This window comes from Sminthopsis crassicaudata, chromosome 2 (genome assembly GCF_048593235.1).
Source record: "Sminthopsis crassicaudata isolate SCR6 chromosome 2, ASM4859323v1, whole genome shotgun sequence".
Classification (NCBI taxonomy): domain Eukaryota; kingdom Metazoa; phylum Chordata; class Mammalia; order Dasyuromorphia; family Dasyuridae; genus Sminthopsis; species Sminthopsis crassicaudata.
Window position 1 is genome coordinate 509,046,661 of NC_133618.1, and position 288,358 is coordinate 509,335,018.

Below are 288,358 nucleotides of genomic sequence, written 5' to 3' on the forward strand. Positions count from 1 at the left end.
CACATCAGGAATGGGTTCAATAGGCAATGCTACCTATATACTATGAAAGATTTAGCATCCTCCAAAATCTATAAAGAAATAAGGGGGGAAGGATAGGCAGACAGGGAAATAAAGAACGAGGGAAAAAGATAAGGGAGGGATCCATGGATGAGGGAGGTTAAGTATTAACAAGGCAAGTTAGGAACATAATTAAAGCAAAGGGTCAGCAGGAATAGGAAAGTTGTGTGTGTCTGTGTGGCGGTATGTGTGTGCATGTATATATATATCTATATATACATATAGATATATATATATCCTTTTTTTTTTTTTTTTTTTTTTTAAGGCTGGGGTTAAGTGACTTGCCCAGGGTCACACAGCTAGGAAGTGTTTAGTGTCTGAGACCAGATTCGAACTTGGGTCCTCCTGAATTCAAGACTGGTGCTCTATCCACTGCGCCACCTAGCTGCCCCAAATATAGCCTTTCTTAACTATAGCCTGCTTAAGGATGGGAGGGCATGAAAGGAGGAAAAAGAATAAAGAAAAAAAGGCACATGGCAGAGAACAAAAGAACAATTTACAAGGAAGTAAAGAAAAGATGGACACTCATGAATATGATTTCTTTTACTAATATATGTACTTCCTTGAACAGATATTTGTTACTATATATTTTGAATTCTCCCTGATGATCTGCTTGGTACATGGCAATGTTCTCTTTTGTTTTGTATTCCTTTTCTGTTTTTCTTTTTTCTTATTCTGTTTCTTTAAATAAAATAAATTTAGAAAAAAAAAAAACAAAAGGAAAGCCAAATTTTTAACAAATTTAGCAAATAAGCAGAGTCAAACAACAACAAACTACATGTTTTCTATGTTCAAAAATGTATGTTTCGTTATATACTTAGAGTCCTTTACCTCTCTATGAGGAAGTGTATGCCGGGATTTTTCATCAGACCTCTAGAGTCATGGTTAATCATTGCCTTGATCAGTGTTCTTAAGTCTTTCAATATATGTATGGTTTTCTTGTCTCTGCTCGTATTTGCATTAGTAAATATAAGTCTTTTCATGTTTCTCTCTACTCATCATATTTGTCATTTCTTAATATTTTATTGCATTCATTCTTAGGTGTTTTTAAATTGCTTTTTTTTTACAATGTTATATATAATTTATGATTCTACTCACTTTGTTCTGTATCAATTCATAAGAATCTTTCCAAAAATTTTCCAAAATCATATATTTTTTTCCTTTGGTAATTTCTAATGTCACAAAAACATTCTATTTATGTGCCAAAGTAAGTTCAGTCAATCCTTAATTAATAAAATACCTCTTATGATTCCAATTCTTTACTATAAATATTTTTGAACATATGAGTTTTTTCTCTCTTTTAAAAAAAACTTTGAGGTATTGTGTACGTGCATGTATGTATACATTTGAAATATGTATATTTCAAGTCAATTTTACCCAAGACCTCACAGCAAAATCCTGAAAGGGACCTCTTCACTTATATTTCTTTGGTTCTAGTCACAGTTAGGGAATAAATCTGGTTTTATAAGTGTTATCATCTACAGGTTACAGTTATCTGACTGTTCCAGGGATTGCTGCCCAGGGAGCACAGGCATATGGAAAAGGATTCTGGATCCATTGAGAAATCTGGCCTAGAAAGTCTTGTCATAGCTGGACTTTCTGGGATCTTGATATAAATCACCACCTATAACCAGGAATGTCTCAGTCACTAATTTCTCCTTCTTCTATCCAACCTTATTCCCCACCTCATCATCCTCCTAATCTCCCCACATTCATTGTGGCCATGGCCACCTCCTCTTCTCCCACTTATATTCATTTCTTCTTTATCTTCTCTGTCTTCCTCCTTCATCTGTGGCTAAAATCTCTTCAATTTCCTTCTCCCTTTCGTATGTCTGACTGCTGAAACTAACTCTTCCTTCTCCCTCCTCACATGCATTTGTCACATGACTTTGAGCAAATCACTTAATATATTTGGGCCTCAGGTTCCTCATCTATAAAATAAGAGGCTTGGATTAGATAATACCAGGGGTTCCTTTTAGTTCTGGACATGTAAGCTGCTGATCTTCTCAAACTCATCTGTGGCCATGGTCAGCATCTTCTCTCCCATCCCTAAAATACTATATTCACCCATGCAGGCCTTTTCAGGATGCCTATTTGTAACCCTGTTCAACAAACAAATTTAGGGATAACGCCCAACTTGGTTTTTTTCCCCTTTAATTTTTTTTTTTTATTAAAGATTTTTAATTTTCAAAAAACATGAATGGATAAGTTTCCAACATCAACCCTTGCAAAACCTTGTGTTTCAAATTCCTCCCTTTCTCCCCATTCCCTCCCCACAGATAGTAAGTACCGCAATTTATGTTAAACACGACAAAATATATTAAATGAAATATATGCATACATAATTATACAATTATCTTGCTGCACAAGAAAAATCTACTCAAAAAAGAAAAAATGAGAAAGAAAATCAAATGCAAACAACAACGAAAAGAGTGAAAATGTTATGTTATGTTGTGATCCACACTCTTAGTTCCCACAGTCTTCTCTCTGGGTATCCTCATCACAAAATTATTGGAACTGGCCTGGATCATTTCACTGTTGAAAAGAGCCTTGTCCATCAGAATTGATCAACATATAATCTTCTTGTTGCTCTGTACAATGATCTCCTGGTTCTGCTCATTTCACTCAGCATCAGTTCATGTAAGTCTCTCCAGGCCTCTCTGAAATCATCCTGCTGATCATTTCTTTCAAAACAACAATATTCCATAGCATTCATATACCACAATTTATTCAGCCATTCTTGAACTAATGGGCATCCACTCAGTATCCAGGTTCTTGCCACTACAAAGAGGGCTGTCACAAACATTTTTGCACATGCAGGTCCCTTTCCCTCCTTTAAAATCTCTTTGGTATATAAGCCCAGTAGAAATACTGCTGAATCAAAGGATATGCAGTTTGATAGCCCTTAAGGCATAGTTCCAAATTGCTCTCCAGAATGATCCCCAAGAAGATGATTACAGAGACAAGAATTTAGGATTGATAAGGAACAAAAGAAAACCTTGGGATCATCCAGTTTGAATAAGAAAATATCTCATGGAGATAGTACCTACTTTCACAAAGGAAGCTTGTTATGGGTCAGAACTTGAAATAAGGTGCTAAGTCACTGGAATTGATAGAGACAATGCTTATGTACTTAGTACTTATTAGAGTTCACACCTTTAAGAGAGCATATTTAAGAAGGAGCTCCCACAAGCCCACAGAAGCCCACAAACCCACTCTCTCAGAGGAAGAGTCAGATTCATTCCAACTTCCACCTTTGTGCTGGCTGGAGGCAGAAGGACAAACCTTTGGATTTGGAGACATTCGGAGGGAGCTCTTGGAACCAAGGAGAGAGAGAGTTCTCTACTAAAGCTAACTGGGCCCCAGGAAAAGAGACAAGACTTTGAAGGAGAAAATAAAGGATTTGAACTTTAACTCCTGGCTGCATTTGAGGTAATTATTGAAACTGAACTGAAACTAAGGCTGCCTCCAGAAGCTCCCCAAAAAGCTGCTCCCAGAGAACATTATATTATATATTTTTTTTCTGTTTTGCTCACAAATCTTTTTCTTTTTTTCCTTTTTTGATAAATTTTTTATTTTATAATTATAACTTTTTTTGACAGTACATATGCATAGGTAATTTTTTACAACATTATCCCTTGCACTCACATCTGTTCCGATTTTTCCCTTCCCTCCCTCCACTCCTTCCCTTAGATGGCAGACAGTCTTATACATGTTAAATATGTTATAGTATATCCTAGATACAATATATGTGTGCAGATTTGTTTAGTTCTTTTGTATCACAGGAAGAATTTGATTCAGAAGGTAAAAATAACCTGGGAAGAAAAACAAAAATGCAAACAGTTTACACTCATTTCCCAGTGTTCCTTCTCTGGGTGTAGCTGTTTCTGTCCATCATTGATCAACTGGAAGTGAGTTGGATCTTCTTTATGTTGAAGATTTCCACTTCCATCAGAATACATCCTCATACAGTATTGTTGTTGAAGTGTATAATGATCTCCTGGTTCTGCTCATTTCACTCAGCATCAGTTCATATAAGTCTCTCCAGGCCTTTCTGTATTCATCCTGTTGGTCAATTCTTACAGAACAATAATATTCCATAATATTCATATACTACAATTTATTCAGCCAATCTCCAATTGATGGGCATCCCTTCATTTTCCAGTTTCTGACCACTACAAAACTGCCACAAACATTCTTGCACATACAGGTTCCTTTCCCTTCTTTAAGATCTCTTTGGGATATAAGCCCAGTAGTAACACTGCTGGATCAAAGGGTATGCACAATTTGACAACTTTTTGAGCATAGTTCCAAATTGCTCTCCAGAATGGTTGGATTCTTTCACAACTCCACCAACAATGCATCAGTGTCCCAGTTTTCCCACATCCCCTCCAACATTCTGTATTATTTTTTCCCGTCACCTTAGCCAATCTGACAGGTGTGTAGTGGTATCTCTAGAACTCTAGAGTTGTCTTAATTTGCATTTCTCTCATCAATAGTGATTTGGAACACCCTTTCACATGAGTGGAAATAGTTTCAATTTCGTCATCTGAAAATTGTCTGTTCATATCCTTTGACCATTTATCAATTGGAGAATGGCTTAATTTCTTATAAATCAGAGTCAGTTCTCTATATATTTGGAAATAAGGCCTTTATCAGAACCGTTAACTGTAAAAAAGAATATTATATTTTAGAGAGGAATATTATACAAGCTGGTCCTTGATGGATGGTGAAGAGTAGTTTGTCCCTACTAAGACTAGCATGGAAGCTGTATTCTAAATGATTCAAGTCAGATACAGGTAAACAACCCATCACATTCAAGGATTTTGCAAGCAGAAATATAGCAGTTACTACTAACCAGAGATTCCTTTGTCAACCAGATTCTTTACAATTTCTCAGGAAAATAGATTGATATTATAGGCCAATTTCACTGCTTCCTTTTATGGTCAATATCCCAGACCCATAATAGAGTTGTCCAGGACCAGGGACAGAACCTTCTGATCAGAAGCCTATCATGAATGAATGCATTTAGAATCATTCCTACAGGCTTAAGTCTTCAGTGTTCTGTTCTTGTTCAGCTTATTTTTATCCCCAAGAACAAGGTGGAGGAAGAGTGCAGGGAAAAGTAAGAGAAATGGAGAGAATAGGAGATGGGAGATGATAGTACTAACAACCTGGAAACTTTGCTGAGGGGCCCAACTTTGTGCAAGTTGGCTTTGTTTGAGTCATTACCCATCCTTTACCAACAGTACTAAGCCTTGTCCAGATGTGGAACCATATTATGGTGAATTGAAGTGTTCTTTTGATACCTAATTCACCCTCTACACTTGGATCTCACATAGATTGATGCCTAGCTGGTGGATTTTTCCGAAATCTCATCTCAATGGATTTGATGTCTTAATTCTAACCTTTATAGCATCAGTGTGAGAGGGATTTTAGGTGTCATTAAATTATAGATATGGACTCTTCTTGCCTTTCTGATTTTTTGACTACTCTTCTCCATATATTCTGCAATCCCTCTATGCTGGAGTATTTACCATTCCTCAAACATGACACTTCATCTCCTATCTCAGTGCTTTTTCATTGGCTATTTCTCTTTCCTAAGATGTTCCCCTTCCTCATTTCTGCCTCTTGGTTTCCTTCAAGACTCAGATAAGCTCCTACTTTCTGAAAGGTCCCCCTAGCTACTAGCTCTCAAATTATCTTTAACTTAGGCTCTATGTATATTGACTCTCCCATTAGAAGGTAAACTTCTTGAGGGCAGGGACTGTTTTAACCTTTCTTTCTGTCCTGACTTTTGAGCACAGTGTCTAATACATAGTCTTTAATAAATGCTTGTTGACCAACATTATGGAAACTGAGGCTCAAAATGATCAATGATTTGCCTAGAGGCATAGAGATAGCAAGTGACAGGCTTGTCAAATCTCAGACCTGACTCCAAGCGTGCTTTCCATTGTACTTGACTGACATCTTTTATACAGAGAGCAGAAAGGCTATAATTTCTCTTTGGAAAAATCATGCAGGGTAAGGAATAGTAAAAGCTTCCCTAGCACTTGAACAAAAGAAATTCCATCCCTGAGAAGGAAAAAGTTCCAAGGTAACAAGTCTTAAATGTAAGATTAGAAACAGTTTATCTCAATGAAAGCCTTCACAGAGTAGATTCCCCAGTCAGAGTTTTACCTTCCTCCAATTTATTCTCAGTTCATTCCTCTTATTACAACCACTAGTCTGTTAACTCCTCCCTGTTCTCTCAGCCCATCCCTCATTCTTCTCATGGCTTGTAGTAGTTAAAAATAAGGACTCATAGCTACACTGAGTTGAATATAAATCAGTCCTATGTCACAGCAGTTTGACTATAAGATGTTTCTGATTTTACCTGATAACTTAGCTAAGAGATGAGGATGACTTGGGATGCTAAATTCTCCTTCACTTTTAGGGTGATAATTGTGTATCTTGGATGTGGGGGATTCTTTGAAGAATGCAGAAGCACCTTCTTTTTACAAAGGGGACATTGTAAACAAAACTCTCCCAGAGAAATCAACTCCTAGTATAGCATAGAAATTGTCTTTAGCTTTTTTTTTTTTTTTTTCTTTAATAGCAGACATTTTCCACTGGATTCCTTGACAGCCTGAGGTAAAAGGCAGCTGACTCATGGTGTTGTGGAAAGATTTGGAATGGGGAGGATTTTAGTTTGGATCTCAATCTGCTACTTAATTACTTGATGAATTAAAAAAAAAAAAATCACCCACCATTTCTGGGCCTCAGTTTCCTCATCTTTAAAATGGAGAGTTTTAAACTAGATGATCTCTCAGGTTCTTTTTATATCTAAATTCTATGATTTTATGTAACAGTTTGCAGGATAGAGCTTATATACATCAAACATCAGCCATGGTATTTGACTACATGACCTCCAATGTTGTTCTCAGTTCTTTGAGCTCCTTCCCTCCATCTGAGCAGATCCAATCAAGGCAGAAAAACTCTGTCTACCTGAGGCCTCAGGTAAGAGTCCCCTGGTACTCTCCCTTCCCTTTTTTTGAGGGGAGAATCTTAGAGGAGGAGGAAAAGAGGAAGATTGGGGGTGGAAAGGGATGCTTTCTTTCTTCTACAAAGGCTCCTGAGTGGGGCGGGGCTGTCGGGGTAGCGTCCACCAGGTGAAGCAGGTGAGCCAGACAAAGGGACCCGGATGGAGAGAACCGCGCCCTGTACCCCCCTCCCTTTAGGTTGGTTTGAGGGCGGAGCTGGGCGGGGATGCCTGGGTTCCTCCGGCAACAGCCTCAGCCTAACTAACAACCAGGCTAGAAAGGACGCTGGGTTGGCTGTGGCTGCTTTGGATTTTCAGATGGCTCTCTCAGACTCTAAGGGGAACCCTCAGATACCTTCCTCTGCTGCTTCCTCCCGATCAGATATTTTGATTGGTGAGTGATTTGGAACTAGGCTTTTGGTGGTGGATGGGGAAGTGGTTGGAGATGGGGCAGAGCAGGGCTAGGAAGAAAACTTTACCTGAACCCAGGTCATGTCAGGCCCTTTTCCAAAGGCCACAGACACTTAAGAGTACTTCTTTTCTCCCCCTTCTTCACTTCCCACCCCTCTGCACAGGACCGCCTTGAAGGTCACCACCCTGCCAGTTAGAAGAGTCTTTATCTGGAGCAATATCTCCTCCTCCCTTTCATAGTAACCAGCACTTGAATTGCAGAGTAGGAAGCCTAAGAACGGAGTGGGAGGGGAGGAGAAGGTTTTTTGTTAAGGGAAGAATCAGTTCTTTTGGAATGGGTTGAGGGATTTATGGGCAAGTCTCAATATGAAGCCCTCTTTCCCATAAACCAGAAAGATCCTTTTCACTCCTACTCCCTATCAGTGTTTCCATTAAAAAAAAAACAAAAAAAACAAACCTAGCATTACCGTCTCTGCTGGAGATTAAGGTGACAAGCAGTTTACACTTTGCTAAGGAACATCCCATATGCACCCAAATACTTATTGACATGTATGTGATGGAGGCAAAGGAGAGTTTCAGACTAAGTATCTTAGGAATATTTGAGGAAGGAAAGATAATTTTCAGTTAGAGAGGATTCCTTACTTTCCTTTGATGAAAGTTTTCTGGAGGAGATGGGATTTGATCTAATCCTCGAGGGAAGGTGCTTGGTGAGTAGAAATATATAAAGAGTAGGTCCCAGGCATGGGGAATAGTCTATGGGAATTTATTTTTTCTCAAGGACCCGACAGGAGGAAGTTGCTAAAGGAAGATTAGATTTTCCCAGTCCGGTAGGAGACAAAGGAAGAGATTTTAAAGTCTTCTCTCAGGGTCATGTTACAATCTTGATTATTCAATTTTCAGTGATTTGTTGTTTTGTTGATTTTCTAGACTTTAGAAAATGATTGAGAAAATATTAATAATGCAGATTAAACTTAAAAGTGTGTCTTTTGGGGGGGGTTAGGTAGAGTTACCTGCTGGTATATATCCATGCCTATACTGCACTCCTAAACTACTCACCCAACTGAAAAGATCCAGAGGGCAAGGAGAGGTATTTATGTGTTTCTTATTTCTTACTCCAATCCTATTCTGGATTCAGACCTCGTGTAGCAGCCTAATCATACTCTGAGTTGATGGGGCTTCTTCAGACTCCTTGGTCAAACCAACAAGGACTCTCAGATTCTAGGAAGAATTCTCTGTAGATGAAGCTTGTCAGGCAGGTCTCTGCCCCCACCTGGCCCTGTGAATTTGGACAGATAACTTCACCACAGTCGCATTCAATTGTTTCATCTGTAAAATGAGAACATTGGGCTAGGTGATCTTCAAAGACCCCTTCCAATCCCAAATCTTACATTTAATTCCATTCAGGTATATGGCGTCTTGTGTTGTTTTTTTCCAAGGGATAAAACAAAAGTTTGCCATTAAACCAAACAAATCTGCAGAAGGAAATACTTAGTTTATATTAGACATTTCAAGTTTTTTTTTTTTCATTCCAACAATACATCTTACCACTAAACAGCATGTCTGAGCCCTTAAAATATCTTTAAATATTTCAGACAGAAAGTCAAGAATGTATTTGATCATGTTCAGCAGGGATAGCTGGTGTCTTATTTTAAGATAATACCTACAGAAAGTGAAAGATAAGCTGTTTTGTAGTTTTCTAATGTTGACATTCAGATCCCAGGATCTTAGAATTGAAATATATTTTACAAACTAATTCTACTTTGTTTCCAATGCAGAAAAGTTAGATTCCTCTGCTGGAATATCGAATTCCACTTTGACTTCCCATAAAAACCATTATTGTCAATTAATTAGTCCTATAATTGGATAGGCCTCCTACCCCATGTCCTGTTCAGTAGGCCAGGCAGAAGTCATCCTGGATGAGATTGTCTTCATGATTGGGCTGAAAATGAGGCATCTATTGGTCAGAAGAGATTATTCCACGAATGAGTGGAGGGGCTATTGAGGAAAATAGATGGATCCCTCTAACTTCTATTCTTTGAATTTAGAGTTCAGAGGCATGTTCTATTCTTTGACACTAAAATATGTTGTGACGTAGTACTTAGTTAACATGCTTTGGGGAGCATAGGGTTTGAAATGAAAGGAAGCACTCTTTGGAAAGACCTGGAAATGTGAGGAGGAGACTATGGAGTTATCCAATAGCTTGCTCAGAATACCAGGCTCACAGAAAGTATTCAAGAATCTCATCAGGATTGTTAGGACTCTTGGTTGATTTATAGAGAGATTTAAAAAAAGGAATCAGAGTATAAGGATTAGATTCGACTAAAGTCACTTATGACTTTACATTTACATTTACATTTGGAATGTCTTAATTAGTAGTAATCTTCATATTTACAGTGACTCCTCTAAGAGTTTAAAGTCATTTGCAGACATCATTTATCTCTATCTTAAATCAGTTCATCCATCTGATTTCCCCCCCCCCCAAACTCTTCCTTTATATCTTCCCAAATTACTTGATTATTGAATAGTATTATTCTAACATTTTGCATCTGCCTTCTGCTTTGTTTCATTTGAGTTTCTTTGAATTTTGATCAGCATTTTTGTGTCAGTTGTTGAATCATAGTAACATTTGATGGATATATTTATTGAAAAAAAGTCTCACATTGCAAAAAATCAGATCCAGTTAAAACCAAGGTTCAAAGAAAGGAGGCACTGATTTGTGTTTTTAAAAGGCAAAAACTTTACAAGAGGTATTTAGCAGCCCAGGAATTTTTCAGAGGCTACATAATTTATTCCAAAAACACAACTCAGTGTGCCCAAGGGGAGACTTGGTTTGAGGTACATGGGCATTAGATGTGCGCTGGAGTTGTCAGCATCTGCATGTCATTTCCCCAGATGTGGCCTTGGCTTGGGTCAGCCTTCAAAGAGCCAGGCACGTGGTAAGTTGTTCTGTTTGATCCATTTTGCAATTAGATCTCTCTCCTGGGGTCTTTCTCTGGCACTGAAGCTTAGGGGCTTTGCTTGGATGGTTTGCGCTGAAGTACTAATGAGAGGATCCAGCCAATTTGGATCTTTCCCAGATTGGGGGCTGTTGATTGGCCGGGGGCTTAGAGGCTCAGCAGCCCTTTGGGAGGTGGCTGGGAAGGCAGTTGCTTGATGCTATAGTGACCTTGGAGCTCTCTATTCTAAGCTTCAGCTGCTTAGTGATAAGTCCTTTGTAGGCAATTATCTAGCATGTGGGTGAATACGAATAATGGGAAAGCAATGGGGTCTGTCTTATCTTCACAGCCCGCTGAATACTTTCCAAGACAGTGGGCATGTCCCAGCTTGCAAACTGTTTGCCTTTCTCCTCTGAGAGGCGGTGAGAAATAAATAGTAGCATTAATTAGAGCCAGGCTGTGTGCTAGTCTAGAAAAACAAGCACCCACCACCCACTCAGCCCTGCCATGGAAGCAGCTGGTAAAACGGGGCATATGTCCTTCCAGAGAATCAATGTGCTTTCTCACAGTTACAGCGGATGGAGAATGAACTGGACACCCCCAGCTGGCACAGCGTCAGCAGCCAGAGCTGCAGATCACATGATTTTGGGCAAGAGAAGCTGGTTTCTTGGTGAGTGGAGATGGGCAAGGGTTGGGCCGTGCCTAGGCTAATTGAAATAGGAGGGAATGCAATGCCATGGATCTGAAGGATCCCAATATCTAGAGCTTTGAAAGTTGATCTTGATGAGTCCCACCATGGATGGAAGGACTGGTATTTCAGGATCCTGAGGGAAAGATAGTAATATTCAGAGCTAGCATTTATATAGAGAACTTTGAAATTTGCAAAACATTTCATCTTTTCTCATTTGATCCTTACCGTCACGTTACAATTATAATAGTGAAGTAGATGCTATTATTAGTCCCATTTTACAGATGAGGAAACTGAGGCAATGAGATTAAGTTATCACTCAATGGCTGTAACAAGATTTGAACCCAAAGCTTCCTGATTCCAAGTCTAATATTCTACACATTGGGCCACCTTCACTGCTTCTATAGTAGGGAAAGAGGTACAACTATTTTAGTTTTCTTTCTAACCCCAACTCATCCCTGCTAAGACCTTATAACAGCTAAACCTGTTATTCTAAGGAATTTGGTTTTTCATTAAATCCAAAGCCCAGCAAAGTAACTTGCATTCTTACTGCCAAAATCTTGGGCACCAAATATTTTTCTCTCCTGTGCTCTCTCCACTTCACCAGCAAGCCCTAGAGGGTTGTGATTAACTAATGCCCAATTAACTCTAGCTTTGACTGGTCCAAAGTTAAGTCTACAACTGATCTTTCAAAATCATAATGGACAGAATTTAGAGATGGGAGGAATTTTGGAAATTGTATTATCCAAACCCAGAATTTTAAAAGATGTGGAAACTGAGATCCATAGGGATTATGTTTTGCTTGAATAGCACAACAACCAGCATTCAAACTATGGTCATCTCCCAATTTAGTACTTTTTCTGTATCTCACGGCCTCTCACAAGGCTACGTCAGTCAAAATATTTCCCAGATTTGATTGTTGTAACACAGGATTAGAGGTCAAGTTTTGATGGGAAAGATGGATTTCTTCCATAAGAAACTGTTCCATAGCTCCAGCACAGATACTTTTTATTCCCGTTTGCCTTATCACCTACACCTGGACATACTATAACTGATATTAGGTAAGGCATAAAGGACGATTATAAAATACACATTTTCAGTACTGGAGATTCATTCACATGATATGTTGGAGATGTCTTGATAAATATGCTATTATACGATGTTAGATCTGGAAGTCTCCTTAGAATACAGAGGCTCTTAACCTTTCTTTGACAGAATTAATGTTACTTTCATAATGGAAGGCTATGCTAAATTCTAGTTATCAGTCAGTGAAAATAAATATGGCATTTCCCCCCCTTATCCAAGTTCATGAAACTTCCAAAATCTATCCATGTTCAATGGATATCAGCTTAAGAATCCCTGATCTGGTCTAAAAATATAAAACCTGAGAAGTCAGAGAGGGGGAAAATGATTTGCTAGACTTTATGGTAGAGCAAAGGATAGAGCCTGGGTCTCCTGACTTTTAGTACCGTATTCTTTCTAATAAGTTATCTTGAGAATCTAAATTGGTTTTTTTTAGGGGGGGGACAAAGAAAAAACATTTGTGGCTAAGATGTGATTTCAACGAAGGACATAATGCCTAACTTTGGGAGCTGATATTCTGATTCAGGCCTAGCTGGCTTGCTCTAAAGTAAAGGCCATTCCTGTGTCCTTGCAGCAAATGAGGAGACAGAAGCTGTGGCTTTTTTCTTTGTTTTGTTTTTGTTTTTTGTTTCTTTGGCTGAGCTGGCTACTATTCCACCTTACACCAACAAACCATCACAGGGTTAATGCAAATCTGCAAACACAGTAGTTTGCTCCTTGGAACTGGCTGGGAGAAGAGTGGAGGGAGGTGGTTAGGAAGTTCTCCTACTTTGATATAACTCACAAGACAACGATGCTGTTTATTTGGTTTTATTTTCACATTCACTATGTATTTGTTTTCATAATTTTGCTTTTATTGGCAGTAAAGTGTTTAAAGTGACTGCTCTGTTGTATTTATTGATGCCATTTCTTCCTGGAGAGGCCGTAATCTGCAGCTGTCTGGTGAAGACAGCTTAATATCTGGGCTGTTTTTCTGTTAATGGAAAAAAAAGAGCACTATAGTAGCCATCTATTATAAGGGGGAATTGGATGCTGGACTTCTCCTATCATTCCTGTACATAGAGACACTCCTCTCTCCACCCCATATGCACACACACACACACACACACACACACACACACACACACACACACTTTATAAGATCAGACTTAGATGGTGGCAATTTAACCTACTTTTGACTAATTTGAGAGTTTTGAGTTTTGGGGGAGGGATAAGGCCTTAGGATATGGCCCTCCCTCCCAATGAGAGCTTTAGCTATTAAAGTACATATTTGCATTTTGAGAATTTCCCTTAGGTATCAGGGTGAATGGTGAGAATAATAATGGCAGAGAGGGAAACCTTATTTGGGATATTGTGGAGTTGAGTTTTTAGATACGCAGTGTTTGGATTCTTTTTTAAAAATTTAAGATTTTTCTGATAAGAGTAGGGGTAGGTTGAAAATATATCTTCTATATTTAATTGCACTATCTCTCCAAATTAGGACCCTGTCTGTGATGGAAGTTCCAAGGGCCAGCTTGAGGAAAGCTGTGTTCACTCTCTCATGCTACCTTTCAGATCAAGGACATTCCCAATCATGCACAGGTTTTTCTTGGTGAACTGCTAGAAATCGGTCATTCAGGAATTTATCCCAAGTTTTAGAGTTTGTTTATACTTTTAGGGTATTTTCCATCTCCTGGGGAATGATTTTAATAAATTTATTCCCTAGGGAATGGACTATGACCTTAAAAACCTTTTTCAAGCTTCAATCGCTATTTCATTTAAAAAAAAAATCCCCAAGAAGAATGTGATTCATTTAAGCCTTATCTAGTGATATTCCAGACAGTATAAGAAATTAAAGTATCATTCCCTTTGTGGTACCTAAGAAGCCAGGGTGTCATTAGGGAGCATCTTTGGAAGCAGTTTCCGTCTTATTAAGACTTTGCTTAACGTTGAATCTGGAACCATTTTCATTGAGTCTGTTATGATGGAGAAACTATCACTTATAATGTAGCACCTTGGGTAACTTGAATGGAATGAATAGAGGCTGGGGAATTTTTGTTAAGTGCTTACTGAGGGCAAAAGCAGTGTGGTGAGTGCTGGGGATACAAACAGAAAAAGCAAGATAGTCCTTGTTTTCAAGGAGCCCCTATTAACAAAAGGAAATTTTAGTTCCAAGTCTGATGTAAAGTGTAGTCACGTATCTTCTTTAATGTTGTGCATTCATTGATAAAACCATTTCCACAATGTTGAGGATTTTGGTGGTAAAAACTTCCCTTTTCTAAACCTCAGTTTCCTTATCTACAAAATGGGAATAAACCCCACCAAAATGGTACCATAAGAGCCATGTGATATAGGAAGAGGCAAACTCAGATTTCTGAATTCTAGCTTCAAGTCCTTCCACTGCTACTTAATGATTCTGTGACCCTGGTGCCAGGCATTTAAGCTCTTCCTTCCCCCTGGAAACTCTATTAAAACTGTATAAATAGGAGAACAGTTGCTAATTTGCACTGATAAGAAGCTCTCTATACAGAAAAGAAATCACACATCTAGTTTTTTAAAATATCTTTTTATTTTTCCAAATACATGCAAAGATAGTTTTCAGCATTCACCCTTGTAAACCTTCCCCTCCCTTCTCCTTTCTTCCCCCCACTCTATCCCATAGGCAGCAAGCAATTCAATCTAGGTTAAACATGTGCAATTTTTCTAAACATTTTCATATTTGTCAAGCTGCTCAAGAAAAATCAGATCAAAAGGTGAAAAAAAGGGGAAAAATAGGAAAAAAACCCAAGCAAATAACAAAAATAAGGTGAAAATATTATGCTTTGATCCATATTCAGTCTCCATAGTTCTCTGGATGCAGATGGCTCTTTATAGCACAAGTCTATTGAATTGCCTCAAATCACTTCATTGTTAAAAAAAGCCAGGTTCATCACAGCTGCTTATCCCATAATCTTCTTGTTGCTGTGTGCAATGTTCTCTGGGTCCTACTCACTTTACTTAGCATCAGTTCATGTGAGCATTTCCAGACTTTTCTGAAATCATCTAGCTGATCATTTCTTATAGAACAATAATCCATTACATTCATATACCATAATCCATTCCCCAAATGATGGACATCCACTCAGTTTCCAGTTCCTTGCTACTACAAAAAAAGCTGCCATAAACATTTTTGTGCATGTCCTTTTCCCTTTTTTATGATCTCTTTGGGTTACAGACCCAGTATAGGTACACATATCTAGTTATAAGAAAATCATTGTCCTGTTTGACTTCACAGAGTTTTACGAGAATCAAATGAGTACATTTAATATTGCTATATATTTAATTTTGTATTTAATATTTGTATTTAATTTAATTTTATATTTGATATTGTTATAGTTTTATTTATTTAATATTCTATATAAACAATATGATATATAATAATGTAATATTCATAAAAGCTCTTTTAAAAATGTGAAATATTATACAAATATAAAGTGACTATTAAGAGATCACATGAGAATGGGTGATCTGTCCCAAGAGGAGGACAGATTTGAATTTTCCCCATTACTCTTAGCCTCCATGCCGCCAACTTTTTTTGTTGTTCCCTTCTTGTGAATTGTTGAATGCAGAAATAATAACCCAGGCATAACAAATTTAGCAGCCAATTTTGAGCTCATCTGGCCATTCTGTGTCTTCTGAGAGCCCTATAAATAGTATCAGGTAATTTAACCTGTGGCCAAAGGTGTCCATTGCATTTGAAATCAAAATTTGTATTCTTTGTCTGTTTCTAATTCATTTGTGAGATACTTTTATTCTCTCTCAAGTTTCTTTTTGGAAATCCAGTGTTGTATTAGAGCAGCTATAGGGCACAATGGATAGAGTGCTGGGCCCAAAGTCAGGAAGACTCCTCTTCCTGAGTTCAAATCCAGCCTCTGACATTTACTATGTGACCCTGGATAAGTCATTTAACCCTATTTGCCTCAGTTTCCTCATAGGTAAAAAAAGCTGGAAAAGGAAATGGCAACATACTCCAGTATCTCTGCCAAGACCACCTAAAATGGTATCGTGAAGAATTGGATAGAACTGAACAACAAATGTAACATTTTCATATCAAGGATTTTTTTTGCCTCTTCCCCCAATTAATCAAGGAATCATTTTGCTGTAGAATGGCCTATCCATTCCCTCATTCTCATTCCCTGATAGGCTTCCTGAATAAACTTCTTTAAGGGGAATTCCCAACTGTGTAATGGAAAAATCTTGCCAGAGATTATTACAAGAGGAGATTCCCTTCCACACAATACACATTAGTTTGGTCATAAGCAGGAAAAAAGGACAGGCTGTTTATCTAAAACAGGTTGAGGAAGGAAAAACTGTCTGCATCCAAGGGTTCATAGGGGAATAAATATGAAGAATATATTCTTAGAAACCAGGCCAAGAGGAAGAAATAAGATCAGAGACTGATTTGAGATGATGTCCAGCTCATCTTATAGATAGGGAAACTGAGACCCAGAGACAGAATGGAATTTGGTTAAAGGCATTAGGCTACTGACATGAGTTTAGGTTAGAAACTATAGTCCTTGAATCCTAAATGCCTTTAGAAATAAGTTAGGCCAGAATTTGGAGGCCTCTAATAAACAATTAGAACCTGCCCCAACTTTTCAGTTGAACTTTCTAGAAAGAATCTAATAGAGTTGTTAGTATATCCAGTTATAGAACCACAGATCTAATTCATCTTTTTTCTTGTCTGAAGCTTTCAGATAGGGATGATTTAAATTAATAGCATAGGAACTAGCTGTTCTGTTGATCTGTATGCTATATGGCTTTTAGAAGGTGGTAATATGAGTTAACTTAAGAATCCTATGGACCCAATGTTTTCTACAACTCTGAGGCTTATGAACTTAAATATTAAATAAGATCTTAACCGCCACCAAGGCCACAGGTTAGTTTTGTGTTTTGTATTGTCATAGACTCATTCCTCTAGCTCAAAAAGGTGTGCCCTTAGTCAGAGGGGATCTGGACAAGAGAGAAAGGAAGGGGATAGAGAACCCAGTCTCCACTAATTCCTATGATGATGGTGGGTCAAGAGCATTCTCCTATATTATGGTTATGTTGTCATAATGTTCTCTTAGAATTCTCCCTCCTGGAGAGGTTAGAATTTAAAGTTTTTGGTGTTTTTTTTGCCAGCCTCAGGTTTGACAGGCACAAATTGCCTGTGTGGTTTCAGGGTGTCATACTAGGCAGTGGATCTGATTTGCTTTAAGGGATGGAGACATGGCTTGTGTTTGTATCAGTAGCTGAATGCTGGATTGCAAACATGTATGTAGTAGATTCCTGAAGTGCTTTTACACCCTCTGCAATAGGGACTTTACTTCAGATTTAACCTGTTGCTTTGCTCCTAGACATTTGTCCTAATAGATTTCCATTATAGAAATTTCCCCTAAGCACTTGTTGTTCTATCATGTCAGACTCTTTGTGATTCCATTTTCTTGGCAAAGACACTGGAGTGGTTTGCCATTTCCCTTTCCATCTCATTTTACAGGTGAGGAAACTGAGGCAAACAGGGTAAAGTGACTTTCCCAAGCTCACACAGCTAGTAAGAGTCCGAGGTCATATTTGAGCTTAGGGAGATGAGACTTCCTGACTCCAGGCCTGGCATTCTGTGCATTGCACCTCCTAACTGCACCAGTCAACCTGTTCTCAAATCCTGCTAACAAGGCAGTTGTAGACTCAGGACTGTGTATTTAATCTTTCCTGAGTATGGAGGGAAGGGACAGAGAATGAGTAAAGAAGAGGTATGATTGTACAGTTTACTTCCTATGAAGAAATAGTTTCTCTATGGAAATGTTAGGATTACAAATCAGTAAGTTTAAATTCAAATCCTAACTATGTTGGGCTGGAGTGACCTAACATCTTCGTGTTCTCCACCTGTGAAATGGTAATAAAATTGGTCCTTCTCTTACCATTATCTGAGTGAAGTACTTGGAAGTGAAGCCTTAGGAGAAAATTTCTGTAATAAATTTTAGCCCCAATGATAATAAGCGTACATACTGAGAGAGCACTTTTCCTACTGAGCCTGTGCACCCTGGAAACAAGGTGTTCAATGTGATGTCATCATCACTCGTCAAGTGGTGCCATCTTGTCCGTTGAGTTTGTCTTAAACCATAGGCATCTTGAATCCATAATTCCCAGACATGAAAGGGGCATCCTTCATGGATCAGGCCCAGTTCCCTGCCATGGATCTTGGAGTTTTGGTTTTAGGTGGTATTCTTCTGTAAGCTTGGATTCTTCTTCACTTGGCTGGTTAGGTTGATTTTTGTATGTGTGTGTATGTGTATTTTTTCTTTTCCCTTATAAGGGAAGACTGGAACAGTTCTAGTCCTGCCTATGCCAAACTGAGAGTGCCTCCTTTTCCTGAGGACTACAACATGGCAGCTGCATCAGTATCACCCTGGGTCTTTCGGGAGGAGGTCATTGTCAGAGAAGAACCAGATGGCAAGACTTACAGTGGACGATTAACTCATTTGAATCCTGTGATCTTTGGCCCAATGAGGAAGGAGCAGAACTTTAACTACCAACCTGAACCAGAGAGAATGTGTACAACAAGTGATTGGCCCTCCAATATGCCAGTCTTTATTCCCTTTCAGTCGGGAAGCCATCCTCAATTCTTGAATCACCCGAGTGACCCCTGGAGGGAAAAGTCAGTGGAGTCTCCTAACTATCCTCAGAGATGGCCATTGACAGGAGTAAAAAGAACTTTCGCTGAATCGCAGCTGGAGCAGCTGAGGGAGAAGATCCGGGCACAGAAACAGCGACATGCTAATGTTTTTCCTGCCTCCTTCCAAGCTCGCTCTGGTACCCCTCAAACTCTGCCCTGGAAGCACGTACCAAAGAGAAGTACCTCCAAAATGAAGTTAGCTGCTTCAAAACCAGCCCACCCAGGCCAAGGTTCGGCTTCCAGCCCAGATCCCTCGGATACTCACCATGCAGTTTCCCATAAATTTACTCCAAAGAGAAAGAGCTACAGAGTTAGATTTGCATTATCAACTCCAGTAGACTCATGTAAGTATCCCTGCTTGCTTTAAATGGGGGAACTATGGTGGACAGATGGAGGAAAGGAAATGGTGGTGGGAGGGCAGGGTTAGGTTTGAGAGTCACAAAAGCCCTGAAAGACACAATGAGGTCATGCGTAGAAAGAATACAGAGAATTCTTCCACATTCACAGGATCAGGGTTCAAATTCTGCCTTGGACACACTCTGTGCAACCTTGGGGCAAGGCATTTAAATTTCCTGCTTTTTTAAATATATAAAATAAGAGTATTGGTCCAAGTGGTCTCTGAGGTCTCTTTCAGCTTTAGGTTTTGGTCCTGTTGAGAAAGGAAGCAGAAAGCAGCCTGGTAGAGATAATGTTAACATTTACTTATTAATAATAATCATATAAGGAAGGTAGCAGACAAAATTTGAAGATCATTGACCATTCTGGTGTGGCTGCTTTATACAAACAAGTTGGCCAATGGCATCAGGAGGAGAAACAATAGGGAAATAGGGAAGAGTTCAGTTGTGAGAAGCAGTGTAAGATGTCACCGTTCACAAAAAGGGAGTTCAGAGAGGAATCTATGCAAGGATGGCTATAATGACCAGTATTTAAGCATATAATACTTACAAAAATAGTGTGTGGTTCAGTTGTATTTAGCTCTTCATTTGGGGTGTTCTTGGCAAAGATGTTGAAATGGTTTTCCATTTACTTCTCCAAGCTCATTACAGATCCAGTCTCCCCCCCCCACCTCAAAATCTTGACAGTGCTTGGCACAGTGTCCTGCCCCAGTAGGTGCTAATGGAATATTTATGGGATAATTAAATGAATATTAACCATTCTTGTTATAGTTTTTGGGTTTTCTTGGTAAATATTCTAGAGTGGTTTGCCATTTCTTTCTCTGGGTCATTTTATAGATGAGAAACTGAGACAGGCAGGGTTAAGTGACTTGTCCAGGATCACCGAGGTAAGATTTGAACTCAGGGAAATGAGTCATACTGGTTCCAACCCCAATGTTCTACCCACTGCACCACCCAATTGACCTACCTTACCACCATGTCAATTAGCATCTAATATATTTCTCATGATGCTTCATCTAATTATGATTCTTTTATGCAGAATTTCCCAAAGAATAATTAGTATTTGCAGTAGAGTGCAGTCGAATGTCAGTTACTTATCATTTTTGTACCTATCCTCAAATGTGCTTTTAGGCTGTATTCCCAAAAATCTTGAATTGGTCTCACATTAGTATTAAACCATTAAGGACATGTTAATATTATAGATGTTATAATTATATATCATATATACATTAATATTCTTTAAGCAAAAGTCCTTTTCACCTGGCATATAGTGGGCACTTAATGGATATTCGCTGATACAAATTGAAAACATGGCCTTATGAAACCAAGAGCACAAATCTCTTTTAGCCTTTGTCCCTTCTCTCCCTTTTTTTCTCCTTTCTTTTTTTTCACTGGTGCTTCTAGCTTTACCTAAATCTTGATCTACTTCTTTGGATTCCAAAGCCAACAATCTTTCCACTGTATCTTTTTTTTTTTTTTTTTTTTGGTTGGGCTAATCCCCACAATTACTTTCCCACAGAGCTGCATATATTGAACAGTATGTGTGTGTGTGTGTGTGTGTGTGTGTGTGTGTGTGTTTATGTCACTAGAAGCTAGGCCCTTGGCAGAAAAGAATACCATTACTTTAAATAATATCTTACAAATAGTAATTAATAAAAATTTCTTAGTTTGTATGTGATTCTTTGAGGGGTCAAGATTGACAAAAACAGCTCTGTATTTCCTCCCTCATTGAATGAAAGTAGATAGGTCAACCTCAAGCTGAACTGTCAGGGCTGACTTCTGTTTGATTGATAAAGATGATGGCAGGAGCTTTTCCCTTTTGCAGCCATCTCTAATTTAATGTCCCTATGGTCATTAGCAGCATTCTGAAATGGCTTGAGTGTACTCACCCCCACCCCTTCACAGCCTGACTTTGGCAGTTGGCTGAGTATTAAATGCTGTTGGCCATTGCTAATGGCTCTGTTGAAGATTCCAGTGACATCTGACCAATTTATAAGCCATTTTTTCCCCTACCTGTAGGGATTGCTGAATATCCATTAGCGTAACACTGCCAGCAATTATTGTTCATTCTGTGATCTCAATCTATAAGTCCCATCATTTACAGGCTGGTGTCATTTATATTTTCTAAAGTGTCTGCATTTTAATCTCCCTACTTATCCCAGCTCTGGGAATGAGGTGCTTTGTCTGGCTTGGTTCAGAGAGGAAGGAGAAGCCCTTTTAAGGAGTTTGTAAAGAATCTTTCAAGTGTTTTTGTTGGGGAGAATCCAAGGGCACTCTTGTCAAAGGAAGAGTTGATTTTTGTAGCATCTTGTGAAAACCGAGGAATCATGCAAACATCCTTTACTAGGTTACTGGCCTTGTAATTTCAAGCATGGAAAAAAGGAGATCTTCTGTTTTTGTTGTATTAGGCAGCCATAGACTGTCCTCTAACCAGCCACAGACTGATCCTCCAAGGAGGCAGCATCATGTAATAGAAAGACCACGATGCCAGGAAACTCAGATTTTAGTCCTGGTTCTTTCCCTAATGGATGTATGGCCTTTGGCAAGTCATTGACAATCTCTTCCCTAGTAAAAATAAGGGAACTGATTGAATTAGGTGATCTCTCAGATTTTTTCTAGCCTTAATAATCTTTGATTCTAGCCCTGATTGCAGACTCTTCTGTCAGCCCTGGTGTGCTACTGAGCTGTTTGTCTCAATCAATCAGCAATCATCTATTAAATGCCTATTGTGTGTAATGTCAGGTACTGGGCAATAGGGATAGAAATTCAAAAGCAGCTTAGGTCCTACTTTAAATAAAAGAGCTTATATATGTGTATATGTGTGTGTGTGTGTGTATACATACACATCTGTCTGTCTGTCTGCCTATCTATCCATTGGTATAGAAAAGACATATAAAAATAAAATGCAAGGTAACCTTGAAGAAGTTTGTGGTAGTAGCAACTGGAAAAACTGGCAAAGCTTCACCCTTGCCATTACCTCTCCCCCTCCCTAGGGTAGACTGTGTTTGAACTAAATTTTGAAGTAATATGAGATTTACAGGAGGCAGTCTAAGTTAGGGGAGGAATCTAGGGATGGAACATGATCACAGTAAAGGTAAAGAAATGAGAAATGCTACTATGTGCAAGATTATGGCTGATTCAGCACATTCTAACTCTGCCAATAGAAATATGGGTTCTAAGACCCTGTCCTACTCAACTAATAGTGTATCTACATGAGGAAGGGAAGGCAAAGGAAGGGAACAAGCATTAATTAAACACCTACTTTATACATCAGGTTATTATATAAAAATTTTACAAATATTATCTCATTAATCTTCATAATAATCCTGAGAAGTAAAGTTATTTTCATTCTCATTTTACAGATGAGGAAACTGAGCCAAGAGAGTTAAATAATTTGCCCAGGGTCACACAACTAGTAAGTGTCTGAAACAGGATTTGAACTCAGGCTTTTCTAACCCAGGACAATGTTCTACTATGCCATATGCTTTCTTTTTTAAGGACTCCATAAATAATTTTTAACAGTGATGCATTATAAAGATCTTAATGAGTTCTTTGCATCAGCCACTTTCTAGGACCATGTCACTCTCTTTACTACAAAGGTCCCTGAGAATCAATAGATAAAGGAGTATGCAATGGAAGGAATATGCCCACCTCTATTATTTTGGTGTCTAACTTGGTATCTGGCCATCATTTCTAAGTTGCCACTTTACTAATTTCCAAATGAGACAACTAGGTGGTGCAGCAGAGTCCTGGGCCTGGAGTCAAGAAGACTCATTTTCTTGAATTCAAATCTGGTTTCATTTGTAAAATAAGCTGGAGAAGGAAATAGCAAACTGCTATAGTATCCTTGCCAAGAAAACCCAAATGGGGTCACGAAGAATCAAACAATTATGATAATTTCTAAATTGAATATATACATAGCTAGCTGTCAGTTATACATATAAGTATAGAAAAGCAGTAATCCAGATGGTAAAACTATTTTGAGGTCATTTCCCAAAACATTTCTGTATTTAACTTGAAGTGTACAGTAAGAGTAGGCATTAAATCTAGCTTTCAGTTATATTGACCTTAGATTAATGCAAAAATGAGTTTGGGGGTATCAGAAAGACGACAGCCTAAAATTAAGTGAACAACCAATTGCCCTAGAAGTCAGGGGATTTTAACTTGGGGTCTATGGATTTTTTTTTTAATTTTGAATAACCATATTTCAATATAATTAGTTTCTTTTTGTAGTCCAATGTATTTTACTTTATGAAATTTCCTCCCTCCTCCCTGAGGCTGGCGTTAAGTGACTTGCCCAGGGTCACACAGCTAGGAAGTGTTAAGTGTCCGAGGGCAGATTTGAACTTGGGTCCCCCTGAATTCAAGGCTGGTGCTCTATCCACTGCGCCACCTAACTGCCCCTACTTAATGGATTTAAAACCATTCTGAAATGAGGTTCATAAGCTTTGCCAGACTGTAAGGCCCTTCCCCTCCCAAACACATAGCTCCTGCTTCAGATAATCACACATAGATAATGGAGGTTGGGTTGTTTTCGTTTTGTTTATTTTTAGGGTTTTGAAGTAGTTTTAGGAATGGTTATTACATACAGTGTCTTTACTAGGTTTTATCCTCTATAATTTATTACTTATAATAATAGCTCACCTTTTGATAGCAATTTAGATTTTACAAAGTTCTTTTCTCACAACAACTCTGAGAGACACGTTTTTATACCCATTTTGCAGATGAGAAGGCAATCTCTGGAAATGGCACTACTAGTGATTTAAGATGAGGGATCATATCTAGGGATCTTGACTCTAAAATAAAAGAGCTCTTTCTGTTATTATATCATGTGATCCCATTCCTGAGCTCCCTTGACTCAATAACTAATTTTATGGTGATGCTTATTTAACTTTAGGCGTGTAAATGAAATAGGTACTTTGGCAGTTATTGTAGTCAATTATTGCTTTATCTGTCTCTCTCCCCCTGTCCTCTTTCTCTCTCCATCGTCTCTCTGTCTCCTCTCCTACTCCAAACACCATCAAGATCAAAGGGATAAAACTAGAGTGACCAACAGCTGCCAGGTATCTTCTCAGTCACCTTCTCTTGGAAAACATCTAAAAGGCCAAGGTAAGTAATTTTTGTTGCTGTTTTGTTTTGTTTTTAAAGGGGTGGGGGTGGGGAAGGGGGGAGGCAAAGAGACTTCAAAATTAAATAAAAGCTTTAAAGAAAAACAAAACCACTTTGGTTAATAGTCTAGAGAAAAAGATTTAGCTGGAATAATGAGGAAGTGGTGGTGGTGGGGGGGTATTTAGAGTAGAATGCAGCTCTATGGATTCTCTTTGTGACCTTTAGAAAGTCCCTGACCTGGGCCAAGTAGAATAGATGAGCTTATTCAATTAGGAGTCAGTAAACATTCTGGCAGTATTAATAATACTCCAGATCTCTGCTAGGATATCATCTTTGGGAGGCTAGCCAGGATGACTCTGCTAGCCAATCCCTTTTGCATGGGTTAAGAACTGATTCTGCCTTAGTGAATTTTCTTCTGGAACAAATGATACTGATTGATATACGAGAATTCTGGGTACAGATTTCAGTTCTGCTGATGAATTTTAATAGAGTTTCCTGACTCTTTCAGGGCTTTCATTTTCCCATATGCAAAGTAGGAACTACAATCCTAAATTGCTTCAAGAGTAGTAACCTTAAAAATGTCTTCTGTTAAATACCTGGGTTTTGTAATCCAAAGTTACTATTCACAGAATTGTTAATTAGTAACTTACCCATTTCTGTTCATAGGACAGAGCAACAAAAGTTTTGTGTTAAAAGCGAAAATAATGTCTTACCTTATATTCATGTGAATAGTCCAAGATGTTTCTAGGTGAGAGGGGAAGGCTTAAATGGTTGGGGGGGAGGGTGTCAGTTGTTATTAGATAAGACATGTTTATGAATCACCAAAGAAATGCTGAACAAGAGTGGGGGAGAAATCCTTCAGAGCTTATTCAGTACTTTGAATGTGAATTTAGGGATGCTGTGAGCATAATCTGCTGGGTGCAAAAAAAGGTTATTTAAAATGCTTAAAATATAAAATAATTTTCTTCCTTCATCATGCCCTCCCCCTTTTTGTTTTAATGGATCACTTGAAAAATGACCTGCTCTCTTTCTGAGACTGGGTCACAAGACCATGCCATGTGGCACATTCATCATTGTAGCCGCCAATGTCACCACGTCCGTGTTGACCATTAGTTCCTGTCAGTGACGAAGTCAAAGCAGGGCTCAAAAGAGATGAATTGGGGGTCAGGGGTCAGAGTCACAAGACCTGGGAATTGGATAAATTATAAATTTGCTGTAGTTAACAAAAAATTAAATCACAATAGTTATAAAATATTCATCTGTCCAGGCAGCAGGAAAATGGAGCCGAATGTTTAATTTTAGATGATAGCACCTTGCTTTGCATTTTTTATCAGAGATTAAGTTGTTGCCAAGTCTTTGAGCCCATACTTGGGGATTTAATTCATTTTCATAGACTAAAAATTCTTTTTTAAAAAATTAAGATTAGATTGCTTGGGGTGGGGGAGAGTTAGGGTGAAGGATGTGTCCAAAAGGGCTCATTAATTTGCTTGCTACTCCCTGGGCAATCTTATAGTCAAGCTAAACATTTGGATGAGTGAAAATTTGAGTTGGGGGTGCTCGATATAAGAGTGGACATGCCAGAAACTACACCTAATGCCAACTGGAAACCTCAGACGATGTTAAGCAGCTTCCTTTATTCCTGGCCAGATGGGTTCCATGAGTGATCTTAATGATTCCTGGGAATTAAAGATTAGGTCAGAGGTGGAAACTGTTGGAGCTTGAACCTAATGGATCCAAGTGAAGTGAAAGGGATGGGAGGATTAATGGAAACCTTATATTCAGGATAATTTACATTTCAAAAGAGCAAGGAAAGTATTCCTGTTTAATGGAAAAAGAATTGGACCTGGAAATAGAAACCTGATGCTAATTCCAGCTCTGCCACTGTGTGAGGTTGGGCAAATCATTTTACTTCTCAGGGCTTTTCTTCATTGGTAAAGTGGAATATGATCTAAATGCAATGGGATGACTCATTGGCCTGGAATCAGAAAGACTTATCTTTCTGAGTTCAAATCTGGCCTCAGACACTTACTAGCTGTATGACCCTGGACAAGTCACTTAACCCTGGTTGCCTCAGTTTCCTTATCTGTAAAATGATCTGGAGAAGGAAATGGAGAAGGAAAGTACTTCGTTGTTTGTCAGAAGAACCCTAAATTGGGTCATGAAGAATCAGATACAACTGAAATAAATAAAAACACAACAAATTATCTAAATGACTTTTAAGTTCCCTTCTGACATTCTGTAATTCTGCTCTTAGGTTTCATTCCGATAAAGATGCTTGCAATTTCTGAATTTCGTTAACTCAGTTGAACAGAGAATTGTACTAATAGAGATGATGATGATAGTAATGATAATATTAACAGTCTTTGCATGAGTCAGTCTGTATCCCAGACACAGACCCTTGAGGCCCTGAGCTCTAGTTCAGGGTAATCATTTTCTTAGATTCCATTATAGATGATTATTCCTTGGCCCTGGCCACAGGCTAACACCATTTTCTATGGATATGTATCTGTGGGCACACAATGATTTTCTCATTCACACCAGCTCTTTCATGTCCTTTTTACACCCCTATAGCTTTGAACATAACAGGTTTATTTAAACTTTTTGAATCGAATTGGTCACAGGGAGAACTTGGAGAATATAGAGGCACAACTCAAAGTGTTTGCTAGCAGTCATGATAGGTAAGAGTCATCTGTGATCTATACATAGGATAATTCCTCCCAAGTGTCCAGTGGCCTAGCATCATGGACACCAATGTTGCTAGTGTTGAGTTCATCCTTATTCCAGAACTAATTCCAGTAAGGAAGATCATAGTAGCAAATCCTGTCCTGAGGCAATCCTCTGCCAAAGAAAGCCAATAGCTTATTGCAAAGGCCAACATTGGCTGAGGATAACAGAAACCAGACTTTATCAACTTAATGCCAGCCTGTCAGTGGATTTGGAGAGATCAGAGATCTTGTGGATTATTTACAGCCTTCATTGGCAATCCTGCAATCTGAGTGGGTCCACAGAGCTTTATTGGATAGAATGAGAGAGAGAGGCAGAGACAGAGAGGAAAAAGAGAGCAAGAGAGACAGAGAGGAGAGAGAAACATCTCAAGTGTCTGTTGGTAGAAATTGTCTATGTATTTGTAATGATCTTGGGTGCTGCTATCGGCATCTGGTGAATGTAATCTGAAATTATGAAGTAAAACCTTGATAAATGGTGTTTATTATGTGACAACATTTATTAAAGAAAACTCATTTGTGTTTGTGATGTGGTAGATCGTTTATTTTTGCATTATACAGGGCCTCTCATTCTGCCTGGGCTAGAAGCTTTCATTGATTCTCTTTCTCTGTTCCTGCTGACTTGCACCAGTTTAAAATCAAATTAGTTTACTCTCATGAGGTGCAAATCATCAAAAATAAAATGATATTTCTATTAACCCTCACTCTGGCTCACCAGGCAGTCCATTGAGTTTGAGTTACGTTAGTGATGATGCTCTCCCCTTGGCTAAGGAGGTGGTTTGGTTTACAGGATAGGCCTCCCATTAGGTTAACAAGTTGCTGTGCTGGGAAGGCCAAAAGAGTCAAGGAAGCCAGTGCATTTTGGTCAGTCCCCAGGCCTTGCTTTCTCATTTGTTGATAAAGAGCATGGTGAGCAGAGGTAAGCATTTGGGAAAATGCCATTCTCCTTATCTCCTGAATGGTTTGGTATTTTATCATTTTCAAAACACATTCACATCCATTTTCTCATTTGATGCTTAATAAGCAGCTCTGTGTGCTAAGTAGGGAAGGCGGTATAGAGTAACAGCTGAGGAGAACAGAGCTGAGAAGGATGGGTGAGTAATTTGCCTGTGGTCCTCAGGGGAGACATGGTCGGACTAGGGCCCACGTTCCCCTATGTTTAGGACTATCCTTTCCTCCACTATAGTGTACGTCTGCATGGAGAGCTCAGAGCTCACATTTAGTCTGTGAAGCATGATTTCCTTTTCTCATGACAAACTTTCAGGGTAAGCATTGTAAATATTCTTGCCATTTTTTCAGATGAAGGAAGAGAAGTTCAACTTATCAGTTATGTGTGGCTAATTAATGTGGTAGAATTGGGACTCCATCATCCTAACCTGAGCTTCCCTGTCCCCAGTGCTCCAAAGGAGCTCTGCTGCATCTAGGGGCTGTATGTTTTTTCTTTAAGATGCTAAGGTGACGGGCGTTTCTGCATGGAGAAAGGGACAGAGGCTTGCGAGGCTCCTCCTTGGGCCCCCTCCCACGTTTCTCCAGCTCCAGAAAAGGGCTCTCTCTGGAGGCCTGGCCACTGCAAAGGAGTCAGGTATTTGGTGCTGCTCTGGAAAGGGAATTCTCTCTTGAGTTTCTACTTCAGTTGTGGTCAGGTGGTACACACGTTGTATGGGGAGGGAAGGGAGGAACTGGACAAGAAACTAGAAGAGAACTGAACCCATGCTGCCTGGGGTCTTTCTCCAGAATATCTCCTATGTTGACCCATCAGTGATACCTGAAGTTAGAGAGCATCAAATGCTTCATATCTGGGGGTGATGGTGGTGGTGTTAACATTACCCTCTCCAAGTATCTATTTTCAAATATAAAACATTTTAGGGAGAATTTTTTTGGGGGTAGATTTCTTAAATTCTAACATTAACCATTAACAAAAAAAAAATCAAATAAATCAGGATTTTAAAAAGATCACACATAAATTATAAATCATTAGGAATTTATTGTTTAAGTGCAAATTAGTAGATGTTATCAGAATATTATTCTTTTCCTGATCCCTTTGACACTTTTCTTCTATGCATTAAAAACTATTGTTGCTAATTGTAGCTTTGGAAAAATAATCGGTGTGTGTATAATATTGTAGTTCTGATTCTGCTTTCTTTGTGCTCTAATGCTTTGCTTCCTATAAGTCTTTCTGTATTCATATGTCAGTGGGAATAAGATTATCAGTTTCCTCCCTGACATGTGAGATGGGGCAATGTACAGATCCTGGCTACCTGGGGATGTGGCAGAAATATTTCAAACTCAGTCGGGACTATGTAATCGTGGGATGTCTGACACCGTGGCTTCTGGATAAAGGCTATGGGGAACAAATCTGGGCAAAGTCCTTTCCCAGTCCCCCTTTGAATTTCATCCCCATGGTGGCTAGTCTTGATCTTTCTCCTAACATTGTTCTACCTCCCCCTGCTTCTTTACTATTTCTGTGACTATGTTTTCAGGACTGACAGAGAAGACTCAAAAATCTGAGCACATACCACCCTCGCCCCGAGATATAAATAACCAGAAAGGAGCAGCTCCTCTCCGTGGGAACTCCCAGAACACTCCAGAAAGTTCAGCACAAGTAGGCTATGATGGTTCTGAATCATTCCATAGGATCTTAAACTTTTTGAAAAATCTCCAATCACATGTTCAAAACAAGGCAGATAACAAAAGAACAAGGCCTCAGTCTCCAAAGATCACAACCACCAAGAAAGCAGGCAAGTCAGAATGTCATTCAAAATCTCAAAATGCAGCAGTGAGAAGGAATCTTCAATTTGTCTCAGGAGGAAAGAACCTTTCTTCAAGGATGGGTAGTTCTGGGGCATCAAAAGCACCTGGAAAAGAAAATGCCTGCCAAGGGACTCTCAAAAAAACTAAGGGTGCCCCTCGTCCCTGTATCACTGCAGAAATGCAGGAACTCATGAATCAAAAAGTATCCGAAAGAAAGAAAAGATGCCTTGAAGCCAAAATATATGTAAAGAAAGCCTTGGAGTCAAGAGATAAGGATGTAAAAGAGAAAGAAATTCCATTCAAGAAGCTCAATGCCAAAGTCTTACAACAACAATCCCCCCTTTCCAAAGTAAGTGCTGGATGGGAAGATTGTTGGCTGGGTGGTTCTGGCCCCTGGTCTTTTATCCTCTAGTATATTAGTCTAGTGATTTAAATTAGAGCATACAGGGCCCATGGGGAGTGAATCCCTAGAGTCAGTATTCAAGCAGACAAGTGCCACGCTTTTCCATGATCACAGCAATGTCATTCGTCTTGAAATTTGCATGTCATTTGGAAGGATTCGGAAAGTAATATTCAGTTCAGGTAATCCCCACTGAAGCAGGGACAACTCAGAGTTCTCATATGTTCTTAAGAGGTCAAGATTAACATCCTAGAATGTAAGATAGTACTTCGTCTTGAATGCTTAGAAGATGAGGGTGTGGATGTTGAGAGAAATTATTTTACTATGCTCCCTTAATCCAGACTGAAGACAACCTTCCATGTTGAAAAAAAAGACTCTCATATGTCTCTTCTACTTTTTTCCCAAGCAGAAACTTGATGTCCTTCCCTTTTTCCATGTTGGTGCTTCACAGACACCAATACTAGACAAGTGTTTGTTGAAATATTGGTTATTTTTCCCACTTAGGCCCAGGAAGCCGCAGAAAACAAAAGGGAGGCAGCTGTAGAGCATGAAAAGCAGATATCGGGTATGGTGTTAAATAATAAAGAGCTTCAAGACAGGTGAGTATAAAGTAAACATTTATTGAGTACCTATTGTGTTCAGAGTACTATGGAACATTCACAAATTAGATAAGCCATTGTGCCTGAAATGGGTGGTTTTAGCAAGGAGATGACACAAATAACAGATAACCATGATGTACAACACTGTATAGTGAGTGCACTTGTGAGGTGTGATGTCAAATGTAAGTGAGGTCCAAGGGAGAGGTAACCTAGAGGATTAAGAAAACAGCTTCATGAAGGAGATGGGATAGAAGGTGAACTTTAAAGACAGGGGAGGGATTAAGTAGGCAAAGAGGGTGAGCAAAGTTATTTTGGCCATAGAGAATAGCATACAACAAAGAGTAGAGGCAGGGGGAAAGGGATATGGCATGTTTGGGGCAGAGAGAGGAGTCAAACTTATCTGGACACAGAAGACCTGAGGATGGGGACTCATAAGAGAAAGATGCAAAAGAAGGCAAGGGCCAGATTGTGAAGGTCTTTGAATCCCAGACAAAGGAGTTTGGACAGTAAATCTTTGAGCAGAGGAAAGACATGGCCAAATGGGACAGAAGAGAGATTATTCTGACAACCATGGAGCAGAGAGGAAGTAGATGGGGGGGAAGAAGTAGGACACTATTACAAAGAATAAGTAGGTAGAAACGTGGTAAGGCAATAGCAGGGGAATAGAGAGAAAGCGGTTGAGAGGGAATACCAATATATAGTGAACAGGAGTTGGTTGTATGAAGTCAGAGAGAGAGAAGATTCAGAAAGGCTCCTTAAAGTGTTACGAAGGCTGCCAAAGGAACTGTTGTTCTGTCTCATGAACACAGTGAGGGCATTTCAGGGGCATGAATCAGAAAGGGAGCCTTGTCAAGAATTAACTCGGGAGAATTTGAACTTATACTACTGCTCAGATGTTTCAGTTTTCAAATTCTGCCTATGGGCACATATACCCTTGCTTGACTTCTCACTATGCAAGAATGAGGATACCTCAGGAGCTTTGTTTCTCAGTTATGAAAATGTAGGGTTTGAAAGCTATCTTATCAATTTAAAAATGGGAAATAGAATGAAAGAAATGAAATAGAATGAAGAGAGTAAACTGAAAACCTCTCCTTCCTCCTTATGTAAAATTCAGATTATGCTATAGCTAGGGAGAAGGAGTTTTTCCAAAAAGAAAATGCCCTGAGACTTGGTTTATTGTCTAAACCCACCTCTAAGAATGGAGCTGCTTTCATTTCTTCAACCCCTTTAGTTTCAACTGGACTCTATAGTTCTGAACTACCATCACCCCTCCACAGTGTGGGTAGGAGTAAGTTTGTAGAGTGGGGAATTAATTGGATACAAAGGTTGAGATGTCTGATATCTGAATCTGAAGGTGGAAGCAACATCAAAGCAAGACTAAGACTTACCTCTCAGTTTGTTTGCTCTGGACACAGCTCATTTCATTGAGTCTTTTTTTCCCATGGTCTAGCTGTTTCTTCTGTCTTCCTCAGTCATCTAAATGGATGTGTGGGGGGCTTAAAATCTGCAACTCTCATTTCTCAGGAAAATTTGAAATGGCTTTCTTTGCTCTACAGTTCTGCAGAGACTCCATCAAAGCTTTTCCTGAAGCTAAGACTTGACTGATTTTGCCAGGAACATTTTTGGGGATGGAGGTGGGGAAAGGATTGCCAGTAATAGGAAATTGTTCTCAGCTTTCCTTTCTTTTGGTTTTGCAAATGTTTCTTATCTCCTCCATCAGATTAAGAGCTCCTGAGAGAAGGGACTTTGATTTTTAGGTATCATCTGCACTTAGCACAGTTCCGGGCTCATAATAGGTGTTGAATAAATACTTATTAACCACTTTACAAGGAACAATCTCAAAGCCAGAAATCATTCTCTTACATGTTCATGAAGCCTTTTTTATTTTTAAATATTAACTTAAACAAGATATCCCTTTAATTAAAAATATCTGATTAATGCTACTGTACAGCAGTCATTTCCAGATAGGATACAACTCTGATTCTTGAGTACATGAGCAGTGATATTTCCCTTATAACAAAGAACAGTCAATGTCTGATATCATTTACAGTTTTCCGTATCTATAGTCTCAATCCTCAATTCCCTAAAGAAAAAAGGAAAAATTAACTAAGAGTACAGTATAGTGGAAAGAACACTGGGGAGAGGCCATGGAGCTGGCTTTGGAGTAAAAAAATCTGGAACCCTGGAACATACTGGCTCTGAGACCCTGAACAATTTAATATTCTTCAGTACCTCCAGACACGGAGCAGTTGTTGATCTACTTTGGTAGAGGTAGTTTCCTCATTAGTTCAGTACGGCAATGAAATTACAGGCTCAGTCTAAAACAAAAAACAAAAAACAAACAAACAAACAAAAAAAGACATTGGACTTAGACTCAGGAAACCTGGGTTTGAAAATTGATTTTGACTTTTACTGTCTGCATGATCCTAGACAAATCACATGAATTCTTTGGACCTCAAGCTACATTGTGTGAAAATGGGGGATAATAATGATAATATTTTTAAAAAATTTATAATATTATCCCTTGTATTCATTTTTCCAAATTATCCCCCCCTTACTCCCTCCCCCCGATGACAGGTAATCCCATACATTTTACATGTGCTACAATATAACCTAGATACAATACATGTGTGTAAATACCATTTTCTTCTTGCACATTTAGTATTAGATTCCGAAGGTGTAAGTAACCTGGGTAGATAGACCGTAGTGCTAACAATTTACATTCACTTCCCAATGTTCCTTCTCTGGGTGTAGTTATTTCTGTCTATCATTGAGTGAGTTGGATCTTCTTTATGTTGAAGATATTCACTTCCCTCAGAATACATCTTCATACAGCATTGAAGTGTACAGCTATCTTCTGGTTCTGCTCATTTCACTCAGCATAATGATAATATTTTACTAGCATCTACTATTTCTTGGGCACTTATACTATGTGCTTTTCAAAGACTGTATCTTGTTTGATCCTCCCAGCAACCTTGGGAGTTAGTGCTATTATTATACTCATGTTATAGTTAAGGAAACTTGAGACAGACAGAACTTAGGAAAGCACTTTGGAAAACTTTCAAGTGTTTTGGGTTTGTTACTGTTAATAGTTGTTATTTGAATATTTTTCTTCTCAATTATTTTTTCCTTGTATTTGAACAGAACTTCCCATGATATTAAAACTCCAGATACAGTTGGGGCTTCTAAAAGTGGGATTAACCCTGCTCTGCCGGTCTTCAAAAGTGTATCCCCTAGACCTTTGAAACAGCAAGGCTTGGACCCTCCTAGATCTTTACCTCCAGCTTTGAATCTTCAGTCACATCATCTTGAAAACTTGAAGACTCAGAGTTCTATTGTACCTAATAGAGAATCAAACTCTGTACCCTATCAACACAATCAGGCGAGGATCCGGATTCTCCAGGCCACTGCTCAGGTGCTAAAGGAGAGAATTGAATTTCTGACTGAGAAGTTAAACCTCTCAGGAGTATGTCTGACACTTAATGGCAAATCTGAGAATTGCATGGATGTACAAAGCACCAATATCTCGTCAGTTCAGGAGTGCCCCACAATGATAGTATCATCTTGTTCTCTTGTACTTGGGCAGTCTTCCAGTCTAACTGCCTTGGGAACCCCTGGAGGTAATGAACCAGAAGTGAGCAAGCCCCTCAGTGACAGAGAGAAAGAGATGATTCAGAAAGGTGGAAAAGATGGAGTGGAAATGGAAACAAAGGCCCCAGCTGTTCTCAGCCCTGCTGCACCTGTTGAAATGTTATCCTGTAGCAGCCCACAATTGAATAAGCAACCAAGTCCTTGCGTTGAGGAAATAATGAAACCTATACCTGATGGTAGGTCTATACTAATCACACAGTTCAATAGAATACTTTGACTTGTATCAGTTTTAAAAAATGGAAATAGTAATTCAGTTTATATCTAGATACTTCATGTATGTGAAATTATGTCTATAGAATGAAAGCAAAAGTTCAAAGAAGCTACAAATCTGAGTCCCATTTAATACCTACAAATATTTTTTAAGGGATGGATAAGCTATTGTAGACTTTTTCTTTTTAAGGAACACATCCATATTGGAACACATCCCTGAAATTTATAGTTATACAGTGTTTATGTCTTATGTTATTCCATGGAAGCTAGTCTTTAACCTTAAATAAATCTTAAATTTACCTTAAATTAATCTTTAATGAATCTTCAATCTTTTTCCTCCTTGTATACTTCACTTGATGAGAAAAACTTTCCTTTTGCTTTGTACGCAGGTAGGCACTTCATCATATTCAAACAAATATTTATCATGGAAATTCATAAACAACAGGATCAACATGTTAAAGGCATAAAATGAGGTCTAAATGGCTGCACAATCCTTTTATTTAGTCTGATTGTCTTTTTCTGGCTCCACAAATACTAAAATAGCATATATTCTTTGGCTGTACTGAGACAGAAGCCCCTTCCTGTTTCATTTCAATGAGACAGAATAGTTATTACCTTTAATAAATTTTGTAGCTGAAGTACTAACAGAAAAAGACAAAAATTAAGTGTAACTACTTATGGTTCTGTTTCTACTATTTGTGAAACTATTTATCTAAAACTGAATACATAAGCACAAAATATGTCTGATTGAGCCTGATTTCTTCCTTCCCAAACTCCACCCCACAATATTATGAAATTCACATATACTTATGGAATTATTTTTCCCTCCCAAATTGTCACAAATGAATGGTACCTAAGATGAATAAAGTCTCTTAAGTAATTGTGTCTGTAAAACTAAATATAAGGCCATAGAAATCCTAACCCTGTTACAATAACTTATTTTCCTATCTCTATAAAGAGAAAGAGATAGTTTCTCTACTCCTGGATTGGGGAAGAGATGGAACCTAAAATGTAGAATCTCATCTTCTTACCCCTTCAATGCTTTGGATTGTGGATACAAGATGCTGGAAAGTTGATCAAGAGAAAAATAAATCCATATCTGTATGAATTATACATAAGCAATTTTGTGATAATCTTATAGTTTTGGAGAGAGTACTTTTCCTCTTTTTTACCTATACATAATATTTCCTTTATTTTTATTTCTTAATCTTGTTAACTTTAGAATAACGTATAATTATATTTTCTACTTGTCTCTCTTTTCAAAGATTTTACTCTGACTGAGGATTCTGAAGTGGAAGAGTGGGCACCAGAAGATAAATTCACCTGTATTCCTAGTTTCTTCACAAGAAGGTATGTCTGAAGTTGGTCTGAAACTTAAGACAATCCTTATATGGGCTGTTATACAGGATCAGATTCTATGATCAGTTCTGTGATTCTTGATTGAACTCGTTAGTCTCTAAAAGAACCAGGATATCTGAGAACAATTTTGGAAGAGAAGAGTTCTGTAGTGTTCTGATGTTAATCACTGAAAAACATTTGTGATAATATTGCCTCTTAAATACAAAAAATCATTCTTGTTAATTCATCCTTTATTACAAGGAGAGAGAGAGAGAGAGAGAGAGAGAGAGAGAGAGAGAGAGAGAGAGAGAGAGAGAGAGAGAGAGAAACAAGGAGAGAGAGAGAGACAGAGAGAGAGAAACAAGGAGAGAGAGAGAAATAAGGAGAGAGAGAGAAACAAGAGAGAGAGAGAGAAGCAAGAGAGAGAGAGAGAGAAAAACAAGAGAGAGAGAGAGAGAGAGAGAGAGAGGGACAGAGAGACAGAGAGAAACAAGGAGAAAGAGAGAGAAACAGAGAGAGAAATAAGGAGAGTGAGAGAAACAAGGAGAGAAAGAAACAAGGAGAGAGAGAGAGAGAAACAAGGAGAGGGAGAGAGAGACAGAGAGAGAGAGAGAGACAGAGACAGAGAGAGACAGAGAGGGACAGAGAGAAAAAAGGAGAGAGAGAGAGAGAGACAGAGAGGGATAGAGAGAGAGAAATAAGGAGAGAGAGAGAAACAAGGAGAGAGAGAGAGACAGAAACAAGGAGAGAGAGAGAAACAGAGAGAAAGAAACAAGAAGAGAGAGAGAAACGAGAGAGAGAGAGAAGAGGGAGAGGGAAGGAGGAAGGAAGGAAGGGAAAGAGGAGGGACATGATGCATCTGGCATGTATTGTATTGAGCCCTCCATTCTTTCCACCCAGTTGTGTGACTGGGTACTCCTGGTCATGAAACAGGTCAAGGAAAATTGGTGCACACAGGAATTGAACCCATGCCCTTATTCCTGGTGGTTCTGTTTGCCAGCTTAAACACAGACCTATAGCGATGAGCTAAGTAGTGTGTTGGCTGATGGCTGGGTGTTCCAGACCCCCACTCTGAGGTTGTTTTTCAGTGAATGGCCTTGCCATCTTTGTGCTTTTGCAAGTCTCTGTGGCGACACCATAGAAACTTTACAGAAACTTTTCCTGGAATAAAAGGTTGTGTGTCCACACAACAAAACAGCCACTAGAGTCGCAGTGTTAGGATGTTTGGATTGGCCTGCCCCAAACTGGGCCAGAGATGTGGACGGTGTGGCTGAGCACAGTGTCGCAGAGAGCATTGGGTTTGGAACCAGGAAACTTGGATTCAAATTCCCACCTTAGTTGAGACTCAGTTTCCATATCTATAAAGCCCGAAGGTTGGACCAGAGGGATCCTGAGTTTTCTTCCAACTCTGCCATTCTGTGATCTGTGATTTCGGGAAAGTCTGCTCCATCACACAGTGAGAAGGGGCTCTCTTATTACCAGATAGTGGGGAGTTAGTTTAATCACGAGACACAAAAGGGCAGTAGTTATCTAAAGTTACCTAAAGTAGTTACCTAAAGCAGTGTAATAAGCCACAACTATCCAACCCTAAGAGTCTATCTAGAAGAATCCTAGTTAAGAGAATTCTGAAGTTAGAAACAAGCCATGGGCTTCATTACTGTCAGAGCTCCTGAGGAGGAAGAAACAAAATGAGCTTTTTGTGGCAGCTGGAGAGTCAATATGTATCGAAAGCTGATATTTTTCTGTTTTATGCTCTCATGTTCTCGGTCTGTGCAGGAGGCTCTTAATCCTTGGTAGGGATGAGAGAAGGGAAGGCATAGGCCCACACAGGCTGGGCTACAGGTGAGGCAGGCATAACCTCCCTTCATGGTCGCTCCAGGATGACTGGCATCCAGAGGGATAACTCTTATCACAGGTGGGGATTATGGCCCAGGCCCTTGTGAAACTAGATAGGTGCACGGGAAAGAACACTGGGCTAGGAATTGGGTGGAATCTATCTATTACTGGTTAATTTTGAATGTTAAGCAAGTTATTTGCTTCTCAGGATGAGGGTTGTGGAACTAGGTTGAAGTATTGCTATTCCCAAAATTCTTGGGTCCTGAATACTGTGCTGTAGGCTCTAAAGGGAAATAGTAATGGAAGTGGTGGTAGCTGCTGACCGGCCAGCACATGATGCTTCCTATCTCTCCTCCAGGGCAGATACATGTTATTTCACCTCTTGATACTGCCTTAGAATATTGTACAATAAGGAAGAACCCTCTAAATTTGGAGGCATAGGTCCTGGGTTCAATCCTGCCTTTATCACTTACTATCTTGGGTGAATCACTTATCCCTTCTGGGATTTAGTGAAGATTGACGGCTAAAGTCCCTTGCAATTATATAGCTATAATTCTTTGTGGGTTTTGCTTTAACATCAGCTATTTTTTGTAGGAGGAATGAATCAATTACAGCCTAGAATGAGGGTAAAAATTCACCATTTTTAATGTGAGGCTAGTGGACAGTATCTACAGGGACAAAACTGTCACCAGGGGCAATATCATGGGTAAGAATCGTGACATATACCATTGTGAAGATTGTCTTGTGTGGGAGAAAGTATTGTTTTGAGACACAGAAAATGTTGGTTCTAAGTCCAACTCCATTACTGACTTACTTTGAAACTTGGGAAAGATATTTTCCCATTTGTTCAATAATGAATAGAACCCGTTACACTCAGCGAAAGAACTCTGGGAGATGACTATATAGAATTCCCAATCCTCCTATTTTTGTCTGCCTGCATTTTTTATTTCCTTCACAGGTTAATTGTACATTATTTCAAAGTCTGATTCTTCTTGTGCAGCAAAATAACTATATGGATATGAATACATATACTGTATTTAACATATACTTTAACATATTTAACATGTATTGGACTACCTGCCATTTGGGGGAGAGGGTGGGGAGAAGGAGGGGAAAAATTGGAACAAAGGGTTTTGCAATTGTCAGTGCTGAAAAATTACCCATGCATATATCTTGTAAATAAAAAAGCCATAATTAAAAAAAAAAAAGATGCTTCCTTTCTCTGAGAGCCAGTTTTTTCTTCTACAGATCAGAAGTTAAGAGAATCATTTTCTAACTAGGGAATCTTTGAAAAGGAAGGAGAGGGAACTGGGACAATAATAGGTTAGTGTGTCATTTAAATAGGACAGTGAAGAGAGTTTATCCATATGCCTAGGTTGACTTTATAGCCAAGTCAGCTTTAAGTTAATATATAGCTGGAGGATTCCCAGGTTTTCTTGAAAAGAAGCAGCTTATATGTCCCTAATTAAGATACCATTCTACTCACCACACCAGCTTTCTCATACCTTTTGATACCTCTCAAACCTTCAATGACTCTCCTTTTTCCCACTCCTTCCCAAAGAGCATCTTGTCTCATATTTCCCTGAAAAAATGAGGCAATTCATAAAGAACTTCCCATTTCTACCTTCTTCCACATTTCATATCACTCATAACTTTTGACTTTTTGGTATATATTTTTCTTCGCCTTTATTTCATATGAAGAGGTGGCCTTTCTCATTGCCAAGGCAAACCTTCTACTTGCACAAAGGATCCCATTCCATGATGCCTTTTCCAACAAATTGTCCCCTCTATCACCCTCTGTCCCAAACCTTCACTATCTCCCTGTCTACTGGCTACTTCCCTGCTTCCATACAAACATGCCCGTGTCTCTCCCATCCTCAAAAAACTTTCACCTGATCCATTCAGCCCATATATCTCCTTCATTTCATGACTAAACTCTCCTTTGCCACTTCCAGGCTCATTCTCTGACTATTGCTCAGTAACCTCTCCTTCTGAGGTTCTTTCAATCCATATTTACTACTCAATCAAAATTCTGGCTATTTATTGATATGCAAGATGTGCTCCCTTTTTTTCTTCAATAAATTCAGTACCTGCTTTTCAATAGTTTTCTTTTTCTCTTCCTTAACTTTGCCTTTATATTAGGAGACTTCAACATATACATTAAAATTTCCTCAAGTACCTTAACTTCTTAGTTCTTTAATGTTTTTTTTTTTATTTTACATGACCTCCTCAGCTTAATTCACAAGGATGGTTATACCCTTGATTGTACCAGTTTAGGGATCCTAAAATCTCTTTATCTAATTGCAATCTGTTGTCATTCCATTTCTTCCTCTGTTTTGCCCTTTATTCTGTTCTTTGGACTCACCATAATCTTCAGTCTTTCCACCACTCAGTTTTTTCCTAGGCCGTGATTTCTGCACTGACTGGATTCTCTTCCCTTCCCTATATTAACCCTTTGGTGAATCACTTCAATTATGCCTTCCTCCTCCCCATCCTCACTTTCCCTTCTTCTCTCCTTCCTTTCCTCTCCTTTTTAGTTCCTTGCCCCCTTATGCTGCCAACTAGATTATTCTCATTATCACCTGCCTTTATTCCTTAATTGCATGCTATTAAATGAAGCTAGAGAAAACAATGAAACCTTGCTGACTGGGCTTACTACAAATTTATGTTGCAGAATTTTTTAATAGCTTTCAACATTCACTTTTATAAAACTTTTGTGTTACAAATTTTTTTCCTTCCCTTTTCCCTGCATAGGCAGCATAGAAATACAATATACGTTCAGCATGTGCAATTCTTCTAAACATATTTCCATGTTCATCATGCTGTGTGAGAAAAATCAGATCAAAAGGTGAAAAAAACTACTGGAGAAAAAAATACAAAGAAAAACAAAAAATGAAAATACTATGTTTTGATCCACATTCAGTCCCCATAGTTCTCTGGATGCAGATGGCTCTTTCCATTACAAGTCTATTGGAACTGCCTTGAATCATCTCATTGTTGAAAAGAGTCAAGTCCATCACAGTTGATCATCCCATAATCTTCTTGTTGCTATGGTACAATGTTCTCTTGGTTCTGCTCACTTTATTCAGCATCAATTCATGTAAGTCTCTCCAGGCTTTTCTGAAATCAGCTGATTCATCATTTCTTACAGAATAATAAGATTCCATTGCATTCATATACCATAACTTAATCTGCCATTCCCCAACTGATGGGTATCCACTCAGTTTCCAATTCCTTGCCACTAGAAAAAGGGCTGACACAAACATTTTTGCACCTGTGTGTCTTTCCCCTTTTTATGATTTCTTTGAAATACAGACCTAGAGATAAGTCACAGAATTTTAATTGGGTCCTCACTATGGCTAGGAATAGCTTTTACCCATATCTACTTGATTCAGTATTCTACCCACCACAATGACTTCTCTAAACCTTTTGATTCCTTCTCAAACCTTCTCTGGCTTCTCTTACCCCTACTCTCTCAGCTGAAAATCATGTTTCATATTTCTGCCATATTTCTATTCCTTCTATGATGTTCTGGTAGGATGCAAAGATAGAAGGGAGAGTCTGAATTCTCTTCCCAGGAAAATGACCCAAGATTTCAGAGTTCTGTGATACCCTGGTTTCTTAAGGTGGTCAGTATTAGACTGGAATTGAAAGAATGCTATGTTTTAAGTCAGAAAACTCAAGTTCAAATCATACTTCTTATTATCTTATGATTTTTGATAAGTTATTTAACCTCTTTTGCTCTCCATTTTTTCATCTCTAAAATAAGGGATTATATTACATGAAAGTTAAGATCTTTTTGAGCTTTAAATATAGTGAAATTCACTGATAACTATCATTTATGTAGCACTTATTAATTATGATACTTTACATTGCTTAGCACCTTAATGTTTATAAAGGATTTTCCTCATAATAATCTGGTAAGAAAAGTTGTAGTGATTTTATTAGAATAAGTAAACTCAGGATCAGAATAAACTGAGGATTGGAGAATTTGAATGATTTCCTTTGATTACATAGATAGTAAATACATCTGGAAGCATACCCAACACCTAGATGTTTATAACATGTAGAACACACCTAACTCCTACTCCAGTAATCACACAAACTGGCTTTAGGCATCAGGATGAAAAAAAAAATCAGTTGGTTATTGATTTTGCAGATAAAAACAAAGAAAAAATGAGATAGAACTTGGAACCCTTCGCAAATTCCAGGGTGTGCAGAAGCCCCTTCAAAATCTTGCTAAGAGTTCCAAGATTACTTCTGGACTAAGTCATAGAGTGACTTCTACTTGAATATTTCTACCAGCTGAAGGCTCTTATGTTTGGCATAGAGAATGAGGAGCTTTTACTTCTCACTTTGTGGTTAATTTAGGAATAGACAAAAGAACACAATGTTTTTCTTGGTATTAAAAGTATGTCAAAAATAACATTTATTGCTTTGCTTCTATGGATTGGGTCCTCTCTTTTTGTTCTGGGAAAACTTGTTTGATAATGGCTTAGTTTGGTGTGGGTTTGGGTGTGAGACAGAGACAGAGAGAGACAAAGAGAGAGATAGACAGACAGAGAGAAATATGAAATGAAGGAGAAAGAAAGGGTGGGGAAAGGGAGATGGAATGAATTCAAGTCTATGTTCTACTAAAAAAGTTGTCCAAAAGTGATTCTTTAACAAGAACTTTTATAAAAACTAAAATCCCTTACAGACAGGGTGTGTGAGTGATGTTTCTCTTGCTAAATGTTGCTGTGTTCTGGTAACAAGCATGTAATCTGGTAATATGGGAATAGAGGTAATATTTGATGCTGCCCCACTAGAATTGGAGAAATTGCCATTAGTTTAATGCAAGGGCTTTGTTTTTGTAGAGAGAAAATGACTTACTCTAAAATTGTTCTAAAGCATTTCTTGGCATCTCAACATTGTTCATGGAAAATGTTTGGATCTGATTTTATACTTGCCAAATTAGTTTGTTGATGTTTTCCCTCAAATTTTCCCCCTCTTCCTATTCTGTCTTCCTTAGTAACAACTTTGCAATTTATCCAGCAGTGAGACTTGGATTCACAGATGATTTATGCATCTGATTTGCTCTAACCAGTTATGAAGAGAAATGTAAATCCCCCAGAGTTTTTACCCCTTTTAGCAAAGCAGAGAGGGAATTTTAAAAAAAAACTCCTTTATGCAATACAGTGTGTGAGGGATATAAAGACAGAAATAAAATCTCCCCTGCTATCATTCTACTCAAGTGAAATAATATATTTATAGTGTTTTGGAAATCTTAACAAATAATATATTTCAGCTGTTATTCATTATCATCATTATTGAGAAATTCTGTGTGTGTGATACATGGATAATTAAGACAGGAGTGAAAGCACAAAGAACTATGGAGAGGAGGCTCAGGGATGGCTTCTTGAAGGAGGTTATCACCTGAACTGAGCCTCAAATCTCCGAGATAAAGATTCCTTCCAGAACTGGAGGGTGGCTTGTAGGAATAAAGTGAGGCAGAAAATGGAGTCTCAAATTTGGGGAAAAGTTAAGAATCTAGGTCTACTGAAAAATAGAATTCATAAAGGGGGATTCTATGAAAAAAGTCTGGGAAAAAGTAGATGGGGTGCAGATTTTTGAAGGTGAAGGAACTGGTTTTTAGGAGATTAAAATAAGAATGAGTAGCTAGAATTTGACACACTTACAGTAAGGACTGTTTCATTGTTTTATATCTTCAGAGCCAAGCACACAATACAGTACTGGGTGCTTAATAAAATGTATTGATCAATTGATTATTTGCTTACCTAATTCCTACTAATTCTTAAATAGGTGGTGGTCTTCATATAGTCCTAGTTGCCTGTAGAACCCTAGTTTTATAAAGATAAGTCACTTAACTAGCATTTCTAGTAATCATACTAGTTTTCCTGAGTAGTTTTCTTTCTTTTTATTGTTAATTATTTTTTTTCAATTAACAAGTATTTACTTTTTCTCTGCCACCTACTGAGAAAAAATACAAAGTCCTTGATAGTCAAGAAAATCAAATTCACACATTGACCAATGTCTAAAATATGTGTTTTATTCTGTATATTGAGTCTATCACATCTCTGTCAGGAAGTGAGTAGCATTCTTCAATTCTGATCCTCTGGAATTGTGGTTGGTCACTGCATTGATCTATTTTCTTGAGCTTTCCAGGTTGTTTGCTTTCACAATTTTATTGAAACTATGACCCTCAAAATTTCTAAAACTTGGAGTCTTCAACGTGTTTTCACATTCATCATCTGATTTTTTTTTCATGACATTAATAGGTTAGTAGAATAACTATTATTCCCTTTATAGATGAGAAAAGTCAGGATTCAATTGTTAGTTGATTTGCCCAAAGATAACTAGTTAGTGTCTGAATTGAGACTGTATTTAAGTTACTAAAAGTCCAGGCATCTTTCTGCTACTGACTTAAAATGGTCACTGCCATGGCTTGGTCTTTGAAAGGACCAAAAAAGCTGTTACCATTTCAGGCAAGAGGAAATAGGAACTTTTTCTTCTCTAAGATAAGGATTGGTTGTTTGCTTTGTTTCTGAATCTTTGGTTCATAGAATAAAAATCTCAGATCTAGAAAGAGACTTTAGCGATTATTTAGTCTAGCCATCTACTCATAAATGAAAAACTCTTTATATTCTCCCTATAATTGATTATCTAATTTACAGGTCACTGTGGTTTTTCATTTCTTTTGTTATAAAATGAGGAGGCTGGACTCAATGATCCAAAATTTTCCCTTTCAACTCCTGTGTTCTATTTTAACATTCTAAGTTCTTATATTCTATGTTCTAAGGTTTCTTCCATCTCTAACATTATAGGATTCTGTGTTCTCTTATAACAGTAGTTCTATTGAAGGGACGTAGGTAAACTGATTTTGAAGTTGAAACGGGGACAAAAAACACATTTTGACATTTGCTGGGGAGGGGGATTACAAAGAGCTTTGGCAGAAGATTTGTCATCCTCTTTCTAGCTTTGTCTAGGCCATAGGGGAGAGGGGTTTCCTCTTCTTAATTCACTGACTTAAATGTCTGGGAGTTGGGGATAGGCTTATTGACTCTGCTATTGATTTTGGAAGCCTATGTGACCTGCCACTGGCCAGAGTACCTTGTGTTTAGCTAGCATTCTGGTGTCTACAATGTGGGTGGGACATTTTGAGGAACACTTAGACCCCAAGAATCAGTGAGATTCCTGGAAGGGATGGAATAGTTCTCTTCTTTTACACTTGTAGTTCACGGAGGATGGTAATCTCTTCTAGTCTCTTCTAAATCTCACTCTCTGCAAGCAGCATGTGAAGCCCCAATTAATATAAGCTATTTTTAATCAATCTAGCAGTTTCTGGGTCACTTTGTGCCAGGAATAACAGAAAAGCTTATTAATGAGAAATATGAAATGAGATTTAGCTAAGCTGATTGCCGAAAAAAAAGAAAAATCGTGCACATACTTAATTTCCATACTTAATTTTTTCTGTGCTTAAGGAAAATCCACAGTATAAACAGCTACTGTTTCTGTCTACTATACTCAGTCTTAGCTTAAAGAATTGACTTTCCTCCTAATACATTTTTAAAAGTCTATGTACTTTGCTAAGCTTACTTTTTTATTTATGTAGAGCTTCAGTTCAATTCATGAACTAGTAACAAGCTACTCTTAGCTTTGACTCCAGAATTCCTCATTGATGTGGCCCTGATCTTGTGGAGTTGAAACAACAAGGGTGAGGTTATAGGTAGAACTAACTTTTTCCTTCTTGTAATGGAGTTTCAACAACCAAATCATTTTTAAGATATTTCTCAGGTATTAATGAATCTAATCTCAGGTTTAGAAAATGGAATGTTAGCTGAAGTCTTAGATAATGTCTGGGATATTTGCTTATAAGACCAATATCACAGGACTGATCTCTGTGTTTAGGGACTATTAACTTTGTACATTTTTTAGGGTATAGATTTTTATAGTACTCCCCCAATATATCTGGCCTACTTGCAATTTCTACCATAAGCAGGAAGAAAGAAACATTAAAATTTTTGGACTTGGCCAATGCAGAAATTCATTTTGCTTGTTTATTCATATGTTGCAAGGATTTTCTTTTTCTTTCTTTCCCCTTTTCCCTCCCCCCACCTAGTGGTAGAATTCAGTGGAAGAGAGGAAAAAATCCATTTTCACTCATTAAAAAAATTATTCTTATTATTTTTTTTTACTATAAGTCATAAAGAAGTATAGGTGAAAGAAAAAGAAAAAAACATTTTTTTTTAGAAAAATAACTAAAAGTTCTTATTCTATTGAAGACAGGGAGAAAAAAATGGAGTCATCTTTAGAGATTGATAAAAGAAGAGTTATTTGCTCAGGAATATCCTTTCTATTCTATTGTTCTCATTCATGTCCTTATATTTTTTGTGATATTCATTTCATTTGCTTCTATTCATCAGCCATTTTTTTTTCTTTCCAGGATTACCCTGATTCTATGTGGCATAGTAGATAGACTTGAACTCAGTAAAACCTTGATTCAAATCCAACCTCAGAACTTGGGGGAATCCTTGTGGCCCAGGCATCTCTTTCTAAAGTGATGAGGGTTGGACATGATGGCCTTGAAATTTCCTTATAGCTTTGTCTATTTTTTTTGTAAGCTATTCCTACCTTTGTCCATAGACAAGCACTAGGCTTCTCTAGCCTTGTATTTTCAAATAATCTATGAGCTCCTCAAGATCAGAGACCATTATCATCCTTCTTTGCTTCTCCAACAGCACAGGATGGGTATAGAAGAAAGTTTACTTACCTAGCACTAGGGTGGGTACACAGAAAATAATGAATTCCTAATGAAATAAATTGTACATCTAGAACACAGGCCATGCTTTGGGTTTATGCTTAAGTATTGCAGAGCTTATGAAAGAACTAAATTCTTAATTTTCCTCTTTATTTCTCATATATAATAATGAATATTAATTGAATTAATTGATCTCCTCTTTCTCCCTGATTTCTTTTTTTTGTGTGTGTGTGTGTGTTCATATTTGTATAACCATTTATAATACATTGCTTTCATTGGCTGCAAGTTATTCCTTTCCCTCTGGCAGTCAGTATATTTTTTCACAGAAACAATATAAAAACACTCACATATTTTATTATTTTTATTATTATTTTATTATTTTATATTACATCTTTTTATTTACAAAATATATGCATTGGTAATTTTTTCAACATTGACACTTAACAAAATCTTCTGTTCCAAATTTTCCCCTCCTTCCCCCCACCTTCTCCCCTAGATGGCAGGTAGTCTATTACATGTTAAATATGTTAAATTATATGTTAAATCCAATATATGTATAAATATATATGTGTATATATATATATTCATATATGTATACAGTTATCTTGCTGAACAAGAAAAATCAGATATCAGATCTAGGAAAAAAAAAACTGAGAAGGAAAACAAAAATGCAAGCAAACAATAACAGAGAGTGAAAATGCTATGTTGTGGTCCATACTCAGTTCCCATAGTTCTCTCCCTGGATGTAGATGGCTCTCTTCATTACTGGACCAATGGTTTGAATCAACTCATTGTTGAAGAGAGCCACGCCCATCAGAATTCATCATTGTATAGTCTTGTTGTTGCTGTGTACAATGATCTCCTGGTCCTGCTCATTTCACTCAGCATCAGTTCATGTAAGTCTCTCTAGGTCTCTCTGAAATCATCCTGTTGGTCATTTCTTACAGAACAATAATATTCCATAACATTCATATACCACCATTTATTCAGCTATTCTCTAATTGATGGACATCCATTCAGTTTCCTATTTCTAGCCACTATGAAAAGGGCTGCCACAAACATTTTTTGCACATGTGGGTCCCTTTCCGCTCTTTAGTATTTCTTTGGTATATAAGCCCAGTAGTAGCACTGCTGGGTCAAAGGGTATGCACAATTTGATAACTTTTTGAGCATAGTTTCAAATTGCTCTCCTGAATGGTTGGATTCATTCACAGTTCCACCAACAATGTATCAGCAATCACATTTTATTATTAAGAACAGTTGGAAAGGGCTAGTGATCTATAGAAGCTATATGGTCTAATGAGTAGATAGCCAGCCTCTAGATCAGGAAACCAGGATTCAAGTCTTCCATATGGTACTTTTCAATACTTTCACTCTCTTAAAGTTTCTAAGTTGTAAACAAGGTACCAAATTTGTACTGGTGGAGGGAGTTTCCTATACAAATATAATCAAAGGTCCAATCGTTGTTTCTAAAGGAAAATAAGAGTATTATCTAGAAAGCAAAGATCTCACTGGAAAAGTTTATGTTCGAGGGATGATGAGCATGTCATGTTTTTTTTTGATGACAATATGTTTTTGCTTGTATTTTAATTTTATTTTTTTCATACTAGCCTTTTATTTTCAAAATACATGCCAAGATAGTTTTCAACATTCACCCTTGCAAAACCCTGTGTTCCAAGTTTTTCTCCTTCCCTTTCCTGCACCCTTTCCTCATAAACAGCAAGCAATCCAATTAAACATGTACAATTAATTCTTCTATACATATTTCCACATTTATCATGCTACATAAGAAAAATCAGATCAAAAAGGGAAAAAATGAGAAAGAAAGAAAAAGAGCAAGCAAATAACAGTAAAAAGGTGAAAATACTATGTTGTGATCCACATTAAGTTCCCACAGTTCTCTTTCTGGATGCAGATGGTTCTCTCCCTCACAAGTCCATTGGAGAGCCTAGTCCATCAATGTTGATCATCACATAGTCTTGTTGTTGCTATGTACAATGATCTCTTGGTTCTACTCATTTTGCTCAACATCAGTTCATGTAAGTCATTCCACACCTTTCTGAAATCATCCTGCTGATCATTTCCTGTAGAACTATAATATTCTATAACATGTATATACCATAACTCATTCAATCATTCCCCAACTAATGAGCATCCACTCAGTTTTCAGTTCCTTGTCACTACAAACATTTTTGCATGTGTTTTCCTTCTTCATGATCTCTTTGGGATATAATCTCAGTAGAGGCACTGCTGAATCAAAGGGTATATACTGTTTGATAGCTCTTTTGGCATAGTGTATTTTTAAGACAGAAAATAAAATTAGTGAGATGACAGGAAGTTTGTGATGTTTTCACTAATGTGTCTGTCAGTACTGCTCATGGAAAGTGAGTCATGGTAGGTTCAATGCCCACTTAATACAGAAGCATATTGTAACTACAAAAGTATAGTTATTTAAGGTTGTCTTGGAATCATTATCAACTGTGGATTTCGTCTGGTGGCTGTTCAGTATTCTCAGGTACACTTTGTTTCGTGCAAAAGATTTGATTCTCTCTAGTGACAGAGCTCCTTATCTTTCTGTGCTATTCTGCCTTATGGTTAAAAGCCTAATGAATTGGCCAAAGCCAGTTGCCTAAGTTTTATAAGCAAGAACTTATTTCATTTACAAGCAGAGTTCTAGTGACTACTTTCCCTCTAGTCTTCCCTACTTCCTCCAGGGCCATGAATAGTATACAAGCCAGTTTCACTAAGTATTCACCTTTATTTATCATTTGTAGTCTACTATAAATACTGTCTCTTTTAAGTTTTCCTATCAGGGCTTACTTACTCAGGTTCTCACAGTCCTTTAAAAGGAAAAAAAAACTCTCTTCTCCTCTCTTTCATCCTAGGCTAGTCCATATTCCCTATACTCTCTGCTGAGTTCAATAGAGACCATGTTTCATTTGCTACTTTTGCTACTCACAACATAAATAAAGTTCTATAGTTATGTTTGTATGTCACAGTTCACAGAAAGAATCTGAAAAGCAAGATAGCTTCATTGATCCTTTTGGAATTCAGATGGAAGAAGAATTGTCTGAATTTTCTCTTGGAATCTCTGAATCCTATAATGACATCAAGATACAAGACTTTCCCACCAGAAGAAATGAGTTTTCAAGCTCTTCAAGCAAACATATGGGTAAGAGAGTATTTAATGAATTTATTGGATTGAAAGATCTATTGTAGTTCCACCATGAGTCAGATAAGCAACTTACCATCATTTTCATTTCTTTAGAAGAAAAATGTTATCTAAATATATGACACTATTGTTCTAACTATGTATAGGTTTTAAAAAAAAAGGCCAGTGTTAAATGAATAATAAAATGTTGTGATTGATAATTTTAGAGCCAGTAAATGTCCAAAAGTATGATGATTTGGTTAATTTCTTTTTCTACAGAGGACTTGCAATAAGTATTACATTAATGCAAATAAATATAGATTAATACATTTATCTTGACATTTGGCTTAAGAGTTAAAGTGATTTCCTCTTGGGTCCAGTTAACTTTGCCACAGACAGCTTTCATTTACCTATGAATGGTTCAGTACAATTTTGTGCTTTCTGCTGCTGAGCAGGCCTCCAGCTAGATAATTTTTATATGAAATAAACAAACCATATAAGGATTTATTATTTATTATTACACTTACTGCCCTAATGAGTCATTGTGCTCTATTCATTGAAATAAATAGCCCTGGTCAAATTTCAACAGAGTTATTGAGTAGTGGTCTACAAAGTGGGAGCCACAGCTTGACAAGAAAGGAGTTGTTGCCTGACCACAAGACATATGTGATAAGCCAACTAGAGGATAGGAAGACAGACAATATCTCACTCAATGATAGTTCTGAGAGCTTGCCTCCAACATAGCTGTACCTATTTATACACCAGTTAGGTTAGGTTAGATTGCTGTCCTTCATTCTCAAAGAGAGCCAAAATGATATCATTATGTTAAGAGTTGAGTTACAGTGTGTCTGACTATGGCTGATCAAACCAATATGAACTTGGAATGCTCTGCCACCACAGTTGGACACAAATAGTTCCTATGAACATTTAGGTGGCTTCTGTAACTTTGTACTTCTACCGTTTCTTCTGAGATAATTCAATTCTGCTTTGTTCATAAAGCACTCTCTGATGAGGGTACATCATGCTGGACAGTCTTGTGCTAGTATCTCCCATGTCATAAATCAATTCTAAAGTTTTAAAGAGAGAACTTTAAAGTGTCCTTGTATCACTTTTTCTGATCATCTTATGAGCATTTGTGTAAGTTCTTCATAAAATAATCTTTTTGGCATATGTTCATTTGGCATTTGAACAATAAGGATGTGCTCTTTGCAGTAGCATTGGAATGCTTGGCAGTTTAGCTCAGTCTGATATCTTATCCTGCCAGGTGAATATCCACAAGCATCCCCCCCCCCCAACCCTCTCTGAACAAACTTCCATTTCTGAGTCAGTCATTGGCCCCTTAGGGTATAACCTAATCATACCCCCAAGGATCCAAACAGCAGGTGTAGCAGGTGACAGTGAGGAAAATTTCAGTCCCTTCCCCCTCTGCTAGTTCAGGTTACCTACTAGCCACTCTGTTTAAGGTAGAACAGAATGAGCCTCACAGAAAGAGTAGGCATGGATGGGCTGTACCTCGGATTTCATTATGCTATCCTTGCTGGCCAAACTCATTCTTCTTCCAAACTTCCCTATATTTGTTGAGGTCTCCATCATCCTCTTGATCATACAGATTTACAACCTAAGTGTAGTTTTTCAATTCCCAACTCTCACTCACCCCACAATACAACCAGTTGCCATTTTAAAAATTCCACATTGTTTATCTTTTTTTCTCTCCTCTTTACTACTATAAATCAGCCTCTCATTATATTTTGACTGGACTATTACAATGGCTTCATAATTGTTTTTCCTTCCTTGAAGCCTCTCTTTTACCCATCTTTCACAGTCTACCTGAGTTTCTTCAATTGTATGTCAAACTGTGTCACTCCTTCACTCAATAAATTCCAGTGATTTTCTATTGACTCTAGAACCAAATACTATTTCATCTTTATCTCATCCTTTTATATATATATTTGGAATATTTTATAATATATATAATTAGAATAGTAAAATTTAAAATAGTTTACCAATTATAGAACATAACAAAGATATGGCTCTTTTTTTTTAATTAGTAGAGGTGCAAAATCAAATAATAATTTGGAGCCCACTGTTGTAGAGGATTGACTGACTATTTTTGTCAACAATGCAACCATGTCATCCTGGCTAACATTTTCTAGTAATTTCTGGCAGTTCAATAGTGACACAGTATGATCTAGAAAGAAACTTCCTGAATCTATAAGGGAGCTAACATTTACAGTGTTAGAGATCAGAAAATTGGTCAGTAGCCATCAGTGCCATTCATAATAAATACATTCCTTCCTTCTCTAAATTATGTCATTGCTAAAAGAACTGCCCACTCTGAGAATGGATTGAGCTAGCATGGGACTGTGGGTAGAGAAATATATGATACACACTAGCTTTATGACCATGGAAAGTAACTTATATTCCCAATGACCTGGGAATTACCCAGCTTCATTCATGGAAAGTGAGTGCTTACACAAGTTACAGAGAAATTGAAAATCTGCACTGGTAGAAGGAGATTTTGCTCCAGGATTTTTCTACTAGAATTAGAGAGTATGGGAGATAGGAGTCCAAAGGCAACAGTGAACCAGAATTTTCATCAGTTAGGTCTAGGAAATCTTAATGGTTATTTTAAGGGTAATTTTTACTTTTAAAATGAGTACATAAAGAAGGCACCTCAGGAGGGTGTGAAAGAGCCCTGAAAAATGAAGTCAGGAGACCCAAGTTCAAATCCCCTTCTGATTTAGGGATTTACTTACTAGCTATGTAGTATTGAGAAAATAATTTGGTCAGAGGGTTCTTTTGAGGTTCAAGTGAGACAATGTATATATGATACTTTGTAACCTATAAAGCAATATAATTGCAATATAAGACATTCTGTATAATTTGAATTTTAAAATTATTATTAATACTTTGGATAAATTACTTAAAAATCTGAGCCTCATTGAGACTGTGATATATTTAAGTACAATGAAGGAAAGTTTTAAAAAACAGATATATAATAACTTTTTCATGGTGTTAGTGATACCTTAATGCCTAGCTATTTATTTGTGAAAATAAAAAGAGGTGGTTTGAAAAATTGAATTGTTTTTAATCATAAGATGAGAATTGAGCAGGTTGATGGCTTGAAAGGGTTAAGCAAAAACAGAATGAGTGGAGGCAGTTTCATTCCTGGGAGACCTTAGTTTGCTTTGACCAAGTCATAGCAGATGGTACATTGTTTTTAGAGCTTTAGGGAGACAAAAGAACAAGCTCAGACAACCTGTACCTCAATAGATACTTAGAAAAAAATATAAAAGAGCTCTTGCTCTTAACCAGCGTTTTTTTTCAGTTACTTCTCTGAGAAGAAAACGAGTTTGTATAATCAACTGGACCAGGTATGTGAGTGGTTGACACAACTGGAGAAGATTACTAGAGTGTGAGACCCCCAGAAGGATTGTGGAAGATTGTATTTTGTATCATGGGAAGTGTCTATGATATACAGTCGCTTGCTGCTAGTGTCCAGGATCAAAAGGAAATATTTTGGGGCAGCTAGGGGGCACAGTGGATAGAGCATCAGCCCTGAAGTCAGCAGGACCTGAATTCAAATCCGTCCCTAGCTGTGTGACCCTGGGCAAGTCACTTCACCTCAATTGCTTCAGGAAAAAAAAAAAAAGAAAGAAATATTTTATATGTAAACTAATGTTAACATGCCTTAGTGGAACAGATTAGCTTAAGGGTTAGATTACTTTTTTGACCCAGCTAATTTTGTTACCCAACGTGCCATAACCATCTTTTAGTCAGTTACTATAGGGAGAAAATTCTGAAGATCGAGGAAGGTAAGAAGTAGAGAGGAGTCATTGAATACGTGATCCTCTGAACTAACTTTCTGGCAAAGACATCATCCATTCGTTGAGTATATTGCAAATTATATATGTATACACACACACATACATACATACATATTTTCAGAAAGAGAGAGAGTATTCAAATGTAAGAAAAATCATATCTGTGGGTAAACTCTGACTTTTGGATCCCTCTTTCATTGCTAAAACAGTTATCACTTCCACAGCTTGACTTTCCCCATTGTTGGCATAGGAAGTTAAATGGGAATTTGGGGGGAGTTTTGCAGAAGCTGCAGATGACAAATGGAAGTCAATAACATAGAAAAAGTTTAGAAACTCAAGATGTATAATACATATTACATATATGTATATTATACAATACAATACACACACAGACAGTATCGTATAATATCACAACAAAATTTACAACAAGGTACTTGTGAATGCCATGTATAAGAAAAAGAAAAAAATTTGACATCTTCTCTGATGTGGAGGACCAAAATTTTCTACACAGATTTTCCCCTGTATATAGAACTGTACCTGCAATGCAACTATGATCTCAGATATTTGAGTTTCTCCTCCAGTAATTAGATGGCAACCTACCTGTCTTGTCCAACCTGTCCATAACCTTTTGTTAAGTCCATGATAGGTGGTTTATCCAACCTACTGGGGATCTTTCTTGAGTTTTCTTGTCCTCCTGCTTATTCAAGCAATATATCCATCAACTATCCAAAATTGGTTTTACAGTTAGCCCATCTTTTTCAATTGATCAAGTACTATTATCAGTACTGAATTCATGTGGATTACACATTCATAACTTAGAGAATAAAACAAGTTTGAGACAACAAGTACAAATACTATTATCCTTATTTTATCATGTGATCCCGAAAATAGACTACTTCCTAAAGACTACCTAGATAAGTTCAGAAAGATTTATCACCAAGTAAGTCAACTTACAATTTGGTAATAATAAATTCTTGGACAATGGCAAGTCATGAAATAAAAACAACCAAGCTACAAAATGGTCCTCAGTCCTAACTTTTTTTAGCATATGGCAAAGAAGTAAGTGCAGCAAGGTAAGAAGTGAGAGTCATGGATATTTGGATATCTGGTTTTTTTGGAGGATATACTCATACCACAAATCCATTGGTCAATTAGAATATGATTAAGGAACATGAAACACAGAAACTATGACTTGCCAAGATCACACACCTGGTTGGCATCTAGTTGGTGAACCAAAATCTTAAAAAAGATTTTGTGTCCAAATCCTTTTTTTTCTTTTCATTTTATCATGTTGGCTCTTAAGCGCCTACTTAAGAACGTGAGGCTCTAAAGTGTCCCAAATTACTGTGATGCTTTAACTTGGCCAAAATCACAAACAAATAGCTTAGTGTAGAAATTCTTTGTATTAATGTGAGCAGCTAGCTAGCTTTCTAGTGAAAAGAGCATAGGTAGATTCCTATCAGCAGAGGGGGCTACTTTCTCAATTGAAAATCCATTAAGCACTGCTACTCTAAAATCAAAGACTATAACTACTAATTGATATTTTTTCTGAGATAAATATTTAAAGGGAAGATAGCCCCCACACTATTTTCTAAAAATTATTTTATGTGACTTGAATGAGTGATCATGTGGCTAATTGAAGCCAGTTGAATTTTTTTAAAATTAATTTAAAATAATTCTTATTTTTCATTATGAAAACAAAAACCAATTAGAATGATCATTTGCATAAAAACGGAACAGGAAATGAGGATTATGCATGAAACCAGAGGCTTATTTTGTATAATTGGCTTTTCTTTTTTAATAAATAAGATCATCCAGAAGCCATCAGTAGAAAAACCCTTGTGAGTTAACAACTTTTATTTTCAATGTTATTGTTAGGAAATGACCGATTAGCCCTAGAATGCTAGGACATGCAAGTTTACCCCTTGGAAATCTAGGGCTGACTTGGAGCCTAGTGTATAGGTTCTCTTAAGCAGTTTCTTTCCTTTTCTTTTCCCAGAGAATGGAGTATATAGGTTATCCCTTCCTCCTCACTCCAAATATACCCTTTGCCACCAAAGAAAGACCCACATGACTAAAAACCTGAATAGAAGAAATCCATTATGCATTCTGGATGTCCTTAAAGGTATCTTTTTCAGGCAATTCCTATGGAGTACCCTAGGTAAATTGCACTAACAAAGCAGATAATTATGGTTTTATTCCCTCCTCTCCTCCCTTCCTTTCTTCTAATATAGCTTGTTAGGACAGATCACATAGGAAGCCCAACTAGATTTTACAAATTTATGCTACTTGTGATCAGGGAGATAGAATGAGAAAGTAAGTGCAAGGATGAGTTAGTGCAGTCTATCCCCACTGGGCTGGGGTGTAGCTGAGACACCCTTGACAATCCTGAGTGTGGATCAGGGTATTATCTTTTATAAAGAGAGAACAACAGTTTATTATAACATAAATGACTAGAGGAAAAAAAACAGATTTTCTTCCACTTTCATTAAGTAATTACTACATACAAGAATAAAGTAAAATATGAAACCTGTGCTCAGGGAGTTTATAATATAGAAGAGAGATAAAACATATTTGCAAGTAATTATAATAGTAGGGTGAAATGCATGCAGTATAAGAAATTTGAGCTGGGAAAGATAGCTTCCAGCTAGCTCTAGTATCTTGGAATGAGGCAATTCAGATCTTCTATTATGGGATGGGCAATATTATCTTTTTAAAAAAAGATCAACAAATCAGTCCATTTGGCCATCTGATTAATTGGGAATCTGAGGCCTTTTTGGGAGGTGAGAAAGTTAAAAATGACTGCTTGAATTGACATGTACTATTGACAAGAGAAGAAATATGTATATAGGGCCTACCATATGCCAGGTACTGAAATAAAAACCTTTACAAATATTATGTTATCTGACAATCACATAACTTATTGTCTATGCACACTTCTATTCTGTATTTGTATAACTCTTTTTGAAACAAATTTGTAGAACTTTATATTTATCTCTATTAAATTTAATCTTTTTAGATTGTAAAAAAAATGACTGCTTGGAGTGCTAACTTGCTGAAACCCTTAATACAAAGAAAGACTGTTCCAAGTCTTTGGATACCATCAGGGAATTATAGGATTCTATGGTGCTCTAGTTTCTTCCCAGAGGCTCTGCCCCCAGAGGGACAAGCATGAAACTGAGAATTGGACTAATTGTTGACCAAGAGAGGAAATGAAACAAAGCCTTCTTTAAGCAGCAGTACTTCTTCTGCTGCTTACTCACATGGTTCATAAGATCTCCCAAGCCACCTTTCATCCTGAATGCATGCTGTTCTGTTCTAGCAAAAGCTGTATATAAGTTACAGTTGGTCCAAGATACAACTCCTGGCCATAGACCTCCAGCACAGACGTGAAGGGATGGCATTTTAGGGTTATAATTCTGGAGCCCCAACCTCCTTATATTTCAGCCAAAGAAGCTGAAGCTCTGGGGAGTGAATGAATTGCTTGGGATCACAAGGTCATATACAGGACTTAAATCGAGATCCTCTGCTTCTATATATCTTTCCATTGTCTACTGTACCATGCTGCTTCCTAGGATATAGGAGAGTCACAGTGCACTTGCACAAATATACACACGCATATACACATGTATACACATGGACTTATATAACTTTAATACATGTATGTATGTATAAACAAAGTAATGAGGATTAATTTGACTCCCATTAAGCTTATTTTCAAGAGAAATAAAAAAGAGTGAAGTTGATTCTGCAAATATATTATTCTCTTCCCTTCTTTCAGAAGGAAAAATCTCAATTAGATATCTTAAAATGGCAATATTGTTTTCACCAGGAGAGAATTCACAAAGGCACTAGATTTTGACAGGATAGTCCATTGTAGTTGGTTAAATGGCTGCTAAATCATATTAATATTTCATTTATACTCATATTTTTGGAAAAATCCATTTCTGCCTTTTCAGATCTGCCTACCATTAGCCCCAGAAGTTTATGATTCTGAGATTTCAATATCTGCTGACAATAATTATAAAGACAAGAAGGATAGTTATAGATTCACTGATACAGTAATGTTTTTTACAGTCAACTGTCAATTATTTGTAGACAGATTATCCATATCACAACCTCATGGCATGTTACCTAGTTCTCACCCAAGTAGGGTCAGAGAGCCTTGTGTTCCATGTTACAAATGAAGGGAGATGTGACTCTTCATTGGTGAAGAGAATGTTGAATATGATGCTATGTATTTGTTATAAGGGACTTCTTGATATGGTCCCAAACACACTTAGAGAGAGATGTGTCAAGAGAAGCAGCAGACTTGCAGCAGAAGCTAGCTCCCCAACATGTTCCTGTTTTATTGTTTATCTCCCTAGAGATTATTAGAATGAACCAAATTGGGGACAGCTAGATGATGCAGTGTATAAAGCACTGGCCCTGGAATCAGGAGGAGTTCAGTTCAAATCTGGCCTCAGATACTTAACACTTCCTAGCTGTGTGACTTTGAGCAATTCATTTAACCTCAGGTACCTCAGAAAAGAAAAAAAAAGATTTTTTAAAAATCTTTAAAACAAAAACAAAAAAAAAAATTTTATGAACCAATTTGAATAAGATTCAGCCTTCCCTCTTGGCTTGAGCTGAGATGTTATCTCACTCTTAGCTGAAGAGTTCATTAATTTTTATGTATTTTCTGGTATATTCTAATCTGTCCAACATTTCCAATTTCTATTTGCCCATTTTAGATGGTTAAATGGGTGTGCTTGCTTTTTTATTATTTGTGATGGTCTCTTATTTAAGCAACATTTAGAAGGAAAGAGTTAAGAGTTGGTAAAAGTAAACTACAATTGACTTTTTCCCTTAAAAATGATGGTTTGTTTTTTTTTTGAACTCAGACTCACTTTGCCAGCTAACAGGCAGATGTTGTATTCAACTTTCAACTGACTGGATCTAATTGAATGATTCCCCTTTCTTCTTGTGAGGAGATAAATGAAAACCACCTATTTTTATCTCTCTGGGCCTCTGTTTTCTCACCTATAAAATGACTATAATAATCTGTTTTGTCCTGCTTATTGTATTTTTTGAGTATCAAAATAAATCAGAGCTGCAAAAGACCTGTTGTTTATATCTCTCCCACTCTTATATTCATATAGCTATCACCCAGAGCTCAAGCCTTGAACCATTGTAAGAACCTTCTAATTGGTTTCTTTTTAACAGGTTTCTTTGCCTTGAGTTTTTTCTCACTCTAATTCATTTTCCAGAGTGATTTCCTAAAGCATAGGTATGGGGCTTTCCTTTATGTCTAGGATCAAATACAGACTCCTTGGTTATATAAAATCCTTCACAAATTGGTTGTCAACCTACTTTTCTAGTCTATTATATATTTCTCTACTTCCCACATTGCAGTGTGGCCAAATTGCTTTTTTTTTTTTTTTTTTTTTTTTTTCCTATTCTTCATGTATGACACTCCACTCCTATTTCCAAGCCTTTGTTCAGGCCATCCCAACTGCTAGGAATGCGTTCCCTCCCTCCCCTCACATTCACTTCTTAGAATCTATAGTTTATTTTAAGATTTAGTTCAAATAATACCTTCTATATTACAAACTCTTTATTAATCTCTTTAGATGCTGGTGTTCTCACCTCTAAAACCATCTTGTATCTGTTTTGTATTCTGTAAATATCTATATTCAAATATGTTGTCACCCTTTAATAGGTGACATTCTATTCTATTCTTTAATAGAATGTAAGTTTTCTCAAGAGAAAAGCCTGTTAGAGTTGCTTTGTCTCCTTAGCATCCAGCATGGTGTCAGTCACATGAATAATTAAAAAGGATTGTTGATTGATTGGATCAAAATGTATAAAAGCCCCTTAAAAATGAGGTCATTGATTATAAGTTTCTTTTAATAGGTGTTATTTGTTCATCTTTAATTTCCATTATTTTTCAGAGGAATATGAAAGTTGCAACAAATATTCCAAAGATGTCTGCATGGACTATTTAAGCAGCATGCAACAGAAATCTCTTAGCTTTCTTCAGAAAATGAAGGTATGATTTAGTTTCTTAGGAATTTTTCTATATTCCCTCAGACAGCTATTTGCTAATATAAGGCTATAGATATTTTAGTTTTTAATGTAAAAATCATTTAACTAAAATTGTTTCTGATTTCTTGCCTCATTCTAAAACTTCTCTTTTGTTAGCTCTGACCTTGCCTTTAACATTCCAAAACATCAAAGCCTTAAGTTATGGAAGCTATAATTTTATTTCAACAATTTATAGTTATCTTGAGGCCCCAAGTGACAGATAAAATGCTGATCTGAGCACAGGGATAATTGTTTTATTCAATCAGTCAATAAAAAACTTTTATTAAAGGACTTCTGCATGCTAGGCATTGTGCTTAGACTCTGGGAATACAAGTTTCTTCTTGACCAATGAAAGAGAACTTGAGGTTCTCATTCTTGAGAATGGCTGTTCTCCCCTCTGAAAAGTATCCCTTCATTCCAGATCTGAATAACTGCAAAATTGGTAAGTTAGTGCAACTGACATCCGTATCTCAGTATTCTCATGGCCTATTTAGAGTTCAGTGATGTTTCTTTCTTTAAAAAAATTATTTTCTCCAGTTACATGTAAGAAAAATCTTTTTGGATATTTCCTTATGAATTATGTTGGGAGAGAAAAATCAGCACAAAAGGAAAAACCATGAGAAAAAAAAATAGAAGAAAAAAAGTGAACACAGAATGTGATGATTTCATTCAGTCCCATGGTTCTCTCTCTGGATATAGATGTGTTTTCTAGGATTATCCTGGAAGACTGAACCATTGAGAAGAACCAAATCTGTCATAATTGATCACCACACAATCTTGCTTTCTATATACAGTATACTCTGGTTCTCCTTGTTTCACTCAGCATCAGTTCATGTAAATCTTTCCAGGACTTCCTAAAATCAGCCTGTTCATCATCTTTATAGAAAAATAATATTCCATTATTTTCACATACCATAACTTCTTTAGCCATTTCCCAATTTATAGTCATCTACTTATTTTCCAGTTCTTTGCCATCACAAAAAGAGTTGCTACAAACATTATACATTTGTGGGTCCTTTTCTGTCCTTTTTGATTTCTTTGGGATATAGACTGGCTAGATCAGTGGTATTGTCTGGATCAAAGGGCATGCAGAGTTTTATAAGCCCTGTGGGCATAGTTCCAAATTGCTCTCCAGAATAGTTGGATCAAATCATAGCATCCATGTCCCAGTTTTCCCAGAGTTATTTTAATTTGCATTTTTCTAATCAATAGTGACTTAGAGCATTTTTTCATATGATTATAGATAGTTTTAATTTCTTCATCTGAAAATTCAATGATGTTTCATTGAGAGATATTTCAGGACTGTTGTGGTTTTCTTCCTCATATAGTTACATCAGTTAAAACAGGAAAGGGAGTTAGAAATTCTGAAGCATAGAGCAGAACTGGAAGCTGCTGAAACTCAGAAATCTTTGGATGAATTGGTCTTTAGGAATCATTTGAAGGTGAGTCCTAAGGTAGGCAAAGTATTCCTGTTTCATTATGCATTTCTAAAGAGGAGGAGCTACAACAACGATTACTATCCTTAGTGGAAAGAGACAAATTACAAAATTCTTGCTTCCGTTTACATGTATGCTCTCAAGGTTAATTTTGCTTCAAGTCTCCTTTTTCAGAATTATATGTATATGAAATATTTTCTAAGCCTGCTTTCATAATGTAAAATTCAAGATTTATGAGATTCAAACATACTCAAAATATGCAAATTTGCTTTCATTTATTAGTGACTATCGGTAAACTTTTGCTTTAAAATAAAGTTTTGGAAATATATTAACAGATGTTTCAGTTGATGTGCAACCTCATCACAGTAAATATTCTTTCCAATGATGGATGTAGTAATAACCCCATGTCTTCTCCTCTGATTTAACTCATCTATCCTCCCCTAAATCCTTCACAGGAGTCTACCAACCCCAAGAGTTGCAGCAGCTCCTATAGATTTCTTGACATTTCATGAATAGCAAAGGAGCAAGCAGCCTATCCATTGGTATTCCTCACTCTTTCTATAGGCTACCTTCTTTTCCAATAATACACACCTTTCTGATAGCAGATAGGCCACTTTTCCTGTGCATTGTAGTTCTTCATCTCTTTATTGAAAGAAGGGAAATACATTCTCTGAGAACAAGATTAGTCATCACATTCCATCTGAGTTCCCTGATTTTGATTGTATTTATTATATATACCATTTTTCTGGCTTTTCTTTCTTTGCTTTGTATCAGTTCATATTAATCTTTCTATATTTCTCTGAATTCTTTATATTTACCATTTATAATAGTGCATTATTATTCTATTATATTCATTTGCCACTATTGATTTAGCCATTCCCCATATATGGGCATTTACTTTGTTTTCATTTTTTGGTTCTAAATTCCCCAACTTTAATTCTTCAGAGATTGTGATATTTCATGGCTCACAGTCATTAAGAGCACCAAAATAGTACTGTTGTTTAAAAGCTATGCCTTTGGTTAAGAGAAAATAAAAAAAGCTGGTATTACTGAAAACAATATAAAAATTTCCCAAAGCAATATAACCTGAATTCTTTTTGAACTCTACAGCCAGCTTATTGTTCATTTATGTTTTTCTATTTGTAATAGTATATCCAAGGTTTATCTATTCAAATGAATGTTATGGTCTAGACAATAGGCATTCTGATGATTCTTTTATACTATGGACATCAGATAAGCGAGACCTAAAATGGACATGTTCACTCTTTTTCTTCTTTTTTCTTTTAAATTAGATTTCTTGATTTTCAGACAAATTTTTTTTTATCCTTTTTATCCCTCCAACTTCTCCCCCCTTCCACCATTGAGAAGGCAAGGGAGGGGGGAGCTCCTATTACAAATGTGTATACTCAAAACAAAATCTAGTATTGATCATATTCAAAATAATGTCTTAATGTCTATATTCTTGAGTTCATCATCTTTCTCTTGGTATACAGGTATGCTTCATCATGAGGAGTCCTCAGAGTTCACATCTTTATAATGTTGTTATTATATAAATCATTCTCCTGATTTTACTTACTTTAGTCTTTTTCCAGGTTTCTCCAAAACTATTCTCCTTATCATTTCTTAGAGCACAATAGTATTTCATCATATTCATATGCTGTAACTTGTTCATCTATTCCCTGACTACAATCTTCTCAATTTCCAGTTTTTCACCACTACAAAAAGAGTTGCTATAAGTATTTTTGCAATGTGTTTTTGATAAGAAATTATGGAGTTAAGTTGAATATTCTGAGATAATTCAAAGAAATATATATTCAAGGGCATTCCATATAAATACCATTTAGCATTCATTAAGCATTTAATTGATCATGACACATTCTATTAAGTGTCATAAAAAGGAAAGCACAAAGAATTGGTCCTTTCCTATGGGAACTCCCAATGGAAGTCAGCTTTAGGGGTACCTATATAGGTCATCCATAAGGATAGTGGAATAGAAACGATTACATTAATCAAGCTGCCCACAACTTGATCAAAAGCTATACAGTTTCCAGATTTTCAGAAAGGAGTTGTCAAACAATTATGTTTAAAAACCAAAATTTTATCTCTGACTCCTTAGTCTAATGACTATTTGGTTTTCCCCCCCTTTAATCAGATTTTATTCATTGGTCAACAGAACTTTCAGAAACTACTAATATGAAAGTATTTAAATATGTCTGCACATACTAGTCCTCCTTCCCTTTCTCTCTTTCTTGCTTTCCTTCTTATATCCTTCAGGATATATATTGGGCTTTCTTTCATATTTCCAGTTTCAGAATTAGAGATAGCTAGCTGATACAGTGGCTAATGTGCTGGGCCTGGAGTCGAAAGAGCTGACTTCAAATGTCAGCTCAGACAGTTATTATCTCTGTTTGCCTCAGTTCCACAACTATAAAATGGGGATAGTAACACCTTCCTCTCCCAGGGCTGTTTGAGGAACAAATGGTCCCTGCTCTTAAGAAATTCATAGAGGAGAAAACATGCAAAACTATGCAAAAAGATATATATGTTTATACATATAAAAAAGATATATGCAGTAGAAATGGGATGTAGTCTCAGAGGGAAGGCATTAGCAGTGAGGAGTTATTGGTAGAAAACTGAGAAAGGCCTCTTGCAGAAGTGAGAATTTGATCTAGTCTTGAAGGAAGCTTGGTAAGCTAGAAGGGAGAGAAAAGAGAGTAGTAGAGCTTTCTAGGTATTTAGAATACCCAATAAAAAGATGTGGGATTGGAAGAGACAATGTTACATGTGGGGGATGATATTGAGAAGGCCAATGCTTGTTGGTGGAGTTGTGAAATGATCCAACCCTTCTGGAGAACAATTTGAGACTATGCCCAAAGAATTCTAAAACTGTGCACTCCCTTTGATCCTGCAGTCTTGCTACTGGTTCTATATCCCAAGGAGATCATAAAAGAGAGAAAGGACCCACATGTGCAAAAGTGTTTGTAACATCCCTTTCTGTAGTGGCAAGGAACTGGAAACTGATTCTGTTGGGAAATGAATGAATAAATTGTGGTATGTGAATGGAATGAAATATTATTGTTCTATAAGAAATGATTAGACTGGTTTCAGAAAAGTCTGAAAAGATTTACATGAACTCATGCTGAGTGAAGGGAGCAGAACCAAGAGAACATTTACATAATAACCATAAGATTTATAGACTTGGTCCTTCTCAATAATGCAGTGATTCAAGGCAATTCTAGTAGATGTGGGGTAGAAAATACACTCCAAAAAGAGAACTTTAAAGACTGAATATGGATCAAAGTATAGCATTTTCACCTTTTTGGTTGTTTTTCTTTCTTGGTTTTTTCCCTTCTAGTCTGATTTTCTTTTCACAATAAGACAAACAGAGAAATAGGTTCAAATGGATAGTAACCTATATCAGATTGCTTGCTGTCTTGGGGAGGGAAAGGGCAGGAAAATAATTTGGAATACAAGTCTTACAAAAATGAATGTTGAAAACTATCTTTACATGTATTCGGAAAAATAAAATATTGTTTGAATAAGGAAAAAAGGCCAAATGCTACTGTGGATGACCAAGAACATAGAGAGAAAGAAAGTATAAGATTATTAGAAAAGTAGGAAGGGAAAAGGTTATAAAGGGCTTTAAAAGCCAAACAGAATTTTCTATTCAACCCTGGAGAGAACATAGGGGGACCATGGCATTGATGGAGCAAGGGAAATGATGAGCTTTAGGAAAATCACTTTGGCATGAATGCCAGATGTCAGGAAGAAGGACTAGAGCAAGACACCAGACAGGAAGGACATCAATCAGAAGCCACAAACTATTGCAATAGTCCAGGCAAGCGTGAGGTGAGGCCCTTCATCAGAGTGGCAGCCTGTGTGAATGGAGATAGTCAAGAAACATTTCTAAGGAAGAAATGACAGGACTTACCAAAAGGAGTGGAGGAACTAACTGCCAGTGGAGGTCTGACCACCACACTGAGGTTGTAAGATTGTATTAATAGTTCCAGTGCTTTTGTAATTTAATCCCAAATGTCTGCCCTGTGCCCTGCCTTCTCAGGTCCTTATTTTTCAAACGTTTTCTTGCCCATTTCTCTAATCATCTTTACTCTGGTATTTTGATTTTTGTTCCCAGAAAGTTATTTCTCTCTCCTATTTACTTAAACAAAACAAAGAAAACAAATAAAATACTAGATAAAACAAACAGTTCTATTTGCAAAGTATAAAAAGATAAATGTACATGAAACCTTCAATCTCCATCACATCTAGCTTGCCCTTACTTTCAGGAATATAATGAATTTGACATAGAATTGTCAAAACTGTCGTCATCTTCTGACTTTATCCAGAAGGCTTTTTTTGTTTTTGTTTTTTTCCTGTCGGGCCTTGTCTTCACCAAAGTCCCTTTTTCATTCACCTAGTACTATCTGTGAGGCAAGCGAGATAGTTATTCCCACTTGATAGAAAAATAAAAGTCATCAGAGATCAGATAATTTTCTCAATATTGGACTATATTCTCCAACTGGGTATGATTAGATTTTTAAAATATAGCTTCAGGGCATTTGAAACTAAATTTTGTTTTTTATATAGCATTTTTCCAAATATATATAAAGTCAATTTAAAAAATAATAGCTTTTTATTTTCAAAATACATGCAAAGCTAGTTTTCATTATTCACTTTTATAAAACCTTGTGTTTGAAATTTTTCTCCCTGCCTTTTCCCCATCTTCTCCCCTAGACATCAAGTAATCCAATATATGTTAAACATGTACAATTCTTCTATGCATATTTCCACATTTATCATGTTGCACAAAAAAAATCAGATCAAAAAGGAAAAAAGTGAGAAAGAAAACAAAATGCAAGCAAACAACAAAGAAGGTAGAAAAACTATGTTGTGATCCACATTCAGTCCCGACAGACTTCTTTCAAAAAAAAAGATGCAGATGGCTCTTTCCATCATAAGTCTATTTGAATTGGCCTGAATCATTTCATTGTTGAAAAGAGCCACATCCATCAGAATTGATCATCACATAATCTTGTTGCTATGTATAATGTTCTTTTGGTTCTACTCACTTCACTTAGCATCAGGTCCATGTAAGCCTCTCCAGACCTTGTAAAATCAATTTTTTACAAAATTTTGAATTCTAAAATTTTCTCCTTTTCTCTGTCCCTTCTCTTCTTCCCCAAATTATAAGCAATTTGAAATAGGCTAGATATGGGCAATCATTTAAAACATAACTCCATATTAGTCATACTGTAAAAAAAAAAAGAAAAAGAAAAAGAAAAGAAAAAGAAAAAAAAAACAGATCAAAAGGAAAAAACCATGATAAAAATAAAGTAAAAATAGTATGCTTTGATCTGCAGATCAAATTCTTTCTCTTGCATAGCAAGAGAAAGATAGCATCTTCCATCCTGAGGCCTTTGTAAATTATCTTGGATCATTATATTACTAAAAAAAAGCTAAGTTATTCTTAGTTGATCACCACATAATAGGAATTATACTTTTAAATTAACTAACCATAAAGCATATATACAAAAATATATCAACTAGCCCTTTTTGTTGTAGCAAAAAACTGAAAACTTGAGTGCCCATCAAATAAGTAAGTGTTTAAAAGACCATTGTTGATATAGAAATATAATTGGAGTTATGAATTGGTGCAAATATTTTGGAAAACAAATTAGAACTGTGTCCAAAGCATTATAAAACTGCATAGCCTTTGATCTAGGTCTTTCACACTAGTACTATAATTCAAGGAGATCTATTTATAGAAAAATATTTTTTTTGTGGTGAAAGAATTGGAAATTGTGGAATGGTTGAGCAAATTGTGGTATATGATTGTGATGGCATATTATTGTGCTATAAGAAATAATAAACAGTATATCCTGAAGAGATCTTAAAGGAGGGAAAAGGATCCACATGTGCAAAAATGTTTGTGGCAATCCTTTTTGCAGTGGCAAGAAACTGGAAACTGAGTGAATGCCCATCAGTTGGAGAATGGCTGAATAAGTTATGGTATATGAATGTTACGGAATATTATTGTTCTATAATTGTTCATGATCTTATGCTAAGTGAAATGATCAGAACAGAAGATCGTTGTATGCAGCAACAAGATTATACAATGATCAATTCTGATGGATGTTGCTTTTTTCAGCAATGAGATGATTTAGGCAAGTTCCAATGATCTTGTGATGAAGAGAGCCATCTACACCCAGAGAGAGGGCTGTGGGAACTGAGTGTGGATCACAACATGGCATTTTTATTCTTTTTGTTGTTGTTTGTTTGCATTTTATTTTCTTTCTCATTTTTTCTTTTTTCATTAGATTTTTCTTGTGCAGCAAGATAACTGTATAAGTATGTATGCATATATTGGATTTAACATATTTTTTTTTACCATATTTAATATATTGGATTACTTGTCATTTAGGCAAGGGGGTGGAAGAAAGGAGGGGGAAAAATTGGAAGACAAGGTTTTGTGAGGGCTAATGTTGAAAAATTATCCATGCATATGTTTCGAAAACAAAAAAATTTAATAAAAATTTTTTAAAAAGAAAAAGAGTATTTTGGGTTTAAGGCATGGCCCTAGTCTATAAACTTCCAGATATCTTAGGATGTTTCAGTGATCAAAATTTACATTCCTTTGGGCAGAACACCCATAGGTAAGGGTATGATATTTTATGTGAACAGAAGGAAGGGGAAAAGGAAGGGGAAAGGAAAAATAAAGTTTGGACAATAGACAAACCACTGTATATATATTTTATGAAAAGCTATGGGTCAAATCAAAGTTTAAATCAATTCAATGACCAATTTTGATTTCAGATGACTAGTGATGAATAGAGAATTGGTGGACTGTGGTTTGTTACTTCCTTAAGTCAAAGGCCTTGGGCCAGCTACATGAAGAACTCATAAAATGATTGTTATAAATGCCTATATTCAATGTAGTAGAAAGAGTAATGAATTTAGAAAAAGCTAGATTTAAACTCTCCTCCCGACACTTATCTCTGTAACCTTAAACAACTCACTTAACCCTTCTGAACTGATACTATTCTTAGCTATAAAATAAGAATAATAGTAACGCTTTCATTTCCTTTATCAAACATTTGTACTAGGGAAATAACGTGTAAGTTTTAAAATACACTATTATTGCTGCTGTTGTTATTGTTGTTATTATTACTTCAGCAGTCTTTGCACAGCAGCCACATCCATAGAACTGAACTAGACAATAAAGCAGAGAAATGGAAAATGCCAAAGACCCATGGAGGCCTGGAATCCACAGACTGTCTAACTCGGCTGTCATCTATGGGCAGGTAGGATAGACTCATCACTCCCAAAGCCAGACAAGTGATTTGACCTAAGCAGTGACATATCTCACAGCATTGTGTTGGCATCCACCTTAGTCTGCCTGCATGAAGGACTGACCCTAGCCAGTACTATGTGGGATGCAGCTAAGCTAGCCCATCAGCAGGAAAATCAGAGCTGAAGCTGTCCCTTTTCTAGGGCATGAGTCTTTTCCTGACAGCTTAAGCAGAGGATGTCCCTCTCCAAAACATAAATGGTATGTGCATACCATGTGTGTACTGGGGCAGGATGTCATAAAATTACCTGTGTGCTTTTTATTACTATTTTTGTGTCCTCAGATCATATTCCAGCAGAACCAGTAGTCCAACAGTTTCCACCTGGGAAAGTGAGCCACGGAGAAATTTATTGGGTTGCACAGGTAGGATCTTTTGAGGCTATTTCGTTGATGTTTATGTTCTGCTTACTGTGCCTGCTGTAATATTGAAAAGAGAGCTACTAAATTGATAATACATTTTCACAGAATATATAACCAGACTCAAACTATCTCATACACACACACACACACACACACACACACACACACACACACACACCCCTTCATGTCCTGAGACTTAACCTCACCTTGTCCTTTCTGGTAGAGCATTCACTGACACAGACTTGATTAAACTTTTTTTTTGTCCTAAGATGCTGATAAGGAAAGACAGAAGCAAGACTATACCACATCATCCCACTCTACTACATGGTTCTCATCAGCTTTTGGTTATCCAAGTAGCAAGGTATTCTCTTCTAAAGAAGACTTCATGGACAGCAGTAGCCAGGTATGAAGGTAGCCTCAGAACCAAATTCCAATGATTGTATTTCTCTTACAGGTTATTACTTCACACCCATTGTCCCAATGCCTTTTATTCCTCTGAGTCTCCTATCCTTCATATTTGAATCTCTTTTCAGAGGCTACCTTTAGGAGCCCTAAACCTTGGATTAACTCTCTTAATATCTTACCACCTTTCAAGTCTTATTGCCTATACTCTTATCTAGTCCCCTAATTTCAAGGTTGAGGTGTCTTCCATGTATTTCATATTGAAACTAAACTAATTTGTCTAGTGCAGAGGAATAGGCTTTTTACTCTCAGATAACATGGAAATTTTGATAGAGGTTTTCTGGAGATGGTGAATTCTACCCTAGTTTTCTAATCCATTAGTAATTCTGATGATGGAACAACTTCAGGACAGAGTGTAGAGGAAATATTTGGGATCTTTTGGGACCTTCTCATTTCACATCTCAAAGGGAGACGACATTTCTGACAGTATTTTTTTTTTAACAGTATCCTTGAGACACTTCTTTTAGCCACTTGAAAAAAAAAAAGATATGTAAATCGTTTCTTCCATTGCTTTTAGAGTAATGAAATCTATCGGTCTAGCCTCTTCGACCGCTTCAGTCTGAGGATGACTGATCAGTATTTAAAGGAAGAAGAGCTGAGAGCGCAGTACCAGACAGCCCTCCTCAAGCTCCGGGAGAAAGCCCTTGAGGAGAAAGTTATAGCTGAATTGTCATGGCTAGAGCAACAGAAAGCGTGAGCTAATCTTTACTTAAACCTGAGAATATGCTTCATTGTCTTTCCATCTGTCTGGCTGTTCTAATATGTAGTCTAAGAATTTTGGCTCTGGAGGGGACACTAAAGATCACCTGGAATGAGTCTTTTAAATGACGATTTGCCTCTGCCCAGGCGGTATCCTTTATGGAAGATTCAATGGTAAACTGTCAGAACCACATTTTTAAAGGGAGAAAAATCTGTAAATGTAATTCAAAAGTATTTTGTGTTTCAAGTATAATAATAATGTGTCTGATTCAGCTTTGATGTAGCCTCCAAGCTATATCTCTAGCAATGCGAGTAGACTCCATTGAGCTGAGCTAATTTATATTTTCTTGTCTAGTGGGCTTCATGACCCAGGGTATTTGTGAGATGATTAAATGGAGAGAGAGAGAGAGAGAGAGAGAGAGAGAGAGAGAGAGAGAGAGAGAGAGAGAGAGAGAGAGAGAGAGAGAGAGAGAGAGAAGAAAGAAAAGAGAAGAGAAGAGAAGAGAGAAAGAGTGTGTGTGTGTGTGTGTGTGTGTATGTGTGTTTAGCTTAATCAGTGAACAGAGTGTGAAGAGTTAATCTTGTAATAGAAGAAAGGGGGTTCATCAGTCATTCTTGTGGGAGAAATATCCAAGTAACTATATGTAAAATATATATATATACACACATATATATATAGATAATATATATTATAAGTGGGAGATAATCTCAAAAGGAAGGCACTAATAGTGGGGAATGAGAGAAATCAGGAAAGCCTTCTTGTAGAAGATGAGATTTGAATTGAATCTTGAAGGAGGTTGGGAGGCAGAGGTAAGGAGGGAGAGCATTCTAAGTGAGGAAGACAGTGTGTACAAGAAAATGCATGATGTTGGAGTGTTGTATGTGAGGAAAAGCTTAGAAGGATGGTATCATTGACTCATAGATTATGTGATAGGAAATGTAGTGTAAGAAGACTAGAAAGAAAGGAAGAGATAAGAGAGTGAAGATCTCTAAGAGCCAATTTGAGGACTTTCTGTACTACTCTGGAAGTAATAGGGAGCCAATTGAGTTGATGGAATGAGAGGAGATGACATGATTGACCTGTGCTTTAGTAAGATCACTTTGACAGATGAGTAAAGGGTGGATTAGAATGGGAAGAGATCTGAGATATAGAGGACAATTCTCAGACTATTGCAATAGTTTAGGCAAGAACTGATAAAGGCAGCAGTTGTGTGAATAGAGAGAAGGGGACATAATATGAGAAAAGTTACAAAGATAGTTGATAGGACTTGGAAGCAGGTTAGATATGTGCAGGCAATGAAAATTAAGAGTTGAGGGTAACTGGGAAGATGGAACAATAGTAGCAAAGTTTGAAAGAGGAAAAGGTTTTGGCAAAAAGACACTGAAGATTAACTTTAGTTTTGAATATGTTGAGTTTGATATTCCTATAAGAAATCCAATTTTGGATATTCAGCAGGGAATTGGTGATGGTGCCTAGAAATCAGAAGAGAAATTAGATTTGGAAAAATTGATCTGTGGATCATCTGGTTGGAGATTATAATTGAATTTCTAGAAACTCAAGAGATAATACAAAGGGAAAAAAGGCAAGAACCAAGGACAGACATTGAGGGGAAGAACACAGACTCAATAAAGGAGGCTGAGAAGAAGAGATCATATGTCTAAGAGATATAGGAAAAGAGCATTGTTGCAGGATGGGGAGAAGAATGTGTATGGGAGACTTGCAGAGGGTTGAAAAGATTTTGAATAGTTAATGTGTAAGTGGAATAATGCCTTGATTTTGGGGGTGGAAAGAGATTACCTTTGCTAACATGAAGCTTCAGGTAAAATTACATAACATAAATTTATATTAAATATCGTCAATCCAGTTTAATGCTTTTTTTAGCACATGAACAGAAGCAATGACAGTGTAAAGCACAAGCATTTCAAAATCATAGCTTGGTAAAAAGTCACAGTAAGTGACAGGAAAAGAGACAGGGGACTCAAATGTAGAAGAGGATAGGATAAAGTTGAACTAATTCTCCAAGGGGTTAAGATAGGAAAGGGAAGAGAGTATTGGCTAGGAAAGAACTAAAGGGTAAAAGGACTAGAAGTCTTGGTGAACATGAAGAAGAGGTGGTGTAATGGTTGTAAAGCAGAGAAAAAGATAGAATGATAAAATATGGCAAGATGGGGAGAGTATGATCATCTCTATATGAAAGGGAAGGTAGAGGAAATTAATAGATTGAGGAAGAATACAGTTTAGGATGTTTGAAGGGTTTTGAAGGAAGAATATGCATGTTGAATTCCCTGACATTAAGAACTGAAATAAAGGAGACAGACATTATCTAGGCACTGAATTCATTAAATATATTAAGGAGAGAGTCCTGGGGTTTGGTGAATAATAGTAACCTTAATCTTAATTAGATAACAAATTTGGATTGAATAAACTTTAAAGGGGGAAGAGTCTAGAACTGGCAGCTGGGAGCAAGGAATATGTTGACTTCCCCCTAAGGAGTCAAAAGATATTAGTAAAAGTTCAACTATTCCTGAGGGACCAAGGATTTCATGTCATAGGAGGTAACTAGTGAGAACCAAAAGGTAGGAGGAGTTAAAAAGGAAAGATTTAAAATGAAAGCAACTTTGTTAACTCTAAAGAATTCCAAGGAGTACCATGAAAGGGAGGGCAGATGGAATGGGACATATGAAGTTGAGTTGAGGGAGAGGAGAGTATCATTACCTTGAGGAATGATTCCAGATAGATAATCAATGGCTAAATTATCAAGTCTTTTGGCAGGTTCAAAGTTAGACCTGAGTTTTTGGCTAGGAAACAGAGGTTTGTCTCTTTGTGAAGGTCACTGGTCTAAATAAAAATAGATCTTATGAGCTTATTCTGTTTATATATATAATCTAATCTAAGTCAATTGGACTAGAGCTAACTAAAATAGAGTCATTTTCAAGTTATTCTTTCCAAATTATTCCCAGAGAACTTCTTTTATTGCTTCCCTACTTCTATTGTTTTGGTTCAGTCAAACAAAATCAGAAGTGTTTAAAGTTACAGGAAACAATGCATTCCAAAGGCAAATATTAATAATTTTTAAATTATCTATGGCCCATACTAGTGACATGAATAACTGAGGTTTGACATAATTCTAATGTTTAGAAGCCACTGTTTTTAGAATGACATGTTTAGAATGTTATGATAATCTTTGCAATTCTCTATTTCTAGGTGTTTGGGGAACAAAAGAGACTACAGCTTAATGACTGAGGAACAGCACCAAATACTAATGGATCTGAAGAAAGAACAGGTAGGCCATCAGCAAGATAAGAATAATATTGTTTCCTCAGAGCTGGCTCTGAGATTTCAATGCAAAGCTGGAATATCCAACACTTTGTGTTTGCATTAAGCTTCACGTGTCAGCATGGTAGAAGATAGCAATAAATAATGCAAAAACAAAGAATGAACATGGTGCACAGGAAAGAGTTGAATTTGGATTTAGGACATAAATCTGGATCTAGAATCTGCCACTTAGGAGCTGTGTGACTTTGGATAATATCCAAGTTTGGATCAACCACTTCCAAGGTCACTTTTAGGTCCAAATCTATGGCCTATGAAAATTTAGGACAATGATATCCACCATTTGGACATCCACAAATACTTATTTCAGATTCTGTGATCATTGACTAGCTATAGAAAAGATAAACTGAATTTTATGTCTGTTAGAATTGAAGGCTATATCAGTTGTGAAAATAATGTCAAATTTGCCTTAGAAATGCCCTTTGTAGACAGCTTTGGTCATACTCACAGCCAAAATCTTTATAAGAATTCTCTTAAGAATTTTAATTGCATAAATCACTAAAGAGTTAGCCAAAGGTCTTATCTTTACATTTCTCACCTTCTTTTCCTTCAGAAGTCTGCTTCTGTCTTCTCTTTGGTGTCTATCCTGTATACCTGCTAAGCTGGGTATTTCTTCCCACTTCCTTGACTCATCAACTTGAGGTTGTCTCTCTCTCCGGTTGCCAGCCTCAGATCTTGTCCTGGCCATGTTCTCCTTGTGTATCTTATCCTCTTGGAACTGGTTAAACTGGTCTGCTAATTTGTGCTAATGTCAGAGGACTCCTGGTACACTCTGTCAGTTGAATTGCTGGAGCCTTTTGGAGATGACAAGTCTCATTGTTGTTATCTAATCCATTATGACTCTACTGATGGGAATTTCAGGAGTAGGCAGAGATAACCACATGGCAGAATGGTGGGGGCTTTAGCTTTCTTGTCTGGCACTGTGTCTATGGCTCTAAGTCTATTTCATTAAAATGAAGACCCAGCTCTGTGATACTAAATATGGCTATTTGTCTATGATGACTAATTTTCAATATGAAAAAGATATATAGAATTAATGGCACAGTGTGGGAGACAATTAGAGGTTTTCTTTGGACAAAGTGGTTTTCAGATCACTGAGATTCTATTTTAATGTCTAGTGAAAGACTTTTGCTAGGTGACATCTTAGTGATTTTGAAAGAAAGAATGTGTTCTTTCTCCTGGGCAGGACCAGATTGCTGATAATAGGTGATACTTGTTCATGGACTTTTACCTGGGAAATCTAAATGCTTTGCAAACATTAATTAAAGTTTATGATGGGTCCTTTTCCTTGCTTGCAGAAGAGTAATTTATTTGATGTTCCATGTATGAATCTGTTCTCCAGTTTATAAAGCAAGATGAAAAATATGACTTAGATTCTCAGTAATTGATACATAAATACTATTGGTGGGGGGGAAAAAAGCAAAATTGTAGTTTTCCATCAGCTTGTAGCACAGTTCTCTCCTATTGAGATAACATGCCCTTGCTCATAGAACTGAAGATGTTTCAAAAAATAAATAAGATGATCATAGGTATTTAGCTTTTGATAAGACCTGTGATTTTATCAGTATATGGAGTTCTGAGTTAGAGAAAAATGAAATAATATTCTATAATCTGGAGAAATGCATGCATTCATTATTCAACAACAATTTTAAAAACCACTTACTATATGTATTAGGGACTAGAAGAAATACCAAAATAATTAAGACATGATCTCTTAGTATAGAGCTTATAGGTAGAGAAAGAAATAGAATCAAAACTCATGTTGTGAACAGACTTGCAACCAAGGAAGGTAAATTGAGAATAAAATGTGATCCTACTTCAACATATAATAACATTAGATAACTCATTTCAACCAGACAACCCTAACTTTTCCCCTATTTTGCTCCCTTAGTTCTTTCTTCAGACACAGACCCCGAAGTTATTATCCTTTGTATTATTTATTTCTTTGTTAGAGTATTCCTCCTCCCACTCTCCATCTAGTATTCCTTCTCCTTTTTAAAAACTGTGTTTAATGCTTTTTCAGTGTTACCAGAGTTAGGACAAATGGTAGAGAAAGTTAAACTGTTGCTTTGGGCATAATACATAGGCAGAACTGCATTGAGAAATGTGTTTGGACTTGATTTTTTTTTCAGTATACATCTTAATTCCAGAAAATTCCCATTCTCTACTATATAGTTATTTTTGTGCTAGATCATGTATATCATGGAGACAAAATGGGACAATGAATGGATATAGAATTGGTCCCCAAAGCTGGGAAGACCTGGTTGAAGTACTGTCTCTGCTGTAAACTGTCTTTGTGACAATAAACAAATCATGTTAGCTTTCAATGTCTCAGACAACTCTCTAAGAAGATAAGCTAAGTTACAGAGACAGTGCTAACCTTCAGAGGAAACTGCTTAGTTGAAATCACAGATTTAATCTCTGTCTCTTTGGTCTCTAAAGGCCTGTGGTAGACAGTAATATAAGGGCACAGTTTCCAGATGTCAGCATACATGATTTTTACACCTCTCCAGGACACAGAAATGCCTCCTCTTGGCTCTGATGAGGACTAATGCCTATTTCATCCTTCTTTATCTTATTCAGGCGGAACTCAAACACCTACAGAACATTTATGAAGCGGCTCATCAGGAGAGAAAATTTTTGTTGACACAACAAAAGGACCTCTCAACAATACAGCAGTCAACAAGTGATCTTCAACAGGAATTTACTGTCCTAGCCAGCAGACACCAGGTAAACTTCCCCTAAAAATGACTGCAGGGAGCTGCTGACTAAACCTTTATCTGTACATGGAGAGGGGAAAGGCCTGTATTTTTCTTACCTATATCCATCATCTTAAACGATAAGCTCCTAAAGCTCAGTTTGGGGCCCTCATTACTGCTATTAATGGAGACGTCTCCCTTATTATGACTTAAGGGTTGAGTATGGCCTTCCTGCTTCTGTGGGTCTAATCATTATAATCTACCGAGTACTCTGCTGTAGCTAGGACTCTCTGAACTGAAGCTGGACCTGACTGCAGACACATTGTCCTCACTGGGCCCCTACTCAAAGTCTTTCTGGCTTGGAAAGACCTGCTGAAGCTTACACTTGGCTAGCATACCCTTTGTAAAATCTGGGCCACTTTGCCTCCCAATGAGATATTAGAGCAGAACTGCAGCAGGAGCTTTTATTCATAAATTTATAAACATATAAAATATATTTATAAATATAAACACACAGAAAAGTTATTTGTTGAAACATTAAATGATATCATTCTATTTTTTTAAACCATTTTATACCTTATAGGAAATCATTCTTTTTTGGTATAGAAATGTTGCCAGATAAGGGGAGAATATAATACTGAATCATTGACTTTATGTGAGGTATTTAGTCTGAATATATTTTTTTCTAAATCTACGTTTGAGAGTGCCATATCATTTTATCTATATTGAATTATGTTTGTGGTTAGATGGTCAAATGTCCACTTAGAAAGATGGATCCTAGGGGCAGCTAGATGGCGCAGTGGATAGAGCACCATCCCTGAATTCAGGAGGATCAGAGTTCGGATCTGGTCTCAGACATTTAACACTTCCTAGCTGTGTGACCCTGGGCAAGTCACTTAACCCCAGCCTCAGAAAAAAAGAAAAAAGAAAAATGGATCCTATGATCTATCTTGGAGTGTATCAACTTGATTCTACTTTATAATCAAGTCCTTCCCTTCCAAACCTGGCTGATATGTACCTCTGGACACAAGAGGAGAAAGAAACTAGGTTAGAAAATGTGAGTAAATGAAGCTTGCCTGTATTATAAAAGCAAATCTTTTAAGCTTATGGCTCTCTACCCCAGATTTTTCAACAAACTTTTATTAAGCACCTAAAACAATTAGCTAGAAGGCACTCTTCTAGGCATTAGGACTGCCAAGACAAATAAGGACAACAGTACTTGTTCTCAATTGATTAGTAGAATCATTTTAGTTGTCAAAGGAGAACACATTCATAGAGCATAGTGTAGGAGACAGCAATTCACTAAAAACCAAGAAGCGGGGGGATCTAATCTTGCCTCTCTCAGTGGCTAACTGGATAATTTTTTCTCTTCTCTGGGCCTCAGTTTCCTTTTCTATAAAATAATGGGGTTGGACTGATTAAATGACCTCTGATCTTCTTAAAATTGTTTTATTGATGCCTTTTATTTTTATATCATTCATTTCTTTTTAAAAAGTGAGATTTTAATTAACAAAAATCTATTTTCTCTCCTTTCTACCTACTCTTTAAAAAAAAAAAAGGCAAAAAATATGCATGGCCAAGCAAAATAAACTCCTGCATTTAGCTATGTCTAAAAAAATTATGTCTCAATTGATTCTCATGAGTCAACCAACTTTCTGTTAGGAAGTGGGTAGCATGCTTCATGATAGGTCCTCTGAAATTGCTGTTCCAATGCTTTCTAATCTTCTGATTCTAATGCTTTGTGATTGTTCAAATCTTTCTTTTTAATTTGATGATTTCTGTTTTATTACATTATTTCTTAATATATTTTTCCTCCTTCTACTACCAAGAGAACTGTCCCAAGTTTTAAAACAAAAAAGAGGGGGAAATAGGCAAAACTAGCCAAGTCAGTGGGGCATCCAATATTCTATATGCCCTAAACCCCCAATTCAGTAATGAATGGTAAAAGATGCATTTTCTCTTTGGCCACCCTTCAGCAAGTGTTCCATTTTGTTAACTTTGTTTACATTGTTTTGTGGCAGTTGTGCATATGTTTTTCCAGTTGTATACTTGCCTCATTTTGCTTAGTTCATATAAGTTTTTCTATGCTTCTCTGAATTCTTCATATTCGTTATATACAGTGAAGTAAGTAGTATATTGCATTCGTATTCCACAGTTTTTTAAGTCATTCCCCAGTCATTAGTCACTGATTTTGTTTCTAGCTTTTGGTTACCACAAAAAAAAGTGTTGTGATGATTATTTTGGATATACAAGACATTCTCCTCTGTCTTTCACTTGAGGAATATTTTATGATTCTAAGATTCTGAACCAATATTTCTGTGAGGAACTGAAGGTCAGAGGGGGATCCTTACAGTAGAAAGTATTCTTGACTTTAAAAGACAACATCCTTGCTCTAGGAAATAATCTATAAGAAATTAGCACTGTTAGACTAATCTGCTCCAATAAAAATCCATTTGTTTGTATATGTGTGTGTGTGTATTTTATATATATATTCTTGCTTTGCTGTTGAATCTGTCCTTCATTTCTTTTGCCTTTTCCCCTGTGCAAGTATATAATCTCTTTGCCAATTATGTGCATTTTTATCTTTTTTTTTTTTTTTTTACCTAATAGTGAATTCTGCCTGTTTTCACTAATAAGAATTTGAAATGTTAAAGAATGGAGACAATGTAAATCATATTCTGTGTTCAATTTTTTTTTCTTTTTCTTCTGTTTTTTTTTTGCTCGTGGTTTTTCCCTTGTGGTTTTTCCCTTTTGTTCTGATTTTTCTCTCCCAACATGATTCATAAATAAATGTTGTATTAAAAATTAATGTACATGTATCACCGGAAAAAAAAAAAAAAGAAAAAAAGAAAACTGAGGGACCCATGGCACAGATTGAGACATAGATTTTGAACATTGCCAATGAAAAATTTTGGTTTGTTTAATGATGAAAAAAAAAGATATTATGGAATAATCTGAACTATTTTTTGGTAGTTTTCTAGTCCCTGGTCAGAAGCTAAAGAAAGCCAGAAGTCTGAAGATGAGAGAATCTTCAGATTTGAGAGGTTGGTTAGAAGTCCAGAGGGTTTGTTGTCTTCAACATCATCTCACACAGAAAGATCCTCTTCAGTCTTGCCTGACCTTGGGGAAAACCTGAAATGCTATGAGAACACACAGTGAGTGTGATTTGATTTTTTTTGGGGGGTGGTTAAGTAACCTGAACCTTAACATTAAAAATCATTTTTGATGCACCTATCTGCATGTGGTGCTGTGCTGTGCTCTACAGGGGCGATTAATCCACTGAACTCTCACCTTATGGAAACTTAATTTGACTTAGGAGACTTAGGAGTCAGACTGATCTGCAAAAACAAATAAAAATAAGGCATGTGGACAAAGGGATTTCTTAGATATGAAAGTGGAGTCTCTTTAGTATCCATCTTCTTTTTGTGAATATGGGTTTTTGAAATCTTCCTTCTTCAAACTCTGACACTGTCTCCTAATCCCTGCTTTGCCATTGGGATTTAGGAAGCTGGAGTCTGACATGAAAGGAATATGGCCTGGTTCAATGAGTATATAAATATTGAGACCAGAATTATATTTCTGTGAAATCCCAATAAGTTGATTATTTATTTCCTTAAATATAGAGAAGGAGGATAGACACACAGCATTGTATAACATTATCCATTCTTTGAGTTCCCTATAGGAAAGAAATTATTGTCAGTTATGCTGAATTACTCTAGGGTGACCCCTTTGAATAGCTATTAAATGAGAGTGATCTGTTTGGCAAAGGTAGGCATTGGCCTCACTATTCATCAAGGAATTTCTTTAAAAACACTGTGTAAATTCTAATTTTCCTTTTGAAATGAAAATTGGTTTAATTAAAGTGGATTATTGACCTCTAGGAAAGTGCATCTCCTTTTAAAGGGTCTGGCTTCCTTTCAGTGGCTGGCTAGCTAAAATGACTTTATAATCTATAAACATTGTTGCACTCATAAATCATGACCTATTTCCCTACCCTTCAAATAATAATGCTCAATCAATGCAATAGATAATGTGAATGATGATGGAGATGTGACAGTTGAAGGGGAGAGGTATATTGAGAAAGGGAGCTTCACACAGAGCAATGGTCTACCAAAGCAGATTCAGTGATACCCAGTAGCTACTTACAGATCCTGGGATATTTGGAACATTATTTATTTTAGGTAAAGGTCAGGGACTATTTTAAAAATCTCTCTGAGTAAAAGGAAGTAATTCCCTATTCCAACAGCCCATGCGTCAGTACTGTACTTTGCTTCCCTATGGGTGCAGTTTTCAAATAAATCTCAGCTTGAAAATGATCTATAATTCATGTTCCTATTGATTACAAGTCATAGGCATCTTTAAAAAGGTTTCTTGGCTGCACTTTTCCTGCTTATTACTGAGCAGGTTGCTTATGGTGACACAGTGACCATTAGCCCAAGTAGTTAGCAAATTCTTTCCAAGATGGAAAGTGCTTCTTGAGTCTTGGGAACTGGATGTCAGCTTTGGGGAAAGCAGAGAGAGGGTTCATGGAGTGAGAAGTGAGAAGGATTTGAGTAAATTTTGGAAAAAAACTGTAGCCAGATCAGCACTAAATAAATCAATGAAGATTTTTTCCTTCTTATTTAGTCTATTTCTCCTAATGTAGCCCTATAGACTGGAAAGGAAAAGAGTCTTCAACTTCCCTTTCATAGGGGAAATGGACAAATAATGGACCATTACAGTTGTGTGACTATATCCAATGTATCCTAAACCCAAACCCACATAGTATAATTCTTAATATCAAAAAATTTTAATATCTTATTCCATGTGTCATTATCTGCAGTGCTAAGTTCAACATGGTACATAAAGAATCAAGTAGAAAGAGTCCACACTGTCCTTGGAAAGCATAAATATATGAGATAAAGAAATATTAAATCAGTGTCTTTTAAACTCTTTATATATATACTCCACAAAAATCCAGAATGAGTACAAGGATAAAAGCTCAGTATGATGTAGTTTATTAGTGTGTTATATGGGTGAGAGTAAATAAAGTTCAGTATAGTATATCATACAGAGTCATTCATAAACAGAGTAGAAGAGGCCTTAATTTCACTATACCTATACCCTGGTCCCACTTCTTTCACTAGTTGGCCAGCCTACTTTATGGCATTTTATTTCACTTTGCTTAGTCTCTGTATAATTATCTGTAATATGTCTATAACATATCTGCCCTATCTCACAAGACTATTGTGAGAATTAAGTATCATGCATATAATAAGCATTCAGTAATTATTAACTAGTTAAATAAAGTGAAATAATTTAAACAAAATCCCCCAGAGTGTCAGTAGTACTATATGGGTATAAGGTTATGTTGTTATAATTGAAGAACAGGAATAGACAAGAGTTTACTACTTGGAAAAAAGGAAAAGTATGACTGAAAGATGACATTTTTTTATCCATATGGAAAAAATCTAAATAGTTCTTTGCATAAGGGTAGTGACAATGAATACCTTGATGATAATGTTGCCTACAAACAGGCTTAATTTATTAAACTCTTCAGAATCATTAAAGGGGGCATTTTTCTAGATGCTTGGAAGTAAAACCACCTGAACAGGTAATGACAAGATACTAGGAATGGAAATGAAGTTGAATAGCCACCTCTTTCCTTCTCATATCAAATTCTTTTAGAATTAGAGATGACACAGGCTCATCAACTAAAAATCCTGAATCCTTTATAAAATAAGTTTTTATTTTCACTAGAGTTTTAAAAAGTAACTTTCTTCCCAGTGGTCTCAGAGAGTTGGCTATTAGAAAGATGTGGCCATATTTATCTCTTCCCTAGCTCATGGGTGAAGCAGTCCAAGTCATGAAATATACCTTGTACAGCAATTTTGTACTATGACAGGTACAGCAGGAACACCCACTTATATGTGAAGAAGTGAAAAGGCCTTCAACTGGAGTTGCTTAATTATTTTTGTGTCATGGACTCTTTTGGTAGTCTGTTGAAAGCCTATGTCAGGATAATAGCTTTAAATATACAAAATAGATAGGATTGTAAAGTAATCCAATTATGTTAAAAATAGCTATTTTAATTTTTTTTTAAATTGAGACCTCTGATTAAGAAACCTTGGCCTAAAAAAAGACAGATCTTAGAATTATAGGAGACTTTAGAAATTATCTAATGCAAATTTCCACATAAAGCTGGAATCTGATCTTTAGCATTCCCAATAAGTAGTCATTATAATCTCCAATGATAAAAAGCAGTAATTCATATTGTAGAACATTTCATTTTTGGACAGTTCTCATAGTTGAGCTTATGATGAATTAAACTCTCTCCTTATAACTTTTATCCTTGGAGTTTGATTAATTCTTTAGTTTGGAGATACCTAGAACAAATTTAATACTCTTCCTAATGATAGTTCTTCAGATGTGTAAAGACAATTGTACTCTCAATTTAATTTTCCCATTTCTTCAACTATTCTTTAAATTTCATGCTTTGTAGTTCCTTTTCTATACTGATACTGACCATTCCCTAAATGAATTAAGGACTCAATATTTCTCTTATAATTTGAAGTTGATTCTTCTGCACTTTGAAAAAGCACGGTCACAATCATTGAGAGCCAGTTAAAGGCAGGCATTTTGATGACATTATAGAAGTGATTCATGTTTAAAGGGTATAATGCCATATTTGGGCAAGACCCCAAAAGTGATGACGAGATTTGTAGTGATTTCTAGGTGGGGGAAGAGAAAAAGATATCCTGTTGAGAATGTATAAAGAGAAATGTGAGGACACTTTCAAGTTACGTCTCTCAGGCTCTTTAATAACATGCTGACTTAGAAATATGTGCTCCAGAAACCAGACTAACAGGAAACCTGGAAGTGTTCTAAACTACCCCCTTCAGCAGATTGACTGGAAAGGCAGAGTCTCAATGGGTGAAGATTGAAATAATTTTGGGGGGTATAGGATAGGAGATTTGTTTTAGGCATTTATTGAAAGCAAGATGATGATGTTCCTCATGACTCACAGGCTGTATTGTTTTAAGCAATGTGGATCACCCGTTGTCACTCATCCATTTCTCCTTTTAACAAAAAGCATGCAGCTTTGGTTAAGGAGGCAGTATGTGAGTGGGAAATAATTCAAATTTGCACAGTCCACATAGGGATGATGACGCTATAACCTCAGTTTCACTAACATGGTGATCTAACTACTATATACTGACTATTAAAGAATTCTTCACCTAAGAATCTGCCACAGTTATCTAAACAGCAAAAGAACAAGCATCATCTCTATCCTTCTCAGTCCCCCAACTAGGATTGACAATGCAGCAGAGTCCTGGGGGCACCGAGTCCCATCAGGATGATGGTTCCCATAAGAGGAGCATGATCTGGGTTAGAAAACATTAACTGATCTTTTGAACTGCCTTGCAGCCTTCTTGCTGAGAGGGAGATCCAGGGGAAACCTGATGAGGACTCATGCCTACAGCCACAGTGGCTGAAGGGGGGAAAGGACAGATCAATGGTCAGTAACATACCTGACCACAGGGAGAAAACTCTGGGCCAGTTGGTGAAGAATGACAACCAGGAAAATAAAGGTACTGTTGATTTTGCAGCTGATGATACTTCCATGAGGGGAAAATGAAAGGCATGCAGACTTTATCATTTAGGAAAAATATATTTTGCTTAACAGGTATCTGATCCAAACCATTATCCTTTTACAACAGCAATTCAAATGGTCTTCTAAAAGAAAAACACAAATGATACTGAGGTATCCCTTGTATCTGGAGATGATTCTGCTGATCATATGCATCAATATGGGCTACAATGAGTCATCTATAATCTTTCATCTGGTCTCCCTAGTTACCAACATTTGTGAAACGGGTGGCTGTAGCTTGGGGATATTGCCTGTGATCCTGAAATGAAACTTTTCTCTATGTAAACCTAGATGTCTAGGCTAGGAACTGCACCGATGGCAACGGCCTAAAATAATTGGACCCTAATATTCTCAAACTAGAAAAAGTCTTTTTCCCATAAATATCAACTTATAATATTTTTAAGATAGCATCTATAGGAAATACATAGACATGGGATGTTGTTATACATTCTTTCTGGCCATGTGACAATCTCCACCTTTCCTCTGCTGAAAATGATAGGGCAGATGAAATAATTTTGACAGCTTTTTTCCACCCCCATCCCTACCTCTTATTTGAAAAAATGCTGATACAGACATCCCCTCTGAAACTATTTGATTAAATTTTCTGTGGACATTTTAGAAATTAGTCTGAAGAAATTACTTATTCACTAATGATACCAAGAGATAGATTTTCCTTTTTGAGGTATAATTATAGTGAAAATATACTGGATGCCATACAAAATCTTTACAATACCAAGTAGATATTTGGGATACAATTCTAATTCAAGAATATATTAACCACCTTCTAAATTTAGTCCTTTTCTAACACTATTCTTTTTATGAATGCTTAAAAATTCAGATAGAAGGTAATAAGAAGAGAAATTGGTTCTCTCCCCTCTTATCATGTGGTAATAAACATTTCACTTGCTCATTGCAGGATCTACCTTCTTGTCATTCAAGTGCCATGCTATTTCTTGATACATGTTAAGATGTTACATCCTAGGTTTTATGAATTGATTTCTTATACATCTTTGGTATTTATTAGATATCAAAATACCTAGGATGCAGAGATGGAAATGATGGTACTACTTTATATGAAGACCAAGTTAGCACCCTGGATGCCTTGGAATCATCTGGAGTCAGGATAAGCAAAAGTCCTTGGTTTTTATTCTTGGTCTTTAGGGGAAGAAGTGAAGGGGATGAACAAAGGCTCTCTATGACCTCCCTTCTCCTCATCTACCTCCAAAGTGACCCTGGCTTGTCTTACTCTACCCCCTAATCCCTTCTACAATTATCTGTATACATCAAAAGATCAAGCCAGCACAGAATAGTGGGAAGGGCCATTTTCCAAGCATATGCTAATAGAGTATTATCTAATTGGTAATTAGCCTTAAGTGCTCCGTTGTCTGATTCCAGTGCATCAACTCAGAGTTTCAGCCCTTTACAACTTTTAGGCTTGAACTGCAATTGATTCTCCCAGTTCCTGTTTTTCAAAAGTTAGTAATTTGGTGGTTCTTTAATTGTAACAATTTTTTTACAATAAGCATCAAATACTAATTTAACTAATAGACTAGTGACAATGAAATGCTTCTTCCTGGCCTCAGTTTCTTGGTTTTATTCTCATACAAATAATCTTTCAGAGATATGCTGAATTTTCTAGATTAGCTGCATAAGAAACACCTACATATGTAAAAATGAATGTATATCTATATGAACACATGTATATGTGGGTATATGTATGTGATATATATATGAATACATGTATGTATATATCTATCATACATATATACGTATACATGTATGTGTACTATATTTATATAAATAATTAAATACACACCAACACACACATACAGGGATGTAGCATATTGGAGAGATGATGAAAGGCCTCCAACCAAACCAGTTTACTATGGTGCCTGAAATTCCCATCATTAGTCACACAAATCATAGGTTAAGGCACTAGAAGTGGTAGAGAAAGAAAAACAGAAACAAAACACTGGCTCAGAAGTTAGAGGTCATGGATTCAAATTCAGATTCTGATTCCTGACCTGAATTACCTTTCATGAGTAACTTTCTTGGACCTCAGTTTCTCACGTATAAAACGAGAAGGTTGGACTACATAGCCTTCAAAGCCTATCTAGCTCATTGGCCTCTGCTCCTGTTAGAGAAAGGGATAGCACCTAAAACTGGTCAGTTTTTAAAAAAAACATTTTTTATATAAAATTCTGAGTTCTAAATCCCTTCCTCTCCCTCCTTGAGATAGTAAGCAATAAGATATGTCATACATGTGCAATTATATAAAATATTTCCATATTAGTTATTTTTATAAAACAAGATGTAAATAAAAGAAAAAAATGAAAGTAAAAAATATGCTTCAGTCTGTATTCAAACAATAATCAGTTCTTTCTCAGGAGGGTGGATAGTATTAGTTTTTTAGGATTGTCTTGCTGAGAATAGCAGTCATTCACAGTCTTCATCAAACAATATTGTTGTTACTATGTATAATGTTCTCCGGTTTTGTTCACTTTACTGTGCATCAGTTCATGTAAGTCTTTCCAGGTTTTTCTGATTTCATCCTGCTGGTCATTTCTTATAGCACAATAATATTCCATTGCAATCATATACCACAATTTGTTTAGCCACTCCCTAGTTGATGGGTAACCATTCAATTTTTAATTCTTAGCCACCACAAAAAGTTGCTATAAATATTTTTGTTCAATTAGGTTTTGTTCCCTTTATGGAGGCGGGGTATGTCTTTGGGATTTAGCAATGATATTGTTAAATCAAAGAGTTTGCACACTTTTATAGCCTTTTAGCATTGTTCCAAATTGCTCTCCAGTATGGTTGAATTAATTCACAGTTCCACTTAGGGTCAATTAGTGTCTCAATAAAATTAGTCAATTTTAAAGGAAATGGAAGGGAAATGTACAGATTCTAGGTTCTGCATCTGAAGTCTCTAGTGCTTTAGTGCTAAAAATATCGAAAGCTGAAGATTGAAGGGGGGGGTGTATCTGTCTATATGTATGTTGCACATGTGTATAATAGAGAAAACAACCTATTTGAAGTATGTTGAAAGCAGGTTCTGCCCCAGGCTATGTTACACAACTTGCTAACATTAGGAAACTCTGTGTCTTTCAGAACCTGCTGAACAGCACTGTACTAGTTGGGGATGTCGACAGCAAGAAAGCCCTTTGGAAATCAAACAAGATCCGTATCAGGTCTTTGCTGTATGACAAACCTCCTGGAAGCCAGTTATTTGCTTATAATAGCCTATTTAAAGAAATCACAATTCTGTTAACCTGTAGTGACATCTTAATTATAACTGCATTCTGTGAGCCAAAATAACTTTAACTGCAGAAATTTTAATATTTCCTAGAAGCTATCTAGAGATATTGTAAATAGCTTGCACAATTAGTATGTATATGTATATATATATATATATACATATATATATATATATATATATACATACATAAATATATATATACACACATATATTTTTTTGTTGGTTCATATGCTTGATATTATGCCTGTTATCCTGTCCTCTCAGTATTGATTCCAACCTTTCATAATTTGTAGAAGACAACTACAAGGACAGAGGAATATAATTCAAAGATTGACTTCAAGCCTAATATGGTGAAAAAGAGACCTCAAAGTAAGTTCAATCAGAATGTCATGTAGAACTTCATTTAAGAAGTGTCAGACATTCCTTCCCAAACAGAAAAATCATACCTGATGCTGCTATTTAGGACTAATTTTTTTTTGGTCTCACAGGTGAAGTTATAAGCTTATTAACAAATGGTGAAAGAGAGATGCAAGAACAAAAAAATGAACTAAACTTTTCAAAATTGGAAAGAAGTTTGGCTGGACAAGAAGAAGGTCAATCCTTTCAGCAGGAAGACAGCGTGAGTAAACAGTTTGAGGGATTCCCTCACATTGGAAATTACTGCATGATCTCATTATTCTTTACTTAGAGTGGGAACACAAATGGCCTTCTGTATACAAGGATTTGCAATTCTGAGTTAATTTGGTCTGCTATTTGCTAACCAAGTAAGATTAATAATGACCCTAAGTGCCAAAATGAAACTTCTAAAGAAAGATTCTCACAGCAGCTTTTTGCAAAGATGGTCCTAGCCTATTTGTAGTTTCCATTCCCCTCCTAAAACTTTGTCTCAAATAATAAAAATTGACTCATTATCCCTTAAACATGTTTTCTGACAGTTTATTTACAGTAGAAAAAATCAGGAGACCTCAGGACCAGGCTCAGATGTCATAAAGAATCCAATAGTTGAACCAGAAGGGGACAAAAGGAAACAGAGGTACTTGTCTCTTTCTAACATAAAATTATCATGTATACACTGCTGCCAGAAGGACCAGTACAGTAGTTAGATGGCCTCAGTGATGTCAGGAATGGGGGTTTGATCCTTACACACATATATGTTGAGCTCCAGAAAAATTTGTGAAATTTGTCATCAGCTACCTCCCCTGCCTCTTCCAAAGAGTCTTTGATTCTTTGGCTTCCTATTAACCTGAACTTTATTCCATACAAGTATCTGTATGGAGTACTGAATTTGACCCACCCTGTATCTCATTACTTGTAATGAGAAAATATAGAAGTTAATTCATTCAATCAAACATGTACTTTGAGCTCAGCACTGTGCTAAGCACTAGGGAAACAAAGAAAAGTATCTGGTCCTCAGATATTTATGAATATGCCCGTGGAAGAGCTATCCTCAGGTAATACAAACACACACACACACACATATATATATAGGATTTTCCATAGATAATGTTCATAACTTTGTTTCTGATTCATTGATGATTTTAATAGTGAGAATTTCAATTCATGGAAAGTTTTCATTGCCTAGATTCTAATCATACTGCTGAAGCAGCTGCTTGCTTTGAAGCCTTAGGAGAGGGAAAAAATTCACCACAGACTGACCTCAGTCACAAATGGAGCTCCAGCAGTCTAGTATAAACAACCAAAAGGATCCATCCTGCTGAAAATGGCATTATATCCTTATGTAAGCTAATATATGAAGCTGATTGAAGTTTGGCCCATCTTATAAAGAAATATCTCTGCACAGATTATGCATAAACTGCATATATATATGTATGCAGTTTATTATGCAGTATGCATAATATATATGTATATTAACAGAATCTTAGAGACTATTGCAATGTTTTTTTGGAATGTTTTTAATTTCCCTGAAAAAGCAAGCTTCTTGGAACATAGGATCATAACTTTAGAACTAAAAGAGACCTTAAAAATAATTCAATACAATCCTGTTCATTTAATAGATGGGTAAGCCTCAGAAAGAGGTAGATTATGTTATTTATCCTAGGTTATCCAGATAGCATGAAACAGAACTGTTAAACAAAATCATATGTTCTGACTTCAAAATCAATCCTCTTACCAATACACTATGCATTCCTTGGGTCCTGACTTATTCTGAACCCTTTTAATAGCTCCATGAATTTATCTGTACATTGTCTTTGCAGGATGAAGGGTAAATCTCAAGAAGTTCCATTGAAGACTACCCAGATATGTCACACTTCTGCCATTCAAAGTAAGACAGATTCCACTTTGGTGGAACAATTGTATCATGTACATACCAATCTCAGATTTATGCTTATTTATTGCCTGAGCCTGCCTCCTAGAATTGGAGCAAATTTTAGAGATCATCTTATCCCATCTTTTGTAGAATATATGAATCCTCTCTTTGAGAAGAATGCCAATAAGTTGTCTTGATCAGTGCTTAAACCAAAATAACAGGGAACTCACTACCTCATGAGGCAAACTGTTCCATTTTTCCATCTAACATCCTCATTCTACTACCTTCCTCCACTGTCCAGCTGATAATGGGCTCAAAAAATGCAGACTAATTTTAATTTTAATTTAAACCGTTTCTATTTCCCTCTATCCTAAACCACAGTGTATTATAATACAGATTTAAATAGCTTTTAATTTTGAGTTGTGCATATTCTTAAGACAGTTTATTGCCATTCACCTAATTTTAAAATAAAACCTATTATTTTAGGAAATACCCTGTCGTAGGAGGTCTTTTTCTGAAAACCTTAGCCATGCATTTATTCTATGACCTTAGTCAAATCACTTCCCATACTTAGGTATTACTTGCCCTTTTATAAAATGAGGGAGATGGACAGATTATCTTTAAGATCCTTTCCAGACCTAATAATCTACAGTTCCACATTAATAAAATGTTTATTCACTCAAAAAAAGTAAGATATTTCAAGCAAGACATGTCAGACTCATAAGTTTTACACTTTTGAATTTTTTATTTTAGTATCATTTCCACAGATTTAGGGGACTAGAACCTCTCTGGCTCCTTAATGTCTTCCTTTCTATCTCCCTTCCCCCACTCCCAAGTCATCAAGGATGTTATAGATAAGATTTTTATACTGGAGTAGGAGGTTGGACTCTAGTAACTTCTGAGCATTATTTATATGAATTTTCCTATTTCTTAAGATGCTTCCTAAATCTAGCTCTTGAAACAGATTCTATTTTTATTTATATTCCAGAATGCAAAAAAGATCAAGAGAAGAAATCAGAGTATCCTCAATATGATGAAAACCACTTGCATAATAAGTGTGATACCACAACTTCTGACTCCTTAGAATCAGGATCTGTTTTCAGTACCTCTTTAGAATCTCTTTCTTCAGACACAATAATATCACCATGCAACTCACCTCTAGATTTAAAGAATGGTCAGTCATATACATCTTTTTCTGAATTTCAGAAAGTGACTGCCTTTCTAGTTAATGTTTCAGACAGTCCGATTTCAGGAAGTGACTCAGAAACTGAGAGTTCACAAAACACAGATGTCAATGAATGGCAGGAGTTCACTGACCAACAACCATTGAGTGAGCTTTCTAGTCCTTTGCCTAATCCATCAGTAACTCCAAAGAAAGGAGATGAATTGATTTTGGCAGTTAATAGTGATGAGAAACAGCCGGATAGAGATTTTCCTTTTGAAAACTGCCAAGACTTACAGACACAAGGGAATAACATTATTTCAACTAATGACTCTCCTTCTGAAATGAATATTGTAAGTTTGTCAGGCAGCAGGAAACACAAGTTAAGCCGTTCATGGACAGAGTTACCATTGTCTCAGGATTCATCCTCTGGAAAGCTGAGTGATATTCTTTCAGAGGATACCTATGTGGCACCAAGTCAGGATAAAGAAAAGAGCTGTTTGGAGCATAAAGTTTGTGTTGAATCCAAGCTCAGTTCCTTTTCATTCTTGGATGACTTTTCAAAGATAGATGTAGATTTGAAGCAGCAAGGTCCTACAATTTCCCTTGATGAAGGAAAAGATCAGAAAGACCTTGAAGTTGAAAATGTTTTAGTGGATGGGACAAGCAAAAAAGAAACTGAATTTTCTCTCCCAGAAATCTACTTCATGTCATTTCCATCCCCAAACCTGAAACCAAATTGCCCACCGCCTTCACTGCCTTTTAAAATGTCACAGAGAAAACAAAACTCGTTAGTCAAAAAAGCTAAAGCTGCATGTGAAGAAAATCCAGAAGAAAGGCCTATTTCTAATAAAGTTAGTAAATATGCCATTCAGCAGTTGTCAACTGATTTCAACAGTATGCCTGCTATACCTGGCCCCCAGATCTTTCATGATAGAAAAATTGTTCAGTCAAGATATGAAGACAAGGCAGATAAATCTGATATCCATCACAGGACCTCAGAGGGCCATGAGGTGGTGATATCTCCCTCTGGGTCACTCAGTGGGCCAATTCCTGAGGCTGAGCATTGCCCAGCTATGAGGACTGATGGCTCCACACATACCAAAAGAGATGGTCTTCCTGGTCTCCAAGATAGCATCTTATCTGAAATACTATCCCCTGTCGACGAAGTGCTTTCTTATGGAAGTGCTGGCCTTCCATCCCCAACCCAGAAGGTTTCATCTTTCCCCAGTGAAAATTTCCCTTCTCCTCCTCCTGACTTTGTGCTTTGGGCAAATGTCAATGATAATGACTTCAATTCAGAAGACTTCCCTTCTCTGCCAGAAGAAATGGTATTTCCAGAAGGTTCTAAGAATGTACAAGATGAAGATTCTTCTATTCAAACTGGAGAGTTATCTTCTATATCTGATGAGATATTGCTGGAGGAGTTTTCCCCAATACCTTTAGATGTAGGGAATTCCTGTTCAGTTCTGGATGAACACTCCCTAGGATGGGACGAAGGGAGAGAAAGAAGTTTGGAAAGGAAGGAGGAATTGTTGAGAGTCGAACCACAGCAGGATATCAAAAGGAAGCAAAAAGTGGGCTGCTGGTCCAGTTCTGCTTTGTCCAGAAGTGCCAGTAAAAGTCCATCATTCTTCAAACTATCTATGGATGAAGATGGCAAGAATCCACTGGCATTGGAGGATGCCTCAGAGAACAGAGAACATACACAACCAGAAACTCTGAAATTCAAAGAGACAAGCTATTTTGAAGGAAAACACCGGACTAGTTTGGTACCTGATGAAGCAAAGAATGATCATCACAAAGAAAACTTGGAAAGAGTAAAACATTCAGAATATAACATGGATCATGATCAATTATTTAAATCAGATAAAATGTCATACCTTTTGGCAGACTACATAGAAAAGCTGAGTGACCATAATAACCAAGATTCAGTTCATGATGAATCATCCTTAAGGAGTAACAAGTGTTACGATGAAATCAGAGTAGAATACCGGTTTTTAGAGAGAAAACCAGAAATAAAGATTAACAATAGAGATAGCTCAATCACACCAGTAGCCACTTATCCTGAAACCCTGATGTTCCGACCTACAGAGATGGAGTCCTACTTTATTAATATTCAGTCTGAATCTGAAAGACTTTTAAATAAAGATTTCTCAGGCTGCTTAAATGGCCAAAAAGAACAGCAATATATGGCACCTATAAAAAATGAGGCTGAGAAGTTACTTGAAGGTGTACATCCAATGGAAGAGAAAGAAATCAACTTTAAAAATAGTGTAATGGGCTCCCAACTTGATCCCAGGCAAAAAACATATGGAATTGTAGATTCTGTATCCACTGAACTGACCAGAAAAATCCTGTGGGATGCCTTATCTGTATTTGCAGAGCTTGCCAGACAGTAGAGTGTCTTCCTGTCCACCAAATGCTGTTGTAACCCCTACTGATGAGGGAAAGCTCACTATGAAAAAACAAAATTGCTAACAATGCCCTCTCTAATAACTGCTTTGACAAACCACATATGTGTCAGTGACACAGAAAAGGGAAAACTGGAATTTTGACAATGAATGATCAAGAACCAAATGGGTATTTGGAGGGAGTGGTAGTAGGGAGGATAAGGGGAGGAGTACAGGAGGTGGGGGGGGGGGAAGTGGGGAGGAGAATGATGGTGTGAATTCCTTTAAGAGGTCATAATGACTTTTTAAAATTTCCTCATAACTTTTATCTAATCATAAGTTTAAATTTCCTGGCCTCTCTCAGGACAGAAAAATCATATTATAGCTAAATTGGTGATCAATGCTATGAAAGATAAAAATATGCAAATATTTTTGAGGGTCACAGACAACATCCTGGCCCAAAGATTAGGCAGATATCAGGCATTTTTAAATTTTTAAATGAGATATATAAAAATCACTGGGGAAAATACCACATGATATATTTAGGAGTGAAATGAGTGTCAATTTTAAAACAATTTCCATGTAGATTCAATAAAGGTATAGCTTCTAGAGGAGGGGTTCATAACCTGTGTCTGTATCATGGATCCCTTTGGAAGTCTAAGATAGATCATGGACTTTGATTTCAGAATAATGTTTTAAATCTTTGAAAGAAATGCTAAATTTCAGCATATAATGAAAATAAATATGCATTTTTTTTCCATTCAAGTTCACAATGCCCCCTTGAAATCTGTCCATAGACCCCTTGGAGATTAGAGGATCCCTAGTTAAAAACCTGTTCTATAGTGGACAAGGTAACTAGGAATTTGTAAATGGTGACCCTTCTTCCCAAAAAATATAGATACATTATAACTAAGAAAGAAGAAATATATAACTTTATAATCATGTAAAAAATGCAAACCCATAACTGAAAGACTGAGACCCTACCCTGGCTTACCTGTGTGATTTCAAGGATCACTTTATTAGTCAGATTTTGATTGAATTCATCAATTTTCTTTGGAGACCTATTTTCTTCATTTCTAGTTATCCACATAGATATATGAAAACCATCCTTCCTTAGAGGAATCATTATTTTCCTAAATTTCATCAACTAATCACTAATAAAAACTGGTAACACAAAAATAAGTTGCCATTTTTTCCCATTGTCCTTTACGAGAAAGGCAGAGTGAAATCTGGAGAAGAATATCATTAAAAGAAAAAAAAAGTAAATCCTCCTGTTTTGAAGTGACTGCTGAATAAACCAAATATTAATGGTAAATTAATAATGAATTAGAAAAAGACATTTTTTCTTTAGGCCTGATAATTTAAAAGGATTAGTGATATGCTTTTGGTGAAAAGGGTTTGGTGAAAAGTGAAATGCTTTAATGAATAGGAAAATCATATTTCTAGGTTTTATTAACATAACTACATGATATGAAACATACTCTTGTCTGAATATGACAGATAATTCAGATTAGCACTTGTAAAATGAAATCCCAGTTTACATAATATTGTGAGTAAATCCAAAATAAGCAGTGAATCAGAATTTCCCAATGGTGTTGAGGGCTACAGACATTTTTTTTTCTCATGAATACAAAGTTTTATCACATATCAGACCATTCTAAGAATTCCTGGTTGGCAGAAACATGAGTTCCCAGGCCAGTCTAGAGAGATAGACTAGGTAGATGATTCAGGAAAGAGCTCTGTTTGCTGACAAGAGCAAGTTCTATATCTTCCTAGCCTTGCCTCTTTTATGTGACTCAGTCTCTTTCCGAGTTCCCAGGCCAGTCTAGAGAGAATAGATTAAATAGATGATTCAGGAAAGAGCTCTGTTTGCTGACAAGAGCAAGTTTTATATTTTCCTAGCCTTGCCTCTTTTATGTGACTCAGTGTCTCTCCTTTAAAAATAACAATACCATCTCTTGGTTGTGTAATATTATTAGCCTTCCAGTGAACTGAGAAGAAAAAAGATTGTGAGAAATTTCTCATAGGTACTTCTTGCAGCAACTGCTATTTCTGCAAAGATCTATATTTGCACATACAAAAGGTCCTGGTTTTTTCCCCTCTGTAACAATTCTTTCCTCTGTCCAAATTTTTAGGCAGAGATGCTAGGAAGTGGCTGTTTATTCAATAATAAAGAATTCCTAAAGAAAGATTCATGAGATGATTAACTATGAGAACTAAATGACACTGACTCCAGAACATTGTTTCAGAGAGTTTGACTCTGTTTGGTAATGATCCTGAGCAGGAAGGGCAAAAGAAATACTCAAAGGATGTGGTAGAAGTAGTATTGCTGAGGTGTGACATGTAGAAAAGAGGAGAAATGAAGGATTAAGTGTCTGGTTCTCAGAGACATATATAAACATGACCTCAAGATTGTGTGTATATATATATATATATGGATGTATGTATACATAGTTTACAAGTACAAGGTCTTTGAAGCAGCTTTACTCTTCAGGAGTAAAACAGGAACCTAATAGTTATATATTGTTCTCACACCTAAACATATATCCTCAGTTGTCAGATATGGAAATAATAGCAATATAGTCTAAAATGGTATTCTTGATTTTTGAAGATATTATCTGGTTATGATGGGAAAATTATAGGATGAGTCATTTAAAGGTACAAAAGACTGAATGGAGGACAGTTATTTTTGCGATTGATGTAGATGCTAATGCTAAAGATCAAAAACAAAAAACATTCAATCCAAAATTCACATGACTGTTTTTTTTATCTTAGTAGTTGTGATCTGAAATGTAGGAAAATGGCTCATTGATAGTGCATGCTTATTCTCAGAGGGTTTTTAAAAAAATTATAGTTCATTTAGATAGTAATGAACATAAGATTGGTATATTTTGTTTTGATATAAAGGATGTGTCCCAATAGTGTGTGACCTAATATTTATCTGATATTTCCTATACCACAAGAACTAGATTTTTACCTATCACATTGTAAAATGAAGAATCAATTTGTAATGTGATAAAACTTTCTCCTAATATAAGTCCTTGAATTATGATTTTGATGTGCTGTTTGTAGTAAAAATTGTTCTATCTTTTGATATTGTTTCATTTCAGTGAGGTTTTTCTCATTCAATTATAAATTTAAAATTTTGGAGAAAATATAGACTTAAGAAGCTTAAAAATCAAAGACTATCAGAACTGTTAAGGCATTTAAGGGTTCTTGATTTGCAACCTCCTCACTTTACAGATCTCCATAAGTGGAGGCCCAGGAAATTGCAGTGGCTTGTACAAGATCACACAATGGCAATTTAATATGATTTAAGTGGGGCAAATGATTGAGACTGTTTATAAAATTAATGTATTAATGTTTCAGGCGATTTTACTTAAGTGGTACCAGGTAAAGTAGTGAATGTGAATTTTATGAATATTTAAAATATTTTAGATTTACTGAAATATGTGTTCATCTCTGAAAAATTTGAAAATATAGGTACTTTGAGCTATAGCTTTCATATTGATTTGTTCCTAGTTTTCTGAACAAATTAGTCTGTAATTTTTTATTTTTCTATTTATTGCTGACTCCTTTGGATTTACGAGTCCATGTGGGCAGAATTATGTATTTTACACATACAAGTTTGGCACAATAATAAATCTCCAATATTGAAACTCCACAGATTCCTCTCAAGTTCAATAGTTTCCAGTCTTATGGCTATTGGTTTAGCATTGAATGATAAGGATTGATAGAGCAGATATACAACTGGAGTGAGGTGTTTCTCATAAACATTATTTACCTATGTGACCAAGCTGCTCAGGGGCATCTATACAGAGGATTTGATGCCTTTTCAGTATTGCCCTTGAATGACTCTGTCATCAGGAAGAAACTACCACTTTTGAAATAATAAAAACCCATGCCTACACCCTCATATGTAGAGGAAGGACAGCCACAAAATGACTTGGGCCAGAGAAGAGAAAGTATATCCACCGAAGGTGTTAGACATATTTAATCTCATCCAGCATTATGTGTACAAAGCTTTGGGCTTTGGCATCCAGATATATTGACCTGTTCAGTCAGTGGCAAGACTTCAATATCAAGATTACTCTACTTCAAGGTCTAATATTTTCCTTGCCTTGGCTTTGATCAATATTAACCTCTTGGGCCAATAAATCTTGATACTGGCCTCAAGAGAAGTCATTATCTTTCATAGAAAATGATTATTTCTCAGTTAAAGCCTACATTTAATTTTCCTGTAATCTGTCTCTTTCAGCATTGCACATTTAGCAGTGCCTCTCCTGCATAAAATGCCCATGAAAATGCCTTCCCCACCGGAGGCTTTAAATCCCAAAGCATCAAACTAACTTTACGGTTTCTTTTGATTCCTTTAGCTCCAGCAGCTAGAATAGGTAGGCTCATAAAATATAAATGAAGGCCACCAATGCTAGTTAGGAAGGGCCTGGCTTAAAATTAATTTGAATCACAAAAGCATTCATTAAACTGGAGTTTTCCCTCCCACACAAAAGATGTCAGACAACCTTTCTTCCCTCCTTTAAGGCTTAGTGACTACACTGGGCAGGCAGGAACACTGAACACATGGAGATGCCAGGATTCTTTCAAATCTTTGTTTCAAATTCTAGGGGGGAAGTAGGTGTATATGTACAGCAGAGATCTATAGTGTGGAAAACCTAATCACATATGGATCTTATGAAATTCCTACAGAATAAAAGATGGAGCATGATCTTTGGAAGCTGAGTTACATACACATAGTGCCTCTGAGCCAAAGGTAATATTTTCCTTACTAGAGTGAATAGTGACTCAGGTTGAATTTAGGTTCCTTTATTTCGGTGTAAACATTGATCTATGCTAGTTATAAAATAACTAGAGGCCACTCCTAAAAAAGGTAGGATTTTTTTTATAATCTATGCCATTCTCCTTATCAGTTTTTAAATTGTGTTTCCTGTTGAGTTCTGTTCTAAGTACTATGAGTGAACCAAGAGAAAGCACAGTCCATACTCTGAAGCTAATGCATACTCATAGAATGTTTAAAAAAAAAGGGACATTCTAAATAGGCTATTCCTATTTATTATATAGATGGGAATCAAGTCCATGGAGGGTGATTTATCTGATCAAAGTCAGATACTAAACTGAATCAGAGGTGGGACGTGGACATGGGTCTTCCAACACCTAGGAATTAAGTTATTCCTCCTTGACTCCTAGAATAAAACTGACTACTGAACCAAAGTTTTGTTTTGTTTTGTTTTTAGTAGTTTATTTTTCCAAATACATGCAGAAATAGTTTTCAACATTCATCTCTGCAAAACTTTGTGTTCCAAAATTTTCTCTCACCTTCCTTTCCCGGCAAGACAAGTAATCTGATATAGATTAAGTGATTAAGTAAGTGCAATTCTTATTTCCATGTTCATCATGTTGCACAAGGGAAAAAAAACCCACACAAAAGGTGAAAACACTATTCTTTGATCCACATTCAGCCTCCACTTTCCATCCCAAGTCTAAGGGATTTGCCCTAAATCCCTGCGTTGTTGAGAAGATCCAAGTCTACCACAGTAGATCTTCGGTTACCTTGTTTGTACTAGTGTTAAAGAATGCGGTGGGGCCCATTTATGCTGAGATGTAGCAGCCTTTATCATCGGGAAGAGCCTGCATCCCCCTCTGGGCTTCACAAGGCCTTCCCCACTTCCCCAAAGACCTCTAGCACACAACAATCCTCAGGGAAGAAAGGAAAAACGAAGAGCCGTGGCGTCCACAGTGTCCCCTACGAGAGCACAAACTCGCCGGTCACCGGAGCTGGAAAGGATCACTTAGGGCAGCGCCCTCCCCATAAAGACGGGCAAATGGAGGCCCGCTTGGATTACGGGACTTGTTTCCCGGTCACGAAGCTCGGTCAAAAAGCCAGGGCTTTGGGCTAAAAACTTTCCTGTCCTCTCCCAGTTCTTCCCTCTCGGCCACTACGGAGGAGGATGGGGCCACTTCAGCGGTCAAGCCTCATGGCCAGGCTGGCCTCGGGTATCAAAGGGTCACTCTGGGCAGGGAGCGGAACACAGGTTATAGGATGGGAAATAATCTTGTTAGACTCTGAAGTGACAAATGGGGAAACTGAGGCCCAGAAGCGGGATGACTCCTGGGCTGTGCTTTGAGTTCGCCAGCCTGAGCTGGCGATAATGAAAGCGATTAACGACCGCTCTAGGGTCATTTGACAACGCACTCCCTACCCGTATCTCTGGAGGCCGGCGACCTTATCGCGACATGTCGCCGTATCGCAGTTTTGGAAAGTGTTGGGAGTGGAGAAGAGAAGGGAATTGGGGGCGGGGTGGGGAATGAGCTAAAACAGAAAACAAAACTTGCTCCCGAATTGCGAAAGTGCGACCTCCTCCTCCCACACACCTCCTTCTGATCCAGATGTGGGCAGTATCGCGATTTAAGATGGGTTCCCTCCGGGATGACCCGGGAGCTATAAAACTGTCACGCTCTAGATGCGGAGACTAGGGTCCAGGCGTTGCTAAGACAGCTCCGTAGCCTAGGCGGACGGCGGCACACGTGACGGCGGTTGCCAGGGTGAAAGGTCAATGCCCCCCCCCCCCACTGGCGCGTCCAAGATGGCGGCGGTGGGGCGCTGGGGCTGGGGTTGGGGCTCGGACTCGGGCGGAGGGCCTCGCAGGTGGTCGTGGCCGCAGCTAATCTGGATGTTGCTACTCGCTTCCGTGGGCTCCGGGGTAGGAACTGCCGGGGCCCGGCTGTACAGCGATGGCGGCGCGGACGCCGTGTGGGCGCTGGACGCTGGGAGCGTGCGCGCGGCCACGGGCAACAGCTCGGCCGCGTGGCTGGTGCAGTTTTACTCTTCGTGGTGTGGCCACTGCATCCACTATGCGCCCGTGTGGAGGGCCCTGGCGCGCGACGTGCGAGGTGAGCTGGACGCGCAGGCGCGGCGGGGCCGGACCCGGCACTCCCTCTCCTTTTCCCTTTCCCTCTCACCCCGACCCCCCACGTCAGCTGCCCGACCCGGGCTCGGAACCTCGCCGGAGCGGTGGCAAAGGGAGATTCCACGATGCACCCCTGGCATGGCAGACCCCGACCTCCCTCCCGCCCCCCCGTCCGTCCTAGCAGGGAATCTCGCGCGCGGACACCCCGTCACTCCCGCTCCCTGACGGCCCTTCTGGGGACCCTGAGGACCCCTCCATAAACCTTCCGGGTTCTAGGTGCGGAGCAGCCTGGCCCCAAGGAGGCCCCCTCATCCCTGCCCCAACCCCCCTTCCCACGCAGGGGCTTTTCGGGAGAAGCCTTTCAGAAAAGGTAACCCCCCAGAAAGCGGGCTCCCGCTGCCCCGACGCCTTCCTGCCCTCTCCCTGCCCCCATCCTCTAGGAGCTGTGGTCCGGGAGGTCCGCGGGGCCCAATTCAGCATTGCCGCTAGGATCCCTGACTGGGGCCGGAATGAGAGGCCCTCCTGCATCTCTCCTGCATCTCAATCTGGCGCCTCCTCCCCACCCCAACCTGAGACTTTTTCTGAGTCCCTTATTCCCAGCGGGTCTCTATTCATCGATGGAGCACTTGTTGCCAAGCCCTCCATCCCGTTCCAGATCTGCGGTGTGCAGCATCCTTCCCTGATCTCAGACACCTCCGGCGCTCCCGTCCTTAGCTTCTCCCAGCCTTACCTGTCCATCTGACCCTTGTCTCTCCGATTCTCTCTGCTCCGAAATCCCTTATAGAGCCGCTTAATAGATTTTTCTTTGATATGATAGTGTTACGTGCAAAATAAAATCCACAGACTTCAACTTGTAAACCCTAATGCCCAGATTTTAAAGTTGGAAGAAGTGTGACAAGGAGCCAGCTCATACGTACTTAAACACTCTGTTCTTTGGGAGGCCCCTGCGATCCCTTGTCAAAATCTTCACGCCTTTCCCAGATCTTTTGGATTGATTATTTATATCACTGGTTTATGGTTTAACACTTTGAAGGCCTTTTGGATTTCTGCTTTTCCCACCTGTTACTTTCTGCTCTTTTCCTTTTCCATTTTATAAATCTAACTTTCAAAGTTCACACTGAACAGATTAGATTTATTTTTTAACTAGGGGAAGCAGATTGCAAAAGCTTCAGTAAAAGTTATTGTTGTTTTAAAACTGTATTTAAATTCATCTGAAGAAGAAACTCTTCAACTTCAGTGAGGTTTGGCCTGGGTTGTTTTAAAGTGTTGAACTTACCTCTAATTACATACTTGCATAGGCAAGAAACTGAACAAATTGGCGTTTTCTTTTTTCCTTTTCCCTCTATTCTCTGCTAAGCAAGTATGCTTGTTTTTTAAAATCCAAAAAAGGACTTTTGCATTTTTTCTTGCAAATGATCATTTTTTATATATTTTAGTCCTCTTGAGGTTCCTTCTTTATAATATATTAATTGTGACCAAGATAAGAATGTTGTAGACAGAGATCTTGTTCTTTTGTTTAATTATCACCCTGAATGGGTAAAAAAAATAATAATATAAGGAATTGGCTTTTGTAATTGATATAATTCTGGTTTATTTAGATTACAAAAGTCTAAATTAATAAGTTAAAATGTTGCCTAATAGGCTTGTAACAAGCCTTTCAGATAGGGCTGGTTCTACTGTTTTATTTGCACTTGAATGTTGGAACTGAAAGGGTACCTAAAAGATAATTTGATTCAACCCCTTCCTGTTAAAGATGAGGAAACTGGCAATAGACTGCTTTGTTAAGGAGCCAAGCCAGGACTCAGATCTCATTGATCATTGGATCATAGACTTTGAGCTGGACAGAATCTTAAAAGCTATCTCATCCAGTCTCTTCACTTTAGTGATGGAGAGCTGAAGCCAAGAGAGTTTAAATGACTAACCAAAGTCATAAAACAAATACGTTTCTTTAGATGAGATTTGAACCAGATCTTCCTGATTTCAAGAATAGCAACTTCTCCATTATGCTATGTTGCCAAGTTAAGCACTTACCCTACTAGTTCCTGCTTCTTCACTGTTGAAAACAATATACTAGTTTCTTGGTTTGTAAGCTATGTTTTACAGAATCTTGCTTTCAGGAGAAAGTATGGTCATGTCAGAATAGGTTGTGTTTGATGAGCCCCCTTTCTGGGGGTTTACCTTTTCTGATAATTACTTTTGAATATTTTCATATGAGAAATACAGAACATGAAATTTAATAGATCTCAGTTTTGTGTTGGTTTTTTTGGGTTTTGTTTTTTTTTTTGAGAACTGAAGTGGGATGAACACTTTGTCCTTTTTAATTGCATTTTTACATTTGTTTACATAATTTTATATCCTCAGTAAAAAAAAAAAAAGAGTTATTTAGAAGGTACTGTGACTTAGAAAATTTTGGAACTGAGTCTACACAGTGCAAAAACTTTTTTCCAATTATGTGTGACTCATAGAGATTTATTGGAAAGGACCTTAAGACTACATCCTAGTTCAACCCTCTCATTTTACAAATTGAGCAAATTGAGACCTGTAGAGAAGTTAAGTAATTTATCTAAGGACACAATGGTAGTAACTGACAGAGGCAGGATATGAATCCAGGTCTTCTGACATCACTCTTTCCATTTTACTGGTTGACTTTTTTATGGATGATTTATTGAAACTCTATTAGTTATTCTAGAGCTCTGAATTGAAATTGGTCTTTTCATTGCTTTCAAGTTTTGTGGAAATAGAATTAATACTTTTTAAGGTGAAGGTAGACTGTGTAGTTAGCCAAAGGTTTTTCCAATATTTATTTTGATAAGGTTTATTCTTGTCATCTTTGAGTACTTTGGGAAAACAAAGCACACCCTATTCTTTGTAGACCATTTGGCCTGGAACAGTAGCTGCTTATTCAATTTGCAATGCATGCCTAATTTGTAATGGGTATCTAACTGTCGAGGAAGAGGAGGGGGAAAAATGAACAGCACATTTGATAGATATTACCTACTCTTACCTGTCTGGCATATTGAAAATAAAATTTCCAATGAGAATTTCAATAAGTTGAGTATGAATCCATCTTCTGCAAAGCTTTCAAAGTAAACTTTCTAAGATACAAGTATCATTATGTTACTCTTCTGCTTAAAAACTTTCTGTGGCTTCTTACTCCTAGGATAAAAAACTCCAGTGTTTGATTTTTAAATGTCTCCATAATCTGGCTTCATCCTTCAACTCAGCTTTATTTCACATTAATCCCTCTCACAATCTTTACTTTCCAGTGAGAGTGGACCATTTTATACTCCCCAATCTCATTTAACCCTTCCTCTCCCCTCACCCAACTTTAATGCATTTGCACAAATCTTTACCCATTCTTGGAATGCTCCCCCCCCCCTTGTCAAATCTCAGAAATGTCCTTTAGCTCAGCTTTTGGTTACCTTTGGTGTGTTTATTGTATCTCTTCTCCTGCTCTCCCATATAAAATATAAATTTCTTGAAGCAGGAATTGTTTCTATCTTTTTTTTCCCCCTTAGGCCTCTCATAGTACACCATACACACAGTTGGTGTTTAATATTTGTGAAATTTAATTATTTTTGAAAGTGCCAAGGATCCAGCATTATCACTCTTGCCATTTTTTTGTTATTTTTGTCTTCTCAATAGTATTTTATTTTGGATCAGTGGAATAGGTTAGATACACATGACACAATAATCAATAACTATAGTAATTTAGTATTTGATAAATCCCAGGACTTCAGCTTCTGGGATAAGAACTCCTATTCACAAAAATTACTGAGGAAACTGGAAAATAATATGCCAGAAACTTGACATAGACCTACATCTCACATCCCATATCAAAATAAGGTCAAAATGGGTACGTGATTTAGGGGTGATACTATAAGCAAATTAGGAGAGGAAAGGATAGTTCATCTATTATCTTTGGAGAAGGGAGGAATTTGCCATTCTTATATACTTTACTTTTTTCTCCTTGCTTCTCTGTCTGTCTCTGTCCCTCTCCCTGCCCCTTTCTGTTTCTCTCTCCTCCTTCTTTCTCCTTTTCCTCTCCTCCCTCTCCGTCATTCTCCCTCTGTCCCTCTCTGTTTCTGTCTCTTTCTCTGTGTCTCTGTCTCTTTGTCTCTCTCCGTCTCTGTCTGTCTCTGATTCTCTCTTGCACTGCCTCTGATAAGCAGAAGATTTGAAGGAATAGCATTATTGGTATGACTTCAACACTGGGCGGGAGGATCAAAAGAGAAAAAATGATGGGGATGGAGAAGAGGAAATGGGCAGAAAATTCAGAAGAAAGGAGATAAATGAGATAGAATTGGAAAGAGGAATAAATATATGTAGGAAATAGTATAAATAATAGGAAACAGAGATTCATAAGATCTCTATTCTCTCCTAACTACTTTTTTTTTTTCCTTCACTAACTTCTCAACCCTTTTGTAGTCTGGCTTTCAAACTTCTCACCCACCTGAAACTCAAAAAGATTGAAAAATGTGGTAGACTAGAAGAAAATAAAATTAGATGGATTCAGAACTGGTTGAATTTCTGCACTCAAATTACTGGTGAATGCTTAAGTGTCATTGTGGCAGAAGGGTCCCAAGATGTTCAGTCATGTGCTCTTTAATATTTATATTCTTGACATGTATGAAGGCATAGATGGTATTATGCATCAGATTTGCAGGTGGCCCAAATCTGGAAAGGATAACTAACATATTGGATAAAGTGGTCCACATCAATCTAGAGCTTTGAGCTAAAGATAATAAGATAAAATTTGAGTAGGAATAAAGATAGCTTTAAACTTATGTTCAAAAAATCAATTTTGTGAGTATGGGACATTCTTAGAAGCATGGTTAACAGCATATCTCAGTATCTAAAAGTTTTGGCAAACTATAAAACCAACATCAGTCAGCAGCATGAGGTGGCAACCAAAAAAAAAAAAAATAATGGAGAGGGAAGCATAAAGAATAAAGAACTAGTATTTCCACTATACTAATCACTAATCTTATGCTGATTATTTCAAATCTGGAGTATTCAATTTTTTGTGACATAGGTTTAGAAGGATGTTGATAAGCTGGAAAATATCCAGATGAAAATACCTAGAATGGTAAAAGACCTTGAATTCCTTTCAAGTGAAGATTGGTTGAATAATAGGTAGAAGATGCAAAAAAGCAAATATGCGCTTGATGTCTGGGAAAAAATATTTTTTCCTAACAGAGTTCTCCAAAAGTGGAATCCCTTAATAGGTTGTGGACTTCATCTCATTGGAGGACTTTAAGCAAAATTTTAATGGCCTCTTGTCATATTTTATAGTAGAGATTTCTTTCTGGTATGATTATAGCTGGGCCACCATTTAGGCCTTCATTTTCTCTTAACTCTAGCAATAGACTTCTAATTGGCTTTCAGTCTCTTTTCTTTCCAATCCATGGTCCACAGAGATGACACGATGATGTTCCTAAAGCAGAAGTCGGACTTTATTGCTCAGGAAGCTTCAGGAACTTCCTATTATTTCTAGATCAAGTACAATCTCCTCTTAAATTTACAACCTTTCATGATATTAGGTCTAACCTGTCTTTCCAGACTGGTAGACTATATTCCTCGTATATTTTCTGTTATAGCCAAGCTGGCAGATTTGCTGTTCATACTTTGTACAAAGTGCCTCAGGGTTATAATACACTCCTTCCTCATGTTTGCCCTGCCTTTTACATTCTTTCTCATCCCTTCAATTTTCATTTCTTGTTCCACATTCAGTCCCCACAGTCTTCTCTCTGGGGATACCTCTGTCCATCACAAATCTATTGGAATTGACCTGAATCACATCCTTGTTGAAAAGAGCCATGTCCATCAGCATAATTTTCTTGCTGTATACACTGTTCTCCTGGTTCTACTCACTTCTCTTAGCATCAGTTCATGTGGGTCTCTCCAGACCTTTCTGAAATCATCTTATGGATCATTTCTTAATAGAACAATAGTAATTCCATAACATTCTGTATGAATTTTTAATATAAAAAATCTATGAGAACTAAATCTTTTTATTTAATATACACATATTACTTCATTAGTATCTGAAGAGGAGACAGATACATATAAACAGAAAGAGGGGGCAATGAGAGAGACAGAGACTGACTTTAAAAATATTGAAAATCTTTGAAATAATAGCTATTTAGGAAATTAGTGATCCAGAAAGTGACGCAGTCCTAGAGTCAATTGTTATAGGATCCCAATTGCCTTACTTTCTATAAAGTATTACTTTATTGTTAAATAGCAGAGGACATTTATGGAATGTTATCAGTACCTTCTAAAGCTTCAGAAAATCCACTTTTATGGTGGCATAATTGATAAGAATAGCAGACTCAAGTCAGGAAGACTTGAGTTTAAATCCTCTCTCAGTTACTAGTTATGTGAGCAGTTTCCTTATGAAGGAAAGATGATAAATGCATTTGCTTTACAGAGTTATTGTAAGGATCAAATAAGATAATACAAGTAAAGTGCTTTGAAGATCTTTTTGTTGTTGTTGTTGAGTCAATGGGGTTAAGTGTCTTGCTCTGTGTCATATAGCTAAGGAAGTGTTAAATGTCTAAAGGCAGATTTGAACTCAAGTCCTCCTGACCTCAGGACTGGTGCTCTATCCACTATACCACTTAGCTGTGCCATTGCTTTGTAAATCTTAAAGCACAATGTAAATGTCAGCTGCTATTGCTGTTGCTGCTACTATATAATTGTTCTCTCAACTTACTGAAAGTACCCTGTGGAACAGAATCCAGAGCTGATCTGAAACTGAAAATTCAATTAGTACATACCATTTTATAAAAGAGATCATGAATCAAGAATGGTGAAATAATTTGTCCAAAGCAATTAAGTAGATACTAAAACCTAAGGTTACTAAAACTAACAAGACTAGTTAAGTGGTAGCCTTAACTACTTAACACTTCAAAGTTATTTTCATTCTACCACAATGCTTCCTACTTGTTCAGTATCTGAAAATGTGGAGGGCTTGTTATTTAATGGAACTCTGGGCTATTCAAGAAGAGGTTAAAAACAATAAAAATCAAACAAGTCTCAGCCAGAGAAGAAGCTCAATCCATAATATAAATATGGAACTTGGGAGAAGTCTTTTCATTTACAAAAGGGTCCAAAGCTTGTTGATCTTAACTGTTAGGTATTGAAGTTTGAAGAGGCAGCACAGTAGAGTGGGAAGAATACTGCATCTGGATTCAGATGACCTGGATTTAAGTTTTACTTAAGTTACATGCTACCTGTGTAACCTGGCAAGTAGCTTAAGTTTTCTGGACCTCGATTGTCCTTTCCTGTAAAATGAGAGGATTGTACTAAATAACCTTAAGTTCCCTCTCAAACTCTAAATCCCTGATTTTTTTTCTGGTGTTTCTAATATTGCCATTATTGAAGGCCACTGATTTAGCTTCTGCCCAGAGGTCAGAATTAGATATAATGTGTAGAAGTTGCAATTAGGAATTTGTAAATTTGAGTTAACAAAAAATTATGATTAGAGCTATCCAAATGAGTGGAAGGAATGGTTTCTCCTTCAGTGGAAATCTTCAAGCCAAGGCTGAACAACCAATTAGTGGGGATATTATGGAGTTGATTCTTGTTCTGATATGGATTAGACCTTTATCAAAGGTTCTTAATTTTTGTATGTCATGGACCCCTTTGGCAAGTAAAGTCTAGACCTCTCATATCTCAATCATGTTTTTATAAATGCATAAAATAAACCACATGGGATTACAAAGGAAACAGCTAGATGGCCCAGTGGATAGAGAAGTAGTCCTGACCTGAGTTCAAATCCAGCCTCAGACACTTAACACTTCCTGGGTGTATGACCGCAAGCAAATCACTTAACCCCAGTTGCCTCAGCAAAAAAAAAAAAAAAAAAAAAAGGCCCTTCTAACTCTAAGATTCAATGAATTAGTGAATTCAACCTAACCAGCATTTATTCCGAATAGTATGTATCTAAGCCTTAATTTCTTTACCTGTGAACTTAAAAATATATTGGGATCATGTCTGTTTTTTGAAAGGTATACTATTAACCTAGTGCTTAAGTCCCCCAACTCACTAAAGTTTAACTTAAGATGTGTCCATAATGCTATTTCCAGATATTTTATGCATTTGTTGTTATTTGGAATGAGATTTCCCTGTTGCTGTTTCTTTTATTATTATTATATAGAAATGCTGTTCATTTTTGAGAAATTTTTTTGATGTTTTGCTGAAGTCCTTGTCTCAATTGTATTTTTACTGATCCCTGGAGGTTTCCAACCAGCAAGATGATTTTAGCTCCTCTTTACCTATCTGATTCCTTTTATTCCTTTCTCTTGACTTTTGCTATTGCTAGTGATGTGAGTTGTGCTCCTTTTTAAGAAACTAATTCTTTCAGGGAATGATGTGGGTTGTGCTCCCTTTGGGAAACTAATCCCTTCAGATTGATTTATTCCTTCCTGATTCCCAGCCCCTCCTAGCTGATGCATTATCAATTCAAGAAGCAAGGACCTTTGATTTACAAATCCTGTCAAAAGCACCTTTTTGAATTCCAATAGGAGATCTGGGCCTGTCCCAGCCCCCACGGGATCTGAGCCAACTTGGGACACCACCCACAGGCCCCTTTAGCTATAAAAGAGCCAACCTGGAGTTCTCTTTTTGCAGAGGTTCCTAACATGGCAGCTTTACGCCTGGCATACCAAGGATCTCTGTCCACTGGAATCCTATTTCCGGTGCCCTTTTATCTCTACCTTTACCTTTTACTAACTAGACTTTAACTTTACTTCCAAACCCCATAATAAACCTCCTTTATCAATCTAGGTTTTAGGGTCTGTAAATTCCTATACAGGGGACTCTGTGCCATCACTAGATTGCATTTAACTATGTATCCTTGCGCCAAACCAAAAGGGGTTACCCCTTACCTAATTCTGTTTAAAATTTGAGTCAGGGCTCATCAATGAAGTTGGCCAAAGGTGTTTTGTTTTTGTTTTTTTCCTTCTAGTGTATCTTTCCCTGATTTAGGTTTTAGGACTGTATTTGTCACATTGTAATGCCAGAGAAGCTGAGGCATGATAGAGATTAGAGAATATTTAAATGGGAGAGATTTACTGGACCAAAACACGGATTTGGTCCCAGGTGGTTTGGTCCCAGGGCTGAATGAGACTATCATCTCCAAGAATCCAGCAGACAATGTGAATTCTCAATGACCTCTATACACATGGCTCAGACTCTAGGGATAGATCAAGGCAGGGGCAGAGTCAGGGTGCTGAGAGTGGGAATGGGACTCTGACAAGGTGGGATGACATAATAGGGGGAGGCACCCCAAAGATGGGGAAAGAGGCATCTTGATAACTCAGTATCTGATATTCTGATAGTTTGGGATGGGGAGAGAGGCATTCTGATATTCTAAAATATAAGATCTTTTATCTTTATCAAATATTCTGATAAGAGGGAAGAACAATTATAAACTGAGGCAGAACAATTAGGGAAACTGAGTCAGGACAGTACTGACAAGAACTGTGGCATAACAACATGAAAGGTTGTAGAGATTTGTGTATTATTATTCTTTAAAAGTTTTATAGAATTCCCCTGTGAATCAATTGGTACCAGGAGATTTTTTGTTTTTGTTTTTATTGTTTTTTCCCCCTTTGATTATTCCTGTACAGCTAGATCTCTTTTCTGGGATCAACTTATAAGCTTTCTGTCAGATCTTCTAATAGTTTAGGTAGTTTTCATTTTTGAAGGTATTATTTTTGTGTGTATGTTCTCAGTTCTATTAGCTTATAATTGTATATATCATTTGTTATGATTGTTTTTATTTCATTTGGTTTTGCTGTGATTTTACTGCTTATTTGGTATTAATTGATTTTCAGCTTCTTTCTTTTTAATCAGGTTAGGGAAAGGTTTATAAATTCGATTAGTCTTTTCAAAGAATGAGCTTTTAGTTTTATTTATAATTTTTATTTCTTCCAATTCATCTTTAATTTTGCAATTGAGGCCCTGAAAATTTCAGTAGCCAGAAACTGGGAGTACAATAGCACTGGAAAAAGAAAGGGCAGTTTAGGAATAGGTTTCAGCATAATCCTATGCTGGGTCTATTAATGCAGTCTTGCTGGTGATAGTGTGGGAGATAGGGAAAGGGTACAGAATGTAAGTATCAGTTCCTGGGATTCTGGATAACCTGGACCATGGAGACTTATGAAGTTACTTTATCTGTGGCATATAATTTCTATTGTGGAGGTGTTTGAGAGGTTATAAGGATAAAAGAAAATTTCTTGTATTCCCTCTTTTTCTCACATGATGCAAAAATCCCTATAATGCTATCTTTTGCTTCTACGGAACACAAGAAATAGTGAGAATATTCAAACTTTGTGAACTGTCTTTGTTTTCACGGTTTAAAAAAGAAAAGATCTACTTCTGTTAAATTTGGGTTCAAACAGGTTAATTTCTAAGATTCTGAAATCATTCACTGGTTTTATATTCATCCTAACAAGTATTTATTAAGCATTTAATATGTACTAAATATTGGCTTAGGAAGTAATAATATAAAGGCAAAAATAAACAACCGTTCATGCCCTCAAAAGCTTAATGTTCTATTGGTAAAGCTAATGTCAAATGAAGTACAGTGACAAAGATGAGACAGTGGCCTTGAACCAGAATTAAATAATTTCCACCCTCTTCTCTGGATTTTGATGTTCTAAATACAAAAGCATTTTTACTTTTAAGAAGTCTACCTAGGCATGATATATACTTCTGTTTGACTTTAAACCCCCCACCATGAAGCAAATCTGAAGACATGTATTTTTAGAACTGTGTATGTTTTTTGGGAAGCTCAGTGAAAGTGGTGCAGTAGACAGAGTGCTGAACCTGGAGTCAGGAGACTTGAATTCAAATGTGACCTCAGATACTTAGTAGCTGTGTGACCTTAAGTAAGTCACTTAACCCTATTTGCCTCAGTTTCCTCATCTTTCCTCCATCCTGGAGAAGGAAATGATGAAGGACTCGAATATGTTTACCAAGAAAAATGGAGGCCCAAAGATGCAGAACACATCTATCTGATCCTATTTTGCCCAGAAAGAAAAATTGAATAATTGAAAATTTCTGGAAATTGGCTCTAATCATGTTTTCATTCAAGTACTTTTAATTATATAGTTATCACTGTTATTATAATTGTTAAAAGTTAAGCACATTATTAAAAGTTAAGTGCCTTTGAATATTATACTAAATACATTACAAAATATTGTTTTTATAGTACAATAGAGAAAGATATTGAGCTGGAAAGGACCCAGAGGTAATCTAGTCCAAACTTCTCATTTTATATATATGGAAATTGAGATGGTCATTCATGTCATAGATGAAATTTGAACCTAGGTTTTTTGATTCTATAGTCAGTTGTATCATCAGGGATCTATTGATCCACTAGAATTTAAAGTTGTATGTAATTTTTCTAGGCTAAGACATAATGTTCTAACTTCCTAGTACAATATCACCTTTGTGATTAAAAGCACTTATTTTGAGTTGTCTAGTTAGAATGAGGATATGGTCATAAAAAAGACAGTCAGTGACTGGTAAGACAACATGGTATAATGGAAAAGCTAATAGTCTTGGAGTGTTTTGTTTCATGACTTAACAGCTTTGTGATTTTGGATAAAGTGCTTAATTGATTTGTGTTTTTTTTTTTTTTTTTCATTTATAAAGTAGTAATAATAATAATAGCTAGTATTTACATAATAACCTAAAAGGTCGACAAATGTTTAATATATATTATCTCATTTGATCCTCACAATAACTCTGTGAGGTAGGCAATATCCCCATTTTACAGGTGAGAAAACTGAAGCTGAGTAAAGTTAAATGACTTCCTCAGGGTTGCACAGGTAGGAAGTACCTGCAACAGGATTCATCCTTGGGTCTTCCTGACTCCAAGGCCAACACTACAGCACCACTTAGTTGCCTTACTCCAGTTTGTCGATGTTTTCTAAAATGTGGCACCCATTAAATATGTTCAAATCAAGGCTGAGTATAATGTATCATGAATATTTTTGAATATTCTGCTTATCTTAATGTAGCCTAAGAAGGTATTAGCGATCTTGACTGCTATAACTCATTATTACTCATATTAAACTTGAAATTCATTAAAACTTCCATGGATCTTTTTCAGATGAACTTCTGGTTAGCAGTACTTTCCAATTTTGAATCTGTCCTATTGTTTGAACTCAGATGTATGACACTACATTTAATACATTACATTTTATCTCATAGATTCAGTCCATAATTCTCTTCTAACCTGGAGATCTTTTTGGATCCTGACAATCATCCATTGTGTTGGCTTTTCTCGTTTTGCCATCTGTTTGCCCATGAATGCCTTATAAGAGAAACTTTTAAAAATGTTACTTAACAAAACCAAGTTTAGATGCCTGAGGCATCCCACTAGAGACCTTCAAACTCGACATCAACCCATTAATGATTAATTTTTGGGTTCAGTCTTTCAGCCAGTTTCAAATCTACTCAACTGTGTCATAATCAAGCCTGTAATCTCCAAGCATAATGAGAACATGACAAACATTATCAGTGTTTTGCTAAAACCCTCATGAAAAGATAGAAAGTTGGTATTTTCCCCATGGTAACTCTTTCACAGGGATATCTGGAAGATAAAACGAAATAGTGTATGTAAAGGGGGTTTTGCTTTTTTTCCACTTTATATACTACATAGTTTCTAAAGATGGCATTCCTTAAGCACAGGTTTGATCATGTCACTTCCATGCTCAATGAGCTCCAATAGTTTCTTGTTATATCTGAGATCAAACTAGCATTTAATGCCCTTTGCAACCTGATTTCAATATATTTTTCTAGATTTATTTACACATTTCTTTCTTTACCATCCAAACTATTTTCCTGTTTTCTCATATATTCTTTCACCCATTTCTCTGACTTAGCATAGACTATTCCCCATGTCTCTAATTTCCTCCCACCTCATCTCTTTCTTCAATTTCATAGCTTTCTAGCTTCCTCCAAAGTTAAGTTTAAGGACAACCCTCATCATTTTCTGATCTCTCTAGTTATTAGAATCTTCCCTGAACCTTTGATATTACTTTGTATATAATTTGTATCTACTTATACTAGCTTTGTATACCCAAAAAATAACATGGTGCTAATAGCATGGTTTAACAGGTATCTGGAATGTCCATCTTACCAGTAGTTTGATAATTAAATCATGTCTACTTAAAGTCCTGCACTATTTTATTAAAAACATGTTTTGTTATTATGAACTTGACAAACATCAGCAAATATAAACATTTTCTTATATAAAGGACAATAGAAAAATAAAATTGTATATGACACTGTGAATCTTTATTACAGTTTTTTAAAAGTACATATTAAAGATAATTTTGTAGTTCCAACACTTCCCTGATTGTCCCATTATAGACTTTCTTCTTTTCTCTGTTGTTCTGCTTATTTAAAAAATATTTTGTTGACACTCTTTTGTATTTAGTATCATTTACTAGTATCCCTTATTTCCTCCCTATAACTCTTCTGCTCTTCCCTCTGAATAAAAGTTTCTTTCTCTATAAATAAATATAATGAAGGAAAACAGTACATATATTGGTCGTCCAAAATTTTTTGTCTCTTTTTTTTACCTATAATCCATAATCTTTCTGCCAAGAAGTGAAAAGTAAGATTCATCACCATTTTTCTGGAGCTGTAATTAGTCATTGAAATGATTAGAGTTCCCTTAGATTGCCACCGATGAGCAAATAGGCCAAGAGTCTCACAGAACAGCAGTGTGCCCCATTGGCCCTGCTTCAAATACAGATTCTTTTTACCATCATCCAGAGAAAAGGATTAGCTGTCCCCACTAGCTGCCAACTACCACCCACAGGTCAAGCAGTCTGGTTGAAAAGCAGCAAGACATCCTGAGTGAGCAATGGAAGCCAGCATGTGTCAGGTGAATCAAGTCTCTGCTACAGTCTTGATCTCCCCCTCTTCCCTCAGATTCTGATGTTGAGATGACCTAGGACCCTAAGTCCAAGGTCCTTGGAAATAATAATCTCCACTATCTCCCCACTTTCCTATTGACCTTGCTCCAAGCCTGGGCTTTGCAGCTGGCATGGAGAGGAGCAATCACTGGAGAAGGGGCACACCTTCCTTAACATCTCAAACACTAACTGCTCACCAGCTGCAAGGAATAAGTACATAAGTCTAAGGTCTGTAGGATGGCACGGTCCCAAAACTGATCTTGTTTCCAGCCTAACCCCTGCAGCTATTATAACAGGAAGCTATCATCCTCTGTGGAAATATGGCCTGGCAAATAATTCCTCCTGGGAAATACTGAAGTTCTTAGGCTCTTGAGCAACCACTGCTACTGATCAATCAAAAAAAAAAAAAAAAAAAAAAAAAAAAAGTTCTTGCTACTAAAGTCCTTGTAACTGTCAAATGGTTCAACATGAGAAATAAATATGATTATGGCAGTGGTGTTGACATTGAGATGAATTAACAGCTACTTTTGCTTTTGAACCTAATGACCATGTAGCTTTTTCAGATAAGTTGCAGCTGAAACTTCTTTTATGTTGCTATCTCCCCCATTGGAATGTGAGTTGAAGCAGGCACTTTTCTATTTGTATAATACTTTGAGCATAACAAGTGCTTAGTAAATGCCTTTTCATTAATTCTTTAAGTCCTTTACAATTCCCTTCTTCTACAGTGTTGTAGTCATTGGTAGAAATGTTCTTCTGATTCTACTTGCTTCTCGTAACAAGTTTTTCCCAGATTCCTCTAGATCTATCCTTTTCATCATTTGCATGATACAATATATTGTCATTTGTTCAGTTATTCCCCAATTGATGGGTACCCACCTTGTTTTGAGTTCTTTGATACAAGTGCTGCTCTAAGTATTTTGTATATAAGGTTTGATCTCTTTCTTTGATCTTTTTGTTATTTGCTTAATAGTGAAATCACTAAGTCAAAGAGTATTATAGTTTCGTGACTTTTGGGATATAGCATCAAATTGCTTTACAGTGGATCACTTCAGAGTTTACCAACAAGGCATTATATTGCTTTACGGTCCCTCCAAAAATTGTCACTATTTTCTATCATCTTGCCAATCTGATGAATAGAGTGTAGAACCTCAGAGTTCCTTTAACATTCATTTTTTTAAGTTTTGAGTTCTAAATTCTATCCTTCCATAGATTATACATATATACTCATTTAAAACATTTCCACATTAGTCATTCTATGGAAGAAAACTAGAACAAAAAAGAAGAAAGAAGAGAAAAAAGGAAGGAAGAGAAGAAAGTGAGAGAGAGAAAGGAAGGAAATGATATGCTTTGATCTGTATTGAGATGCCATTTTACTGGAGGCAGATAGCAATTTTCATCATAAGTCTTTTGTGATATTCTTGAATCATTGTGTTGCTGAGAATAGCTAAGTTATTCATAGCTATGTCATTTTACAATATTGCTGTTACTGTATACAATTGTTGTATTGTGTAAAATGTGTTTTCCTAATTGTTCTTACTTCACTTTACATCAGTTCATTGTAAGACTTTCTAGGTTTTTCTGAAATCATCTAGCTGTCATTCCTTCTAACACAATAATATTCCATCACAGTCATATTCCACAGCTTGTTCGGCTGTTCCCCAATTGATAAGATTCCCCTTAATTTTCTATTCTTAGCCATCATAAAAAGAGCTGTTATTGATTTTGTACTAATAGATTATTTTCCCTTTAAAAAAAATCTCTTTGGTATAAAGACCTGGTAGTGGTATTGTAAAATTAAAGGGTTGCATTTCTCATTATTAATGGTTTGAAGCATTTTCTTTATATAATTGGTCATAGTTTTTGGACTGTTCTCCGCCAATTCCTCTCCCCCCCCATGACTTTTTTTGAGAATAGCTTATTTGTATCTTGTGACTATTTATCAACTGGAAGAATGATACTTGTTCTTATTTATTTTTTATCAATTCCCTATATGTTTTGAATATTAGACTTTATCAAATATTTTATGAAAAAGATTTTTCCCAGCTCATTGTTTTTTTTTCAGTTGTAATTTTGTTGATTATGTAAAGCTTTTAAATTTTATTTAATTTAAGTTGTCCATTTTACCTTTTCTTATCTTTTCCTTTGTTTGATTTATAATACTTCTTCCATTGATAATGTGACAGATATTTCTTCCCTACCTCTTTTATTTGTTGTGACATGACTTTTGTATGTAAGTCACGTAACTATCTGGAGCTTGTTGTAGTATATTGTGGGAGATAATCAGTAAAAACTTAATTTCTGCCAGATTGCTTCCAGTTTTCCTAGCAGTTTTTGTTAACAAGTGAATCCTTAACCTAGTATTTGTAGTTCTTAACAACACTATGCTTTTATGTTTGATTTCTTCTAAATCTTGTGTAGCTAATCTGTTCCACTAATCAACTTTTCACAGCACTCTTTTCTTTACTATAACCTACTAATATTAATAATAATTTGTAGATAAAATTGCTACAAAGCTCTATAATCTCACTACTTAGACCTATAAATCTAGGATATATGGTTTCTACTTTTAAAAACAAAGTCCTATGAAAAGCAAAAATTCAGAATGTTGCTCTGTAATATGCCAGGTGAAAAATTTTTACTATAACCTTTTGCCTCTGCATATATGTGAGTGTTTTTGATTCAAAGATTCAAGTGAGAAACATAGCTAATTGGAGAGAATTTAATATCAGGACACCTGACCTGGGTTTTGATCCTATTTTCATTAAACCTTGGGCTAATCACTTCTTTAAATCTCAATTTCTTCATAAGAATATTTCTTTCCTCACAGGGATTACAAGACAGAAGCTTTGCAAAGCCTTATATGTGTGTTACTACTAACAGGGAAGTTAACTAACTACTATAAAGGCTAATTAATGCTGAACCATGATTCAAGAATCTTAGAGTGGGAAGGAATTTCAGAGCTCATATAGTCTAACTCCTGCCCAGTAGTAGTATGGCTGGGTCAAAGGGTATGCACATTTTGATAACTTTTTGGGCATAATTCCAGATTGCTCTCCAGAATGGTTGGATTCTTTCACAACTCCACCAACAATGCATCAGTGTCCCAGTTTTCCCACAGCCCCTCCAACATTCATCCTTATTTGTTCCTGTCATCTTAGCCAATCTGACAGGTGTGTAATGATACCTCAGAGTTGTCTTAATTTGCATTTCTCTGATCAATAGTGATTTGGAACACTCTTTCATATGAGTGGAAATAGTTTTAATTTCATCATCTGAAAATTGTCTGTTCATATCCTTTGACCATTTATCAATTGGAGAATGGCTTGATTTCTTATAAATTAAAGTCAATTCTCTGTATATTTTGGAGATGAGGCCTTTATCAGAACCTTTAACTGTAAAGATGTTTTCCCAATTTGTTACTTCCCTTCTAATCTTGTTTGCATTAGTTTTGTTTGTGCAGAAACTTTTTAATTTGGTGTAATCAAAATGTTCTATTTTGTGATCAATAATGGTCTCTAGTTCTCCCTTGGACACAAACTCCTTCCTCCTCCACAAGTCTGAGAGGTAAACCATCCCATGCTCCTCCAATTTATTTATGATTTCGTTCTTTATGCCTAAATCTTGGACCCATTTTGATCTAATCTTAGTATGTGGTGTTAAATGTGGGTCCATGCCTAGTTTCTGCCATACTAATTTCCAGTTTTCCCAGCAGTTTTTGTCAAATAATGAATTCTTATCCCAAAATTTGGGATCTTTGGGTTTGTCAAACACTAGATTGCAATTGTTATTCACTATCTTGCCCTGTGAAACTAGTCTATTTCTTAGCCAATACCAAATGGTTTTGGTGACTGTTGCTTTATAATATAGTTCTAGATCAGGTACAGCTAGACTACCTTCACTTAATTTTTTTTTCATTACTTCCCTTGAAATTCTCCACCTTTTGTTGTTCCATATGAATTCTGTTATTTTTTCTAGGTTATTAAAATAGTTTCTTGGAAGTCTGATTGGTATAGCACTAAATAAATAGATTAGTTTGGGGAGTATTGTCATCTTTATTATATTCGCTCGGCCTATCCAAGAACATTGAATGTCTTTCCAATTATTTAAATCTGACTTTATTTTTGTGGCAAGTGTTTTGTAATTTTGCTCATATAATTCCTGACTCTCCTTTGGTAGATATATTCCCAAATATTTTATACTATCGACCGTTATTTTGAATGGAATTTCTCTTTGTATCTCTTGCTGTTGGATTGTGTTGTTAATGTATAAAAATGCTGAGGATTTATGTGGATTTATTTTGTATCCTGCAACTTTGCTAAAATTCTGAATTATCTCTAATAGCTTTTTAGCAGAGTCTTTGGGGTTCTCTAAGTATACCATCATGTCATCTGCGAAAAGTGATAATTTGATTTCCTCATTTCCTACTCTAATTCCTTGAATCTCTTTCTCAGGTCTTATTGCTGAGGCTAGAGTTTCTAGTACTATATTGAAAAGTAATGGTGATAGTGGGCAACCTTGTTTCACTCCTGATCTTATAGGGAAAGGTTCTAGTTTATCGCCATTACATATGATGTTTACTGAAGGTTTTAAATATATGCTCCTTATTATTTTAAGGAATAGTCCATTTATTCCTATACTCTCAAGCGTTTTTAGTAGGAATGGATGTTGGATTTTATCAAATGCTTTTTCTGCATCTATTGAGATGATCATATGGTTTTTATCAATTTGATTATTAATATGGTCAATTATACTAATAGTTTTCCTAATATTAAACCAGCCCTGCATTCCTGGTATAAATCCCACTTGGTCATAGTGTATTATCCTGGGGATGATTTTCTGAAGTCTATTTGCTAATATCTTATTTAAGATTTTAGCATCAATATTCATTAAGGAAATTGGTCTATAGTTTTCTTTCTCAGTTTTCGATCTACCTGGTTTAGGTATCAGTACCATGTCTGTGTCATAGAAGGAATTTGGTAGGACTCCTTCAATCCCTATTTTTTCAAATAGTTTACATAGCATTGGAGTTAGTTGTTCTTTAAATGTTTGGTAGAATTCACATGTAAATCCATCTCGTTCTAGGGACTTTTTCTTAGGAAGTTGGTTAATAGCTTGGTCTATTTCTTTTTCTGAGATGGGATTATTTAGACTACTTACTTCTTCCTCTGTTAATCTGGGCAAGCTATATTTTTGAAGGTATTCTTCCATTTCATTTAAGTTATCGAATTTATCAGCATAAAGTTGAGCAAAGTAGCTCCTAACTATTGTTCTAATTTTCTCTTCATTAGTGGTGAGTTCACCCTTTTCATTTTCAAGACTAACAATTTGCTTTTTCTCTTTCCTTTTTTTAATCAGGTTTACTAAGGGTTTGTCTATTATGTTGGTTTTTTCATAGAACCAACTCTTAGTTTTATTAATTAATTCAATAGTTTTTTTACTTTCAATTTTATTAATCTCACCTTTTATTTTTTGAATTTCAAGTTTTGTGTTTGTCTGGGGGTTTTTAATTTGTTCCTTTTCTAGCAATTTTAGTTGTAAGCCCAATTCGTTGGCCCTCTCTTTCTCTATTTTATGCAAGTAGGCCTGTAGAGATATAAAACTTCCCCTTATTACTGCTTTGGCTGTATGCCATACATTTTGGTATGATGTCTCATTATTGTCATTTTCTTGGGTGAAATTATTAATTATGTCTGTGATTTGCTGTTTTACCCAATCATTCTTTAGTATAAGATTATTTAGTTTCCAATTATTTTTTGGTCTATTTTCCCCTGGCTTTTTGTTAAATGTAATTTTGATTGCATTGTGGTCTGAAAAGGATGCATTTACTATTTCTGCCTTACTGCATTTGATTTTGAGGTTTTTATGCCCTAGTATATGATCAATTTTTGTATAGGTTCCATGAACTGCTGAGAAGAAAGTATATTCCTTTCTGTCTCCATTTAGCTTTCGCCAAAGATCTATCATATCAAACTTTTCTAGTATTCTATTTACCTCTTTGACTTCTTTCTTATTTATTTTGTGGTTTGATTTATCTAATTCTGAGAGTGCAAGGTTTAGATCTCCCACTATTATAGTTTTGCTATCTATTTCCTCTTGCAGCTCTCTTAATTTCTCTTTTAAGAATTTAGATGCTGCACCACTTGGTGCATATATGTTTAATATTGATACTGCTTCATTATTGATGCTGCCCTTTAGCAGGATATAATGCCCTTCCTTATCTCTTAATTAGATCAATTTTTGTTTTTGCTTGATCTGAGATGAGGATGGCTACTCCTGCTTTTTTGGTTTTGCCTGAAGCATAATAGATTCTACTCCACCCTTTTACTTTTAGTTTGAATGTCTCACCCTGTTTCAGGTGTGTTTCCTGTAAACAACATATAGTAGGATTCTGACTTTTAATCCAGTCTGCTAACTGCTTCCTCTTTATGAGGCAGTTTGCCCAGATCACATTTATGGTTAGAAGGACTAAATCTGTATTGCTTGCCATATTAACCCCTGCTTATGCTTTTCCCCTTTCCTTCCCTCTTATCCCCCTACCCAGTATTAAACTGGTGAACACTACTTGGTTTTCACAGCCCTCCCCTTTTAGGATCCCTCCCCCACCTTAAAGATCCTCCCCTTATTTTACCCCTTTTCCTCGAAATTTCTGTATTCCCTTCCCCTTAGCTTACTCCTTCCCTTTCACTTTTCAATTAAGTGGAAGAAGTTTCACCATAAATCGAATATGTCTATTGATACACACTATGTTCATCTCCCTCCTTTCTTTCTCTCAGATATAATAGGTTACCTTTGCCTCTTCATGAGATGTAGTACCACCACTTTACACTTTTTTATGATATAATTTCCTTTCCACCTCTAGTTTCTAAGACAAATTGTACATATGTTTTTTACATATTTTTTTTGGCAGAAGTATAGTTCTCAAGATTTCTTTTTACCTTTTTAGAAATCTCTTGAGTTCTGTATTTGAAGATCAAACCTTTTATGTAGGTCTGGTTTTTTCATCAAAAATAGATGGAATTCATTTATTTCGTTAAATGTCCATCTTCTTCCCTGGAAAACGATGCTCATTCTTGCTGGGTATGTTATTCTTGGCTGCATACCAAGTTTCTTAGCCTTTCGGAATATCATGTTCCAGGCCCTTCGTTCTTTTAATGTGGATGCTGCTAGATCCTGGGTTATCCTTATTGTGGATCCTCCATATCTGAATTGATTTTTTTCTAGCAGCTTCCAATATCTTTTCCTTTGTCTGATGGTTCTTGAACTTGGCCACTATATTTCTTGGCGTTTTGATTTTAGGGTCCCTTTCAGTAGGTGATCGATGAATTTTTTCAATGTCTATTTTACTCTCTGTTTCCAGAACGTCTGGGCAGTTCTCTTTGATAATTTCCTCGAAAATGGTATCCAAGCTCTTTTTTTCCTCACATTTTTCAGGGAGTCCGATTATTCTCAAATTGTCTCTCCTGGATCTGTTTTCCAGGTCTGTTGTCTTTCTAGTAAGGTACTTGACATTCTTTTCAATTGTTTCATTTCTCTGGTTTTGCTTGACTACCTCTTGGTTTCTCCTTGAGTCATTCATTTCTACTTGTTCCAGTCTAATTTTCAATGATGTATTTTCTTTACTCACTTTCTTTATATCTCTTTGTAATTGTCCAATTGAGTTTTTATCTTCTATGGAATTTTTTTCCATTTTATCCATTTTATTTTTTAGAGAGCTGATTTCTTTTTCCAGCTCACTAATCCTGTTTTCCTTGGAGTTGTTTACCTTTTCCAGCTCACTAATCTTGTTTCTCAATGATTTGATTTCTTTATCCACTCTGTCTTTGAGTGCATGGGATGACTTCTCCAGGCTCTCTTGCCAAGCTTCCCTTTCCTTTTCCCATTTCTCTTCCAGCTCTCTTGTGAGAGCCTTTTTTATTTCCTCTATGAGATTCTTTTGTATTGAGGAGCAGCTCATATCCCTCTTAGGGGATTCATCTGGGGACAGTCTGTTTTTAGTCTCCTCAGTGTTTGAAGTCTGCTCTCTCTCCATACAAAAGCTGTCAATGGTTACAGCCCTTTTGAACTTTTTGTTCATTTTGTCAGAGTAGGAATCGAAGAAAACAAACTGACAAGAGAAACAATTGGTCTGTTTTGCGGGGGATGGGGCTGGATGGTGTTAATGGGCTTCCTCTACAGACTGGGGGTAGGGCAGCAGAGAGCCACTAACAGAACAGCAATGACTGTACTGAGTCTGTGCTCTGAGGCTCTGAGAACGCACTGAGTCAGTCCAGGTGGGGGTTGGGGGTGGCCGGGTTCTGAGAGACGCTGGCTTTCTGGAGCTTTAATCTTCACCTCCGATGTTTACACCCTCTCCGATGCTCCTGGCTTGCTGCCAAGACAGAGTATCCACTCTGGGGAAAAAGTCTTTTCACAGAAATGGCAGAGATCTTACCCCTCCCCCTCCGGTCAGAGCTGTGTGAGCTGCCTGTCTCACTCTGGCTTGCCTGCCCTCAGTCTGTGCCCAGTCTGATTGACCCTCCCCCGAGGAAACATAGACCTTTTCTGGCGACTTTCAAGGATGTCTTCTCTTGGTGATTATTTGTGGATTTCTTTCTGGGTCAAGCATTAAGTCTGAGGCTTGTCATGAAGTAAGTTCTGAGAGAAAACGAGGAGCTCAAGCAGCTGTCTGCCTCCACACCGCCATCTTGGCCGGAAGTCTCTCATTTTATTATGATTTTATGAAAAAGAGCATCTCTCTCCCAACAAACAGTCAGACAAGAAGAGGCAATGTGCAGTAAGCAAAGAATGATTACATATGGATCTGGGGTAACACTTGCTGATTTGTCAGGACAAATGACCTCACATTCTAAGTCATAAATGACAAAAAACTTCTAACCCAACTACATCTTTAGAATTACTAAATTACCTTATATGGGAGTTTTAATGCCAAAATGAGACTAAAGTCTCACAAAGAAAAGGGCTATATGGTCCCATTCTTTGTAAACCATGTGATTTCTGGAAAAAGAAATTTGGGCCTGGGGTACAGGTGACCTCTCAGTTTTTAGAACAGTCTCCATCTTGTGAGACAGCTTTCACAGTTCACTTCATTCAGTTATTCATGATCACTCAGCTACTAATGGTCTAAGAAGGGATTTGAACTCTGGAAGATGAGTTTTCTTGATTTCAGCTCTGGTACTCTATCTTTCATATGTACCACCCACCCATCCCTAGGTAATTTGACTAGACTAAAGTAAGCAGAATTATCATTTTCCTAGTTCTAGACATTGTATCTTTCTTGAGGTAACACCTAAAGCTTTACTTAGCTTTAAAAAGATAATAAATTTTCTTTCTTTATTCTGAATTTCAATATCAGTTTTCATAGAAAAAAGAGGCTATAATCTATATGTAATCTAATCTAATTTGTACAGTTTACTGAAATACATATACATATATATGTATATGTATATATATATCAGTTTAATCATTGAATTTATTCCTTAAGATAGATACTCAAGGATATTGTTCTTTCTTTTTTTTTTATAACTTTTTATTTTCAAAATACATGTAAAAATAGTTTTCAACATTCATCTTTGCAAAACCTTATATTCTAAATGTTTCTCCTTCCCTTCTCCCTATCTCTTCCTAGATAGCAAATAATCCAAGGTAGGTTAAGCATGTGCAGTTCTTCTAAACATATATACACATTTATCATGCAACAAAAGAAAAATTAAATCAAAAAGGAAAAATGAGAAAAAAAAACATATACACTTTTGTAAGTTGTCTAGTAAGTACTAAACAGTGAAGATTTTTTTTTGAACCCTAATTCTGTTACCCACAATTAGCTAATAATGACTATTCTTGAATCTGATCAATTCAACCAATTCTGAAATTAGGTAGCTAAGTAACATAGAACAGAGCACTGGACTTGAAATCATGAAAACCTGAGTTCAAATTTGTCCTTGTATCTTTACTATTTTTTGTAAAGTTAAATGTAACTTTGTCTAACACTGGTTACATCATTTAATCTCTGTCTGTCTCATTTTCTTGTCCTAATATATAATAATAGCGTCTATGCCTCAGGTTGCTGTGAAAGTAAAATAAAATAATATTTGTAAAGCTTTTTGTAAACTAAAGAGTTGTATTGATGCTAGTTATTTTTATTTATTAGCATTAATAATACTATTATTGTTATCTACCCTTTAGCCTATATATCTCCATTTTTTACTAACAGTGAGCAAATGTTTTATCCTCTCTGAGACTTAAGTTTTTCATCTGTAAAATGATGATGATAAATTTACTTTATTCTCAAAAGGGTTATTCTCAAAATCAAAAAATATTATAATGAAATAATTTATGTAAAGCTTCTTAACTCTTAAAGCATTACATGACCATTGGCTATTATTATCCGTAATGAAAGCCTGTTTCAAATGTTTGAGTAAACTATATTTGTGGTAGTCCTTTAATCTACCATTCTAATAATCCTGTCATGAAAGAAAATCAAGTTAGAATGGCACAGATAGTTCTTGATGAAGCCATGCTAGTTCTTTGTGATCACTAATTCCTTTTGTGAGATGTTAATTAACCATCCCTTTAGTAATGTGTTCCAGAATTTTGCCACGAATTGACATTAAGCTCTTTAAGATCAAATTTAAAGACTCAATCTTTTCTTTAAAATGCAAAACAAAAAATAATAATAATTTAAACTTTTTTTAAAAAATGTCCTTATCCAGTTTTGTAACATGTCTGTTCTTCATGATCTTATAAATATCACTGATTCAACAATTATATTTTCCAGTTCTTTCAGGATCATAGGATTTAGTTTATCAGGGCCTGGTGAATTGTACTTATCAAGCACTCAAGATGCTCTCTTATTTAATATCCCTCTACTTAATAAAGATTTTAATTTAGTTGCAACTTTTGTTCTGGTCTTTCTAGTTCAAAGATAACTTTTCTTGGCAGAGAAAACAATAACAAAATGAAAGATGATTCCATCTTCTATTATTATTAATATTTTTTTGATTCTCTTTTCTGCAACAGTTAAAAAACAAAACAAATCAGCTTACCATTCCTCATTCTAAACTAGCATTTCTGACTAACTTTCCTATAAAAGAACAAGTTTAAATTATAGGACACTACTAAGATTTAATATTAATTTTCCACTACTTGCTATCACTTCCATCTGTGGTACTCATCTTTTAAAAAATCAGATTTGGTTAGAAAGTAACTCAAAAAGATATTTTATCACCAGTATGTGTAGAAATCTACATAGGTGATGATTTTAAAATTATTTAATACAAAAAAATAACCAAGCTGAAACAAATAAGTTTTACTGTGCAGAAGTTAAAAACATGGTTTCCAGCTCTTATTAAAAACTATGGACTTTTTTTTTTTTTTTTTTTTTTTTTTTTTTTTAAGGCAATGGGTGAGGAAACTCCACTATAATCGCATCCCAGCTGGTGCTCTTTAGCCTAAGTGTATAGCTGGGGATGGGCTTGTATTGTTATAAAAGTAGCCTATTTGCATTTAGTTTTATAGTGTTTCTCAATTCATTGTAGTTCTGGATCTGGACAGGTGGAAAAGGCAGGAGGAGGGGGAGTAGTGAAAGTTGAATGAGACAGATATCCTGAAGCCAAACTTTTTTTTTTTTTTTTTGCATTTTATTTGATAAAATAGACTGTTGTATCTTTTGTGTCCCTGTGAATACCCTTCCATCTGCTGTGGGATGCTTGCAGTTACTGCTGGCGCCTATTCAGCTGTTGATATGGCCAGTGTAACTGAAATTCTCATCAGCTGTTCCATCCTTCTTCATTTAAACATGCAGAATTTCTTTACCATCATTACCACATCACCAACAATAATAACAACAACCGTAAAAACTCAGATAAATTTCCGCAGCTTCCTTTGAAATACCTGGCTGTTAGGGTTTGAACTTGAAATGTTCATGGCCTCCATTGGAGAGAAAGTTTTAGCAAGTGTTTTTGTCTTTGAAAAACTTTTGAAATACATTAGTTCATATACAAGAAGCCTCATAAAGCTTCCAAGCATTGACATTCTGTGCAATTTGATTTCCCTCTTCCAGTTTTCTAAGAGATAAGAAAATAAAGCATTCTAGCTATTTTACTTCCAAGCAGTAATGTTATTAATTCTGTATTTCAGTTCATGTGTATTACAATTGAATTTTAAGCTTCAGGTAGGATTTCCCTTGTAAATGAATGAAAGAATTAATTTACCAATTTAAAAAAATTTAGGATTTTTATTTTGCTTTAAATTGTCTACATTTCCAAGTACATTGTTAACTAAATTCTTAAAAATTTCAAGATGAGGGCACTTTTTAAAAGTGTAAACATAAGCCTTTGTAATTAAGCAAAAATTTTATAATTAAAATAGTTTATTATATGAAATGAGATAGCAAAGAAGTCTGGTTCTATAACTAATGTACCAAACTATCATTTCATTTTCAGTAGCATGATTATATTCCTTTAAAATCTTATTTCTGTGCTTGGCATAGCAATAACTCTGAGTTCTGGAAAGCTAGGCTTATAGGACCCAAACTCATGTCAAGTTGCAAAGACTTCATTGGGCCTGATGAAGTACTGTGTACATTTCTATCCCAAAGACCAATCTAACTAAGTTCAGAGAGAGTTAACAATGTTACCAAAGAGCAATAAAATTTTCAGCCCTGGTACCTGTCTTAGATGTTGTAATAGACTAAAACAATGAGGGATAGTGATTTGAGTTAGGAGTTGGGAGCACCTTCATTATTGAGAGCACAGATTCTAGAAGTATTGAAATAAGTAATTATTTATATGTCTAAAATATAGTCCAAAATAGTGTTGTCTTTTATTAGTCAACCAAATATGCATTCTGTCTGAAAACAACTAACAATAGAATATGGAGTCCTAAAAATGCTTAGTCTAAGACAGCTAATGGTACGGGGGGGGGGGGGGTAGAATGCTGGACCTGGGAGTCAGAAGGACCCTAGTTTGAATCCTGCCTCACACATATTACCTCTGTCATTCTGGATAAGTTACTTAACTCTTATCTTTAGTTTCTTCATCTGTAAAATGGAAATAATAGTAACACCTGTCTCAGTATTGTTGTAAGGATCAGATTAGATAAGCTGTAAAATGCTTTGCAAACCTTAAGACACTAAATACATAATTGGCTATTAGTTATTATTATGAGATAGTGTTTAGCACTGGTGTCTATAGTACTATATTTATGTAGTCAGTGTTTTCCAAGCAAATTAGAGTGAGGATTCATTTTAAATGCTTTCTTTAGGAGGGCAGAAATAGGCATTTGGGGGACCAACAGTGATGGGGTTCAGTTACCATAGATCAGAGGTTTTTAAATTTATTGAAATCCCATTGGTAGTTTAGTGAAGCCTGTAGTTCTCTTCTTAGAGAAATACATTTTTAAATAATTAAAGAAAACACTAAATTTCACCTAAAAGAAAATGAAAATAAAGATGCAAATTTTTTCACATACAAGTTCATAGATGCTATAAAATCTATGTAGAGATCTACTGAGAAGCCATGGACCTCAAATTAAGAACCCTTGCCATAGATAGTTGGCTGTCCTGGCATTATGAAAATAGGTTAGGACCAATTCTTTTTTTTTTTTTTTTTTTTTTTTTCCCCCTGAGTTTTCCCTGTGTTAAGTGTCTGAGATCACATTTGAACTCGGGTCCTCCTGAATTCAAGGCTGGTGCTCTATCCACTGTGCCACCTAGCTGCTCCTAGGACCAATTCTTTATTCCTCATGAGCTGGTAAATGTTATCTACTTTCTCTTTTCCTCAGCTGTGAATATGGCCTAATTAAAGTCTGAAGATGATAATATTAATAGCAGCCGGGTAGTTTAGTAAGTAGAATCACTAGTCAGATGATAATAATAGTATCTGCCTCATAAAGTTATTGTGAGGTTCAGATGAGATAGTATTTATAAAGCACTTGGCTGGCAAATGCTAGATGTTTAATTAATGCTTGTTCTCTTCTTCTCTAGGCCCCATTTCTTGTTTCTCTACTATATAGCTCTTTTTTTTTTTTTTTTTTTTTTTTTTTTTTTTTTTTTTTTTTTTTTAAAGAAGAATTTAGTTCCTTTGTATCTGATAGGATAGGATATGGATGACTCTGAATCAACAAATATTTTTTAAACATGCTATGTACCAAGTATTTTGCTAGAACCTAAAGAAACATTTTGTACAAATTTGGGTTTTCATTATCTAAATTCAGTAGGGAAAATTAGATTATGTTCAACTTCTGAGTTATGATTTTAATTTATATGAAACTGGAAAGTAACTTTGAAGAAGCATATTCCCCCTTTCTAATGTTCCTTAGTAATATATGGATGTTCATGGAAAAGTGTAAAATCATGTTTTTCTTATTGGGTTACTTTTTTCTTTCTTTTGGCATTATTAATGATTTCATATTTATTTTGTGCTTTGTGGACATAACGTACTTCCAGTCATTGTTTTATATAGTCCTAATAGCAATCTTCCATACTATTATCTACATGAATTTCTATTCCAAAGATTGTACTAAAGTCTTTTGTTAATTATGATAATTCACATTTATATAGAACTTTAAGGAAATGATATACAAGCTCCCTCTGTGTTTGTGTGTGTTTTAACAAACTCAGGCTTTTTATAAAACCATCTATGAAAATAATTATTAGCTCATAGTTTGTTCAAATAAAATTTAAAATTAATTATAATTTTATAACACACAAATCTCAAACAAGAAAATAACAATGTACAGATATCATTTACCATTTTAATACTTATACTTTGTAAAATAATAATCACAATTATATCATTATTACTTATAAGTACACTTTTTGAGTACAATTCCTCAAAACTTGGTGTCATTCATATTGGTTCCCATGATTTTTCAACCATGTCATCTCATCTTTTTTTTCTCTTTTTCTTCTATTTTAGAAAACCCCCATATCACAAAAATAAGATGTGAACAGTAATAAAATGCATACCATCTATTTTTCCTTGATAAGCCAAATAACTCATTATTCAGGTATAACTGAAACATGAGATTTTCTGGCTCAGTTATTTTACTAAAATGTGGTAACTGCTTTGGGAATGTATCTAATTTGAATTAAAGGGGGTAGGTTGGATGTGAGGACATTCTAGATCTAATTCTAGATTAGAAGTGGCAAGCAGACATATTCAATGTGTTTAGGTAACAAACTTGTTTGACTAGAGCCAAGGATTCTTTTAGAAAACAAATAACAATATTGAAAAGGTAAATTGGGGTAGGTTTTGAGAGGGCTTACATTTTAGGGTAGTAAATATGGGCTTTATTTTGTAGACAAGGAAGAGTTCTTGAAGGTTTCTAACCAGAGGACTAACACCATTTACAAAAGGAATTGTATTGGGAAGAGACTAAGGAAGGGAAACTCTCTAGAAAACTATTGTAGTCCTCTAGATCAGAATGATAAAGTCTAAATCATGCTGTTGGCTGTAGAGGTACAAAGAAGCAATACAAGTGAGAAACACACAATACAATATGAACTAATGCCAAAGGTGCTAACAACTTTATATTATATTTTATGAAGCCTACTGCAGTCCGATACTTCATCGGAGAAATTGAAGCTGGCAGACAATTTAGGTAAACAATCTAAGTCATCAGGTCATCAGCCATGGTTTTAAATAATTTCATGTTAGTCTAGATGTAAATTCCCATTCACTGAAATGTCAGTGTAATTAAAAAACAAAGTTCCTTATCTATATCTGTAGCCCTCCTTCCCTCCACCCCTTCCCCTAGATGGCAGGCATTCCCATACATGTTAAATAGGTTATAATATATCCTAGATACAATATATGTGTGCAGAACCGAATTTTTTTGTTGCACAGGAAGAATTGAATTCATAAGGTAAAAATAACTTGGGAAGAAAAACAAAAATGTAAACAGTTTACACTCATTTCCCAGTGTTCCTTCTCTGGGTGTAGCTGATTCTGTCCATCATTGATCAATTGGATCTGAGTTAGATCTTCTCTTTGTTGAAGATATCCACTTCCATCAGAATACATCTCATACAGTATCGTTGTTGAAGTGTATAATGCTCATTTCACTCAGCATCAGTTCCTGTAAGTCTCTCCAAGACCTCTCTGTATTCATCCTACTGGTCATTTCTTGCAGAACAATAATATTCCATAACATTCATATACCATAATTTACCCAACCATTCTCCAATTGATGGGCAGCTATTCATTTTCCAGTTTCTAGCCACTACGAAAAGGGCTGCCACAAACATTTTGGCACATACAGGTCCCTTTCCCTCCTTTAGTATTTCTTTGGGATATAAGCCCAGTAGTAGCACTGCTGGATCAAAGGGTATGCACAGTTTGATAACTTTTTGGGTATAATTCCAGATTGCTCTCCAGAATGGTTGGATTCTTTCACAACTCTACCAACAATGCATCAGTGTCCCAGTTTTCCCACATCCCCTCCAACATTCATCATTATTTGTTCCTGTCATCTTAGCCAATCTGACAGGTGTGTAGTGGTATCTCAGAGTTGTCTTAATTTGCATTTCTCTGATCAATAGTGATTTGGAACACTTTCATATGAGTAGAAATAATTTTAATTTCATCATCTGAAAATTCTGTTCATATCCTTTGATCATTTATCAATTGGAGAATGGCTTGATTTCTTATAAATTAGAGTCAGTTATGAAGAGCTTTAAATGCAATAGTGGATGCTCTCTCTCTCTCTCTCTCTCTCTCTCTCTCTCTCTCTCTCTCTCTCTCTCTCTCTCTTTCTCACACACACACACACACACACACACACACACACACACACACACACACACATGTCCTGGAGGTAATAGCCACCTGGATCTCATTGAGCAGAATGTGTATGTGTATGATATAGTCAAACCTATGCTTTTAAAAAAATTATTTTACATTTAGTTGGGGGATGAATTGAAGTTGAGAAAGGTAGAGACCACTTAAACGGCTATTGCAATAGTCTAGGTGAGAGGTGAGAAGAGGTAATAAAGTTCTGAATCAAAGTATTAGCTGTGTGAGTAGAGTGAAGGGGAAATGTATGAGAGATGTTGTGAAGGGAGAAATGGCAAGATTTGGCAGTGAGAGGTAAGAATTCAGAATAATCCTGAGGTTGAAAGCTTGGGTGACTGGAAGGATGGTGATTCAAAAAAGAGGGAACAGAAATGAGAAAAATCAGGAGAGAATAATTTTATGAAAACCAAGAGATGAGAGAAAATATTCAGAAGAAAGTACTCCACAGCATTCAACACTGCAAGGTCAGTAAGGATCAGATCACTCCACTCCATTGATTTCCCAGGTAAGCACCTTTGCATGAAGCTTACTTTCCTTCCTTCAAAATGTTGACCTTAAAATTAACCAGTAAAACTTTTTGCTGTTCTTTAACTATTGAATCCCTTTCTCCTTCCCCCAATCTACTTCCAGCCTCCCCACCCCCACCATTCTGTTGCCACTCATTTCTTTCCAAACCGTAACTCTGGTTTACTTGCTTCATCCAACTTTTCCTCTTCCCTTCTGTGGCTAAACACTGATGGAGGATGTGGTCAGACTGAATTCTATATTGCTGAGTGTACTACAAATTTATGTTATGTTATCTCAATTTGACCCTCACTGCTGCATGTCAATCTTTTTATGCTTCCCTAGTTGACTTTTTGTTTTGTTTCCTACAATGTTTTTCCCCCAGATCTTCTTTACACTATCTATACTATTCTTTTCCCTACTTCTTAGCAAAGGACCTAGCCTCATACTGAAAAAAATTGAGTCCTCCTTAATCTCAGCTACTTCTTGTTATATCTCCTATCTCTTTAACATAAATCCCCTTTTCTCTTGACTTCTCACCTTTGTCAGTAACCAGTTTTTCATTCTCTCTATTTTTGTCCCTGCCTATCTCTCTCTCTTCTTTCATTAACTTTTGGGAGTTAATGTCCCATCTCTATTTAGATGTCTCCCCAGTCATTATAGCTAGCCCTTATCTCTTCTGAGTGCCAGTCCTGCCTACTGGACATCTCCACTTGGATATCCCATATATATCTCAAACTCGGTGTGTCCACAAGATTCATTCTTTCCTCAAATCTACTATTTTTTTTTTTTAATCAAGGATACCATCATTCTTTCAGGGATTCAATTTTTCAATCTTGGATTTATTCTCAACTCTTCCATTTATTCCCCCTTGATTTACATATGTCCCCCTTTCTCCATTTACATGGTTACCAATATAGTTCAGAACCTTATTACCTCTCTCTTGAACTATGATAGTAATCTCCAAATTGCCCCCGCTGCCTCCAGCCTGTACTCTAATCTACTTCACATAGCTGCCCACGTAACATTCCTAAATTCCAGCTTTTGCCTCTTTCCTTTTCCTTCACAAGAAGTTTTAGTAGTTCCCTGTTGCCACAAGGGTAAAATACCAACTCTTGTTTCACATTTAAATCCCTTCACAATTTGGCTTCAACCTATCTGTATAGACTGGAGTTACAACTCCCTCTCCAACACCCTATTTTCCAGTGAAACTGCTGGCATATTTGTTAATTCCTGTATATGACAATCCATATCATTTTTGTGCCTTTGCATTGACTGACCTCCTTGTCAGTTCTTACAACAACATTCTGGAATTCCTAAGCTGTCTCTTTTCCAGGCTCAGCTGAAGTGTCACTTCCTGTATGAAGCTATTCTCCATTCCATTTGGTTTGGTTGTTACAAAACCCTTTAAATTATTTTGACTTTTTCTCAAAATTATTTTTTAATATTTTTTGTATTATTATCTATTTACCTTGCACATTTTGGGTTTTATATTTAGAATGGGCAAGAATATTTCCTTCTTTTTTTTTTGTCTTTCCCCATTTCCTATCATAGTACCTGATTCTAGATAGGTATTTAGCAAATACTTTAGGTGAATTAAATTAAATTAAATTAAATTAAATTAAATTAAATTGATAGGACCTGCTAAACTTGACTTTGATATATCCTTTAAGAACCCTAGTTAACTCCTTGCCATAATGAGACATCAGAGTAATTTTAGAAGAGGGCAAACATAAAAAGATGAACACTCAACTAAACCAGATTTAAACAATACATATGTTAATAGTTGTGTAATTGCAAAAGAAAAGAACTTTGCCACCATTTCTGGGTCCTAGGACAAGTCACAGGGTCTTAGCTTCTCTATCTGTAAAAGGAAGAGTTTTGACAAGGAAGATCACTAGGAAAGTTCCTTCCAATTCTGTAATTGCACCATTCTATGGTAAAATTCTATGTTGAATGGTAAATAAAAAGAGTGCTGTGGGAGATAATAGGTTAAGGCAGAACAGGACATCTTTCTTCTTGTCAGTCAAAAAAGACTTCATACGGGAAGTAATATTGAAATAGGAGGAAGGCTGAACTTAGTGGGAGAGGGGAAGAGAGTCAAGATGACAAATAAGAAAGTACTCTTTAAAGTGTCATACTTAAGTTTTTACTTTTTTACATAAACTTTAGTCTGAAAAAAGTCTTGACAGTGACTTACCACTTACATGTTTTTTTCCTTTTCAACATTCTGTTACCATCTGTTACATTAATGGGATGAGAGTATTAACTATTCTGTAGTTCTATGCAATTTGAGAACACAAAAAGATGTAACCTATAATCCAGGACAGCTATGATTATAATTCTTTTTTCCTCTTATCTATTTGACAGAGCCAAATTTAAAGAATTTGCTTACCTTGCCCAACTAATATGTAGTGTGTTCAGGATTTACTTATTGATCAAAGAGATAATGCCTTTATTTTATTTCCTTGATTTTTATACATATATTCACCTAATTTTACAGAGCAAAAATAACTTCATATTTTAAGCAAAGTTGGTGAATTAAGTAGAAAATATTTCAGAATACTTAATATATATGAACTTTTAAATGTGTACAATTTTGGTGACTCATTTTAAATTCAATATGTTCTTGCTCCTCCTCTCACATTTTCACATATCTTCACATATCTAGTGCAACAGCACATCACAAAAATGCCCAAATAAAATTATCCATATGAAATAATGATGATGATAATGCTGGTCATAATGATGTTTATGATTGTTATTACAGCCTCTTTAAAGTTTACAGTGTTTTTCTCAGAACAATCCTGTCAAGTAAGTAGCATATTATTATCCTCATTTTACAAGTGAGGATACCAGGGCACAGTGAAGTGACCCGACTTGCCCATTGTCACAAAGCTCTAAATTGAGCCTGAAATTTAAAATCAGGTCTTAAATTTTATTCTATGTTTCAAAGCTTTCCATCAAGACTTTAATGATATATACTTTAAAGTCAAACTAAAGAGGTAATTATGCTTAAGAATCTAGAGATCATCAAAGAAATCTTAATCAACAGCAGAGCTAAAGTCTATGAATGATTATTACTACATAATTTAAATTTTCTGGTTATAGGGGGAAAAAATAAAAGTAAAGAAAAAGTAAAAATTTCTTTTTACCTTCTCTTCCAAAGTGTGATAGTAAGGAGATTTTTAAAGAACATGACATGTCAGCAATATATTTGATTTGATAGCCCAATTATTACTTGCATTTACCAAGTTTCATATTTACGTTTATTTAAATTAAAATTTTGCAACTCTTCTTAAAAGACCAGCTTTGTAAACCACACCCCTTCATCTGTAAGCACTTTAGTCTATATCTAGCTGTATTAGACACTGTCCTTTGACAGCAGTTTCTGTTAACAGACCTTTATCAATTAAATCATTGGCTTTGTAAGTTTAATTAGGAGACTATGCAGTATTGTGAGCTGTTGAGTGATCTGCAAATTCAGCAAATTTCAATTTGCTTTATTACCATCTATGATAGAAGATGCATCTGTTTTGTTAAGGGTTTTATACATCTTATTCATTTGACAGAAAATTATATTAATGTATTTGATGAAGCAAAAAGCAGCAGTGTTCGTTTCTTCAAAAGAGAAACCTAACAACCAAGATAAGCATCAAAGAAGCCAATTCCTTTTTTTTGGCCCTTTTTGCTCATCATCTTTCAAGTAAAATCATTTGATCAATTAACAAGCACTTACTTGAGCTCCTGGCACAACAATGCAGATACAAAACAAAACAAAATGAGAGTGTCTGCTCTCAAGCAGCTAACATTCTATGGGGTTAACCAACATGCATGCATATAAGTAAATAAAATATGTAACAGGTAAATACAAAGTTAATTTTGGGACGTGTGCTAGTAATTGGGTAGGTCAGGAATATAAGATGTATTGAGAGGTATAATATGCTATCATTTTAAAAGATAAGTTGGAGTCATTGTAAAGAGTTTTAGATGACGGTGAAATTTGTTTTATATTCTATTAAGTGATAGAGATCTGTGCAACTTCTTGAGTAAAAGAGTGACATTATCAGACATGTGTTTCAAAAGTATCACATTGGCAACTGTGGAGAATATATTACAAAGGAAAGATGGTAGAGACAAGGAGTTCATTTAGGAGGCTATTGTAATAGTCTTGGAAAGAGATAATAGGGCCTGAAGGAGAATAGTGGTCCTGAAAGTTGAAAGAACGAGAATAGAGGAGTTGGAAATACTAAGATTCTGCAAGTTTTTGGAATTGGGTAGAAGAGAGAGAGCAAAAAGTGAAGGATAATAACAAGGTTGAGAACTAGATAACTGGAAGGATAATTCCTTAGCAGAAATAGGCTAGTTGCAAAGAAGGGTAGATTTGGAAGAAAGTTAGTGAGTTCTCTTTTGGAGTACTGATTTTTAAATATCTATATAAGTTGAGCTGTGCAGGGGACACTTACAACTGGATGCAGATCTGAGGTTCAAGAGAAACCAGGGCTCCTGTAGAAATATCTCTGTGTAGAGATGATCATTGAATCAACAAGATCACTTAAGAATGAGAGTATAGAGAGAAGGAGGTCCAGGACAAGTTTTGAGGGACAGCCATTGTTAGGAATGTTCCCTCAGATTCATGCCATCCCTGAGCTTTCTTATAATTCCTGCCCTCCATTTTCAGACTGGGCTTCTGCCATTAGAGTTGCAGTCTTGGATTGTGCTGCAGAAGAGAACTATGATACCTGCAAGGACTATGGTATTCATTTTTACCCAACTTTTAGGGTGAGTTGCTTATCTGCCCTATTATTTGTACCTTTAGCTTGAACTAATACATCTTTCCATATAATTTCTACTTTTTCACCTTCTGTCAGAACATTTTTTTTTTAATAAGGAATTTCATCCAAGTTGCTGCTCATTACATTTATATCTCCATAGTTTATTCTTAGCATTTTGCCAAATTCTTGAACTTTTCCAAAGACTATGTGAGTTTTGCAACTGCTTCACCACATTCTTAGCTCCCATCAGAATGGAATTTGCTAGACTATTTCCTTATTTTTAAAACATTTAAGAAAGCCAGTCTGGATTACAGAAATAAATGTTAGAATATCTAGTAGATGAGTATGCAAAGTAAGACGTTTATTTTTAATGCCTTATTTTTTAAAAATGGAGGCAAGGAAACAATATAGCCCCATGAATACCAACCAATTTTGCTAAGCATATAGAAAAGGCAGGCATATAGAAAAAGTACAAGTTGACTCTGTAGTGGCTGATCTCTTGATGTTTAGACAAGGTTGTGCTTTTTCCTCCCACTAGAGGGCACAATTTAAATTTCTAGCTTTATGGCTTCGTGGCAATTGAGTTTCAGCCTAAACAAAAGGAACAGAATCAACCAGCAGTTTGGTTTTGTTTTTTAGGTCAAAAATCCCTATTTGGCAAGTTTCCAAAATATAAAATGCATGTTAACAAATTTTATGGAAAAAAACATTGATTAGGACCTTTTCAACATTAAAATAAATCCATTAACTTGCTGTGATATCTTAACAAGTCACAGCCTCTTTGGGGGAATTTAGACTAAATTATCTTTTAAGACTTCCATTTCTAACACACTATAAGGTATATGCTTAGTTGGAATGCTACCTAGCCCTGGAAATCATATAAAAATATTTTTGTAGTGGAAAGATTGTTGGAATTAGACTTTGTCAAAAAGACCTGGCTTTAACTCCCATTTCTGATAACTAAGCCTACAAAGTTCATAATTCATTTAATCATATTGAGCCTCAAATGGGAATATTGAGCTGCAAATGGGAATAAAAGTACATCTACTCACTTGAGAGGGTCGTTTAGGAGAGTACTTTGTTAAACCTTAAAGTACTAGGTAAATGTGAATTATTCTTAACCAATTTGCCATTTATATTTTAAACTGTTACATTAAATGGGCTTATTTCTCAGTGGACTGGTCAGAAAAAATAATTTTTTAATATTTAGTTAAAAAATCCGATTATATGAACAGGAATATTATTTTAAACCATGTCATATTTTAAGTTAAATATTATAGTTTTGAATACAGTAATTCCAGTGGAAAAATTCTGAAATTCATTGAGCCATTTTTTTTGGGGGGGGGAATTGTTCAAAGAGGTAGAGTTGTAAAGGGACACATAGAATTTTATATATCAATTGTAATCTGTTAGCAAGAATTTTTCTTATTTGTTGAATTTTTTCCCTCAGTATTTTAAAGCATTTACAAAGGAGTTCACAATTGGAGAAAATTACAAAGGTATGAATATGTTCATTATATTTGAAATAGACTAGGGGTTATCTTGTAATCTGATTACATTTAAATGGTCTTTAGGCTAGAACAGTGATCTTAAACTCAAACAAAGAAGGGAAAGGGTGAAAGTGGGGCTACTGAACCATAAATAAGGATCCCTGTACATTGTATATCAACACAGAAAAGCACATATTAACATCTGTGTTCTATTCTGTTTTTATTTATTTTGTTAAATATTTCCCAATTATATTTTAATCTGGTTCTGATCCTATTCAGTAATGCTGTAGCCCACTTATTTGACATCTCTGGACCAGAGCACTCACATTATATAACCATTGGTAGATTTTACATACATCAATACTGTTGATCTGTTTGTTTGTTGTTTATACTCAAGAAAAAGTTAGGAGTTTTATAAAGGTTTGTATTTCTCTTTGTGTTTGTCATTTAGAAAAGTAGTAGTGATTTAATTTTTTATTTTTTTCAGCAGGAATTGATAGAGAACCACAGACAGTAAGACAAACTATGATTGATTTCCTCCAGAATCATACCCAAGGAAACAGACCACCTGCTTGTCCATCTTTGGACCCTGTTACGTAAGAATATTGGTTGCAAAAAGTGGGATTTTGGGCTCCAGAAAATAAGATTATATAAGAAATCCATGTTTAAAACTCAAATTTGTTCTTTTCAGATATTGATTTGTTTGCTAAACCTAGGTATCAGGTTTTTATTCCAACTTAAATTTGGGTTAGTTTGGCTGCTAGGAGTAATATTAAAGGACTGCTAAGTTCCCTTTTAACTCAAAGATTCTTTGATTATGTGGCTTGTAGAAGATGGTAGTAAGATGACCAAGATCTATTGTAGATTAAATTAATTTATTTTTTCCTCCTGAAAGGTCCAGTGACATTTATCCTCTCTTGGAAAACAGTGGTGGTCATTACATTGCTATTTTGTTTGAAAGCAATAACTCATATGTTGGACGAGAGGTACTGTATAATTTTTTCCTTTCATCTCATTTTAAAAAATCATACCATGTAGTTTGTTTTCATTTGCATACAGTCAGAATTCATATACAGAAGTGGTTGGCTGTTTCATAATTCATTTGGGCATCTTTTCAGTATTAGTTCTTGTTATTTCATTTCATATACTTTGTATTATTGCTAAATTGCATTACAAGCTGTTTTCCAAACTTGACTTTTAATCTTCCATTTTAATCAATACATCAGTACCCATTTATTAAGTTTGTCAGTCACTATGCTAGGTAGACTTTAGGAATACAAAAAATGAAATCATCCCTGCTAATAAGGAGAGATAACATCTGTGTATAAATACATATATGTGTGTCTTATACCTCTCTTCAGATTGTCTGTACTTATTTGTGTCTTCTCCCATCCCTAAACTTCTTAGGGACAAGGACTTTTTCTTTGTATCTGTATCTTTCAGTTTAGTACCTTGCAATTAGTAGGCATTTAGTCTTTGTTAAATTGAATTGAAATTGGCTTAGATTAGCCAGAAAGTTTTTTAATGTAAGACAGGGTCTTCGTGTTTAATGTAATTTGGGACCTTTCTGACCATTTGAATTTCTTTTTATATGTCTTTCCTTGTTTTAGGTTTATTGTCATTAAGGCTCTTTCAGAAAACTTAAGTTATATCCAATTACTTTCTATATCAAAAATGAGCTATTTATGTGGTGTCTTGCTTTGGGCTCATTTTGAAGCTGTAGAAGCTTATCATTTTGTCATAGTTCTAATTAAACTTTAACACAATTGTAATGGCAAGTGACTAATGTTCTGTGAAAATCCTCTTCTTAGCAAAGTCAATAAAAACTTTGTAGGGGTAGATGTTGCAATTTGTGGATTTTCTACTGAATAACCGAGCTGCCCACATTATGGTCAGAGGTGCTAAAAGATTGGGCAAATCAGTTTAATTCCTCAATTCTTTGAAGAGAAGCTTGGCTGGGAAGGAGCGAAAATTGTGCACTTTAAAATGTGATTTTCTCTATTCCTCAACTTCATTAATCCAGGCTCTTGCTATGCCTTATTTCTGTGCTCCAGTTGATTTGTGCTCTTCTTGATGTTAGTATGTTGGGTGAAGCTCCAGTGATCGTTCTATGTGAACAACTGGACAAGAGTCACACAGGGTGATGGGAAATTTTGAAGTTTGTGATCTTCTTTATTCTTAAAGAAAGCAGACATTATACTCCCTATTAATTATGTATTTGGTACCCAGAATCTTTACTAAAGTCATTTTGTAATTTGAGCAGAATTATAATAGAGGCTTTAGCATAGTGTAAAAGATAACATGTTGTTGCTTAACTCTTAGAATAGACCTTATCAGGAAGTGATCAACTCGCTTCCCTACTTTTTGTTGCTATTGTTATTTAAAAAGTAAATATAGAAATTTTTTACTTTTTTTGCCTTAGAATAGAATATATTGAATGTCTGAATTTTGTAAAAATTATAAATATATAATTTATTAAATGTTATGTCATAGAAATTTATTAACATCTTTTAAAAAATCATTTCTTCACTTGAAAATTTGAGAAGTAAAATAATGTAGCAATTGTATTTGCAAATTATAGTAGAAAAGAATTCTGTGCTTGGCTAAACATATTTCTATTATCTTTGAATTTTAGGTAACCATGTTAAACCTTTCCCTGTACCAATAGATAATTGAGATCATGTTCTACATACCTTACATTAGATGTCCTGAACAGATCAATTAAGATCTGCAAGTAGATCTCAAAGCTTTGCCCGTCTGTCTCTAACCTGGCTACCACTACTCTTGTACTTTACTGAGGTGTGCTAATATTCCCAGGGGTGAGGAGAGGGCAGCCATGAGAGACAGCCTTGTAACCTGTTCCCCACAAGGATTTTGCTATTATCTTTCTGCCTGGTGGTCCAAGACTTTGAAGAAAAGCAAAGTAACTTCTCATAAAAAGTTTGGGGATTCTCCCAGTTGGCTGATAGGCATCTTAAAATTAATTTTCTTCTCCTGTCTCTATATTATGTAGAGGTTTTTTAAAGTGAATATTGCATTTAACATGATAGTGATGTCACTTCCTTGTTTATTTGTGTCCCCTCTAGAACTTTGTTTTGCTTTCTTCTATTTTAAAATATTTTATTTATGTTCTTTCTTTCTCTTATACTGTCCACACTCCTCTCACCAACAGAAATTATCCTGTGTTTAAAAAAAAAAAGCATATGACCCTGGGCAAGTCACTTAACCCCAATTGCCTCTGCAAAAAATAAAATTAAAAATATATGTGTGTGTGTGTGTGTGTGTGTGTGTGTGTGTGTGTATATATATATATATGGGGCAGCTAGGTGGCGCAGTGGATAGAACACCAGCCCTGAAGTCAGGAGGACCTCAAATCTGGTCTCAGACACTCATTCTGCTTGCAGAGGAGAAGCAATGTCATATGGAGATGTGTGTTAGGAGCACAAAAGATTTATTAATAGTATTCATCTTATATTAAAAATAATAGATTCATCATGGATTGTTGAATCAACTTGATCAACTTCAGTTAGCTTAATAATAGATAAAATAGCTCATCTTAATTTTTTGTGTCTTGTCAGAATTAAAAAAATTTAAAGATAGTTGTTTCATCTAAGGAAACTGCTAGTTTTTTAGGTGCTTTTTAAAAAGTTTGCATACTTTTAAGCTAAATTGAGAAAATAAATAACATCATTATTATAGTGGAAACATAAATTATTAGCATGCCATTTTGGTATTATACTGTTTTGCTCATGCTTATGAATTTTCTCAGTGACAGCTGAAATAAGATACCTTCCAGCTTTTATGTGTGGTTTCTGGAGAAGACTGGATATGTGGCCAAAAAAAACCCAAAAAACAAAAAACACTTGATATTATTAGGAGGTGAATAGATAGTTTTGAAGTTTTTCACAAATCACATTACTTGCTAGTAAATGTTGCTTTGGTGGATCCGTGATTTAATTGGTATGGCATTACCTTCATTGATATAGATTGTAACACATTAAATAGATAGCAACACAAATAGCATCTATATTTAGGAGAAAAAAAACTAACCCAGGGTTCTATAAAGCATATATGAGCTTATCTATACCACTAGCTAATTATTAACCAGGTTAGAAAACTCACCTTTCACTGAGTGAAGTATTTTTTAAAGGGCAAACTATGTTGTTTTGGAGGGTGGATTGATTTTAAAAGAAAACTTAACAAATAAAAATCTTTAACTGCTAAACTTTGTCTTTTTTATTTTTAAGTCTTATGAATGATACATTACATTTTCTGCATAAAAGTAGATTTCTTAATCACATTGTCTACATGAAAACAAAGCTGAAAAATCTTAAAGAAGTGGTATTTGCAATTATGAATTATTATAATTTCTCTAAATGTTATTTTATATATATGTTAGATATCAGTACATGACAATTATTTTTCACCATAAATTGACTATTAATACAAAATTGTAGTTATTATGTTGATTCTTAATTTGTTTTACTTAGCTGTTTTTTCCTCTGAGAAAAACTTTATTATGGGCAGTGTCCTTTACATTCTATTTTCTCTTCATCTAGGTGATATTAGACTTGATTCAGTACAAAAACATTGTGGTAAAAAGAGCACTGAATTCTGATAAGGCATTTCTCAAGAAACTTGGTGTTACTTCAATCCCTTCATGTTATCTGATTTATCCAAATGGGTCTCATGGATTAATTAACATGTAAGTAATAGTATATGCAAGATTTGGTTAAGGTTCCAATATTTACTTTAGAGACTAATAAATATATCAGGATATTAGAACTAGAGAAATCAATCATTTACCCAGGATTTACCAAATGTCTGTTTTGTCCTAAGCACTGGAAATTCAAAGACAAAAATGACATACTCCCTGTCCTACATTCTTTTGGGGAAACCATCAGGTAAATAAATAAGTTCATGCAAAATAAAGACAAGGTAATTTTTTGGAGGGAAGGGCACCAATAATGGGGAAGACCAGGAAATGTTCCATATAGAAAGTATGAGTATTGAGCAGAGTTTTAAAATAAATGAGATCCTCCAGAGCAGAGATGAGGTGAGAGTGCATTCCATTTAATGAAGAGAAATGAATACAGGAGATGGAGTAGTACATGTGAGGAACAGCAAGAAGATAATTTAGCTGGACCATCACAAGAAGTGTGAGAAAGAGAGTAGTATATTAAGGTTGGAAAGGTCAGATTGTCAAGGGCTTTAAAAAAGTCAAGCAGAAGAATTTATAATTGGTCTTAGATTAAAGAAATAGGCAGAAATCCCAAAGAAGATACCATTTTTGGCCAAACTCAATAGAAACCAATTTGGTGTGGATTGAATCTATAAATAATCTGTATACCCAGAAATACTCAAGATAAGATCTTTTAGATGTAAATCATGTAAATAGATGTTGAAAGAAATTGATTGAGCCAATATAATGAAGAATAATGGGACAATGGAAGAAGTTAATAGATTCTGCTCAGACTGGATGAATTCAAGTCCTTTGTAGTCATCTGATATTGCATCCTTAAGTTCTTGTTTTTCCAAGAAAGCTTCTGTAAATTGACTTGGTTCCTTCCTAGACTCACCTCCTGAGAAGGAACTATACCTTTTATAGGAGATATGCCCCAATTTCCTTAACAAATTCATTATCCTTTTAAGATGTAGTTGATAGAGAACTGACTTTGGGGCCAGGACTCCTAGGTCTGCATCTGACCCATACACTGTTCGAATGCCTTTGAAAAAGAAACTTAATTTTGAGGCGCCCTGGTTACTCTCTGAGAAAATGTAGTCTACAGTGGTAGATAAAGTATTTCACTTGGAGCTCCCTCCACATTGAAATCACAGATCCAGTTCCCTCTTCACTTCTCCACACTCCATGTGGGCACTCCTTCCATCTATGTAGATTACTTCTTTCTTTCTCCTCTTCCTCCCTTTCCCTTGTCTTAACAGATAGTTAAATGAGCTTCTGTGGGCATAAAAACATAGCAGCTAGTAACAAGCTAGTAACCAGCTTTCCAGTTGTGATTACTTGAAAATGTATTACATAAATTTGAATAAGTTCATAAACCAAATCTCTCATTCATTTGGTTGGTATATGCTAGGCTTCTAGAATCTGACCAAATGTATTTAAACTTAGAATGAGATAGGAACTCACAGAAATTAGTAACCAGCTTCTGAAAAAGAAGGGACCAACTTTCAGACCTAAGATAACTGACTAGACCCACTAGGTTTGCTTCGTAGGTAAATTCTCTAATAGCTAATAATAACAATACAGTTTGTGTAGCTTTATCGTTAAATATAACATTAATATTATAATCATCTTTTTTCCCTCATGCTGCTTTCTTTTTTCTTTGGAGATGAAGGAAGGTGTAGACTAATTTTTTTGTTAACTAAAGGTTATTTATTTCTGTGAAATCTTAAGAGGAACCCAGAACATTTTTAGGTGTCTTATAAATTAGAGTGAGTAACACTCCTAGGAAATCTAGCTCCATGGAGATAAGGAAATTAAAAGACAAAAAGTTTAGGGGTGTTGTTCACAGGTAGTATCTGACTTCCCATTATCTTCAGACTGCTAGTTCACAGCCCTTTTTAATTAGAATTTATTATCTTAAGATGAGAAGGTGTCATGTTAACCTGCTATCTTCTCGTATATTTGAAATAAAGTTATTAATCTGAGTTGCTGTTTTCTTCAGCCATTTCTGGGTTTCTTGTCTAAATCGCACAGCAGATTGTGTTAATTTACAATAGCTGATATTCATGTAGACCTTTAAAGTTTGCAAATTATTTTCTATACATTATCTTAATTGTCCTTATGACAACTCTGTGAGATAGTTACTACAGGTATTATTATCTCCATTTTGCAGATGAGAAAATTGAGGCTTTGAGGGGTTCAATGACTTGCCCATGCTTGCATAGCTAGTAAGTATCTGAACTTGGGGATCAAATCCAGTTCTCCCAAGACTAGAACTCAGTTCACTGCATTAAGCTGCCTCTCTAGGAGTATCTTAACAGAAAAAGTTTTAAATTAAATGAAAAGTGTTTCTTGGGACTTAATATAAATTAACTTGTCAAGGTTTGTTAGAAATCTTATTCTGAAGTTCAAGTCATTTACCCATGAGTTCTCACCCTAATCTCTCTTTTTTTACAGCTTAAAGCCTCTCCGTTCTTTCTTCTCTTCCTATTTAAAGTCATTACCTGGTGTGAGAAAAAAAATGATCTCACAGTTTCCATTTACAGTAAAACCAAACAAAGATGATAATTCAGAGATCACAGTCTGGAGAGAATTTGATAAGTAAGTATGTTGAATGATTGGACATTTAGGTAGTTAAATTTGATAAGAACTTTGACAAGAAGGACACCATAAACTGATAATTTTTGGGAAAGAATTTGTTTAGTAGTTAAACTTCTGAATCACACATAATACACACTTTCTTCAAAAAGTAGCTTCCCATCTATATCTCCATTGGGAGGAGGGAGAGCAAAGAATTTCTCATAAAGATAATGCAGTTTTTTAAACAGAGTTTATGATGTGTACCTTAGGTCAAAACTTTATATGGCTGATCTTGAGTCAGGGTTGCATTATCTCCTTCGAGTGGAGCTTGCTGCTCATAAGACACTGGAGGGAGCTGAGCTGAAGACCTTCAGGAATTTTATTACTGTCATTGCAAAGGTACCGTATACATGTGCAATCTTTGATTACATTTGTATGGGGAAGTTAATCTGTGTTGAATGAAAAGATTAGCATATTTGAAGATGAGAGTATTTCCTAAGATCCTTGGATGATTTTGTTTCTCTTAACTGTCCAAACCTGCATTTTCTTTTGAAAATAATTTCTATCTGAAAAGAGATGGGTATGTATTTTGTGTATAAACAAGCCAATGAGTCTATATATATATATATATTTTTTTTTTTTTTTTAATTTTAATAGTTTTTATTTACCAGATATATGCATAGGTAATTTTACAACATTGACAATTGCCGAACCTTTTTGTTCTAATTTTTCCCCTCTGTCCCCCCCCTCCCCAGATGGCAGGTTGACCAATACATGTTAAATATGTTAGAGTATAAATTAAATACAATCAATATATGTATACATGACCAAACAGTTGTTTTGCTGTACAAAAAGAATTGGACTTTGAAATAGTGTACAATTAGCCTATGAAAGAAATCCAAAATGCAGGCAGACAAAATTAGAGGATTGGGAATTCTATGTAGTGGTTCATAATCATCTCCTAGAGTTCTTTTGCTGGGTGTATTAGAACTGATTTGGTTCATCATTGTTGAAAATGGCCACATCCATCAGAATTGGTCGTCATATAGTATTGTTGTTGAAGTATACAACGATTTCCTGGTCCTGCTCATTTCACTCAGCATCAGTTCATATAAGTCTCTCCAGGCCTTTCTGAAATCATCCTGTTGGTCATTTCTTACGGAACAATAATATTCCATAATATTCATATACCACAATTTATTCAGCCAATCTCTAATTGATGGGCATCCACGTAGTTTCCAGTTTCTGGCCACCATAAAGAGGGCTGCCACAAACATTCTTGCACATACAGATCCCTTTCCCTTCTTTAAGATCTCTTTGGGATACAAACCCAGTAGCAACACTACTGGGTCAAAGGGTATGCACAGTTTGATAACTTTTTGAGCATAGTTCCAAATTGCTCTCCAGAATGAGCCTATATATTTTTGATTAGACTTTAAATGACCATTTCAGGTTTAAAACCCAAATGTTTCAAGACTGTTTCTTTAAAGAAATCCTGAGGGGAGTTCTAGTTAGCTAGGAGAGATGCTTCTATTGAATATCACAGATACTCACAAGGCATTACATATTATGAATTGTAGCATTTAATGAACCAATCATGCCACCAGCCAGTATCAAGACTGGTTTCCAACCCACTTCTTCTTACCTCCAAATCCCTTATTGTTTGCACTCAATTATGACTTTCAGTTTTAAATAGTTCATAGATCTAGGACCAAGCTAGAAGTGGGAAGCTACTGCTAGCAGCTTCTGGAGCAAGCTGAGAAACTGTATTCTTCCCCATTTCTGTAGTGACTTTCTGCTTCTTGTTGTTTATAAAAACCTATTTACCCAGTTTCTGAATTAACTAATTTTTTAAACTTCCCAGATCTTTTCTTAAAGTCACTATTAGGTTGCCTGGCATAAAATATATGGGAACTAGTCCAAAAGTTGGTGTCCTACCATTTGATATTTTATATAAACTTTCCTTCCTCACCCTTTCCCACCATAAATAAAATTTCCCACCAGTTATTCCTTGGTGATCTTCAGTCACCAAAAGTTACAATATGACAGTTTCAGTTGATTTAGTAGAGTCTAAAGGTCCTCCCAAAAGACCTTATATGGTTTTTCTGCACAGTTCTTAAAGCAAGTCTTAAGAAATATAAGTACACCCATAAACAAGGTATCTTTATATGAGCTAAATTATTAAGATTTGTTAGTCTTTTGGCTATGATGGAATACTATAAATTGGGAAGAAGACATCAATCAAATAAGTAATTGACAAATCAATAAAAACCCTAGACTTTTTAGGATCTTGATTTTCAATATAAAATCATGGGTGATGATTTCTGAATCCTCCTTAGAGGAAGAATGTTTCCTGATAATAATAAAATTATTATCTTTGAGATTGTTTTTATTAGATTTAATGGTATTGACTCTTCAGAATACAGTGTAACTCAAAAAGAGTTTGAAACATTCCTTCCCTGGTAACTTTTTTAATAAATTCATTCTGCTATGTATTTACCATTCTATTTTACCTTAGTTTTAAAACTATGCAAAACAGTATCTTATTTTTCCTCTTTTTTTCCTTTAATCACTAATGAGATGTTTCTAAAATTGTTCTTTGTTCTAAATTCTTTAGACATTTATTTATCATGTGAAAGGTTAATAAAAATATCATTTGAAGGATGTTTATATAAACAAAAACAGCAACAGCACATTAGGGAAGACCCATAGTTTATTCTTGAGCAATGACAGCATTGAGATGCAAAAGGATCTTACCTATTCTGAAGGTTGGGCTAAAACTAAGACATAAAAATTAACAGAGTAATTGTGAAGTCTTTCATTCAAGATCAGAAAATCAACTAATTTAGCATAGATTAAGAAGACCTGGCTTAACAGCAATTTTTTAGAGAGAAATATTTAGGTAAAGAATAGTTCCACTATTTGTTGTACTATTCAGAAAATATCTGGAGTGATTTATTTAGTTTTGGGTACCACATTTGAAGTCCATTGATAAGGTAGAGATAAATGACTAAACAAATATAAGTATAAAGATTATATACCATGAGGAAATGTTGGAGAAGTTAGAAATAAAAATACTAGAGAAGAAATGATAGCAGGATATGATAGCTATCTTCTCATATTTAAAGGGCTACCATCTGAGAGCTATTAGAACTATGGAATACCAGAGTTGAAAATCCTTTAAGTTCAACTATTATCTGAGTAATAAATTTACTGATTGTAACTTCAGAGGGCAAAGCCTAGGATCAGTTGGGTAAAAGTTACAAGAGACAGATATAAAGAATTTTATAACCATTTATAGAAATCTCCAAAAATGGACTGGGTTGCCTAGTGAGATTGTTGTTTCCTAGCATTGTTAAAAACATTTTAAAGGGGATTCCTGCATGGTATGGGAGATTGAACTAGATGATATCTGAAATTTCTTTTAATTTTATGATGCCACATAGATGCCAGAAAACAACAACTTATGTGCCTAATAGACTATTATTAAGGCATTTTGGGAAACCAAAATTCATTTTTATATTATTAATTTTAAAAACAAAACAAATGAATTTTGTTTCAAATAATAATGAGCTTTGTGCAACATATTTCAAATGTCTAGTATGTGAAAATCAGTCATAATCAGGTTTTTCCTCAGAATACTATTCAGTAGTAAAAAAATAAAAATAAAAAATCTCTAGCTGCCCTCATTTCCTTTAAGAAAGTGTAGCACTAATCTTTTCATCATATTATCCCTCAAATAGCCTTTGTCTTTTCTGATGGATCCTGGCCAGATGATTCAATTTTGTTGCATAGCTATTAGCAAATCATGACTGTTCTTGTCTCATTGGATGTGCTTTTTTTCTCTTTTGGTGTTTTTCTCATTTTTCCCTTTAATTTTAAACATGTTTCTCTGTTGGCCTCATTTGGATAGCTCTTTAATTGATAGTGAAAATTGTCATTTACCTTGAAAAATGTCTTACAAGGATGTATAGATACTTTTAAAATTGCTAGTGAATAGATAATAGTGTTTACACATTTTCATACTCTGGTCTAAAAATTCTCTAATGTTATTAAATAAAGAAGTTGATGATTTGGGTTTCTGTTCCAAAATTGCTATTAATTACAGGATTATAACTTTAGTTTTTAGTTGTCCCAGCAAACACCTTTATTTTACAAGACTCATTTGAGATAGATCCCTAAGTAAGAGACATATAGTCCCTTTATTAAGGAGACAATGGTTGTTTTTTGGGTTTTGGTTTTGGGTTTTTTGGCATAAAGATGCTAGTTTGGTGTGTCTGATTTAGGTGACCAAAACTCAGAATAGCACAAAAAAGAAACTAATTAGAGAGATATAGATATGCCTTCCATCCATACTTGCTGATCAACAATTTAAATAGTGATAGCAAAGGAGCCATGAGCAAAAAAAAACACCGGAGTCTCTGAGTGGAATAGAAGGAATTAGCAGCTGTTTTATCACAAAGAACATCACATAAATAAGTGGGCTGTTATTTCAGGTAGGCTTGCAACGCTTTTGACAACTTGATAAATAAACCATATTCAGGAATCATTTCATCTGTTTTTGTAAAGTAGCTATCCCAGAGTGAAAAATGAGATAGCTATTTTAATGGACCTGGACAGCTGTTTAAAATATAAAGGAAAGGATGATCTTGTATCTACTCAAAACTGGAAGGAAATTGGTATGGCTTGTAACTTTTCAATAAATTCAATCTGGAGAAAGATTCTAGATAGACAAGTTTCCACTATCATAACTTAGATTTCCCTTTCCCTCTCTGCTAATAAAATTATTGACTTGGAGAGATCATTATGTAAAAGGGACCTAAAGCTACTCCCTTGCTTAGCAAGGCTTATACTTTCAGAATTCAGAAACACAATTAGAATCATTTGAAAAAACTGATCAAAACTTCCCTTGGTGAGGGTATGACACTGGAGGTTTTCCCTGAGTGAGTCATATTGTTATCATTCATCTTTTCCAGCTATTTCCTGGCCGACAACCTGTGGTGAAGTTATTGGAAACATTACAGGAGTGGTTAGTCAGCCTTCCTCTGGACAAAATTCCTTACAATGCAATTCTGGACCTAGTCAATAACAAAATGCGGGTAACTTATAACTTCATATTCTAATCTAAAAGGAGATGCATTATAGACAGGGACTAAGAGTATTGTCCTTATGGCTCTGATCCTTAGTTCAAATCTGTCATCTGTGGAGCAACTCTCCAACCTATGGGGTCTGGTAAGAATTCATTAAAACATGGCCTAGATTCTACAAGTTAGAAGGAAGAAAAATGTTCTGAGCATATTAAGCTTTGTCCCTAGTAAAAAAAAAAAAAAAAAAAAAACAAAGTCACTATTTCAATGTCCCAGATATACTGATGGAATTTAACTATATCTTTCTCCCCCTCCCCCTCCCCCCAGCCAGATGAACTGTTTGTTCCTTGGTTCTTTGGGGAATAAAGCCCAGAGTTTGATGTTCATATTCTTAGGATGCTTTTGTATCTTTTCCCTCAACAAATTAGTTTGATATTGTCAGTGTCTTAACATCAACATCAGTACAGTTAAGTAAAACTTTTGTTATAAGATTGAATAAACTTAAGGGACCTTCGAGGCCTTATATGCCAGCTTCCCTACTTTACAGATAAAGAACCCTAAGAAAGAAAATGATTTGCCCAAAATCATACAGATAGTCAGTAGCAGAACAAGGGATTCATACCCAGGTCTTCTGAAAACCAATAAATATCTTTTCAGTAAATATATCTCAATTTCATATCTTAATATAAGTTAAAAATTAATTTCATTAACTAAGTAAATTTAAACATCTGTATCTGGCCACAGTGCCAGGCCCATTTAAAAGTAGTAGTTACAAACTTATTTGAAGTTACCCCAGTGGTGCAAAATATAATTTAAGTAACTAGTATAGTTTCAGAGAAATCAGAACATTGCATTTAGAATTTAATATTTATTGAGGCTTGAGTTTTCTCATTTAGTTGATATTCATATAGAATTTTTCATCATTCTTATTCTTCTAAATAAATGATTTCTTTATTGCCAGCCAAATATCTTAATAATTAAATTAAACAAGATACCATATTTGCCAAAGTGTCCACATAGTATATATTAGTTTTCTAATTAGCATTTTTCTCCAATAGCTCTTATTAATAAGAGCTTTGTCCAGCTATTTTACATAATAAATGTTGTCAATTTCATTAATCAGTGTTTAGAGTTAAAAATAAAAATCTGTTTTCTGTCTTAATATGCCTACAAAGTATTTTATAAATTTAAATTCTGAGCAGTGTTTGCCATTATACTAATTTGAAATGTTCAACAGATCTATAATGCAATAATATCATGAAGTTTTATATAAACATATATACCATTTAATACATATTTTTATAAAAGTAGGAAATTAATGATGGCAATATAACTAGACTAAACTTTAAATAACAGATAAAGCATTCAAATTTCTTTTAAAATAATTGGTTAGCAATTGTTAATATTTTCAATTGAAGAAAGAACATTTAACAATTCTCTTTGCATAGCCATGGTTTTGAAATTATTATGATTTTATTATTAAATTGTTTTAATATTTATTCATCAGCTTGCTTTTCAAAAGTTTGATGTAATGTAATCCCTCTGAGGATTTTATTATAATTGTGCTTTGTATTTTTATTTTTCTTTTATCTTACATGAAACCTAATTATGATTTGTTGAGGTAGTAGTATTTATTATCTTTCAAAAATATTGCTAATTTAGTGAGATATGTGAGTATATGTAATACATCTTTAAGGTCTATTGATAGAAAACAAATCATTTCTGTATATTTTGAAGACTGTCAATGATGTAACAAAATACAGAGTAGTATTAGTTTGATTTAAAAACAAAATGAACTTTATAAATTCTCTTTCAGATTTCTGGAATATTTCTAACTAATCATGTTAAGTGGGTTGGATGCCAAGGAAGCAGACCAGAGTTAAGGGGCTACACTTGTTCTCTTTGGAAACTTTTCCACACTTTAACTGTCCAGGCTGTAGTTCATCCAAGAGCTCTGGCCAATACAGGTATGTGACATTACTGATGAAGTGATTGTTGACTGTAACCATAACTTATATATGCTTAGGGAGCATGGATCTATATTCATTTGACTCTCAGGACATCAGAAAATTAGGCACAATTCTTTTGTTCCCAGCCCAACTAGATTGGATAAAAGTGTCTCATAATGAGTTTTTCTGGAAAAATTAAAATTCAGGATTTAGGAGTTCTGGAATGAATTGAATTTCTGCTTCCATCCAGTGCCCCATGAACTTGACAAGCTTAGGTAAAGGAAGTTATAAAGAAGAATGACAGAGACTTGGGACAGCTTGTCTGTGTTTCTTTCTAAATGACATTGTATTTTGAAGAGTCACTAAAACAAGGAAAAATACAAAGTCATAAAGCCAATTTGAATAATGATATTTTTAGGAAAGAGTCAGCCAAAGTTTATATAATAATAACAGCTGGCATTTTGTGACTCTTTATAGTTTGCAAAGCACTTTATATGCATTATTTTCTTTGAACTTCAGGTAACTTTATGAGGGAAATAGTAGAGGAATTATTATTTCTATTTTGTAGCTGAGGAAACTTGAGGCCCAGGGAAGTAAAGTGACTTGCTGTTTCAACTTCTCTACTTGGTTTTCCCACATTGGTCCAGTCCATTCTCCACATCACTACTAAAATTATTTTCCTGAAGCTCAAGGCTGACCATGTCAATTTCTCAATAAACTCTAGTTGTTCCCATGAAATCAAAAATGAAGTGTAAACACACATTTAAAGCTCCTTTTAAAGTTATTTTTCTAGTCTTATTACATTACTCCTCTTCCCCTGTTCTACATTCTAGTCTAATTGGCTGGCTTTACTGTCCTTAGACACAGCACTCCCTTTGCACTGATTGCCTACATGCCTTTGCACTAACAGTCCCAAATTTGTAGAGTGTTTTCCCTTCTCACTTCTCGCTCTTTAATTCCTAATGTCTTTCAAGACTCAGTTCAAGCATTATCTTCTACAAGAAATCTTTCCTAATCCTTGTAGCTGCTGTTGCCTCTGTCACCTGCTACTCATTACCTTGTATATATTTTGTGTATGTCCATATATGTACATGTTGCCTATCTCAACAGAATGCAAGCTCTTGGAGGATATACTTTTGTCTTTTTACCCCCAGTTTTTAGCATGATATCTAGCAAATAGTAGGTGACAGAAAATATTTGTAGGTTGATTTGTTGATTGATTATGTGTTGATTAGTTCATTGAAGAATGTTCTGGGGTTTTTTGGGACTTGGAATTTTGTCAGCTTCTCAATTTAGAGTAATTCCTAAGAGACACACAAACAGCTCTTTTTCTAGATATACTTCTCTAGGACTCAGTGCCATTAATTTTAACATTCTGTTTCATATCGAGGCGGAAGTTTTTAAAAAGAACTTGATTCAAGAAAAATTATATACAAGAAAGGTTAAGTCTTTCTTTTTTTTTAATTTTTAATTTTATTTTATAATTATAACATTTTTTGACAGTACATATGCATGGGTAATTTTTTACAACATTATCCCTTGCACTTACTTCTATTCAGATTTTTTCCCTTCCTCTCCCAACCCCCTCCCCCAGATGGCAAGCACTCTTATATATGTTAAATATATTACAGTATAATTTAGATACAATATATGTGTGGAGAACAGAATTTTTTGTTGCACAGGAAGAATTGGATTCAGAAGGTAAAAATAACAGTTTACACTCATTTCCCAGTGTTCCTTTTCTGGATGTAGCTGGTTCTGTCCATCATTAATCAATTGGAATTGGATTAGCTCTTCTCTATGTTGAAGAAATCCACTTCCATCAGCATACATCCTCGTACAGTATCATTGTTGAAGTATATAATGATCTTCTGGTTCTGCTCGTTTCACTCAGCATCAGTTGATGTAAGTCTCTCCAAGCCTCTCTGTATTTCTCCTGTTGGTCATTTCTTATAGAACAATAATATTCCATAACATTCATATACCATAGTTTACCCAACCATTCTCCAATTGATGGACATCCATTCATCTTCCAGCTTCTAGCCACTATGAAAAGGGCTGCCACAAACATTTTGGCACATACAGGACCCTTTCCCTTCTCTAGTAGTTCCTTGAGGTATAAGCCCAGTAGTAGTATGGCTGGGTCAAAGGGTATGCACATTTTGATAACTTTTTGGGCATAATTCCAGATTGCTCTCCAGAATGGTTGGATTCTTTCACAACTCCACCAACAATGCATCAGTGTCCCAGTTTTCCCACAGCCCCTCCAACATTCATCCTTATTTGTTCCTGTCATCTTAGCCAATCTGACAGGTGTGTAATGATACCTCAGAGTTGTCTTAATTTGCATTTCTCTGATCAATAGTGATTTGGAACACTCTTTCATATGAGTGGAAATAGTTTTAATTTCATCATCTGAAAATTGTCTGTTCATATCCTTTGACCATTTATCAATTGGAGAATGGCTTGATTTCTTATAAATTAAAGTCAATTCTCTGTATATTTTGGAGATGAGGCCTTTATCAGAACCTTTAACTGTAAAAATTTTTTCCCAATTTGTTACTTCCCTTCTAATCTTGTTTGCATTAGTTTTGTTTGTGCAGAAACTTTTTAATTTGGTGTAATCAAAATGTTCTATTTTGTGATCAATAATGGTCTCTAGTTCTCCCTTGGACACAAACTCCTTCCTCCTCCACAAGTCTGAGAGGTAAACCATCCCATGTTCCTCCAATTTATTTATGATTTCGTTCTTTATGCCTAAATCTTGGACCCATTTTGATCTAATCTTAGTATGTGGTGTTAAATGTGGGTCCATGCCTAGTTTCTGCCATACTAATTTCCAGTTTTCCCAGCAGTTTTTGTCAAATAATGAATTCTTATCCCAAAATTTGGGATCTTTGGGTTTGTCAAAGATTAGATTGCTATTTTTATTCACTATCTTGCCCTGTGAACCTAACCTATGCCACTGATCAACTAGTCTATTTCTTAGCCAATACCAAATGGTTTTGGTGACTGTTGCTTTATAATATAGCTTTAGATCAGGTACACTTAGACCACCTTCCTCTGACTTTTTTTTCATTAGTTCCCTTGCAATTCTCGACCTTTTATTCTTCCATATGAATTTTGTTGTTATTTTTTCTAGGTCATTAAAATAGTTTCTTGGGAGTCTGATTGGTATAGCACTAAATAAATAGATTAGTTTGGGGAGTATTGTCATCTTTATTATATTCGCTCGGCCTATCCAAGAACATTGAATGTCTTTCCAATTATTTAAATCTGACTTTATTTTTGTGGCAAGTGTTTTGTAATTTTGCTCATATAATTCCTGACTCTCTTTTGGTAGATATATTCCCAAATATTTGATACTATCGACCGTTATTTTGAATGGAATTTCTCTTAGTATCTCTTGCTGTTGGATTGTGTTGGTAATGTATAAAAATCCTGAGGATTTATGTGGATTTATTTTATATCCTGCGACTTTGCTAAAATTCTGAATTATTTCTAATAGCTTTTTAGCAGAGTCTTTGGGGTTCTCTAAGTATACCATCATGTCATCAAGGTTAAGTCTTTCAAGGGAGACACTATCAGGTTTGTACCTCCTTCCAAACATATCATTCAATTTACTTCATTGCTCTTTCTTCCATAAGGCTCTCCATCTCCCTATTCAAGTCCCAACTAAAATCCCAACTTTTACAGTCCTTTACTGATCCTTCTTAATTCTAGTGCTTTCTCTTCATTGATTATCTCCAGTTTATCCTGTATTTATATAACTATTTATACATAGTTGTTTATATATTGGATCTCCCACTAGATTGTGAACTCTTTTAGAATAAGAACTTTCACCTTTAGTTGTATCCCCAATACTTAGCAATAGTGCACGGCACAGAGTAGGCAATTAGTAAATATTTATTGACTATTAGAGCTGGATACTGAAAATATAAAAACAAAATAAAAGTAATTTCTTTCCTCAAGGAACTTAAAGGTGAAGGGATATGTATACAGATAAGTAAATTAAAATTCTATGTGAAATAATTCTGGGAATGCGGACTAGAAGTTCAAGGGATTATGAGTTTCAATTTATGAAAGTCAGACCAAGTCCTAATCTAGAATGTAAAGCTAAACTACAAAAATCTAATTTTTAAGTCAAGAAAGTCTTTCATGTGAGAAAAAATAATCAGGGAGGAAGCAATTAGAACCTGAGAAATAGAGAAAAATAATTTATAATTATACACTTATATTTACTTATGAGTGAACTTGAGTTATTCAACCCCCTTCTAAGTGTCCTTCTGTTCATTTTTAAATTAGAAGATCAGACTAGATTTTCTTTAGCTGTGATACTTGATAACCTTGATTAGAATGTGCTTACCCATCACTCAGATACAGGCATGAGTGCGATAAGTACAAAGAAACGGTTCAGCCAAATGCCACAAAAAGTTTAAACTAGCACATTTCAAGGAAGCTCTGCATATTCCTATCGCCATTGTTGAGCTCAATTTCAACCAAAGCTACATGCTTCTTCTTCTTTTTTTGTTTTTTTAAAGAATAAGTTCTCTCCATGAAAAGATCATTTCTGTGTCAATACTTTGGATCTAAATTTCTCAGCAACATATACCTTTATGTTGTCCTAGTTAGAAATATACCTAATCATAATAGAAATTCAACTAGTAAAACAAATTTATCATTCAAAGACAAAAAAATTTAACAGTAAGAAACAATTTTCAACTGAAAGGCATCAGAGGTTTTGTAGAGAGGGGTGTGTGTGTGTGTGTGTGTGTGTGTGTGTGTGTGTGTGTGTGTGTGTGTGTGTGTAAATAATATGAGATAAGAAAACCATGAACCAGGGCTGAAAAGCTATTCACATGTTTCTAAGTAGCTTGCGTCACATGGAAAGAGTTACTAACAGTATATGTCAGTTTTACTTATGTATTTTTTATTTGTTTATTTATTTATTTGTTTGTTTTAAGAAGGCCTTCCAACATATCAGATAGAGTACTAGGCCTGAAAGACAAGAAGGCCCAATTTAAATCCAGCCTCAGACACTTAATAGCTATATGATCTGAGCAAGTCACTTAACTTCATCTGTAAAGTGAGGGTACTAATAGCACCAACCTCCCAGGATTGTTTTAAGGATCAAATGAAATAGCACAGTGTATGCACTTAATTCTATGTCAAGTAATTCTGGATATTCAGGACAAGAAATTCAAGGAATCATGAATCTCAATTGATGAAAGTCAGACCAAATCTTATTCTGGAATGCATAGCACAAAATATATACTTAATTAAGGCTTATTTCCTTCCTCGTGCCATTTAAAAAATAATTTGTAAACTAAAACCATTTGACATATTATCATTTTGTGTTTTATCACTCTAAAAATTGTTCAAGTCCTCTAAAATTGAAGAAAGAGAAAATTTTAAAGTAACATTCTAAAAGATCCTCTGTATATGTTAACTTAGTAAAAAATTAGAGCAGATATGTGATGAGTATATCTTATACCCAAAGAATTGGGTCAGTCTGAGACAGCCGGATTATGTCTTGGAAGGTTTTTCCTCTCCTTATTGCATGTTTAAATCCTATCTGCTAAAAAGCATGATGCATTCATTCTCTAATCCTTCCCACCACAGGTAGGGTTTTATGGTTCTTGTCCATTTTAAAGATTAGAGTTACCCTAAATTTGTAGTAGTTTGTGGGAGAGAGAAAAGAGGAGATTACTCAGTGATACATGGCAGATGTTAGTAGAAGGTCCAGCTCTCAGCTTGAAAAAGAAAAAAACGAGCTATTTTGTGTTTATAGAAGGGAAAAAAAACATACCAAGAACATTTTTTTCTTGATTGGAGCAGTTTAAAATTTTAAATTATTAAATTAGAATATTAAAATTAAATGTTAAATTAGAAGCTTGTTATTAAATGTATTTTAAAATTTTCTTCTTGTAATACCTTTTAAAATATATGAATGTGAACATGACTAATATATAAATAAAAATTGCTAACTGTTTTAGGAAGGTGATGGTGTGGGAGGAAGGGAAACAATTTAGAATACAAAATTTTTAAAAATGTTAAAAATTGTCTTTACACTGTAATTAGAAAAAATATACATATATATATATATATATATATATATAGGAGTCAAAATATAATATATAGAAGTGACAAACTTTGTGACTCAACTCAATGTTACCATTTTCATCACTTATTGAAAAGAATTTTTCAAAAAGTGTACCACCTGCTCTTCATTTCTCTTCCCTAATTCCTTCAGCTCATTTTAAATTAAATAAGACAAGAATTATGAATATTAGTAACATCTTTAAACCAGGATCTTCACTCTCTGTTATGGAAACTGTCATCCATTTAGAAGTAGTAAAATTATTTTGTAAATTAAAAAAAAAATTCTTCTCTACCCTCCCTAAATAAACATTATATATATATATATGCATATATATAAAACCCTTAAAATGTTGTTTATTGGTGTAATTCATTTAACTTCAGATTCATGATTTGGATTAAGAAAAATTGTTTTGAAATTATTGTGTAGTATTTCTTTTAATACTTATGCTTAATCTGTTTTAATCTTATGGATCCTTTGTACATTTTTGTTCAATCTCTTGATATTAAGTGTTTGAATGGAAATTTCTTTGTTCAATATAATATTGATTCTCTTTTACTTTTTATGTTTTTGACTTTAGTATAATGTTAATTATTTCCTTTTGACTTTGGAGTTTGTTTTCTTAGAGCTTGACTGAATTTCTTTTGGCATTAGAGAGAGGGGGGAAAGATGGAGAAGGCATTTGTTAAGGTACCTCTTATATACCAAGTACTATGCTAAGTATTAGAATACAAAGAATACAAAGAAAACACCGCAATTCTTGGCCTCAAAGAACTTAAGTTTTATTAGAGGAAGATAATATATAAAGAGGAACTATAGCTGAAGTAGATGGTACCCAAAAAATGATGTGAACACCTAGTTTTGTACATAATTATGTAAAAGGTGACCTATTAGGACATATTCATGTTTTTTAGGTAGCTTTTGGAAAATATACTTTTTGTTTATATGATTTGAAGTTATTGGAATTTCTTCTGATTCAAAGATGTATATATAACCTTATAAATAGTTTCAGGCTTTACCAATTTGATAATCATTACCACAAAAGTATTCTCATCCAAGAAATTATGTGAGTAACTAACTTAAATAAAATCATCTTTTTATCACTCATGTAATATATAGCAACCAAAAGAAGAGTGACCATAAAACTAAAATAGTTTTTGAAAATTTTGTGTATTATTCCAAACCCATTCACATTATGTTTTCAAATAATTTTAAAGGGAAAACCATGGCAGAACTAACAGTCATTCATGTTTAGTTATGGTGGTCTCCAGAGAAACCTTACAAGCTTTAAGATGAATGAATACACACACACACACACACACACACACATATACACACACACATATATATATATATATATATATATATATATATATATATATAAAGTTAAATATTTGATGAATAGTGATAAATAACTGAATGCTAAAACATAAGCATTATGAACAAATGAAACAATAATTCTAATTTTGAAATGAAAAAGTATAATTTAAAATGACTAAGTCAAACATTGATACTTAAATACTATGGCAATTCTCTCTAATTTCCAAGCCATTGGCTGGTAAATCAGACTTTTAACGAAGTGTGTTAACCCTTTATGTTTAGTATGTGTAATAGTATTCTACTATCCTAAAAGCATGAAGAAGCCTTCAGAGGGCATCAGGCACTCAGAAAAAATATCTGTTTTCATGTTTCTATAAAAATGTTTGTATAATAGATGTTTAAAAGCACATATTTATTTACTGACATACAACTTTATCAATCCTATATCACATACAAACTATAAAATAAAATGGGCTGTTTGGCTTTGAAAGCTAGGCCATGTGTGTTGATTTTTACTGAAAATGATTGTCTTTTTCTGCATGACTACCCCTTTCGCATGACCCAACCAACATTTATTTAGGATGGCATATATATTGTGCAGGTAGTCAAGCCAGTGTTGTTTTTGCAGGTTTGGAAGATAATCCCCACGTGGTTTTGAAGATTATGAAAGAATACCTTGGGACATTTTTTGGATGTAGAGAATGTGCTCAGCATTTTGAAGAAATGGCTAAAGAATCCATGGACTCAGTGAAAACTCTGGATGAAGCAGTCCTCTGGCTATGGAAGACACACAATATAGTGAATAACAGGCTGGCAGGTATGACAGAAATGACAGTGTAAACTTGCTGACCTTTTATAGACTAGAACTAAGACTAGGGCTAGTTAACTAGGCCTACCTACCTGGTGTGTCCAGTGGGAATCACTTTCGAGGTGAGAAGCCGAACAAATGTCTTTCACTAACCCTGTAGCAGCCAGATTTGTAAGATAGTTTTTGAAAATTTTGTGTATTATTCCAAACCCATTCACATTATGTTTTCAAATAATTTTAAAGGGAAAACCATGGCAGAACTAACAGTCATTCATGTTTAGTTATGGTGGTCTCCAGAGAAACCTTACAAGCTTTAAGATGAATGAATACACACACACACACACACACACACACACACACACACACACACACACACACACACACACACACACACACACACTTGGTGACTTGGTGACTGGATAGAGTTTTGATTGTCTTTGGTTTGTAGTCTAGTACCACAGTTGTCACATATTGAAGAGCTTCATGTCTCATGCTTCACAGTACCTAATACTAAAGGACACATATTCTTCAATTAGCAAAAATCCACCTTTGCTCTCTCTCTTTCTAACCCTGCTCCTCATTTCCACCGTTGTGATTAAAGGAAAAACAAAATTTTTACCACGCACAAGAAATTTCTACGTTGACTACGTCCAAAAAAACATACATCTCATTTTGCTCTCTGCGTCTTTCACCTTTCTCTCTAGAGGTAGCCTATTTCATTTTTAGCCTGCTGAAATGAGTTCCTAATTCTGTCAAAGTTGTTTTCAAAAATATGTCCAGAATAATATCTTTGTATAAAATGTTCACCTGTTTCTAGCCTATTTCTATTCTATTCAATTCTATTTTATTCTTTAATCTCTATCAGTTCATATAAGTCTTCTCAGGTTTCTCTGAAACATCATTATTTATAGCACCATAATTATATATAGGTACCATAATTTGTTCATTCATTCCTCAGGGTATTGGTACCTCCTCAGATTCCCGTACTTTTTTACTTCAAAAAGAGCGATAAATATTTCTGCATATCCTTGATAGAACTGCAGGCTTCTCTTTGGTTAGGAATTTGTGCCCTAATTATTCTTCTACAGGCTTCATATTCAGTCCAAATCTGGTAGTGATACTCCTGCTTTGCTCCTGGGCAACTGCTGTTGCTTTCTTCTGAACTTATTCCTCTTTCTTCACATCACTTAGAGCTTATAATTGCTGGGGTGGAGGTATTAGTGGGAATGGGAGTGGAACTGTATGACAGGAGTGGATGGTATATAACAAAGCTACCATTTCACCCCTGTCTCCATCATAGTCTTTTTTTTATCAGCAATGCTTTCATTAAAGGTCCATCTTTTTCCCCTGTAGGATTATATTCATTTTTGCCAGATAAGTAATTCTTAATTCTATGCCTATATCCTTTGACTTCTGAAATATGGTATTCTAAGCTTTCCTGTCCTTTATAGTGGTGACTACAAAATCATGTGTGATCCTGAATATTTGAATTCTCAATATTTGATTTTTTTCTTTCTAACCACTTGTAGAATTTTGTCTTAGACCTGAAAGCTCTGCATTTTGGTTATGATGCTCCTGAGGATATTTTATTTTGGAATTTCTTTCAGGAGATGACTGATTGATTCCTTCTGTTTCTACTTTAATCTCTGATCCTAAGAGATCTGGAGGTTTCCTTTTAATATTTCTCAAAATAAGATGACTAGTTTTTGGTCATGATGTTCTAATAGTCTATTGATCCTTAAATTTTTTTCTCCTTCATCTATTTTCTAGTTAGTTATTTTTGTTATGAAATATATGTTTTCTTTATTATTTTAGCCTTTTGACTTTGTTTTATTATTTCTTGTTGTCTCTTGGGATCCTGGAATGAGTCTGAACTTGTTCTGATTCATAGCCTTCTCTTCTTTGCCATCTTGGCTCCCAATACCACATTATTTTACTGTTTCAGCTTCCAGGGAATAACAAGTTTGCATCAGCAAACTGAGAAACACAGTAGAAACAGAATGGAAAAAAAAATAGTGTGACTTAAGCTTCTCAGATCAATTGTATGGGGTAGAAGAAATAGGCCTAGACAGGGAGTCAGGAGGCTTTTTATCCTGTCTGTACCACTAATCACTATGCAAACTTAGATACTCACCTTTTGGCCTTTCTTTCTTTGTCTGCCAAATGAGGAGGTTGAATCCTAGATGACTCTTTAAATGTGGATGGATAAATTGAATGGATTCAAAGTAGAATTATTTAAATGGGTTTTTTTAGACTTTATTAGTCCTTCAGCATTGTCATTTAGTGAAAAACTTAGAAATCATAGTATCCATTTGTTAAAATATGAAGCTAATGAAAATAGATTTGTAATTTTAGTTTCATGAAAGGAAAAGTTGTTTTTTTTTTCCCCTGAGGCTGGGGTTAAGTGATTTGCCCAGGGTCACACTGCTAGGAAGTGTTAAGTATCTGAGACCAGATTTGAACTCCGGTCCTCCTGAATTCAAGGCTGGTGCTCTATCCACTTCACCACCTAGCTGCCCGGAAAGGAAAAGTTCTGTTCTGAAATCTTTACTCCCATCAAGCCTTCTCCTAAATATAGGGTCTCAAAGGGAGACCTGCGGAAAAGCATAACCCAAGGCAGTGCATCCTTACTAATAGAGACCTATTGACTGGGAGATTAGCCCTTCTCATCTAGGGTGGAGAGCACAATAAGGCAAGCTTTATTCATACTAAGACACAGAATGTTTTCAGTCCAGGCTTCTAGAAGAGAGGTTATTAGTTTCTGACCAAACCAGACACTGTTTTTAGAAATAGAAGCATGATTCTCTGTTTGGTGTCATATCTGAATGCCTCCGAGACAGTAGTGCTAACTTTAGGCAGAAACAACTTTGGAGTATATTCATCAGAGATACATCACTGACTTTGTCTAAAACTAAATAAGATTCCCTAGTAGACATGCTGTCTTTTCCACTAGTCAAATATATTTCTGAGCAAATATGAAATTGACTCAAAGTATGAATAATTTTCATTAAGATCATATTAAAGTCTTCTTTCATACATAGAGCCCACTAAAACAGTAATTTTCAGAAAATATCACTAATTGAACAGGATGCATATTCTTAAAGTTAACATTTAAACTACTTCTAAATCAATACTTGATTAAAATTAGGCTTAAAATAATTCCACTGTCAAATAAATCTTCATAGAAGATGGATGGAAAACATCACTAAAATACTGGCTTTTATTTAATCCATTGTATTACAAAAACATAAGTAAAGCACTAAAGAAAATTGGTTTCTGTTTGCACTTAATACCTGGATCAAGATATGTAGCATTAGTTACAATTTACATATGTAATACTGTTTTATTCACTATCAGTGACAGTTTGAAAAAAGCTCTCCCTGTAGTTAACAGTTATTCATGACTCTGTTTTTCTAATACTTGGGGATTGTCTTCATTGATTTCAAGGAATACTTAAAAGTTCTCAAATTAAAAATAAATTTAATTCATTTTCTAAAAAGTAAATCTGTTCATCAGCATTGTGATGATATGTTAGCATGTCTGTGAAATTAAATAGAAATAAATTATAATAGGAAGTAGCAGAGAATCGCTGATATAATAACAGTATCTAATGAAAACATACTTTGTCATTTAGCTGCAATAAAGAATCTATGTTATAATATTATTTTTTATATGCACCTTTTATGTGCAAAGCATTGTACAAGATCTTTGTAGACTGGTATCTAGTACGTTTTTAAAGTACTACTTGATTTATTTCTAATAAAAGAGAAGGATAGACTTGATTTAATGTCTTCTTTCTATTTTTTTGTTCCCCTTTCCCTTCCTTCTTTGTAGGCCAGACAAGTGAAGACCCCAAATTTCCAAAGGTACAGTGGCCAGCACAAGATCTCTGCCCAGACTGCCATGAGGAAATTAAAGGCCTGGACAGCTGGAATGAAGTACAAGTGTTAACTTTCTTGAAACACCATTATGGCATCAAAAATATCTTATTTAAGTATGCTGAAGATCAGGATGAGTCTAACGAATTAGAGGCCAAACGAGAGTCAAAAGGAGATATTATTCCAAAGAAACCAAATGGACAACAAGAAGTGAATCTGGATCTTCCAAATATTTTGGATCCCAAATCTCATATTTTAGATAAATTAAATAATAGACCTGACAGAGATAAAGTTGAACATCCATATGAATCTAAGGTTCATATAGAGACCAAACAATCTGGATCTTTCTTAGGGACTGGCTTTTCAAACATTGACATGAGCCTGTGTGTTCTACTATATGTTGCATCATCTGTCTTTTTAATGATAATGTATTTTTTCTCTCGAATGAGGTCCAAGTGGTGGAAAGTAAAGTATTATCGCTCACCAGTATAAAACATTTTTTTTTAAAAATTATTATTGTTGATAAATCAGAGACAAAGTTTCTTTGTAAGTGGCAAATTGTCAGCATCAGATGCAGCTTTACTATTTATGATCAGGGATTTTATGTCATAGTAGAATTGAGTTTCAAACTACATTTTCCTCAATCTCTATTCAATCACTCATTATATGAATGTCCTGTTTTGCAAAGAAACATTTCCATGGCAATACTTATATATTTCATAACATTCAATATTCACATTTTTTATGGATCCATAGCATAAAGAACTATTCTTTATTTACTCTTCCATATTTCAGAAAAAAATTAAATGCTATCCCACATATTAAAAATATTTACCATTAAGGTTTTTACAGCCTTAATTTTCTAAACAAAATGTCTCTTTGCTGCTTATTTACCAAGACTTTGTTTTTATATTTGGAAAAGCACATATTGATATTTTTAAAGATAACAGTTTTGGTCCATTTTATGGTATAGGCTGCATCTTGTAAGGAGAAGGCTTTCAGGGTAAATGCTCAACTCTCTGGATACTGAAAATCGTGTCTAAGATGACATTTCTTTGAAGTTTGGGGTAATATGATTATACTTTGTGATTTTTACTTCCAGGGTTGTTCCCACATAAAATAAGAGGGAACTCTCACTAGAGATAGAAAATAAAACCTAAAAAACAAACAAGATCATGTTTGAATTACAGTGGTAATACCTCAGAGCCAATGATTCCTGAGGAAGTAGAAGAAAAATCTTCAGTGATTTCTATACTTTAAAGGTTGCAGATAGCAATTCTATCTGGAAGTCATCTGAGTTGGTGGAGATTTTTTTTAATTTAATAAATTTCAGATAAATGCACTCCTAACAGATTTGTTTTGTGAAGAAACAAAGCCATTTCTTCATTCTTTGAGGTTAAATTATTTGGGTTCAGAAGAAATAGATCTTTATAAGGCATGACTCTGGGTGGGTTTTTTTTTTTTGTTTTTTTTTCCAACCTATTCATAAGAAATATGTGAGCAAGTGAATGCTTTTAAGGTCTCTCCATCCTGTGATTGTCCTCTTTGTATGAGTGGATTCAAGTCTTGCCTGGATTCTGCTCATGTTCAGTAATAATGTTAATGGAATAAAGAGTTATTATTACAGTGTCACTATGATTTGGACCATTGCGGTGTTTCTGTTATAGAGTCAGAGTAGAGCCAGGCAACTTGACAGAAGTGTACTTTAAAATAGAAGTTAGAAAACCATATCTATGCCAGGAAGATGGAAAACAGGCAAAGTGCCATATCCATTTTTTAATAAATAAAAAAATCTACCTAAGCTTATTCCAGCATTAAATTATTAAATTAGTTTTTTTTTAACATGTTTTTCTTATGCCTAATATCTTATTGAACATCTTATTGATGAAATGACCTTTTTCTTATTTTGGGTGAAAATTTCTTGCTTTATCATTGTGTATATAAAGTACTAGAATATTGCAACATATAGTATATGGACTTCTAAGGAAGGCCTACTATAGTAGGGAAGAGTGAGAATTCATTTGAATATTATTGATCTTGGCCAAGAGGCCAAGAAGCAATCATTTTAATATTATTCTTTACTTTGAGAACATAGTGAAAGTGGAGTTGGTAGTTAGGTCTGGAAAAGTGAAATACGTTCATTGGATCTTACTGACTGCCAGTCTTTGCTGCACTTTAAATAGACAAGGAGAGAGCAGATCATTTTTACAGGACAACCTTAATTGGGAATTCAAGAAGAAACCCAATTCTGAAGCACAAAAAGACAACCACTCTGTTCTGAATGCTAGAATTAAAACTATACCAAGGGTTGGACTTAAGACTTTTAAATGGCTTAGCCACTTAGAGTCTGTGGACTACTATCTTAGGCTGAGGTCAACAGAGTAAATGCACTTGAGTTTCACCTCAAAGGAAAGAAGCAGCCTTATATATGTTTAAGGAATATGCTAGATTGGTAACTTCCAACAGATGGATAAGAAGTAAAAATTGAGTCTAGATAAAAAAGTGGAAGACCATCTCTAAGTCATTAAAAACATGACTGCATTAAATATTGTATTATTTTTTAAATGTTATCTTTTCTCAATGTGGTAACTGATTTTTCCATTTTCTCAACTGGTTTAATGGAAGGAAAGTTTGCCAGTAGCAAAGGAGGGTCAGTTAGACCAATGGAGATTTCTTAGAGTTTAGGATGGAACTAGTGATAGCAGAAAAGAGGAAAAAAAAAGAAGAAAACTATTAGGGCAGAGACTTTGGGATTGTGAGATTAAAGACTAGTAACTCTCTGGCCTCATAGGGACATTTTTTTCCCCTCAGCATTTATTCTTCTCTGGTGTCAGAGGATAAAACTTTCAAAAGAATAAAACTCAGAAAAATAATGGAGAGAGAGACTAGAAGATCTCAAAAGTCCCCTTTAGGTCTGAGATTCTTTAAACTATGGCATATGGCAATTGTTCAAGTCCTTGTATATTTAAAAGTTTAAAGTTTTTATCCTTTTTGAAATAAAACTCAAACTATAACATGAACTCCATTTTATTTATTTTTTTTATTTTTTTATTTATGATTTTTTTTCACAGTATATATGCATGAGTAATTTTTTAAAATATTATCCCTTGTATTCATTTTTCCAAATTATCCCCTCCCTCCCTCTACTCCCTCCCCTTGATGACAGGCAATCCCATACATTTTACATATGCATGAACTCCATTGTAATAAATATCTGATTTCCTAATAGCCCATCTTTACCAAAATTATGCCTATTTTTTTTTTTTTTTACCTTTTGCTATTTTATTTTAAACAGGAGGGATATAGTCTTAGGATTTTAAAATCGGATCAGAATAGCATTTTTGATTTGTCACATAAGATTTGTCTGGAGACGTATATGGATTTTTAGAATGATTTTGGAAAGCACTGCTTTTTTCTTTTATTTAAAAAATGTTATATGATTGGCTAATAGAGAGGCTTTTGATATTTACAAGACATTTTGATGTTGATTTCACTGTTAAAACTTCAGGGCAGTAGACAATTTTAGGAAAGAAAAGGGAAAAAAGCAAGAAACCTCAACAAGATGTTTATTTCTTTGCCCAATATATATCAACTTTTGTTTTATTTTTTTTAACTAGATAAAAAGACAGGAAAAAAAAAAAAAAAGAACCTAAAGAACTTTATTTCTCTTATTAGATGGTATAATGAATTTCATCCATTCTACTGTCAATGGAAGAGGGGCTTTGGATGATCTTGATTAATTTATGTTGCATATTAGATTTGGTCTTCCAATCTTTTTGTCTCCCAGTTCCATAAAAGGAAGTCCACATTGTTGGAATATTAAAGGTCAAATATTAAATTTGGAAAGAAGAAATTGATGCATATAAAATGTAGAAAGTCAAATATTCTTAATCCAGAAATGTGTTCTGATTCATGTTTGAATTGTCTTTCCTTTTTTTTTTCCTGAGGCTGGGGTTAAGTGACTTGCCCAGGGTCACACAGCTAGGAAGTGTTAAGTATCTGAGACCAGATTTGAACTCGGGTCCTCCTGAATTCAGGGCTAGTGCTCTATCCACTGCACCACCTAGCTGCCCCTGAATTATCTTTCCTTAAAGTAGCTTCCTTTTAAATGATATTAGTTAGATGTGACATATCACCTAATGATAGGGTTTTTAAAATTTTTTATTTTGCTAAAAACCCTTAGAATTCAAAGTGAGCGTCTAAATTTCATAGCATTGTATTGTAAAGTTACAGTGGTTTGGGGGATAAATTTATGTCCTGAGAGGTGATGTCAAAAGAGTTTCAACACAGAACAATAAATATGAAATTTATTTTCAGGGAAGGAACCAGGAAGCCAAATTATTTATTTTCTCTAGTGTTAGTGATAGGAGGAGCTACTGTGCCAAGAGAACCAAAAATATTTTTTCAATTTATTTTAAACTAGAAATGGTATACTACAAATAATGTTCATGTTTGAAATTGATATTAATATTTTTTAGTATTGCTGAGGTGTATTTTCTGAGTCTAGAGATAGCATAAAAAGTTGATGAAAGCTAGTAAATATATTTCATTAATTTAAATGCTTATTTATTTTTTAATTAAAGTATTTTGATGAAAAGCCAGTTGATAAAGTATTGTTATTTCTCTCAACACAGAAAAGGTCCATTTTGTATTGAATTGGCTAATTTTGCTGTGTACGTTTTTGAAATAAAGAAGTCTGACATTTTAGAGAGTCGTTATTGCTATTTTAAAAAGTGAAATCAGCTTTAATAATGAGTATACAATTTTCATTGTTATTTCAAACCTCCCTTCCAAACATCCTTTTGACTAGCATTCTAAATTCTGAAATTCATTCTCTCTCATCATGAATGTACCGTGTCATTTGAACAATCACCTTCTTTTGAAAACCTTTTGCATATCAGATTATAAAACTGGATTTCATTTACTTAAGACTTTCTGAGCTCTTTTGAAAGAATTATAATGCCATGTAGCTGTACTTATTTTATATATTTGTTTTCTTAAAAGTTTATTTTAAATTGAATTGTACTTTATAAGTGTATTTGGGGACTTGCTATTTAAAGGAAACCAGTAGTCAATCCTCTTAATGTGAAAATTGTATACCCAACCCTCATAAAAATTAGTTCAGAATTTTAAAGTGAAGCACACCCTGTATGCACACCCAGATCCCTGCTGCTAATAATACATTAATGACCAAGTAGATCGTTTTCCATTCAACAAATTTTGAGTGAAGTCCAAAGCTTATATTTACCAGAGAAAAAAATTTTCTCTGCTGTTAGATATAGTCTTAATGAAATGTAGGTTCCTTGAGCACAGACAGGGGGCTAGTGCTCTATCCACTGCACCACCTAGCTGCCCCTGAATTATCTTTCCTTAAAGTAGCTTCCTTTTAAATGATATTAGTTAGATGTGACATATCACCTAATGATAGGGTTTTTAAAATTTTTTATTTTGCTAAAAACCCTTAGAATTCAAAGTGAGCGTCTAAATTTCATAGCATTGTATTGTAAAGTTACAGTGGTTTGGGGGATAAATTTATGTCCTGAGAGGTGATGTCAAAAGAGTTTCAACACAGAACAATAAATATGAAATTTATTTTCAGGGAAGGAACCAGGAAGCCAAATTATTTATTTTCTCTAGTGTTAGTGATAGGAGGAGCTACTGTGCCAAGAGAACCAAAAATATTTTTTCAATTTATTTTAAACTAGAAATGGTATACATTTTGGGGGGAAAAATACCTTGTACCCATAGCACTTTGTGTAGTGCCTTCCTTACATATTAATACTGAATCTCTTAAGTATTCTGTAAATTGCACAGCATTTGAACTTCTTGTTAATGTAGGGGTGGATAATCAAAAAATAATTTCATTTTTGGTTTTGAAATGTATACTATCACTTTCACTCTGGAGTCACTTTTGGTCTCATATTTAATAGAATAGAAACTATTATAGAAACTAATATGAAAATGTATTTGCCTTCTGTGGACTAGATGTGGTGAAGCAAACTGAAAGAAGGATGATCTTAGGAGGAATTAAACATTTTTTCATTAATGAACTACTTTCAGATAATTGTAATTGTAATCTGACTAATAAAGGTATAATGGGGTAATGGGAAAAGTACTGGCTTACAGTCAAAACCCAGATACAAATCTTGACTCTTACACTTTCCTTTGTGACCTGGAGCAAATACCTTAGTAGCTATGGCCTTAGCTATCTCCAAAATCTTTTCTAAATCTAACAGGGAAAAGGAAGGTGTAAGTAGAAATGGGGGAAGGTGAAGATGAACAGGAAAATTCCCTCAAATGAGTTGGCATCTATTAGGGAGTACCACCATGATAAGAGACTGATCCTATGACAGGGCATCTAATGTTGAACTTTCTCTACCAGTGCAGATTCACACTGCAACTACAGCTCCCGAGGGGACTGAAGGATTTTGATTTGCCCACTGTCACACAGTATTTGGAGACAAATCAAAATCATCCACTATTTCATGCTACCTCCCAGTGCTAATAGCAGAAAGTTACAGTTTAGAACACAAAAATGATCAAAAGTCTGAACCCTAAGCTGCACAGGACTCTTGCAATGATAATAGCTTTCTTTCCACAGAAGGAATAATATGTCCAACAGGCCCTTTGTTAAGATAATTTCACAGTTGTAATTGAATGGAAATCATTCAGCCCAATCCCCTCATTTTACAAATGTAAAAAAATAAGACCTAAAGAGAGGTAGCAAGTGGCTTGACCAAGAGCATTCTTTCATTAAGTGGTGGGGCTGAGACTCACATTCAATCTCATCAGACCAATTTTCTTTCTGCTAGACTTTTTTCTGTCTACTTGAGAGCTTTATCCTCTAATTTCCTTTCATTTATTTTCCTTCCTTAGTTTAAAAAACTTATTTTCCTAGAAGGAAGAAACAAAAAGCCTTTGATCTTTAGGTGCTAAGGGAATTGTTAACTTGGAGAAAGGAATCCAGGGATGGTTTCCACCAGATCTTTTCTTGCTAGATAAATCTTGGGGATGAAGGATAATGTGTGCATCTGTCAGCAGACAACATTTGCTGATGGTAAGTGGAATAAGCTATTGATGTAGAAGAGTCCTGAATTCAAATTCCATCTAACATTGACTTGATGTCTGCCTATGAATAGGGACAGCTAAGTGATTCAGTGGATAGAGTGCTGGGCCTTAAATTAGGAAGACCTCAGTTTAAAATCTGGCCTCCAAAACTAATTATATGACTTTAGGCAGGTCACATCCCTGTTTGCCTCAGCTTCCTTATCTGTAAAATGAGCTAAAGGAGCAGTTGGACTTGACTGAACAAAAATAACAAAATTGGAAAAATTATGCTTGTAATATCTACTTGACTGGTTTCTTGTGGTCAGATAATACAGTATATAGTGTTTTATTAACCCTAAGGTTAAAAAGTAGCAGTAGCTATGTGTTTGAAGGTGGAGAAATCTAGTCAATTCGGGATATAAATTATCACACATGAACAATTCTCAGTGCTATATTTTTCCAAAATCCTGTTTTTAGAGGGAATAGAGGGATTATTTTAAATCATTATGGTTCCCTCTCATAAGTTAGAGGAATTTTCTATTTCCCCAACTTTTATTGTAACCTGATAGGAGACTTAAGTAAATCTTCCTGAACCTATTTTTGTTGTTGATTCCTGTGCATATATAAAACCCATTCAAGATTTCTTGGAATATATAATAAGACAAACTTGTTTAACAACCCTCTTTAATTTTTACTTCTAAATTCTCTCAAGTCCTATCTTAGCCCATTGAAAAGCCAAGCAATTTGATAACTACTATATGTATGAAGTCATATGTATGAAAAATATTTCCATATTAACCATGTTTTTAAAAAAAAGCAAGAAAAAAAATTATCGTTCAATTTGTACTCAAATTTCATCAATTCTCTCTCTAGAACTGAGCAATTTTTTTTTTTTTTTTTTTTAGTATTTATTTATTTATTTATTTTTCTGAGGCTGGGGTTAAGTGACTTGCCCAGGGTCATACAGCTAGGAAGTGTTAAGTGTCTGAGATCAGATTTGTATTCAGATCCTCCTGAATTCAGGGCTGGTGTTCTATCCACTGCGCCACCTAGCTGCCCCTATTTTTTTTAAATTTAATTTAATTTTATAATTATAACTTTTTTTTTTTTGACAGTACATATGCATGGGTAATTTTTTACAACATTATCCCTTGCACTTACTTCTATTCAGATTTTTTCCCTTCCTCCCCCAACCCCCTCCCCCAGATGGCAGGCAGTCTTATACATGTTAAATATATTACAGTATATTCTAGATACAATATATGTGTGTAGAACCGAATTCCTTGTTGCACAGGAAGAATTGGATTCAGAAGGTAAAAATAACAGTTTACACTCATTCCCCAGTGTTCCTTTTCTGGATGCAGCTGATTCTGTCCATCATTAATCAATTGGAATTGGATTAGCTCTTCTCTATGTTGAAGATATCCACTTCCATCAGCATACATCCTCGTACAGTATCATTGTTGAAATGTATAATGATCTTCTGGTTCTGCTCGTTTCACTTAGCATCAGTTGATGTAAGTCTCTCCAAGCCTCTCTGTATTTCTCCTGTTGGTCATTTCTTACAGAACAATAATATTCCATAACCTTCATATACCATAATTTACCCAACCATTCTCCAATTGATGGACATCCATTCATCTTCCAGCTTCTAGCCACTATGAAAAGGGCTGCCACAAACATTTTGGCACATACAGGTCCCTTTCCCTTCTATAGTATTTCCTTGGGATATAAGCCCAGTAGTAGTATGGCTGGGTCAAAGGGTATGCACATTTTGATAACTTTTTGGGCATAATTCCAGATTGCTCTCCAGAATGGTTGGATTCTTTCACAACTCCACCAACAATGCATCAGTGTCCCAGTTTTCCCACAGCCCCTCCAACATTCATCCTTATTTGTTCCTGTCATCTTAGCCAATCTGACAGGTGTGTAATGATATCTCAGAGTTGTCTTAATTTGCATTTCTCTGATCAATAGTGATTTGGAACACTCTTTCATATGAGCGGAAATAGTTTTAATTTCATCATCTGAAAATTGTTCATATCCTTTGACCATTTATCAATTGGAGAATGGCTTGATTTCTTATAAATTAAAGTCAATTCTCTGTATATTTTGGAGATGAGGCTTTTATCAGAACCTTTAACTGTAAAAAATGTTTTCCCAATTTGTTACTTCCCTTCTAATCTTGTTTGCATTAGTTTTGTTTGTGCAGAAACTTTTTTAATTTGGTGTAATCAAAATGTTCTATTTTGTGATCAATAATGGTCTCTAGTTCTCCCTTGGACACAAACTCCTTCCTCCTCCACAAGTCTGAGAGGTAAACCATCCCATGTTCCTCCAATTTATTTATGATTTCGTTCTTTATGCCTAAATCTTGGACCCATTTTGATCTAATCTTAGTATGTGGTGTTAAATGTAGGTCCATGCTTAGTTTGTGCCATACTAATTTCCAGTTTTCCCAGCAGTTTTTGTCAAATAATGAATTCTTATCCCAAAATGTGGGATCTTTGGGTTTGTCAAACACTAGATTGCTGTTTTTATTCACTATCTTGCCCTGTGAACCTAACCTATGCCACTGATTGAGCAATTTTTTAAACCATAAGTTCTTTAGAATTGTCCTGGGTCAAGGGCAACTAGATGGCACAGTGGATAGAGCACTGGTTCTGAAGTCAGGAGGACTTGCGTTCAACTCAGGCCTCAGACATTTTTATTTATGTTTATATATAATATATGTATATACATAACATAAATATGTGTATGTACATATATATATCTTTTCTGAAACAATCCTTTTCCTTAGTTTGTACAGTACAATAGTATTCTATCATCACAATCATATACTACAATTTGTTCAACTGTTCCCCAATTGATGGGCATCTCTTCAATTTCCAATTCTTTGCACAACAAAAGCACTGCTATAAATAATTTTATACATATAAGACTTTTTCCATTTTATCTCTTTGGGGATAGACCTAATAGTAGTATTGCTGGGCCAAAAGGTGTTACACATATTTTATAGCTCTTTGTCATGATCCCAAATTGTTCTCCACAATGGTCAAATCAGTTCACAATTCCACCAGCTCATCAGTGTACTTATTTTCCCACATACCTTCCAGCATTTGTCATTTTCTCTTTCTGTCATATTACCTAATCTGATAGGTCTGAGGCCATACTTTTAAATTATTTTATGTACATTTCTCAGAGGTGATTTAGAGCATTTTTTCATATGATTATAGATAGCTTGGATTTCTTCTGAAAACTGCCTGTTCATATTCAACTGGGGAATGGCTCTTATTTTTTTTTAATATAAATTTGGCTTAGTTCCCTTTATATTTGAAACCCACTGGTTTTGGAGTTAGGAAGACTTGATTTTGAATCTCACTTAGGCAATTGCTATTTCTATGACCCTGGACAAGTCATTTAAATGTTTTGGGCCTTGGTTTCCTCAATTGTAAAAATAAAGATTTGGATTTAACTACTTCAAAGATTCCTTCTAGCTCTAAATTTATAATTCTATGCCTTCTTATAGGAGGGGCTGCAACTAGGTGTAGGTGACCAAGGGTGAAAAGTGGGAGTTAGACATGAATTGAGAATTCTGGGTTTAAATTCTACAGTTTACAGTTAAGTAACTCTGCAGTCATGGGAGAGGGGGAGAGGGGATAAAGAAAGGAGAAAATTAGAAGAAAAAAAAAAAGAAGGAAGGGGTGGGGAGGAGGAATTTTTCTGAATAAGACTATTATCCAATCTAAATCTATGGGCGGTCTCCCTTTAATCTCAAGGCTCTCTTAAATAGCATTATATGTGGGTCACTCCGTGGCCTCCAAGCACTTTCACTAGCTCCTATCGAAGGAGAGGGGAATCAACAGTGATGGACAGCTCTCCTTAATCTTTATACTTTGTAAAAAAAAAAAAAAAAAAAAAAAAACGGACTCAGCACTACGCAACAGTTTGGGTACCAGACCTGCTTTGGAGACGTAGTGCTGACGATTCTTCCTGTTCCACTGAAGAGATCGAAGACTTGCCGAATCCGAGGAGAGGATGATCTTTGTTAGCTCTAGGGCCTCTCGAGTCAGGGAATGTCTACATAGCATTGGTCAGGGAGTAAGGTTAGAAGGGCACTTCTCAGCATAGCTGCGGCAGCTCTTTAAGCCACTCGAAGGCTAGACTGACAAAAGGGAAGAAGCTTCAGTGAAGCTTTGAGGGAGGATGCAAGATCCTGAGGCGAAAAAGGGACAGAGATGTTCACTTTTTCAACTGAATAAAAAGACTAAATCTAGTACAAAATGACCACTCCTTGGAGCACAACGCCTGGCCGAGAAAATGGGCTGGGACATTCTCTACCCTGACTCTGAGCCAGCTCGGGATGTAGTTTGATGGGTCTCTATGGGTGAAATTTTCTCGGATGCCTGTGGATGATTTCTTCCTCCATTGTAGTGCAGTGTTGGCCCGAGCTGATTCTACTGCTCAGTGAAAGCGGGAAGCAGGTTATCTGAAATAAAAGGATAAAACAACAGAATAATGATAACGACAAATAACTAGAATTTATACTGCGTTGTAAGATTTGTAAAATGCTTTGCACTCGTTACCTCCTTTAATCATCACAACAATCCTGTAAGATACGTGAGATCACGACCATTTTGCAGATAAGGAAACTGAGATTAAAAGAGATTCAATGACTTGTCCAGGGTCACACGGCTAATAACTATCAGAGGAGAAATAAATGGAGGCTACGACGTAACAGGAAACTCCACATCCCCCATGCTAGTTCCCCATCCCCCAAAAGGATACCTGCTTCTTTAGTGTCACTCAAGAGTAAGTTTGTGTCCCAGAATAAAGAGAGCAGGAAGCTTCGAGAGCCGGGCTGAGGAATGGCCCAAAGCGAAGTTGGGAAACCTTATACCACCCCTAGGGATACTCAGTCCCACAAGGTGGGGAATCCGCAAATGGCGAAGAATACATAGTATCTGTGGCCATTCACGTACGGCTCCAGACGCGAAAAAAGTCAGAATACCTGTCGCTCCGCTATTCTCCGTGGGAGGCTGTATATGCCTAGACTGAGTCTTTAAAAGAAAGGGCTGAGGGCGGGCAGTAAGTACTTCGATACCCCCGAGAGCCAGGACGGGGCGGAGCATTGGGCGGGGGCAGAGCCAGGGGCGGAGATCAAGGCCGCGTGGGTGCCTCCCTCTAGCACGCTGGACAGCTCCCCTCCCAGAACCTTCGGCCCGCGGTTTTGTTAGGCTGAGAGCCACAAACGAGTTGGCCCCCGGGGAGGGCGAGGGGCGTCTCCGACGCTTGCCCTTACTCCCTCCCAACTCCCACTCCCGCCCACTGGCCCCCGTCCCACTGCCCGCCCTCGCAGCTTAGCCCCTCGCCCTGGCCGAGCGCACACTGAGCCTCTGGGTCGCCACAGGACGGGCTGAGTGAGAAGTCCTCTCTGTCCTTCCAAGTCAGCCTCAGGAAACCAGAGCCCGAGCCGCAGCAGGGTGTCAGAGATGCTACTCGAGCCGGAGCCCGAACGGGACAGGGAGAGGCCTGGAGTTCCTGCCGCCGCAGCGGTCTGCACCTTCGGCGAGACCCAAGGTAAAAGCTCTGAGGCCGCTAGAAGGCCCGAATTAATTTACTTCCCTTAAGTCCCAGGATGTGCTGTGTATGTGTATAAATGTGTGTGTGTGAGAGGCAGACAAGCTGCTCGTACTGGCGCTTGAGAGTAAGAAAGTGAGAGTGTAAGTGAAAATAGTAAATGTGGGAGTGAGGGTAGTAAAGTGTGGGGTTCTAAGTGAGGGTCGTAAATGTGGGAGCCTAAGTGAATGAGGGTAGTGTAGCGTGCAAAAGAGTAAGCTTGCTGCTTACTGTGCCTTAAAGGAGCACTTAAAGGTGTGATCCTGTTTATGTGCGTATATGGAAAGATGAACCCCGCTTCTGGGCCCTCAGCATCTTGAGAAGCGTCCCCAATCACCCGATGCAAGGGGCTGCGGGAGGACATTGCTCTTTTCTTACCTCTGTTCTTTAGAAGACACCCCCACCACCCCTAATACACATTTATAACTTTTACGACCTCTCGAAACTTCTAGGAAGGGAATCCCAAGTGAAGGGAGAAGGGGAGGTTCTCTAGGTTGTAGTGCTTTCCTCACAAGATTTTCCACAGTCCCCCACCTCCGCCGTAGTTCTTCAGGTCGTTGGCTGAATAATGAGGGCGATTGTTGGTACCACCCTGGCCAGATGCCGAGCGCGTGGGGGACCCGCCCCCAACCCATCACTCAGCTGGACAGGCCGGTCCGCCCCCTCTCCTCCCGCACTGCCCGAGATGGGACGAAGCGTCACACACTGTGATACTTAAGCACAAACTGTGCTCCTTTCCATACCCTCTCTGGCCCAATCCGACCACAACGTGTGTATTTGCTTGGGGCTGAGGACTGACAGAAAAGCTAGGAAATTGTTATTCTCTGTCTCTGTCAGCCTCTCTGTCCGTTTTTGTGTCTCACTCTCCGTCTCTGTGTCTCTCTGACTCTGTCTATCTGTGTCTCTCTGTGTGTATCTCTTTTTCTTTCTCTCTCCTCATTCCTAGATTCCAGAGAAAGACAGAATCATGACAGAACAAGAGCAGGAGGTGGGGGAGGTTGTTGGATCCTTAACAAGTGATGCCCCCTTCCCTTCTTAAGGCTAACCCTAATTCTGCTTCTCTTAATACTCTGCTGTATTCTCATTTCCCTACTAGGTTGTAGGTCTCTGTCATTAGCGATCTGTAATTGTGTTTCTGTCTGAGTGACTCCTGATCTAGCTGATCTGGGGTCCCAGCCTCCTCAACATTAGTGAACAGTAGTAAGCTCCATCCCTACTCAATGCCTTTGAATCCAATTGCTTAGTTTACTTTCCTGCCCAGGGAGGTGAAGATGGGGCAGGAGAGGGAAGGACTCCGAGATTGGGCTCCTCAATGTCTTCTTATCCTCTACGCTGGAGATCTGGATGATTCAAGTATATCTTCCTTTGCCTGATCTGAGCTTAGCAACTGAAGGATGAACTAGGAGCAGAATGCCCCAAATTATCTAGCCTTGACTACTGAAGGAAAGTGTTTGTAAGTGTGTATATGTATAGCGCTTTGCCTTCTCTCTTCTTTCTCCCTGTTCTCTCTGACCCAGATCCCAGAAATCACTCCTCTAGTATTCCTGAGATGGAAGAAGAGAGACCAACCCATGTTTTAGGGAACAGGTGTTAAGGAAAGGATATGGGGGAAAAAAACACAAACAAAAACTCCAAAGCTGCAATGAATTTTAAGCTATCTCTGGCCCAGATCAGAAGGTTGGGGAGTGCAAAAATGAGTAACAATGCAGAGGAGGTGAATCTAAGAGGAAATCTTGTGAGAAAGAGGGAAAGAACGGAGTGCTTAATAAAAGAAAAAGAAGCCCTAGGGCGGGAAATAGTTTTTTTTTTGAGGGGGGTGATAGACTGCGAAGAAATCTCCATTTCAGCCCCTTTGGTTCGTTCATGCCCTTTGAATCTGTATTCCATCTTAAATTCTTAGGAAAGAAGAGAGGAATTCACCAACTCAAAGTTTTGTGAGCTTGGTTACGGCTATGTTTTAATAATTTTTAAAACTCCCTTCATCCCAAGTCTCCTCCAAGGTAGCGTAGACCTTTCATCTCGAGTGGACTTTGGATGCTGGGATAAAAAGCTGTAGTTTATTTCGATTAAGGCCATCCCAGTAAACAGCACTCCGATTGATTTCCCCAGGCACTGCAGAAAGGATAATTCCTTTCTCAAGGGCTGAAATGTGCGAGACAGCAAGACTGAGGGATCTCGGACACAACGAGGGGTCCTAACATCTCCTGGATCACTCTTTACAATTATTGAATTAAATTACCGGCCTTGCTGGATCTCTCCCGCCCTGGAAACTAAGAATTGGGACTGGACGGGTGGGCATTCAAATGGTCCAGCACGCATCAAAGAGAATAGTTTGGGGCCAGTTATCACGGGCTCTAATCTTGGAAGAATTCCGTTTCCATACCATCCTTTTCCCAAAAGGAATCCCCCCCCCCACCCACACACTGATTTCTGAACACTTACAGTTAGCCCGAGCCCGGTCTCAGTATGGGAACTGGAGGCGGGGCGGAGAAGGTTGGTGTTCCCTGGACCTCCGGACACCTGTGGCCTTCCTCTCGCTCCCCAGAGGCGAACCTGGAAGGAGGGAGACAGGATTCATAATAAGCTCTCCTCCAGCAGGAAGAACCTCTGGAACCTACTCTTATTCCCGGGACCGGGATCTCCCGAAGTCAGAATAGGCTGCAGCCAGGACAAAGAGGGGTTTCTCCCGGAAACTATCCCTAGATGCTGTTTTGTGGTTGTTTTTCCCCTCCCCGGGGTAAGAGCGAGGGAAGTTCAGGTTCTGCTTATCGGGGGGCCTGGGCTTGAGTTTCTAGTGAATCTTCCCCAGATTCAAACTATGTAAGTGAATTACACAAACTGGTCTCCAAATACCCTTCTAGTCTCTGTCGTATTCCCTAAGGACCATAGCTCGTGATACCAGAAAAAACATTGAGGGAATTTCAAGCATGCTGCCGGTAGCGGTCAAACCAAAACGGTTCCCTGCGTCCTTCCTCTCCCCCATCCCCCACCCATAAACACGACATCTCACTCTCCAACTGCCCCGCCTCTCCTAGGCCCCGAGAGGCTAGCGGAGCCCCGTCCCTCTGGGTGCTGTGGCTGTTAATTAGTCTTGTCTCAAGGTACAGCAGAAACCAGTCACTCTGCGCCCCTGTGCGCTCCAACGCGTCTGCCAGGCTGCAGCTCCCCCACCTCTAAATACCCTGGTCTGCAAGTGTAGGCGGCCTCTGAGCTCCCCTGTAGACGCCAAGAGCTCACGGAGCACTCCCGAAGGGGGGCGGGGGCATAGAAGGTGGGAGCGAGAGGGGGCGTGGGGAGAAGAGGAAGTAAGGGGAGGTTCGGTATCCAAACCTAGTCCGGAGCGCGAATCACGCGAATTGGGAAGGCCGATAGAAGGCTATCTGGCCTGGGTCTGGCCCTGCCTTTTCTATAGTCCTAAAGTTTATTTTCCGAAGAGTCCGCCGAGGATTCTCCCAGTTCCAGAAACCAGGGGAATAGGCGACGGGCGATGCAAGATGGACGCCCTTAAAGAACTGGGGTCGGGGAAAGACTCCGCCGGGACAGACATGCTTCTCGCGCTGCTAGCACAGAACGAGGACCTGCGCAAAGGTAGGGGTACACAGGCCTGAGCCGAGATCCTTCATACCCAGAGAGGCCCAGAGAGGAGGGAAATCTTATAGGGTTCTTGCTCACCTTCCTTGTTAGGTGAAGATTCTTTGAGTAAGAATATCTTGAGCCACATCTTCTTGGTTGCACCGAGTTCAGGGTCAACCTTCTGAACCAGGGAGCAAAGCTTGGGTGCCAAAGCCCGCTTGGGAAGGATTCTCGCAACGTGAAAGAGGCCAGTTCTGGGGTGAAAAGAAAAAAAGGTACTAGGAGATGGCTTGTTTTCAGAGTCCTCAGGAAAGGCGGATCAACTGCTGCCCCAACACCCCCGGAGGATCGTGCCCCAATCTTCGGGCTTTTCCACTCCCTCTCAGACCAGAGGAAGTTGAGCGTTCTCTGTGTCTGGAGCAACTTCTCCGTGGGCGCTGGCAGCGGTCTCCTAGCTCCTTCCTGTCTCAGAGCAGGGAACAAACCTGGCTACTGTGACTTCCCGGGTTCCATTCTTGGAGAACCCGGGTGAGTGCAGGCCCTGAGCTCAGGACAAGACCAGCGATTCCTATCTTGTTTAAGGAAATGGAGAATCCCCCGTTATCATCAATAAAGGCGGTCGGACCTGAGGAGCCAGGGTCCCTGGGCAGGCTTTGTCCACCTTTTGAAAATCCGGCGTTTAGTGTGTTATTGCTTTGGGGCGTCTGTTTGTTAGTGCTGTCTCTGTGTGGAGAGCTTCGTTTCCTATTTGTATAGAGGTGTAAACGTGTGTTTTGAATCTGTACTTATACATTTCATTTTTACCTGTTTGAGGTTTGTGGAGTATTCACGTGTTTTAGGGGAGCTAATTCTTCCCCTTGAATTTGAGTCTTGGTTGAATTTTGTGTTCTTAAATGTTTGCATTGTGTTAAATTCATTTGCATCGTTTATATGGCAGTATGTATTTGTACTGTTGTGTTGTATATGGTTTATGCATATGTCCTATATTTTTCTTTAGGCATGTGTTTCTATGATGGCTAGGTAAATCTAATTTATGATGTTAGTTTATTGTGTGTTGGATTGGGTTAGGATGTTTTGTTGGTATACTCTGCCCAGGGCTGTGTTATATTGTGTTAAGTTAATCTGTATCCTGGATGTTTGGGATCTATTAGGTATTCAGCTTTGTTCAGGGATTCATTGAGTGTTCAGCTTTCACCCCGAAGTATGACTCTCTACAACTCAGGCTCTAAGTGTCAGGCCTTCATTGAGGGAAACAGCTTCTGTGCCCTGGAGATGAGCTCTCCCCTGATGGAGTCAGGTCTCAAATGAAGAGACAATAAAAGGGAAGCTAGTCCAGGCCAGAGCTTTCTTTTAATTAAGCTAAGAGTACAGAGACCAAAATGAGGGAACTAGGAGAGAGCATGGCACAAAGCAGAGTCAATGAAGGGCTGAGTAAAGAGGCACACTTATAGGCTGCAGGTCTTCAGGGCAAGTGAAACTTCCTAGAAATGGTGGCCCCATTTTGAGATTCTCTAATCCCACTGACTCTTAGACATACTCTATTTCCTAGTCAGAGCAGGCCTGTGATCTCCTTTCCATTCTACTTCTATAACATCTGAATCCAGACAAGTTTTAGGCCCAAAGGTCCAAAACCTAAATCCAAAGGTGAGACTGAATCTGTCCCCAAACACCCATCTCATAATTTCCTCAAACAGCCTACTTGCTGACCAGGACTTCTTAGTGTCAAACTTTAAAGTTCTTTACTGGTAGGTCACAGAACATTAGTTTCTTCCTCAAGGCCAAGGCTCTGAACAGTGCTAAAGACACTGAGTTATCCCTGCTTCTGAGTCTCTATAGGCCTCAGCACCTTGCAGACTTGGAACTAACTCCTGGCTTTGACTGGTGGGAAAATTGGCATGCTATTCAGGCCAGTTCTTACACTGACAAGATTCTCTGACTTATAGATCAGGAAACTCCTACTCCTCCTCCCCTTAACCCCACCCCCACCCCAAACACAGGAAGATGCATATTGAGAGCATATTGATAGGACTCCATCCTCCAGTAAATCCTTACACAAACCTCAGTTCTTTAGAGTCACAAAGTAATAACAGCTCATACATATTATGTCACATATATAAATGTGTGGTTGTGTGTATATGTATATTATTCTAAGGGTTGCAAATCATTTTCTTTATAAAAGAGTTCAAGTGTTAGATAAAGATCAGCTAGTACCCCATTTTGCAGCAGAGAAAACTGAGGTTTAAGATTAAATGATTTGCTCATCATCACAAAGTGTTTAACCCAAGACTGGAACTTAGTATCTTGATTCCAAGCTTAGAGAAACTGAGCTGCAGTGACTCCCATAGGTGAGAAAGTGGGAGTAGTTCTGGGGGTGGGAGGAGGAGAGAAGGGTCAGATCTAGGGTTCTGTTTTGATTCAACCTGCTTTTATTTATTTATTTTTGACGGAGGTTCCAGGGAAGGGGCTGTCCTAAGAGACTAGGGGAAAGGGGTGTGGTGAGGTGGGAAGAAAGGGAATGAAAGCGTCCAGCAAGACCTGCTCCTGGAAAGAGGGAGTTAGCGAGTAAGCAGAAGGGAAAACGTCCATAAGCACTCCAGAACATTATCTAGCCGAGCGCAACCTGTCTGAAGCCACGATGCAACGTAAGAAATATCCTTGAGGACGTTAGGAATGGGAATGGAACAGGAGGTTAGGAGGTGTTTTTCGGGTGCGGGATAGGGAATGGAGGGTATGCATCTTTGTTTGCTAAGAGTATTAGCTCTCAACAATAATACCCAGAACTGAATTTTAACGGGCATTGAGTCTCAGAAGTTGGCGTTTTCCGAAATTTTTCAGCCGTGTCTTGCGCCAGTTTGAGGAGCTGTCCGTATTTTGGGGTGCTGAAAAATCTGAGCTAACCTAACCTTTACTAAAGAGTCTAAATTGCCGCGTCGCTTGGTTTGTCCACTCAACTTTCGTGGATTATTGTCACCTTCCCTCCCCGCCCTCTCCCCCCATTCCTTTTTTGGTGACCTAGCTAGTTGTTTCCAGGGGATAGTGTGTGTGTGTGTGTGTGTGTGTGTATGTTTTGTGGGCTGGTTTTGGGGTGTAGTTAAATATTAACTCAGGGACCCCGTCTCAGCTGTACCTCCGTGGACACAGATCAGAAGTCTATCTTTCTGGATTGTGAGTTTATCGGAACCAGAATGGGTAGGTCTAGACTTCAAATACTTCTCAGTTTGCCCCATACTGGGAACAAGGTAACATTTTAGGATAAAATCCGCATTGTGTGTAGTCTAGGCCCTAGTGTAGGAAGCCCTGATACCTCTAACTTTACGGGACCACTGAGACATTGTTTTGAGTGAGGAAAGAAGGCCATTGGACCGTTGGCTTCCCATCTTGGAATCTTCAGAGCATCCCAACTGTGAATTTGGGGACTACAGAAATCTTTTCCTTTTTTCCTCCTTGCTCTGACTGTTCTAGTGGCTTTGAATTCTGTCCGTAGACTAACTATTGAGGAGTTCGTGGGGTTGCGTTCTTACCTCCCCAGAATCCCCTATCCCTGCTGAAAGAACTAGGGCTAGGGAATGGATGACTAACACTGGTCGTGTTTCTACATAGGTATCGTTTTTAATCTTTATTTTAGAAGGAGGATAATCCTTCACACCACATGTGCCTTTGGGGATAAAACGAAACACTCTCATTCCAAGAAGCTCTCGCTCCTTATTTTCCATTCCCAGTGAAATAGTAGTTCCAATATCTATTATCCAACGCCAAGCTCTTGGAAGTTCAATTCTGCCATTGGCTGCAAACTGAGTGAACTTGTTCGCCAATTCTTGCTGAATTGGGTGAACAGACAGGAAATGGTCCTAGAACCCGTTGCTGGAGTGTAATGACAATTATAGAAAGGGCAAACGAACTCAGAACAAACTTGGAAGTAGAGAGAGTGTGCCCACATGTGTATGCAGACAAACAGCCCTCACAGACTCTGAGTGTATCCAAATGTGTGAGCGTGTGTGTATTGGGGAATGTAAATTCTAAAGCAGTCACAAACGTTGCATACTAATGAAGACATCCATGGTGTATCCGATAAATATATACACAATGTACTCTACTAGTAGTATATTTCTTTCTGTACTTGCATCATAGTCAGCGTGTTTCAATATTCAATTCAATATTTTGTGTGATCAGATTCAGCTCCAACAATAAAATTTCCAAACAAATGCTACATAATATATTCGGATAAGCAGTTGCTTTTGGGACAATCTGTATGCAACAGAACTAACGGGAGATCTATGCGTTTGCTCCTGTGCACCGCCTGTCTAAACATCTTCCCGTTTTCATCACGTACTCATACAAATCTGTGGATGACTCACAAAACCTGAGTTTCTTTATAAGAAATGACCATCCACACTGCATCTTATAGACAAACAAGGTCTATTGAGTGTACATATATACGGAAGTGAAGCAGATAATTTCTGTATTCATCTCAAGGAATATGGAATCTCTAGGGCCGGAATGGGAAACCAGGATAGGCAACGGGAATCTAGCTCTGTTGCAAAACATTGTAGGAAGAAAATTTTCCCTTCTGGCTGAGATTCTCGGAGATGGGCCTCAGAAAAAGCGAGCATGAGCTGAGCTGAGCTCTCCATCCAAATGAGCTTCTTTCCCCCTTTCCCTCTTCCACACAGAGATCCCCTTGTGCGCCGGCTGCAATCAGCACATCGTGGACAGGTTCATCCTCAAGGTCCTGGACAGGCACTGGCACAGTAAGTGCCTCAAGTGCAGCGACTGTCAGACACCGCTGGCCGAGAAGTGTTTCAGCCGTGGGGATGGTGTCTATTGCAAGGAGGACTTCTTCAAGTGAGTCGGGCGGCGGGGAACAACTGGGCACTAGGAGCAGGGCTAAAAGCTTCAGATCAGTCCCCTGAAAGGCTGACCTGCCGGCACTATTTAAGTCTTCCCACGCTGGAGTTAAATGGCATTCAACCGAGACAAAACAGACTGGGGTACAAGGTTTTGGAGCCGGGTGAAGATGGCGGAGAAGTTGGCATCTTCTATTTCTTCCAAAGCAAACCTCCGCTTCTATAGGAGCCCCTACTATCCCTCTCAAGCACTAGTTGGTAGCTAGTATTTATTTTCTAATCGAAGGAAAATTAGTGTGAGCTCCGAGCAACTTCTCTTCGATCTAGAAGTGTAGAGAGAAGCCACACATAACGAAACCTGCTTGGAATAGCCTTTCCCTCTGAGAGACAGGGGAGCCCGTTGGTGCGCTAGACCCCTGTATTGCAGTTCTCTGTTCATGGCTTTGGACGAGTCCTTCCCAATAATCTTATCATGCAGGGGGTACAACCGGGTTTCTCTGACTCGAGGGAAAGTCCCCTCTCAATCCTTCGGAATAGAATACCAAAAAAATTGTTTGTTGGAAAAGTTAAAGCACATGGGCTAGGAAACCAGATGTAAAGATTGGGTGGTATTATAGTCGTGCTTGTATAGTTAAATCTCTTACCTATCTATTATCTGATTCGGTTTTCACAACAATCCCGTGAGATAGACATAGCAGGGGTTATGATAGCCATTTCACAGATAAGGAAATTGAGGGTCTCCGATATGATTTTTAGGATCACATTGTCAGGAAGTAACAGAGCTTAAGATCAGAACCCGAGTCTGTTGATTCCCGAACTCGAGCTCTTTCTGCTGACAGCAAGATTTTAATTAATGTCTTTATCATCCGTGTAGCCTCTCCTGCCCTGCTCCTATCCCCCACCGTTACCCAAGCCCTAAGTCTTTGGCCTTGGTGTTGCAGGAGGTTCGGGACCAAATGCGCAGCGTGTCAGCAGGGCATCCCGCCTACGCAGGTAGTTCGGAGGGCTCAAGACTTCGTCTACCACCTGCACTGTTTCTCCTGCGTGGTTTGCAAGCGGCAACTAGCTACAGGCGACGAGTTTTATCTCATGGAGGACAGCCGGCTGGTCTGTAAAGCCGACTACGAGACTGCCAAGCAGCGGGGTAAGGCCGCTGCAGTGCTGGGTGGAGAGGCCGTTATTGGGGAAGAGGGGCAATTTATCTTCAGTGATCTCCTATCTTCTCTCGGGGAAATGCTATAGTTCTCCCTGGAGGCACATCCCGCGAAAGAAGGGGAAAAGACAATCAAGTTAATTCTTATTCTCCCTAGAAAAGAAAGTTAAGATTTCCCTGGCTGCATTTCGTTAGCCAAGAGGAAAAAACTATCCGAACACATATGTCACATATGACTAAATATGAAGGGTGAATTTAATTTGCCGAATAAGCTCTTCAATTCTGGCTGTGAATTAAGCCAACAACACGAGAATGAGGTGGGGGGAAAAGAGGTTCTGGTAATTTAAAAGAAGATGGGAGGGAGTAGAATTTTAAGATGATCACAGATTTTATATATATACATATATATGTATATATATGTATGTATGTATGTATGTATGTATATAAAAATCCAAGAACAAAACTTTCTCCTGTTATTCTTGTCAAATCATGTAATAGGTATAAAAATGTATGCCTTTTTCTCTGAGAAAAGGGCTTATCTTTTCATCAAGAAGAGCGCATAGACTCCAATAATCTTAGAACCACAAAATTAGAGAAACTTTCAAACCACAGAATCTGAGAACCATAAAAAGAAAAGAACCATTAGACTGGAGAATTTAGAATAGCAGAGCTGGAAGGGATCTTCGAAATCTCCTGGCCCCCGACCCCTCCCCTCATTTTATGGTTCCTAGCTCCTCTGGGTTTCGAGAGCTTCAGGGACCAGGGAAGGGTGTCGCTGCGGAAAAGGGTCAGCGGAGCACTCCTGTCGTTGCAGAGGCCGAATCTACAGCCAAGCGGCCTCGCACCACTATTACGGCGAAGCAACTGGAGACGCTGAAAAATGCCTACAATAACTCGCCCAAGCCTGCGCGCCACGTCCGAGAACAGCTTTCGTCCGAAACTGGCCTCGACATGCGAGTGGTTCAGGTCAGAGACTGCTCTAGCCCCTTGCCCGCCCAACCTGGGTAGAACCTCAATTACCCGGGCTCCGAGCCGGGTGTCCTTTCTGCAGACAAACCCGCCGAGCTCAGTCCTGCTGGGCAGGATCGGATGTCAGTACACAGGGCCAAGTGGGGCCCCAGGGTTGACCTGAATCATTTTTCATTCTCCTCTTCCTGATCCAGGAGAGCTCATAACCTTTTTTTTTTGGGGGGGGGAGCAGTCTGGGAAATTCGATGGACTTCTCGTAAAGTGTTAAATGCATAAAATAAAAGACATGAGATTGCATAGGAAGCCAATTATATTGAAATGCCTCTATTAAAAAAAAATTTTTTTAAGTTAATGGACCCTCGATTAAGAACCCCTGCCTAGGTTAACATAGAGAGGGGGAAAAAAATCTACCTCGTAACCGCTTAACTGAGGACCGCCAAAGTTTAGCTTTCTCTGTGTCCGAGCTCATTTATTCATAATCTACAACACTTTTTCCCCTCGTTAAAGATAAACGCGGGAAAAACCGATCTCCAATCCCTTATTCGGCCGAAAACAGGAACCAAGATTTAGCCTTTTCACTTCACCTGGCAATGTCCTTCCCTTCTTCCCCCCCCTCCCCCTCTCCCGTCCTTCATTGTTCCTAACAGGTTTGGTTCCAGAACCGGCGCGCTAAAGAGAAGCGACTTAAGAAGGACGCGGGCCGGCAGCGCTGGGGTCAGTACTTCCGCAACATGAAACGTTCCCGGGGCAACTCCAAATCCGACAAGGACAGCATTCAGGAAGAGGGGCCTGACAGCGATGCTGAGGTCTCCTTCACAGGTGAGCAGCAGCGAGGAGAAGGACGCCTCTCTTCCCCTATCCCACGTATTCCTCCGAGTCCTTGATTCAGACTTGCAGGCTGGTATTCGCCAGGGAAGTTGTGCGCTCTTTGGCTTAGGGAGAAAGAAGGAATATTACTGTGGAGCCTGGGGAGAGATTGCTTTTATTCCTGGATGACAGCAAGAGACTTTGCAGATATATACAGCTTTCCTCCCGGTCTCCAGATTTTCCCATTGAATCCTTCTCCACGCCTTCAATCAGCGATTGTTGGTTAATTTAGACAGTGAAGATGGATGCTTTTTCAAAAATCCACCTTGCTGACTGGGTTATATGGATTGCTTATCTACACTGATCAACTGAACTGCATAATTGTCTGACCCCATTTCCCTCCGTTGATCAACCTTTAAATTAGAATCTGAGTTCTGCTATTTTAATGTTCGTGCAAAGGTATTGTAGCAGGATTTATGGCAAAATCTTTAATCAATGGTTAAAAAATATCAAGAGAAAGTAAAAAGATAGGGTTAGAAATGACCTCAGAAGGTAGGGATAGTACATCTCTTCCTATGTAACAGTGTTATTTACATTACAAAAGGCCTCTCTTTGAGAATAGATGGAAAGAATCTTAATTCAGAGTTGGACTCTGATCTTTGTTCTGTTTCTAATTAGCCATGACTACTGAGGCAAGTCACTGGACCTCAGTTTCCTTACCTGTAAAATGGGGATGGCAATAATATGTCCAGTTAACTTCTCCAATTTGCAAGGTGGTGTCAGTTAAAGCATTTTGTAACGTTTTAAGTCCCACAGAAGAGTCTGGGGTTGATTATTTTTTTAATCTTCGTTATCTGTCAGCCTCTTCTGGGTGTACATGGTGAGCAGAACACAACTAGAATGTTTACTTGCTCATACCTTCCTGTAGGAACTAAAGCAAAAGGAAATGAATAAATTCGAGGCAGACTTCTCTCCATTTTTTCATTTAGAAAATCTGATCCAGTTAATCAGACAAATCTTTTGTTAGGAGCTATCACCTTTTAGAAACAGCTATGCATACAATGGATAGAGCAGTGGGCTGGATTTAGGAGGACCTGAGATCAAATCTCACCTCAGACATTAACTTGCTATGAGAACCCAGGCAGGAGGCAAGTCCCTTAGCCTTTGTTCCTTCAACAATGAAATGAAGATCATAGTAACTACCTACCCAAAGTTGTTGTGACAATCAAATGAGGTAACACTTGTAAAACACTTAGCAAAGTAATTGGCACATATTAGGCTTAATTCTTTCCCTTCCCCTTCACTGTGCCTTCTCCTGGATTAGGCAAAAATCAAGAAAACACAGATTTCAGATTTTAAATGGAAGATCACTAGGAAACAACTTTGAGTGAGGTGAGGGAAGGGAAATCTCAAAACTAAGGTCTTAAAGATCCCACTACCAACTTCAGTTTTATGTTTCCAAGAAGGCCTGCCCTTTCCTATATCCTATGTGTAAGTGAGGTACTTGCTGATTAGCAGGAATGAATATTTGTGACTTGTTTTTCCTAGGAGATTTATTGTGAAATTGTTATATTTTATTCCATATTCACTAATTCCTGTTTGTGAGACAGCTGAACAGGGCTGGTGCTCAGTTTGTGACTAGGTTTAAGAATCAGTCTGTGGGCAAAGTTATTGGTATCTAACTGTAATTAGAACTGGAGCAGAAGTCAATCTTGAATGGCTCAGTCTTTAACCCAAAATCAATGCTCAGTCTGTGGTTAGGATTCAGTCTGGGACTTTGGGATCTATTATTATTATTAATAATAGTTTTTTATTCTCAAAATTCATGCAAAGATGTTTTCAACATACACACCTGCAAAACTTTGTTTTTTCTCCCTCCCTTCTTCCCCATGTCTCCCCTAAATGGCAAATAATCCAATATGTTAAGCATGTACAATTCTTCTAAACATATTTCCACATTGATCATGCTGCACAAGAAAAATCAAGGGATCTATTTCTTTAGATGAACTACCCAGCTATTATGGTTTGTAATCCCATGAGTGGATTTGTCCCCAAAGTTCAGGCCATCTGGTGGTTTTTATAACACTTTTTCTCTATTTCTATTCTAGATGAGCCATCCATGTCAGAGATGAGTCACTCCAATGGGATTTACAGCAATTTGAATGAAAGTTCACCAGCGATGGGAAGGCCAGTGGGCACCAATGGTAGTTTCCCAATGGAGCACAGTGGCCTTCCTACTCAGGACCAATATCATGACCTTCGATCTAGTAGCCCCTATGGCATCCCCCAATCTCCAGCCTCCTTGCAGACCCTCCCTGGTCATCAACCATTAATCTCCAGCTTGGTTTACCCTGACCCTGGCCTAGGCATTGTGGCTCCAGGTGGACCTGGTGTGCCCCAACCCATGCGGGTGATGGGGGGAAATGGACCCAGTTCTGACCTGTCAACAGGGAGCAGTGGGGGCTACCCTGACTTCCCAGCAAGCCCTGCCTCCTGGTTGGATGAAGTTGACCATGCCCAGTTTTGATACAGGATGCATCCCCAGCCTTACTGGAGCTTGAAATCATTGGCTGGGTATCTGAGAACAGCAGGACTCCAGACTACATCTGTGGGGAGGAGGGACAGAAGGTCCTACCCTGCCTCCTCTTTATGTGCCGATCATCCAACCAGGTCATGGGCCACTTTGAAGACTTTGGATGCAGGGAAAGAATGTCAGGGGATCCCTCCCCAAGTTCTTTCGGGACAAGACTGAATCCCCAGATGGAGACTTTTCAGGTTTGAAGAACTCTCCTCTTTTTGCTTTCTGACTCAGCTCATTCTTGTACATGAACATGGACTGGGCCTCATTAGCAGTCTCCAGCTAAAAAGGCTGGTATTTGCTTTTAGTTTTTTTTAAAACAGTCTTCTATTTCACCCTTAAGAGAACATGTATGTACTGCTAGAGGAGAAATGTCATTTCATTTATAGCCAATTCCTTTTTCTAATCATTCTTCTCTGGTTGCGCCTCCCGATCTTGGTCCAACACAGCTGACATTTTGGAATGTTTATTATTATTAGATTTATTGTTCTTATTTGAATTTACTGTTTACACATCAAATGTCAGTTACTTTAGTAAAAAGAAAAAACCAACTTTTATTTGGAGCCCCACAAATTCATCATCTATTTTACTTTCAACATGGCATTCCTGACTCATGAGTCAAAAGCTCAGCATGGACAGCGTCGGGATTTGAACCTTCAGTGTTGCTCACACACTTTTCCAGCACACTGGCTGGATGGATATCTGGTGCACTAGCTAACTGGTTTTACTAGCTAACACAATTTCATTTATCAGAGTCCCTTATCCTTACCAGAGTATCTTTCTTTATAATAACAATGTATAAACTCCTTTGCATTGTATGTCTTTCATTAATTCAGGCAGCCTGTCTTCTCCAACCATCACTTCTACCCCATCCCTCACATAAACATATTTCCTATTTATCTTGACTGAGTGAGAGCACTACTTTCTCATTGACGTCCCCCCCCCCCCCCCGACCCTACTCCCAGCATCTCTTAGGTGAGGAAGAGCCCTGTTGGTTGGAGATGCCTCTGTTTATGTGCTTACTTCCATCCACATCAAACTGTCTGGCAAATATAGCAGACAGCTCCTCCTCTTCTATTTGAGTGTATCCTTTCCAAGGGATTGTTTTCCCTGCCAAGATTGGTTTAAGTTTGTAAACACCTGGGGTTCCCTTTTTACTAGTTTCTTCTAAGACAGGAAAAACCCAAGATGGTTTGAGCTGCACTTAATGTTTGTTGCCAACACCCCCTTGCTTTTGTCCCTATGTTGGATTTGGATTTGGGCTTTGTTACAGCTTTCCCTTGGACAGGGAGTCTGTTCCACATTGACTCTATTTTGTCTGCCATAGGCCACTGGTCACCATAGGAGGCATCTGTATTTCAGGAAGTCCCTCTAGGCTCAGAGAGAGCTGATTGTGAAAAATGAGAACAAAAAAACAAAATCACATGTATGTTGTTACCTGTAAAGCTGAATATTGAACTAACTGTAGATTATGTGAGCGTCCAGTGTCTTTTATTTATTCTCTGATGATCAAATATTTCAAGACTTCAATAAATTTGTCAGTTAAAGTCAATTTATTTTTAAATGTCTTTTACTAGATTTGTATAAAGGGTATCCAGCCTGAACAGCCAAAGCCCCTTTCTGAAAATAATGAAACATTTTGTTTAAAGGGCCGCACATCCATCATGGAATAAAAGAAGCAAGCAACATGGAAGTATTTGCATCTTGTTTGAATATTAGTTCCCATTTGTCATTTAATTTTGGCCATGTTTCTGAGGATAAGGAGAAGGTATCAGAACTCTGCTGGAATAGTGTCGGAGACATTTTTGTTCAGCTATAGGTTGGAATAACTGGACTAACTGAAGTCTCTTCAATTCTAAAGAAATTCTCTGTGTGTGTGTGTGTGTGTATGTGTGGAGGGTGTATGTATACACAATTTGCAGGTATTCTATGCCATGGGAAAGGGAATTTGAAATCAAATAATTTATTCTAGGTCTTAGGTTAAGCACAGTTGGAAAAGGCAAAGTTGTACTTGTATATTAGGGATTTAATCAACTTATCTATAACTATTTATTAAGTACCTACTCTGTTCCAGCCATGGTTGAGATCCTTGGGGATACAAAAAGAAAGCTGAAAAAGAATCTCTGCCTTCAAGAAGCTTACATTTACATCTGCAAAATAACATATGCATGTGGATATAACATGCAAAATGAATGCAAAATAAATAACAGGTAATTTGGGAATTGGAGAAACCCTAGAAGTTAGGTGTTGATCAGGAAAGTCTTTGAGTTGGAGGTAAGTTTAAACTTAGTTTTGAACAAAGATGGAACTACTCAGAGGTAGAAGTGAGGAGAGGTTGCAAGCTAGGCATCAGGGACAGTCAGTGCAAAGACATGGAAATGAGAGACGGAGTATTTGTGAAGATCAAACATTTCAATTATAAACAAGGTTCTTGGGTATGAGAGTTCAGCTATATCTGAGAATTTATGGATAGAGTTCTGGGTATCTGGGTTGTTTGAATATTGTGTGCCATTCTAAGAGGATTTAAAGAGTTAGCACAGTACAGTATAATGAATGATGAATTTGAATGAATACATAAAACATTTGTTAAGCATTTACTAGGTATAAATAATTTGGTGTCAAAGACATGGATGAGAATCCTTTTTTTTTTTTTTTTTTTTTTTTTTTTTTTTTTTTTTTTTTTACTATTGACTAACTTTGTGATCTTGACCAAAATCATTTATCTTTTACAATCTCACTTCACTCAATCATAAGTTTAGGAAATTGGACTGGATGATCAGTTCTAAATCTACTGATGGTGGAAATATTTGCAGTTCTCTGGAATCTTTTGGCATGTTTCATGCACTGTTAGGATACAGCTTAAGGTACTTGTGGGACATACATTGTGGGTAATTGCAGGGCATTGTGCTTCTGATATCTCTTCCTATTGGAGGGAGAGGCAGGGAAGGGAAAAGGTGTCTGTGGGTATAAGGAGGAAGTTTCAGAGGGATGCCTGAGACAAACCTCTATGGAAACTGTCAAGGCAAGAGCAGCAAGGAAGCCCATTTGGGAAGGTATTTGGGGGCATATAATTAAAGTTTCACGCAATGAGATACTGGCATTTACCCAAGTGGGCTCTTTAAACTGGTCATTTTTAGAGCCCTGATCAATGATGGTCTCCTTGAGAGATCTTATGGACTTAAGTGGAGTTGGCTTAAATTCAATGCTTCAGGTGCTCCTTTGATTTCTTCTCATTAGTATGATTGAATTTTAAGAAATGATTACATTTATTCTTAGTTTAAAAATCTTGTGTAACTATAAAATAAGTTATTCCTGTGGATAGCATCTCTACCACAAAGTTTCTGTAGGTCACAGGATCCTAGAATCTTATTGCTTGGATGGACTTTAATAACCATGTTGGCCAACTACTTCATCGTATAGATAATGAAGTTGGAATTTAAACAAAAGTGAATTATCCAAGTTTGTTGCAGAAATGGGGCTTGTTGCAGAGCTTTTTTATATTTTCATTTTATCACAGATAAATTTTATTATATATATTTCATATAATAAAAGGTGTTTTAGCATGGGTAGTAGTTTATACAGAACATTTGTTGGAGACCTGGGCCTGCAATTTCATCAATGTAAGGAATTTCTTGGTATGAAAAACCCTTCTCTATCAAGTCAGATCAGCAAATCATCACTCTGAAATTCATGGTCCCAGAGCCTGTCTGTAACTATAATCTGATTCTGTCTGTCCTTTCTAAGACTAAACTTGTAATTTATGAGTTGCCTAGGGCACTAAGAGAAAAAGTCATTTGCCCATGGACACACTGCTAGTACATAAGACCCAAGCCCAAGGCAACCTCAAGGCCAACCTTCTATCCAGTATGTCATGATGCCTCCTATTTGGAATTGACAAAACTCATTCCTCGCAATAACCTTGCAAAGGATTATCATCTTTGCTTTCAGATTAGATCCTAGGATATTGTTTGGATACAAGTATCATGAAGTTGGAGATGGAAAAAATCATGTGATGGAAACGAGGTGCTTTGGGGAAGACTGGGTTGTGGAAGCTAAAAACAAAGTTCCCTCTAATTTTTCCTTGAGAAACAGATTGGTAAGAGCTTTTAGGCAGGATAGAGGCAGGAAAGGCAAGAAACATGGATTTTAGTACTAGCTTTACCACCAACTTTCTGTGTGACATATCCTAATAAGTTTACTTCTTGAAGACTCTAAGGTATATTGAAGCAGTACAGCCAAGTGATCTATAAGAGATCTTCCAGATCCAACATTTTATATTACCTCATTTGGAGCTTCTTGGCTGTCATCTCCAGATCTAGAAAGCTAAAGGCAAAAGGAATAGAGGCAGAGTAGAGAGATTAGGGAAGTGGAGGGCAATACTGAACCAGGCTCATTGATATTCAGGCTAATAGCAACCAACTCTTTAGAGAAGGGAAGGTCATCTTTGGTGACTCCCCTCTTCACTTACCTAATTCTAGGAAGCTTTTCCTGGTTGACCCCACCTGTCTGATCCTTCCTTTGCCGTGAGTGTTCAGGTCTTGTTGTTGTTTGTCCTTTGTTCTCAAAGAAGACCATGACACCAGGAAGCTAATGCCATGACATGCAAGTGAATTGGATTTAAGTCAGGGAGGGCTAAGCAAGGTCACTTTCTCTTCCAGAACAATCTGAGTCCAGTGACCAGATATAGATCAGGACAACTGGAGATGGCCTCCCTTTGGGTCTTACTTGCTTAGTTCAAATACTATTTTGTATGGTGTCTGTGCAGTGAACCAGATCCGACTCAAAATATAGCTGTTCAGTTTTATCAAGATCAGGGTAGTAATACTATTTAAATAGCTTTGCTTTGAGTCTTTTTCTGGTTCAAGAAAGTCATTGCCCAAAGAGATAGTTGTAGAGATGCTCTGCTGGATCTGTTGATATTACAAACTGGGCAGGAAAGCATAGACAAAGCCTGGACAATCCCACTTAAGGGGACAGTGATCTTTTAAAGTATTTTCAGAGGGGCAGCTAGGTGCTGCAGTGGATAGAGCACCAGCCTTGAATTCAGGAGGACCCGAGTTCAAATCTGGTCTCAGACACTTAACACTTCCTAGCTATGTGACCCTAGGCAAGTCACTTAACCCCAGTCTCAGGAAAAAGAGAGAGAGAGAGAGAGAGAGAGAGAGAGAGAGAGAGAGAGAGAGAGAGAGAGAGAGAGAGAGAGAGAGAGCGCTCCCATTTCCATCCATAGTAGTACAAGTTTTCCAGCTAAAAAACCCCTTCTGGATACTAGTGAAAACAGCATCATTAGTATGACTACGTTCACAAGATGCATAAATTTCCACAAAATTGGGCTAGAGCTGGTCAGTATTTAACACATGTCAATTCTAAGTGGTCTTTGTGGTTAACTTAGTGAAGAATTCAAGGCACATGGGCTATTTATTGATTAATGTTAATGATGTCATTTTATCCATAAGGTGCTTTAGAATTTATAAAGCATTTTTACACCACTATCTCTTTTGATTTTCACAACAACCCAGAGAGATGAGAAGAAAAGCTGGATGACCATATGGATAGGTTACAGAATGAATGTTCTAATTAAGTAAGAGTTGGATAAAATGTTCTGAGGTTCCTTCCAACTCTGTGTTTCCATAATTATTTCCATGTTACCAACAAGAGAACTGAGGTTCAGGGAGATAAAGTGGTTATGATTAGCAAATGAGTTTATTTTTATTTGTTCAGTTTTTTTAAGTTGTGAATGATTCCCAGTGACCCCATTTGAGATTTTCATCTTGGCTTTAAAAAGATTTGGTTTCGTTAGTGGTTTGCCATTTCCTTCTCAAGCTCATTTTGTAGATGAGAAAACTGAGGCAAACTTGCCTCAGGATCACACAGCTAGTGAGTGTCTAATGCCAAATTTGAACTCATGAAGATGAGTTCCTGATTGTTGATTCCAGTTCTCTCTCCATTGTGCCAATGAGCTGAGCTGAGGCTTACATCCTGATATCTGGATTCCAAAGCGTTTTTCTCATACTCTCTTTGAAACTGGGAAGTAAAACATTGTAAGAAATTGTAGAATACAAGGGACGGGGACATCTCATCCCCTAGAATGGGCTCTGTTTAATACAGTCAGAGTTGGCACAGAGAGGTGGGAGATAGTTCTGGCATCCTTGGCCAGGATCAGATAAGGAGGAAGAAACAGGTCAGTGCCTCTCAAAGTTCTGGCAAAGAAATGGACTTTTTCATGAGAAATAAAGCTCTCAGTCACTAGAGGCTAAATAGAGTCTGAATGATGAATGATAATAAAGGAGGGATTCCTGCTTGGAGTAGAAAGTTGGATGACCCCTAAAATTCTTTTCAGTTCTGGCATTCTACACAGAAAAGACCAAGGTGCTTTAAAAAGACTTAGTTGATTTTTACCACCCTAGCTGGACATAGAGGAAATGTTACATCTGAAGAGTTAGGTGGGGAGAAAGAGTGACAGAAGAAAAGAACAGCTAGTGGGAAAGAAAGTAGGAGAAGAGGAGGGAGGAAGAGGACAGAAAAGACAAAAAGATCTATAGGAGGATCATAATATATTGCATTGTCAAGGGTGATTATAATAGGGTTGGGGAAGATCAGCTACTAATTGGATCTCAACAATGAATTTGACAGGAACAGGTAAAATTATCCAATAGTATCCCTAACACCATTCAGTCTCCAGATGTGACCCTAGAGAATGCCCCTTAGTGACAACTTCCTTTTTGTAAGCTACTTTTCTCTGAGTAATTGGAGGTACAGTCATTTCATAGGAGTGCCTCTTATTGTCCCAGATCTCTTCGTGGCCTAATAGGAATGATGTGTCTCTCCTCACTATTATCCCCTTCCTCCCCTTTGGCCTGGCTCTTGTGTGGGGAGCTTGTACAAGTCTGCTGTCAGCTTGAGAGGAGTTAATCACAGCTGACAGCTTCAGTGCCACATAGCAGTTAGAATTCATGTAACAATTTAGCTTCTAATGAACAGGCTGCATGGCAGACATGACTTTGCCGGCTGGGCCCTGCCAGTCCCCAGGGGGGACCTAAAGGAAGGGAATGAGGAGCCCAATAACCGAGTGACTTGTTGGAAACAGGAAAAAGAAACATGGAGTCTCATCCAGGTGAATTGTTGATCAGTGGTGTGCTGAGAGGAAGATTCTGGTCTGTTCGTGTCTCTGACCTCCGGTCCTCAATGGGAGTCATTCAGCTACACCTCTTTGGCCTTGGGAATACTTGCATCAATATTCCTAATATCCATGATGTGGTGGGTGTGGGCATTCTCTGTATTGTCAGAGATTAAAATACCTTTGTGCTTTGACAGCTTTTATGAATAGGAGTGACTGAAAAAAATTCATCACTTGTTGGTCAGTCCTCTGGTGCCGAACTACTCTGGACTGAGGTTGGTATTCAGACAACAAATACTCACAATTTTTCAAACTCAAAGTCTCTCCAGCTTGATAGCTTCTGCCAGAGTTTGCACTCCACAAGCATAGTACCAAGAATTCAGGATTATCTCTATACCAGAATAAGACCTCCCAAGAATAAGTGGTCAAATTAAGAATAATACCTTAAATTTATAATTCTGGTGAAAAAAAAAACATATTCCCATAAGAACATACGAGATATGTTGGGACTGGGGTTATGAATTCCCATATTTTGGTCCAGATTGTGATATTGCTCCTGCAGAAATTCCTTCAAGAAATGAAGTTCAGCAATTGAAGAGTAACATTGATTTGGAGAGTTTTTTGAGGCACTGAGATACTAAATGACTTCTCTATGGTCACATAGTGACAGTTATCAGTCTCAGGACCTAAGCTCAGGTTGTTATAACTACTAGCCCAATGCTTGCCTATTTGGCACCTGGGACTCATCCAGAATCATGTTTTCCCATTTTAGGCTGCCCAAAACCTATCTATGAAACTATTAAGGTGTATTATTCTCTTCCAACTGTCCTATTTATCCTTTCTAACCCTTTGCTCACTTCTAGATGGACATTGATATCCCTGTTGTCTACTTGAAAGGAATCTAGGATCTTTATTCCACTTGGATCCTTTGTTCTATTCCCTTTTCCCCAATGAATTAGGGTGGTTCCCTCCCAGCACCCAGCTTTGGGGAGCAAATATCATTGATCACATAACTTGCGCGCAGGAATTCACCAACTACAATCTTTCAGACAAAATGAAAGATACCAGAACTTACCATCTGTCCTGCCCCTATGATATCCATATCTCTGAGCATACCCATTTGACCTACTGTTGGCCTTAGGAATTGTGGACCTTTCCATCTGTCCTGCCACTCTGCCCTTCCATGTGTGTATGTCTCCAGTTAGAATGGGAGCCCCCTGAGAGTAGGTTTTATTTCTTATTTGTATCCCCAACACTTAGCACTGGGCTTAGAACATAATAAGAATTTAATCAGTAATTCATATATTACATCAAATAATGCCTCCAATATTCATTTTATTGAATCTGGAGCAATTATCAAAGAACAAGCATGATTTTTCATCTGCAACCTTGTGGTATTGGAGAAGAGACTAATGGGCTTGAATTCTGACTTGGATACCAGATCCCTGTATAATCTTGGACGACTCACTTCATATCTGCTCTCGGAAGCTCAGTGACCTTATATATGATATAAGGTATAATATATATACCTATGTATGATGTAGGTATAACAATGATTTTTTTACCTAATTGTGAGGATTAATGTGAAGATGAAGACTTGTAGGAGAGAGTCCACCTCTACATTGTTTGGAAATGGCTCCATAGAGAGACTACCTCGAGCTGAGAGGGCAAAGTGCCTGGGATGAAATGGGGCTTTGTCCACAGACTGAATACACTGGGCTGGTGCATCTGAGATAAGCCTGGGAGCCCTCTGCTTTCTGGGTGTCCCCATCTGTTAGCAAAGCACTCAGCCTGGGGCAGCTCAAATGCTTATGAATAAATTGTGTGCCTGTTCTTTCTTCCCCACCCACAGACTCTCAAACAAAACTGTAGCATCCTGTGGCTCAGGGCCTTCCTTCTCTCTGGACAAATGAGCCCAGTAACCTATCCCGGAGGATTTCCCTGCTTAGCCACTAGTTCTGGCCCTTTAAGGCAGGACAGGTTTATAAAGTGCTAACTGTCCCAGTGGGACCCTCAGACTGTTTACAGATAACATCAAGCTTGCTCTCTCCAGCTGGCAGCAGAAATCTAAATTAATTCAGGAACTGTTTCTGTAGCTCTGCCCCTCAGCAGCTCCCTCCAGTTTCCCCTCCCCCTTTCCCCAGTAAAGAGAGAGGGGATTTGAGACAATAGATTGGGCCACCATATTTCTGGACAGAGATAATGGCTTCAAGAGCTGAAGGCATCTTGAAGCTGATCACACCATGGTCATTTGGAATTGATACCATCCTAGCATTCTGATCCTCAGAAAAATTGTGGCCCCCGTTTGACATCTGTTTCCCTTTTCCTAGTAAAGATATCTTCAACTTTCCATAGTGGAAAGAACATTAAACACCCAGGAGATCCAGGTTCGAATCCCAGACCAGCTGATTACTAGCTATGTGACTAGCTAGCTCTCAGTTTCTTCCTCTGGAAAATGAAAATGACACTTGCAATCCCTACCTCCCAGGGCTGCTATGAGGAAGGCATTTGTATATCATATAGAGAGCGATATATAAGTGGGAGCCTTTGCTTTAGACAGTTTCCCTAAGCTGAATTCTTGTCTCCTCATTCTCAATTGACTTTCAACTGAGCTCCATTTGTTACTGTTCAGTTTTATCAGGTTTTTAATGATCCCATTAGGGGTTTTCTAGGCAAAGATACTAAAGTATCTTTGAAGTTTCTTCTGTCTTTTTTTTTTTTTTTTTACAAATAAGGAAACTGAGGCAATTAGAGTTAAGTCACATAGGATCACATTCTAGTAAGTGTCTGAGGCCAGATTTAGACCTCCTAACTCCAAGCCCAGTACTCTATCCACTGCTCCCCTCTCCATTTAGTGATCAGAAAATAATGGCTTAAGTGTTATCTCTTCCCAGAGGACTCTGGAAGTCATAAGAACCCCAAAAAATAGCTTTCTATATATGATGATCAATTCTGATGGATGTGGCCCTCTTCAACAATGAGATGAACCAAATCAGTTCCAATAGAGCAGCAATTAATTGAACCAGCTACACCCAGCGAAAGAACTCTGGGAGATGATTATGAACCACTACATAGAATTCCCAATCCCTCTATTTTTGTCCGCCTGAATTTTTTATTTCCTTCACATACTATTGTATACTATTTCAAAGACCGATTCTTTTTGTACAGCAAAACAACTGTATGGACATGTATACATATATTGTATTTAATGATACTTTAACTATTTAACATGTATTGGTCAACCTGCCATTTGGGGGAACGGGTGAGGGGAAGAATGGGAAAAGTTGGAACAAAAGCTTTTGCAATTGTCAAAACTGAAAAATTACCCATGTATATATCTTGTAAATAAAAAGCTATAATAAAAAAAAGAAAAAAAGGAATAGTTTTCTAGAGGTAGAATGTCAGGGAGTAAGAAAGTTGAGAATCACTCATTCTACCTCTTGGGGAAGTCTGATGTGACACAATTATGTTCACAAGTTTTGCAAGGGTAAAATAGATCATAAAATAAAATATTAAGGGGATCTTAGCAGTCATCTAATCTCTGTTCATTGCAAAAATGAGATTTAGGCCCAGAAAAGAGATTGTTTGTTCAAGATCACATAGGAAGTAAATAGCAGAGTCAGAATTCCTCTGACTTCTACCTTTTTAATACCTCGTGTAGCAACATTCACTGTTTTTTTTTTGTTTTATTTTATATTTTGGGGGGCAGGTACTGTTTTTCTTGCATGCTAGGTTGATGCTCTGTTTTCTCTGCTCTGGGAATCCAACCAGTAACTAAACAGGCTCCATCATCATTCCCCTTCCACTACTGGGATTTAAGTGAAAGCCACAGTAGAAACTCTGTGCAGTGCATTGCTATATTAGAATGAGAAAAGCAGAGGAAGGCTGAATGAATCAGCAGGTGGGATACATTAAACAGATATCAAATGTATCAATATCAAAATATGTATCAAAATATCAAAAAGTATACAAAGATTTAATCACAGACCCATTTTATAGCTAGGAATACTGAGGCACAGAACCGTTGCTGTTTCCTGCTAAGTCCTACAGCAGAGACCTCAATGCAAGACCTTAGGAAACTACTAAATCTTCACCATTCTTTTGGAAGTTGATCTGGCCAGACCACATCTCAAATCTTATGAGATATTTTGAAGTTTATGTTATGAGTGTTATGAACCTTTTAAGACCACAGATTTAGAGCTGGAAGGGACTTTGATAAGCTGGAGAGCATTCTGAGGAAGGCAATAGAACAATGAAGAACTAGAAGATCATGGTATGTGAGGATTACTTTGAGACATCTTGGAGATGTTTAGCACTGTGCCAGGCACAAAGCAGGTACTTAATAAATGTTTATTAATTGATTTATGCTTAGCTTGGAGAAAAGGAGATTTAGGAGGGACATTAAAAATTTCCTTCAAATATTTGGAAGGATGTCAAATGGAAGAGGAATTGGAATTGTTTTGCTTGGATTGGGCAGAGTGGTGAGCTGGAGTTGCAAAGAGGCAGATTTCAACTTGATATAAAGAAAAACTCATAATGAGAGATGTGCATAAGGAGAATGGACTACATTTGGAAGTAACGGGTTCCTCCTTTCTAAAGGCTTTTGAGGAAAGATAGTTTGATTACTTGTTGCCAGAGTAGGGACTCTTATTGAAATGACATCTGGAAGGAGGCACCTGGGTAGTGCAATGGATAGAGCCCTGGACATAGTCAGGAAGATAACTAGTTTGTGATCTTGAGCAAATCACTCAATCTCTGTCTCAGTTATCTCACCTGTAAAATGAGGTAATAGCACTTACCTCCCATGGTGGTTGTTGTGAAGACAAAATGAGATAATCTTTGTGAGCACTTCATAAACCTCAAAGCATTATGTAAATGCTAATTATGATGACTATTGACCCCTGGATTACTTTTTTATTCAGGGATTCTGTGTTTCTGAAGATTTGTGCTGGGGAAGAGTGCCAAAGTCCCTAGCTAGGTACTTAGGAGAAATAGCAGTCAGGGCAGTAGCTGGGGTAGTGGATAGAGCCCTGAAGTCAGGAGAACCTGAGTTCAAATGTAACTTCAGACACTTAACACTTCCTAGCTGTGTGACCCTGGGCAAATCACTTAAAAAAAAAAAAAGGAATAAGAAAAGAAAAAGCAGACAGTCCCTCCTATCTATGGTTCATTGTGAAAGTGAGTATCTTCTCAGCTGCCATTCAATCAGCACATTAATCAAGATCCTACTAAGTACAAAGTGCTGGGAATACAAAGACAAAAGTGGAATCTTAAGAGAAGGGACAGTATATTTACCAAGGAGATAGAGGAGAAGCAACAAGCAGCTGGGAAGGGAGGAGATCAGGAAAGACTTGCAGCAAAAGGTGGCACTTGAACAGAGGTGACCTTTAGGAAGTTATTGAGGAAGAGAAAGACAAGGTTGATATGGGGGAAATCTGTGCTGTAAATTAGAGGCAAGGCACACATAAATGGAATATGGTCTAGTGGGAAAAAAAACTTTGGAATTAGGAATTGGGACACCAGGTTTAAAACTCTAGCTATGATTTGGGCAAATCACTTCACCTGTATGAGTCTCAGTCTTTTAATCTATAAAATGAGGGTATTAAAAAATGTTTATTGGGAGGGATGTTAGGAATGACCATGATGCCAGAAGTACTATATAAGCTGAAAAGCTCTATAGAAACATGAACTTTTATTAAATCATTAACATCAAAATTAATAGGCATAACTTGTTACACAAAAATATATGAAAAGGGTAGGGTAATATAATGAAAACTATACAATACGGTACTATAGGAATGGAAAACAAAGGAAGCTCATTGTAGGTTAGTGTTAGTCAAGCAATGTTTCTTAGTGTAGGAAATTTGATCTGAAGTATACATAAAATGGAGAAATGATTGGGGATGGAATATTCCAGGCTGAGGGTATAGTACAAATGGAAATGAGCAGGGTGTATTTGGGGGATGGTGATGAGACCAATTTGGTTAGGACCATTCATTCAGAACAGGGAGGAAACTTTGAGTGAAGTCTGGGCTTGACCTGTTGAGTTGTGGGGGCCATATTCTGAACAGGGAAGAAGCATTGTGGAAAGATCTAAATGGTAAATGGCGTGCAGACCAGACTGGATTCATGGAGACTATTTTGTTGTGTCTGAGAGCTATGGGATCTGAAGCAGAACAATGAATTAAGAATTCTTGGGGAAAATCCTTCTCCACCCCCACCCCCAACTCTGAATTTCTGCAGTGTTGTAGGAATGCTGAGCCAGCATCTCAATAGCAGGGTGAAGCCATCATCTCTCAGTTTTCTGCATGAGGAAGAATAAAGAGGATTTATTTAGGAAAATTAAACAATTTATTTTGGGGGGTTTGAATTCAACTCACAATATCAAGGCCATCATGTTGCAGTTGATGACTCTGAAATGCAAAGATTTCAGCGATTACTTTTCTCCTGACAGAGTCAAGCCTTTGCTAAGAACATGTGTACAGCTATAGACAGAGTGATTTTCAATCTAATTAAATTTCCCAGGCAACAGAGGCCCCCTATTCTGTACCCCTCCTCCCCATCACTCCCGACTAATTCATAAGTGTTGCATAGTTTAATTCTCTCTTGAAGTGGATTCACCTCTTCTTCCTTCCGGAAGTCTGGCAGGTAAATGGGGGCACCTGGAGGCAGCCAATCCCATCATGATCAAATCAACTCAGGAATGTCCCCCTATGTGAGGCCACCCAGAATCCTGCCAGGCTTAACTGAGCTTCAAGAGAAATTTGATTCAACTCATGTTTACAATGTTTTCTGTGTGCCACACCAGCACTTGTTACAGGAGGGGGCGGGGGAAAGTAACTACTAAAGGAGACACAGTTACTGCCCTCCCAAAGCTCATGGTCAAGGCAGGAAAACGGTTTGGGAGTCACAGAATTTCAGAAAAAAGATATTTGATCAATGCTCCAAAAAGTAAAGATAAGAGCTATAGACGTTTAGAGGAGGAAAAGAGATTGCGATAAACTAAATAGTCCTGATCAGACTACATGTGGAGTACTACATTCAGCTTTGGGTGGAGTGTTGGAGAAAGTATCTGGAGTCAGGACAATATGCTCACAGAAACTTAATAGCTGTGTGATCTTAAATAAATCACTTTGCCTCAGTTTCCTCATGTATAAAATAGGGATAATAGGGAGAATTACTCACAGTGTAATGAGATAATATTTGTAAAGTATTTAGCACAGTTCTTGATACCTAGTAAGCATTTAATAAATGCTTGTTCCCTTCCCTACATCCTAAGGACATTGACAACTGGAGAGTATTCAAAGGAGGATGAACAAAATGAGAAAGGGACTGAAATTTATACCATAGGAGGATTTATTAAAGGGAATGGGATAGCCTAACCTGGAGTAGACTGAGGAGTTTGGGTACAATACTGCTAACATGTAGAAGAGAAATTAGACATTCTTTTTGACCCCAATAAGCAGAATTTAGAGAGAAATGAGTAGATTACAGAGAAATAAGCCATAGTTTAATATAACTGTAGCATCTGAGCACTTCCTCTTGCCTTTAGGACCCCCAGAAAAGCTATCCCAGATTAAAAGCAGCCAATTGTGTCTACATCCACAAAAAGGCTTGTCATATATTACATATATGTATATACATATGTATATAATAAGCACACATTGTATGTAATATGCATATACCTGATTAGCACTTTCCTAACTCTCATGTCTCCATTCTTTTTTTGTTGTTGTTGTTGAGATGATCAAGATTAAGTGACTTGCCCAGGATCATACAAGAGTCTGAGGCCAGATTTGGACTCAGGTCCACCTGACTCTAGCACCACTTCTTTATCCATTGTGCCACCAACTATTCCATGACTTCACTTAAGGAGATAAAGTCCAAGAGCCTTACTCTACCTCAAGGATGGTCATACCCTAGATCTCATTGTCACTTATGACTTGCCACCTTCTTCATTTTAAATTCTAAAAGTCTACTCTGATTCTATTCTGCTCTCACAGCCATCCCTACTTTTTAAACTCATCAAAACCTTTAATTAGCATATCCCTCTTGTTCTCAGTCTTCTTTTTTTTTTTTTTTTTCTTCTCAGTCTTCTTATCTGGCCACACCTTTATCACTGCAAAGTTTTGATTCTGTAAGTGAACAGTTCAGCCTTCTACCACTCTATACCATGACCCATTTGCTCCAGATTTTTCTAATCTCCATTTACCATTGATCAACCCTCCATCCTTGACTACTTTTACCATTTACTTTCCCTATTTCTCCTTCAGAGCCAATGAAGACTGCTAGAGGAACTTCCATATCTATGCTGAGTCCATTGCAAAGTCACATTATCTTATCTTTTCTGGATCCTACCTTCTGCATGGCAGAATCTATATTTTTCCTTCATTCTGTTCCTCTAAAAGACTGTTCCAAGCATTGCCTTCTTTCTTTAAACTCCTCACAGCTTCTTCACCCTACTCTAAGCAAATGTCTATGCTTCTTGCTTTACTGATGAAATAGATGACATCTTTCAGGATTTTCCTTTTCTCTACAATTCAAAGCCCTTCCACATCTTCATCCAGTCTCTCTTCCTTTACTCCTGACTCTGAGGAAGTGGCACCATTCTTTGCCAAGACCAACTCTTCAGTGAATCCTATCAATCATTTTATCTATCTCCCTGTTTCATTCTCTCTGTTTCCCTCTATATCTCTATCTCTCTTTCTATCTGTTTGTCTTTCTGTGTCTCTTCCTCTCTGTCTCTACTTCTTTATCTCTTATCATGAGATGACATGCTACATGACATAGTTTTATGGTACCCTGGATATACAGGATACTTTGGATTTGGAGTCAGAAGTCTTGAGTTTGAATCTTACCTTAGATACTAGTTGTGAGACCTAGATAATAAAATCTCTTATCAATCTCAATTTCCTCATCTCTGAAATAGGAATAATAACATCTGCTTCATAGGATTGTCTTGAGGATTAAATCAGAGGTTAACTCACAATTTGGTTTCTATCTTTTCCTCCTTGTTCATCCTACTCCTCACTGTAACCTCCTAGTTCCAAATCAATTAGAATACTTAGGATTATGGATCTAAATCTAGAAAAAGTCTCAACGTTTATCTAGTTCAACAACCTCATTTTATAGTTAACATAACTGAGGCAAAAAGTCATTATCCTTTTCTTAAAAATCACTTGAGGATGCTGCCATCCTATATCATTCCTCCTTTTTACATACAATCCTACAAAAAGGATCATATACACAAGCTATTGTCACTATCTTGCTAGGTTTTCCCTTTTCCATTTTGGAATTCCAATTTGGAATAATATTGTGCTATAAGAAATAATAAGCAGGTGGACTTCAGAAAAACCTGGAAAAATTTATATGAATTTATGTAAAGTTAAGTGAACAGAACCAGGAGAACATTGTACATAGTAATAGCAACATTGTACCATGATCAACTTTGAATAACTTAGCTCTCCTCAGCAATACAATGATTTAATTCAATTCCAAAGGACTTGTGATGGAAAATGCTATCCATTTCCAAAGGAAAAAAGCTGTGGAGTCTGAATGCAGATCTCTATCCCAGAGAATTATGACTTTGACTTTGAAGAAAATGGAGAATACTGAAGATGTGTGAAGACTTGCACAATTTTTACTGATTTTTTCCAATGAGGGTCCAGCAAAAGACTGCTTTACAACTAGATTGAGAGATAGTCCAGGTGGTAGGTTTACTTTGATTCAGAAAGGGGATAGTTCAGAGATTGCTCATAACAATAATATGAAGCAATAGGTATCTCTTAGGGAGATGGGGATATACAAAATAGATAAAAGGTGACTTAATAATTTATATGTTGAGGGGATCATAGAGAATTTGATGCTTGAAGCTGTTTTAAAGGAAGTAAGGGATTCTGAAAAATGGAACTCAAAAGGGAGAGCTCTTCAAGTACAGAGCATCACTTGTGAAAAAAGTCAGTGCAAAATGAAGTACCATGTAACAGGAAAACAAAAAAATCTAGATAATTTGACTGCATGGAGGAAAGTAATGTGCAACAAGACTGGATGAAGTATGTTGAAGTCAGGTTGTAAACGATTTAAATACCAGAGGAGTTTTTATTTGGTATGACTAATAATAGAGAGCCATGAGCATTTACTATATAGGAAATGATACAGCAAGATTTGTGTTTTAAGAAAATCAGTTGGCAACTGCATAAAGACTAGAATAGAAAAGATGCTGTTAAAATAGTCCAGATTGGAGATGAGAAGGACCAAATTAGATTGATAGTTGTGTAAATAGATAAGCACGGATGCAAGAGATGTTATGAAGGAAGAAATGACAAGATTTGATAATTAACTGAATATATGGGTTGAGTGAAAATAAGGAATGAATCAGCTGATCTGCCAACAAGCAATGCCTACTAAGTGACTATGGTGTGTCAGGCACTGTGCTAAATACTGGGGATACAAAGAAAGGCCACAATGACCACAACAAAAACCCTAACTTCCAGGAGCTTATAGAATTTGAGCAGAGTCTTGATGGGAGTTAGGGAAATGACAGACCTTAGAGGTAAAATGGACAAGCATTGAAGGCATGGAGGGTGACCCATGCAAAAATCACAGAGGTGAGAGATGGAGTGAATGTTGTGTGCAAGGAACAGTCAATATGCCATGTAATTGGATTGTAGGGGGTATGGGAAGGAGAAGAATAAGAACACTGGAAAAGTAAGAAGTCAGGTGTGTTTATTTGGCAAATAAGGAGTTTATATTTGATCTTGGAAGTAATAGGAAATCACTGGGGCTCAATAAATGTGTGACATGGTCATATTTGCTTTCTAAAAATCAGGTTGGAAGAAGATAGGAGCCAAACTAAAATCTGGACAAACAAGTCAGGGAGATAACAGAAAATTATTGTAATAGTCTAGAGGAGAAGCAATGAGGGCCTGAACAAGTAGTAGCTGTGAGTGGACAAAAGAGGATGTAGACGAGATATATTGGGACAGTAGGAAAAACAAGATTTATAGATGGGTTGGATATGAGGGATGAATTAGAATGTGGAATTGATGGTGACATTAAGGTTTCAACCTTGGTGACTAGGAAGATGATAGTGATAGAGAAATCTGCAAAAGAAGGGTTTTAGGGGGAAAGATAACAAGTTCTGCTTTGAGCATGTTGAATTTGAGATGCTCATACAATATTCAATTTGAAATAGCCAAAAGGTCATTAGTGATGTATGACCATAGCTCAAGAGAGAGACTAAAGATGGATGTAGGGAATTGAGAGTCATCTGTATAAGATTATAATTGAACATGTGAGTGCTGATGAGATCACTATTTCAACAAGTTAAATAGAACAAAGCTAAAGGAGGAGAGGGCCCAAGATAGAGAATTGAGGGCACTCTTAGTGGTCAAGCCATTGACAAAAAGGGTTGAGAAGAAATGGTCACACAGAAAGTAGTAGGAGAGTCATGGATCACAATGAGGTTACAAACTCAGGTGACTGGAAGGATAATAATGCTTTCAGAAGAAATATAGAAGTCCAAAAGAAGTTTACATTTTGATGAAAAGATAATAAATTCAAATTAGACAAGTTGAGTTTGAGATTTCTATGGGACATCCAATTTTAAAAAAAGATCTATTATATTAAGATGATGAGGGACTACAGCTCAGGAAAGAAAGTAAGCTGGAGATATAGAGGTGGGAGTCATTAGTATAGAGATGATAGTTGGTCCCATGGGAGTTGATGAGATCACCAAGAATGTAGAGAGAGAAAGGAAGAAGGCCCTAGACTCAGCCTTGATAAACACTAAAATTAGGGCAAAAAATATGGATAATGAACTAGTAAAGAAGACTGAAAGGGAGAAAAAGAAAAAAAATGTTATAAAAACCCAGAGAGAAGATAATATACAGAAAGAGAAGATAGTCAATACCGTCAAAAGTTGTTATTGTTCAGTTATTTTTGTCATGTCTGACTCCCTGTGACTGACTCCATTAGGAGTTTTCTTGGCAAAGAACTGCAGTGGTTTTCCATTTCCTTCTCATTTTACAGAAGAAGAAACTGAGACAAATTGAGTTATGTGACTAGCCCAATATGAGGTCTTCCTGAATCCAGATTTAGGGTTCTATATACTGCATAACCTAGAAATCATGCTAGAGAGATTTAGAAGACTGTGAAAAGAAAGGAACTGAAGATTAAAAGTGTAAATAATTGTTGCTTTGGGGGGCACCTAGGTGGCGCAGTGGATAGAGCATCTTGAATTCAGGAGGACCTGAGATCAAATGTGATCTCAGATAGCTGTGTGACCCTGGGCAAGTCACTTAACCCCAGCCTCAGGGGGAAAATAATAATAATAATAATAATAATAATAATAATAATAATAATAATAATAATAATAATAATAGTTGCTTTCAAGGAACTTGAGATATGGAGGAGAGATCTAGGAAAAGAGTTTACAGGATTTGCAGAATCTAAGGAAAGTTTATTATTTTTAAATAGGGCAAGATATAAGCTTTCCTATTCTTAACATTCAGGTGCCATCTCCTCTATTCAGCCTTCCCTGATCCTCCCAATTCTTGATCTTTTCTCTCTCCCTAATAAATTGTATTTTTTACTATGCTTATTGGTAAGAACATTCTGGACTCTTTTCCTATAGTGTAGTTGATGGAGTGGTGAATCTAAAAATCAGAAAATCCTGAGTCAGATCTGGCCTCAGACACCTAACTACTTGTGTATGACCCTGAACAAGTCCCTTAACCTCTGCCTCAGTTTTTTTATCTGTAAAATTGAGGTGATAATATTATTTATTTCCCAGGTAAATGAGTACAAACTGTTCTAAGTATACACTGATAGAATATTTGTAAAGAACTTAGCAGTGTCCAGCATATAAAAGCATTTAATGAATGCTTGTTTCCTTCCTTCCCAGTGAGAGTAGGGATTGTCTTGCCTACCAGTAGGCACTTAGTGTTTGGTATGATGAATTGATGACTATCATAAAGTTAACTGTGTTCATGAGTTCTTTATTTTCTGGGATAGTCCTTCATCAGAGATCATAGGACTCTAGTAGTTGAGTTAGTGGAATTTTTCTAGGGGTTACTTTGTCCTGCTTTCACTTATGTCATTTAAACTTTTATTTAATTTCTTTATATGTAAAATGAGAAAAATACTACTTTCACTACTTTCCATCTAGCATTTGCATCAGGAAATAAGTGCCACAAATTGCTGTTCAATTCCATTTTGCTCAATGGCCAATGGGTGTTAAAATCACTTCAAACTGTAGATCTATTGTTAGGTAAAGTCATCAACTTCTTTTTTGAAGAGAGATGGCAAGGACTTTTGTAATCAATCTCTTTTTCTTAACTCATTCCCCCAGAATATCCAGACTTGACTCTGCCTGTGAACAGACCACAAGGGGCCTTTTGGACCCATGGTTTTAATTTGTGCTAATCTTATCATTCTGCTGGCATGTTTGGAAATTCTGAATTGGTCCCCCAGGTACTTTTCTGGAACAGAACCACAGACCAATTGATCTGGCCTTGGATGAAGAAGCAGGTTGTTGATCATGGTCCAAAGATTTCAATATCTGACATTCCTGAGCCAACGGTCAATTCTTTTCCTGGGGATAGGATTCCTGGAAATTGCCAGGTAGTTCCATCCCTTCTGTTGAGCAGCTTGATATTGGGTTAAATGATTATAGGTACAATTGCTCCCCTAAAAGAGAGTCCACTCAAACTGATTAGCCCCAAGATAGGAACTGTGGGTTACATGAGAAAGGATGCTTGATAGCTGTAGTATGGGTACCTCAGACTCAGTAGTCTATCTCTGATGAGTATACCCAAAAATGACTTAGGGGAATAAGTAAATATCCTCCGTGATAGAATCTTATATGTCAGGGATGTCCCCACATGTCCCTTTTGTTGTTTGTTTCAGTCTTGTCCCGTCCTTCTTGACCCCATTTGGGATTTTCTTGGCAAAGATACTAGAGTGATTTGCCATTTCTTCTGCCACTTCTTCATCCTTTATATTAGGCAATCTTGCCTGAGGTCATATAGTCAGAACGTGTTTAAGAATGGATTTGAACTTTATAAACCTTAATTTCCTTATATGTAAAATGGAAAAAATGGAAAATATGACTTACACTGCTTTGAACTCCAGTCTTCTTGATTCTAGGCCCAGTGCTCTATCTACTGAGCCACTAACACACCTCTCAACACCTTTAGCTTTTCTTAATAATACATAATATTTACCATTAATAATAATAACCAAATTTTACATAGGACTTTATGATTTGAAAAATACTTCATCTTGATTATCTCATTTATTTCTTTTAATAGTCCTGTCAGGTAAAATAATTATTAAAAATTCCCATTTCAGATGAGGAAACTGAAATTCAGAAAAGTTGTGACTTTTCTCATGATTACTAATTTATCAAAACCTTTCCAAAGCTCATTTTTATCCAACCTATACCTTTTTGGGGAGTGAGTTCTATGTATTTAATTCCCACTAGATAAAGTGAATTAATAGTGCTTCAATTTATGGGATGCTTTAAGTTTGCAAAGTACTTCATTTGTTATTTCAAAATAACTCTGTCAAATAGGTAATACAGGTATTATAATCTCTATTTTATAGATGAGGAATTCAGGCTCAAAAATAATTGACTTGAGGAAGGTAGTGGTGTTGTGGATAAAGCACTGGTCCTGAAGTTAGGAGGACTTGAGTTCAAATTGACCTCAAACACCAGCTTGTGTGACCTAGGGCAAATCACTTAACCCCAATTGCCTCTTCCAAAAAAAGAATTAAATAACTTGCACCACTATGATAATTGTGGGAATATGTATAGAAGAATTACACATACTTAACATATTGAACTACTTGCCATCATAGGGAGAAGGGTGGGTGGAAGGAAAGGAAAAAATTTGGAACACAAGGTTTTGCAAAGGTGAATGTAGAAAATTATTTTTGCCTATGTTTTGAAATTTAAAAAAAATTTAATTTAAAAAAATAAATGACTTGCAACTCATTATAATTAGAGGTGAGATTGAACTCAGGTCTTTCTAATTCTAAGTACTATATTTATATAAAATAGTAAACTATTAACATTATAGGACTTAAAACTTAAAAGAATGGTGTTATCTAGCCTAATTTCATTTTATCAATAAAGAAAATAAGATCCAGAAAGAACTGACTTATTCAATGTCACACAGTTTACATGAGGCAAAAATGTAATCTAAACCCAGTTTCTCTACCTCCAAATCCACTTTTTACTGTGCCAAATAGTATAGCCCATGATTGATCCTAAATCTTCCTCTTTCAAACTCCATGGCTCTGCATTGTTTCTAGTATCTCAGTTTTGGAGAAACACCTCCTGTCTGTCTACTTCCCACCTCTGCCAACCCCCTATTCCCTACCTGAATGTATAGGACTATAACCATATATTTTCCCAGTCTGAATGTCTCCACACTGAAACCACCCTACTTTCCTGTCTTTTTATGACCAATGGATGTCACTCCATCCCCCAAAGTCATTTATTTGTATGGCTTTGTTTTGAGTCTCCCTCAAGTTTGTGAGTTTGTCCTATAGCCTGTATCTAACCTTGCACATGGTGCTCCTTGACCATGTTATTGGGGACTATAGTGGTACCCACTTGACTCTGTGGTGGTTGGTTTTCCAGATCAGACATTTAAACCATTTTCCTCAGTAGAACACTAATAAATCAAGGGGTTTTCAAAGAAATCAGTCTGGCTATCTAAATCCCAGCAGATGTAATGATCAATCCTTTAAACCCATAATTGTTCAAATTACTCTGGGCAACATAAAACATTAATTTGGAAAAATTTAATAGAAAAAAGCTCTTTAAATCCACAACGAGATAAATGGTCTCCAGCAATATGACCTTTTTCCATACTGCAGTGACGTTGAAGAATCTGAAAGTTATTTACATTTTCATTCTTCCGTGGAAAAATGTTGACAAGGCTTTCACGGTGTGGCAGAGGAGATAGGAAATGCAGCACTTTTCCAATTCCTCTTTCCTCCCCCCTCCTCCCCCCACACCAGAGGGGTCTCTAATTAATGATAGAGCAGCGACTTCATAAACGGAATTTTCATCAGTTTGCCTCCGTAATCTGCGGGGTGACACCATCTCCCCCTCACACCCCCACTCCCAGGGGCTAATGTAATGTAGGGTTATTTTTTATCATAAAAATATTCCATCCTGACCATCTGAGTCTCCCACTTTGCATTTTAAAGCAGGTGGGGATGTGGGGGCAGGCTGTCACATTTGGTTCTTTCCATGTGTTAGCCAAGGGTAAAGCCAGAGAAAAAAATCACAAGGTGAGAGAAAAATATGGGCTATGAAAATGTCAGACTGTATGGCCTTCTGTGTGTTTGTATATGTGACATAAACATCTTCTTAGAGAGTGTGTGGGTGCAGGTAAAAATATGTGTGTATACACATGCCCCCCCACATACATATAAATGTGCACACGTACATATTATATTATGATGCTTCGCATTTATATAAGCCATCTCCCTTTCCAAAGCGCCTTCACATAGATCTTCTCATTCAATCTTTACAAAAGTCCTAGGCAGGAAGCAAGGCATGCATTATTATGTTCACTTACATATCAGGAAACTGAGGCTCTGAGAAATCAAATCAGTTTCTGGAAGTCACATAGATAGCCATGGAATTGGGCCGAAACTCAGATCCTCCAGATTCCCAGACTAATGCTGTATTTTAGCAGTGTGGTACCAAGGCTTCCACACAGCAGACCAGGGACTTAGGAACTCCTAGTTCTGATAGGGCTGTGCTAGTACCTGTGACACCTGGACTTTAGCTCTCACTATCCTCATCTATAAAATTATAAGAATGGACGAGGCGGTCTCCAAGGTTCCTTTCAGTTGTAATGTTTGAGATTTCACCACAGATCACAGAATTGGAGTCATAGAATCTCTGATTCAAAGGACTAAGATGGAGAAGTGACTAGAAAATTGGATTTGGCATCAGGAAAATCTAGATTTCAATCCCAATTCAAATACTTACTAGTTGGGAGACTCTGGGCACTTCATCTCATTGAGCCTCAGTTTCCTCATTTGTAAAATAACAGGTTGGACTCCATAGTTTCCAAGGTCCCTTCCATCTCTACATCTGGGCTCCTCTCCTCCTATGGCAGGCCCCTCTTAAGTCTTTCCAGTTTCATGATCCTATAAACTTAGTTTTCCTGATGACCCTCCTCATCATACTTGAACAGGAATCTTTTCCACAGAATCCTTGATAAGTGGTCAGCCAAACATTGAAACAATATATAACTAATAATAATAAATAACTAAGGACAATAAAATGAAAATTAGGCTAATGTAAAAACTAGACTCCATAACACATCTCAGACTTGTTCTTTTTAAAGTAGATGCCCTTTGTTTACATAATATTCATTGCTGCGATTATCCCCCTACCCAGCTTTGACAAAAAGTCCAGAGTGATAGAGAAAAACAATTAAACAGAACAATTCATTTGTGTATATGTCATTCCAACTTAGTAGTTCCCCTACATCTTTGCCATAATGAGGAAAATATTTCCTTATCTGTTTTCCAGAAGCATTATATTTTTCAGTTACTCATTGCTCAGGTTCCTAATAAATCTTTTGATTAACATTAATGTAATGTTTGTGTGGTCCGGGAGAGAGAGAACCAGACTCCAAGTCAGGAAAACCTGAGTTCAAATCCAATCTCAGACACTGACAAGCTATATGACCCTCAACAAGTCATTTAATCCTATTTAAATGTAAAATGAACTGGAGAAGGAAATGACAGATCACTCCAGTATCTTCACAAAGATATAGCATGACTAAAAAAATGAACAATTGTGTATTTTATTTTGATTCTTCAAATTTCATTTCAAATTGCCATACAACTCTTCCCAGGGAATTCTTTATATTCCTCATTTCCAAGGGTCGGAGGTCTCAATTCACCACATAACTAGTTCTTCCTTAATGCTTTCCTTGGGTACAGGGTCATCTCTTTGGCTAGTGTGAGGGGTGGAATATATCCCAGCTGGTAATATGTGCTGTGTTTTTCTGTCCACCTCTCATGCCTGTTAATGACCTTGCAGGGATTAGGGTGGCCCCTTCCATATGCCAGGAAGTTCCTTCTGCTGGCAGCTGGTGGGAGGGGAGGGAAGGATGGATGCTCTGGCCTCTTGGGGGGTGGGGGCGGGGGTGGCTTACAACAGGGAGTCCAGGGATGTTGTCAATTCTGGCCTGTCAGAGCCTCTGAGGGCAGTGGCTGGGGGGATGATTTAAGTCAGGAGTGTGGCAGGCAATGGGCCAAGGGAGGGGCTTCTCTTAGCAAGCAGGTGGGGAGTACTTGAAGATCATCATTATTATCATAACGATGATAACAGGAGTCCCTTGGGTAATACTGAAAAGACTAGGAGATGTGGCAGTTTTACTGGCCTCGAGCTGCAACATCTTTTGCCTTAGGCTTAAACTAGTACCTGAGAGTTCCTCACATTTGCAAATGGCCTCTTGCCAGCCTCACTACCAGGCTCCCCAAGGCTCAGAAACAAGTGATCTCCCCAAGCTCATGAGGGGGGTCCATGACAGAATTGAGAACAGAGTCCCAGTCTCCCCCATTTTCCAGGATACCATGAGATCCTAGGTTGAGAACTGCAGGGGACCTCAGAACACCCAACCCCTCATCTAACATATATGGACAGGTTTGTGACTTGTACAGGGGAACCTAGGAGGGAAGAAGTACCAAAACTGGGATTTAAACCCGGTCCCCTGATTCCAGTATTCTTAGCTATTCCACTGGATCATGACATTTCTCCACATTGGCTCCAGGTCACTGGAAATGGAAGGAGGGCATGGAGAGAAGGAAAAGGGAAGAGATGAGGGGAAAAGGAACAAGAAGAAGTATTTATTAACTACTTATATGCTAGTCACTGTGCAAACACTTTACAAATATTATCTCATGGGATCCTTCCAAGAATCTTGTGAAGTCAGTGCTATCATGATCCCCCTTTTACAGTTGGGGAAACTGAGTCAGGCAGCAGTTAAGTGACTTGTCCAGGGATATATACAACTAGGCAGTATCTGTGGACTGTATTTGAAGTCAGGTCTTCCTCAATCCAGTCTCGGCTCTCTATGCACTCTGCCATCTACCTACCTCCTATCACTACACAAATAGTGCTTAGTTATCTTCTGGAGAATTCTATCTGCCTCCAGAAACTGGGTCTAAATTGGGTCTTGCCAATGCCTCACTCAACACAATAACTGTGTTCTAGAAAGTTGTCATATAAATCTCGTGTCATTAAATGGAATCTTAGCTTAAATATCTTGGATGTTGAGAGAACTTGATATTTAAAGGAACAAATCAATTCTGCAACAAACTGCAGACCATTACTATTAATATTTACTAATATTAGTAGCATTATTAATATTAAAATTATATAATATCAATATTAATAATAATTTATGCATTTATCAAACATTTTATCAAATGGCCATAGTAGTATATAGAGAGCACTGAACTAAACAAATAATTTCCATGAAACCTAATCTTTACCCTCATGGAGTTTAGAGTACAGAAGGAGAATGAGACACAGAGATCAACAAAACATATACAATGTTTACATAATAAATGCATTCAGCACGATGTTTTGTATCTCTTAGTGAGAGCCCCTGGGGGAAAAATTGTTGCTTCCTGGATCATTAAGGAAGGGGCTTTATGAAAAAGGTGATGTCTGAGCGCTAAAAAGAGAAATTCTTCAGTTGAAGGACAGGAAGCTGAATGAACATTCTGGGCAGAGAAAACATTACAAACATAGGTTATGGAGGTGGAAAAGCCTATGATGTGTTTGGGGACTGTGAAAAGTCTCTCTTAACTGAGACGTAGAGGGGAGCAATATAAGGTAAAACTGGAAAGGTGAAGGAGGACCAAACTGCGGAGTCTTACTTGGCAGGCAAAAGAAAATCTGAACTTTCTCAGGGAGCACCAGAGAATCCCTGGAGCTTGTTAAGCTGAGAAAGCGACCTGACTGAGGAAGATTAGTCCGGTAGTAGTGTGAAGATTGATTTGGAGGGGACATAGAGAAGTGAGAAGATCCATAAGGAGGTGATTGCAATTGTTAAAGTAGTTGATAATGAGGATCGATGGCACAGTGATGGTAGGAATACAGAAGAGATCATAAAGTCTGGGGGAGTTTTTGTGGAGTTAGCAGTGTTTGTACTTTCTGCTCTCTGAGAAGGCACCTAAAGTGTCATGTGGGATGAGCACAGCAGGTCCTTCGGAGCATGAGCAGGGTGGTGGTGGTCCAGCAAGGCGTGTATGTTCACTAATAAATTAGTTTACACTGTAGCAGTATACACTTCAATGAGACAGCTAGAAGAATTCCTAAGTTTAACACTGAAACACTTGGTTGCCAAAGAAGTGTTTAAAGTCCTTAGGAACTTTATACATACATCATACAAACACATATAAGCATACATCATATAGATTCACTTATCAACTCTCAGCTCAAACCCTGCCAAATTCTTTTCTGAAACACATCGTTATTGTTGTTTCTGAGCAGCAATCCTGCCATAACAAACCCGGGTCTCTCCCAGGGATGAGATGACCCTAGTGGGGAAAGTCTTGGTGCCATATTTCTGCCGGGTTATGAGAAGCTAAAGGGAAGAATTCATTTGTGAAAGAGGATATATTTCACTTCTCTTAAATATCCCAGCTGGAGGCCCACCATCTGATTACAACTTGTTATGGTGAAAGTCATCTGCATGTTAATGACTAAAAATGCATATTGACAATTTTCATGTTCCCCAAACACATCTCCCTGGATCAGGGCAGTAATTATGCCAGGTGCTTAAAATCAAAGGGGCAAATGTAATTCTGAGTTAATTTGGTGGAATTGGAGCAGGGACTGGCATGAAATTGAATATCAGCATGAAGAGGTGCCCTGCAGTGTTAGGAAAAGTCTGATTTGGGTCCAAATGACTGATTGTCCTCCGGTCCATTTATAAAGGGACTCTCCATCCTGTCCCTCATTGAGAGGTTCCCACATAATCTGCTCCTCAGCCATTGTAAAGGGACAAAGTCTTCCGCCCCTCCCAGGCCACCTGCCTTGTTCTGGATTCAGAAAGGTCAAGGGGTCGAGGCCTGGGATGTTTTATTTGTGACTCAGAGAGATGCTTGTCATGTTCACAAGTGCCTTCATGTGTTCCCTTTTTTCCCCTCCATCGTCCTCTGATGTTGAGCTGGAGACAGAGGGAGGAATGACAAAGAATTAGGGAGGGAGCGCTGGAGAAGCCACAGCAAGTGAGATATTCATGTTTTGAAGACATCATTGACACTGACCCCCTGGGCCATCTGCTCAGACCTATTTATCCAGTAGTGGGGACGGGTGATATAATCATCCACACTCTCAGTTGATCTACTTTGTAAGTTGACTGCCTGTGTCAGTGGATTATCAGTTTGGGACCAGGTTGGAGAAAAAGGCCATTTCCCCCTCTTTGGAGATAACTAAGGGTGATGGAGGTAGGAGTTATAACTGGCCTCCCAGACAAGGCATGCTCTCCAAAATAATTAGAACGAATTAGGGAGTGTGAATGGCTCAGTGTGACCCATCTCCATTACTGGAAATATTAGTCTGAGCAGATAGTCCAGGGAATCAGTATAGAAATATTTTCAAATGTCATTAAGTATGATTGTTATGGTTCTTCCTTAAGATAACAGTTATGGAATTTAGATAAAAGAAATATGAAAAAGTTATTGCACAGGTCAGACTGTGACCATCAGAGTGATTCCCTGGAAAATCTTGATTTTAACTTCTTTTGTTATTTTCCTTTGGCATTTATTCTTATTTTAATATTCTAGCTAGTGAGAGCTGGAAGGGAAAGGCATTTTAATCCAAAACTCTTAAAATGACAGATTCTAAAAGTAAAAGGGAACATAGAATCACTTAATTTAACCTCACACTCTCCAAAAATCTCCTTTACAAATGCCCTAAGATGTGTCTTTTCCTGCTATTTAAGTAACATCTATGACCTGTGACTTTCCCTTCAGTATCAGAAACATGGCAAACTCAAAAGAAAGGTAGATGGTTCTATTTACCCAGCTTAGGGAGTGTGGGTGGGACTCTATCATACATTGGTCTGAGAGGTGATGCTCTTGATTTCCAGCATAAGTCGAGAACAGGGAGAAAAGTGGGCAGTCAGGGGAAAATTATGGAGAAATGAGACAATATCTTGGCTTCTCTTGAATCTGAGCTTTACGATGTGGATGTTACTTTATTTGAACTATTAAGCTAATACCTTTTCCAAGCTCCAGCTTGGTTCTCTGAATTTCTCCAGCCCCCCAGCAAACTCCTCACCTTTGAAGACTCCTCCACGCCTGAGAATCTCTCTTCCTGTTAGTAAGTTTAGGTGTTTTGAGGAAGTACCTAAGTCAGTCATGCTTACTTCTTCACTTCTCTTCAAGCTGTTCTTGGTTCTTAGGACTTCACCTTGCTTTCCCCCTTCCCCGAATATTCATCCCACCCATCTCCTTTTCAGTTTCCTTTTATGTATTATCTAGTCTCCAGAACAACAGCTAAGTGGCATAGTAGACAGAGTGCCAGGCCTGGGATCATGAAGACCCAGCCTGCGTGGCCCTGGGCAAGTCACTTAACCCTGTTTGCCTCAGTTTCCTCATCTGTAAAACAAATTGGAGAAAGAAGTGGTGAATACTTTGGTATCTTTGCCAAGAAAACACCAATAGGGTCACAAAAAGTTGGACACAATTATAATGACTGAGCAACCATAATAACAAAATCCCCAGAAAAATGTAAACTCTTTGAATATAGAAACTAGATTTCTTTTTGCTTTTATTTGTATTCCCAGCATTTAGCATACTACGTGGCACATAGTAAGTGATTAATAAATCTAAAAAGGAAAGAAATACCTCCATTGGCAACCCCTTTGAGGGATAGAACATATCTTCCTGATACTCTACCTTCCTTATTTCTCTTTCTATGTAACATTTTCAGTGACTCAAAAGGAAAGAAAATGGATGGCCCCCTTTCTCAAAAACACTCAATTTGGAAAGATAAGGTCAGTATACCCAAACTTGGGCACAAGCTCAACTAATGCTAAGCCACATGTAGAGATAGTGAAAGATCATTTCGAGATAGTAGAAAGAAATGACAATATGGACTTAGACCCCTTAGGGAAAGGTATCACCCAAGAAGGTGAAAGGTGAGCTGGGTTTGGAAGAATAGGAAGAATCCAGGTAGGATGATTAGTGCAGAGAACATTCCAGTGTGGAAAGGAGTCAGTGAGTCAGTGCCAAAGAGAGAATGAAGAGAAAAGGACATTTGGGATTGGGGAGCAGGCTGAGGAACAGGACAGAAAGGGAAGCAGAATGAGTTGAGGGACCTAGATTACGGCCAGGTAGAGGAGACAGGGAGAGTAGGTGCATCTATAAGACTCTGCCATTACTCTCTGACAGATGCCAGGATTCAGAATGACACCCCCACCCCAGGAACAAATCCTTAAAGTGACAAGGCTTAAAATTTAATTAGCAGCCTCCTCTTATGCAAACTCTGCTCATTAAATTGAGTGTCCTATTAGCTAAAATAAGGCAGGGGGTGGGTGGTATTTGAATATATGGCTATTTTCAATAAGGAAATTAATAATCCTAGAAGGAAGTTTTATGGCACATCTCTTTACTGGGAGCCTCCCCTTAGAAACAGCTTGTTCTAAAGTTGGCTAATTCCTTAGGTCTCTTTCACACGAGCCTCCCCCAAATCATCCATCTGACATCAGATGTCAGAGGTGGAAATCTTATGGGAAGTTGTCAGCAGCAGCAGGTTATACAATCTTTATGACCAAAGCCATGAAATACATGATCTTTAACATGCTAAATATCCCAAACTCCAGAACAATAGATCTGTGTGATCACTCCTAGGAAAATAGATCTATGGGCCTATACCCAACAAAAATGAGAGTATGACTTTTATGTTCTGAGCTCTTGGAATGGATAGGCAGAGCTATATCCAGCCCAGAGAAAAGGAGACTTTGACTCAGGGCCCTGATATCCTTTGTTGACGGTGGGAAGATTGAAGGCTCAAAAGGTAAGAAAGTTGGAATGCTTTTTTCACTACAGGGGATGTTTCCTTCCCAGGAAAACTTATATCCTCTCTGTCTTTTGCTGTTACCACCAAAGCCCATAATTGCCATACCTGGGAGCTCCTTTCTCGGGTCCACTTTTAACTATACCCTCCATAACTATATATGAGCATAAGGATACCCTCCTGCTGTAATTTTTCTCCTGGTCAGATGTTCCTTTGTGCTTCCCCTCCCCCAAACTGTTTTTATTCCAGGTTAAAAGAAATATATTCAAAACACTGCTTCTGTAATCAAAGATAAAGAGAGACTGAGGGTGCTTAATTTTGCCATTCTGGAACATAGTTTCAGGGAGCAATGACTTGATTTTTAGTCCCCAGACCCCCATAAGTCTGATCAGGTTTCCCAGGATCCCTCCATCCTAGACTATTCTCCACCTATCCCTTGCAAGGAGATTCCCTTTCTAGTATGGGCTTTGCCATGAAACAATTGGATAAAGAACCATTTGTTTCCTCTCCTTAGGCCTCAGTTTCCTTATTTGTAAAATGAGGAGTTTGAATAGGATCATTACTTAGAGTTACTTCTAGTTGTGACATTCAATGATTCTCATTATTTCCCTGCTACTATTTCTCTTTATAAATAATGCAACATCTCTCTCTTCTCAATTTGGAGGTAGGAGAAAGGAAAGAGGGAAATAGAATCAAAAAGTAAAACAAAGAAAGGTAATGTTGCATAGAGACCTCACTTGGATCTAGATATTTATGAATGTCCATAGGTATGTTATCTTGGGCAAGTCTCTTCTCCCCCTCCCAGAGCCTCAGTTTACTCATTTACAAAATAAAGGGGTGATTAGATATTCAATGCAGCTTCAATGTCCATTTCTTTAGTTAGATAAACCTGAGATTTTAACTAGGGCTAGGACTATACATTTATGGTTTGCCAGGTCACAGGATTTTTTCTGTGTTTTCCTCTGCCAAAAATCTAATTCTGGAGTAGAGATCTTTTTATTTGAGCTTCAGCATATTATGTTATTCCACTTAAAAGTGTATATATGGTGTTTATGCCCTCATCTAGCCCCCATATCTGCTCCCCACTGCAAGGACCAGATGCAACAACTTGTCCCACAATCTGAGTATGGGTGCCAAAGTCAGGGCTCTGTCTTTTCTCCTTCCTCAGAGGGGGGCATCTGGCCATGGGTCTGTCTTCCCATCTGGCCCTTTGTCTGGGCCGTGGCTCACCACCCCGGCAGTGCTTGGGGAGGTTCCCGTGGGGTCCACGGCAGGTCAGCCTCCTGCTTTGCTTTCCTGGAATGGCCTCCTGTTGCCACTAGTGTGCTATTTGTCAAACTCCTCCCCCCTATCCCATCCTTCTTAAGAACACTGGGCTGCTCTGATCCCTGACCCATAGCAGCTTTTTATGAAAGCTCTAACCTCTTTCCTTCCCCAGGCTCACAGGGAATGCTCAAGAGCTATTCCTCCAAAGTCTCCAGGATGCCTTCAAGGACTTCTGAAAATAATTGAAACTCTTTTTCTCTCTTTTGTTCTGCTCACCAAGATACCCAGAAACTAGGGGCCACAGAGAAGAGATTGTGTACCTAGTGAGTATTATCCAAGGAAAGAAAAGACTCCCAGTGAAAACAGAATATGAAAGCAGCAGGTTAACCCTGGATATCCCAGGGAAAGGAAGCACAAGCAGGATGGATTGGCAAGAAATGATCCCAGAAGCAATCAGAAGCATCAAAGGAGAAGGCGATGCAAATCACAGAGTTAACTAGATTTTGCTGCTCCATTATCAGTCTTTGAATGTTATTATTAGCAATAAATTTCATATCCATTGAGCAAATGAGATAACATTTATAAAGTACTTTGTAAGCCTCAAAGCACTTAAATGATGCTATCATCATTATTATCATGATCATCATTCCCTTGCAACCAGCTCAATTTTTCCCTGAATTAGTCAGATCTGATTTCCAACACTGTGGGCTCTTGCAAAGATCAGGCCACAAAAATTGCAATTTCTGTGGATTTTCCAGCTTTGCAGACCTTGCCATTCCTTTTCCCTATCATATGAGGCAATGTTTGTAAAAAGCCCATCTCATAGTGCCTGGTATACAGTAGGGCTATATAAGTGCTTATTCTCTTCTGCTTCCCCACACAATCCACTTATGTACCAAAATACCCTTCTGGAAATGAAAGGCTAATAATTATATCTCTCATCTATACAATATTTTCAGGTTTGCAAAGCAATTTACGTGAATTATTTCATCTGATCCTAACAACAGCCAGGAAAGGCTGGACTATAGCTCTAATCTTAGGATGGACTGCAAAGGTCATTTAGTACAACTCTCTCATTTTGTAGAAATTAAGTTCTTTTGCTTAAGGTTAAGTAACTCACCCAAATCACTCAGTATACACTACTGAGGAGGGAATTGAATCCTTAGTGCTCTGTCTCCAGAGTCAAAGTTCTTTGGACTGTACCACACCCACTCCCTAAAGATATCTATTTCCTTTGAGTGACTATTGACCTATAACAATGGGTTACTAAAACAGCTATTAATAACTCTATATTACAAATGAAAAAAAAAATTGGCTTCAGAGAGTTTAAGTTATTTATCCAAGGTCACACAGCTAGCTAGTAAGAGTCTTTGGCAGAATTTGGACCCAGATCATCCTGACACTGTCTGTTCCCTAGTTCAGGGCTTCTTAAACTTTTTCTACTTGTACCCTTTTTATCAGAGAAATTTTTACATGACACTCTCTCTCTCTCTCTATCTATCTATCTATCTATCTATCTATCTATCTATCTATCTATCTGTATAGATAGATAGATAGATAATTTTCAATAGGCATACAAATCAAACATGTACTGATAATGTATTATAATTTTCTGACCCCCACATTCAGTTCCGAGACTCCAAATAGGGTTGTGACCCACAGCTTAAGAAGCCGGGCTTGACATCTAACTTCAGAATCATCACTGGTGGCAAGAGAGAGGAAGAGGGAGAATTATTTTACAATTTTGGTGACTGAGTTTTCCACGAGTGAAGTCTAGTAACTTCTCAATTTTTCCCCATTCCCTTTTTATTTTAATTTCACATGAATAGGCAGCTGGGAACCTCCATACACAGGCTTGCAGACCTGCATCCTGACCATTTAACTAAACATGTTTATATGCTGGGGAAGGTTTTTAAAAAAAAAGCAATTGCATTAGATGAAGAACTACGTTTGGCTTTTACAGATTGTTTATGCGATGTTGCTTTTGTCCGTTCCTTATCCTCCAATATTAAAAAGGATTTGTGTCTATAATAAATAATGCAGAGTTAAATTACATCCGCTTTGGCTTAAATTTTCATATTCCCATTGCCCATCTCCATAAAGAAATTATGTTTAAGGTTCCAGCATTGGTACAGCTGTAGTCCGTGCCCCTGATGGAATTACTATTCAAGATGGGGCAAGATTAGTTTGGGGGATGGGGGTCCGGGGTGTGAGGGGAAGAAGGTTCTACCTACCAGGGGAAAAGGTAAAAGGTCAGAGTGCAATGTGCACCCAAATTATTTATCTCCCTAATAACTTAATAGATTGAATATATTATGTGTCAGTGACCTTGCAACACAACCAGAGACCCTGTGGCTGTGTGGGGAAATATATGAGATGATAATAAGTGGTACTTGTGTAGAGGCGGAGGAACACATTCTTTATGGTAATGATGCAGCCACAGCAAGGGCACCCCAAGGACAGACCAAGGGAAGTTCCACACTGGCTGGGTAGGAGGGTAAAGGGGAAGAGATATCAGCAGGAGGTCTGTGCAGAATTCCCCCTGCCTTACTCCCTATAGAGACCCTGGGAAGGGCTGACTTAAAAGGACTAGCTTGCCTATTCCCTATAAGGGGATTTGATTCCTTCCTAGGCTGAAAGATCCAGGATAAAGCAGGGTTTAAGGTTCCATGGAAGGCTAAAATGGGGAGCACAGAGGTAAATTTCCTGGGAAACTCCTTTTGTGTTATTGGGCTTGTATTATTGACAATACGGCAGAATCTGTTTTGGATGATTTCATATAATTTTATTTTTAATTTTTTTCAGAGATATGTGGGACACCTTTCTTTAACAAGACCTCTGATAAACAGGCTTCTCTTTATTACTGACAAAGCTTGGTATTGGATCACAAAATGGCTCATGTTATTTTCATAATCCTTATAAGGATGATTTTCATGTCATTGTTTCCAATGTCTTTTTATTGAATGGGATAGGTGCCAAAGTAGCCTTTGATTCAGGGAAATATTTGCTCACATTTATTTCTAGGGGGCTCCTTTGCTCCCTTCTCCCCAAAGGCCCAAGAAGCAGATTTGACATCTTTAGTCCTCAACACTGAGTTGACTGGCTTGTGGAAAGAATCAGCACTGGGGTCCGAGGTGCAAACCTGGTTTTAAGCTCTTGGTCCACCACACTCTAGCCAAATGACCACAGATCAATCATTTCTGCTCTCTACGCCTGATGTTCTTTTTTTAAGGGATAATAATGCTTGCCACCTTCCAGGAATGTTAAGAAACAAGCCATCAGGAAACGTTGAAGCACTATAGAATCCAATACTGTGGTAAGGGACCTTCAGTGTCCCTGAGCTCCCAGTTTGTGGACAATAAGCAACAACCTTCCTCTGACCTCTCCTTTCCCACCCCCTGACCCCACCTAGGCCCAAATAGCAGGCTTGTATCATCAATACCCATTCAAAGTCCTCTTTCAAGAATCCCAAACCTTGTCAGCTGCTAAGAAAACTCCAGGTCCCTCCAGGCGGTCACAATCTCCGCCTCTTGTCACCAAGTTCAGTGCCTGTCTCCCTCCTCCCAGCCTCAGCCACTTATTGGAGCAGTCTCCTGTTTCTTTCCCCTTGTATTTATGGCCACTTAATCTGTGTGAGCAGCCAGGCCCAAATATATCTCCAAGTATTGATCAGTTTTGGGCTGATAGAAGTTCAAGCTCACGAGGTCCCGATCTCTGACCCCCAAATAGGATATGAATCTCAATCGAATAGACTGATATTCACACATGGTTTCTGCCCAGGGCTGGAGGCTGCGGGAAAAATCGATGAAGAGTGCTAATGATTCACGATTTATAGAACAGCTGCCATTTTAATATTAGAATAAATGTTATATTGCAAAGGGAGGGGAACTTAGGGGGTCGCATGGAAAATATTTCTTATGGAGCCTTTTCTGCTCGAAAATGATGCGCGTGGAATTTTATGAAGTCTAATTTATAGGCCTCATTTAGGCTTATAATTTAAAACTCCTTATGAGAAAGATATTAACTAGAGTGCTTCAGGGTAGAAGGAGGAGAGGAAGGGAGGGATGAATCAGGCAGGCAGGCTTCTGAGTTTGAAGGAGAGGGGCAGTTTTTGCCCCCAAAGTTAAATTATGATGCACATTTGTGGGAAGCCAATGAGTTTCAAACTGAGTTGCCCCACATCTTCTTTCTTTCCTTGAAAGGAAAGAGAGGTCCTTAAAAAGGACTTAGAAAGGTGGTAGAGTACAGTAGAAAGGAGCTGAATTTGCAAGCAGATGACCTGTGTTCAAATCTCAAGACTGATGCAATCATGGTGATTTTGGGGAAATCCCGGTCTTTCTGGCATTGAGTCTCTTCTGTAAACTGAAAGAACTGTGAGAAATTATCTCCTGCTCTCACTTTAGTCAATAAATTCTATAGACATGTATTAAGTGCCTACTATGTGCAAGGCACTGTGCTACATGCTGGGCATACAAAGAAAAAACAGGGAGCAAGCAGTGAAAAGAGCAGGAAAAGATGGGGAGATTAAGTGTCCTGCTGTCTTCAGAGTCAGAGGGTGAATCAGTTAACTTTAACGCAGTTTGTAAATAAAGCATAAAATCTTGTATATGTACATATGTGTATACATATGTATATGTCTATAAAATATATATATATATATATATATATATATATATATATATATACATATATTTGTTGCTGTTGTTCAGTTGCTTCCAATAATATCTGATTCTTTGTGATCCCATTTGGGTTTTCTTGGAAAAGATAATGGAGTGGTTTGCTGCTTCCTTCTCCAGTTCATTTTATAGATGGGGAAACTGAGGCAAACAGTGACTTACCCAGGATCACACAGTCCTGATTTGAATTTAGGCCTGGCACTCTATCCACTATACTACCTAGTGCCCATCTGTATGTTCGTACATATATATGTGCATGGTGTGTTTGATTTCTTTTGATTGCATGCGTATACATTATGTACAAGTATGTGAGTATATATGTATGCATATAACTATATGTATAGATTTGAAACAAGTTTGCAAAGAGAGAGAAGTGCCAGATTACAGAAAGTCACAAATGCCAGGAAAAGGTGTTTGAACTTGACTTAGGAGACAATCAAGAGTTGGTTATTTGACTCAAAGAGAGACATGGCCAGAGTCCTCAGACTTTAGACTGATGTACTTTTGTCCCAGGGATTGGTTCAGCCTGTTGGGAAAGAGTTGTATATCCCTGGAGCTTTGGTTAAGAATTCTGTTTCATCTATATCCACTCACATGAAAGAGTGTTCCAAATCACTACTGATCAGAGAAATGCAAATTAAGACCACTCTGAGATACCACTACACACCTGTCAGACTGGCTAAGATGACAGGAACAAATAATGACAAATGTTGGAGGGGATGTGGGAAAACTGGGACACTGATACATTGCTGGTGGAGTTGTGAAAGAATCCAGCCATTCTGGAGAGCAATCTGGAATTATGCCCAAAAAGTTATCAAACTGTGCATACCCTTTGACCCAGCAGCGCGGCTACTGGGATTATATCCCAAAGAAATACTAAAGAGCGGAAAGAAACATATATGTGCCAAAATGTTTGTGGCAGCTCTTTTTGTTGTAGCTAGAAACTGGAGGATGAATGGATGTCCATCAGTTGGAGAATGGTTGGGTAAATTGTGGTATATGAAAGTTATGGAATATTATTGCTCGGTAAGAAATGACCAGCAGGAGGAATACAGAGAGGCTTGGAGAGACTTAAATCAACTGATGCTGAGTGAAATGAGCAGAACCAGAAGATCACTGTATACTTCAACAACAATACTGTATGAGGATGTATTCTGATGGAAGTGGAAATCTTCAACATAAAGAAGATCCAACTCACTTCCAGTTGATCAATGATGGACAGAGGTAGCTACACCCAGAGAAGAAACACTGGGAGGGGAATGTAAATTGTTAGCACTAATATCTGTCTGCCCAGGTTGCATGTACCTTCGGATTCTAATGTTTATTGTGCAACAAGAAAATGATATTCACACACATGTATTGTACTTAGACTATATTGTAACACATGTAAAATGTATGGTATTGCCTGTCGTCGGGGGGAGGGAATAGAGGGAGGGGGGGTAATTTGGAAAAATGAATACAAGGGATAATATTATAAAAAATATATATATATAATAAAAAAAAAAAAAGAATTCTGTTTCATACTTCCTTTTCCAGCCCTCAACCCCTAGCTAGAAAAACACCAAGAAAACTAACAGGGTTAGGAGAAAAAAAATAAAAAAAAATAAAAAACCTACCCTAACAATATAATAAAAATTATTTACCCAAAAACTACACTCTGGATTTAGTACAATATGGATTCAATCAATCAATAAACATTTATGAAGCACTTACTATGTGTCAGTCATTGTACTGGGCCTTGGAGTTACAAGGACAAAGAATAAAACAATCTCTACTCACAAGAAACTTATACAAAGCAATACTTTATAGAATTAAACAAAATTATAAGAAAATTCATTTGGAGGAATAAAAGGTAAAGAATATCAAGTGATTTTTTTAAAAGGCAGAGATTCATGGGATTATTAAATTTCAAACTATTCAAATATTTCAAAGCAGTAATTACAAAAATTATCTAGCATTGTATAATAATTTGATCCAACTATTCTGGAAAAATTATTTATAATTATTTATAAAAATTTGCTAAATTGTTTATATCTTTTGACCTACAGATTTTACTACCAAGCGCTATCTAAAGTAAGTCATTCAGAGAGAGAAAAAGACAGAGACAAGGAGGAGAGGCAGAGAAAGAGAAGGAGAAACGAGGGGGGGAGGAAGAGAGAGAGAGAGAGAGAGAGAGAGAGAGAGAGAGAGAGAGAGAGATCCATAATGTCAAAAAAATTTTAAAAAGCATTATGATAATAAGAAAGTATAAATAAATAAAATACCTAACTAACAATTGGGGATCTGAGAGTACTACTTTGTCAAAACAAAATAATTATAATTTTAAGATTAATTTTTAATTAATCTTATACCCAACAAAAGTGAGATTGTCTTTGTCTCAGTTTCAAGATCACTACTAATGTTGACAACCAGCTGATAATTGGCGATCTCAGTCAATAATTAACCACGGGGGCTGATGGTACTATTGTGAAAGCATCATTGCCTCTTTTTTAATTTTAATTTTGGTGGTATTACTCAGCACCCAAATTCATTTTGATGACAGCATCTCCTGGGGATACTAGAACAAGACTAGTTCTTTTTATAAGTCTCTAAAGCAGGAACTGCACTTTTAATTGAGATCGATGTATTTCTATAACAAACTCTGTGTGTGTGTGTGTGTGTGTGTGTGTGTGTGTGTGCGCGCGCGCGTGCGCGTGTACAAGCATGCGACCTTTCTTTATCCAGTACAGATAAAAATGAAATTTTCAGATGCCTACTTCTCAATGCCTGTATCCCGTTCTTCTTGTTTACCTCATTTATGGGAAAGAGTAGTTCCTTCTGCTTATGAGACATTTTTTCTATAGTGTATTATTCCCCACTCCTTCTTCCTTACCCCCTTTACTGGCTTTTCTTTAAATCAACAAAATACAATAAGACCACATCCAGGACCTATGTTTGCCTTATCTAACTCTGTGACCTTAAAAAAATATTAAAATTCTGACAATACATTTGTCTTTTCTCCCAGTAAAGTAAATACTTCATAATCATTTATTCCCTTCTAATCTCTTAAATGTATTTACCTTTTTAGATTTCTTTGGTCTCCTGTGTTTTCATTTCATGATTGCTCCTTAGCTTTGGTCTTTTCATCAGGAATGCTTGAAAGGCCTCTATTTTATTAAAAGCTTCATTTGTTTTTCTTTTAGAAGATTACACTCAGTTTTTCAGGGTAAGTTTCTCTATAAGCTTTTTTTTTCATCTTTTTTTTTTTTTTGAAATATTGTATTTTAAGATTTTCTTTCCTATATAGGAGTTCTTACTAAGTTTTCTTAGATCATTACTCTGGCTCCTCTTCAACTCTTTCCTTTGTGCTATCTATTGTATTTTCTTTTTGATGTAGAACCTCTAGATTCTGGCTATGGCATTCCAGGTTGTTTTCACTTTGTAGTTTCTTGCAATGTGCTCTCTAGATAGATAGATAGATAGATAGATAGATAGATAGATAGATGATATAGATATTCTTTATTTTTACTCTGTTATTTATTTAATTCTAGTAGATTTGAGCAGTCTTCTGATTTCTGGAAATTGGGTAACCAAGTTTTTTGCTTGGTTGTGGATTTCAGGGCATCCAGTGATTCTGAAATTATTTCTTGTGGACCTGTGTTCCAGGTCAGTTGTTTCTGGTGAAAAATATTTTATTTTTTAAAAAAAATTTCCTTCTTATACTATTTCTTGTTGTTTTATAGTCATTGCGTTCAATATGTTCCAAACTATTTCTTTAGGAGTCTACCAGTTTTTCCAACTTTTGTTCTAAGTTTTTTTCAATTTTTTTCCTCCCAAACTCTCATTTCACTTGTAAATTTATTTTTAAATTTTTGCTATATAATAACTTTTGGGGGTCTTTCCCTGACTCCTGTTCTGACAAACCAGAGCTGAGGTCTGACTTCAGGTTCTTGATTAGTAGAGTTCACACTGGCTTAGAACTGTCCTATTCAGGGCACTGGTTAGCTTTAGATCAGCTAGGCTGCTAGGTGGTATAAGGCATAGAACCCTGGGCCTGGAGTCAGAAAGATAAAATTTCTTTTTTTTTTCTCCATTGTTTCAAGTTTATTTTTTTTTATAAATTTTTTGACATTATATATGCATGAGTAATTTTTAAAATAACATTATCCCTTGTATTCATTTTTCCAAATTATCCCCTCCCTCCCTCTACTCCCTCCCCTTGATGACAGGCAATCCCATATATTTTACATGTGTTACAATATAACCTAGATACAATATATGTGTGTAGATACCATTTTCTTGTTGCACATTAAGTATTAGATTCCAAAGGTATAAGTAACCTGGGTAGATAGACAGTAGTTCTAACAGTTTACATTCACTTCCCAGTGTTCCTTCTCTGGGTGTAGTTGTTTCTGTCCATCATTGATCAACTGGAAGTGAGTTGGATCTTCTTTATGTTGAAGATATCCACTTCCATCAGAATACATCCTCATACAGTATTGTTGTTGAAGTGTATAGTGATCTTCTGGTTCTGCTCATTTCACTCAGCATCAGTTGATTTAAGTCTCTCCAAGCCTCTCTGTATTCCTCCTGCTGGTCATTTCTTACAGAGCAATAATATTCCATAACCTTCATATACCATAATTTACCCAACCATTCTCCAACTGATGGACATCCATTCATCTTCCAGTTTCTAGCCACTACGAAAAGAGCTGCCACAAACATTTTGGCACATACAGGTCCCTTTCCGCTCTTTAGTATTTCTTTGGGATATAAGCCCAATAGCAGCAATGCTGGGTCAAAGGGTATGCACATTTTGATAACTTTTTGGGCATAGTTCCAAATTTTTGGGCATAGTTCCAAATTGCTCTCCAGAATGGCTGGATTCTTTCACAACTCCACCAACAATGGATTAGTGTCCCAGTTTTCCCACATCCCCTCCAACATTCATCATTATTTGTTCCTGTCATCTTAGCCAATCTGGCAGGTGTGTAGTGGTATTTCAGAGTTGTCTTAATTTGCATTTCTCTGATCAGTAGTGATTTGGAACACTCAGAAAGACAAAATTTAAAATACAGATACTTGCTATCTGTGTGACCCCAGGAAAATCACTTAACTTCTGTCTATCTCAGTTTCCTCATTTGTAAAATGGGAATGATGGTAATATCATCTATCCCTTCCCTGCTTTCTGGAGTTGTAAGAACAAATGAGATAATATTTGTAAAGCTGAGTCCAGTCTCTGGCACATAAGAGGTGCTTAATTAATAAATGTTTATTTTTTCTTTCCTCGAGGCCCATTTGTAGAAGAGGACACTGGCTTCCCTGGTATGGATCCTTTACCCATGTTTGCCACTTTTGTGGAGGGGTACTGGAATGGTTTGCCATTTCCTTCTCCAGCCCATTTTACAGATGAGGAAGTGAGGCAAATAGGGTTAAGTGACTTGCTGAGAGTCATACAGTGTCTGAGACGAGATTTGAATTCATGAAGATGAGTCTTTGAAAAGCCAGTGCTCTATCTTCTGTGCCATCGAGCTGCTCTAGGTAAACAATGCATTCTTCCTTAATATATGTCTTCAAGTATGAATGACTCATATAATCTTGTAGAGTGGACTCCCATTCAGATATAATAAATTGGACAAGATAGTCTTTGACATCCATTCAATTGGAGATAGCTGTTTTGTTTTTGTTGTTGTTGTGTTTTTAAAGAACAGAGAAATGGAGAGCAGTCCAGTTTGTTTGGAACATAGAATATATGAAAGCAGGGTTTTATGACACTTCACCAGTGCTGGAGTCAGATTGTGGAGGCTGAGGAGTTTATACTTTATTTAAGGGGCAATGAAGAACTGCTGCAGAAATTTGTATAGAGTAAGTGACATAATGAGAGGAACAGGTTAGGAAGATTATTTGGGAAGTATTGTGGAAGAAGGATTAGACAGGGGTTAGACTGGAGGCAAAGGGACTAGTTAGAATAATAATTGAGTTGAAAAAACAAAAAAATGAGAGGAGAGTTTCATGGGAGGAAAAGGGAGGAGCCTCACTTAAGAGATATTTTAGATATTAAAGTTATAGGGCTTGTCAAGTGGTTTGATTATGGGGGAGGGAGGGAGAACACACTCACCAATTATTGGAATCTTGTTCTAGGCTTCCTTCCCACGCAATAAATTAAGGAACTGCCATTCTTGGTATGTGACCCTGGTCTGAGCTGCTCCTGGCCCTTTCTGCCTTTTGGTAGTCCTTCTCCTCTCCCTTTCCATATAGAATCTCAGAATAAGAAATGTAAATATTGTTCCTTTCTTATGTAGCCATATTTTTAAATTAAAATTTTCAACCAAAGTAAATAAACTTCTCTTTGTCTGTCTCTGTCTTTCTCACCTCCAGACACACACACACACACACACACACACACACACACACACACACACACACACTTCATCCTTTCCTACCTCCCAACTGAGAAGATAAATAAAATGGTTACATTCATATACAGAGAAAGAAAACAAATCCTCCTTGCCCCACCATTAGCCATGTCCAAAAAAAAAAATCTCAATTTGCCTTCTTATGTTGACATTTTACTTAAAAAGGCAAGAAAAAAAAACACAAAAACATTTTTTTTCTGAAATACAGATTGCTGAAAGAATCTGAAAGAAATGCAAAATTCTGAAAGAATCTGTAAGAAAATAGCATCTCATAGGCCAAAGTTCTGACTAATATTAGAGAAGGCTACAATGTATTGTTCCCCAAAAGTTTAAGTGACTATTTTCAGGACTTTGATTCTTTTTGCTGAAAAACTTTGAATCAGAGACTAGATGGATATTGAATAGAGATCTTAACTGGAGTATCAGAAAGATCTCAGAATAATAATAATAATAAATAATACTTTAGAGAGTTGTGAAGATCAGGTAAAATTATATATGTAAAAGTACTTTGAAAAACTTAAAGCCCCCAATAAATGGTTATTACTATTTTGGGACTATAGGATTGCTTATAATAACTATTTCTGTCACAGATAACAAAAGTTTAGATTTTAGATTTCATAACCTAAGTTAGATGGAACATTTTACTTAAGAAGGCCTTGTTTCAGGCCTTAGAAGTCAGATCAAGAAAAAAAAACGAACTCTGCTGTTTAAAAGACCTTGACTGAAGGAAAGGACACTGATGTTCTATGGAGGAAGAGCAAGGAGAAGGAAAGGCTGCTTTGCTCAGGAGAACACCTTGAAATAAGGGAAGCTCCTGAAAGTTTGCTCTATATTGACTTTTGTTGCCTTCTCTGGCTTAAGAGGAAAAAATTCTTAAAAACCTGAATAGTTTTTTGGATTCCAGTATTAAAGGAAACTGCTTTTCACTGAGAGAATGTCACACTGCCTCAGTACCAAACTAAGATAACAGACCTTGGAAGCTCTGTGTAATTCAGACTTCTGGCTGCTTTTAGTCAAAAGCTGAGAATAGCAGAGAAGCTTCATCCAGCAAGAGAGAGAAAAAATTTGGAAAAGGAGCAATCTCACTCAGCAGATGATGCATAGTATAGTCTGTGTTCTATAGAGACATCCAAGGCTGAAGTCCAGAGTAAATTGGTTCATTACTGTGCTTCTATAAATTTATATCCCCAAAGAAACTGTGCAAATAGGTAAGATAAGGTGATCTATAGTTATGGGTAGAAGTGATCTATAGTTATGGGTAGATTGATATATTTTGAGAGTTCTTGATTTTGCTTTTTTTGTTTGGCTAATTTTTCATATTTAAGAATTAATGCTGTCATTATGACTGATTTGTATAAATGGGAAGATCTACCCACTGGCCAATCTATTCACCGGGAAACACCCCCAGCTGTATAACTTTGAGTTGGAGTGAATGAGCTTAGGCCAGAGAGAGAGAATGTGTAAATGACACATTCAGAATCATACCCTCTAGCTCTTCTATTAAAAGAATTGCAAAGATCATTTATTTCATTCTGACCATTAATTAAAATCTACTCTATAGCGTAACTAATAAGTAATCTTATAGATTTTGCTTGAAGACTTCCAATGAGGAGAAACCTACTACCTCCTCAAGCAGCCCATTCCACTTTTTTATGGCTTCAATAATTAGGACATTTTCTTAAATAAAATCTAAATTTGTCTCTTTGAAACTTTTATCTATTTGCTCCTAGTTCTATCTTCTGGGGTTAAGAACTCTCTTTTCCATATGATACATCTTTTAAGTGCTTGGAGACATCTTTCATCTTCCCTTATCCCACTTACGGCTTCTCTTTTCTAAATATCCCTGCCTCCTTTAAGGGCTCCCATATGTCATGATCTTAAGACTCTTTACCATTGGGTGCTTCTAGATAATTTCTAAATATCAATGTCCTTCTTAAACTGTGGTGTCCAAAACACATGGTGCCCAGAATTCTCCAGATGTGATCTGAACAGAACAGAATAAAATGGACACTATAATTTATTTCTTTGCTGATTTTGTAAAGTCATGGTAATTATGAAGTTATGACTTAGATCTCTGAGAAGCTGATGGTTTGAGAAAAGAAAAAAAAGGCCATCCACTCCAATCACATGTGGTGTCTCCCAGACCTAGTCTAAAACTACCTTTATCCTATCAGTCATTATACAAATGCTATTGTTCATGAGGGACCCTTAATAAAAGAGTATGGGTGGCTTAGTGCTCTCCCCATCCTTAATGCTGGCATTCATCTCCAAACCTTTATGCTATTGACTATGGTTCAGGACTAAGCCCAGATAAAAATTCATATTTGTGATTTGAAATATATTCTCCATAAAATTTCTCAAGCTTTGATTTTATAAAAGACACAATCTTCACTTTGGGTATATAATCTCTGAACTCATATCCTAGAAGCTTGTTTTTCTTCTGTTCTCATATAAGTACCAAATGAATAGCCAATCAATTAGCAAGATAAATTTTTACTAAAGTTGTGTGTCTTTGTGATGCCAAAATAGTCAATTGATTTAATCAAATCAGTGGGAAAAAAATCCAGCTGACTATTTGATGAATTGACTGGTCAATGCATTCAAAAATGGTCATTTTTTAATTTCATCTTCTCTGCCAAACTAGACACAACCATCCTTCAGTGATCAGCTCAAGAACCACCTCCCTTAAGCAGCCATTCACAACTAATTCTACCATACAAAGGTATCTCCCATCTCTGAATCTCTATATCTATAACTCATGGGTTGCTATTTAGAGCTAGATTTTATACTGTCCTCAAGCACCACCACAGTGGATACAGTGCTGGGTTTGAAGTCAGAAAGACTTGAGTGCAGCTCTGGCCCTGGCTGATCATTCCAGCTATATATATAAAATCTCCTTGAATCTATGGATTCCAAAGCAATCACAACATTTCTTCCACAGGGGGCTTGATGGAAGCTAGTTGAAATGGATAGACAGTTTGGAGGATGGAAAAGGTGTATTGGCTAAAATGTAAGCATATTTAGAAGCAAAGTATTATGAGATAAAGCTAGAAAGATAAGGTTTTATAAGATTACACCAGCATTGGATGCCAGGGAAAGGAATCTGAACTATAGATAGGCAATAGAGAGCCATTGAAATGTTTAAAGTAGAATTCTGACCAAAAAATTTTTCTCATAAGAAAGATTATTATAGCAGCAGCATGCAGGTTGAATTGATGGAGGCAGAAAGTAGATGTGGTCAAAGTAAGAAGCTTTTGCAATAGTTCATGTGGTTGGTAATGAACAATTCTGTGGAGGCAATGAGAACCAAAAGAAGAGAGATCTGAGGGAGAAAATGTGAAAATACATTTGACTTTCTAATAATCAAAGCTATCCAACATGAATGAACTAATTTAATGGTGAGTTTCTCATCATTGTAATCAAGTCACATAACATTAGAGCTGCAATGGATCATCCTGTTGACATCTTAGGGAGTGAAGAGGAAAAGAACAATTATTAGATGTTTACTATATATGACAGGAACTGTGATAAATCATTTACAAATATAATCTAATTTGATCCTCAAAGCTACACTGGGAAGTAGGTGATGCTATTTTCTCCATAACAGTAAAGAAACTCAGGTGACTTGCCCAGGATCACACAGATAAAAGAATCTGAGACCAGGATTGACCTCAGATCTTGCTTACTCCAGACCCCTGACTTCTGTCTATAGCACCATCCAGATGCTATGTGGGGGAAGGTTGGTATTTTAGGACTACTTTTTGCTGATAAAAGAGGGCTAAGCATTTATGGTGATAGAGATGCTCCAGAAGCAAACTTAGAAGAAGAACATGAGGGACAGTGCAGTGAACAAAGTATCAGCCCTTGAGTCAGGAAGACCTGAGTTCAAATAACAGTCTCAGACATTTGATGTGACCCCGGACAAGTCATTTAATCATGATTGCCTTACAAAGAAGAAGAAAAATAAAAATATTTTTGTTAATGAAATGAGAATGCTAGAGGAAAACACTGGAGAAGAAATGAAAACTATTGAAGAAGGAATTGCAAAGGAAATTGACAACTTGGCACAAGTACAGCTACATGGGAAAATATGGAAGATAAATGAGAGGTGGGGATGATAGAAGTACTATACAGAAGAATAAGGGATGGAATGGGATCACTTTTTTATGTAGAGAAATTTGCCTTAATCTTAAGATCGGCAATCTCTTCATGTAAGACAGTGGTAAAGGAGGAAATAGTGGCAGAATGTGAAATGATCTCTGCAAATAGCCTAACTTTTTTCACAGTTCTCAGCAGACGGAGAGTGAGGGAGAAGGAACCATGAGAACTTTAAGGAGGGATAAAAAAAAATTTGAGAAAATTCAATGTTATAAATAGTGAGTTAATTAAGGATACATAGGGGTTGCCTAGCCAGAGTGAACTAGAGTTCAGATTGTATAACAAAAACTTGTAGGGAACCCAGTCAGCATAGTTTTGTGAATTTTCTCCAATTTTCTCCATTTTCTCCAATTGCTGAATTCCGAGTCAGCAATGTAGGGGAAGAAGCAAAGAATGCAGATAGTAGAAAGAACTCAAGATTGAGGCTTAATGCAGCAATATCTATGATACAATAAGGGGGTAAGGCTCTGTTAAAAAGGGGACAGTATAGAGTTGAATTGGATCAACAAAGGGTTAAGATGGGGAGGGAGAACTGTAGCTAATTTAGTGGGAAGGATCTAAGAAGGAACTGGGGAAGCAAAGGTTTGGAGATTCACAATAAAAAGAACTTTAGGGTTTGCAAGGCAGAAGAAGAGGTGGATTGACAATTCATAATCATAGAAATGATAAATTTGTAGGTGATGATAAGATCATGGGTATGACCTTCTTTGCATGTATCTATGTTAGGATCAAGAAATAGATTATATAAAATAGATTATATAAGTTGAAAATCATTGGATAAAGAAGTAAAGTGATGGGGGTGGAGGATGGAGTGTAGTCTAGTATACTGGAAAGACCATTGGATCCAAATCTGAACTCTGCCACCATTTAGCTGATGACCTTGGGCAAGTTAATTAATTTCTCTAGGTCTCCGTTTTTCCATCAATAAAATGAAAAAGTTGGATTAGAAAACATCTAAGGTTGCTTCCATTTTAGATCCTTAGATTCTATTCTATTATTTCCAGAAAGGGCAAGTCATACAGTAAGTAAATAGAGGAGCTGGCCCTAGAGCTTGGATCCCCTGTCTCCTATTTCAATGATCTTATATGGTATAGTGGAACTTGAATTTGGCATTCTTTGAAGCCATGTGAATTTGGGGGGGAATGACACTTCTGTGGTTCTCTATTTCTCCATCATGTAAAATAGAGATTAATATTTGCACCACAATCTAGTTCCCAGAGTTATTCTGAAGTAGGCTCTTTGTTAACCTTGAAGTATCACTGTGATTCTATGTTTAGCATGTATCTTCTACATAGGAATAAGCTCCCTTTCCTGATACACACCAGGTACATTGGGTACCTCTTTTACATATCCTCTTTTGGAGGAGGTCCTAGACTTGAGCCTCTGGGATGCCACAATAGGGCTTTATTAAAGAATCAGTGTGTGTGTGAGAAAAAGGAACTCCCTTTCAGTAGAAGCAGACTTCCTTGCACCAAACACAACCCACTAACTTCAATAAGAGCAAAGGGAAGGATTCTAGCTCTTGTGATCTTAAGACCAATTCATTTGTTTTCTGCATGGGAAGATTTCAATCAATGCTTAATTTCTTTTGGGAGTCCAACATATGTTTGGGACTTCTTCGACTCTAGTTATCTCCATGGTATCCTCTTTTTGGAGTGCTACTCATAATAAGTAGGGCTAAAAACTTGATAGACTGCTAAAAAAGAATTCTGTCAAATTGCTGAAGAGGATCAGATGTTTATAACAATGCCCATTGTGGAGGTATATGTCAGGGTTCATATTGGATAAATTTTTCTAAAGTGTAGATTTTTTTAAAAGTCTACTTAAAGCAGTTTAGGTATTCTTATGACTGGAAGTTTTTGATCAGTCAAAATTTTTTTGTTTTGTTGTTTCTACTGAAGTGTCTCCTTTGAACAGAACTGCTGTGTTTTATTTTGTCTCTAATTTTATGTTAAAATAATATGTCTTGCTTATTTCTTTTGCCTAATCATGTACTTAAGTACTGATATCTATTGCATTTCTGTAAACTCAGTAGTTAAATATATTAAATCTCTGAAACAATGTGCTAGAATTTAATCCAGATGAAGGTTTTTGATGTTAAGAATATCTCCTGGGGCAGGGATGTTGAAAATGCCAATGCTGTTTGTAATGATGCAAACTGTACACTATCAATAGGCAAGAGCAGGGGGTATATTTCAGCATCCTTGGGAAAATGAGATTTGGAGAGATTGTATGGAAATTAGTCACTAAATCTCTACCTACTGATAATGAAATAAACACAAGAAAACTCAAGGCTTTCTGAAAATATCTTTTTCTTCTGCACATACCATGAGATGCATGTAAAGCTAACAATAGATGATGATAGAGATGGTGAATTCTCTACCCCAAGTTAAGAACCTTTTTAGGAAAACATCTATGTCCTGTTAAGGAAGAACTATTTTGGCCTGTAAAAAACAAGATTCTGAAACATTACAGCAATGGCAAAGAACTAAAATGGAAAAGCAGAGGTGACTAGTAGAAAGCCTCATGGGACATGCATTTGATTTTGCATATGGCCTCAAGTCATGAGACCCTAAGGTTACTACATGAAAATGTGTGCAAAAAGAGGAAAAAAATACAGAAATTTGAAGATTACATTTAATTTATCAGTACTTACTAATAAGAATAGGAATTTCTCTTTTTGCTTTGAATTGAAAAACTGGTAACCAAAGATGCAATGGATGGGAAACAGATGGAAATCTCAGAGGAGCCATAGCTTACTGGAGAATAATAGCGAAGAGAAGGAGGAGGATAGTGATATAAGCGGGTTGCTCTGAGCATGCTCACTTAACATGAGGCACTCTGCTTTCCTTTGTTCCTCTGCTACATGACTGGGAGTATATTCCTTTGATGGACTATTTAGATAGAACAGGCTACCTCTTTAAAAACTGTCAGATTGAGATAGTCTTTATTTTTCTTGCATGATCATTCCTACTATACCCAAAAGGTACCAAAAAGTAAAGATCAAAAATAGTTCTTACACAACCCAGGCACCATGAATTGAACTGGGAAAAGGATAAAAAAGAAGAGAGGAACTTCCCCTTCTCTGTGGTTTGGGTGAAGACCATCCCTGTTTAGGTTATATTCATATGAATTTAGGGTTGATTAAGTAAATTGTGAGTGTCAGAAGGAAGGTGAATACTGTAGCTCTTGTATCTCCAGATCCAGTGGAGCATCTCTGGTGTGTCAGAATTTATTGCAACTGTATCCAGCTCCTTCAAAACATAATAACTCAACACCTAGATACCTTGATAATTCATGTCTCCTTGTGGGGAGCTCAAGAAATACAAAAGCCACTAATGACAGAAAATATAAAAAGACCATTGACTCTTCCTCGTAGAGAATAGATCTAGAGAAATTTTACTTTGATCACTCTTCTTTGCCTAAGAAATGAAAGGCTCATTTGAGGGGAAAGTTCAGCATGAAGACTGGTGAATTCTCACTGAATGAGTGGGATGTAAGATGCCCAAAAAACAAAGGACAGAACACACTTCAATGATTTACAACTTTGAAAACGTTTAATAATGAAGTCCCAGATACAGAAGGTGGCAGAATCTATCCTAATGATCTACTAGAGACATCCATATGGAGCTCTAAACTGCATATGCTTCATCCAAAGAGATGAAAAAGAAGATTGGGAAGATTTTTGATGTATGTGGACAACTTCACATTGTTGAACAAAAGAACAGAGATGAACCACCATGACATGCATGAATTGAAGCCGGTGCTTTTCACTAGACCTGCAGAGTAAATACCAGATTTCTAAGGCATAGGAAGACAATGAGAAGGTAGCTTTCATCTGGCCAATACTCTCTCTGTTTGAACATATACTTCAAAGACTCACTAGTAGGATCATTTTTCAAAGACTTAAGGTGATTGAAGGAACGAACAACGTGGATGTGTTAATATACCTATATGACTTTATTGCCATTGGGAAGACATTGGAAAGCCATGAGAAAATATTGGTGAAAGTGTCAAATCAGCTGGAAGATGTTGGTCTTGTTACTTGAAAAGTTCCAAGGTAGCAGAGTTTCTGTCAAGGATTTGGGCCACATAGTGTCTCAAAAATCTTTGAATACAAACCCAAATTAGACAGAATCACTTATCAGATGGACAGGCCTTGAGAATCTTTGAGAACAAAAGTCTATTCTAGTTGTAATTACCCTAAGCTGCTTGATGAGTGCTCTCAGTCTGGTGTCTCTGTGTCTGTCTGTCTGTCTCTCCTCCATCTCTGTCTCTGCCTCTCTCCCTCTCTTCCTCCTCTCTCTGTCTCTCTCTATTTCTCTGTTTCTCTCTGTCTTCTCCCCATCTATTTTTCTTTATCTTTCTGCCCTCTCTATCTCTTTCTCTCCCTCCCTCGTTTTTTCTATCTTGTCTGTCTCTCCCCTAGCTCTTTCTCTGTCTCTCTCTGTATCTGTCTCTTTCTCTTTGTGTATTTCTTTTTGTCTCTTTCCTTCTTTCTGTCTGTGTGTCTTTATGTCTATTCCCCATCTTTATCTCCCTCCCTTTCTCATCTCTTTTTCTCCCCCTCCCATTTCTATTTGTCTGTACCTCACCTCTCTCTGTGTCTCTGTCTCTCTGTCCATTTCTTTCCCTTTCTCTCACTGTTTCTCTGCTTATCTGTCTCTGTCTCTCTTTCCACTCAGTCTCTGTCTTTTCCTCTCCCTCCCTCTCCCCCTTTCTCTCTCTGTCTTTCCCTCATATCTTTCTGTCTTTTTGTCCCTGTCTCTCTCTTTCCCTCTCTTCCTACCTCACTTTTTCCCCCTATCTGTCTCTTCCCCATCTTTCTGTCTCTCTGTCTGTCCCTCTCTGTGTGTCTCTGTTTTTCTCACCCCTCCATCTGTCTTTTTCTTTGTCACTATCTTTTTCTCTGTGTATCTCTCTGTGTTTCTGTCTGTCTGTCTGTCTCTTCTTCCTCTCTCTATCTTTCCCCCATCTCTTTCTCTGTCTCTCTCTATTTCTCTCTCCCCCTCTCCATGTCTATCTCTCTCTCTCTTTTCCCTCTCTCCCTCTCTCTTTGTCTCTGTTTCTCCTCCTCTCCCCATCTCTCCCTGTCTCTCTGTGTGTATTATCTGTCTGTCTGTCTGTCTTTCTCTTTCTCTCCCCCCACCACCACTTCTTTGCAGAAGAACAAGAAAGGTCAATCTGACTTTTGATATTTCTACTGACTATTCCTCCATGTTTTGAATTCTCTTTCTTTTCATCTCTGCCTCTGATTTCCTTCAAGTTTTCAGCTAAATCCCACCTTCTACAAGAAGGTTTTTCCAATACCCCTTAATGCTCATGCTTTCCCTTTGTGGGGGGAATGTACCCTGACTATATCTTGTTTGAACAAAGTTGTTTGCATGAGGTCTCCCCCATTAGACAGACTATAAGCTCCCTGAGGGAGGGACTAATTTTAATTTGGCTCTTTGTAGCCCCAATACTTAGCACAATTCCTGGAACATAGTAAGCACTTATTAATAAATACATTTGGCTTAACTTGACTTGACTCTACCTCTTCATCACTGTGTAGAGATTGTTGGAATATGGAATGTGAACAGGGCTTTAAAGACTTGATCAACAGACTTAGTGTTGAATTTTGCAACCCTGGGCAATTCTTTTTTTGCTGCAAATCTTTGCTAGTTCAGAATACTTAGAAGCAGTCTTGTTTCAAGACAGAAACTTTTAATCAGAAGACATAAGAAACCTATTTCACTCACCAGTAGAGAACTTGCTGAGAGAGATTTAACATCTCCTACACAAATTATAGTCCTTAGTTGGATGTGGCCAAAGCAGGAATTTGTTTCTCTCGACTAAGCATAGTTGTTATGAAGATGCTGCTTTTCCTTTTTTTCTAATGAGAGAGGGATATTGGAGGAGAAAATAGATTTTTGTTAATTAAAAATAAAATTAGGCTAAAACAAAAAGAAAGCAAATTAAAATTCTTGAAATTGAAGTGGGTTGTCACTGAGAAGTTCAAAGACAATGTGAATAGGGTTCAATAAGTATAGACAGACTACAATCCATTGACACATTTCAACCGGTGCTAAATTGGACTCTGCCTTTCAGAAATGAGCACTGGTATCAGCCAACTTTAAATTCAGCAAACATTTTTAGCCAGGGAAGATGAATGTGGACGCAGATGCTGTCTTAGAAGCCACATGAGTCTGAAGCTATAGTCGTATCCATAGAAGTGATAGAAGAGATCTATTGCATCCAATTAAGTGAACTTCTATTACATAAAAATATAGGTGAGAGTCTAGGATTTTCACCAGAGAATATCATTAGTAGATGTGAGTTTTTTCTCATCAGACCAATCTTCTTTACCCTCAGTAGTCCTTGGATAAACTGATAAAAGGAGCAATTGCATAATGAAGAACTACATAAAGAAATACAAAACAAGCATATGATCCCCAAAAACTCAAGCTATGTTTCCCAGGGGGCAGTTTACCATTGAGAGAATGGCATTATGCAATGAAATGATGCACTGACCTCACATATGATAACAGGCAATAGTTAGTACTGCTTGAGGCATTTAATTCAACAACCTTGGAATTAATATGCAATAACTTTGAATACTTGGGTCAAAAAACTTGGTCTATTAAAAATAAATTTTAATACCCCTAAGTAGTAGTACATGTTGATAAGAAGCGTGAAAATTGTCTGATAAATCAAAGGAAATTACCTATCATGTCATGTTATAAACTTGAGGAAAATAAATACCAGCAAGCCAGTGGAACTTACATACATTAACTTCTTTTCTTCAGAAATAGGGAAAATTTAAGCAAGTGGTAATAGATCATTTCACCCAGAATGCACAGATAAATCCTATCAAATCAGTCAAATCAAAAAGCAGATTTCTGGCTCTGAACTGTACACTGGGGATACAAAAAAAAGGTAATTAAAAAATCCCTTCCCTCAAGGAGTTTGTAGTCTAATGGGGCAGATAACATGCAAACAATTATATGTAAACAAGATCTATACAGGATAAATTTGAAATAATCAGGAATAGATAGGCACTTGGCATAAAGGGGATTAGAAAAGGCTTCCTATAGTGAGTAGGATTTTAGATGGTATTTGAAGGAAGTAAGGGAGGAAGGAAGCTGGGAAGCAGAGTTGAGGACCAGGAAACTTTACAGGTGCTGGTTTCTGCTGAGCAGGTATTTCTCTGCCCGTGGCTTTCCTGAAGATCTACACAGAAGATAGCAAAGATATAGAAAGCAGGAATCAAGAAGTCTTGAACTACGCCTCCTCACTTTCAGGCAGCTTAATTAACAGCCTGAACTTGTCCATTGGACACTGCTGGATGTGTCAAGGACCCCAAGGCTTGAACAAATGGCTCTGTAGAATTTCTGGTATTATTTTTAGTGTACAATGCATGAATGATGTCCCAGGCTTTTCTCCTACATGCTGAAGTTTAGGAAAGTAGCAAGCTTAGCTACTATTCAGCCCAAATATTCAGCCAGTTGCCACATCTTGTCATTTTGACATTACCTGTATCTCTCCTATATTTCCCCCTTCTTTTTCCTCAATCAACCCCACAAGCTCAATCCCTCATCACCTCACTCAGATTATAGCAATAGCATTTTCATTGATTTTTAAATATTGCCCCATTCCAATCCATTCCCCCCAACTCAACCATCATTTTCCTAAAATTCAGGTGTGACTTAACAATTATCTTACTCCAATGAATCCCTCTTGCCTCCTAGACTGCATGTGCATTTGAAGCTTTTCACAACTTGGTCCTTTGCTACCTTTTAGGTTTCTTACCCTTTATTCAATCAGTCAGTTTACATTTATTAAGTGTCACTAGGCACTAGGCACCCTAGAAGACAAAGCACTGGGATATAAAGAAAGGCAAACAGACACTTCCTGACCTCTAGAAGTTCACAATCTAATCAGGAAGACCACACATAAATGACTCTGTTCAAACAAAATATATGCAGGATAAGTAAGAAATGATTGACAGTGGGAAAGCCCTCGAATTAAGAGGGATTCCGAAAGGTTTCCTGTAAGAAGGGATTTCGTCTTAAAGAAAGCCTCTAGAGGCAGGGTTGAGAAGGGAAAGCATTCCAGACTTGAGATACAGCCAGTGAAAATGCCAGGAGCTGCCTTCTCAAGAAGGAAGATGGAAGCGGGAGAGAGACAATTTGGAACAAAAAAAAATTTTAAATGAATATTAAAAAATTATTTTTACATATAATTAAAAAGTAAAATAGAGAAATGAATGAGTGAATGAATGATTTTTTTTAATAAAAAGGAAAAAGAAAGTGCCAGGAACTGTTGGATGGAGTGAATTGTTCAGGGAACAGTAAGGAGGTCAGCATCACCGAACCAAAGAATATGTGAAGAGGATAGGACTGGAGTGTAGGGTATAAGAAGACCGGAAAGAATGGCTTTGAATACCAAACAGGAAGATTTTTATATGTGATCCTGAAATGTTCGTTTATTGGAGTTTGTTGAATAGGAGGGAGGCGGAATTTGATCTGGTTTAAGAAAACACTTTGGTGGCTAAATGGAGGATGAGTGGGAGAAATAAAATGTGTGGCAGGCAGACCAACCATCAGGCTAATTCTAATGGCCAGAGAGGAGGAGATGCAAGTCTGCACCATGGTAGTGTCAGTGTCAGAGTCCCCTATATGTTACCCTACTTGTGAACCCTCAGATGTGATATTCCATCCTGTCCTCAAGTCTTTGCATTAGCTGCCTCCTAGGTCTGGAATGCTCTGTCCTCACCTCTGCCTCTTAGAATCCCTGGCTTCCTTCAGGACTCAGCTTAAACACCACCTTCTTTTTTTCTTTCTTTTTTTTTTTCCTGAGGCAATTAGGGCCACATCTTGTCTGGGGTCACACAGTGAAGTATTGAGTGTCTGAGACTGGATTTGAACTCAGGTCTCCCTGACTTCAGAGATGAATCTCTATCCATCTAGCTGCCCAAAACAGCACTTTCAATAGAAGTCCCAGTCTTTCCCAGTCTCTGCAGTTAGAATATTCCTCTTTTAGATTATCTTTCATCTACTCTCTATATATAATATATGTGCCTAGTTAATTTACACTTCATCTTGACAATCCTTGCTTTTTGAGGGCAGAGACTGTTTTTTCACTTCTTTGTAGCCCCTGGGTTTAGCACAGTGCCTAGCACATAGTAAACACTTAATAAATGTTTATTCAATGATTAAATGAATGAGAGAGAATGTATGGAGAGCTAACCAATATGCCTCTCATCTGAAAGATCAACTAAAGAAGGCCCATTGCTTAGCTATAGCTTCCACTCCAAAAAGCTTTGATACAAACAAGCAATGGTATCATGCTTGAGTTCAATGTCAAAATCTGCAGCAAAGAGATAGTTCCGCTTAAAAAAAATCTTGGTTTTTAAGGAACACAAAAGAGAGCAGACTATTGGAAAGCCATCTCATACTAAGTAGTTGAAAGAATGGGCAACTTGTCATCTATAAGATAGCCCCAGGGAGTGGTTGGGGTCCTACCAAGATGATTCATTGCAACAAACTATTGCCTTTTGGGGAATTAGATCCCTTGGTGAACAGAGGGAAAGAAGCAATGGAGAGACTCAGAAGAAAAAGAAAAAAACCAGTTGTGGCGCAACTGTCAAAGCTAAATAATGACTCAGGAGACAATAATTCAAATGAAGAAAAAATGAGCGTTGATATCAACTATAGGATCATAGAAGTCAATGGAATTCACCTCAGTCCCAGAGGAGCTTGTGTTCAAATAGAGAAGGAGGGTTAAATCCTGAAGAAGCTCCTTTTCTGCCTAATAATTCAGTTGGAGAGACACTTAGGGAATAAAGGATATTTCATAAAGCCTGGGTAGAGTAATCCTGGGCCATTCACAGGCCCGCTAGGTCATAGTAATGACCAAAATGGCTTATAGTACTAGAGAGGAATTGGAAGAAGTGGATACCCATGTAGCTAGATAATACTCATTGGTGGGATGCATGTAACAGAAGCTTTGTGTGTAACTGCCATGTATGCTACAATGTGTTATATATGATCTACATCTTGTTATATAAGCTACTTGCCATATAGTTATCCTTTGATATCATCCTGGTTTGCATTATCATGTCAAGGAATACTATTTTCTTCAAAGTATCATCTTTTCTTAATTACAGCCACCTTTCCATCCAGCTACTAATGTTTCCACTTTCAAATTAATTTGTATTTATGGATTGAGGGACAGTTAGGTGCCAGTGAATAGAGTGACAGGCCTAGAGTTAGGAAGACTCCTTCTCATGAGTTTAAACCTGGGTATAGACATTTATTAGCTTGTGAACCTTGGTAAGTCACTTAACTCTGTTTGCCTCAATGTCTTTTTTTTTAAATTTTTTTCTTAATTATAGTTTTTATTTACCAGATATATGCATGGGTAATTTTACAGCATTGACAATTGCCAAACCTTCTGTTCCAATTTTTCCCCTTCTTCCCCTCCCACAGATGGCAGGTTGACCAATTCATGTTCAATATGTTAAAGTATAATTTTTTTTTCATTGTAAACTCAGTCTTTATTGAGATGACTCTTAACATATAGAGATTGCACCAAGTATTTCTGCCACAAGACATCACCTGCCTTGGTCAAGAATTCATATTCTTGCCTGGCTAATCCTTGATTGTTTTTTTTTAATTTAATTTTTATTTTATTTTATAATTATAACTTTTTTTTGACAGTACATATGCATGGGTAATTTTTTACAACATTATGCCTTGCACTTACTTCTGTTCAGATTTTTTCCCTTCCTCCCCCAACCCCCTCCCCCAGATGGCAGGCAGTCTTATACATGTTAAATATATTGCAATATATTCTAGATACAATATATGTGTGTAGAACCGAATTTCTTGTTGCACAGGAAGAATTGGATTCAGAAGGTAAAAATAACAGTTTACACTCATTTCCCAGTGTTGCTTTTCTGGATGTAGCTGATTCTGTCCATCATTAATCAATTGGAATTGAATTAGCTCTTCTCTATGTTGAAGATATCTACTTCCATCAGAATACATCCTCATACAGTATCATTGTTGAAGTGTATAATGATCTTCTGGTTCTGCTCGTTTCACTTAGCATCAGTTGATGTAAGTCTCTCCAAGCCTCTCTGTATTTCTCCTGTTGGTCATTTCTTACAGAACAATAATATTCCATAACCTTCATATACCATAATTTATCCAACCATTCTCCAATTGATGGACATCCATTCATCTTCCAGCTTCTAGCCACTATGTAAAGGGCTGCCACAAACATTTTGGCACATACAGATCCCTTTCCCTTCTTTAGTATTTCCTTGGGATATAAGCCCAGTAGTAGTATGGCTGGGTCAAAGGGTATGCACATTTTGATAACTTTTTGGGCATAATTCCAGATTGCTCTCCAGAATGGTTGGATTCTTTCACAACTCCACCAACAATGCATCAGTGTCCCAGTTTTCCCACATCCCCTCCAACATTCATCGTTATTAGTTCCTGTCATCTTAGCCAATCTGACAGGTGTGTAGTGGTATCTCAGAGTTGTCTTAATTTGCATTTCTCTGATCAATAGTGATTTGGAACACTCTTTCATATGAGCGGAAATAGTTTTAATTTCATCATCTGAAAATTGTCTGTTCATATCCTTTGACCATTTATCAATTGGAGAATGGCTTGATTTCTTATAAATTAAAGTCAATTCTCTGTATATTTTGGAGATGAGGCCTTTATCAGAACCTTTAACTGTAAAAATGTTTTCCCAATTTGTTACTTCCCTTCTAATCTTGTTTGCATTAGTTTTGTTTGTGCAGAAACTTTTCAATTTGGTGTAATCAAAATGTTCTATTTTGTGATCAATAATGGTCTCTAGTTCTCCCTTGGACACAAACTCGTTCCTCCTCCACAAGTCTGAGAGGTAAACCATCCCATGTTCCTCCAATTTATTTATGATTTCGTTCTTTATGCCTAAATCTTGGACCCATTTTGATCTAATCTTAGTATGTGGTGTTAAATGTGGGTCCATGCCTAGTTTGTGCCATACTAATTTCCAGTTTTCCCAGCAGTTTTTGTCAAATAATGAATTCTTATCCCAAAATTTGGGATCTTTGGGTTTGTCAAACACTAGATTGCTATTGTTATTCACTATCTTGCCCTGTGAACCTAACCTATCCCACTGATCAACTAGTCTATTTCTTAGTCAATACCAAATGGTTTTGGTGACTGTTGCTTTATAATACAGTTCTAGATCAGGTACAGCTAGACCACCTTCACTTAATTTTTTTTTCATTACTTCCCTTGAAATTCTCGACCTTTTGTTGTTCCATATGAATTCTGTTGTTATTTTTTCTAGGTTATTAAAATAGTTTCTTGGAAGTCTGATTGGTATAGCACTAAATAAATAGATTAGTTTAGGGAGTATTGTCATCTTAATTATATTCGCTCGGCCTATCCAAGAGCACTGAATGTCTTTCCAATTATTTAAATCTGACTTTATTTTTGTGGCAAGTGTTTTGTAATTTTGCTCATATAATTCCTGACTCTCCTTTGGTAGATATATTCCCAAATATTTTATACTATCGACTGTTATTTTGAATGGAATTTCTCTTTGTATCTCTTGCTGTTGGATTGTATTGGTAATGTATAAAAATGCTGAGGATTTATGTGGACTTATTTTGTATCCTGCAACTTTGCTAAAATTTTGAATTATTTCTAATAGCTTTTTAGCAGAGTCTTTGGGGTTCTCTAAGTATACCATCATGTCATCTGCGAAAAGTGATAATTTGATTTCCTCATTTCCTACTCTAATTCCTTGAATCTCTTTCTCGACTCTTATTGCTGAGGCTAGAGTTTCTAGTACTATATTGAAAAGTAATGGTGATAGTGGGCAACCTTGTTTCATTCCTGATCTTACAGGGAAAGGTTCTAGTTTATCGCCATTACATATGATGTTTACTGAAGGTTTTAAATATATGCTCCTTATTATTTTAAGGAATAGTCCATTTATTCCTATACTCTCAAGCGTTTTTAGTAGGAATGGATGTTGGATTTTATCAAATGCTTTTTCTGCAATGTTAAAGTATAAATTAAATACAATATATGTATACGTGTCCAAACAATTATTTTGCTGTACAAAAAGAATCGAACTTTGAAACCGTATACAATTAGCCTGTGAAGGAAATAAAAAATGCAGGTGGACAAAAATAGAGGGATTGGGAATTCTGTGTAGTGGTTCATAGTCATATCCCAGAGTTCTTTTGCTGGGTGTAGCTGGTTCAGTTCATTATTGCTCTATTGGAACTAATTTGGTTCATCTCATTGTTGAAGAGAACCACGTCCATCAGAATTGATCATCATATAGTATTGTTGTTGAAATATATAATTATCTCTTGGTCCTTCTCATTTCACTCAGCATCAGTTCATGTAAGTCTCTCCAAGCCTTTCTGAAATCATCCTGCTGATTGTTTCTTTTTTTTTTTTTTTTAATCTTAAAAGCCTTTATTATACATACTCACATAATGCCCTGACTGATGCCCTGACTTGTTGGTTCCCTAGTGAACACCTGGTCAGAAGACCCACGTGTTCACTACTAAAATCCTTACCTCTTTTGGCTATCCATCTTGGCTTGGCCACCCAGGCTAGGAAGCCAGGGTAAAGAATGCCAGGTTAAAGAGAGCGACTGCTGCCTGCAGTGGGCTTATAAAGGGCCTGTGAGGTCACACACACAGCCAATCAGCGAGAGAGTCACCCATTACGAAGCTATCTCAAAATGGACAGGATCTCACCTACAAGGCAGTACTAATATCCACAGAAATTACTTCCGGGCCTCAATCTCCCGAGGCACTGTGGTGCTGCCCATTTAAAGAGCTCTTACAATTCCCTTTCTTCTTTTGGCTATCCATCTTGGCTTGGCCACCCAGGCTAGGAAGCCAGAGTGAAGAACGCCAGGTTAAAGAGAGCAACTGCTGCTGGTTGTTTCTTACAGAACAATAATATTCCATAACATTCATATACCACAATTTATTCAGCCATTCTCCAATTGATGGGCATCCACTTAGTTTCCAGTTTCTTTGCCTCAGTTTCTTAATCTATAAAATGAGCTGTAAAAGGAAATGGTAAACCATTCCAGTATCTTTGCCAAGAAAACTCCAAATGGAGTCACAAAGAATCACACAACTGAAAAACAATGCAGCTTTTTACATATATTATATATTTTTGTATGCATATATGTGTACATACTTCTAGTGACAGAGAATATTTCTTGAGATCAAGTATTTTTTCTCTTTTTTCTCTTTGAATAGCAAACACCAACAAAGTGCCTGCCACTTAGTGTTACTTAATTATTGCTTGTTGATTGATATACCAAATGAAATAATGCATGTAAAATGATTTGCAGAACTAAGTGTTTCATTAATGCCATCTATTATTATTTTATTTCTTCATGTAACATATATTTGGTCACATACAGTATGCAATACTATATATAAATGTTATATGAAACTTTGCATCCTTGGTCTAATATATATACTGTTTTCATGTATGTTGTTGATTATATGCTGTGTTCTGTTTGCCATATGTACTGATGCTATCTAGCTTCATGTCATTCTAATATGAGTATTACATATTACATATTTGAATGTTCATTGTATTGTGTGGTTGGAATGATTACTTGTGACTATATTTTATGCTGAGTTATGTTGTCTATGATGTATGTTCACAGATGTTAAAATGTACCAATATAATTTGCAATGCTTGCAAATAGTTCACTTGGAAGAGGATATATTATCTGTCCCCCCCACCTCCCTTCAAGATTCAGGGGTAAATATCATCAGGGAGCTTGCCTGGCCATTTGATTGAGAGAGGAAGCTGAAAGTAGGGGAACTTTAAAAAGATGAGTTGACATGTAGGAAATGAGACTGAGAAAATAAAGGCCCGTTAGCAGAATCTCTTGGACCACCTAGAACTTGATTGATAGGCAATATAGGTCTCATTGAGGGCAAACACACTTCTCTAGTTCTACAGGGCCAGAACTATCAATTAAATCTGTTTATCTGATAAGAACTGTAGAATGGCTACCCAAAAGTAAAACCTTGCCGGACATCACCATCTTGCCATGCTGTCATTGGGAAAGAGAAGCAGAATGTGTTTAATTCCTGTGTTATACCAGTTCTGAATTACTATGCAAAAAGCCTCAGTAAAGACTCATCTAGAGTAATAAGAAAAACTGAATTTTCAGGATTTTGGTTGGTGTGCTGTCAAGGAGTTAACATGGGGACTTCAGGAGAATTGAAGGCTGCTGAGTGTTTATGCTAGGTGTTAACTTTTTATTAACTTTTTTTGACTAATTTCTACTACTCTGATTAAAGCCTCTATACAAGAATGTCTTTGCACATTTTTTAAAAATGTAGCAAGGTTAGGAGACAAGAGCAGGAACTAGTAGGATCAGGACAAAGTCTGTAATTTGTCTGGTAGAAGTGCCAACCTTTGCCTTAGAGAGTTAGAAACACTGACAACATCCACAAAGGGGCAAAGCTAAATGATGAGAGGCTTTAGCTTCACTGAGCAAGAAATAGACCTAGGAAACTGGGCAGTGACCCGGAGTATCTTCTAGTGTTGAGTAGTCTACACAACAGAGCAATTGAGATCTTGAATGAAAGCCAGATTCCCCAGGGGTCCTGACCATGGAACAGGACTAGACATTTGACATAGTATTGGCTATTGGGCCATTTTCATATGTTTTCATCTGGATAAACATGTTGGCAATATAAAGGAAAAGGAGGCTCATCTAATATGACTAGCAAAATTTTTCTCTGCCTAAATATCTCAAATTTTTACAACCCAAAGTTCACATAAGTCATTTTCCTTTCCCAAATTCTATGAGAGAAATATTTCTGTTGGATTATAAATTAATATTCATTCAAAGGAAATGTGAGGCTAGAGGGAAATTCATTCTCATTTCACAAAAATATGCTTGCCTTAATCCATTAAGAACTTTGCTGCCAAAACTGGTGCTCAGTTAGCCAGAAGCCACCAGCAGTAAACTTTTTGGGATAATTACATGAGCTGGACTGAGTCATACAACATTTTCAGAACTAATTCTGCCAGTAAACATTTCATGAAAAGCCCCAGGAATGGACATCCTGAGAACAGTCCATCTCCCCAAGTCAAGTTCCCTATCCAATAAGTAATTAGCAGGCACATTTGTGAAACCCTGACCTATTGGGAGCAGAAAAAATTACCTGAATGGAGGATTAAGTCTGATTTGGGCAGGGATTAGCTTTTCTTCGAAGAGGTGTCTTTTTCCATTGCTGTTGCTTCCGGACAGGGGGGTAAAAGGCCAGTTGGGGTGAGCTGCTCGGCTGAGTAACCTTCCCAGAGCTATTCTTTGCTTGCTGGTCTGGCGGGATTCTAATCACACGAGGTTGGAGTGAGATTGCTTTCAGGGGTCTGAGCAGGCATCTTCACCCAAGTTGAGAGATTGATGTCTGAAGGTTGGGCTTGGATTGTATACTAATAACACAACATCCTCTTCCCTCCCCAAAGCCCAACACAGGCAAGATCTAAACAATATTGTAACTGGTCGAAAAGGGACAAAGTCAGCCAAAGGGCATCTTTACTTCTCCGTTTAAATTGTGCCAAATAACAAATACTATTTTCTTTGTTTCTTCAGTTGCCTGGCTCTGCTGGTATTCTACAAACATAGCTATGATCTATGGTGGCATTTCTAACTTTGCTCAAAATGGCAGAGTTTCTAGTACCACTTATATAACTTAGGACTTGAAATAAGCAGACCTAAGTCTAAATCCTAGCTTTGGCACTTCAGTGGGGAGTGTTTCATCACTCTGAGCCTCGGTTTTCTTTTCTGTAAAATGAGGGGATAACAATACTTCCAATAATTACTCAGCATTGTTGGAAGCAATATGTTTTATAAACCTTAAAGCTCCATTGTAAGTGGACTGTTAAAACACACACCACACACACCCATACACACACACACACACACACACACACACCCCTAAAACCAGGGTCTCTCCATTAACTTGTTTTCATGTTGAGTTGGGAATACTCTTGCTACTAATATTTGAGCCCTAGTCCTTGGGAATTTCTGGAACCTCTGAGACCAGCTGGCTCCCCTTTTGCTAAGGCCCAAAGAGGGATGTGATTGCCTAAACTCAAGAAGGTTATTGGCAGTTGAGATTAGAACCCAGATTTTCTAACTTGTAAGCTAGGATTCACTGTACCCTTACATTATGGCTCTTTTTTAGTACTTTGATATCTAATAATGAATCTGATCCTCACAAAGATATGAATTTCTTATTTCTATTTCAAATTCTTTTTTTGAGAAATGATTATGAAAAAGGTAAAATATCTTCACATAGCTAGTAGATTTTTAGGATTGGCCATGGCATCTTATTGGATTGGTGCATTTCGTTATTTATGCCTTGGGAAGGAGACTAAAAGTTCTCTCCATCCCAATCCCATGGAGGTTTCATGTGAGTCAGAAAATATGGAGCTAGAGGGACTTTAGAAATTATTTTGTCTAATTTGTTCATTTTACAAATGTGGAAACAGGTCCAGAGAGATGAGACCAGTTACCTAAGATAACATGATAGTAAATAACAGATCCAAAACTGAAACTTAGTTCCTCTTATTCTAAATTTGTGACTCTTTTCCCTATACCATGCCTCCCTTATAAAATTCTCCCTCTAGACTTAACAAAAACCAGAGTAAGTCTTCATAAACCCTCTGGGCACTCTCTCCCCCTCTTGCTTCTGTTCAATCTGGGATAACCACTCTTTCCATTCCTCTAGTTCGATGTTTTTGATTGTTTAAATCATAAATGCCTGAGCTGTGGCCTAAGAGGTCCCCACTGTGTCTTTCTCCATAATGAAATGGCTAAGAGTCGTATGTTACTTTCCTCCATAAACTCATTGCACACTTTACATAAGAGTCAGATTGGGCTGGTGCCGCGTGAATGCACGTACATATTTTACATTCTCAACTTTATTAAAGGAATGGCTCCCAGGCTTGGAAAGGTTGTGTTCTCTCTCTGGTCAATTCCGATCTTGAAAGCTATAAATCTCAGGGCATATGATTTGTTATTCCGAGTTCCCTATAAATTAAATCTTTCTTGATGGAAAGGTTGGCGCTCTCTATTCTGGTTTAGGTCACTATGTTGGGACAAAGTAAGTGGCTGGACATGCTGAATGAGGGAACCTGGCATCCAAAGCTTATCTACACTCTTCCCCCTGCAGAATCCTGCAGCTTCTTTGTTCTTTTATTTAAAAAAAAATTATTTTGCTCACTGTTGAACCCAGTTTGAGCAAGTGAGGAATCGTCAACACAGAGTGAATGGTTTGAAATCCAAAGATTTTCTGAATTCCTGGACATCTTTCCTAATGCAGTCCATTTGTGCAGTTTTCTAAAAATGCTCTAATTTATATTATTTACCCTAGAGATATATACCAACTTCAGAATATTTCACTCATTTTGAAACCAAAAACAAGAAATCTCAAGCAACAGAGAATTAAAACACTTTTACAGTTTCCCTTCCCTTTTAAATTTAGATATTTCAGTGCAAGTTCTATGCATCTGGGAAGCATGTGAAAGAAATAATTTGTCTCTGCTAGATGGTGGTGAAGAAAATTTGTCCAGAGTCCCCCCAATGAAGCAGCAAAGAATAGGTCTCAGGATGAATTAAACTTTAGCAAAGAGACACTGGATCTTCAAGAGGACAGAGAAGCTGTCTACAAACACCTTGCCTGAAATGCTTTTCCTCCTCAATTCCACTTAGAATTTGTAACTTTCTTTAAGACTCAGTTCAAATACACGGTCCCTGCCAGAAGCCAGTGCCTCTCCTACAAAATGATCTTATATCTTTTCTCTCTATCTCTCTCACCTCTCTGTTTTTTTCTCTCCCTCCCTCTCGTCTCTCAATTTTTCTCTCTCTCCATCCCATTTATTTTTCTGTCCCTGTTTTTTTTATCTCTTTCCATCTCTCTTTTTCTCTCTCTATCTCTGTTTCTACCTCAACCTCTCTCTCTGCCCTCCCTCTCTGCCTTTCTCTGCCCCCCTCTTCCTCCCTCTCTCCCCTATCTGTGTCTATCTGTCTCCGTCTTTTCTCTTTTATTCCTCTTGTCCTATCCAAATAGTAATTCCTTGAGTGAAAGGAGTGTTTTGCTGTTGTCTTTTTATTCTAGAAGACTGTTTAACATAACAGGTGCTTAATAAATGTTTGCCTGGTTGATTAGATGATTACTTGTGATCCCCAAAAGGCTTGGGATGACTTCAGTTAATTAATTTCAATTGGCTAGAAGCAGAAAATGTACTTCTAGCTTCAAATTCTTGTACTATTTCTGAACTTTCTCAAGTCGATTCCTCTTCCTCACCTTCTAACAAATTAACATTTAGGTCTGTATAAAGTCAATGGACAATTCTTCAGTGAGTAAGTAGAAAAATAATTATCACTTAAAACAAGAAGTTTATTTCTATTCATCTGCTCACAAGGTTCTGTGGTATACAAAAAGGTGATCATGCTAACAGTCATCTTACAAAATAAATTTGCTCCTGACCTGTGAGACTATATGATATAGTAGAAAGATCTCTGGATTTGAAGTCAAAGGACATTAGTTCAAAACTTGACCCTACCATTTACTATCTTATCATGTGACTCAGACTCCTTGAATCTCAGTTTTTTATTTGATTCTAATGCCCTTTTCTAGACAGTGAGGTGGGATTCTGGATAGAATGTCAAACTAGGAGTCAGGAAAACTCACCTTCCTTAGTTTAAATCTGGTCTCAAAACTCTCTAGCTGTGTAATCTTGGTCAAATCATTGAATACTTTTTGCTTCAGTCTCCTCCTCTGTAAAATGAACTGGAAAAGGAAATGATAAACCACTCCAGTATCTTTGCAGAGAAAACCCCAAATGAGGTCACAGTGTCAGACAAGATTGAAATGACTGAACAACAACAACAATAATAATGTCTTTCTAATTGTATAATACTATTTCATCATGTTGAAGGATTTTATATCAGATCATCAACTGTTTTGTAACTTATAGTCTTAGAAAGTTTCCTGGGAGCACTCAGATATTCAGGGACTCACCCAAAATTGAATATGTCAGAGACAAGACTTGAATCCAGATCTTCTTGGCTCCCAGGACAGCCCACTATCCATTCAACCCACTGCCTCTCACAAAATAACTTAGTAATTTGCATTCTCAGTTCTTCTATCCTTAATTTAATATAATGCTGTCATGTATCAGTTCATCAAAAGTAATGAGGGCTGAAATTTGAAACAAAAAGATTTATTGTTTAGGTTAGATTCAGGCAGGGTTAAGAGTCCTAGAAATCACTTTGGGGGGGGGCGGGAGAGGGGAGTAACAGTTTGCAAGAATCAGGGGCCAGAATGGAGGAATGTCTAGTCTAGACATTTGATGCTTGTGCTAAAGCCCCTGAAAACCAAGAAGGAACAGCACCCTGGGAAGCAGAGATATTCTGGTTTCAGGACCACGGAGATCCAATTCCCCTTGCTTTGTGCAAGACTTTGAGTCCACATTCCTGCCCTGGCAGAGGGATTGGTGATTGGCACAGAACACAAAAGCCTTAACACCTCAGCTCCCTCAAATTCATCTTGCAAAACCATTATGCTGATGAATCAAATTGTTTCCAAAGGACCAAGCCTTTTTGGTTGATTAGTCTCACACACGGTGGCAGTCGTTGAATGCCTCACTTGAAACCCCCCAATTTTTTTTGTATTCAACAACTTTCACTTTATTAAACCTGGGCATGCATCAATTTCTTACTCCACAACCTTTCCCCTAAAGCACGTTTAGCTGGCCCAAGGAAGGAGTCCATCAGGACTAGTGGTTGTTTAATTGTCCTTGAGTGCGAGATTAGACTCTAGAGAACTTGAGTTATATAAATACCAGCTATATTAGTGTTAATTTTAACATAGTTGAAACAAGCCTCTCTATTTTTTTTTCTTCTTGAGTCAGTCTTTCTGAGAACACTGGGACAGCAAGTGGCAGATGCCCAAGTTCAGTGTGAATAATGGATGGGTCAGAAAGATACATTTGGTTAAAAGCTCCCAGCATAAATTCAAGTTGCTTTGTTGGGGGATATTCCAGTCATGTTAATGTGTCTAAATTAGAGGACTCTTAACATCAACAAAGCCTAGTTTTTCCCGTCAAACCCCATGATTTGGAATCAAGAAGCTTGGGTTTGAACCCCATATTAAGTGACTTTGAACAGTCCGCTTGCTTTCTCTGTGCCTCAGTTTCTTTATTTATATGAAAATGTTTGTAGGATCTACCTTCTAATTTTAATATGAGGAAAAGTCTTTGTCAAACTTAAAACATTATAGAAATTTGAGCCATTATTTTTATTACTAATAACAATTAACAGTACTAATAGATTGTGTTCTCATCTGTATGTACTCACTTCTTTTGCAAAGCCAATTTACAACCTATTCGTCTCTACAAAAAATGCCCTGCACACCTTAAAGCATTACAACATTATTATTGTTGTCTCTATTTCTATTTTTCTATCATCATTATTATAACTAGCTTTTATGGCCTGTAAGGTTTGCAAAGCATTTCATATGTCTCATTTGATTCTCACCACAATCCTATGAGCTAAATGCTATTATCTTCATTTTTACAGGTGAAAAAATTGAGATTGAAGGATATTATGTGACTTGCCCAGGATCACACAATTAATAAGTGTTTATGCAGAATTTAAACTTACATCTTCATGTGCAATCCTTGCCTATGTCTTTCCATAAATCTTCCATAAAGATTTGCCTAATAGAGTGGAAACTTTTCTCTGGATCTTTTAATATTTCACGAATATCAGTGCAGCCCAGTGTTCATTCTTTGTTCTTGTTACACGACCAGCTCACCCCTTTTCTTGTCACACATATCCTCAATGATGCCTTCTATTCCATTTCTTTCATGCAAATCACATTGGTAATATGCTTCAGCCTACTTATAGTCACCATACATCATTCCCTTATCCTTTGGGTACCCTAAAATTTTGATTCTTTTAAGATTGGAATGTTCTATGACTCGTGGACATAAAGTATCATTGGGAGAATATTAGAATTTGAAAGAAAGCCATGATAATAAAAAATTAATTCTTTCCAATAGGTCTTCCTTTGTTTTACACACAGACACACACATACATTCATGGTGCTCTAAGAAATACTGCTTGTCCCATTCCTATTAAAAATACTAGAGAGCATAGGAATAAATAGAGTTTTCTTTAAAATGATAAGTAGCATCTATCTAAAACCATCAGCAAACATTATAGGTAGCAGGGATAAACTAGAAGCATTCCCCATAAGATCAGGAAACAAGGTTGCCCATTATCACCTCTACTATTCAATATTATATATAACAAGGCAACAAAATTGTCACTCTTTGAAGATGATATGATGGTAAACTTAGAGAATCCCAAAGTGTCACCTAAAAAACTACCAGCAACTAACAACTTTAGCAAAGTTGCAAGATGTAAAATAAACCTACATAAATCAACAGCATTATATGTTACCAACAAAGCCCAGCAGCAAGAGATAGAAAGAAAAATCTCATTTAAAATAACTGTAGAGAATATTGTGCACAGCAACATCAAGATTATGAGATGATCAATTGTAATGGACTTGGCTCTTTTCAACAATGAGGCAATTCAAGGCAATTCCAATAGACCTGTGATGAAAAAAAGCCATCTATATTCAGAGAGGGAACTATGGAGACTGAATATGGGTCAAAGCATAGTATTTTCACCTTTTTTGTTGTTGTATGTTGTTTTTGCTTGTTTTTTTCCCTTTCTCATGTTTTTTTTTTTCCTTTCACCTTTTGATCTGATTTTTCTTGTGCAGCATGATGAATATGGAAATATGTTTAGAAGAATTGCACCTTTAATTTATATTGGATTGCTTGCTGTCTATGGAAGGAGGTAAGGAGAAAGGAGGGATAACAATTTAGAACAAGGTAAATGCTTGCAAAGGTAAATGTTGAAAACTATTTTTGCATGTATTTGGAAAAATAAAAAGCTGTTAAACTGTTTAAAAAGAAATTTTAAAAAAGAAATTCAGTTCTTGTGCACTCTGCTCCCATTTTATATACCTGCCTTAGAGGAGTTTATGAGTTAGTTGGAAGGAAAAGACTATAGTGTTCAGTACCCTGAAATCCCACAAAAATTCTTGTTGCTTCACATAGTTTAATTTAGTCAATAATTCTGACTAGATCCTGTACAGTTTCGTTGTCCCAGGGAAAAGAAAGTTATCAAGGTTTCTGCCCTTATGAACTATCCTGAATGGCCAGTGTAATTTGATTTTACCTGAATACAAATATCTCGGGAGGGTTGGAGAGAGAAGGGAAGTTTGGTTTCTTCACCTGTCTCCACACCTAAAAGGTCAATCTTGAGTCCCTGCCCAATTTGTTTTTGGACGTGAAGGGAATTGCTTCTTCTAAACTGATAGTGTCGTTTTTGCACTCCCACCCTGATCTCAACAGCCAGATTTTTGACAAGTAAATCTCATATTTTAAACACAGGATTAATTTTTTTTATTACTACAGTGAGGATTAAGCTGCAAAGCCCTGAACCTCCGAGGTAAGTCTGTGACATCAAAATGCAGCAAAGAAAGCAAAATCTCTTTAGGGGAAGGAAGAGAAATAAATCTACATTAACCCTTTCTGATCTCCAGGATCCAAGAAAAATACATTATGCTTGAATACAAGGAGCCCTAAATTTGGATTCAGAAGACTTAAGTCCTAGTCTCAGCTCTATCCCCCCCATATGATCTTGGACAATCACCTACCTTCATAGGACTCAATTTTGTTATATGCAAAATGAGGAGATTGATCTGGATGTTCTCTGAAGTCTCTTCAAACCCTAGGATCCTAGGATTCACATATTTACTGAGCTTCAGCTACCATTTGTAAGCCAAAGTCCTAGGCTATGGTTGTACATACACAACAGAGTGTCATACCTAAGATTTAGAGCTAGAAGAAAACATCCAATCCATCTAGTCCAAATCCTGCTCTCTATAGATAAGGAAAATGAAGCCAAAGAGGAATTGATCAGGATCACATAGGTATTGGTAACCAAAGCAGAATTTGAACTTTGACTTGTAGGATTTCAAATCCTGTGCTCTTTCCAATCTGCCACCGCACAGAGAAATAAGCCAAACTTCCTACTCTCAGAGAGTTCATACTCTAGATGGGAAGAGAAAACTTACAATAATTACAAATATATCACACATTTTCTTATATAAGTGTGGGGTGGTGGTCAGGGAAGGCTTCATGAAGAAGGCGAACTTTAATATGGACTCCGAAGGATGAGCAGGATTCATATGGGCAAGAAGAGGAGGCCAGAGCACTCCAGACTGGAGAAAAATTAGTGAGGGAAGATGGCAAAGAGGTGACTTTATACAAGGTGCTGAGGGAATAGGTGAGAGGACAGTCTAATTAAGTTGGTGGATTTGTATAGGGAAGTAGTGGGAAAAGAGGAATGGGAAGGGGGGGCAATTTTTCAAGGTAGCTGCCAGTCTGAGAAGGTCAATAGTACAGTGTCCACTGACCTTTTTCTGATTCTCTAGAAAATATCTCTTATAATTAGGGGTTATTTAGGAGGTTTGATAGTGTCTCATGATCCCCAATCCATTCCTATCCTTTCTGCATAGAACCTGATTGAAAATGCAATGTTTTGCTCTCTGGTGAAGCAGTCCTATAGTCAGTATAGCTGTCCTAATTTGAGTAAACCTGGTTTATCCCTCAATTAAGTGCCTCAGCTTCCTGGAATTAAGCAACATTACCAGAAGTCCTTCCTAAATCATTATCTATTCTTTGTTTTCATTTGTTCTCAGGAATTTTTTTTCAATTATCAATCATTTGTTTTTTTTTCTCCCCATCACCCCAGCCCTTAAACACCAGGGAAAACAAAACAAACCCTGCAAAAAAAATATGCAGTCAAGCAAAACAAATTTCCACGATGGCCATGTGTATTTTATTCTGTATATATAGTGCATCACCTGTCTATCAGGAGGTAGATAGCATTCTTCATCATCAGCCCCCTGGAATCATGGCTGACCTTTGTGTTAACTTTGGAATTTTGAAACAGCTAAAAACTGGAATCTGGATTAGAATATCTGCAGGTGACAAAAGGCCTCCTTGTTCAGCTTAGTTTTTTCCTTACTTTTCTCCTATCACACTTGGACTTTTCGATCTTTAATGAGACTTGTCTACTAGTTATCAGCAATTCGTGATGAATTCGAGTCTATGCCAATTCTGTGGCTTGGCTTAAGAGAGGAAAATCTCTCTAATCACTGGTTAATTACCAGCTATTTTAATCAGTATCAGGACATTCTTAAAAAACAGATCAATGGGCAATAGATGATTATGTGAATCCAATAATTAAAGCTCTAATGTGAAGTGTTTGCCGACTTTTCTGGGACAGGGTTGGAATGTTGTTTAGCTTGTTAAAAAGGTTGCTGCTGGAGCTACCAGATTTATACTCAATGACTTTGAACCTTAGGGATGGAATAGAGGGCCAAATGGCTAGTCTCCAGGTCATTTAAAATACTGCCTCCTCCAGAAGATTTCCCTGACCCCCACCCCAGTCGATAATAATCACTTCTGTTTGCACTCCCTTGTGCTTCTCCTATGCACTTAATTACTACTACGGATCATAGGTATCTTTTTTGAGTCTTATTCTCACTAATAGATCATAAATTCCACAGGAGTCGACTAGATCTGAACTAAACTTTCTGTCTCCTTCAGCATCCTACAAACTCCTATGCACATAGTGTTTAGTAAATGTTAAATTAAGTTGTAGATCAAAATAGGTTTTATAATTTACTATTCTTCCATCACTAGCCCAAATTCTCTTTTTCATTTTTATTTTCAAGAATGGAACTAGGGATAACAGAATCACAGTTTTAGAATTTATTTCATTCACAACTCCCAGAACTCTATAATGGGTGATCAGGGTACAAAAACAAAAATGAGGCAGTCTTGGCTCTCAAGGGAATTTAATGGTAATCTTGTTATAGAGAAGTAAACACAAAATAAAAAATTTTAATACAAAATATTGGGGTGATGGGGAATTAACAATTGGGGAATCAGAAAGGACTTCTTGTAAGATGTGGTGTTTAAGCTAAGTCTTGAAGGAAGCTAGAGAGCTATAAGAAGTAGGGGTGAAAGGAGGATTTCAGGATCTGGGAATGGCATGTGCCAAGATCTGAAAGTGGGAGATGGAACAGTTAATAGGGGGAACAGCAACGTCTATCCAATTCCTGAAACAGGAATCCCCTCTAAAAGTTACCCCGGTATGTGTAACTAGACTCTTCTTGATGATTTCTAGTGTTGGGAAAACCCAGAGGCAGGTAGTGGTGCAGTTGGAGTACTGAGTCTAGTGTCAGGATGACCTGAGCTCAAATATGGTTTCAGATACTTCTTGACTGTGTGATGCTGGGAAAGTCATTTAACATCTGCCTGTTTCAGTTTCCTTAACTGTAAAATGTGAATTAATTATAGCACCTGCTTCCCAGGATAGTTGTGAAGATAAAATGAAAAAATATTTATAAAGCACCTGGCCCACAATAAATGTCTTTCCTTCCTCTTGAGATACTTTTGGACACTTGTGATTTTTAGGAAGTTTTTCCTTCTATCAAGCTTAAATCTGCTTCTGTGAAAACTCTTCAACCTGGGTTTCTAAGAATGTGAGTAGCAGGTTTCTCCTCACATAGGTATATCTATACAGAGTGGGGAATATTTGGGGGAAAGAGGTTTAAATAAAGATCTAACTAAACTGCATTCTAAATAATTAGGATGCTTCTCTATTAGCTGAATATCTGTCTTAATGAAATCTTTTTCCTCCTTATACTTCTCGCCATTCAGGATAGGTAGCCTTTAAGATTTGTAAGTGTTGTATAGCACAGAGAATCAAAACATTTGACTTTGAATACTGGGTCTGCTACATACATGTGACGTTGGCCATGTCATTTTTCCCTTGTAGGTCTTAATGTCTTCATCTATAAAATGACGGAGTTGAAATAGATTAATGTTATGATGGATTTGGGATAGATTAATGCTAAATCCTTTTCCAAATTAAAATCATATAAGTCTATGATTTAGTCACCAACTATGTTATTCATTCATTTTCAGAGAATGTTGCTGCTTGGATGAATAAAAATATACAAGGACCAAAGCAATTGTTAGAAGGTTAAGGGTCTAGAATACACTGTGCCCCCTGTGCCAAATATTTTAACCCCAAAATGCCAGATTTAAAAAGAGTATAAAGATATCCTTGAAAGGGAGGAGGAAGCACAAAATAGAACACAGAATCATAACAATGATGATAACAACATCACATTTCATCCCCCCACACACTTAATAGTATTTTTTCCAATTACATGTAAAGATAGTCTTCAACATTCATTTTTGTAGTGGCACTGATCAAAGGGTCTGAACAGTTTTTGGGCCCTTTGGGCATAGTTCCAAATTGCTCTCCACAATGGTTGAATCATTTCACAACTCTATAAACAATGCATTAATATTCTAGTTTCTTCACATCCCCTCCAAAATTTTTCATTTTATTTTTTTGTCATATTAGCCAATCTGATCGGCGTGAGGTGATACCTCAGAGTTGTTTCAATTTGCAATTCTCTAATCAATGATGAGTTAGAGCATTTAAAAAAAATAACTTTAATTTCTTCACCTGAAAAGTGCTTGTTCATATCCTTTGATTACTTATCAACTGAGGTTTGATTTAACATATTTCTTAAGCCCTTAAAAGTTAATGAAGTGAGACAGCTAGATGATACACTTCTCTAGTCAGGAGAATCTGAGTTCAAATCCGGCCTCGGACCTTAATACTTATTAGTTGTGTGACCATGGGCAAGTCATTTAACTCCAGTTGCCTAAACAAACAAACAAAAAAGTTAATGAAGTATTTTCCTCCTAATAATCCTGTAAATTAGACAGTGGAAGGGTGAAGACGAGTTTTCTTCTTGCCTCAATACTGGAGGATGTATCATGGGCTCATTCATTCATTTTTATTTAATTATATGCCAAACCCTGTATTAAGTTCTGGATTTACAGTGACACAAACAAAAGTCATGGCTGCCTTTAAGAATTTTACTAGTAGTAAAATGTATGGGATTGCCTGTCACCTAGGGGAGGGAGTAGAGGGAGGGAGGGGATAATTTGGAAAAATCAATACAAGGGATAATATTATTTTAAAAAAATTTACTCATGCATATATACTGTCGAAAAAAATTTTAAATAAAAAAAAAGAATTTTACTAGTAGAGGGAAACAATTAGGAAATGGATATATAAATATAAAAATATGCTAAGTATAATCAAAAGTCAGAGGAATCCAGAAAAATCTGAGAGGAGCCATGAAGAAAATGAAGGATTTAAAGAGGTAGAAGTCCAGGAGAGAGAGCATTCCCAAAGTGAACATTCTATACAAAGGAACAAAGATGCCAGATAGACAATCATGGAGGTGGAACAGCTAGAAAGCTCATTTGGTTGGAAAAAGAGTGTGTAAAGGGATTATATGATATAAATCCACAAAGGTAGACTGGGATCAGACTGTGAGGGCCTTTAATGGCAAATGGAGGGAGAAGTATTTTATCCTAGGGACAAAAAAGGAAACAAAACAAAAAAAGAGCTACTGGACCTTCTTGAGCAAAAGAATGATATGGCCCCTGCTTTAAAATGTAGCCTGTGAAAAGAATTGGAAATTGAGGGGATGCCCATAAATTGGGAAATGGCTGCATAAAATGTGGTTTGGGATTTTGAAATAATATTATTATTCTATAAGAAATGATGAGCAAGATGTCTGAAAAGTCCTCCATGAGCTCAAGTAAAGTGAAATGTATTGTGTATAAAGTAATAGTAATGTGAGACGATGAGCTGTGAATGACTTTGCTAATTCTCAGCAATGCAATGATCCAAGACTGCTCTGAAGGACTTATAATGAAAAGTGCTATCCCTATCCAAAGAAAGAACTGTGTCTGCATACAGACTGAAGCATACTTTTTAAAATTTTCTTTTTTTCTTGAGGTTTGTTTTTTTTTGGGGGGGGGGAATTCTATATTTTCTTTTGCAACATGACTTTTATTTTTTAAAAAATTACATAACTTCACATGTGCCTTCTCAATATTGGGGTATGAGAAGGAACAGGGAGAAACTAGAACTTAATAAAACAAATGTAAAACAAATTATTTTACACATAACTGAGGAAAATAAAATATTTAAAATTAAAATAAAAAATATACAAAAAATAAAATATAGCCTATATGAGTCTCAGATCTTCCCTACTAGTTGAGTTTTTGAGTTGCTACCGAGCAGTAGCAGCATACCTTGTCCTTCTATTCCCCCTTTTCTCCACCCCATCCCTACCGAAGGAGAGCCTCGAGCCATCCAAGTCTATCCCCTTATTTTACAGAGTTACTGAAGCTCATAGAGGAGAACTGGCAGAGCAAGGTCTTAACTCCCCTTCCCTCCCAACACACAATATACCTGTACATACATCCTACTATAAATTCCCAAATTTGGCATCAGATACTGTATGAGCCAAGACAAGTCACTTCACCTCTATCTGCCTCTGTTTTTCTCAACTGTAAAATGGGGACAATGATAGCACCTACCTCCCAGAGTAATTGTGAGGATCAAATGAGATAATTTTTGTAAAGTGCTTAACCCTCGTACCTAATAAATTCTTATTTTCTTTCTTCTCAGTCTGCTTTTTCTTCTACAGCAGGATAGTGCTTTCTGAATGGAGCAGAATACTCCTGGATGAGATGATTGGAATGAGATCAGGTGAAATTAATTTAGCTCTCCTTCATTTTCCCTTCATGAGGGAGGAAAAGCATGTCTACCCATTATAAGGTTGGAGGAAAAGCATGTCTACCCATTATAAGGTTGCTGTGGTACGAGGGCTTTGTATCTTTGTACCAGATTGACCAAGTCCTTATGTTATAGCTTGTGGTCAAGCACCTGGCAAGAACAAGAAGCAAAGCCAGGATTCAATCCAAGTCTTCTCCCTTCACTCTCTCCATTAGGCTATACGATTTCTGTAAGTCTGAAAATTGTCAATATTTTAAAATAGGATTTAAAGATAGAGGAGAACTAAGATAACATTTCAGGCTTCTTTTATTGATGGTGAAACTGAGGAAGAGAAGGCATTTTGTCCCAAGTCATACAAGTGGCAAAATTGGGACTAGAACCCATGTTTCCCGACACTTGTTCCAAAGTTCTTTCTATACATTATGCAACCCAGAGCTAAAGGTACTTAATTGAGTTGGTCCAATGAAAAGTAGTTATTAAAATATTGTATCCAAATGTCATATTTTAACGTCAAACACTTAAGGATGTACCTTTGGAAAGTTTCAATGGCGAACGCTGGGGAAAGTCATTGTTTTCCTTGGGGGGGAGGGAGGAGTAAATTCCTCACTAGTTGGCCTCTGACTTTCACTGTTCCCTTGACTTAATTTATCCTTTTGTCTGCCGTAGGCCCCAGGTGGAGATTACCAGTTCTATGGGAAGGTTAGGTTACAGAGGCTCCCCTAAGCCAGCACTAATGAGTTTAGAGACAGGTGGTGAAGGTGAATTTGGTTGCTGTTTTTATTTCATTTAAGAAACTGTATCCTCAGCTGGGTGGGAGGAGGGAGGCTGGTGGTTGGGGAAGGGAGGGGCAAGTTTCAGAAGGTAGGGCTGAGAGGTTGTTCTGTCCCTGAAGTGACTTTTCTCTGCCATGTCGACTTAAGGCCACACACGTGAGAAAGAGGGATTAGTCTTGTTTTTCTTGGCCCAGGAAACAAAACTTAGAGCAGCGGGTGGAAGTTACAGGGAGGTGAATTTCGCATGGGCAGAAGGACACCTTTCCTAATGACTAGAGAGATCCATAAGTGAAATGGGCTGCGTTGGGTGGTAACAATAACAACATGCATTTACTCCGAAGTTTAAGGTTTGTAAAAAGCTGTTTTCATTATTACCAAGGTCGGGAGGACAAGTATGCTTATCGCTATTTTTACAGACTAGGAAAAGAGGCTCGAAGAGTTTATGGACGTTGTTCCTAGTCCCGTAACTATTATGTGTCAAAGCTGGGATTTAAACCAAGCTTTGCATGGCCCTGTGAGGTAAACTCCCTAGTTCTAGAAGTGTCCAGGGGGAAAAAAGAAGTGCCATATTTGCAAGGGATATTATAGCTATGATTGATTCTTTAATCAAGCAAAAAGCATTTATTAAGCACCTATTAGGTGCTAAGGATGCAACAAAAATGAGATGGTCACTGCCCTCAAGGAGTTCACAATCTATAATACATATATATGTATACACACACACACACACACACACACACATATATATATATATATATATATATATATATATATATATATTATAGTCTATAAGACACATACATATTATACACACATACATATATACACACATATTACAGTTTATAAGACCTATACACACACACATATACACATACATGTCTCAGGTGGGGACTAGATAAATTGACTTTTAAGGTCCTTTCTAGTTCTAAGATTTTATGATTCAACAAAAAATATTCAAATATATTTTCTTGCTATTCTCTGAGCACTTGAGTAAAACTCTAAGGGCTTTGTAGGAGGAAAATGGTCTATAGCTGGTTTGCCAAGTAGTCAGAACATGCTGGTCACGGGAGCCAGGTTTTTATTCTCACCTTTGTACTGTCAGACTAGTTTCTCTCTGCTTCCTAGACACAGACTAAAACTCTAAATTTGGTTAGAAATACACACCATTAGTCACCAGCGAAACAGGATGAAAGTCTGGATTGCTCCAGGCTTGCCAATTCCTGGCACTGGAGATAGTATAGCTGCCTTCATACTCAAAGGCAATAGAAAAGATTGAGTGCTGAGACCGGGAATCAGGAAGATCTGAGCTAAAATCCAGTCTTAGACAAAGACAGCTGAGTGACACTGGGCAAATGACTTGACCACCATTAGCCTCAATTTCCTCAACTGTAAAATAAGAATAAAAAGAGCACCTGCCTTATAAGGTGATTGTGAGGATCAAATAAAATATTTGCAAAGCATTCAGCTCAATGTCTGGCACATATTAAGTAATATAAAAATGCTAGCTAGCTGTAGTAGTAGTTATTGTAGTCGTAGTCATGGACATGGAGGAGGAGAAGGAGGAAAAGTGATTGTGGTTGTGGAAGTTGCTGTCCAGCTCTGCCAGTAATCTGTGTGACTTTGAGCAAATAATTTCTCTTCTCTGGACCTCAGTTTCCCCATATGTTGAGTGATATTGGATTAAATGGCCCCCAAAGCCTACTCCAGTTTTGATATTCTGTGATTCTAAATCTGGCGGAGACCATTCCATTGTGACTGTTAAAGTTTTCATGATAAATACAAGGGCCTTTGTTTGTATTAACAATTTCTCCAGGGAAAAGGAATTGAAGGATAATGTTTTCAAGGGAACATCCTAAGATGTAGGAGTTTATGCCTTGAGTCATAGAAATGGAAGGGAATTTAAAGGTCACATGATCCAATAACTCTTACAGATGGGGAAATTGAGGCACATAAAGTCTCTTGCTCAAGATCACACAGGCAATTTTTAGAAGAGGCAGGGTTCAAACCTCAATGCCCTGACTAATATCTTTTCTGTTACATGATAAGATTGATAGTGATATCAAAACATCACTTCCTTTAAGGGATTTTGCCACTAGCCAGCTTGGACAGGGCTTAGCTTCTTCCTCTTCATTCTCTGGCCCTTTTCAGAACAGGAGAAAGGGAAGGAGCCAGCATTTCCACATTCACTGGGGTTGTACTGCCCTCTGTTGCTGTTCTTTCTATCCCATCAGTTCCGGGGGGCAGACACCTCCCCAGTAGTGGGGGAGTGGTCTACTTGCCTCCTCTCCTAAGACTATGGGCTGTTAAGCCAGCCCTTATTGATCAAACTATATATTACCCATGAATACTCACTCCGTGGGCCAAACCTTGGGATTTTTAAAACAGGTTCACCAAATTGTCAATTAAGTGAAAATCAATCCTGAGTCATTTATCACAGTGTTAATCCGTCCGTGCAGTCTGAGGGAAAAAATCAATCGCTTTCTGTCACGGGGGAGCAATTGAGTCCCGGTACAGGACCAACATCTGCTGTATCAGGCCGAGAGCTGAAATTTATAATCTCAGAGAAAAATTGCTGCCTGCCAGCCAACACATTAGAAACTTCTGAAAAGTTATCCCGCAGAGGGGAGAGAAGCATAAAGAAAGAAGAGGATTTTACGCACCTGCTCTGAATGCAGTCAGGATATTTGCTGGACCTGGGATTGGACAAATCTAGAAGAGGGAGACTGAGAAAAAAGCAGCTGATATCTTTAAATAGGCAAGCTCTCTCCGATGGGGGAAAAACAGTGGCAGCAATCTATGTCAGCAGGGGATGGGGAATAGATTGGTGACTGAAAAAACACTGAACTCTCTTTTTGTCCCCAATCCCCTCTCTTTATCTTCCTCAAAAACTCACAAAATCTCTAAGTGGGAAGGAACCATGGAATGCATTTAGCACAATGCATATCTTGTTTTTTAAAAATTTTCTACAGAATCTGAGCTCCAGCCTCAGGTTGGGATTCCTCTGACCCCAGTATTTGGGGAAAGCATTGCTTCGGAAAGCAACACATTCTTTTGTTGGCCATCTTTGCTAGTCAAGGGCTTTTTCTTTATATCAAACTGTGCTATTCCTCCCCCTCCCCCCTACAGTTTTTACTCCATTGTTTTTACTTCTGCCTTCTAAGACTAAAGAGAACAAATCCAATTCTTCTTTCTGCATAATAGTGCTTCTAACTAAGCCTTGGAGCCAGTTTTCATGTTTCTTTTGCCCTTCTCCAGGCTATGCCCCTACCCTAGTTTCTTAAACTGATCCTTATGTGGAATAGTCCCCAATCCCTTCACCAATCTGATAATCCTCTTCTGGACAAGCTCTAACTTATCTCTGTCCCTCCTACAATGCGATTCCCAGAACCAAACATGAAATCCTTGATGTGATCTGACTTTATCTCTTCTGTACTTACATATAGTCAGAAATGGTGCTTCCATTATCTACTTTTCTTTTCTTGGGGGATTCAAAGGGTTAATGCAAATGAGACTTCATACTTTTTTTTTTTTTTTAGTCTGATTGAATTCTTCAATCAGCCCTCTATTCTGAGACAAGTTTATGCAGTATGCTGGGCAGTGTGTTGCACTTAGAATGAGGAAGAGCTGAGTTTGAATGTGCCTTAGGTATCTACATATCAATGTAACCTGGAGTGGTCATTCTCTTAACCTATTTAAAGACTCAGTTTCCCTTTCTCCAAAGTGCAGTTCCTATTTACATCTACTTCACCAGGTTGTTGTAAGAATCAAATTAGATATAAAATGTTTCCTAAACCTTGAAGTGCTATGTAAACGTTAGCTAGTATTACTCTCTCTCCCTAAAGCCATCTTGTATTTACAAGGATGTGGAAATTTCTTGGAATAAGCAATAATTTTGATACGGTTACACTTTTAATACCGACCACAGTAATGCTTCTACTGAAACTGCACTAATTTTAAACATCCAACCTTTACCATGTGAAACAGTATTGAGTTGTACTTCATCTTTAATTAGAGTTCTATCAGGTGAGTGCTGGATTTCATGCCATACACATGTTTCATTTCTCTCTTATATTGTGTTTTTAATTCTGTGACTTTTTAAAAGGTATATTGCAACAAGGAAACATGAAAAGGTTGTAGATCTTATAGAACACATTTTAATGATTTTAAAGAGATTGCAGCAGCTACTGATGTGAGAAATCAAGCATTTCAAGGAGTATTCAAGCCTACAGAGAAAGAGAATCAGTTGTATGAAAGGGCAAAGAAAAATAAAATTTTAAAACAATGCCAAGGACTGAAAGAAAAAAAAAAACGATCACTGCAAAATAGCTTAATTAATCCTCAGAAAACAAGTAAAAACCTTTAAAGCTATTTGGAACCTGGAGGCTTGTTATTGATTCATCTGCAATGTGAAATGTGAAATTTTTTCTTGAAATTGTATGAATAGTTGAGGAGATGAATTAAAAAAAAAAAAACAGCTGCTATCACTATCAAAGAAAAAAACTCTACTTTGGTCAGAAGTATACAAAGACTAGAGTTCCAAAGACCATAAAAAGATGATAAAATTCACTTTTAAATTGAAAGCTTTACCAAAACCATTGTCAGAAGAAGTTATCTGTCAAATTATAAAGTATCTATCTCCAAAACTTTTAGAGTATTTCATCTTGTTCTCATTGAACGAATTATAAACTCCAATAAATTGGCATACTGACAGGCAGAATTGTTCCAGAATTATGGAAATTTCCAAATAGAAATGGAATATTCTTACATGAATTTGTACCATACCAAACATTATGAATGGTACAAAATAAGTTCAAAAGAATAAGATAAATCTCCTTCATTGGCCTAAAAACTTGCCAAATATAAATCCTATTGGAGATGAATTGAAGATGAAACTGTAATTAAAGCTATCCTTTGTAAAAATGAATTGTTTATCAAAGTTACACTTGATATACCTTACAATAAATGTGGTACATGAATAGGAATTTTAAAATATGTATCAAAACCTTGTGAATTTATGCCAAAATGTATAAAAAGAAGTTACTGAAGATAAAATAAGATAATATTTGTAATGTGTTTAGCACAGTGCCTGGTACATAGGAGGTGCTATAAGAATGCTTATTTCCTTTCTTACATAATCCCAGACCAGCATTTGCAAAGTGAAAAATTCGGTCATAATGGTTATCAAACAAACAAAAAAAAATTGAACCCTAAATGTTTTGATAGTAGGTTGTTTTAAAAATATCTTTTTTTCAGTTTTAAAAAAAGTAGAAGATAGCCAAATAATTGTGCATCTGCATTGCTGTCTTATACTAGTCTCTAGTTCCACTTGAATTTTCTGTCCCCAGGCAGATTATAATCAATCACCTTAAGGTTGGGGACTGGATCTTCCCCTTGTGTCTCCCTCATAATATAGAACCAACTATAAAATGGATGCTCAGGAAATAATGTTTGGATTGAATTAAGCCATCAGGAATTTTCCTCTTCAAACAAAATTCTCCATTCAAGTAGCTATTTTAGGCATGAATTAAAATGGGATGAGGTACTACCTAGGCAACTGGGAGGGGAACCTGATCTTGTTAATGTATTGTGCTCATCACTCGGTAGGTAATTCCTCTATAATGCACTAGGGCTGTAATTTTGATGTCAAAAGAAAATAAACCATTCCTGTTTCTCTTGCAAATACCTACAGTATTTCAACCAGCCAAAGGAATCTGAGATTTCCTGTATTGGAATTGAGCCAACACACCATATCAATGGGCTTCCTCCAAGAGAATTTATAAGCAAGGCTAATGTTCCTAGAAAGTTTCTTTAAAAGATTGTGGAGAAAAGCATTTTTAGAATTGGGGCAGCCATTTCTACACTTGTCCCTTCTATTGCAGATTGTATTTATTATATTTGTGTCTTGTCCCCCTATTTCACAAAGGCAAGGACAAAGTCTTAAGTTAGCTGTGTAATGTATCCTTCCCAATGTAAAACATGGACACAATGAACAAATTTATGAATGAAAGAAACATGAATGGATTCTAAAAAGCTAAGGGTGACAAATGAATAAAGAAACTATAGTCTGGAAGACTTGAGTTCAAATCTGGCCCCCAACACTTACTTATGACATTGGGTAAGTCACTTTACTTCTATTAGCCTCAGTTTCTTCATCTGTTAAATGAAGATAACAGCACCTACTCTTCGGGGTTGTTGTGAAGATCAAGTGAGATAATATTTGTAAAGTACTTATTAGAGCACTTGGTGTGTCGTAGTACTAAATAAATGTTAGTTTCATTCCTAAGAATGAAGTCAATCTTGAGACCAAGGAATAGAATTAGTGCAATGGGAAACTGGTAGCTTTTTACATGTGAGAATATCAAGATAAAATTGCTATTTTAGAAGAATTCATCTGACAATGAGTAAGAAGCAGTGTTGCACAGTAGACAGACTGGGCTTGAAGTTAAGGAGAAATGGGATCAGATCCCACTTCTGTCACTGTTTGACCCTTAGAAAGTCACTTTATGTCTCTGTCCAACAAGCAACCCCCTAATACTTATCTAATATAGAGTAAACTCTGCCTTGGTAGGGGGAATTCCCCACACTGACAACTTGTCCCTGTATGTGTGAAATCTGACAACTTGCTTATTCTCTCAAAAGTGGAAAGAATGGAAGCAGAAAGACCTCTGAAGCTTGATGGATGAGATGACGACACATTGATTGATCTAGAAACAGTGGGAATGGAGAGGAGGAGGTGTAGCAAGACATTGGAAAATCATAACCATCTCTGGTTTAGTGTTTCTAAACCCCTGGTTGCCATTATTCAAACCCTATTCTCCATCACATAACTACTCCCTTATTCCCGTCCCTCTTAACCCAAACTCCCTCTCTAAATGTGCCCAATCTTTTCACTGTGCTCTCTTGATTGCCTCTCCATAGGTAACAAACTAAATTTCTTCTTAAATCTTTTCTTTTATTGCTTCCTCCATCTTCATGCATTCACTGACATCTGGCTCCTTCCTGATAACTCAGCTTCCCTAACCACCCTTTCCAGCACTGTTTGCACTTTTATTCATGGCCTCTTCTCCCCATTCCCATTCACCAGTTGTGGTAGATGAGTTGAATTACTCCTTGCTCTCTCATTACCTCTTCCAGAGGTAATGTACTAATTAAATGCTGACCCTTTGAGATTCACTCAATCCATTTTTATCACCCAATGAAGATTCTGGTAGCTGTTATCTGGAGACCTCTAGGCACTCTCCTTCCTTCCTCATTAAGTTCAGCGCATGGCTCACAGTCTTTCTCTCTCCCTACCTCCTCCCCTCATACTAGGGGACTTTAACATACATATTGATGATACTCTAACATCCTAAATTCACAGTTCCTCAATTGACTCATTTCTCATGAGCAACTCCAGCCCAACACAACTAACACAGAGAGATAGCCATACCCTTGATGTAGCCATTATCCACAAGTGTCCCACATCTGTGTTCATGAATTCTTAAATTCTGTTACCTGATCAGTCTGCCTCGATCCTTGCAGCCCTGTTCTTCATCCTTACCATGACTCCCAATCTCTCCATTCCTCAGTTCTTTCACCAATCATCATTCCTGCACTAGCTTCATTTCTTTGTAACTTGTCTCTTTGGTGAACCAGTCCAACTCTATTTTGCCCTCTTCTCTCAAGTCTCTTGCTTCTTTAATCCCATTGAGATCTTGCCCTGCCATTTCCTACCTAGATTTGGAATATTCCTACTATTTGTTGCCTTTGTTCTTATTCATACGGTACTAGAAAAAAACAAAACATTATAATTATTAGGACCACTTCAAGTTCATATAACGTAATCTCAACAGGCCCCCACTGCAGCAAGGCAATCTTTTTAAGTCTCTCTAATGATTTATGATTCTACTCATAGGCTTCCCAGACCTTTTCATATCTCCTCAAACTTGCCACAAAACTTCCCCTTGTTGTACCTCTCAATAGAGAACCTTTCCTCTATAAGTTGAAGTAATTTGCAGAGAGCACCCTTTTCTCCACTGTTTTTCATCTCACATCACTCAAATATCCTCTGCCATTATCTTCTCCTTTATCTCTGTTTCACATAAAGAGATAACCCTTCCCTTTGCCAAGGCAAACCCCTCTAAGTGCATGAGTAATGCTATTGCATACTATCTTCCCCAAATTTACTTTTGTACCATCCCTACTCTCTCATTAATTATCAATCAACTCCCAACTACTGGATGCTTGCCTACTTCTTATAAGCATACCCATGTTTTCTTCATCCTTAACACATCCTCATTTGATCTAACTTTCCCCACTATCATCGCATTTTCTCCTTTTATGACTAACATCCTTGAAAAGGCATCTACAATTGGTGTCTCCTTTTCTTCTTCTTAGCTCTCTGCAGTCTGACTGCCTACCTCATCATTCAATTGAAACTATCCCTTCCAAAGTTACTCTGTTAATTGGCAAATCTAATGACCTCTCCTCAATTCTCATTCTTGTTTGCAGCCTTTGACTTTGTCAATCATCCTCTTCTGGTAACACACTGTTCTCTCTGTCTTATAATACATTGTTCTCTATTCAGTCTGCTATATATCTGACTGCTCCTTCTCTGTCTTCTTTGATTGATCTTCCAGATCATGTCAGTCAACGTTGGAGGTCCTCAGGGCTTTCTCCAGTCCTTTTCTCCTTCTATATTATTTCACTTTGTGATTTCATCAGTTCCCATTATTTCAATGATCATCTCTATGTGTCAGTTCCTCCCTTGTAACAACTCTCACAGGTATCCCCTTCTCTCCTCTGACACTCCTACCACCCTAGTACAGACCTTCAATCACCTTACTCTTGGACTATTGCAGTGGGCTGCTAGTGGGTCCCCCTGCCTCAAGTCCCTCTTCATTCCAGTCCATTTTCCACTCAGACTTCCTAAAGTTTAGGTCTGACTATTATCACTCCCCTCTTCAATAAACTCCAATGATTCTCTGTACTGCCAGGATCAAATCCTCTGTTTGGCTTTCAAAGCCCTTTGTAACATGGTCCCTTCCTTCCTTTCCAGGTTTCTTTTACCTTACTCCCTCTTCACATACTCTGCAGTCTTATGGCACTGGCCACCTTGCTATTTCTAGAACATGGCACACAGCATTTTCACTGGCTGTACTCCATACCTGGATTGCTTTGCATCCTCATCTTCACCTCCCAACTTCCCTGACTTTCTTTAGATCCCAGCTAAAGTTCTATTTTCTGGAAGAAGCCTTTCCTAGTCTTCCTTATCTCAGTGCCTTTCCTCTGAGACTACTCTCATTTTGTCTTGTCTTTATCTTGTTTGTACACAGCTCTTTGCAAATTGTCCCCTCATTTGATTGTCCCTGAGAACTAGGACTTTTTTGTCTCTCTCTGTATTCTCAGTGTTTAGCAATACCTAGGAAATAGCAGATACTTAATTCAAGCAGATACTTGACATTGTGAGATAGAATCAGCAGAACTGTGAGTTATTGGGCGCATTGTGTGAGAGGAAGGCATCAAAGATGACTCAGTCTAACAAATTCCAAGGACTAAAAAGGTGGTCATTCTACTTGAAGACGTGGAGTTAAAGGAATGATTCTAAATTGGTATTGGAATAGAGCTCCTTCATACCATGATCTCTTCTGTGAAATCAGAGTGAGAACTTCAAATACTGGAAACTCCCTATTTAAGGGGTAAATTTTAAAAGCTCATTTTTTCATTTCTGATATATTTGTTTAAAACCAAAAAATCCCTCTTGCATGGGGTAGGGATGTTGTTGTTTATTCATTTTGGTCATATTCTACTCTTTGTGACCCCATTTGGATTTTTTTTTTTGTTTTTTGTTTTTGGTAAAAGTACAGGTGGAGTTTGTCATTTCCTTCTCCAACTCATTTTACAGATGGAGAAACTTAAATAAATAGAATTAAGTGACTTTCCCAAAGTCACACAGCAAGTAAGTATCTAAAGCTGGATTTGAGTTCAGAAAGATGAGATTTTCTGACTCCAGGCCCAACATTCTATCCACTGTACCAACTAGGGTCACAAGAGGTAGGGAGCTATCTCTCTTTGGGGTGTTTCATAGCTCATTGAATCACTATTGAATAGAGCCCACAAAGAGTGGATCATCACCAAAATTCAACCCAGTTTTCTTCCTATGATTGGAGCTGAGAGTTTCCTTCTGTCACAATAACTATCTTGATCTTCTATTCCAGGAGAAGGCAAGTATTTCTCCCTTAGACGTTTGTGCATATGGGCCAGGGTTTGAATGCTCTAGAGGATTTAGTTGAACTTAATTTGGGAAACACTCATCCTACCACAGACTAACTATCCCAAGGTCAAAGGAAAAAAGAACATGGCTTACTAGTTTTTCATTGGGAAATTGGCTCTTCTGAATCCTATCTAGTAGATAATGAAGACTGATGCAGATATATATCAGTGATGACATTATGGTACCTAAGGAAGCTAATGTACATTCTAGGGAGGCTTTAGCAAAACCTGAGGTTATAAAGATAAGTAATAGAGCTATCAGAGACCTCTGAGGCCATCTTGTCCAACCGAATCATTTTAGTGGTGAAGAAATTAAGTGTTGAAGTTAAAGTGACATGCAAAATCATAATGGAAATCATTTATTGATTGATTTTTATTCTGAACTTAAATAAAATACAAATGGACAATACATGCCCATAGGAAAAACAAACAAGCCAAACAAGTTTGCACATGGAGTGTTTCTTCACCTGCACCTCCTGGCTGTCCTGGCTTCCTTCAGGTCTTAGATAAAATTCCAGCTTCTGCAAGAAGCCCTTCCAAGTTCCCCATAATCTTAGTGCCTTCCTTCTGAAACTGCCAATTTTATCTTTATTTATCTTGTTTTTATGTATTTGCTTATATGTTGTCTCCTCCACTAGACTTTGAGTTCCTGAGAACAAAAACTATTTTTGTCATTTTTTGTACTCTCAGCACTTAGCCCAGGACCTGTCACATAGTAGGTGTTTAATACATGCTTAGGTAAATGTCTGAAATTAGGGGTCTCTATCACATACACATTGCTTTTTTTGCATATAAATGTAAAAAATTCAACCTGCAGCTTTCAAAACTGTTCCATTTATTTATGATTCTTTCTGGCCTTCCTTCTTTTCTGTTCTTTAAAAACAAAAAGATGCTGCAATGACCTTTTAAAATTTATTTTCATGGAGGGGGGTAGGGAGTGAGCACAGATATCCCTATCATTCCTCTTCATACCACCCACCCCCGTCAGAAAAGAAAAACAAATCCTTTGTAGCAAATATACAGTCAAGTAACACAAACCCTCACATTGTCTGTGTCAAAAATGTGTATTTTATTCTGTACACTGAGTCCATCACTTCTCTGTGAAGAAGTTAATCATCAGCACTCTGGAATTATGGTTGATCATTGAATTGATGAGTTATCTAGGCTTTCAAAGTTGGTCTTTAAAATGTTGTTATTACATAAATTGTTCTCTCAGTTTTCACTTCATTCTGCACTAATTCATACAAGTCTCTCCAGATTTCTCTGAAATCATCCCTTTCATTATTTCTCGTGGAAGAATAATACTCCATTATATTTTTATATAATAATTTGTTTAATCATTCCTTCACTAATGGGCACCATTTTGGTTTTTAGTTCTTTGCTACTATAAAAAAACTGCTACAGTTTCACATACATTTTGGTTCTTTTCTTCTTTTTTTCATCCAAAGGAAGCAAAGGTCTAGTAGTGACATCACTGGGTCAAAAGGCAAATACAGTTTAGTGATTTGGGGGACATAGTTGCAGACTGATTTCAAAAATGACTGAATCAATTCACAACTCCATCAATAATGCATTATTGTGCCTACTTTCCTGCATTTCTTTCAACAATTGTCATTTTCCTTTTCCCCCCATTCTGAGAACTAAAGTGATTATGAAAATCCTGAACTTGGTAAGAGGAAAAGAAGGCTAAAATTGAGGAATTATTTAATAATAAAAATATAGGAGGTCTATATCATTCCAATATTCTTTTTTTTTTTTTTTACCTTTTTTTTCTTTCTTTTTTTTTATTATATATATATATATATTTTATAATATTATCCCTTGTATTCATTTTTCCAAATTACCCCCCTCCCTCTATTCCCTCCCCCCGACGACAGGCAATACCATACATTTTACATGTGTTACAATATAGTCTAGGTACAATACATGTGTGCGAATATCATTTTCTTGTTGCACAATAAACATTAGAATCCGAAGGTACATGCAACCTGGGCAGACAGATATTAGTGCTAACAATTTTCATTCCCCTCCCAGTGTTCCTTCTCTGGGTGTAGCTACCTCTGTCCATCATTGATCAACTGGAAGTGAGTTGGATCTTCTTTATGTTGAAGATTTCCACTTCCATCAGAATACATCCTCATACAGTATTGTTGTTGAAGTGTACAGTGATCTTCTGGTTCTGCTCATTTCACTCAGCATCAGTTGATTTAAGTCTCTCCAGGCCTCTCTATATTCCTCCTGCTGGTCATTTCTTACAGAGCAATAATATTCCATTACCTTCATATACCACAATTTACCCAACCATTCTCCAACTGATGGACATCCATTCATCTTCCAGTTTCTAGCTACAACAAAAAGAGCTGCCACAAACATTTTGGCACATATATGTCTCTTTCCGCTCTTTAGTATTTCTTTGGGATATAATCCCAGTAGTAGCGCTGCTGGGTCAAAGGGTATGCACAGTTTGATAACTTTTTGGGCATAATTCCAGATTGCTCTCCAGAATGGCTGGATTCTTTCACAACTCCACCAGCAATGTATTAGTGTCCCAATTTCCCCACATCCCCTCCAACATTTGTCATTATTTGTTCCTGTCATCTTAGCCAATCTGACAGGTGTGTAGTGGTATCTCAAAGTGGTCTTAATTTGCATTTCTCTGATCAGTAGTGATTTGGAATCATTCCAATATTCTTATAAATAAAATGGCAGTGTAAAGAATGCTGGGTTTAAGATTAGGGGACCAGAATTCTAATCCTGGCTTTGCCATTACAATCTATATGAACTTGTGAAAGTCTTAATTTCCTATTAATTTAACCTGTCTGTGCCTCTGTCTCCCACAATATGAGATCTGATTCAATGTTTAAAGTTCCTTTTAATTCTATAAGCTATGGAGATGCAAATTCTCTTATCCATTGCCATCACTGGAGATGGCAAAGGAGGCTAATGTCACATCAATTCCTGTGCCCCTATACACTCTTCTAAAGGAAGAGACACATGGGAGGTAATAAAAAACAGACTCTCTGTTCATCTCCCTTGCAACCCAGGGTATAGATTTATAAAGTGGCTGACCAAAGTTAAGGGCCTGACTATAGCTAAGGTATGAGCCAGTCTATGACTGGGATCAAGACTCAGACTCTGCTTTGAATTAAGGGTCAGTCTGTGGCTAGGGTTAAAGGTCAATTGGTAGCTAGTGTTAAGGCTCCTCAGAAGGCAAGATCAGAGGTCAGTTTGTCAACAGGGAACAGAACAAAACTCACCAGTTCACGTGATAATTGATCTCCATGACTTCTGCCTCATTATTACTATGATATAACTACTGAGCAATACAGCCCTAAACCATTTCTAGCCTACAATAACAAGCTCTCTGTTATGTTGGCAACTGAAATGAAAATAGGTATTATAATTTCTTAAAAGCATTATCTAAACCAAAAATCCCAGCTATTCCTCCCCCTCCAACTCCCACCCTCACTTCCCTGCTCTTTGGTTCCCATTTGTGGTAGAAAAAAAGAGAGAGAAACAAATGAGAAATCAGATCTGACATTTCAGGTGAAAATATTCTTGCTTCTGACTTAGTGATTATTCAGAAATTAGCATGCAGAGCAGGGCATCCCATGCATCCTTATGTAAGAACATTTAAATACAAGGTCTTTGCAGCACCTGTCTACAAACAAATCCTGCTGTCTTCGTCTTATGAACAAATTAGAATCTGACTTGAATCCCCATAAATCTTCTAGTTTCTGACAAATTCAAAAGAAGAAGAGGGGGAAGAACAAAGAGGGAGGGGGAAGGAAACAGAATCCCTTGCTAATTCCTCCAAACTGCTGTTTATTGAAATTAGACAGCAGGGATAAACTGTAGCCAGATCAATAATTATCTGTCTAATAGAATCAAGACTTTTCCTTAGAGCTGCAAACAAAAACACCTCCCGACTCAGCCAACAGAAGCTGGTTTTAGGTGATGAAATGTTCGAGATTTCAGATGAAGAAACTGGGCAAAGGATATGTATGGGAAGAATACTCTTTCCAATTTGGGGTTCCATGCTAAGGGTTGGGAGGGGGAGGGTGGAGAAGAGGATAGACTCCATCAGCCTCATAGGGATTTTTGGTGAGCCCCATATTTGTGCCAATGAGAAGCTTTAAGAGATAACCTAGAATCTTAGCCCAAATTCCCTGAAAAAAAAAAATGTCCATCGATCGCTGGCTTCACTTCTAGCCTGATCATTGTAGCCATCATTGAGGGGAGGAAACTTTCTTGATAAGGGGCCCACCAGAACCCCAGGGATACCAGTGTTCTTGTAACTACTAGTCCTATTTCTGTCCTAGCCCCTGCATCCATTTTCCAATTAGCAACCCTTGTGAATGTGAAGCCTACTGCAGTCCTTACCCATCCTTTCTCTTTAGCATTCACAGATACTGGAGATGTAGAAAAGAAAATGCTTTTTATCCAAGTCTTTAACCCTGTCCAATGATTCAATATGTGAAATGTAAATGGTTTTATCAGTGGGCAATGGCATTAAAGAAGATGCATTACCATATCCTTTACCATTGCACCTTAAGGATTGTAGGACTTTTCTATCTGACTTGAAGCTGAAACTTCTCATATTTGTTTTCACCCTGGGTTAGAATATAAACTCTCTGAAAATAGGAATTGCCCTATTTTTCTATTTCCATTTTTTTTTTCTAGTTCTAGTTCAATGTCTGGGCATATAGTGATTTCTTAATAAATAATCATTCAACAAGTCATTCCCCAGTTGATAAACGGTCAAAGGATATAAACAGACAATTTTCTGATGAAGAAATTAAAGCCATGTCTAGTCATATGAAAAAAATGTTCTAAATCATTATTGATTAAAAAAATGCAAATTAAGACAACTCTGAAGTATTATTTCATACCTCTCAGACTGGTTAAAATGACAGGAAAAGATAATGATAAATATTGGAGGGAATGTGTGAAAACTGGGAGACTGATGCATTATTGGTAGAGTTGTGAACTGATCCAGTCATTCTGGAGACAATTTGGAACTATGACCAAAAGGGCTATCACATTGTGCATGTCCTTTGATTTGGCAGTGTCATAAAAGATCATAAAAGAGGGGAAAGGACCCACATGTGCAAAAAAAGAAGTTTGCAGCAGATTTTTTTGTGGTGGCAAGGAACTAGAAATTGAGAGGATACCCATCAATTGGAAAATATATTAATGTAAAAGAATATTATTATTCTATAAGAAATGATGAGCAGCCTGATGTTAGAAAAGCTTGGAAAGATTTACATGAACTGATGCTGAATGAAGTGAGCAGAACCAGAACCCCGTACATAGTAACAGCAAGATCATGTGATGATCAATGGTGATAGACTAGCTCTTCTCAGCAATGTGATGATGACCCAAGACAATTCCAACAGACTTAGGATGGAAAATGCCATCTGCATACAAAAAGAGAACTAGGGAAAATGAATGTGGATCAAAGTATAGTATTTTCACCTTTTGGGGGAATTTGTTTGCTTGATTTTTTCTTGTGGTTTTTTACTTGTTGGTCTGATTTTTCTTGCACAACATGATAAATATGGAAATATGTTTAAAAGAACTGTCCATGTATAACTTATATCAGATTATTTGCTATCTTGGGAAGATAGGAGGTAAGGGAGGGAGGGAGGGAGAAAAAATTTGGAACACAAAATCTTGCAAAAAGTGAATATTGAAAACCATGTATTTGGAAAAATAAAATACTACCGAGAAAAAAAAAAGACCATTCATTCAAGGTCTATTTGAACTTATTAAGGAATTAGATGTTATGAAATATATTTAGTTATTCTCTCAAGTTCACCAGATCCAAAGATGCTGCTCTAATATAGCCATTTACAGAAGCTCCTTTCAAATCCAGGATTTTTTGACTGGGATTTGCATCCCCTTGAAATGTCTCCTCTGGACTCTACATGAACTTGGAATGTGGCTATGACTCTGTTCACAAGCTTGGACCTTTGAAAAGGACTTAGATTATCCATTTGGGGTAGATGTGGTCCTTTTGAAGCCCACTCTGATGGTTTTCTCTGCCTCCTCCTTTACATTGAACATATTGGTCCCTAAAGCCAGAAGTTTGTTCATCTTTACACCCCTTAACTTTACCTTCTAAGCCTTCCCTTTTTGCCTTCAAAGTTGACATTTAAAAATAACCATGATCAATGACCTCAGCTAAGTTTTGAATTAGTCTTTTCAAGAGAGTCTTCTCCGTTTCCACCCATCAGCTGTGGAATATTAAAGGCAGGGAGGAGGAACAGAAAGTCATACATTGTAGCGATAAGGTGAGCTACTGCCATGGAACTCATTGCAGAATTCATCAATTGTTTGAAAAATAGGTCCATGTGTGTGTGTACTTAAGTTTGCAGCAGCTCTATAGACTGGTCCCAGTCCATCCTCCTGAAAGCAATAGAAATAGATCACACCATGATACAAGTGTCTCCTCCCCAACCCATGTATGAAAATGTCTCTTTGAAATACACCCAGGTTTGGTAAATTTCACAGTTTCACAACATATCTGCTCCCATCAAAGCCCATGGCTGGGTCTGACCTTGAGCCCAGGTAGAGCCAAAGTAATTTATGACCTTCTGAGAGATGACATTTTTAAGGGGGCAGGGGGATAATGCCTCCCAGGAAAATGCCATGTAGGCAATTTAAACGGATTCCTGTCCGTCCTGTTCCCCTCTGCTTAATTCACTCAGCTGCCGCTGCGGCTGGACCTTGCTGCATTGAGTTGGGGGGCCGGGGGAGGCGGGGAGGGAGAAGAATCTGACTGAAGGAAACCATTGTTCATTATTATTCAAAAGTTGGATGAATAAGAAGGGAGGTTAATGAAATAAAGCAGGAAGCATATCATGCTCCAAACCCAATTCATTTAAGATTTAAGCCTTGACTTTTCCAAAAGGCTTCTTACAGGTAAAAACTAATTCACACACAAAGGCATAATTAGGAATGAAAATAAAATCGAGACAATGTAAGGGTAGCTACGGGGCTGGGGTAGGAGGAAGTTAAAAATGCATAAGCCCCTGAGATCAAACTGTCATTATTATTCACTTATTTTCTTGGCAGCAAAAACAAAAAGGGAAACATAAAATGTTATAAAGATAGTTTTCATATTCAAATGAAAGAAAGCTGGATCAATTCAGAAGTTCCTGAATTTTTATTAGAACAGGTTCATATTGGTGCTAGACTGGGTGAGAGCCTCTACCTCACAATGGAAAGGGGGCAGTGGAGCTGCCTTTAGGGCTGACTAAAATTTTTATTTTTTCATTTTTTAGCTACTTACCGAAACGGTATGGCCCCCACAAGTGAAGCAGAACTGTCAGGAGAGCTGTGGATTATCTGATTTTTCCCAGAGAAACAAACTGAAGGAACTGTATTAGCTGAATTACCCATTAGCTGAGATGGTAAGGTGGGATCTACTTCTGAACAAAGTCCTGATGTCAGCCCTATCTTAAAAAAAAAAAAAGACATGGCCATAGATATACTAGTGGACAGTGATGACTACTTGTGTACATATAGCAGAAAGCTTTTTAAAATATGTGCATAACAATTAAATAGGATCACAAAGTAACCAATCACATAGCTTTATTGAAGATGATACAACCTCACAGGATTTAGGATTGTAATAGACTTTGGAGGGCATCACATCCAACCTTCTTGTTATACAAATGAGGAAAATGAAGGCAGGAGAGAAAGGCAAAGGTCACCCAGGTTTATAAGGAGCAGAGATATGATTCGAACTTGGGACCTTAAGATCACATCATATTGAACCAGGACACTATCCAACATTTTTTATCTTCTTTATAAATCTTGCCTTATTTTTTTGTGATAATCAAGTTAAGAAACTCTTTCTTTGGGGATTTGGAAGAGCTCCTTAAGAGAGGTTTTGATAACCTTCTTCCTGATGTTCTGGAGTGATTTAGGGACACTGCTGAGCTTTTTGAGAAACTAATTCATAGGTGTAAGGCAATGTGGTAGGTTATGGTGGATAAGTAGAATAGAGGGTTGATCTCAGAGACAGGAAGACCTGAATTCAAGTTCTGTCTCTGACATGAGATAGGAAGACCTGGATTCAAATTCTATCTCTGACATGTTTTGGGTGTGTGATCATGAGCAGGTCACTTAACTGCTCAGGGCTCTCAGCAACTGTAAATATATAAATTACAGAGCCTTCAATCAACATTGGTAGGAGTTTCTATATGAAAAAGTCTCCAACTTGATGAAATAATAAGGACTAGATGAAAAAAAAAAAAGTCAGCTTTGTCAGTTGGACGGTCTCACTGTACATATCCTGATTGCAAGCAGAGGCCTGAGAGACCACTTTGCTAAACTTGCAGTAGTATTTGAGGTTAGAAGTATTTGAGGTTAGATGACCAATTGGCTGACCCACAAAGTCATGTGTGTGTGTTGCCTGTTTTAAGAAGCATTATGGGTATACATATCTCAGGGCTGTGAATCTCTGTAATACAAGGACGGCCTACTTTAGAGTTTGGATTCATATTTTATTTAGACAAGTTCCCACCCAAACCCCTTAAAAGTAGAGACTATGTCTTGTGATTTTCTTGCATCCCCTATAGTAATCTGCAGAGTGCTAAGCATGCAGTAGCTACTCACTACTCACTTTTTAGGATTTTTTTTTTGGGAGGGGAAATGTTTCAGGGTTTTTTGTCACTAGTACAAAGAGTCTTGAAGTGGGCCCTGAGTTCTAATATGAAATTTTCTTTGTGTCACTTGGGTATCGTTTTCCCTTTCCTCCGTTCTCTCACCTGTGAGAATGAGGGAATTGAATTATATGATCTCTAAGGTGTCTTGTAACTCTGACATTTTATGATTCTATAATAACTTGTTGATTGAAATATCACTCAGAAAAGACAATATTCAAAAGCCTAGCTTATGAGTAGATGACAATCCCAGAAGCCACTGATGGATTTCCCCCATCCTCCCCAAACATTCTTTTTTGGAATAGGCTGGTAAAGCATTAAGCTAATGAGAAAATACTTTAAAGAGGTAAGTTGGATTTTGCTGGAAGAAGAAGAGCTGAGGAGGCAGCTGTGGTTGTTAGCTGGCCAAATGTTTGTGTTGTGGATGGATAAAAGATCCCCCTCATGGGATGTCTGACTCAAAGGGTGGGGGAAGCTTTATAGCTGGGAGCACAACTCAATTTAGAGTCCTTACCTTGCCTGCCTTCCAGAAAGCAAATCTGAGTAGCAAAACCAAAAGGCACCAACTTGGAAGGGGGTGGGGGGAAGAGCCAGAAACTAAAAGGAAATCAAAAGCAAATTATTTTCAGGATTATAGCTCTCGAGTGCCGGCGAGATATTGCCCATTTTTCATAGCAGACAAAAACATTTTCCAGGGGATCAATTTTGCCTGTAGAAGTCGCCTTCTTTCAACCCATAATCCATCATATTTCTCTATTTGCAATTTCTCGTTGTCTGAGTGTTTTAAGTTTCCTATGAATTATTTTATAAAGAGTCTTTTCTTCCTGCTGAAATGAGGGTGTTGCTTCTCTGCCCTGGCAGGTCAGATACCATTAGGCACTGGGGTTTGGGAACCTTCCCCGGCGGTGGCCTGATATCGGCAGGGCCCAGAGTGGTCTCATCTGTCACAGAGAT

General features: G+C 37.1%; 3 protein-coding genes across 5 annotated transcripts; all 3 read left to right on the forward strand.

Moving 5' to 3' along the window:
* Positions 1 to 7,240: 7,240 nt before the first annotated feature.
* CCDC187 (coiled-coil domain containing 187) lies at positions 7,241 to 92,815 on the forward strand. Its single transcript, XM_074284848.1, has 27 exons — positions 7,241 to 7,472; positions 10,382 to 10,425; positions 10,995 to 11,095; positions 18,510 to 19,213; positions 24,290 to 24,373; positions 28,544 to 28,678; positions 29,577 to 30,196; positions 30,752 to 30,846; positions 33,991 to 34,673; positions 35,973 to 36,057; positions 49,639 to 49,811; positions 59,548 to 59,645; positions 61,009 to 61,134; positions 68,290 to 68,417; positions 68,748 to 68,827; positions 69,094 to 69,227; positions 69,804 to 69,979; positions 73,191 to 73,269; positions 75,903 to 76,049; positions 78,992 to 79,173; positions 83,426 to 83,589; positions 86,763 to 86,851; positions 87,204 to 87,279; positions 87,399 to 87,529; positions 87,846 to 87,943; positions 89,127 to 89,194; positions 90,168 to 92,815. Exons 1-27 carry the CDS (start codon positions 7,241 to 7,243, stop codon positions 92,741 to 92,743), a joined length of 7,308 nt encoding a protein of 2,435 aa, XP_074140949.1. The 3' UTR covers positions 92,744 to 92,815.
* A 5,154-nt stretch (positions 92,816 to 97,969) lies between these two features.
* On the forward strand, positions 97,970 to 166,594 carry QSOX2 (quiescin sulfhydryl oxidase 2). Of its 2 annotated transcripts, none has more exons than XM_074294106.1 (12): positions 97,970 to 99,643; positions 135,585 to 135,685; positions 137,129 to 137,177; positions 137,656 to 137,764; positions 138,064 to 138,154; positions 141,728 to 141,873; positions 144,310 to 144,453; positions 144,702 to 144,831; positions 149,409 to 149,531; positions 151,336 to 151,486; positions 159,517 to 159,705; positions 163,531 to 166,594. In XM_074294106.1, exons 1-12 carry the CDS (start codon positions 99,307 to 99,309, stop codon positions 164,064 to 164,066), a joined length of 2,106 nt encoding a protein of 701 aa, XP_074150207.1. In that variant the 5' UTR covers positions 97,970 to 99,306; the 3' UTR covers positions 164,067 to 166,594. The 2 variants fall into 2 exon arrangements, with proteins under 2 accessions (XP_074150207.1, XP_074150208.1); XM_074294107.1 differs by having other exon boundaries at positions 137,659 to 137,764.
* A 9,519-nt stretch (positions 166,595 to 176,113) lies between these two features.
* On the forward strand, positions 176,114 to 191,716 carry LHX3 (LIM homeobox 3). 2 transcript variants are annotated; one of them, XM_074285190.1, is made up of 6 exons: positions 176,114 to 176,201; positions 184,484 to 184,655; positions 185,599 to 185,801; positions 186,625 to 186,776; positions 187,427 to 187,598; positions 189,695 to 191,716. In XM_074285190.1, the coding sequence occupies exons 1-6, from the start codon at positions 176,114 to 176,116 to the stop codon at positions 190,111 to 190,113; spliced, it is 1,206 nt and encodes a 401-aa protein (XP_074141291.1). In that variant the 3' UTR covers positions 190,114 to 191,716. The 2 variants fall into 2 exon arrangements, with proteins under 2 accessions (XP_074141291.1, XP_074141290.1); XM_074285189.1 differs by lacking the exon at positions 176,114 to 176,201 and adding an exon at positions 179,735 to 179,828.
* Positions 191,717 to 288,358: the final 96,642 nt, after the last annotated feature.

What these genes read in the sequence shown, in the direction of transcription:
- LHX3 (XM_074285189.1), top strand. Translation starts at nt 179,735, where the DNA reads ATGGACGCCCTTAAAGAACTGGGGTCGGGGAAAGACTCCGCCGGGACA. An exon ending in GAACGAGGACCTGCGCAAAG is followed by an intron (nt 179,829 to 184,483) that starts GTAGGGGTACAC and finishes TCTTCCACACAG; the next exon opens with AGATCCCCTTGTGCGCCGGC. An exon ending in TCGACATGCGAGTGGTTCAG is followed by an intron (nt 186,777 to 187,426) that starts GTCAGAGACTGC and finishes TGTTCCTAACAG; the next exon opens with GTTTGGTTCCAGAACCGGCG.
- QSOX2 (XM_074294106.1), top strand. Translation starts at nt 99,307, where the DNA reads ATGCCCCCCCCCCCCACTGGCGCGTCCAAGATGGCGGCGGTGGGGCGC. An exon ending in AATTGGAGAAAATTACAAAG is followed by an intron (nt 137,178 to 137,655) that starts GTATGAATATGT and finishes TATTTTTTTCAG; the next exon opens with CAGGAATTGATAGAGAACCA. An exon ending in ACTCATATGTTGGACGAGAG is followed by an intron (nt 138,155 to 141,727) that starts GTACTGTATAAT and finishes CTCTTCATCTAG; the next exon opens with GTGATATTAGACTTGATTCA.
- CCDC187 (XM_074284848.1), top strand. Translation starts at nt 7,241, where the DNA reads ATGGAGAGAACCGCGCCCTGTACCCCCCTCCCTTTAGGTTGGTTTGAG. An exon ending in TGGATCTGAAGAAAGAACAG is followed by an intron (nt 73,270 to 75,902) that starts GTAGGCCATCAG and finishes TATCTTATTCAG; the next exon opens with GCGGAACTCAAACACCTACA. An exon ending in ATCCGTATCAGGTCTTTGCT is followed by an intron (nt 86,852 to 87,203) that starts GTATGACAAACC and finishes CATAATTTGTAG; the next exon opens with AAGACAACTACAAGGACAGA.